The sequence below is a fragment of the Theropithecus gelada genome, chromosome 8 (genome assembly GCF_003255815.1).
Source record: "Theropithecus gelada isolate Dixy chromosome 8, Tgel_1.0, whole genome shotgun sequence".
Lineage (NCBI taxonomy): Eukaryota > Metazoa > Chordata > Mammalia > Primates > Cercopithecidae > Theropithecus > Theropithecus gelada.
The window spans coordinates 54685516-54973873 of NC_037676.1; the positions used below are offsets into that span (position 1 = coordinate 54685516).

The 288358-nt window shown below is 39.9% G+C and overlaps 3 protein-coding genes across 5 annotated transcripts; 1 reads left to right on the top strand and 2 right to left on the bottom strand.

The window, feature by feature from the left end:
- Nucleotides 1–8854: 8854 nt before the first annotated feature.
- Nucleotides 8855–37210, bottom strand: ALKAL1 (ALK and LTK ligand 1). Of its 2 annotated transcripts, XM_025395006.1 has the most exons (5): nt 36770–37210; nt 17388–17441; nt 14827–14907; nt 13431–13507; nt 8855–9406 (listed from the first exon to the last, which is right to left on the bottom strand). In XM_025395006.1, exons 1-4 carry the CDS (start codon nt 36957–36959, stop codon nt 13443–13445), a joined length of 390 nt encoding a protein of 129 aa, XP_025250791.1. In that variant the 5' UTR covers nt 36960–37210; the 3' UTR covers nt 8855–9406; nt 13431–13442. The 2 variants fall into 2 exon arrangements, with proteins under 2 accessions (XP_025250791.1, XP_025250792.1); XM_025395007.1 differs by lacking the exon at nt 13431–13507 and having other exon boundaries at nt 9227–9406.
- A 56137-nt stretch (nt 37211–93347) lies between these two features.
- RB1CC1 (RB1 inducible coiled-coil 1) lies at nt 93348–196922 on the bottom strand. Of its 2 annotated transcripts, none has more exons than XM_025393831.1 (24): nt 196541–196922; nt 169869–169983; nt 168467–168588; nt 166898–167024; nt 166558–166728; nt 157895–158097; nt 155384–155813; nt 149536–149706; nt 136734–136918; nt 136319–136505; nt 136150–136231; nt 135837–135898; nt 134096–134199; nt 133210–133336; nt 131220–133120; nt 122040–122205; nt 118986–119094; nt 118633–118873; nt 114851–114905; nt 113860–113907; nt 109750–109808; nt 98736–98872; nt 95594–95664; nt 93348–94732 (listed from the first exon to the last, which is right to left on the bottom strand). In XM_025393831.1, exons 3-24 carry the CDS (start codon nt 168535–168537, stop codon nt 94655–94657), a joined length of 4785 nt encoding a protein of 1594 aa, XP_025249616.1. In that variant the 5' UTR covers nt 168538–168588; nt 169869–169983; nt 196541–196922; the 3' UTR covers nt 93348–94654. The 2 variants fall into 2 exon arrangements, with proteins under 2 accessions (XP_025249616.1, XP_025249617.1); XM_025393832.1 differs by having other exon boundaries at nt 93483–94732; nt 98745–98872.
- LOC112629949 (translation initiation factor IF-2-like) lies at nt 196045–198266 on the top strand. The gene has a single exon (XM_025393833.1). The coding sequence runs from the start codon at nt 196141–196143 to the stop codon at nt 196645–196647; it is 507 nt and encodes a 168-aa protein (XP_025249618.1). The 5' UTR covers nt 196045–196140; the 3' UTR covers nt 196648–198266.
- Nucleotides 198267–288358: the final 90092 nt, after the last annotated feature.

The window sequence follows — 288358 nt, forward strand, 5'->3', positions numbered from 1 at the left end:
ATTTCACTGTGGTTTTGATTTGCCTTTCTCTAATGATTAGTGATGCTGAGCATTTTTTCGTATGCTTGTTGGCCGCATGTATGTCTTCTTTAGAATAGCCCTCCTAACTGGGGTGAGATGATACCTCATTGTGGTTTTGATTTGTATTTCCCTGATGATTAGTGATGTTTAGCATTTTTTCATACATTTGTTAGCCATATTTGTATGTCTACTTTTGAGGAATTTCTGTTCAGAAATTTTGCCCATCTTTTAATCAAATCGTTGTGTTTTTTTTTTTTTTTCTGTTGACATGTTTGGAGTCCTTGTATATCCTGAATATTAATCCCCTGTCAAATGAATAGCAAATACTTTCTCCCATTCTATAGGTTATCTTTTCACTTTTCACAAATGCTTTTTAGTTTGATATAATCCCGTTTGTTGGATACTAAAAAAGTCTGCTTAAAAAAAGAAAAAAAAAAAAGAAAGATATAATCCCATTTTTTTTTCTATGTGATATACTTTTGAGATATTATTCATAAAATCTTTACCCAGACCAATGTCCTGAAGCATTTTTCCTGTTTTCATCTAGTAGTTTTATAGCTTTAGGTCTTACACTTAGTTCTTTAATCCATTTTGAGTTGATTCTGGTATGAGAGGCGGGGGTCATTTCATTCTTCTGGGTGTGCATTTCCAGTTTTCCCAGCACTGTCCTTTCCCCAGTGAGTGTTCTTGGTACCTTTGTCACAATTCAGTTGACTATAGACATATGGATTAATTTCTGGGTTCTCTATTCTGTTACATTGGTCTACTTGTCTGTTTTTATGCCAGTACTATGATGCCAATACCGTGATGTTTTGGTTACTATAGTTTTGTAGTATATTTTTGAAGTCTAGTAGTTCATTTTGCTCAGGATTGCTTTGGCTATTCAGGGTCATTTGTGGTTTCATACAAACATTAAGATTTTTTCTTACTTCTGTGGAGAATGCCATTGGTATTTTAATAGGGATTGCATTGAATCTGTAAGTTGCTTTCGGTAGTTACTCATTTTAACAATATCAATTCTTTTTTATGTTTTATTTTATGTTATTTATATTTTATTTTATTTTATTTTAGATCCAAGGGGTACATGTGCTTGCTTCTTACATGGGTAAGTTGCATACTGAAGGAGATTGGGATTCTAGTGTACCCATTACCTAAATAGTGAACATTGTACTCGACCAGTAATTTTTTTAACCCCTCCACAATCCTCCTCTTTTTTGGAGTCCCCAGTGTCTACTATTTCCATCTTTATGACCATTTGTGCCCATTGTTTAGCTCTCACAAGTGAGAATGTGTGGTTTTTTTTTTTTTTGTTTCTGAGTTATTTCACTTAGCATAATGGCCTCTATCTCCATCCATGTTGCTGCAAAGGACATGATTTCATTCTTTTTTGGGGGTGCATAGTATTTCATTTTATACATATATATCTTATGTATTATGTATATAAAATATATAATATATATATTTATATATATATATGTATCTTTAATCCAACCATTGATAAACACATAGGTTGGTTCTATGACTTTGCTATGGTAAATAGTGCAGTGATACACACACCTGTACAGGCATATTTTTAATATAATGATTTATTTTCCTTTGGGTAGATACTCAGTAGTGGGATTGCTGGGTTAAGTTGTAGTTCTATTTTTAGTTATTTGAGAAATCTCCATACTACTGTCCATAGAGGTTGAACTAATTTATGTTCCTACCAGCAATATATAAAATTTTACTTTCTCCACACCCATGCCAACATGTGTTCTTTTTTGACTTTTTAATAATATCCACTCTGTATTAAGCCATTCTTGCATTGCTATAAAGAAATACCAGAGATTGGGTAATTTATAAAGAAAAGAGGTTTAATTGGCTTCCAGTTCTGCAGGCTTTACAAGAAGCATGATGTTGGCATCTACTGGGGAAGTCTCAGGAAGCTTTCATGATAGCAGAAGGCAAAAAGGAAGCAGACATATCATATGACAAGAACAGGAGCAAGAGAGAGGGACACACATTTTTAAACAACCAGGTCCCATGAGAACTCACTCACTATTACAAGGGCAGCACCAAGAGGATCATGCTAAACCATCCATGAGAAATCCACCCCTGTGATTCGGTCATTTTCCACCAGGCCCCATCTCCAATTCTGCGGATTACAGTTCAATAAGAGATTTGGGCAGGAACAAATATACAAACTATGTCACATTCTGACATACGATAATATCTCTTTGTGGTATTAATTTGCATATCTTTTTTAAAATTTCAGCTTCTGTTTTAGATCTAGGGGGTAAATATGCAGGTTTGTTACATGCACATATTGCACCCAGGTAGTTGGTCTAGTACCCAATAGGTGTTTTTGTAACCCACACCCACCTTTTTTCTTCCCCCATCTAATAATCTACAGTGTCTATTGTTCCCATGTTTGTGTACACGTGTGTCCAGTGTTTAGCTCCTGCTTACAAATGAGAACATGTGGCATTTTGTTTTCTGTTCCTGTGTCAGTTTGCTTAGGATTGTGGTCTCCAGCTTCATCCATGGTGCTGCAAAGGACATTATTCAATTCTTTTATGTGGCAGCATAGTAGTTCAATGTTGTGTATGTACCACATTTTCTTTATCCAACCCACCATTGAGGGGTACCCAGATTGATTCCATGTCTTTGCTATTGTAAATAGCATGGAAACATATCGACTCTCTGGCTTTGTGTCATAATCTTATTCAGAGTGACCTTGACCACTTTTTGCTTCCACAAGATATCACACTGGTCTGTCCATTGCATTGATGACATTATGCTGATTGGATCCAATGAGCAAGAAGTACCAAACACACTGAACTTATTGGTGAGAAATTTGCGTGCCACAGGATAGGAAATAAATCCAACTAAAATTCAGGGTACTTCTACCTCAGTAAAATGTTTAGGGGTCCAGTGGTGTGGGGCCTGTCAAGATATTTCTTCTAAAGTGAGAATAAGTTGCTGCATTTGACCCCTTCTACAATCAAGAAAGAGGCACAACACCTAGTGGGCCTATTTGGATTTTGGAGGCAACACATTCCTCATTTGGGTGTGTTACTCCAGCCCATTTATCAAGTGACCCGAAAAGCTGCCAGTTTTGAGTGGGGTCCAGAACAGGAGAAGGCTCTGCAACAGCTCTAGGCTGTTGGCGGGCTCTACAATTTTGGAGCAAGGTCCTGCCATCTTTTGCAGATAACTACTCTGCTTTTGAGAGACAGATCTTGGCAAGTTACTGGACCTTGGTGGAAACCGAATGTTTGACTCTGGGTCATCAAGTCACCATGCAACCTGAACTGCCTATGATGAATTGGGTGCTTTCTGACTGGTTCAGGCATAGCAGCATTCCATCACCAAATGTAAGTGGTATATATGTGATTGGGCTCAAGTATGTCCTGAAGGCATAAGTAAGTTACATGAGGAAGTGGCTCAAATGCCCGTGGTCTCCACTTCTGCCACCTGCCTTCTCTCCATTATCCTGCACCGATGGCCTCATGGAAAGTTCCCTATGATCAGTTGACAAAGGAAGAGAAGACTGGGGCCTGATTCACAGATGGTTCTGCACAGTATGCAGGCACCACTCAAAAGTAGACAGCTGCAGCACTACAGCCCTTTTCTAGGACATCCCTGAAGGACAGTGGTGAAAGCAATTCTTCCCAGTGGGCAGAACTTCCAGCAGTGCACCTGGTTGTGCACTTTACATGGAAGAAATAACCAGATGTGCGATTATATGCTGATTCATATGCTGTAGTCAATGGTTTGTCTGGATGGTCAGGGACTTAGAAGAAGCGTGATTGGAAAATTGGTGACAAACAAATTTAGAGAAGAGGTGTGTGGATGAACCTCTCTGAATGGTCAAAACTGTGAAGATATTTGTATCCCATGTGAGTGCTCACCAACAGGTGACCTTAGTGGAGGGGGAGTTTAATAATCAAGTGGATAGGATGACCCGTTCTGTGGACACCACTCAACCTCTTTCCCTAGCCACTCCATCATTGCCCAATGGGCCCATGAACAAAGTGGCCATGGTGGCAGGGATGGAGGTTACACATGGGCTCAGCAACATGGACTTCCACTCACTAAGGCTGACCTGGCTTCGGTCACTGCTGACTGCCCAATTTGCCAGCAGCAGAGACCAACACTGCTGACTACCCAATTTGCCAGCAGCAGAGACCAACACTGAGCCCTCGATATGGCACCATTTCTTGGGGTGATCAGCCAGCTACCTGGTGACAGGTTGATTATACTGGACCTCTTCCATCGTGGAAAGGGCAGAGGTTTGTCCTCACTGTAATAGACACTTACTCTACATATAGGTTTGCCTATCCTGCAAGCAATGCTTCTGCCAAGACTACCATCCATGGACTCACAGCATGCCTTATCCACCATCATGGTATTCCACATAGCATTGCTTCTGACCAAGGCACTCACTTTACTGCTAAAGAAGTGTGGCAGTGGGCTCATGCTCATGGAATTCACTGGTCTTACCATGTTCCCAATCATCCTAATGCAGCTGGATTGATAGAACGGTGGAATGGCCTTTTGAAGTCACAATTACAATGCCAACTAAGCAACGATACTTTGCAGGGCTGGGGCATAGTTCTTCAGAAAGCTGTGTATGCTCTAAATCAATGTCCAATATATGGTACTGTTTCTCCCATAGCCAAGATTCACAAGTCCAGGAATCAAGGGGTAGAAGTGGAAGTGGCACCATTCGCCATCACCCCTAGCGATCCACTAGCAAAAATTTGCTTCCTGTTACCACAACATTACGTTCTGCTGGCCTAGAGGTCTTAGTTCCTGAGGGAGGAATGCTGCCACCAGGAGACACAACAACTATTCCATTAAACTGGAAGTTAAGATTGCCACCTGCACACTTTGTCTCCTCCTACCTTTAAGTCAACAGGCTAAGAAGGGAGTTACAGTGTTGGTTGAGGTGATTGACCCGGACCGTCGAGATGAAATGTGTCTACTACTCCGTAATGGAAGTAAGGAAGAGTATGCATAGAATACAGGAGATTCACCATGGCATCTCTCAGTATTACCATGCCCTGTGATTAAGGTCAGTGGGAAACTGCAACAGCTCAGCCCAGGCAGAAGTACAAATGGTCCAGACACTTCAGGAATGAAAGTTTGGGTCACTCCCCCAGGAAAAAAAAAACCGCAACCTGCTGAGGTGCTTGCTAAAGGCAAAGGGAATACAGAATGGGTAGTAAAAGAAGATAGTCATCAATAGCAGCTACAACCACGTGACCAGCTCCAGAAATGAGGACTATAACTGTCATGAGTGTTTCCTCCTTCTTTTGTTAAAAACATATTTGTGCATGCATATACTTGTACTAAGAAAATATCTTCATTTTATTTCCTTTTCCTTTATCATGTGACACAAGATTTACTGACTTCATATCAGCATTTAAGTATTGTTAACTTTATGTAACAGTATTTGGGTTGGGGATTGGTGAGTTTCCCATTGTATGAAGGATAGTTGTGTTATGCTAGGCATAATTATGACCTCATTATTTTCTTAATTTGAAGATTATGTATGATCTCAGGAGATATGTATGCGTTTGAGTTGACAAGAGGTGGATTTGTGATGATTAATACTGAGTGTCAACTTGATTGGACTGAGGGATACAAAGTATTAATCCTGGGTGTGTCTGTGAGGGTGTTGCCAAAAGAGATTAACATTTGAGTCAGTGGGCTGGGGAAGGCAGACCACCTTTAATCTGGTGGGCACCATCTAATCAGCTGCCAGCAAATATAAAGCAGACAGAAAAATGTGAAAAAGAGAGAGATGGGCCTAGCCTCTCAGCCTACATCTTTCTCCCATGCTGGATTTTTCCTGCCTTCTAACATCAGACTCCAGGTTTTTCAGTTCTGGGACTTGGACTGGCTTTCCTTGTTCCTCAGTTCACAGACAGCCTATTATGAGACCTTGTGATCACGTAAGTTAATACTTAATAAACTCATATATATATATATACACACACACACACACACACATATATGTGTATACATATATACAATTCATATATATATACACACACACACATATATACACACACACACATCCTATTAGTTCTGTCCCTCTAAGAGAACACTAATACATCTGACTTGATGGAGATAGGTAAATAGAGCAGTATATTTATCTCAAACCATCTCTTCTCTGTCTCTCTCTCTCTCTCTCTCCCCTCTCTCTCTCTCCCGCACTCCCTTTCTACACTTCTTCCCCTTCATCAACCTCCCCACCTAGGATTGGCACACACTGAAGAGGCAAAGATTCACCTTTGTCAAGGATCAAGAGGTAGCTCAGGGTTCTGTGAAACACAAGGAGATGTCGTTTACCTTGCTGGGGGTTACACAGCAGGAGCTCGGGAGAAAGTTCCCCAGGAGCAAGGTGTTAGGGTGCTGCCAGGCCAAAGCCAAGGCACAAATATAAAACTCACCACTAAATCTCCATAGGGACCAGATAGAAGAGGGATCACAGTTCTTCAAAGAGGATGAAAGGAAGTCAAACTGAAAAACTCCCAAGTTAAAAATGTCCATCAGATGTCAAATAATAGCAGCTTCCGAGCCAAATAGGCTCAAATAGGGCTCCAAATTTTTTTTTTTTTTTCTGGCATATACATTGGAATTTTTCTAGTAAATGCCAACATTTAGAAACTGAGATGTTTCACATAAAAATCCAGATTGCAGTCTTCCTAGAAAAAGCAAAAGGAAGCCTGCTTTCTCACTTAGCAGCATGGCCAGTGAGATGCAGTGGGGCTACAAACCTGCCCTACCCCAGACTGCATCGGGTCTCTGTGGTACAATCAAATCACTGTGTTAATCACCTGGCCCACAGGCATCGAGTTTCAATGCCAGTGTAAAGTTCTTTGAATCCATGAGTTAGATAAATTGAAGCAGTTACAGGACTAGAAATGAAGTGGGTAAACACAACGTTTTCATAGAAAACATAAGTTTTGATGAGTCACTAGGCAACTGCTCAATAGTGTTTTCATAAGTCATTGTCTGCTTTTTATTACCGGTTACAGTGTGTTTGTTAATTTCATTCATTGGAGTATGAGATGATTGTTTATTCCTTCACTACACAAAGTACCTACTATGAACCAGGCATTGTTGTAGGTTCTAGAAATACTTCAGAAGACAGTCTCTTCTCTTGTAGAGAGAATTCATCGTCATTTATTGTGATGAGGTAGATAAGAAACCATCAAGTGTGATTGCGTAGTCTGATAATGATTTGAAGCAAATTAAGCCAGAAAATGTGGGGAAAGGCTAATTTAGATAGGGTTAGATTTTCCAGTAAGCCATTTTTTACCATGTGGAAAATGATAGGACATATACACCTCCTCTCCACCACCCCAAGGTTAAAGCCCACTTCCTCTCTTCTAGAATGTCTCAAGGGGTAGCTTTACTAACTACATTTTGCCTTTCAAACCAAAAGATCTCCACGAAGTAGAAAGTTAGGTAATTATACAGACAGCTCCAGGCTTAACAGGGTGGTTTGCTAAATCTCTTAAGTGCTTAGTTGAGAACAGCCCACTTAGTTGATGTAGCTCTAAATATTCTGAAAACATTGTTAACCTCCTGGTTTGCTGCTTAGACAATGAAATAATTTCTCTGATGTGTGGATATTAGTTTACCAAGTAACCATGAATATTTTACCCTACTCACATTTCAATCACTCATTTGTCCATGTGAGAAAATTTTCTCATTAATACAATGAGAAAATGAGGATCACGTAGTAAAATAAACATGATTTTAACTGGAGTAATATTTAATATATCTTTGTGTGTTTTTGAGAAATATATAGCATGCAACACATTTCTGAGGTATACTATTCATCTATGAGAATGTTTAAAATCTAATTTCACAGAATTGCATCTGAAATCATTTATCTTATTAAAACCACACTAATCACTTAGCCCCTTTAGGCTATTTTCTGTATTTTAGCCAAATATGTCTCACCAGTAAGTTCTTTTATATCATCATTCAACAGCTTCTTCATTTTATAAAAACAGTCCTCAGCTCCCCAGATACTTACAATCAAAACCTACTTCATTTTCCCAGATATAGTATTATAATTAAGTAAAATTAACTAAAAAGTAGTCTTTTTTTCATTATTATATAGCATTACTGCAGAATTTTCTCCCCCACCTCAGATTTTTTAAACATAATTATTTGTAAATCTTTGCTCATAGACCAAAATAAGTAAAACCAAAAATTGAGAATGGAGCTTCATAATATTCCTGAAGCCAAGGGGCATTTTTTTAGCTTGGTTTTCTGAGGAACAAAGGACAATGTATGTATACATACACAAATAAGACATGATACAGTGTCTGGAAGTTATGCAAGAGACAAAAGGCACTGCATAATTGAAATGATGGCTTCCATGAGGCACAGAGATACATATGTCTTCATGACACCGACACAAGCAGTTGGCAAGTGATACAAAGTCAATGACTGCACTGTTGAGGTATTGTGAAGCAACTCATGATTTGTCTACTCATTAAAGGCATGGAGGTTCTCCATTGTTTTGTTGTAGGTTCACGATTTTTTTTTCATTGTTGTTTTTAAATAGAACTTCTTGAATGCATCAGAGTATTCTGCTACATTCTAAACAGAGCATCCAGGCCACCCATACATTCCTCTCACTCCTTGATATACAGCTCGCCAGTCCAAGAACAACTGGACTTCTTTGTATTTAAGAGAGCAATACCAGATGTTCTAACTTTAAAAGGCAGAAATTGTCTCAGGATTCTAATTATCAATTCAAACAATACATATTTATACACATATATATATATGGTAATCACACTTCAAAAGCATAACCTCTATTACAAACATCTTTAATTCAAAGGAAACAACACATTTTTTCATATTTCAGCTTTAATAAAATTCACATTTCAAATTAATGCAAGTGAAGACAAGTTCTAAATAAATGTATTTAAATATTAAATAAGAATTATAAAATTTAACTTGGTACATGATGATTTGACAAATATATTACTAACAGTCATATACAAAAAAATCATTATTTCTCACTGGTACTCTCAGATATAATTTACACAATTATATGTTTAATTAGATTGTAAAGAAAATAATATATCTAGTAAAAATAAAATACAATCACACAATTTTTAATATCTCATTTTCAATATGTGATTCAAACTCTGTTTTACAAAATTATAAATTACTGTATACACAAAAAGATAAAGCAAGAAAGACCCATTCTGTGACAGGTCACAGCTACCAGTTATTTCTGGGAAGTCTCTTATTTTACTCATCTTCATATCCATAAAATTATAAATTTCATCTTTTTTTTACATTTTGCATGATTTGAGGCACTTTTTCTTCACATTAGATGTACATTCTTAGGAAATGCCTGTGGGGGGAAAAGAAGAACCATATCATTTATGACCTGGTTTTTAGAATACTTATAAACATGTACAGTTTCAACAGTTTATTTTATTTTGCTTAAAGAATCTGTGGACTCCTAATTTACAGTCTAATCCTGAGAATGCAGACTAATTTGTGTGCAGAGGGGCAGGAAGGTTGATCAGTACTTTTAGAGACTTTAAATATTGACTTTTCCCTTAAAGATTTATGATATCTAGACATACCAAAACAGAAAAGAATTTGACACCTTGTGAACAACTCATGAAATATCCCTAACATTTATTAATCTGTAATATTGATAGCAAACCTTATTAAATAAATAATTCGAAACAGATAACTCATAGAGAAAAACCACTAAGTCTCTAAAATCTATAATTTTCAAAAGTCATGTTTATCAGCTCTGTCTTCTATGATCTAGCCCAGGAGAATGTAAATTTGTGTACATTATCTTAAATTATAATACAGCACTTGTTTGGGAAAACTTTTCCAGTATTGTGTTGTTTGGGGACTTTAGGTAAATTTACTCATTTACATGGAATATATTAAAAATGAAGAAAGAGATAAATATAACTTGGTTTAGGTCATTTCGATAACCAAGTGAATTATCTTGATTTATGTTTTGTGTTTTTCAAAGGAGTTGAAACCAGGCATGGTGGCTCCTGTCTGTAATTCCAACACTTTGGGCAGCCAAGATCGAGGATCACTTGAGCCCAAGAGCTCGAGACCAGCCTAGGCAACACAGTGGGACTCTGTTGCCACCAAAAAAAAAAAAAAAAAAAATTAGATGAGCATGGTAGCATGAACCTGTAGTCCCAGCTACTTGAGAGGCTAAGGTGGGAGGATCACTGGAGCCTGAGAGGTTGAGGCTACACCGAACTATGATCAAGCCACTGCACTCCAACCTGGGCAACAGAGTAAGACCTTGTCTCACAAAAAAAAAAAAAAAAAAAAAAAGGAAAGAAAAGAAAGAAAGAAAAAAGCTTTGAAACAGGTAGGTTGAGAGTAATTGAATTAAGTATCCTGCCACTACAATAATCTAGTTTATTTTCTTAATCTAAAAAAAAAAAAATTTAAATTTAGCAACTGTAGATATGCAGAACTAACAGTTCTAATTATTATCATTAATGTGTAATAATCAATTTTAAAGTAAGACTAAGTATAGCAACAATAATAGGTCAGGATTGTCTCAGTAATTGTCACAACAAAACTGTGAGATAGTTTAAGTAAATCCCCATGCAGTTATTTATGATATTGATACTGAGTTACACTGGCCAGTTCAAGATATTCATGATTAATTTTAGACTACAAGTCCTCTATGACTTTTTTTTTTTTGACGGAGTCTTGCTCTGTCGCCAAGCCTGGAATGCAGTGCCATGATCTCAGCTCACTGCAATCTCCACCTCCTGGGTTCAAGCAATTCTCCTGCCTCAGCCTCCCGAGTAGCTGAGACTACAGGCACGCACCACCACACGGCTAATTTTTGTATTTTTAGTAGAGACAGGGTTTCACAATGTTGGTCAAGCTGGTCTCGAACTGCTGACTTCAAGTGATCCACCCGCGTCAGCGTCCCAAAGTGCTGGGATTACAGGTGTGAGCGACGGTGCCCAGCCATCCTCTTATGACTTTCACTCCCACCTTCACAACTGAGGAACCAGTTGCCTTAAAAGGACTTGTCCATGGTACTGAAATGCTGACCCAAAAAAAGTTGACTTGGTACTGCACTGCAAAAGAACTACTGATTAGAGAAATATTTGCAAAGAAATAAGTATCTTTCAATATTTTGTATAGAGTCTACTTTTTAAAATAAATGTTACAGTTTACATTCAATTTATTTAGGATCGTACAAATACTTTATTGCCCAAGGGCTCCTAGGATAAATTAGCCAGAATGAAAATTCTGGTTTACCATTTCACTCTTGTAAAGTAATAGGCTACAGCAATAAATAATTACATGTTCATTATCTTTTTTATTCTTTGCTTTTTCTCTTATTATTACAATATCTTCTCTCTGTTTCCTACTTAGAGTACCAAAACTGTACCAAAGTTTTAAGACCTGGTTTCACTTTTATTATATATTTTGGACAGTTAAAAAATAGAACTGTATAAGCACTTTTGTTCATCTAATGTCTATCTGCATAATGTTTCTGCACAATCATGAAACAACACTAAATGCTGAAAGAGTTTTGGAAATCTCTCAGGGCTGGTAAGGTTGTCAAAAAACATCACTGCTGAGGATATTTTAAACTAATTCATTAAAACAGTCTTTTCATTTGGACCAAGTTTTAACATTTAGTGAAAAATCCATAGATTAAGTTCACAGGTATTGCTAAAATAGGCTTCCTGGCTTCTGACATTATTCAAACATTTTCTTAAGAAGATTAGGCTATTAACAGAGTGAAGAGACAACATGTAGAATGGGAGAAAAGATTTGCAAACTATCCAGCTGACAAGGGACTAATATCCAGAATACACAAACAATTAAACAGCAAAAACCAGATAATCTGATTTAAAAGAGGGCAAAGTATCTGAACAGACATTTCTCAAAAGAAGACATACAAAAGTCTAACAAATATATGAAAAAAATGCTATCACTAATCATCAGGGAAATGCAAATCATAACCATGATAAGATATTATCTCACGCCAGTTAGAATGGCTATTGTCAAAAAGACAAAAACAAATGCTAGTGAGGAGCAGAGAAAAAGGAAACTTTATACACTGTTGGTGAGAATGTAAATTAGTACAGCCATTATGAACAACGGTGTGGAAGTTTCTCAAAAACGAAACTAAAAATGGAACTACCATATAACCCCAAAAATCCCACTACTGGGTATTTATCCAAAGGAAAGAAATCAGTATATCAAAGGGATTCCTGCACCTCTATATTAACTGCAGTACTAGTCACAATAGCCAAGACAGGCAATCAATCTAAATGTCCATCAATGGATGAATGGATAAAGAAAATGTTGTGTATATACACAAAGGAATACTATTCAGCTATAAAAAGAATGAAAAGCTACCATTCAAGGCGGCATGGATGAAGCTGGAGGACATTATGGTAAGTGAAATAAGTCAGGCACAGAAAGATAAATATTCTCACTCATATAAGGGAGCTAAAAATAATTAAGCTCATAGAAGTAGAGAGTAGAAAGTTGGGTATTAGAAGATAAAAAGGGCCAGGAATGGTGGCTCATGCTTGTAATCCCAGCAGTTTGGGAGGTTGAGGCCGGCAGATCACTTGAGGTCAGGAGTTTGAGACCAGCTTGGCCAACATGATAAAACCCCGTCTCCACTAAAAATACAAAAAGTAGCCAGGCATGGTGGCACGTGCCTGTAGTCTCAGCTACTTGGGAGGCTGAGGCAGGAGAATCGCTTGGACCTGGGAGGCGGAAATTGTAGAGATTGTACTACTGCACTCCAGCCTGGAGACAGAGCGAGACTCTGTCTCAGAAAAAAAAAAAAGAAAAAAAAAGGCTAAAGAGGAGTGGGAGGCACAGCTGGGGAGCAGTTGGTTCGTGAATACAAACTACAGCTAGACATGAGGGTTCTGGGGTTCTGCAGCACTGTAGGGTGAATCTGGTTAACCGTAATTTATTGTATATTTTTTCAAAGCTGCAAAAGAAGGTTTTGAATGCTCACAGTATAAAAAATAATAAATGTTTGAGGCATATCAAACATTTATTAGTATTAAATTTTAGATTAAAATTTAAAATTTAATTTAGATTATTTTTCATAGACCACGACTCTACCTCCCACAGAGCCTGGGTGGGGAGAAGAGCTCTCAGGCACATTCTTTTAAGGGCATGGAAGTATGTAAAGTGTTGTTATATTATTTAAATTATATATTTAAATTAAATTTTAAATTAGTATCACATTTTGATTAAGTATCAAAATGTCACACTGTACCCCATAAATACGTACAATCATGTGTCAACTAAAAAGAAAAGGAAAAAAATGTTAAAAAATAAAGTTAGACTATTAAGCAGGATAAGAAAAATAAATATATACTCACAGGGTAGGTTTGCTAGGTCTGGGAGCACAGTGGACTCACTGCTAATCTTGTTAACAATCTAGCACATCTTTTGTAATCTAGGAAAAACATTTAAAGATAAATTATGTATAGAGTTACTAGAAATGTTGGGGAAATCCTGTTATTGTTGTCACTAATTCATATAACAATAACTACAATTTAATAAATACCTACTATGTCAAGTGGTGAAAATGGATTTTCTCATCAATTCTTTTAATAACACAATCTGGAAGGTGCTATTCCTATATTCACTTTAGAGGTGAGACAAGAGCCTCAGAATGTTAATTAATCACCCCATAACTAGTCAAAAGCTTTATGCCGAACCATGTGCTTTCTCCACCATGCTTGGCTACCATTAGTCATTCTGCCTGTAATCCAATGTGATTGACTTTCTCTAGCCATTTAACACAAGTTGTTTTATTTTATTTTATTTTGGAATTTTTACTTATTTATTTATTTATTTATTTATTTATTTTTATTTTGAAGCCAGATTGTAAGATTGGCTAACTTTTGTATTTTTGGTAGAGACAGGGTTTCACCATGTTGCCAAGGCTGGTCTCCAACACCTGAGCTTAAGCGATCTGCCTGCCTTGACCTCCCAAAGTGCTGGGATTACAGTCGTGAGCCATCCCACCCGGCCTAAACACAAGTTGTTTTTGAAAAACATTACAACAAATACAACTTAACATGCTGAGTAAAAGTCAATACTCCTCAAGATGAGCAATCTAGTTAAAAAGAAACAAAATGCTTAGAATTCATGTTCTTTAAAAGGAAAGTTGAAGCTTAGAAAGGAATTTAGAAACAGCAAACGGAGTTACCACACATAGTCATAAGTTTGGTACTTTAAATGATAGTGCTTAAATATTATGTTTAGAATTATTATTAACTTCAGTAACTTAAGTATCCAAAAGAATTCATTATAGCAACCTTTACATGCTATCATTACTCAGAAAAATCCAGCATCATTATATAAATGATGTGATATAAAAAATATTTACTTTAAAATAACTTAGGAAAAAATTTTTACTTAGAGTTCACAGTCATCTCATTTTTTTTTTTCATTTATTTGAGACAGCACCCTATTTATGCCAAAGAATTTGAATCATGATAAAATGTTTAAATCCTAACAAACACTTTGGTCTTTAAGGAAATCTGGCTATTATCAGATTTGAATAGATTCCCAATTAGAATGTGGTTTCATTCCTTACAGCAACAGTACACACAAACCTTAGGTACTGTCAGTGTTATAAATCAGTGTTATAAATAGAATGTCAATGGTTAGTCTACTTCTTCCCATCCACAGACATTTGAAGTTTAATATTACACACATTTATTGTTGGATAATTTTTTTTAAAAAAAACCCACCCAAGTTACTTACAAGCTGGTGTTGAGCACTCCCTGGTATTGTAATAGAGTCGGTGGAAATGTTTGCTGCATTCTGGTGAAAATGTGACTGGCCCTAGAGCACAGGAAAAGAATGCTTATTATAAACATAGGCATGTTTTCCAAACAAATTTCCTAGCACTTTATGAGTGGACATAATATAACAGCACTTTACATACTTCCATGCCCTTAAAAGAACATGCCTGAGAACTCTTCCCCCACCCAGGCTCTGTGGGAGGTAGAGTTGTGGTCTATGAAAAATAATCTAAATTCATTCCACATTCTCAACATCTCACATAATGGAATCTTCACATGTAGTAGAACTATGTAGAAAAATTAAAAGGAAAAAGTTCTGGACAGAAAATAAAAAGGCTGTAGAGAGCAAATTGAGTGCATGAGAAGTACAAAAAATAAATATCTTTGGTTTCTACTTTCTGTTTTTATCTAAAGCAATTAATGTTTACATGCCAAGACATTTATTCCATTTTCTAATTATAGTAATTTGTGTCTTATTAGTGTCTAGGATAATTGTAAAATGGAACGGGCAGGGCCTTGAGAAGTCCTTTGTCTCTCCCTTTAAATCCAAGGTAGGGCCCATCAAGACTTTCATCCCGGATGGGGAGTAGTGGCTCACGTCTGTAATCCCAGCACTTTGGAAGGCCAAGGCAGGAGGATCACTTGAGCTCAGGAGTTCAAGAACAGCCTAAGCACCATAGCGAGACCCTGTCTCTGCAAAAAATAAAAATAAAAAATTAGCCAGGCATGGCAGCACACACCTGTAGTCCCAGTTCAGTTACTCTAGAGGCTGAGGCAGGAGGATCCTTGAGCCCAGGAGTTGGAGGCTACAGTGAGCTATGACTGCACCACTGCACTCCAGCCTGAGCAACAGAGTGAGACCCTATCTCTTAAAAAAAAAATACACACAGAACAACAACAACAACAAAATGTCCATCCCTCCGTCCCTCTGGTGTCTGCTTCTCGTGGGGTCCACAGTCACGTCGCTAACAGCTGCCTCAAAAGGCTCAACATCCCCACACATCCCTGTGCCCTGCAGGTGCATCTCCACTTGATCCTCAGGACCATCCTTTCCGTTAATAAACAGGTAGGGCCCTTGGACTTGACTAAGTGGGCAAACCACATATTTCCCACATCACAGGCCTGAGGTGTAAAAGAAAAAAAAGTAGCTGGGATGCCTGGGAACAGAGAGGTAATGCCAATAGTAAATATGGGGGTGTACTGTTCACAATAATTCAGTGATTTGCTAGAAATTGGGGCATAGGACGATATGCAAATGATTCACAAAGTTGATATGAAGAACAAAACAGTGTCATGGGACAGTATTTATCTGTGCTCATGATGTGGCAGGTGGGCCTGGTGCAGTGGCTCACAACTATAATCCCAATGCTTTGGGAGGCCAAGGCAGGAGGATCACTTGAGCTAGGAGTTCAAGACCAACCTGGGCAACATAGTGAGACCCCATCTCTAAAGAAAATAAAAAATTAGCTGGGTGTGATGGCACAGTAGTCCCAGCTACTTCAGAGGCTGAGGTGGGAGCATCCCTTGAGCCTATTTGTTCAAGGCTGCAGTGAGCCATGATCTCACCACTGAACTCCAACCTGAGTGATGGAACCAGACCCTGTCTCAAAAATAAAAAATTTTTGGCCTGGCCCGGTGGCTCACACTTGGAGGCCGAAGCGGGTGGATCGCTAAGGCCAGGAGTTTGCGACCAGCCTGACCAACATGGTGAAACCCCATCTCTACTAAAAATACAAAAAAGTAGCCAGGCGTGGTGGTGCATGCCTGTAATCCCAGCTATTTGGGAGGCTCAGGCAGGAGAATTGCTTGAACCAGGGAGGCAGAGGTTGCAGTGAGCCGAGATCACGCCACTCCACACCAGCCTGGGCAACAAGAGCGAAACTCTGTCTCAGAAAATAATAATAATAATTAATAAACAAATATATTTTTAAAAGATGTAGTATATGAAAGTCTGTCCCTCCCTATTCAAAACATTTCTATTGCCCCCTCTCTCCCTACCTCCCACCAGACTGGGGAACATAGTCTGAATTCCCCAGCATGCCATTTAACATTATCCACAACGTGACTCCAAGCTACCTTTCCAGCCATATACTTGACCAGGGCCACATACCTAAGCCCACCCACAGTCCATGCATACCTGTCCTTGCCTAAACCACACCCTGTGCCTTCATGGCTTATTCAATGCAGACCTTCTGAAGAGAAGATCTCTCTCACCACGGGAAAGCCTTATTCATCCCTTAAAGCCCACCTTAAATACTGTGTCTACTACAAGCCTTTCTTGGTAGTTCTTGGTCACATTATTCACTTCCTGTGTGTCCTTAAAAAGTGGTTCATACTTCTATTACTTATTAAGGGCTGGTTTACATTACAGTTAACACAAGTTAGTAGCATCCGTCCATCTCCCCAGCTGGACCATGAGTCACTTACAGATTTATTTTCATATCCCTAGTGCCTGACATAGTAACCTGCACACATTCTTTTTATTTAGTTAATGGAATCACTGATATATTTTGTACTTACCTGTGAAATGCTTTATGAATTTGTCTTTTAAGTTAGAATCTCTTGGGAATATTTCTGAAAAGAAAAAAAACCTTCAGAATTTCTTGAATGCATTTCTCCCATTTAAAAATATCCTTAATACTTTGGGAGGCCGAGACGGGTGGATCACGAGGTCAGGAGATTGAGACCATCCTGGCTAACACGGTGAAACCCTGTCTCTACTAAAATATACAAAAAACTAGCCCGGCGAGGTGGCGGGCGCCGGCAGTCCCAGTTACCCCGAAGGCTGAGGCAGGAGAATGGCGTGAACCTGGGAGGTGGAGCTTGCAGTGAGCCGAGATCCAGCCACTGCACTCCAGCCTGGGCGACAGAGCAAGACTCCGTCTCAAAAAAAAAAAAAAAAATCCTTAATATGCTAAATACTTAATAAGGCACTAAACACATGAATTTGTGACAGTTTATTTAGCTGACTCCAAACTGATATCTCCAGCCCCTGACCATTTCCTGGGCTCCAAAACTCCAGTACACCTACCTCACCGCTTGCTCTACGGCATGAAGGGTACCTTACAGCCCTCTCAAAAGTGCACAGTCACAATGGAAGGTCTCCTTTTCCTCTGCCCAGACCTGTTTGTCCCCATGTTCCTCAGTCCACTGAAGACTGACTGAAGTGGCATTACTCTTGATCAGGCCCCAGCTCAAGAAGTTATGCTTGACTAACTTTTTCCCTCACCACTACACCCAACCCATGAGTTAGTTTTATGTATTCCACCTCCAACAAATTATTCCAGACCCACTCACTTCTTTCTCCTTCCCTCAACATGAGTCTGGCCCAAGCCATCGTCCTATTGTGACCATGCCTTGGCAGTGGCCTCCTAACCCCTCCTCTCCTGCCCATAATCATCTTTCTCCCCAGTAGCCAGAACAAACAAACTGAAATGTACTATAGGTCATGATCTCTCCCACTTGGAAGGCTTTGTGCTTAATATATAATAAAATTTAAAAATAAAAGTGTATCTCAGGCTTTACCCTGTACTCACTAAAACTACACCATCCAAAAAATGCAATTTATACAAACAATTGGGAGGACATGCAACACTTTCAAAGGAAGAGAAAACTTAAACTTTAGTAAAATAGTGGAGCCTCAAGGTTTGTTGGTAGGTATACATTTAAACTTACAACATTGTAAGAATATAATAGGGAAGTGAACGTTTGTCATCCCCCTCTAGGAGAGTCTGAGCCACCACGGTGATGAGTGTGACTTCGCCAGGACAAGGCAGTGGTGACTGAGGCTTGGAAAATGCAGACGCAGTAATTCTAACTGTTCCTTACATGCCATGAGCTCCTGAGGGACTTCGGAACCCTTTCCTGTGCAGGGAGCTCCCCAGTTTGGGGCAGCCTTCTGCGAGTTCAGGGCCTGGCTCAGGGCGTGATTGTGTGGGTGCAGCAGGAATGCAGAGAGATCGGAGCTCCCCTCCCATTTGACAATGAACACCTGCACTTTACAAACAATTAAAACTAATCCAGGAAAACAAAGCAGCAGTAAAATGAAAGTACTTCATCACATAAACCTTTCCTCTTCTCTTCGATAATGCTCCAGCTCAAACATAGGTCTTTTCCCCTGTACTTCTCAGAAAGCAAAAATAGCAAATTGGCTTCTGTGGTGTCAATATTTGGGCCAGGTAGTTACAGTGGTGCATTCTGAGAAATGAATGAGAGCTGAGTACAGCAGAAGCACCTCCTGTGGCTAAGGCGTGCTCAAAGACTTCATAAATAATTCTATTTCTGAAAGCATTTTAGAGTATAATTTTAATCTCTAGACCCTGTGACAAGGACGACACTCAGGTGTGTAGAAAATTGCATATTTTAAGTAAATTACCCTCCTCATCTCCGCCCCATAACACATTTTATAACTTCTATCAAAGCAGATGTCACATTCTGGTTAGCATGACAGGGCACCGTGTGTGTCTGTCTTCCCCGCAATTATGGCTTCCTGAGGAAAGGGATGCGGTCTTGTCCCCCTGTACAACCCGGCTTTGCTGGCAGAGGCACCTGGCACACGTTCAAGGAATAGGAAGCCGAGAGGGCTGCTACTGCTCAAATGGAAACATCAGTGCCTCCTTGCACTCAGTACAGCCCACCAAGAAAACCACAATTTCAATACACTTGAATTTTAACTTCAAAGCACAAACATCATATAGGAATACAAGAATGTACAACAGATTGATTTAACTGAAACAGAAAAGTGGTGTTTAAGTCCATACCTGAAGTAACAAGCCAGAGATAAGAAGGTAAGAAGAGATGGGAATGGGGAGGACTGCAGCCTGTTTAAGTATTGGGGGAAATGTCTAGAGCTGCTGAAGAAGAGGTGGGTGAGACAAGACTGCAGGCACAGGTGGGCTTTAGAGTCAAGTTGTACACAAACTTTGTGCTTAATTCTGTAGGTGATGAGAAGTCAAAGGGCTTTAGGCAAAGGAAAGGCAAGGTTAAGCTACATTTTCAAAAGATCATTGAGGGAGGGAGGGAATGGGGAGAATTGGTCAAAGGATTCAAAGCTGCAGATGGGTAGGATGAGCAAGTCTAGAGGAGAACTGCAGGGAGTAATGATGTGTTGTATGTGGAACAATGGTTGAGAGAGCAGAGTTCAGGAGTTCTCACCATCAAAAAAAAAAGGGTAACTGTGAGATGATGGATATGATTTGCTTGACCACAGTAACCACTGCACTCTGTATACATATATCAATACATTATGCTGTGCACTTTAAAGACATACAATAAAAATAAATAAAATTATATACACCATTTAAACATTTTTTAATAAGCAAACTTTGTTTTTTTGAGACAGAGTCTTGCTCTGTTGCCCAGGCTGGAGTGCAATGGTGCAATCATGACTCACTGCAGCCTCCAACACCTGGGCTCAAGCAGTCCTCCCACCTCAGCCTCCCAAAGTGTTGGAATTAGAGACATGAGCCACTGAGCCCAGCATCAACTATTTTTAATAATAAAAAACAATGATGCCTAAGTATTGTGAAAGGAAAATAAATCTCAGGACCCCAAAATCACTAAGCCAAGGGAAAAGTCAAGCTGGGAACTATGTCAGGCAAACCTGCCTCCCATTAATTCCTAAATAAGATAGCTACAAAGATAAAAAGCCACATACCTCCCTCATGATCTGTCCACAAAAAAATTCTTTATGGATGGAGGATAGAGAGAACTCGAAGTCATCCCTCTGAGGCTCACCTGAGACAAATACATATGATTGCTTCCTGTGCCCTATTGTTTATGTAAAACTGCAGATTCACCGAGCCACACTAAATTGTGTATTCAGTGGAAGGCTGATCAAGGACTCAAAACAATGCAAACTTTTGTCCCTTATCTACTTCTGACCTGGAACCCCCCCACCCACCTCCCTCCCTGCACATACCCCTTTCCTCTCAAACCCGTTTCACCTCCCCCATCCCCCTTAAACTTGTCTTGCCTTTCTGAACCCAACCAATGTACATCTTATGCATACTGACTGATGTCTCATGTCTCCCTAAAATGTATAAAAGCAAGCTGTACCCCAATCACCTTGAGCACATGTCAGCAGGACCTCCTGAGGTTGTGTCATGGGTGCATCCTTAACCTTGACAAAATAAACTTTCTAAATTGATTGAGACCTATCTCAGATACTTTTTTTTTTTTTTTTTTTTGAGACAGAGTCTCGCTCTGTTGCCCAGGCTGGAGTGCAGTGGCGCGATCTCAGCTCACTGCAAGTCTCAGATACTTTTTGGCTTACAGTACAGAGGGCAAAGAACAGATGCAGAGAGACAAGTTAAAAGGTTTACAGTCATGTGCTGTTTAATGATTGGAATACGTTTGGAGAAATGCATCATTAGGTGATTCCTTCATTGTGGGAGCATCATAGAGTGCACTTACATAAACCTGGGTGGGAGAGCCTCCTGCACACTCAGGCTATTGCTCCTAGGCTACAAAACCTGTTGCGCTGAATACTGTAGGCAGCTGTAACACCATAGTGAGTATCTGTGAATCTAAACATATCTACACATAGAATAGGAACAGTAAAAATACAGGATTATAATCTAAGGACCACCATGGTATATGCAGTCTGTAAATGACAGAAACGTCCTTTTGTGGCACGTGACTGTAACTGTATTGACTAGCACTGGCCTATGCAGGGGCTAGCAAACAACAGCTCCTGAGGCAGATCCAGCCTGCACCTGTGTTTGTGAACAAAACTCTGCTGCAACATGCCCACATCCATTTGTTTAGGGGTCGCCAGTGGCTGCTTTTTCACTACAAGGGCAGAACTGAGTAGTTGTTGCAGAGATAGTATGGCTCACTGTACAGAGCAGAAAAGTTCCTCTTCAAAGCTCCTCTTGGTTTAAAAATAAAATAATAGACACTAGGAATAATATCTTCTTACTCCAAAGCGTCTTATCACCTACTAGTTCTTATACTTTAGCCCAGTTAGTTGCTTTGGCTTGCATGTCTGGACAGGCCCAGGCAAGTCTCAGCTCATAGCTTATGCCCCTTCCTTGTTTGGAAATGTTATTGCTTCCTTAAACCTTCTGTAAGCAACTTCCTTTTCTTCTTTATTCTCCCTTGAACTTACCTATTTAGGGAAGTTTTTAGGTTATTAGCACATCAGGTATCAGTTTAAGACTGTGAGGTCCAGCTCCAGCCAATGGATGCAGGACACAGCAGTAAGGACGACCCAAATGCGTAAGGGATAAATATGTCTGCTTTTCCTTTGGGCAGGTGTGCTGTCACCATTGTTCCATCTGCGAGGGTCACCCTTTCTGTAGATAGTAAAGATTGCCTTGCTGAGAGATCCTTTGTCTCCACGCTTTTCTTTGCAGCACCAATTATCTGTTTCTAACACTCACAAAGCCCAAAATATTGACTGTGTGGCCCTTTCTAAAGAAAGTTTGCCAATCCCTGCTCTGCAGCACACTCCTATTTGTATAAAAACAAATTAAAATGGTGGGAGGTGCCAGGGAGCAGAATTCTGGGGGTGGAGAGAAGAGATACTTTTCCATGCACACCCTTTTTATTACTTTTAACTTTTTTAAATATAAATCTGTATTAATTCTTCAATAAAAACTAATTGAAAATGAATTTGCATTTAGTGACTAGATGCACCCAATAGTTTTGATCCACAAAATATTAAATAAACAACTGAATATAAGAAAATTACCCTAGGCCAAGCATAGTGGTTCATGCCCACAATTCCAACACTTTGGGAGGTTGAGGCAGGTGGATCTCCTGAGGTCAGGAGTTCGAGACCAGCCTGACCAACACAGCGAAACCCCATCTCCATTAAAAATACAAAAAAACTAGCCAGGCATGGTAGCGTGTGCCAGTAATCCGAGCTACTCAGAAGGCTGAAGCAGGAGAATCACTTGAACCTAGGAGGTAGAGGCTGCAGTGAGCCAAGATCACACCATTGCACTCCAGCCTAGGTAACAGAGCAAGACTCCATCTCAAAATAAATAAATAAATAAATAAATAAATAAATAAATAAATAAATAAAATTTTAAAAACTGAATAAAAAGAAAACTCCCCCTAAACAATGAAACTAGTTGATTTCTCTCTGATGGAAAATGTTCTAAGAGAGCAGCATCTATGATGATATAAATGGGAGCCACACATGTAATTCTAAATGTTTAGTAGCCACATTTAAAAAGTAAAAAGAAATGTGTGAATTAATTTAATCATTTGGCCAGTCACAGCAGCTCACACCTGTCATCCCAGGATTTTGGGAGGATGAAGCTGGAGGGTTGCTTGGGCCCAGGAGTTTGAGACCAGCCCGGGCAACATAGTGAGACCTTATTTCTAAAGTTAAAATTAGAATTAAAATTTAAAAAATAATAATTTATTTTAATCAAGTATAGCCAAAGTGCTACCATTTCAACTTGTTATCAACAATATTAATTACTAATGAGATATTTTACTTTTTTTGCACTAAGTTTTCAAAATCCAGGGTGGATTTTGCACATTCCATACATCTCAGTTTGGACTAGCCACATGACAAGCGCTCAGTAGCCTCATAGCTCGTGGATGTGGTGTTGGACAGCACAAGTCTGAAATGTAACTTCAGGCTGGATGTGGTGGCTTATGCCTGTAATCTCGGCACTTTGGGAAGCCGAGGTGGACAGATCGCCTGAGGTCAGGAGTTCGAGACCAGCCTGGTCAACATAGTGAAACCCCGTCTCCACTAAAAATACAAAAAAAATTAGCCAGGCACGGTGGCACACGCCTGTAATCCCAGCTACTCAGGAGGCTGAGGCAGGGGAATCGCTTGAACCTGGGAGGCGGAGGTCGCAGTGAGCGGAGATTGCGCACTCCAGCCTGGGCGACAAGAGTAAGACTCCATCTCGAAAGAAAAAAAAAAGAAGAAAAAATAAAATAAAATGTAAGCTTCAAATGACAACGAGATGGGAGGAAGAAGTGCTAGTGTTCTACAGCACTGTAGGATGACTACAGTAAACCATAATACACTATACAATTTCAAGTAGCTAGAAGGAGGATATTGAACGTTCCCAACACAAAGAAATGACAATTGTTTGAGATGGATATGCTAATGACCCTGATCAGATCACTGTGCATTATAGATATTGAAACATCACTATGTAAAATAAAATGTATGCTTCATTTATGTGATACATAACCACGATTATATAAAAGATTACATTATTTGGGAGGGTTAAAATCAAACAGGTCTCTAGGTAATGCATGATCATTATCTTGGAAAAATTTGAATAAATGACTATCTCATTCATCCAATTTGTAAAAGTTTCTAGTTTTTATTTACTAAAACAGTTGCCATCTGCTGCTCTCCTCAATTGTAAGTTTACAAAATCTTTTAAAGAAATAAATTTGCATACATATGTACATATATATGTTGGCATACTTATCTCTTATTCTTATATTCTTGTTTAAAAATGAGCCATGATCATGTGAAATAATAAAAAAAATGCAGTACGACCAGAAAACAAAATAATTGAAAATGTTTATTGTTTGCTTCTACCTGCATATAATTTGACTATCTTCTATAAAGATAATTTGTTCTGATATGACTTACTGTTGACAAGCCTTGTTAATTGATTCTCAGTCCTTTGTGAGGTACTATGGGACATTACGTTTCAATCTAGCATTACATTAGGTACTTAAATCAAAATGTTTGCTGTACAGTTCTTTCAGTTATTTATTTTAAAGACAAGACACTACTAATCTCATTACTAATCAATCTAATCATTGTATAACTAGTTCCCATTTCAAAAATAAGAACGATTACCTTTATTACAGCAGTACTGAGAGAATTATAGGTAAGAACTAATTTTGGAGAAAAATTCAAATTTAATTTCAATATGACAAATTCAAATTTTTAAAATATATAGCAGAAAAAGCTATGCTATATTAAATATATAATAGTAGAAAAAGCTACTTCAACCTCTGCCTTCACCGTCACATGAAGTTCTCCTGTGTCTCTGTATCTTCCCATGGCTGTCATCTTATTAACAATACCAGTTGTACTGAAAAAGGGCCAACTCTAGTATAACCTTTTAAATATATTAAAGCTGACTTTTAAATATGTTTAAGAAATATTTTTTTAAAATACTAAGTTGGCCAGGCATGGTGGCTCACGTCTGTAATCTCAGCACTTTGGGAGGCTGAAGCAGGTGGATCACTTGAGGTCAGGAGTTTGAGACCAGCCTGGCCAACGTGGTGAAATCCCTTCTCTATTAAAAGTACAAAAATTAGTCGAGCATGGTGGCATATGCAATCCCAGCTACTTGAGAGGCCGAGGCAGGATAATCGCTTGAACCAGGGAGGCGGAGGTTGCAGTGAGCCCAGGTCGCACCACTGCACTCCAGCCTGGGTGACAGAGTGAGACTCCATCTCAAAAATAAATAAATACATAAAAATACTAAATTAAAAGCATTTAAATATAAACTGCCATAAAATGTGTGCCTTCTTTCATTATGTAGTTACATAACATCTGTACCAGTATATACTTGTAAATGTATAAATATTTGTAAATACATGTTTCTATATCATGCTTCTTCTATTACAGTTTAAAATATTTAAATAGAGGGATGTATGTGTGTAACTCTCTTTTTGACACACACATTAGCCAGGTGGTTTAATGAGACCTACATGCCATTTAGGCTGCAAATTACGCGGAGGATATAAAAGTAAACTCAAATTGGTTGCTTATTATCTTCTAAGTTTTTGCTACGTTCTACAGACTAGCAGTGTCAGCATCCTCTGGGAGCATGTTAGAAATGCAAACCAAGCCCAGATTTACAGAGTCAGACTTTTATTTTACTGGAACACAGTATGTTGGATAGACTCCCATTGGTATAATTTTGTGTGGCGCTTTTGAGCTGCAGAGACAGAGTTGAGTAGTTGCAAGCACTTTCTCAAACTTTACATATGGAATAAGTACAGATGAATTCTGCCTTCAGAAAAGACCATATACTGTGTATTTGTTTCCTAGGGCCACCATAACAAAGTTCTACAAATGGGATGGCTTATATCAACAGAGACTTACTGTCTCACAGTTCTGGAGGCAAGAAGTCTGAAATCAAGATGTGGGCAGGGCCATGCTTTCTCTGAAGTTTTGAGGGAAGGATCCTTCCTTGCCTGTTCCAGCTCTGGTGGCTGCCGGCGATCCTTGGCATTCTTTGGCTTGTCAATGCTCCACTACAATCTCTGCCTTCATTGTCACATGGAGTTCTCCTGTGTCTCTCTATCTTCCCATGGCCATCATCTTACTAAGACATCAGTTATACTGAAAAGGGGCCAATTCTACTCCAGTATGACCTCATCATAACTAATTACATCTGCAATGACCCTATTTCCCAATAAGGCCATACTCTGAGGCACTGGGGAACTAGATCCTCAACATATTCTGGGGAAGGGGAACACAATTAAACTCCTAATGTATGAAATCTGAATTCACTAAACAAATAAATTGGAATTAATTATTTGCATTATAAAAGTGAATTATTTTCACAATAATTTGCTCAAAAATTTTTAAAATGATTTAACCAAGACATCAAAAAACATGACTTATTTACAAAATTTCAATGGGGAATAACTTTTACATAAATAAATATATTCTGTAATGTGAGGTTTTATTACAACCTCCTGTGAAAGAAATCAACTAGTCCATTTAGCCAATGCAAGTTGTAAAGACCCACCTACAAAGAATATCCTGACTGAAAAACTTCTGAAAATAGAAAATACATATTTTTATTTATTTTTTTTAGAGACAGAGTCTTGCCCTGTCACCACAGCTGGAGTGCAGTGGTACAATCATAGCTCACTGCAGCTTCAAACTGCTGGGCTTAAGCAATCCTCCTGCCTCAGCCTCCCAAGTAGCTGGGACTACAGGCATGCCACCATGCCTGGTTAATTCATTTTTTAAAAAAAACTTTTTGTAGAGAAGGGGTCTTACTTTGTTGCCCAAGCTGGTCCTGAACTCCCGGCCTCAAGAGATCCTCCTGCCTCAGCCTCCCAACGAGTTGAGATTTCAGGTGTGAGCCACTTTGCCCCACCAGAAATATTTTTAAAACATCACTCACTCCAGGTTATTTATATTACTTAAAGTTTTTGTAGTAGTGTTAATTTAGATTTTTTTTCTTATTTTCTAAGTAGCTTTTGAAAAAAATAAATTATTATTTATTTATAATTATTCTTTCTGTGACAGATAGCTTTAAAAGGCAGTATTTACATCCTAAAACTAAAACCCAATGTTTTGGAAGATGTCAACCACCTTCAAGAGTGAGATAAAATTTTAAAAATAAGCTTTTATTATTGAGCAGTTTTAGATACACAGAAAAATTATGTAATACAAAGCATTCCCATATGCCCTGCCCTGGTGTCTCCTATTATTAACATTACATTAGTATGGCACATTTCTTGCAATTAGTGAGCCAATACTGATACATTCTTACTCACTAAAGTGCACACTCCTTTCAGATTTCCTCACTTTTCCTTGATGTCCTTTTTTTGTCCCAGGATTCCACATTACACTTAGTCATTATGTCTCCTTAAGCGTCTCTTGGCTGTGAGTCTCTCAAAATTTCCCTGTTTTGATAACTTTGAGCATTTGGAGGAGTCTTGGTCAGGTATGTTATAGAATGTCCCTCATTTGAGATTTGCCTGATGTTTTCCTTGTAATTAAACTGAGATTATGGGTTTTAGGGAGGAAGACCACCAAGGGAAAATGCCATTTTCGTGACATCCTGTGAAGAGTGCCCACTTTTAGTGTAATTTACTTTTGCTGATGTTGACCTTGACCTCCTCCTGGCTGAGTCCCTGTGTGTCAGGATTCTTACTGCAAAGCTACTCCTTCTCCGCTCCCCTCCCCCTGCCCCACACTGTACTTCTCAGAAGGAGGTCACTATGCTCAGCCCACACTTGAGGACAGGGGAGTTATGCGTCCCTTCTTTGAGGACATAGGATCTACATGCATTATTTAGAATTCTTCTGCATGAGAGGTTTGTCTCTTCTCCTCCAGTTATTTATTTACTCAATCATTTATTTACACAAGCAATGACTGACGAATAATTTATATTTTGTGTTATAATCTAATACTACTTGCTTTATTTTGTATCTCAGATGGCTCTGGCTCTGGCCATTACGAAATGTTTTAGTTGGCTCCTGTGTTCCTTTGACTCTGTCATTGGTAAGTTTCTGTTGTTATTTTTATTGTTTTGTATTTTTTATCACTTTTAAAAACTTTCTGGCATTACCAGATACTCTAGGCTCATTTCTTATTATTTTCCGTCCTAGTCTTGGTTTTAGGGATTTCCCCAAGGAACCCTGGTTCTTTTGCTGGAGAATGGCATTAGAAACCAAGATCAGGGCATTTGGTGTGCTCCTGCTGACTACAGTGTGGCTGCTTCTAGTCCCTCGAAGCTGACAGAGCAAGGAAAAATGTGTATGGTGTAAGTGAGCACCTTGATTTTTATACATCTGGTGTTTACATTATTTCTAAAATTGGACTACGGTGCTTAATAGGATATGTTTTGGGGGCTGGGCACAATGTCATCCCAACACTTTGGGAGGCCAAGGTGGAAAAATCACTTGAAGCCAGAAGTTCGAGACCAGCCTGTACAACATAGTGAGACTCTATCTCTACAAAAACTTTTAAAATGAGCTGAGCATGGTGGTGCATGACTGTGGTCCAAGCTACTTGGGAGGCTGAGGCAGAAGGATCCCTTGAGCCCAGGAGTTAGAAGCTGCAGTGAGCTCTGATCGTGCCACTGCCCACAGAGTGACACTCCATTTCTAAAAAAAAAAAAAAAAAAAATTGGAAGATGCAGCATCTGTAACATTTCACTGATTATAAGAACTGCCTAAAATTTATTTTAAATGATCTGACTTCAAACACATAGTCATATCGAATCAGACTCTATACTCAACCGTGTCCTATGTCCTCTCTTAGGACTGGACAGTCATGCTTTGCTTTCTCAGCAAAAGTAAAGTTCTGTGTCCAGTCAGACCTCCAAAGACGCCTTGGGGTTTTTTTGTAAATTCAGGTAGACAAGCTAAATAATCTCTAAAGTCCTTTTGAAGTCCTCTTATATTATGCAATATTATGATACAATTCTACCATTAGATTGCATATTCACAAAAGGACAGAATATTAAATGAGCCCAGAAAACTTGAAAAAATAAAAAGTTGGCCGGGCGCGGTGGCTCAAGCCTGTAATCCCAGCACTTTGGGAGGCCGAGACGGGCGGATCACGAGGTCAGGAGATCGAGACCATCCTGACTAACACGGTGAAACCCCGTCTCTACTAAAAAATACAAAAAACTAGCCGGGCGAGGTGGCGGGCGCCTGTAGTCCCAGCTACTCGGGAGGCTGAGGCAGGAGAATGGCGTGAACCCGGGAGGCGGAGCTTGCAGTGAGCTGAGATCCGGCCACTGCACTCCAGCCTGGGCGACAGAGCGAGACTCCGTCTCAAAAAAAAAAAAAAAAAAAAAAAGAAAAAATAAAAAGTCATGTTATAAAGTAGATTATTTTCTTATTGTAAACCACAGAACAATTCATGTTTAATTTAAATTTTAGCAATTTCATCTGAAGACTGATCTCATGAAAATGATTTATTTATTCAGTTTCTAGTTTAATCTAGTTAATCCCTCTTCCAGATTTAAAATGATTTCCATAGACACTTTAAAAGATAAACAAGATTCTTATAAAAATGCTAAAACAGAGCCGGGTGCGGTGGCTCATGCCTGTAATCTCAGCACTTTGGGAGGCCGAGGTGGGCAGATCACCTGAGGTCAGGAGTTCAAAACCAGCCTGACCAACATGGAGAAACCCCATCTCCACTAAAAATACAAAAATTAGCTGGGCATGGTGGCACATGCCTGTAATCCCAGCTACTCGGGACGCTGAGGCAGGGGAATCACTTGAACCTGGGAGGTGGAGGTTGTGGTGAGCCGAGATCGCACCATTGCACTCCAGCCTGGGCAACAAGAGTGAAGCTCTGTCACAAAAAAAAAAAAAAAAATGCTAAAACATTTCAAAAACAAATAGATGTACCACATTTCACAAAGTGATAAGATTTTTATGTGTAATCAGTTATTAGGCACGACAACCAAATGACAGTAGATTAGTACTTGCAGAAAACACAGGATGTAGCCCTAATAATGTTCTTGGATTAGGCAGTGAGAAGACTTATCAACAAACTAAGCGACTGGGAAACTCCAGAGGGCTGTTAATCCAGCAATAAATTAACCACCCTAGAAACACAATCTCTAACAATAAAAAACTTGCCTTTACTTTGACCAGAAATAAAGGACAGAGAGCAGGTTTGAAGGCAGAACACAGGTTTAGGTAGAAAAGGGTCAAGTTTGAGATTCTGTAGCTGAGATATTCAGCAGATAATGAATATACTAATTTAAAGGACAAGGTAAAGAAAAAGGAAGAAGATACCTTTTGGAATCTTCCATGGATTTTGTGAAAAATCCATTGATAAGCATGGAACCTTGGGGTACATAAACACTTAAAGGCTGAAGAAGAGATGTTTGGAGAGAGAAAGAAGGAATGGTCAGAGAAGAAGAGAACAAATCAAGAATAACTGTGGAATCAGGAATCATTTAAAGAGGAAGAGACGGGTCAACTGCAGGAAAGCATCCAGCAGGCCAAGTAAGATAAAGGCCCACAAATGCCCACTGGAGTCAACTGGAGTCCAGGTGGGATCATGGGCAGGAAGAGGCGATGGAGGGCTGGAACACAGATGAAGCTGGCAGAGGATATCGGATTTTGCCCTGTGAGCTGTATTAACCATGAATTTTTATTTTCTGTATTTCCAATGCTTTGACATCTTGGGGCCTTGCTGACCCTGGAGAGAATGCCCCTCCTAGGGTAGCTTTCCTAGAGAGAGTAAACTCACAGAGACAGGACACAGGTTTAGGTAGGAAAGGGTCAAGATCGAGATTCTGTAGCTGAGATAGTCAGCAGATAATTCATATATAAATTTAAAGGACAAGGTAAAGAAACAGTGCAAGCTCACCTTTCATTTACAAAGCAGTCAATGCAAAACCCACACCTTCACCACTTCGTCTACTGGGCTCTCTAACTCTGGGCCAACATTCCTCCACCCTAATCACTCCAGGGCCAGGTACCCAACGACTAGTGGCAGCCCTTAGTGCCAGAGCCCACTGAAATCATTCAAACCAGCCAATCCTAAGCCCGCTTACCCTGCCATACCTTGGCTTTCCTGGGGAAATCACGGTACAACCTCTTGCTCACTTTTTCCCCGTTCCTCCTTCCTCATGACCCGCCCTGGTGCTTTCCCTGTGGCCTTGTGTGGTTTGCTGTGCTCCTGTCTTTAGGGACACGTGAAGACAAACTTCTTCCTTCATGATAGTCATTTCCAGGCGTCTGTGTCTCACTATCTCTGATTAAAACAATTCCCAGGTATATTTTAAAACAAGCATGGTGGTCGATGCTGCATGGAATGGTGATCTAGTCATATATACTTTATATACGCTGGAAATGATGCAAAAATTGGCTACAAGAAAGCTTTTATCTCTCCTTCTAATCTTCCATAACAATTTTAAAGTAACTTTTTCTAAATATAGCGTGTTGTTTCCTAGATGAGGCAATGAAATTCTTTATACAGCAAGAGTTTTGCAGTGTATTTCAAAATACTTTATTGTGAATGTTTTTGAAATGTGTAATTACTACCTGATTATCATATGTTAAAGATTTTACCAAAGTAATGTAAAATATTGGATTACATAGTAAAATAGAATAAGCACTCATAAGAAATATTTTTCCTAAGAATGGAATATATGTGGGTTTAGAAGACTGGATAGATAAAGCTCTCAACAGGAATGATACAGTAATACAAATGAACCAAAATTTAATTCATCAACAAACGAGATAAGCAAGTTTATTGCTCATTGTCCACATAACCTAACCTATGTGTTACATTTCCTTTTTTTCTTGTGAAGTATCTTTTATTTTTGTTATATCTATAAAGAATTCTTTAAGGTGTGGCTATTTTAACATTTCATCAATTAATACAGTAGTAATGAGAAATTCTTTAATGTAGTAATTAATTTTTATTCTTTTGACTTAAAGTTCAGAGTATGACCCCTGCCCTACTTTGTTTTTAAATCTATTAGAGACTTTGTTTTCAAATCTGTTAGAAATCACAAAAGATAGTTATAAGAAAAAGTTACACAAACAGATAGTATTCCAAACCCAACGTGTAACTTGTTGTTTTTCCTTTCTTAGCATCAGGCATATCTGCTGGCGATAGAAAATCTCCTATAAACAAATATAACCAAGCTCTGAAGCAATCATGATGATATCTATCTTTTCAGGTTCACCATGGCTGATGCCCAGGTGGTGCTTGGAGAGAGTAAGAAGCTGCCTGCCTGCAGCTCCTAGGCCAGGAGCCTGGTCAGGTGCTCCACATATCTCCCCTGTTGTTACATCTTCACGAGAAGCCTCATAATGGGGTCTTCCCTGTGGCGCAGACAAGGCACCTGGAACTCAGAGATCCACTCCTTCCCAATTCCACAGCAAGCCTGGAACCAGTGCTTTCTGTCTCATGGAAATGATCAATAGCCAATCTGATACTGTCGATAAACTTTTTACAAATCTATCAGCCAGAAATAATCACCTTTTGGGGTTTCAATTTTTTGGTGTTTTTGTTTTCCGGTTTTCTCACATGTAACCATTGCATAATAAAGATAAGACTTTTTTTAACAGTTGGCTTATATAATTTGCCTTATGTTTACAGAGAAAACAGAGCCTACCAAGTGTGAGTAGACACATACATAAGATGAATAGTAATTACGGATTCTGTAGAAGTTAAGCAAAGTTGAAGACTCATATATTCAGATTGTAAAATATTAACAGAAGTATAAAATGTTGGCCGTGGTGGTAGCTCACGCCTGTAATTCTAGCACTCTGGAAGGCCAAGGACTGCAGATCATTTGAGGTCAGGAGTTTGAGACCAGCCTGTGCAATGTAGCAAAACCCATCTCTACTAAAAACACACAAAAAATTACTGGGTGTGGTGGCATGTGCCTGTAGTCCCAGCTACTTGTGAGGCTAAGGTGGGAGGTTGAGGCTGTAGTGAGCTGAGATCGAACCATTTCACTCCAGCCTGGGCAACCAGAGTGAGACCGTCTCAAAAAAAAAAAAAAAAAAAAAGAAGAAGAAGAAGAAGTATAAAATGTTCATAATGGGGCCTGATGCAGTGGCTCACTCCTATAATCCCAGCACTTTGGGAGGCCGAGGCAGGTGGATCACTTGAGGTCAGGAGTTCAAGACAAGCCTGGCCAACATGGCAAAACTCTGTCTCTACTGTGTATATATATATAATGTATATATCTGCCTTTCTTTCCAAGGAAGCCAGGACTTTCTTGGAACATCAAGAGAAGCCACAGCAGATTTATGACCGGGAAGAGACCAGCCCCATGCTACTTATGAAGCACGTTCATTTGCTATTGTTCAGCATAACCTCATCAAAACTCCTTCACATGCTCTCCTTAAGCTCCACGTCAGCGAGGTTTTATATTAAAACAGCAACAGCAACCACAACAACACAAATCTGACCCCAGAAAGCCTGTAGAAATAAGGTAAACATGAAATACCTTGAAAAGGCAGAGGTAGCAAAGGAAACGTCATAGACATCAATACTTGCTAACAGTCCCCTTACACTGCTACCTCTCACACCTCAAGCCAATTTTCTTTCTGTCAAAAACTCTGAACCTCCTCTCTACTCCCACCACGGCCCTGTTCTCAGCCTTCTGACTCTGTTTTTCTTTCAGTGGATGAGTGTTCTGATGTTTCTTTCCTTTGGCAGAGTTTGAGGTTTGGTCCCTTGTTTGTGCCATTCTGCTGGTGTCGCAGTGACCAAAGACAAAGGGAGGAGGGAAACAGGAATGAGAGAGCAGGAGTGAAGGTTACTGGGAATTCTTATCCCAATAGGACACACTGTCAGGGGCACTAATAGAATTGGAGATGATGTACAAGGTCACCATAAAGCTCTCAAGAGGGTCTGAACTAGAGTGGTGGGAAGGACACTAAAAACGAAGACTCAGATTCGAGAGACATCGGAGGCAGGAATTACGAACTGAATTGTGCTCCTCAAGCACAATTGTCAACAATGTTGCCCATCACAGGGACCACAGCTGTGTGTTAAATGGCTAAATGACAGGACGGATACATGCATGAACAAGTGGCCTGTGAGAAGGAAGGAGGACCAAGGACGGTGAATCAGGAGTGTTCCTGGGAACCTAACACATCTCCTCCAGTCCCCCACTCTCCACAATCCTCATGGCATGCTGTCTGGCCCCTCCTGCCTCAAGGTTTCCTAGTTACTACTCCCTCTCCCTGGAAATGATCCCCCCACCTCCAGCTCACATCTGCATTTAGGGAAGTTGCCAGGCCTACAGAAAAAGGCAGACAGTGCAACTGCAGGAGCAGCAAAGATTTCTGAACCTAGAACAGGTACATTGGGTCTGGGCGATGGTGCTTATTACGTCACTACAGAAATATGGAGCCATCATTCCAGGCACATCTGACAGGGATGAGAGTCCTTGACCTCCCAGACCTGCGAGACATTTTCCTCCTGAATGAACGATAACCCCTGCCACCTGCTGAGTGTGCCCCTTGAGAACATCCAGATAGGCCCTTGCCCTCTATATTCTCATGTCCTTGTTTGTCCCTGATCCATGTGCAAGTACTCCATTCACAGACTCAGATACGGATGTTATGAGCCACCCTTTTCTCCCCTTGTGAATGTAGTATAGCAATCAAAAATTTAGACAACTACAGTCACAGAAAGCAATGTCTTTGAGGGTGCCCACAGGGCACTTTCTGTCTGACTATATTGTTGTTTAAAACTTCAGATGGTTGCCACTTTTAACTTTTAATAAAATATTTTTGGCCAGGCACAGTGGTTCACGCCTGTAATCCCAGCACTTTGGGAGACCGAGGTGGGCAGATCACCTGAGGTCAGGAGTTTGAGACCAGCCTAGCTCAACATCGTGAAATCCCTTCTCTACTAAAACTTAAAAAAAATAAAAATAAAAATTAGCCGGGCGTGGTGGTGCACCTATAATACTTGGGAGGCTGAGGCAGGAGAATGGCTTGAACCCGGGAGGCAGAGGTTGCAGTGAGCCCAGATCACGGCACTGCACTCCAGCCTGGGTGACAAGAGCGAAACTCCATCTCAAAATAAATAAATAAATAAATAAATAAATAAATAAATAAATAAATAAATAAAATATTGTTTTATCCCTTGTAACTCACTTCAGTAAGTCTTCACTGTCTGAATCAAAGAGAAAAGATCTGTTGAATGAAACAGGTCTGAATGAATGTGTGCCCTCGACCTTTCTGTACTTTGAGAGCCTTTCTCCCAGATCTTTCACATTCCAAAGTCACATTTTTTTCTCTGAGATAAATATTTCAGGCTAACAATAATTTTAAGTCAAAATGCATGATCCGTGTGCACCATTGCTGCATGGCCGCGGGGCGGACACTGACCCTGCGCCTTCCCCCTCCTGAGGGCTCCCCAGTGGCGGGCTGGACTGAGAGGCTCTGCCCGGGTTGTCCACACACCAGCTGGGCAGCCCACCTCAGCTTCCCACCTTCTCCATCCCCTCCCCGGGGCAGGACACCCTGCTCATTCAGTGCAGGTGTGCACCAGCCCCTCCCTCCACACCCAAGTGTGCAGGAGAGCACAGACACTGCTGTCTGCTCCTCTGGGTGGCCTCCGCCCTCTGCATGGTGACAGACAGGAACTCGAAGAAAGTTTGTGGAGTGAATAAGTATATATTTGTATCATAACTACTGTGAAAAAAAATGATACTAAGAAGCCGTTGTTTGCTTTCTTAGCCATGAAGCCTGAGGAGAAGGGATCAGGAGCTGTGCTCCCATGGCCAGCCACTGGCTGCGGGGCATCCCCAGGCCACCCTAGGCCCTCTCCTCTTCCCGAGCCTGATGGAGGCCACCAAATGTCCCTGCAGAGGGGCCCTTCTGTCCCAGTCTCGCCGGCAGCTTCACCTTGCTTTACTGTTGCTGGGTGTGAACAGAAACGTGTCAGGAGCTTCTCGCTTCTGTCCCCATCTTCCTTCCCTGCGTGTCCTGCCCTCCTCCCTTCAGCGCTGCCCCAAATGCCCGGCCGCCCCCTCGGACCTCCTTTTCCAAGGCCTTTTCCGTTTTCCCTGCATTCACAAGACCTCTTCTCTGCCTGTGGGTGTCTCATGACCCTCTAGAGCGTGACTTTTTCCTCTCTCATTCCTTCCACTCCCCTTGGGCACCTAAGTAGCAGGAACCCGACTTGTCCAAAGTTGATTTGGGAGCAGCCGGCTGCGTCTTGGGCCCTTCTAAAATGATCTAGGAAAGGTTTCAGTAACATAAGCTGCCGCCTGCTGAAATGGGCGCATCCTCAGCCACTCGCTGCGGCCAGCGTGAAGGGGAAGGGAACTGGGCATTCCTGGCACCGTCAGGTGTCTACGGACAGCAATCTTAGTTAATTCTCAAAACCCCGGAAAACCCAGAAATGAGGCGCTGACAGGGACCTAACCTGTCCACCACGCCTAGGCCGGTGGGACTGAAACCCATGTCTTTGGGCTGCTTTACCAGTTTATTTCTAAAAAGGCCTCCCACACCTGGGAGGGGACATAGAAGGCTGGTCCCATTGCCAGCCGGATTTCTTTACTTAACTCTCAACCGTGGTAAATCTAATACGCTTACGACTTCTTTCTGAGAGCTGGAAATCTACAGAGATGCTCTGTTCTCTGCTGTAATAATCTCAAGCTTCCCAAAGCGAGTGCCTCACCCAGCTCCTAGGGGAATCCACGGAGCCCCAGGTGCAGGGCAAAGGATGGGGCGGGACGGGGACATCCTACCTGCGCTCCGGGAGCCGCTGGGAGTCCGGCCGGCCACGGCCGCGGGGAGGAAAAGTAACGGCTTGGGCTCCTCATTCGTGACGTGCGCTCCCCTGCGCCCCCGCGGCCTCCCGTGGGCTCCGGGCGGGGACAAAGCCAGCGCCAGCAGGAGGAGTGCGGGCAGCGGGGCACCGAGCTTGAAGGGCCACATGTTCGCAAGCGGGCAGAAGAGAGTGGGAGGCTCTTGGAGGATCCTGACGCAGTTCCGGAGGGTGCGCAGCCCAAGAGATGGCCCCCTGGACCAGAGCGCGGCTACGCGGCCGGCCGCAGTCCTCACCGCGCGCCTGCCCTTGTTTGCGTCCCGGGGGTCGGCTGGAGCTGCACTGGGACTCGGCCCCCAGAGTGCCGAAGCCTAAGCGCTGCGAGGCGCGGGGCGGGAACGGGAGGCGGTGCCTGGGGCCACCGGGTCGTCCCCCAGGATGAGGGCGTGTCCCAGCGCGGGGGACCCTCGGAAGTCCGCGCAGCCTGCCCTGACGGACACCAATCTCGGACTCAGGGGGTCTCAGGGCTCCCTACGCAACGCCTGCCTTGGACCCGGACCCTAGGCTTGCTCTCTGGTCGGCATCCCTGGGAGGACCCAGTAAGGTACCCGCCGCGTCGCCCCGGCGGTTCTCCCTGGGCTCTGTCTCCCGCCACCCCCACCCCGCAAGCCTCGGCGTCCGTCACGGATTCCCCTAGTTGGCGGGGGTCAGTAGAACCCGCGGTGCCTAGGTCGGGACGGAAAAAAGCAGCGCCGAGATGCGGCCTGGATGAGCGGAGATCGCCGCAACTTGGACGCAAAGGTGCCGGGTGCGCTCACCTGCCGAGCCCCTGCTCGCTCAGGAACCATGGCCACTCCGTCACGCCAGCCGCCCCTGCCCCAGCTCTGGAGGCCGGACCTACCCTCCTGGGCGCAGCACCGCGTTCTCTTCCGCGTGGGGGAGAAGAGGGCGGAGAAGGTCTGGGGCTGGGCACCTGGGACACACGCCCAGCTTCCCTGGCCATCCTGCGTGGAGTGGCCGGTTTCAGTGCTTCCCCAAGTGAAATCGCCAGGGTTGACCAGTGCGCCCAAAAAAGCAGCCGGCTGGATTTTTCTTCAAATTAGGGAACTCTTCTAAAGAGTTTTAGTGTTAACAACTTAAAAAATGAAATTAAGGCCAGTGGTCCTGATTAAAATAAAGTAAGCATCTCTGATCAAACCGCGCTCTGTAAACTGCTGTTGTTTTAGTTATTTCAGCCGCCTGCTTTACTGCTTTATATTAAGCATATTGAAAAATGTTGAAATTGCTCTCTAATCAACTGACTACTAATTATCTCCTCATATGCAAAGTGCAAACAGGTGAACGGAAGAGGACAGGAATAACTAAGGAAACTGAGGCTCCATTACTCCTTAGACATTGCCCAATGTTACATTACTCTACAAAAAAAAAAAAAAAAAAATCTTGTCGGTCACAGATCCTGAAAAATGACCTCAACTCCTTCAAATCGTTTATCTAGGTTTGGCATGTCCGACATGCCCTAGAAATTGGGGAAACAAAGCAAGCTTTGCAGGAGCGCTGTGAAATCGTGCCTTTGGATGATGCTCTTTTGAGGAAGCTGTTACACGGGTGAAGACTGCTTCTTCCAATCGTTTCACTGTCAAGCTTGCATAGGAATATAGTATTTCCTAAGCAAACACAGCGGTGTAACAGAATGGCTTCCACCACCGGAGACCCAGAAGAGTCTTCCTAGAAAAACAGGTTAAGAGTCTGAAGGCCCTACTTAGGTGGAATAAACGCTTTCTCACAGTTCTACTCAAGCGAAATAAGAAAACATTAGAAGTTCACAGACATTGACAGGCAGTTCAAAAATAATTTTATTGGAAAATAAAAAAATAGGGACTAGTCTGGAAAACGATGGGGAAATGCAGTATGAAATAATGCTGGAGAAGAAGTGATACTGAAACCATGACAAATGGATTTTTTAATCAACCATCTATCAGGAGCAAATGACAGCAAAACCTGGAAGCTGAATTATTTCCCTCTTCCTATGCGTTGAAAGCTAGAGGAAATAAACAAAGCAATGAGGTTTTCGAGACTGACAGCTTGGGGTCTACTTTCAGCGTCATTCAGCCATAGGACCCTGAGCAAACCATTTAGTCTTCTCTCTAGCAAGGTTAAGAGGTTGAACTTCAGTGGTTCTCAAACTGTATACCATGTGAAAGAGAGGCTGTAAAAAAAAAATGCAGGTTCCCACACCCCTCTGGACGCAGTCCCCCAGAAGAATCCCATAAATTTGCATTTTAAAGGACTCTGGGTAGTTCTGAAGCAAGTGGTCCTTTGAAACCCACCGTTATTCGTTCAACAAAAATGATGTGAATGCACACTGTGGAGCAGGCAGTGAAAACACAGCGGAGCCACCACAATGGGTAAAATACACGAAATCCTCATCTTTGTGGAGCATCTAGCTTCAGGGATCTAGTTTGCCAACACAATGCTTTTATTGTAAATAAACAGGTTGCCTATAGCTAAGTCACTCTTTGCTTTTGTTCTTTGTTCATTGCGTATCTTTGACTACTTTTCTAACTGCCCCAACTAAATGCTGCTTGCCCTGCCTCTTGCTAATTTGTTTAGAGGCAACTTGAAGTGTTCATGTCGACATGCCCTCAGTAACACTTGCTAATTTATTATTTAGTGTATAAGGAGGGGTTATCTGTGTAGGAGTGGGTACTTAGTAACTAACGTTTAAAGTAATCCAGAGTTTTTTAAACTGTAACTGTTACAAGCTATTTTAAGCCTTGAAACTCAAGGCACTTATTTTCTTTACAACTTAGCTAATAAATTAAACAAGTGAAGTTTCCTTATTTAACACCAACAAACCCTATTAAACATTTCAAAATACAATCACATATTTAATATAGTTGATTTTCTTAAACATTTTTAAAAACAGAAAAGTCACAAGTATTGAAAAAGTCCATTGCTACATCTCCCCCAAAATATTGGTAATATTGGTAATATAAACTTGAGGTTCTCTAGACAGAACTAACAGGATATATATATATATATATATATAAATACTTAATAAACTCCTACACACACACACACACACACACATATATATATATATATATATAGGAGTTTATTAAGTATTAACTTACACAATCACAAGATCCCACAACAGGCTGTCTACAAGTTTGAGCAACAAGGAGACCCAGTCCAAGTCTCAGAACTGCAGAACTTTGGAATCCGATGTCTGAGGGCAGGAAGCATCCAGTATGGGAGAAAGATGTAGGCTAGGAGGCTAGGCCAGTCTCACGTGTTCACATTTTTCTGCCTGCTTTATATTCGCTGGCAGCTGATTAGATGGCTCCCACTAGATTAAGGGTGGGTCTGCCTTCCCCAGCCCACTGACTCAACTGTTAATCTCTTTTGGCAACACCCTCACAGACACACCCAAGGTCAATATTTTGTATACTTCAATCCAATCAAGTTGACACTCAGTATTAACCATAACAAGAATAAGATTATGACACAAACCCAGAGAGTCGATATACCCCTGAGGTAGGACAGTAAAGGTATATTGCTGGCCTTGCCAGATGAAGGAAAATTGCTTCTGGTGGGCCTTATGCATGGGAATGGAGAAAATGGCATTTGCTAAGTCAATGTCTGCATACTGGATACCAGGAGATGTGGTAATTTGCTCAAGCAATGAAACTACATCTGGTACTGCAGCTGCAATTGGAGTCACCACTTGGTTAAGCTTATGATAATCCACTGTCATTCTCCAAGATCCATCTGTCTTCTGCACAGGCCAAACAGGAGAGTTTAATGGGAATGTTGGGGGAATCCAAATCACCTCCCCTGCATCTTTCAAGTCCTTGATGGTGGCACTAATCTCCTCAATTCCTCCAGGTATGCAATATTGTTTTTGATTTACTATTTTTCTAGGTAGAAGCAGCTCTAATGGCTTCCATTTGGCCTTTCCCACCATGAAAGCCCTCAGCCTACCAGTCAGGGAGCCAATATGGGGGTTCTGCCAGGTGCTAAGTATGTCTATGCCAATTTTGCATTCTGGCACTGGGGAAATGACCACAGGATGAGTCTGGGGACCCACTGGAACCTAGTGTAAGTCGGACCTGAGCTAGAGCTCCTTTAATTACCTGACCTCCATAAGCCCCTACTTTAACTGGAGGACCATAATGACATTTTGGGTCCCCTGGAATCAACATCAGCTCAGAGCCAGGGTCTAGTAGCCCCCAAAATGTCTGATCATTTCCCTTTCCCAATGCACAGTTACCCTGGTGAAAGGCTGGAGGTCTCCTTGGGGAAGGATGGGGAAAAGATTCACTGCATAAATTGTCAGTGATGTAGTAGGGTCCTTCCTCAAGGGGACCCAGACTCAACGGGTTTTGGGTTTGTAAACTAGCTCAAGTCTGGAAATTGATTGAGGGGCCATGATTCTCTGTTTTTGTAATTCAAATTAGTCTTTTGTCCATTCGAACTAGAATTTTTCTCCTTATATAAATTAAGAAGGAATGCAGTGGGCTTCCCATCAATTTCACTTCTAGGAACACTGTGATTAATTAGCCAATGGCAGAGCTCCACACGAGTCAGACTATTCTGATTGCTGCTTTGCCTCTGCTGTCCATTATGTTAGCTACGCCCACCTTGCATTTGATGGTTGAGTGCTGCCACTTGGCCCCTGCCTCCTTGGGATCCAATTATGCCCATTGTATTTAAATTTTGTAGTTGAATAACTATGGTTCCCACCATTAGATCTGACATACAGAAAAGAGCAATTACAGGGCTCTTCAAAGATGCAAGTGCAGCCCTCACAAATCTATATCACAATGCATTGGTAAAGGCTGTATCTTCTGGACCCTCCCAGCTGGAATGAGTAGGTGTAAAGTGACTAAGCCACTCCATCATCCCAATCTCCCTAAGCCTTTGGATTCCCTCCTCTACATTAAACCAAGGGAGGTCAGGCATTTCCAGCTTGCTCTCAGTGAGCTATCTTTTAATCCATATTTCAGCTAACTGAGCAAATAAGCTATTAGAACCTTTTTTTAACTCCCCAAGCTGCAACATTAAAAGCAGAGTCCCTACTTAGTGGGTCCAAATCAATAAATTAAGCCTGATCCAACTCTATGTTCCTTCCACCATTATCCCATACCCTTAATGTCCATTTCCATGCCTGTTCTCCAGATTTCTGTTTATATACATTAGGGAACTTAAGCAGTTCTTTTCGAATGTAGTGCACCTCCTCATAGGTCACACTCTCCACCTTATCACTAGGGGCCTGAGAGGACTTTAGTCTAGTTATAGGTCAGGAAACAAACAGGGGTGGTGGGGGTGGCTCCTAAGGAGAATCAACATTATTTTGCCTGGCAACTGCTTCAAGGGAGACCATCACTGTTGCCTCGGGCAGTGCAGGGTTTGTCTCCTCAAACAAAGGTGGAAAGGTTAATGGCAGCATGGGTCAGGGAGGGGATTTTGCCACTACTGGGGATGGAGAAGCTGTTCTTTCTGGCAAAAAAGGTTCATCAGAGTTTACAAACCCTGGATCAGGGTCCTCCCACATGTCCCATTCCAAGTTGCAGGGTCCTATTCTTTTGCCATCAATGCCCTCACTTTAACAGTAGACACCTGGTGAGGCTGTGCACACACCTTTCGTTACAGGTCAGCCACTCACATGATACGAACTTGTGTCTGTCTTTCCACAATTTCAGCGCTTTCTCTACAGGAGATAAGGCTCTCACTTAAGGCAATCTTAGCAGATTTCAGACTCAGTATCTGCTTCTGAAGTCAGGAGACGGAATCCCTAAATTCCTCATTTTCTTTCATCACTTTGTCCACTGAACCTAGGAGCAAGCAACCATCTTCATTATGTTCATTGGGTCTTCACATATAGTCAAAGATATTATGTATAGAGTCACTAAACTCCTTGCCTCTCATGAACAGTGAATCAGGAATGCTAAATGTATTTATTTTGCATAATTCTCTAAACAGTTCATGCCAAGGACTATCAGTGTTCTCCACACTATTAGAAGTAGAGTCCTTAGCATTTTGGGGTCTAACAATATTAAGCAGCCAGTTCCAAAAACCCCAAAACCAATGAAAGAACTCCATCTTTAATATTATGCTCCTCTAGAACCACTCCCGGTACCAAAATTTGTATTAGTCAGAGTTCTCTAGAGGGCCAGAACTAATAGGAGAGATAGAGACAGATAGATAGATAGATAGATAGATAGATAGATAGATAGATAGATATAGATAGATAGATATATTAGTTTATTAAGTATTAACTTACACAACCACAAGATCCCACAATAGGCTGTCTGTAAGCTTGAGGAGAAAGGAGAACCAGTTCAAGTATTAAAACTGAAAAACTCTGGAGTCCAAAGTTTGAGGGCAGGAAGCATCCAGTACAGGAGTGTTGGGAGCAAGCCCCCCAAAATCTGACCATAAACTGGCCCCAAAACTGGCCATAAACAAAATCTCTGCAGCGCTGTAACATGCTCATAATGGCCCTAAGGCACACGCTGGAAGGTTGTGGGTTTACCAGAATGAGGGCAAGGAACACCTGGGCGGAAAACCACTTAAAGGCATTCTTAAGCCACAAACAATAGCGTGAACAATCTGTGGACATGCTCCTGCTGCAGTTAACTAGCCCAATCTATTCCTTTATTTTGGCCCATCCCTTAGTTTCCCATAAGGGATACTTTTAGTTAACCGAATAGCTATAGAAACAATGCTAATGACTTGTTTGCTATTAATAAATACGTGGGTAAATCTCTGTTCTGGGCTCTCAGCTCTGAAGGCTGTGAGACCCATGATTTCCCACTTCACACCTCTATATTTCTGTGTGTGTGTCTTTAATTCCTGTAGCGCTGCAGGGTTAGGGTCTCCCCAACCGAGCTGGTCTCGGCACAGGAGAAAGATGTAGGCTGGAAGGCTAGGCTAGTCTCGCCTTTTTACATTTTTCTGCCTGCTTTATATTCGCTGGCAACTGATTAGATGGTGCCCACTAGATTAGGGGTGGGTCTGCCTTCCCCAGCCCACTGACTCAAATGTTAATCTCTTTTGGCAACACCCTCACAGACACACCCAGGATCAATACATTGTATCCTTCAATCCAATCAAGTTGACACTCAGTATTAACCATCACAAAATTTAATTTTTAAAAATCATCATCTCTATCTGTATGCGTGTTTTGTACGTTCTTGGATACAAGGCTATTTTTCTGATCAAAATAAATAGAAGTCGTGCGTCAGGTTGGAAGTCCTGTTTTAGATTAGGTCAGGTGATTGATTCGAGGTTATCTGATAGAAAATAAGGAGCTTGACTCGATTATGAATTAAGAGGAACAGGTCAGGACAGTAACATAAAAACCTGGAACTCCCAAGATGATTAAACCATACTGTAGAGTTTATGGAATCAGGCCCCTTTTTACAGCAATAAAATATTTCTCCCCCATGTCTCTCTAGAACTTGGTGTGTTACATTTTACTCTGACTTTTTTTCTTTTTACTACAACCTCTGACACAACTTTTAAAACAATTTCCTTCAGTTTTTTCTGCCTATATTCATGGAATTGCATGCCACGCATGCACACGCACACACAAACACACCCCATTTGTAAGACTGTTACTTAATCTTTTGCTACCTGATTTGACCTAAACTTCATCTAATACATGCATAGTGTGAATGCAGCAATATATGACATTTTCTCTAAATATGATTGTTAAATCACATAAGCACCTCCTCCATTGTACCACATAATTTTCCACTTTTGAGTAAAATTAAGAATCTGTAATAATAATCACAATATCATTTATCCTTCTTTTGATGCTCAAACAACACTATCTGGTCAACAGGAGCTCTGTGGCCTGTCTCCTTTCTTTTTGGCACTCCACAGCAACTGTGAGAGCAACAAAGGTGTCCAGGCACACCTTGATTTCCCTTATTGCTTTTCATCAGGGAGAGACATTTATCTGGCCACTCTGGAGGAGATTTTACTGGAGATGGGGCTGAGTTTGGTCCGCATGAGAGCACATGGCAGGGGCAACAAAGATCTGTGTATTAAGGGTCCTGAATTCATGCAGTACTTTCCAGCTTATCTACGACTTTACTAAGCCCTTTCTTAAAATTATTTTTTCAAATATGTTTTTAATTTTCCCTTTTAGAGGTACTACTAGTTCTTCAGAGTTTTCATTATGTGTGTGACTTATACAATATATATGTAACTTATACAATGACATAGTAAAACTAACAGAAGAAAACAAAGGGGAAAAATGAATAGGGTCATTTGTAATGTAAATGAATATATAATAGGCATATTTATAAACTCACTTATTTCCTATAACAAACTGGTTTTATGACAACCTGCAATCTCTAAAAAACATAAAGCTTTTTGTTTGATATGCTGAATAGTAATTATTCTGTATTTCTTATCATCTTAGGAAAAATATTTTATAGTGAAGCATCTAAATACAGAAAATATGTTTGGGTTAAAGGAAATTAGGAAATTGCTTTCTCTTTGTTCAAGACTCCTTGTCCATATTTCCCTTTTAATCAAGGACAGGCAAGAAGAGAATTATGCGGTATATTTATGCTGCACAGTTGTCCTCAGGGGAACTGCGATGATTCCACACTGACAGTCTCTGCCAAATGAGGCACTGGTCGGGACTTGATGGAAGAGCTGCCTTGGATACACACCAGCACAGATGATGACACTGTGAAGAGTGGCCACTCTAAATGCACGGGGGAATTTTAAAGATTATCCCGGAATTATAAAAAGCTTAATTTATAAATGTCTGTTTATTTCCTCTCTTACATGTTTAGTCTGAGCTACTTTACATCACTTTTACAACTCAGAGTCAGCTAAGTGGCACACTTAAAGCGGGAGGAAAAAGATAATATTTATAATTCTACGGCAAGTACATCATAGTGTATTCTGTTCATATTTTTGAGCTGAGATACTCAGAAGATAAAAAAAAATTGTTATATTCTTAGGTAACTGAATCATTACAAACTTTTAAAAATTTTTCCTATGCTGAGTACACATAAACCATGTGACTGGGAATAATTTTTTTTAAAGTAAAAAGTTAGAAGTTAATTTAAAAGTATTTCACAAACTTTGACATGTAAAATGCTATGCGGAGTAAAATTGAGTTATAAGGCACCATCCTGATCTCAAAGCGGAAACAAGATAACATATGTTGAAATGCCAGCAACAAAATCTTAAGACACACTAAATAAGAGAGTCAAGGGACACATTTCCAATAATTCATGTATTGAGGTGAAAGAGGGATTGGATAAGTATGATTAAGATACACAAAATAATATTTATGTTTTTAATATATACGATCATCTTAAAATGAACTATTGACAATATTTTTGAATACTTTAACAACTGTCAGGCTGTGCTTACATTAATAAAAATCAGTCACAGGACGTGGTAGCAGCAATTTAGTAATGCTTTATTGTTCAGCTGCTGTTGAGTGAGAGTGGAATGGAGGAAGCAGTTGAATGTGGAAGTTGGAAAATGGGCTCTGCGTCTATCTACATGGATTCAAATCCCAGCTCCATCACTTAATAGCTGTGTGGCCTTAAGGGATATTGGACTCTCTTCAAGCCTCCGTTTGCTCACCATAAGACAAGAATAATAATCTACCACTTTTAGTGACTGCCATGTATAGGTTAGACTTAATTTTAGGTTCCTTTAAAGTCAGCACCACGGCAGAAATTTCAGGACAGCCAGAGACCAGCTGCCAGTTGGTTCTCTACACGGTTTGAGCCCACTCAGATAACTGCTCATGGTTTTCAGTTCTCTGCTAGTGATGTGAATACCATTTTCATTTCTTTGGAGAGATCTGTATTTTTCTGTGGTCACCAGACCACAGAAAGGCTTTCGCCTGCAAACAGGTACTTGCTTTGAAGAGGGGAGATGTTTCTGTCTACTTCACAACATCTCATACATCTCAGAAAATAGAGCTGGCTTAAAGCTTGGGATAATGAACTCTCCGGCCAGTTTGTTAGAAACGCCACCAGAGTCTGAAGTCACAAGCTCTCTGAGATATATTGGACTTGTGTACTTCCCTTTAGACCATATCTAAAGCTTGCCTCCTGTGGGTGTTCTTTATGGACGGTCCACACCTCACCACTTCTTCAACCAGTGGCAAGTAAAAGGGGTCCCATCAAATTCCTCCTTCTGGGACCCCACATTGCGCTTAAACAGATTAGCCGGTGATTGCTTTCCTTATGTTGTCTCCCAACCTATATCTTGAACATTTCCAGCCTGAAGACAGGGCATACACTTTTTGTTCTCCCTCAATAATTTGAACAGAGCTCAGTAAATATTTTGGGGACAAGCTGATTTGAGAGAGTGAGAGAAATCAACATCATTCTTGCCAACATGCTGTAAAATATTTCTCTTCCTGTGCAGGGAAACAATTAGAATGGGAAGTTTATTCACCAATAGGTGGCAGTGTAGGCAGATTATTATAGCAGAAAAACAGTAAATTGCTAAAAATGCCTGATTTCATGTTCCATTCCTGCAATACATTTTCTAACACTTCCAGTGTCCTTGCTTTTCCTCTCAGCTCTGTCTGCCACTGCCCTGCATGACTGTTGCCTGAACAATTGTTTTGGCTTCTTAACAAAGCTCTCCAGTCTTGACCCTCTTCCAGTAGCCCCTGATATTTCTGCCAAATCACATTCATAAGTGCTGATCCGATTGTGTCAATGCCCTGTGTAAGCTCATAGGTGCTCTCTATGTTGTGCAGTGCCAAGTCCAAACAACCAAACTGGTTTTCCAAACTGTTGACATTTGGAACCTTTGTAATTTTCACTCTTACTTTATTATCCAGCTACACTGGTCTTCTCAATTGTTTTTTTTTTTTTGTTTTTTTTTTTGTTGTTGTTGTTGTTTTGTTTTTTTTCTAGCAAGGACATCCCATTGCTCTGAGCCTAGTATATCCTTAGAATATTTATTACTCAGATATGCATAAATCCTATATATACATCACATAAATATCCATCCTTATATTCCTACTCATTCCCTACAGCCTGCCCAGTTGGAATTGATTACTCTGTTCCTTATTCCCGAAGTACTTTGTTCCTTGAAGGCTTTCTATCCCACTGGAACTGTTTTCAAGATCAGGTGAGCGACGTGGGCGCTATTTCTAAGTACTGTGAACTTCCAGAGAGAGGGAGTGGTATGTGTGTGTTCATGGATGAGAGAAAGAGTATGCACTCAAACATTAGTTTAAAAGTTTAGGCTGGCTCGGTGGCTCATGCCCGTAATCCCAGCACTTTGGGAGGCTGAGGCGGGTGGATCACGAGGTCAAGAGATCAAGACCATCCTGGCCAACATGGTGAAACCCGTCTCTACTAAAAATACAAAAATTAGCTGGGCATGGTGGTGCGCGCCTGTAGTCCCAGTTACTCAGGAGGCTGAGGCAGGAGAATCACTGGAACCCAGGAGGCGGAGGTTGCAGTGAGGCAAGATCACGCCACTGCACTCTAGCCTGGTGACAGAGTGAGACTTGGTCTCAAAAAAAAAAAAAAGGGTTTAACAGATTGTCATTGTATCTTCATTACAAAATGCTTGCCAATACCATCATAAAGAAACAAAGATGGCCGGGCGCGGTGGCTCAAGCCTGTAATCCCAGCACTTTGGGAGGCCGAGATGGGCGGATCACGAGGTCAGGAGATCGAGACCATCCTGGCTAACACGGTGAAACCCCGTCTCTACTAAGAAATACAAAAAATAGCCGGGCGAGGTGGCAGCGCCTGTAGTCCCAGCTACTCGGGAGGCTGAGGCCGGAGAATGGCGTGAACCCGGGAGGCGGAGCTTGCAGTGAGCTGAGATCCGGCCACTGCACTCCAGCCTGGGCGACAGCGCGAGACTCCGTCTCAAAAAAAAAAAAAAAAAAAAAAAAAAGAAACAAAGATAATTTATTAGAGGCACGGTAGTCTTTGCCGAAAATGATGCTGAAGAAATTGGACACCCATAGGAAAAAAGAAAAAAAAAAAAACCATAGACACAGTACACGAATACTAACTTAAAATGAATCATAGGTCTAAATGAAATGTAAGACTATAACTTCTAGAAGAAAATCTAGGGGAAAATACAGATGATCTTGGATTTGGTAATGAGTTTTTAGATTTGGTAATGAGTTTTTATATATATCACCAAAGGTACAATTCATGACAAAAAAAATTGATAGGTTGGACTTTATCAAAATTTAAAACATTTACTCTATGAAAGATACTGTTAAGAGAATGAAAAGATAAACCACACACTGGGAGAAAATATTTGTAAAAAATATAGCAGATAAAGAACTTGAATCCAAAATATAAAAAGAACTCGTAAAACTCAGAAAACGAACAACTCAGTTTAAAAATAGACAAAATGGCCAGGCACGGTGGCTCATGCCTGTAATCCCAGTGCTCTGGGAGTGGAGTTTACAGATAAACAAGGGAAGAAGCTAGAATCATCCACGTGATAATAGATTCAAACTAGAAACCTCAATATACATTCATGTTTAGTTTAATATGGGTACACACTGTTACACATAGAAATATGTATGGATATATGTATACACACTGGTTAGTACACACACACTGCCTTATCCTGTCAGCGCAGAGGGTCTAGAGGCAGTAACACCCAGTAATGAGGAGCACACCTGCAGCCCAGGTCCTGGTTTCTAACAGTATTTACTTATAAAAGGGTCCTGGGCTCCTTGGACAACTGGCCAATTCTAACACTGGGGCAGGTACTACTCAAGAGGAGCCTGAAGTATCTTGTAGTGACAAAAGGAAGTGCAAAAAAAAAAAAAAAAAAAAAAAAAAACCCACACATACATGCAACGAAGGGGAGAGAGGTGTCTGTCAAAGGAATTCAAGAGCCAACTAAAAGAGCCATCTAGTTATGAAGCCCAGCATGCATTAACTCTTTTTCCTAATGCTCTACCCCCTGACACCCTGCTCTCCCCAAACAGGCCCTGGCGTGTATTATTCCCCTTCCTGTGTTCTCATTGTTCAGCTCCCACTTATAAATGAGAATATGCAGTGTTTGGTTTTCTGTCCCTGCATTAGTTTGCTGAGAATAATGGCTTCCAGCTTCATCCATGTCCCTGCAAAGGGTATGATCTTGCTCCTTTTTATGACTGCATAGTATTCTATGGTGTATGTATCACATTTTCTTTATCCAGTCTATCATTGATGGGCATTTGGGTGGATTCCATGTCTTTGCTATTGTGAGTAGTGCTTCAGTGAACATACAGGTACATGTATCATTATAATAGAATGACTTATATTCCATGTATATACTGAGTATATACCCAGTAATGGAATTGCTGGGTCAGATGGTATCTCCAGTTCTAAAACTTTGAGGAATCTCCACACTGTCTTCCACAGTGGTGAACTAATTTACTAATTAGAACTAATTCTCACCAACAGTGTAAAAGTGTTCCTATTTCTCTGCTACCTCATCACTAAAAATTAGCTGGACATAGTGGTGGGCACCTGTAGTCCTAAATCCTCAGAAGACTGAGGTGGACTCAGAAGATTGAGGTGCTTAAGCTTGGGAGGTCAAGGCTGCAGTGAGCCGTGATCACACCACTACACTTCAGCCTGGGCAACAGAGTGAGACCCTGTCTAAAAAAAACATTCTAAAATAGGAAGTCCATTTAAACAAAAGTCCACATCATGTGTAATTCTAATAAATTATATAGGAAAATTACTTTCCATACAACAAAAGAGTAAAAATTTAAAGCACTATCCTTGATTTTGTAACCTTTTCCGGAAAACTACTGAACATACCATCATCACAATATATATTAATGTTGTCTGTCATAGCATTTTGGCATACTTTCCGTGGTTCTCAAATGTAGGTCATACTGTCTCCTCAGAGGGCCACTGCAAATCTGGAAGAGTGAGTTGAATTGATAATGTTGCATGGGAATTAGTACTGGCATTTAGAGGATGTAAACAGGGATGTTAAAAATCCTACAAATCGGCCGGGCGCAGTGGCTCAAGCCTGTAATCCCAGCACTTTGGGAGGCCGAGACGGGCGGATCACGAGGTCAGGAGATCGAGACCATCCTGGCTAACACGGTGAAACCTCCTCTCTACTAAAAATACAAGAAAATTAGCCGGGCGAGGTGGTGGGCGCCTGTAGTCCCAGCTACTTGGGAGGCTGAGGCAGGAGAATGGCGTGAACCCGGGGGGGCGGAGCTTGCAGTGAGCCGAGATCGCGCCACTGCACTCCAGCCTGGGGCACAGAGCAAGACTCCGTCTCAAAAAAAAAAAAAAAAATCCTACAAATCAGTAAAGGCATGGTGGTGCACGCCTGCAGTCCCAGCTATTCCGGAGGCTGAGGCAGGAGAGTTGCTTGAGCCCAGAAGTTCAAGCCTTTAGTGATGAATTGTGCTTGTGAAGCCACTGCACTCCAGCCTGGGCAACATAGCAAGACCCTGTCTCTAAAAAAATGTAAGTTAAAATTTCAAAAATCCTGCAATCAAAAGGCAGACCCACACAATGAATAAGTTTTCTGCCCCAAATACCAACAAGGTTGTTCACTGAGAAACACTTAAAATGGAAGTATTATTTCCATTTCCCAACTACATAAACTGTCATATCACGGGACTAAATTTTACTATTATTTGACCATCTTGGTTTGGTACCACTTTTTACATACTGAAATTACTTTCTTATATTATCGTCATCTTCTTCAATCAAGTCCTGGGATTGAGCTAGAGCAGTCATCTTGATGTTACAAATAAATAACTTGAGAAGCACAGAGGTTTTGTGGCACCCTCATGTGACTCAGAAGCCAACCCTACCATAACTTTCTGTGGGAATGCAAGTGAATCTACGTTTCTCAGTTTGGAGAAATATCTAAAATAAGGAGCTGGGTCGCTCACACTGACTCCTCCTTCTAATCAACTCACAGGTGGAAGAGATGTTTGGAGTTAGTAATTTTCCTAAATTCCATCATTCTTCCTCTCACTCACTAAAAAGAAAATGTACAGTTTTGTTGTCACAAGACAGATCTTCCTTGATTTAAAGTTAACCATATTTTAAAGGAAGATGTAGTTAAGTCTTTCTTTTTTTTTCTTATAATTAATTCTTACATCCTACAGTCTGTTCTTTCTCGATAAGCTGTAGTGTTCTGTAAAAATGACATGATAGTTGAGGTATGCACCTTCCATTCTTTTAAATTTACATGGTAAGTTTTACTTATAAAAATTTAAGAAATCACTTTCTACATGAGTAGCATCAACAATAAAAAACAGAGTTATCTTCACAATGAATAAACTATACTCTTGTGACTATTTCAGGAAAGAGGTTACTGGTTAATTTAATTTTGTGATTAACTTAGTGTTCACAATATACTAATTTTTTTTCAAAATTTGTTTTAGAACTACAGTTTAAGTCACAGAAACATACCCAGAAGAATAACAGGGATAGAACATATTGGGCAAGGCACGCCCCATTGGTGAGGAGAAATATGCAAAAGCCCAAATTAGATACAAAACTCACTTAATAGGCCAAGCAGAGTGACTCACAGCACTTTGGGAAGCCGAGGCTGGCAGATCACCTGAGATCAGGAGTTCAAGACTAGCCTGGACAGCATGGCGAAATCCCGTCTCTACTAAAAGTACAAAAATTAGCCAGGCGTGGTGACGCATGCCTGTAATCCCTGCTACTCAGGAGTCTAAAGGAGGAGAATCGCTTGAACCTGGGAGGCGGAGGTTGCAGTGAGCCAAGATTGCACCACTGCATTCCAGCCTGGGCAACAAAGCTAGACTCTGTAAAAATAAAATAAAATAAAATAAAATAAAGTAAAATAAAATAAAATAAACATAAATAAAAACAACCCTCACTTTAAAAATGTATACACTAGAGGAATAAAGCTAAATGTTTTTAAGGACTATTTCCATGAAGTTTACTCTTCATTCTTGGAATATTTCTCTCCAGATTACCAGTCAATGATTTAAAACAAGAGTGGAATCCACCTAAGAGAGAAATGTTATCAAGTGGTTTCAGCTGTGTCAGAAGCACCACTGCTTTGTGAAAGGTAAATTACAGCATGATTGAATAATTACAGTTTTCTTTATCAGTCTATGGTCAGTTTGAATGATCTGGATCAACATCCTGGGAATTTACCTAATTTCATTAACCTCACACTTCACAATAATTCAGCATATGTGGCTAAACCAATCCATTACATGTTGGTTCTTTTAACTTTCAATCCAGAATATAAACTTTTTCCGATGTTCTCAAATGTTATCAGAGTTAAAGACAGGAGTTCCTACTCTCCTCAATCTTTAGTGTTCCTAAGAACCACACAGGAATTGAGTGAAAACACAGTTTTCTCAGGTCCCATCTCTAGAAATTTTGATTTTTAGACCTGAGTGTGGGAACCAGGGAACCGCAATTTTTTTTTTTTTTTTTTTTTTTTTTTTGAGACGGAGTCTCGCTCTGTCGCCCAGGCTGGAGTGCAGTGGCCGGATCTCAGCTCACTGCAAGTTCCGCCTCCCGGGTTCACGCCATTCTCCTGCCTCAGTCTCCCGAGTAGCTGGGACTACAGGCGCCCGCCACCTCGCCCGGCTAGTTTTTTGTAATTTTTAGTAGAGACGGGGTTTCACCGTGTTCGCCAGGATGGTCTCGATCTCCTGACCTCGTGATCCGCCCGTCTCGGCCTCCCAAAGTGCTGGGATTACAGGCTTGAGCCACCGCGCCCGGCCGGAACTACATTTTTAATGAACAACCCCTCCCCTACTCACCATCCTGGAAAAAAAAAAAAATTCTGTGCAGAGAGTCTGTGAATCACACTTTTAAAGTGTTTTTAATTTTGTAATGCTTTATATTGAAATCATTTTAGACTCACACAAAAGTTGGAAAAGTAGTACAAAGAGTTCCTATATACCACTTACCCAGCTACGCTAAATGCTAACACCTTATGTAACCATAGTAAAATCATCAAACCCAGGAAATTAAAATTAATACAATATTATCAACTACTCCCTAGGCTGGATGCACACGCAGCCACGTTCTCTGCTGACGTCCCTTTCCCGGTCCGGGAGATGACCCAGAATCCCACTCTGCTTTATGAGTCGACCCTCCTTAGTCTCCTTCAATTTGGGAAGTTCCTCAGACTCCTGTCTTTCATGACCTTGACACTTTTCAAGAACACTGACTAGTTATTTTGTAGAATGTCCCTCAGTTTGAGTTTTCTTCTTTTTCTTTTTTTAGACAGGATCTAATGCTGTTGCCCAGGCTAGAGTGCAGCAGTGCGATCATAGCTCACTGTAGCCTCAAACTCCGGGACTCAAGCAATCCTCCTACCTCAGCTACCCAAGTAGCTGAAACCACAGGCGTACACCACTATGCCCACTTATTTTTATCTTTTTTATTTTTTGTGGGGACAGGGTCTTGCTATGTTGCCCAGGCTGTTCTTGAACACCTTGGCTCAAGAGATCCTCCCTCTTCCCCCTCCCAAAGTGCTGGGATTACAGGCATGAGCCACTGCACTCGTCCAGTTTGGGTTTTCCAAAGTCTCTTTGTGATTAAATTTTGCTCGTGTATTTTGGCAAGAACACCACAGAAGCAACAGTGTGCCCACTCAGGGCATCTTATCAGGAGGCAGGTGATGTCACTATGTCTCCTTATTGCTATTATATTTGATCACTTGGTCAAACTGGCATTTGCCAGATGGCTCCACAGTAAATTCACTGGTTTTCCCTTTGTAATTAGTAAGTATCCTATGGGAAGATACTCCTTGGCCAAATGCCTATTTCTCTTTCTTATTTCTTCTCTCATACTTTTTTTCTTTTTTTTTTTTTTTTTTTTTTGAGACAGTGTCTTGCTCTGTCGCCAGGCTGGAGTTCAATGGCACAATCACAGCTCACCGCAACTTCAACCTCCCAGGTTCAAGTGATCCTCCCACCTTAGCCTTCCAAGTACCTGGGACTACAGACACACCACCATTTCCACACCTAGCTAACTTTTAAATTTTTTGTAGAGATGGCATCTTACTATGTTGCCCAGTCTGGTCTCAAACTCCTGGGCTCAAGCGATCCTCCCACCTTTACCTCCCAAAGGACTAGGATTACAGGCTTGAACCACCATGCCCAGCCTCTTCTCTCATATTTTAACTTACTAATTTTAGCAACCATTGATAATGGATGATTGCAGCAATTGCTATGTGTTTACTAAATGGTCACTTTCCATTGTTATTAATGATTCCTTCATTTCTTCTCCCCTGTTTATTTATTTACCTACTCTTACATATATTTATTCAATTAATTTTTTATATTTGAGACACTAGGCTCGACTAAATATTCAACCAACATTTTGGGAGCTTCTATGATCAATTAGGCTATGCTCTAAGTCCTGGACAGGTAAGTGAGTAATAACAGTTATTGCTTTTTAGAACATTTTAGTGTGTTAGACTCAAGTGAGTTTGATTAGCATAACATATTTTCACCAAGCCTGCTTTAAGAGACTGAGTTAACTCAACTTCTGGTATTGATCAAGGGCTCTCAAATTTTAGTAAAAATAAGAATCACTTAGGGCCGGGTGTGCTGGTTCACACCCGTAATCCCAGAGTTTTGGGAGACCTAGGTGGGAGGATCACCTGTGGCCAGGAGTTTGAGACCAGCCTGAGCAACACAGCGAGACCATATCTCTACAAAAAAATTTAAAAATTAGCTGGGTCTGGTGGCACATTCCTGAAGTCCCAGATGCGCAGGAGACTGAGGAGGGAGTATCACTTGAGCCCAGGGGTTCGAGGCTAAAACGAGCTATGATTTCAATTAGGAAACTTATGAAACATGCAGACCGATACAGGGACTGACTCAGTAGAGCCAGAAAGAGACCAGATCATCTGTGTTTGTTGCTATGGGACCTCAATGATTAAGACACAGGGGGTCAAGAACCATACTTGAAAAACTGCTCTAGATTGAGAGCTCTGACAAGAGACTAAAACTCTTTGCAAGGCCCCTGGAGGAGCAAATTAGTCTCCTCTGCTTTGGCATATTTTTAATTAAAAGATGCATTTTCATTTCTTCAGAGAAAATTCTCTTCTAAAGCATATAAACAATTCTTTTTGTTTGTTTGTTTGTTTGTTTTTTTGAGACGGAGCCTCGCTCTGTCGCCCAGGCTGGAGTGCAGTGGCCGGATCTCAGCTCACTGCAAGCTCCGCCTCCCGGGTTCACGCCGTTCTCCTGCCTCAGCCTCCCGGGTAGCTGGAACTACAAGCGCCCGCCACCTCACCCGGCTAGTTTTTTGCATTTTTTAGTAGAGACGGGGTTTCACCGTGTTAGCCAGGATGGGTCTCGATCTCCTGACCTCGTGATCCACCCGTCTTGGCCTCCCAAAGTGCTGGGATTACAGGCTTGAGCCACCGCGCCCGGCCAACAATTCTTTTATTTAGGCCTATTAGTCTTTCCGAAGATTCATCAGTTTCTCTGACCAGTGAAGAGAAACATTTGTGGAGGATGAAAATGCACTGGCTTTCTGCTCATTCAGGGTTATGTGACCATAGCACTTGTTAGCAGTCCTGGAAAAGGGTGGTTTTGCTTAATCTTGTTCCTCTGAGGGCTCTGGATGACCTGAGCATTGTGTATACGTTTCCTGAAAAGCACCATGGAAAAGCAAATGAAACACATTATTGTAGTTTCAAAATTTTGTAAAATGTTAGTGTGTTTAAGTGTTCTGTATGCTGTACAACTTTTACTTCATTCCTAAGGAGGGCCTGAAGCACAGTAGAATTGGGAAAAAGAGTCTACTTAAAGTTTTGGTCATCAAAGGCCAGGACTTGGAAGCCACTTCTGCTTCCCACTGTATGAACGTGGGGAAACCATTGAAGAGCTCTGAGTCTTAGCTCCTCAAAACAATGGGGTAATCCCAGAACCTTGTTGTGCCAACCTCACAAGGAATGAATGAGCTTCCAATGAGATCATAATGCAGGGAAGTATTTTTTGTTTCGATTACAGTAACTCACAAAAATACTCTTTGTTATTAAGGACCACAAATAAATTTAGATGATTGCTGTTCTTAGAAATAAAGGGCATTAACCCTCGATTCTTAGGGTTCCCTGAAGAAAGTACTGCATTCTATTCAGAGTGTAAAAATGTTTACATGATTAGATTATGATTAGAATAATGAGGGGAACAGCTTTTCCCACCTCAACAGACTATCAATTTATGTGCTGTTTCTTGTTTTATTGGATCTAATCAGCAGCAAAAAGAATGTTCATTTATAATAAATTTTGAGAAACATAATTTGAGCTGTATAGATAGAAATATTATTTATTGCTTTAAATAAACCATTCCAATGATGGTTTGTTTCTTATGAATGGACTCTGTGCCACCAGTTAAATTAATGAATTTTTTCTGAGTGAGATCAATAGTGGAGCTGAGAAACCCGTCAGAAGGAGAGTCTCCAGTCCTCCTGTGCAGCTGAGCATGTTAAGCCTACTATAAAGTTTGTTTAAATTTCTCTCTTAAACAGTCTTAAATATAAAACAAACTCAAACCCTTTAAGGGAAAAAAGTTCCCTTATGTACCTGCTAATTTCCTTGTAAATCTTCCAAGCATGATTAATATGATTACTTAAACCCAACTGTCCAAAGGGGATTTTTGACAGTTTTATGAGGGAATTAGTTATTTTCTATTTTACAGCCGGTCCTTTTCCTCTCAGCTGTAAAGCTGGGTGTCTGGGAGCCCGGGCCTGCCACGCTCAGTCCGGCCTGGTTCACGGCAAAGTCCCCAGGCCGCATTCTGGACGTCTCAACTGCAAAGATGCTCCCCTCTCTCACCTGCGAGTTCTCTTTAAAAACATATATAATGATTAAAAGAATGCCCTTCTCTTTAGTCAAATTACTGCTAAGTAGACTTCCCCTTTCCATTGCACTGAACAGGTGTTTGCGAGCCACCCACGGCCTCCGAGAGCTGCGTTCCTGGGCTCTACTTAGAAGTTACTTTCACCAACAACTTGTCCTGTTCTCAGCTCTGGCCTGTCCCCCTTCCCCCAGATTTATGGAGCGGTCATTTTAATTTTTCATTCAGTTCAACTCTATGCCCATCTATCAACTATCCACCTTTAAAAAGGCCAGGGACCTGTTTCCCTTTTTCCCACAGGATATAAAGACTAGAGCAGTGGTTCTCAAAGCGGTTCTCCCAGGCTCCCCTGGAACTTTAGAAAGGAGAGCTGTCCACCTGCTGAGTCAGAAGCCTGGGGTGGGACCAAGAGTCTGTGCTTCCACAAGCCCCACAGGGATGCTTAATGCTCACTTGCTTGAGAACCACTTGATTAGAGGATCAGCCGGGGTCCTAGTAGAAAAGCATAGGTAATGAGGACCCCAGCAAATTTGTACAAGCTTGCTAGTCAGTATCAAGCAAGATCATGTAGATTGAATTCAGAAAGAAATATTTTAAGTTTTATTTAATATACTGAAAGAGGATATTTTTGACTGGCTTGGAGAGGAAACAACGTCGTTTGTTTGTTTGTTTGTTTGTTTAGAGACAGGGTCTCAGTCTGTTGCCCAAGTTGGAGTGCAGTGGAGTTCAAGCTCACTGCAGCCTTGAACTCCTGAGCAGCAGCAATCCTGCTGCCTCAGCCTCCTGAGTAGCTGAACCTACAGGTGTGTGCTGTTGTGCTGCCATTTTATTGTTTGTGTTTGTTTAATCCCTCTGATTCTTGTTTCTCTCTTTCCCCTTCCCTGCCTTCTTTTGAGCAAGTAGAATAATTTTGGCATTCCCTTTTACTTATTATCTAAATCATTATTAATTTGGTGACTTTTTGATTAATCTGACTTCACAGTATTTTTTTCAGAGGTTGTTTTCAGGATTATAATACACATTACCTAATCTAATTATAATACACATTACCTGTACTTCTAGTTAGTATGTTACCATTTTAAGTACAAAATTGAAGCCTTACCACAATTAAAGTCCCTTTATTCTTCCTCCTTTGTATTATAGTTATTGTATGTATTATAGCTATCTGAAACACTGAATTGACATTGCTATAACTCTCAAATTTCAACAGCCATACATCTTTGAAGGACTTAGAAGAAAAACGTAGTCTAACTTATTTATCCAGATATTTATCATTTCTGTTGCGTTTCCTTTAGTTCTGAAGTTCCATGTTTTTCTCTGGTATATTTTTCTCTAAGCTTAAATAATTTTCTCTAGCATTTTTTAGAGTGGGTCTGATGGTGATAATTTTTTTTAAGTTTCCCTTCTCTAAAGAATTTTTTTTAAGTTTTCCTTCTCTTAAGAATTTTTTTTAAGTTTTCCTTCTCCTGTATTTTGCCTTATTCTTGAAGAATATTTTCTCTGGATATAGAATTCAGAGCTGATAGTACTTTACTTCCTGCATTTGAAAAGTATACTACTTCCTTCTGGCCTTCATGGTTTCTTATAAGAAATTCACTGTTAACTAAATTGTTATATCATCAGTTCATTGTTCTCTGGCTATGACAAGACTTTATCTTTAGTTTTTAGTTGTTTATGTGTCTGTGTATTCTTGTCTTTGAGGTTATTTTGTCTGGAGTTTGCTGAAATTCTTGAATCTGTATGTCTTTTACCAAATTTGGGAAGTTTTCAGCCATTCACTTTTCAAATATTTTTCTGCATCATTTTCTTCTTTCTATTCTGAGATATCAATAATATGAATATTAGACCCTTTGATATTGTGATGTTGTTCTACAGGCCCTGAGTCCCTGTTCATTTTTTTCAGTATTTTTTCGTGTTCTTCAGACTAGATAATTTCTATGGCTCTATTTTCAAGTTCACAGATTTTTAAATTAGTCATCTCTATTCTTCTATTGAAACCATCCAGGTAAGTTCTGACTTATTATATTTTTTAGTCGTAAAATTTCTATTTTAAATACATTTCTTCTATTTTTCTGCTGAGAACCTTTATTGTTCCATTCATTTCCAAAGTGTGCAACCTTTATTTCATGGAACATGGTTACGAAAACTGCATTAATATCTTTGATAATTTCAACATCTGATTTATTTCAGGGTTGACATCTGTTGTCTTTTACCTTGGTAATTGGTCACATTTTCATGGTTATTTGAATGTCAAGTAATTTTAGATTATATAAAAATGTGGACATTTTGAATATTATATGTGAGACTGAGTTTCAGGAGAATATTTATTTATATAAATATTTTTTGATTAGTCAGGCAATAAACTCAATTAAGACTGCAAGTTCTGACTTGCTTTCTGTGGGCAGTGTGTTTCCAGTGTCTTTGAATCATATAACATCAAAACCAGAAAATTGACATTGGTACAAGAGTGTGTGTTATTCTATGGTATTTTATCACACACGTAGTCTTCTGTTTGTTTCTGCCCTACATATGCACCCCTCAAGCGTTAGTCTGGGAGATGTGTGGTGTTTATATCACAGTTTAGTTCTCATAGCTTTTGCTGTGCTTCTTTGGGTCTGATTTGCATATGAACAGTTTGGTTGTGAGCTCAGAAATTGCATGGTTCATACACAAAATTAAGGATGTCCTTCTCTATCTCTCTTCTCTCTGGGGTTCTCTCCCCATCCACTCCAGTCCCTTTTCCCAATTGCTTTGGCGGGGAAAGTGGGTTTGATTTAGAGCATTAGCTTCCATGCTGCTGCACATTGTCATGCAATAGTCATGCAACTTCATGCAATAGTCATGCAGTAGTCATGCAATAGTCATGCAACTGAATAGTCATGCAACTTCACTTTCAGGGTGAAGCAGCAGGAGAAAAGAGATAAATGAAGAGGATTTCCTTCATACTCTCCCCACTCAACTCACAGTGGCGTGTTTTGTTTTGTTTTGTTTTGTTTTGTTTTTCCTAGTCTTCAAGCCAGAATGAGGGTTTTCCCTGAGTAGTTATTGTTGTCTCCTCTCACTATAGTTATGTGAATCAGATCCCCTCAAGTAAAATAAAAAAAAAAAATCCAGAAAACTCAACAGTATTCCTGTCATACTGTAAGTTTTGACTTCCCTCATCAATCTGCCTCCTATGGTGTACTCTTCAGTCTTCAGAAAGCTGAATTTTCTATAAATGTCAATTAGACCCTGTTGATTGGTGGGGTTGTTAAATTCTTCTACATCATTGTTGATTTTCTATTCAGTTATCCTATCAGATGTGAAGGATGGGTGTTAAAGTCTCCAATTCTAATTTGGATATGTCAATTTCTCCTTTCAATTCTATCAGTATTTGCTTCATATATTTTATGACTTTGTTGTTTAGTGACATACTATAGCAATGTCTTCTTAGTGGATTGACCCTTTTATCATTGTGTATGTACCTCTTTCTCCATGGTAATTTTCTCTGCTCTGAAGTTAACTTGATTTGATATTAATATAGCCACTCCTACTTTCTTTTGATTAAAATTTGCATTATATATATTTTCTATCTTTTTACTTTCAATCTAAATACATATACACATTTGAAGTTTTTTAAAAAAAAAAACAGCATATAGTTGAATTGGAGTTTTTTTCTACTGTGCAAATCTCTGTCTTTAATTTTTTTAATCATTTACATGTAATATAATTATTGCTATGTGAAGGCTTTAAGTTTACCATTTCATTTTAAATTTTATGTTTATTCTTTCTGTTTTTGCTTCTATGTTTTCTTTTTTTATCTTGTTGTTTGTAACTTGCACCTTTTTGAAGAATTCCATTTGTTTTTATTGATAATGCTTTTGAGGGTATCTTTCTTTAGCTTTTTTTAAAGTGGTTGTTAAAGGCATTATATTATACAAACATACCACAGTCCGCTAGTGTTAACATTTTACCAGTTGATGAGAAGTGTACAAAACGTGCCTTCCTTAAATTTCTTTACCCTCTCCTGTTTATAATTGTCCTAAATATTTGCTCTACATACTTTGAAAAACACATCAGATAGTGTTAGTATTTTTACTTAATAATCATCAATTTTTTAATGCAAGAGAAAAATAGTCTATTGTGTTCACACATATTTTTAATAATTCTTTTTTTCTTTCCTTCTTTTTGATGTTCTCATATTTCTCCATTTATCACAACCTTTTTTGTTTTATGAATTCCTTTTGCTGGTTTTTAGGATAGATCTTCTGAAGTCAAATTCTTATTGTTTTCCATCATCTGTGTTTGTCTTGATTTCCCCTTAATATCTAAAGAATATTTTTACTGTATATAAAATTATGATCGACAATCATTTCCTCTTAGCACTTGAAAAACATGTGCAACTTCTTTCTAGCTCCCATGGTTTCTGATATTATTTGAATAGCACTGTATTCCAGTCTGGGCAACATGGTGAAACTTGTCTCTGGAGAAAACACACACACACACACACACACACACACACGCACACAATGAAATGGCAGGCCAACCTAGTCATGTCAATAATTATATTAAGAGTAAAATTTCTGACGAGGCACCGTGGCTCACACCTGTAATCCCAGCACTTTGGGAGGCCAAGGCAGGCAGATCACCTGAAGTCAGGAGTTTGAGACCAGCCTGGCCAACATGGTGAAACCCGTTCTCTACTAAAAATGCAAAATGAGCTGGGCGTAGTGGCACATTCCTGTAATCCCAGCTACTTGCAAGGCTGAGGCAGGAGAATCGCTTGAACCTGGGAGGTGGAGGTTGCAGTGAGCTCAGATTGTGCCATTGCACTCCAGCCTGGGCTTTAAGAGCAAAACTCCATCTCAAAAAAAAAAGAGTAAGAGTAAAATTTTTATTTAGCTCTTCATGCCTTCTGTTTCCTTGCTGAGACTTTCCATTATCTCATTTGTTTCAAACATGACTGTAATTACTTGTTGTCACATTTTATGATAAATATTTAAAATCTTTGACCAAAAATTTCAACAGCTGCATCATCTTGGTGTCTGTTGGTTGTTTTTCCTGTTAAGGTTGAAATTTTTCTTGTTCTTTTAATGAAGGATGAATTTCAAATAGGCATTTGGAGTATTCTGTTATGATACTCTAGATATTTTTTAAATCTTCTGTTTAAGTGCCAGGTGTTGTAGCTCACGCCTGTAATTTTAGCACTTTGGGAAGCTGAGGTGAGAGGATTGCTTGAGGCCAGGAGTTTGAGGCCAACCTGCATAACATAGTGAGATCCCATCTCTACAGAAACTTTAAAAATTAGCCAGGCATGGTGACACATGCCTGTAGTCCCAGCTACTCAAGCAGCGGAGGTGGGAGGATCACTTGATCCCAAGAGTTCAAGGCTGCATGGAGCTATGATTGTGCCACTGCACTCCAGCCTGGGCAACAGAGTGAGACCCTGTCTCTAAAAAATAATTAAAAATTAAAAATCTTCTTTTTAAGCAGTCCTGCTCTGACACTACACTTGTGAGGCAAGGTGGGCACTACCTTGTTACTGTCAGCTGGGGTGGAAATCCAGATCTTCCCCTAAGCCTCTATTAGCATCTTAAGTGGGTATACATCTCACACTTCCTGAGTAGGAGTGAAAGCAGGATACTCACTCAGTCTTCTCTGACACCTCAGCATAGGAGAAGGATTGCCTTCTGACATTTAGTCAAGAATGAAAATATATTCTAATTTTGCTAATCGGGATGCAGCTTCTTCCATCATGTTTGCCTTGAGTGCGGTGGTTGTTATGTAAAATTCTCTCACTTGTTAGGCTTCCCCTTTCCTGATTCTCTCACTACATAGAACAAGCTTTACAAGGCAGAGTTTTGTTGTTGTTGTTTGTTTGTTTTGTTTTTCTGTACCCGCTTGGCATTTCTTTGTTACCACCTTCTCCTGAATCCAGTCTGAGCTATATGAGGCAAAAAGAAAACTCAGGGAACTCACCCTGTGTCCTGGAGCTCCTAGCTGGGTCTGCCTTCTCCCAATCTTTCAGAGACTTCTTAAGTTTGTCGTATATATAACGTTCAGGGATGTTAGCTGTACTTCATGGTAGAAAAGAAGTGTGTCTACTCCATCTTGTTCCAGACCCAGAAGTCTGTGTGATGCAAGTTTAATCATCCTGTCTCAATTATTTTTTAATAGGGTCACTCATCAAGAGGACTTATAATGGCGTCACCATAAGTCCCTCTTCTGGATTAAAGATTTTATAATTCATTAGCAAACAAGGCAAAATAAGACAAAACTCTTTTGCTTCAAATTTCTGAAAGTCCCTCCAAATTTGATTCTACCTATCACCAACTGTGCAAAGTCATCATTGTTTCATCATCTTCTGATGCAATTTATAGGGCTCGTTCAGAACCCAGCTGTCCTATGACTTCATATTTATCCAGGGTTTTCTTACATCTAATAAAGAGTGCTCAAACAATCAGTTAAATTACCTGCTTACAAAACACTCACATAACTAATTTCTGAGTTGTATGTTAAGGTTTTTCAGAATACGTGGTATGTATTTTCTCAATTTTCTTCAATCTAGGAATTAAATCTCACAGAACTTAAATTATTTATCCAAATTAATGGTGAAACCATGAAGCTTAGGATAGTTATTGCCCATATTTGAAGGTTTTTCTCTATGAATCAGAATTTTTCTGTGTGCCTTCAAGAAAACTAGTGAGTTGGAGTTAAAGGGAGAACATTTCAAGAATCAGAGATTATGCAAAGATTAAATGAATTGCCCGTGTTGGTAGTAACTTTTTCTATCTCTGGAGAAATTCAGACATCAGTTAGATTTTATACAACTCTATTGATGATTTATACTAGGTTTGAATTTTAGAATATAGGGGTTAAGGTGAATGTTTGAATTCATGCTTTGTATCTAAACCACAACTGAAAAGATCACATGCCACTCAAAAAAATCATTTATTAAATTTGATTCCCCTGGTAAGTTGTCTACTCACTCTCTAAAAAAATTAAAACATTTTAAAAGTTGTCTACTAACTAAGAGAATAGATTTTAACTCATCAACTGCCAAAAGAATCCATCAAATATTTATTGTATGTATAAAATCTGAATAATTGAAAACATTACATGAGCATGTTAGATTTTTCATCCACTATTCCTCAGTTCAAAGAGAGATTTGAGTAGGTGTAAGATAAAGAGGCTTGCTGTACTTCATATATGAGTATCAGCCAATTTCAAGAAGACAAGGTTAATTTCATATGCTCTTTGGTGCCCTAATTATTAAAGCAATTGTCACTTTTATAACCAGCATTCCTAGATGTCAAATTGAAGACAGAAAATAGAGTATCATAAACTTGATTACCAATAATTGAAACACCACACTTACTTTAGGAAGATAATTACTGTTGTTTTCAGTGGGACCATACTCTGAGAATTGTGAGATTTTGCCTAGTCTCACCTTCTGCCACTAGGAAACATATCCAGGCATATTTGAGAGGAGCAGATGGGCAGTAATAATACATGTTTCCTAAGTGTACTACTCGAAATCTAAATGTCCTTTCCCTTATTTATTTTCTTATTGTGCTATTAGAGGAGTTCAGATAACTTAGATATTGATATCTATAGAGATTTCCTTCATTGAAGTGTCTCTCATTCACAGAATATTGTTTCAGATGCTAAAAATCTCAACTATTTTTTCTGACAGTCAGGAATTGGTATTAAGGCCTTTGTTATACCTTTCTGCTAACATACTTTGGGATGTGTAGTTAAGACCTTGTTGTAAATTGATCCTCCGGGCTTTGATAAGAAATTAGAATGAAAATGGAAATGTCTGAGTAGGACTAAATGTTGTCTTAGTAGATGAAAATATCTTTGAATTGTGACTTATTCCTGTAAACACGATGTTCTGTTTTTATTCCTGGTAAAATAATTTTAAATATCATCTCTAAATTAAAGAAAATCATAATAGAACCAATTAGAATATGTCCATGAACATTTTCTTGAGAATCATCAACTTATGACTTATGTTTTAGAATATTTTTAGTATCATAAATCACATAATTTTAATAAAGTGTATAAATTTAATAAATTTTATTTATTGTACAGATCATTATTTTTAGTACAAACCATTGTCAATATTAAGTTTGATATACAAAACTGAGAGTACCTAAGGTTATTTTCTACTGGTTAGAGTCACAATTTCTTTCTTTCTTTCTTTTTTTTTTTTTTTTTTTTTGAGACGGAGTCTGGCTCTGTTGCCCAGGCTGGAGTGCAGTGGCCGGATCTCAGCTCACTGCAAGCCCCGCCTCCTGGGTTCACGCCATTCTCCTGCCTCAGCCTCCCAAGTAGCTGGGAGTACAGGCGCCCGCCACCTCACCCAGCTAATTTTTTTTGTATTTTAGTAGAGACGGGGTTTCACCGTGTTAGCCAGGATGGTCTCGATCTCCTGAACTCGTGATCCGCCCGTCTCGGCCTCCCAAAGTGCTGGGATTACAGGCTTGAGCCACCGCGCCCGGCTTCTTTTTTTTTTTTTTTTTGAGATGGAATCCCTTTCTGTCACCCATGCTGGAGGGTAGTGGCGCGATCTTGGCTCACTGCAACCTCCACCTCCCAGGTTCAAGCGATTCTCCTGCCTCAGCCTCCCAAGTAGCTGGGATTACAGGTGCCCATCACCATGTCCAGCTAATTTTTGTATTTTTAGTAGAGACAGAGTTTCTCCATGTTGGACAGGCTGGTCTCGAACTCCTGACCTCAAGTGATCCTCATGCCTACAGGAATGAGCTACAGTGCCTGGCCCTGAGTCACAATTTCTAATAGGTTGTCCCCTTAAAATAATCAGTACTCACCAGGAGAAAAGTATTAATAAATGTCTCCGAGGATTGTCACTGGCATGATACATGAATGCAGAGTAATTTTACTGAAATAATTTGTAGTGGAACCCTTCTATTGTTAGCATTGTTATATGACTTTGGAGGCAATCTGCTAATTATAAAAAAAGATAAAGACACACTAAATGTGTCGCCTGTGCTTACATAACAGAGAAATATGCAGGGCTATTCCATGACAATAGTTCACTATCTTTGCCAACACTATCCTAAGCACTTTACAGATGCTAACAACTTTAATCCTCCCAGCTGTCCTTCAAGTTGTTAATACTAACACTATCACCATTTTCACTGTATAGATGAAGAAATGAATCATGCAGCAGACCACTGGTCCAAGGTCAAAGCTGTTAAGTGGCAGAGACAGAATTTGAACTGGATAGTCTGCTCTAGATATCATGTTCTTAACTCTCACGTAGTAACTTGTTAGTTTCCTCACTCTACATTCATTTATTCACTGAACACAGTCATTGAAACCAAATCCAATTTCACCAGTTTTGCACATCAGGTGGGGTTTTTTTTGTTTTTTTGTTTTTCTGACCTGTTTTAGGATGGTACTTGAGATATTTTTATTAATTTGGCTTTCCTGGTCTACAGAAAGAATGTTTGCATCTCTGCAAAATTAGCAATTAGTTCCTTGGCTTGGCTGCAAGCATTTTCACATAACTGCTAAGATAATAAACAACTCCTACTTTTCAACAGCAGAGTTATCTGTTAGAATGCAATAGCCACAAAAGGGCCAGAATTTCAAATGAACAGTGATCATCTAAGAAGCTGTACTCCCCTACAATAGCACAATTCCACATGCATGTTCTCAGTGGTCATTCTGCCTAGTCCTCTGCCATTAGGGAACGCTCAAGCCCCTTCTACTCTAAGTCATTACGCTTGCCAGGCTGTGGGCAATCCAATCACATTGGACAATACGGTGTTTAGTGAGTAGCTTTCATCAGATTTAGTCCCACTGTGAGATGTTTACAAGGTCACATTTATTAATGGAATAATTTATTAATTTAAGGCAACTTAAAAATTTTTGTCTTAAGTGTATGTTAATTTTATCGTGGTTCATATGCAATGTAGGACATACATAAAACAAACATTCCTTCACTGTTTTCAACATTAGCATTTCCACATGCAGCCCTCTTCAGTAATGCAGGAGGAACATGCACCAGCTTCACTGACATCTGATCTGAGGACTAACTTGGACTTTCCAGGACACTTTTCTGGGTCGCTACCAATGGCTTTTGCAAGCTGGAATCAGTAGTAATGGACAATAGACCACCTTTGTTTTCCAGGCCTCTCTGGGAGGTGACAGTGAGTTTAGAAGGTAAAATCTATGAGAAAGCTGAGCCTGAGAGGAGGCCCTAAGACGGAATTTCTAAAGATAGAGAGCAAATGAGGCAACCAGGGACAGTCTCACCAGAGATGCTGCTCAATGTTTGGCTGACAGGAGCATAAACCGCTTAAGTCAGGTAGAAAGGGCTATAGGCATGGATACTTTAAGTTTTGATGAACTTGGTGCTCGCTAAAAGGCAGTTCCCAAAAATTCTTTGATACCTGTAATCTACCAATGTATACAGCACAGATTAGTCCACGTTTGATGAGACTGCCAAAATATTATTGAATTTACTATGATACCTGATTATATTTTTTCTGTCCAAATTAAGGTTCGGTGCTCTGAGATTTCCCGCCAGCAGTAGCATATGACGTAATTGTAGTGCTTGTCTCTCAGGTAGCTCAAAAATACCATTAAGTACAGAGCTGAGAAGCACACATTAGGGGGCACAAAAAAATAATATTTGGCCAGGCACAGTGGCTCACGCCTGTAATTCCAGCACTTTGGGAGGCCGAGGCGGGTGGATTACCTGAGGTCAGGAGTTTGAGACCAGCCTGACCAACATGGTGAAACCCTGTCTCTACTAAAACTACAAAAATTAGCTGGGTGTGGTGGTGCACACCTGTAATCTCAGCTACTCAGGAGGCTGAGGCAAGAGAATTGCTTGAGGCGGGGAGGTGGAGGTTGCAGTGAGTCGGAATTGCACCATTGCACTCCAGCCTGGGCAATAAGAGCTAAACTCCATCTCAAAAAAATAAATAAAATAAAATAAAATAAAAGGTTGATTAAGGGCAAGCTTAAATTGAGATGGAGCAGAGACCCCTCTTAGTGGCCTGGCAGGCCCTCCAAGCATGAACATGAAAGAAAATCCTGTTTCTTTCAAGGAAAATTCCAGGCACCTAGTTGGCCTTGAGAAGAAAACGAGCAGCCTGATAAGCAAGAAGGTAACAGTAGCTTAAAACAACAGACAGGAAGGTTAGAGGCATGAGATGTTTGGTTCCCTATGGAAACTAAAGATAACATCTTAACGTATGTCCCTGAGTTGTTTTTCATAAATCAAATGGAAAATCCTGTCTGCTGGCAGTAGACCTCAGATGCAGGAAAATTGAGGACTGAATTCTGATCACTGTTCTTTGTTCTAAATTTCTTTGTAAGGGACCTGGAGGAAGTAATAACCACAGGCCAGAGCTCAACATTCCTCTCTACTGACCCTAGGATTTTAGACAAAGCTTAACAAACTGCAAATTGGAAAATATTTGAATCCACCTATGACGTGTGGGCCCTCTCCTTGAGATGTCCCACCTTTTTACACCAAAAGAATGTATAGCCTCCATGTATTGATTTATGACAGCCTGTAACATCTGCCTCCTACTTTGAAAACTCTTACATGTGCCTAGGCACACTGGCTCATGCCTGTAATCCTAGCACTTTGGGAGGCTGAGGCAGGTGGATCACTTGAGGCCAGGAGTTCGAGACCAGCCTGACCAACGTGGAGAAACATCATCTCTACTAAAAATACAAAAATTAGCCAGGCGTGGTGGTGCATACCTGTAATCCCAGCTACTCAGGTGGCTGAGACACAAGAATTGCTTGAACACAGAAGGTGGAGGTTGCAGTGAGCCAAAATGGTACCACCGCACTCCAGCCTAGGCACTGTCTCAAAAGAAAAACAAAGCCTCTTACGTGTAGGCCATCTGGGAGTTTGAAGCTTAAGCATTTGCTGCCTGATCCTCCTCGTGTGGTACACTTTAATAAATGTCTCACTTTCTCTTGCTGTAAATCCTGATGTCAGTGTTTGGCTTTGCTACACCAGGCAGATGGACCCAAGTTCAGTTCAGTAACAGAATCTGTCTGTAGTACATATAGATTGTTCAAAAGTTTTAAAATCACAAATGGAAAGAAGACTAAACATTTTGAAATAATGCCTTAGATGCTATGTGAAAGTTGAATTTTGTGGTAGCTCACACCTCTAATCCTGATAGAGGCAGGAGCAGCCAAATGCCGCCCAGGTCATTGTGCACAGCGGGTTTGCCTAAATATGCCCATGGTGAAAAATTCCATCACTTAACATGTGCATAAGTAAGAGAAATAAATCGATGTGGAGTGGCTCAGACTAAGGGCCCACCTGTGCACTGAAAGAATGGATTGGAGCCACCAGGAATTCACACCTTATACTGGTGAGGAGCCTGGCCTCTTCAGATTGTGTGTGGTGGCCTGGTACTCCATTTTTGAGGTAGAAAAGCTGTGTGCAGGATCCCTCTTTTTGTTGAGAGCTTTCCTTTTGCTTAATAAATTCTGCCCTCCTCACCTTTCAATTTGTGTGCCTAATTTTTGCTGGTCATGGGACAAGAACCCAGATTTTAGCTCATCTAAGGAGCAAAAAATCCTGAATCATTTTGGCAGCCCATACAAGGACATGAGGAAGGGTGAGTAAAATGTGGACATCCTCAGATTTTTTTCTGAGGGAAGGGGAATCTGCCCCCCCCTCCCAGTCACTCTCAGGGGTCAGGAATATCAGCCTTGGTCCAACTCAGTCTTTTCTATAGCATTTTCCTTCTTTTTCAGGATGGTAATAGCATGTATTTTTTCTTTTACAAATTGTAGGTCCCCCACTCCCATGGCTGCCCCCCTTTCCTCCTGGCTGGGGCACGTGGCCATGTCTACTACATGTGTGTGCTGTGTCCAATGGCCATGCAGGGCAGGAAGGAGCCAAAACCACTGACCAGGTCCCAAGGTGGCCTCAGGGGCCTGAGCCCAGTGTGGCCGGCTAGCCAGTGTCCCCTGCCACACATCCACAGAGTCTTCACCTTTCCTGGTTGAGGGTCCAGCTTGGTTCAACAGCAATTAAAAGTTTATCTCCCTGTTGGAGAAACTCATTTGCATAAGAATAAGAGGTTTCTTCCCCAGGCATCTTTTTCTTTTCTCCACCCTGTCAGCAGTTAACACAGCTCTGTACTTAAGCTATTTTTTCTTTTCTTTTCTCCACCCTGTCAGCAGTTAACACAGCTCGGTACTTAAGCTGTTGTTGTTGCTGTTGTGGTTTTCTCTACGAGATCAGGAGTTAGTGGGTTGGTGCGAAAGTAGTTGCAGTTTTTGCCATTACTTCGAATAGCTGGGACCATGATTGTGTTTGCAACAACCTAATCACACAGCCCTGCAAGGAGAGGGGGCTTCTCTATGCCAGAGGCTCTTTTTTTTTTCTTTCCTTTTGGAAGGCATCTTATTAGACCAGGATCCCAATTCACAGGAAACCCTTTTTCTCTCCCTTGTTGGAGGAGGACTCAATTCCACAGCTACATCTTAGCATTCGGCTTATGTTAAGGAGTCTATGCAACCTCCGAGACACATTTTTATCCCAAACTCAATTCCAAGCTTTGGAACTCGAAGGCTACTGACAGCAGTGGGGACAGGGCATATGTGGGTAAGAGCAAATAATCCAACTCCCTAGCCTCCCTTGTTAACATGGGTGAAAGTCGTGTTGGCACCCATGGGGCGGCACCCTGTCAAGGTCGCTGTGACTCACGGATATAAGCACATAAGCTTACATCCTAACTCTATCAGGATATAAACACAGAAGAAAAAAAGAGGGATTCCTCATCTACCTCTCCCTCACATACCCCAGGTATTTTCTGGGGAGAGAAAGGAACTTGGGACTCCTTGCTCCCCTCTTTCTGGATGAGTTGCCAATTTATTTTCAGTCTGTACCCCTTTCAATGTCTCATGAACCCCTGGGACTCCTTCAAAAAAAAAAAAACACCAAAATGCCTTCTTTTTTCCTTTTTCTTCCTCTCTTCTCTCTCACAGAGGGGTAATTGTGTCCCCATATTACAGAACACTCCATTCGGATGCATCCTCCACACTGAGAAAAGTTAATTTCCCAAACTTTAAACTGGTTGACTTAGAATTGAGCTTGGAGAAAGGGAACCCATAAGTCTGACATGCTGGCAAAAGGGTAGAAGTTTTTTTGCCAGTCAGACTTTTGACTTCCCTCTCCCTGTGCCAACCAATAAAAGAAATGAGAAGGATCGGTGTTTATATTCTCTGTAAACTTTTGATCAATGGAAAAGTATTTATTAGGTTGGTCTTAATCTGTGACCAATCTGGTGTGCTTTGCATGTCTTGAGACTTGTTGGTTTCACTTGTGAGGTTACTTGTGCTAAAAATCAAAAGCCAGAAATATTTGCCCCTTGGCATGGCTAAAGTCAGGTAATAAAAGATTTAAAAGGACTTTCTTAAAGAGTACTCAGCTTAATTAGAAGTGGATATCCAATCTATAAGTATATTTAAAAGGCCTTTATGTTTTTCTCTTCATGGATCTTGTTTTCCTGAAAAAGGTTTTTTTCCTCAGTTGACTGAATTAGTTTTCTCCATTTTGTCTTGCCACTCTTGGTGCATGCATGTGAGGCCCTAAGATAACTTCTGAGAGCATGGGACTTCTTAGAAAAACAGAAGGCGCCACTGACCCTGTTTGGGGGAGAAACCTCTGTTTTTCTCATAGAAAGTCAGGAATTAAAGGTGGATAGATCTCTCTCAAAATCTGTTTCTGTCTTTCAGCCATACCTGTTTATTGGGCCCTGGAAGCTGCATGCTTTCCTTGACTTACTCTCAAAGGGCTCTACCCAGAGGCCAATAATCCAATTAGGAGATTGGCAAATGAAAACTCTTATAGCTACTGGACCTTCTTCTGTCTGTCTGTGTTATATATGTGTTATATATGTGATGTCTATTTTTAAAAAAGCTCTAATTAATAGGCTTAAATAAGGATAAGCACTTGGATCAAATATATTTTGAAGCAAAGATAAAACTTGTAATGCTTTTTAGTTCATGTGACTTTAATCTTTGAGAAATAAAAAGTCTTGAAGATTATTGGTAAAATGCAAATGTCATTAAAATATAAATAGGTGGTCTAAATCATGCAGGTCAGATATTAGGTTTGCTAAATGTTTTCAGGTTATAAACTGCTTCTCTGGCTTTTGGTTCAACTTGCCTGTTTCACAATTGGTTAGGCCTGGGCACATGTGGAATTAACCACACCCTTAACTATGCTGGAAGGAGTCAAACTTTATTGTTGCCTAGTACATAATTAAAACAACTTACAGGATTTTACATTAAAGTTAAAAATTGCTAAGAGTCACCATTATAACATGTAATTCAGACCACTGAAAATGGATTTACATGCAAGGTGTGTAAGAACAGTAAAATGTGTTTGTAGTACAAGATTGTAAGAAGGCATGGAAATGTAAATTTTTGGCTAGGGCTAAAGGATTGTTTTGAATTAGATAAGATAAAGCTAAAACTTTAAACAAGTTATGTAAGGTTTGTAAAAATTAATCTTGCAAAATACATTCTGTATGTGAACATACTAAATTCAAAATAGTATTATGGCTTTTCTGTAAATTGAGCATTGAAATAAAAGCACAGTAAGGTTTTTTTTTTTTTTTTTTTTTTTTTCTTAAGGCACTAATACACTCTTTAGCAAAATTTGTAAAGAATTTTAAAAGGTTTCTAAGAATCTTAACTTATAGTCAAACTGGTCAAGATTGGATGCAATGGTCTATAAGGTTTCATTTTAAAAATTGGGTTGACATTAATAGTAAACTAATGTAAGTGTAAAATTTGGCTTTCTCTCCTTCATACAAGATTTTCATGTAATAGTAAAAGATAATGAAAGATTTCCATTTGGCTTGCCTGTAGTCTGCCAAGGAAAAGAAAGAGAAAACAGGAGACAAATTGTTTGGAAAGCTAAGTCTTCCCTCTTAACGAGTAAAGGTTTTTGCCTTGTTTTAAAATGTTTGAGTCATCATTTTGGCAAAATAAATAACTTATGGTAATGTGGAATTCTACTTCATAACATCAAGTGTTTTAAACCTCAAACATATTTAACAGGATTTCCAAAATGAAATTTCAGCTTCAAGGTTCTCTTTCCTGACACCTAGACTTTGGATGCTACAGAAGGCCCCCGGAGTATCCAGAAGAGAGGTAAACAGGATTACCTCATACGTTTAGGTAGATGGGATTGCCAAAATGATGTTTAATCTTCTTCTGGTTATATTTTAGTGAATAATATTAATATATGCTCCTAAACTGTATGGGATCTCTAAAGATTCAAATGTCTGAGTATATGCTATCAGTCACAATTAAGGTTGTTACATTAAGTGATTATAAACTACAGAGATAACCAAATTTCTTTGTCAGTCGTGTTTTTGACCGTAACTACCCTGGACATTTTGTTATTCACAGACAATTGTTGTCTTGTTTTGATCTTCTTCAAAAGATGGTTTATAATCAGCTCTAGAACTTTGACAGGTGTTCTTAAATGCAGGTTTCTGATAACATTGGAGATTGCGACATTAGAATAAAGAAAAAACATACAGGAACTATGAAAAGCTGAAATTTTTATGAATATCAAGGAGAACAACTGAATGGACTGAACTAATAGAAAATGAAGTAATTCTTTTTAAATTTTTGTTTAAAACATTGTTGATCCTTGTTTTGTTTTTCAGAGTCAAGGAAACTTATTTTGAGCTATTTATGGCCCTTAATAATTGAGTAAGGTATACTCCTGTGAAAAATGTTTGGAGCATATTTGTTTCTCTCTGCCTGGTTTCTCCAGAATTTGAAAACCAGTTGTGAATATTGTTCACTTATGGCAATATGGTTATTTGCACTGATGCTAATAACCATATAAGAACCCATTTTCTTTTGCCACAGGATGCAATTGGAGAAACTGGTTGTTTTACTAAGGCTTTGACTAGAAGGGTATGCTTATCTTTAAGGAGTCAAGCTCGACTTGCAGAGCCAATAAAAGCCCCTTGGGAAAACTGGCATCATACCTTCTCTACACAGTCCTAGTACAGGGTTTGTAACCTGTGGTGAATAAAGAACGTCACTTCCTAACAGGCCCAGGAACCCCATATTCTTGGGATCTCAAGAAGAGAGGAATTCACCCAACTTATAGGTCCTTGAGGATACAAACCCATCGCTGGGCTTGGCTTTAAAAGGTGCTATCTGAGATTCCTTGTGGAACAGAGTTCCATCAAAGCCAATTTAAAAAGCCTATGTAAAAATAATTATTCTTGCTGCACGTTATGCAAATAATAAGGCCAAATATAAGACTAATGTTTATTTTGCAAACAACTCAGTCCTTTCATAATTATTTTTTTAACAAAAATGAGGACTGGAGATAAATTATGCTTCAAAACTTATCATACATTGTCATTAAACTCTAGACACATTAGGTGTTTTTAAGCTATTTTGCCTACATTTTAGACTAACCCTGCTTATTCCTGTGAACCAACCAGCAATGTCTGACTGCAGCTCAGAAGAAGTAAAAAGGGATAGGTAATGTAAAAATCTGTATCAATATTCTAGTTCTGGGCAATTATCCTGCAAATCCTGCCAGGTGATGAGAGTAAATAGAGTACCCATCATCCAGAAGTTTCGCTGTTGGGAAAATAAGACCAAAGGAGCTACCAAAGCCAAGCTCCATGCACACAAATCTTAGCAGGCAGATTGTCACCAGTTAACTGGGCACGCTGGCAGCCTTGAGAGTTTTGAGCTGTCCTTAACACCCGTTTTGTTTCATTTTAATACATGTCTTCTAATAACCCTGTTTGTCTCATCTTGTCTTCAGGCCATCAAACTCCAAACAGTCATGCAACCAGAGCCTCAATTGATGACCCCCTTTTACCAGGGACCCTTTAGATAGGCCTCTGAGGAAGACCTGATTGCCCATTTCCCAAAACAGCGCCCCCTGTCTGCAGGAAGCAGTTAAGATCAGTCATCATCTTTATCCTTATTCTAAGGGCAGTTAAATGTACTTCTTTAGATGGGGAATAATAGAGGCAGGAGACAGCCAAATGCTGCCTAGGTCATTGTGCACAGGGGGCTTGCCTAAACATGCCCACGGTGAAAAATTCCACCCTTTAACAGATGCACAGTAAGGGAAATAAATTGATGTGGAGTGGCTCAGACTAAGGGCTCACCTGTGCACTGGAAGAATGGGGTGGAGCCACCAGGAATTCACGCTTTATGCTGGGGAGGAGCCTGGCCTCTTCAGCTTCTGTGTGGTGGCCTGCTATTCAATTTGTAAGGTGGAAAAGCTGCATGCAGGACCCCTCTTTTTGTTGAGATGTTTCCTTTTGCTTAATAAATTCCACCCTCCTCACCTTTCAATGTGTCTTTGTGCCTAATTCTTCCTGGTCATGGGATAAGAACTCAGATTTTAGCTGAACTAAGTTGCCAGAAATCCTGCATCAATCCCAGCATTTTGGGAGGCCGAGCCTGGTGGATCACTTGAGGTCAGGAGTTCGAGACTGGCCTGTCCAACATGACAAAACCTTGTCTCTACTAAAAATACAAAAATTAACCAGGTGTGGTGGTGGGTGCCTGTAATCCCAGCTACTTGGGAGGTTGAGGCATGATAATCACTTGAATCCTGGAGGGAGAGGTTGCAGTGAGCCAAGATCATACCACTGCACTCCAGTCTGGGCAACCAAGCAAGACCCTGTCTCAAAAAAAAAAAAAAAAAAAAAAAAAAAGGTTGAAATTTTCCCAGAAGACAAATTAAAAGCCACTCAGAAGTAGGTGAGATTAAACTGTTAAGGTAACTTTTAGAGTAGTCTGTGATTTTGACCACTGAGCGACACAATTTTGGGTTTCTGCTTTCTCTTTTGTTACATTCTCTTCAAAAGTTAAAGAAAACAGATTCCAACTCAAAATTTTGTGACATCTTTTGAGATAATTTGACCTATTTATCTATTGATTGTAGTGATTTTCTTGTTCGTTTGTATTTATTTTTAATTGTATAAAATAGTAAGCCTTTCTCATATTTGTAGAAATAATATTTCTTTGTGCAATGTTGGGCATTTCATTTTCATTATTATATGTACTAAAGAGAATTGTTCATTTGTGTGTGGAAATATCCACCTGTTTTTAATTTACAGTATTTAATCCTAGGATTCTTGTTTGTTAATGTTGTCTGCAATTCGTAGCTTCAGTTCATCTGGATATTATTTTTGGGGTATTGATGAGATGAGGAGCTAAGTTGATTTTTTTTTTTTTTTTAGAAGCAATGCAGTTGTCTCCCTTGACTAATTTTATAAAGTGTGCTGATTTGGCTAAGTTGGTCTCATTCCTCTGATACTTTATGAAAAGGATTCAGTGGACTCAGTTTCCTCCCTCTTTTAATGGTCTTGCAGTCTAAAATGATTGTTTCAGCCCCTAAGCAGAGACAGCTGAGGACCTGTTGTCACGGGAAGAAGTGAATGCCCTGATGGTGGGTGCACTGAATAGTGCTTCAGGGGTTCTACCAGGCAGATGGACAGGAGCTGGCTTTAAAAACTCGAAATAAATCATCTGGTTATCATCCTTTCATCATCAACAAAGATAAAACTGCCTTTCTCTTTTTCATGCAAATACCTCCTAGGCTATAAGCTACATCATTTAATTTTTTAAAACGGTGGATCATTTGTTTTGAGCACTGAGTCTTTTCTTGGGGTGCTGTTAATGATTGCAGCAATGTACATATTTTTTAAATGTCACCCTTGTAAAGTGTCATATTTTCCCCATTTCCTTTCTTTGAATTCCCCCCCACCCTTTTTTTTTTTTTTACCATATTAATCCTGTGAGTAGACAAAGACAAAGGATTCTGTTATCTGAAACTGCATCAGGATAGATTTAGGCTAGACACAAAGAACGTTTCCAAAATAAAATACACCTGTTTTGGGTACCTTTGCCAGCTGCTGTTCCTGCCTTCCTGGACTCATAGCCTAATTCGACAGGCATAAAAACAGGATGCTGAATTCAAGACAAACACATGCAAAGTCAGACAATAAGTAAAAAAAAAAAAAAAAAAAAAAAAAAAAAAAAATTCTAAGGCAGCTTCAGGTTTAGCAAATACCTTAAAGTAGTGGTCCAATTTGATGCTTAACATGTTTGATATTGGGAAACTAAAAGGAAGGTAGTGGCCACTTTGGAATGAGAAGAGTCAGAATCAACTGGGGTAGAGGATTGGGACCCCAGCCTCTCAACTCTATATCCCTTTCCTTTCATAGTAGATACTTAAAAGTAAATCTGTTATGAATAAAATAGATTTTACATCTGAGTTAAAGGGAGAATAATACTGCCTGTTGTAGAAAATGGGAAGTGAGGAGTAGGAGTTTGAGATGAGGTCATTTCCATTTGTCTGTAATAGTTGAATTCCTGAATAATGAATAAAGTTCATGGTCCTGACCCTGGGCTAGTTCATTAACCTCTCTACACTTCAAAGTCCTTATAAATAAAACAGAGAGAGGGAGAGAGAGAGATTTTATTTCCAGGTTGAGAAAGATGGTGAATCTAGGTCCTGACTATAAGAATTAAAGAAAGAGGAAACAAACACAAAAGATGGTTTGCCAGTCAAGACAGGTTTATTTTAGAGAAAACAAACCTGAGGGGGGTGTCTGGCAGAGTTAGGTCAGAGGTACACTCTCTTACAAAGAGTTTTTAAGGATTCAGGGTGGGAGAGTTTATCAGATGTTTGAACTGTTTCTGTGTCTCTTTGTGGTGCTTATCTGGGAGGGAGAGTTGTGTCTGTTCCCATTCATCTTTCTGCAGCTGCAGGCATACCCCCTGAGTCTGCTTTTAGCTTCCCTATTTCAGTGCACCTGAAGTGAAAGGAATGTGCTTATTAAGGCCCACTGTTTTACCGGGGCCCATTGTATGAGGGTGAAGTTTGGCAGTTACCCAAAAGACTTTCCCCTCACCTCCCTCTGTGCCCAGGTTGTCTTACCTGTGTTTTACTGTCTGCTCTTTCGGGCTGCTTGTAGTTAGAAGAGAAGTGATTTCCTTAAAATACATGAGGTTAGAAAGGGAGCTGGAACTTAAAGTGACAGTGTTTGTCCAAGATGATGGTGCTCTTGCTCTGTCACTGACTCAACTCAATTTTTGAAATTCTAGGAAAGAAATAGGTGGTTAAGATAATTTGGAGCTAAAACTCTGAACAATGCTAATCTGAACAGTGTCAACAGAAACAAAAGGGACTTAGGAGCTTGCTAAGACTTCATTTAGGGGAAAGCATGGAATGGATAGAAATAAATGAAGCCATAGACACTTATGGGAAAATAAAGCATATACATACATATACATATATATTATATATATGCATATATATGTATGTACTGAGACCCACATATATGTGAGAATATATACATCAACCATTACAATTCTTTTTAAAAAAGGAATGAGGTGGAACACACATATGAAGTCTGCGAATATGCACATTTAACCCTACTTACTCAGATGAAAATGTAGATTATATTTGGCATCTAAGAAATCCCTCTCATGCCCCTTCCTAAAAAATGGACTTCTGTCATCATAGTTCATTTGTCTATACTTGAACTTCATATAAATGAAGTAATTCAATATGTAATCATTTGTATCTGTTACCTTTAACTCATTATGTCTGTGAAATTACTTCGTGTCATATGTACCAACAATTCATTCACTTAAAGACAGGGTTGCTATGTTGCCCAGATTGGCCTCATACTCTTGCTCCTAAGGGGTCTTTCCACCTGAGTCTCCCGAATAGCTGGGACTACAGGCATGCACTACCACACCCAGCAATAATTCATTCTTTTAAACTGCTACATAATACTCTGCTGTGTGAGTATACCACAATAGATTTATGCATTCTTTTATTGCAAAGCATTTGGGTTGTTTCCAGGTTTTATCTACAAACATTATTTTACATGGCTTTTGGTGAACATACGCAGTCATTACTCTGGGGTATATATTTAACAGTGAGATTGCCATGTCGGAGTGCAGGACTACATTTAGTTGTGAAATATACTGTCACATTTTTCAAATTACTTCCCACCTGTAGTGTATGAGAATTCCAACTGCCTCCCATCTTTGCCAACAGTTGTAGTTGTTATTGTTAGTCTTTTGAATTTTAAGCATTCTAGTGGGTGTGAAGTGGTACCACATTGTGGTTTTTATTTGCATTTTCCTGATGACTGATGATGTTGAGCACTTATTAAAAATAGTCATTAAAACTGATCATTTGGTTATCCTCTTTTATGAAGAATCCATTCAACACCCAGTTTTGCCCATTTCTAAAATTTGCCTAATTGTCTTTTTCTTAGTATACATCTTGAGTCTAGGACTTGCCTTTTCACTCTCTTAATGGTGTCTTCTGATGAACAGAAGTTCTTAGTTTTCATCTAGTCCAATGTATCAATATTTTCTTTCATATTTTTAAAATTATCCTGTTTAAGAATTTTTTTTTCTTCACAGGGAAAAGAAGATATTTGTCTATGTTTTCTTCCAAAAGTTTTATTGTTGTATCTTTCCCATTTAGTTCTGTGATCCATTCCAAATAAACTTTTATGTGTCTTAAATAAACTTTGTGGATAGCATGCAGTCAAGGAGAAGGTTCATTTATTTTTCACCTAGCACCTTTTATCAAGAACACTTTCCTTTTCCTACTGAATTCAGTGGTGCCTTGGTAATAAATCAGGAGACCATATATACTATATGTGGGTCTATTTCTGTACTCCGTTTTCCACTTTTACTTTGTGAGCACAAATGAGGACTGGATTTGAAATACTGGATAGTAATTTCCCAAAATGCTATTTTTAGATTGTGACATGAATTGTTTTGTCTTGATAGAGTTCTTTTGATTCTTTTCCCTGACTTACTTTCCATCTCTTTATAAGGAAAAAGATAGCAGTGAGCTCCAGAACATGCACTGACAGTGGCAACCCTAGAATTTTTTTTCCATAAATTCTGTTGTCTTTTTCTCATACAGTTTAATAACACAAAATTTAATATGTTGCTTAATCCAATACGCAGAAAGGGAAGCGAAATCATACAAGTACTAAGGAGACTTTATTTTGCATTTTCACAATTCATATTCATTTTCTATATTCATGACAGTATATACGAACATCTAGAAATATCCTACGAATGTTTTGAGATCTGAGAGAAATATCAGATAGTGCTATAATCTAGAACTTTAACTTTTCCTATTTTTTAATGTGTAAAGAAAAATATTACATCACGTTAATGTTAACATTCAGTTATAGTTATGCAATCTCTGTTTGCAATTACACTACTTAAAATTATCTTTTAATTAGGAGAGTACATTTTTGGCTCCTGCTTGTGAATGAAAACATGAGCTACAAGAAGAAATATTTATATACACTTTGGCTGTGATATTTTTATGAACTGATTCCATATATTCTTTATAAACTGACAACTAAAAAGAACTCTCCTGGCCAGGCCTGGTGGCTCACGCCTGTAATCCCAGCATTTTGGGAGGCTAAGGTGGGTAGATCACGAGGTCAGGAGATCGAGACCATCCTGGCTAACATAGTGAAACCTTGTCCTGGCAGACTGAGGCAGGAGAATTACTTGAACCCAGGAGGGGGAGGTTGCAGTGAGCCAAGATTGTGCCACTGCACTCCAGCCTGGGTGACAGAGCGAGACTCTGTTTCTAGAAAAAAGAAAAAAAAAAAAAAGAACTCTCGCGATTTAATTATTAATCAGTTTCCCTGATGCGTCTGATGTAACTAATATACCTAATTCAGTTCTCTACAAGTACTTGGTCACTGAACTCTTAATGTCTTCTGAAAAGTTCTAATGTCCATCTCAGAATACACCTGGCTCCTATAAGGACAAATACATTAAGCAGTAAGTGCAGCTTTAATTGTAAAATTATGGATTTCTTTTTTCCCTAGATTCACTCTTGCTTCCTTGAAATGTTAGATGAGCCCTTCTAAGGTTCCACCTAACAAACACTGATAGACAGCAGCTGAGTAAATGACAGCTATTCAATAGTTTAGACAAAGAAGGTTCTGTTAAGATAAACTTAGAGTAACTGGGCATTGTTCATTAGAAGCCAATTTGGGCTACTTATCACTGTGGAATGTCTACGGTTTGTTGCATTCACGACATATGCAAAGTAAAGACCAAAAAGGAACCTCAGTTTTGCCTGAGATCTTTCTGTGAAGATCTTAGTTTTTAAGATAAGCCAAATACAGCTAAAGGAGATAGATGTGGAAGAAGTGACAAAGCTAATCACTTTCTCAGTTCAATTATTTTTGAAGCATGTAAACTACCTTAAGAAATGTTGCTGAGCGTGGTGGCTCACGCCTGTAATCCCAGCACTTTGGGAGGCCTAGGCAGGCAGATCACCTGAGGTTGGGAGTTGGACACCAGCCTGACCAACATGGAGAAACTCCATCTCTACTAAAAATACAAAATTAGCGGGTGTGATGGTGCACGCCTGTAATTCCAGCTATTGGGGAGGCTGAGGCAGGAGAATCGCTTGAACCCTGGAAGCAGAGGTTGCAGTGAGCTCAGATCGCACCATTGCACTCTAGCCTGGGCAACAAGAGCAAAACTCTATCTCAAAAAAAAAAAAAAAAAAAAGAAATGGTTATGAGGTTTATGAGGCATTTCTGTAACAATCCAAAAAGGGCTCATTTAAATTTTAATAAGTAATCCTCACAGTTTAAAGAACTTGTCTCATTTGGAAAGAAAAAAATAAACGTGTGCTTTAAGGTTAGTTCTCTAAAATATTTAATTCCTATGGGGAAGAAAAACCTCTATATTTCATATATATCATGCTTTCCTTAACAACTAGTTTTAGAAAAAAGCAAAATTGAACTGTGAAAATAAAAAAGATCACTCCCAGTGAATGATTTAAATTATTTTAAAAATTAATTTATATTTGAGATGGGAGTCACTCTGTCATCCAGGTTGGAGTGCAGTGGCGCAATCTTAGCTCACTGCAGCCTCTGCCTTCTGGGTACAAGCAATTTTCCTGCCTCAGCCTCCCGAGTAACTGGGATTACGGGTGTCCATGACCATGCCTGGATAATTTTTCTATTTTTAGTAGAGACGGGGTTTCACCATGTTGGCCAGGCTGGTCTTGAACTCCTGACTTCAAGTGATCTGCCTGCCTCCACCTCCCAAAGTGCTGGGATTACAGATGTGAGCCACTGTGCTTGGCATGAATGATTTAAATTAAAATAAAGATTAAAGTATTTGAAAATATATTTGTTAAAATTATTTTCAAACACAAAATGTGTATACTAAATAATCTTTAGATGTTGCTAAACCATCATTAATTTAATTTCACTTTTTTGAGATAGAGTCTTGCTCTGTCACCCAGGCTGGAGTGCCAGGCTGGAGTGCACGATCTCAGTTCACTGCAGCCTCCACCTTCGTGGTTCGAGCAATTCTCCTGCCTTGGCCTCCCAAGTAGCTGGGATTACAGGCATGCACCACCGTATCCGGCTAATTTTTGTATTTTTAGTAGAGATGGGGTTTCATCACATTGGTCAGGCCGGTCTTGAACTCCTGACCTCGGGTGATCTGCCTGCCTCGGCCTGCCAAAGTGCTGGGATTATGGGCATAAGCCACCACGCCCAGCCTAAACCACCATTAATTTTAGGATGAAAAGTTAAATATTTTATTTGTAAAAGCTTTTTTTTGTTGTTTTTGTTTTGTTTTGAGACACAGTCTCTTTCTGTAGCCAAGGATGGAGTGCAGTGGTGTGATCACTCATGACTCACTGCAGTCTTGACCTCCTTGGCTTGAGCAATTTTCCCACCTCAAGTGATCCTCCCACCTCAGCCTACTGAGTAGCTTGGGACCACAGGCGCATGCCACTATGCCTGGCTAATTTTTTGCTTTTTGTAGACACGGTGTTTATTTTGCCCAGGCTGGTCTCACACTCCTGGGCTCAAGCAATCCTCCCTCAGCCTCCCAAAGTGCTGGGACTACAAGCATGAGCCACCACATTTGGCCCACTTTTCATTTTTAAAAGATAAATACAATCTTTATCCCAAAGGAAAACAGGGAAGAGAGTAGAAATGCATTTTAGTGCCTTCTTAAATACATAGGTGTCTTCTCCCACATCTGAGCAACTTTTTATGGGATTTGGTGATGGGGTGAGGTAGGGTGGAGAGCTTACACGCCTTTTTTTGTAAAGAAAGATAATAACAGCAGTATTGACATTGAAGCCTAGAAAGACACCCTGCAACTTCTAATCAGTGTTTTGAAAGTATGTGGAAGCTTTCTGAAATCTTTCTAGGAATATGTAAATATTTCTACAGCCCTTTCAATATGCAAAAATACTTTTACTTCTTCTCATTGTGTACACCACAGTAAGTTGTGAGGATTATTTCTTATAGATAGGGAAATTAAAGCTAAAAAAAAAAAGTTGCATAGGCTAACCAGTAATTTACTTTATAATCAGGGTTTCAACCCAGGTCTATAAACCAAAAGTGTTCTGCACCTTGTCAGAATGTGACATTGTATCATATCTACAATTCTAGGCAGCAGGAGCTGCATAAAACACTGGAATTTTCTGGAGGAAAGTGGTTCTGGAGATGTCTAAGCTTAAAATATTTACCAAATAATGAGGTCTATGTTTGACTCAAGCATTTTTGAGGTTCAACTATAGACACTGATGATGTGGACCTACTGATAAGCTTGGGCGAGGTGCAGTACTGACATTCTAATGAGCAGAAGGTAAACTGCAAGCTGTAGACACAGGCAGTTTCACCTTGCCTTCAGTGCACTCAGAGTGACTTTTCTAAGCATTAGGCTTCAGCATTGTTATGGTCTATTGGTTAAGCGTAATGGATTCACTTTGTTTGATTAGGTTCAGATTTTTCTTTAGAGCGGAGGTTGTATTTCTTTCAAGTACAAGGACTAGATCCAGGTAAAATGACAAAGGTCGGCCTTGCAAATAAATTCTAGCTCTTGGGTATTAACTCTGAAAATGTGGACTCCTTTCTGTAGTAGTGCATTTCATATTACAAGAGGCCCACTGCAGAAAATAGTCAGCACACTATTTATGTGATGAACCATATCCTTTCAAGGTATGTTCGACTGTCTCTTCTTACATTAATGTACTTGCTCCAGGAAGGAGTCAAGGCAACCACCAGTAACATCCAACTTACTATTAATCTTGAATATATGATCTCTTGAAAAGGTTTGAAAAGAGCTTGTGAGAAAGGCAGACACAGTGGCTCACGCCTGTAATCCCAGCACTTTGGGAGGCAGAGGTGGGAGAATTGCTTTAGTCCGGGAGTTCAAGTCCAACCTGGGTAACATAGCAAGACCCTGTCTGTAGTATAAAAAGTAAATTAGTTGGGCGTAGTGGCAAACACCTGTAGTTACAGCTACTCGGGTGGCTAAGGTGGGAGAATTGCTTGGGCCTGGGAGGTTGAAGCTGCAGTGATTGTGCCCAGTACACTCCAGCCTGGGCGACACAGTGAGACCCCATGCCAAAAAAGAAAAAAATATTTTAAAAAGGCTTGCGAGAAAATATCATACAAAATAACTTCAATGAATTGATATTCTAGTCACTTTCCATTTTGCAATTGTAGGCATTTTGCTTTGGCCCTTCTAATCAAAATAATTTCTGTTAATGTGAGTACAAAGATCATTTTGATGTCAGGCGTTATTTAATGAAGATTTTTCTGAACCTCATTCTAATCATAAACTTCTAGTGATGTGCCCTGAATTAAAATAATTAGAAATAATATTGTAGTGAGGCACTGAACAGGTATTTCAGTATGTCAAAAGTTGGAATTTTCCACATTTATGTTAACAATTTGGGCTATTTCCAGTTCCAGGATGGTTTAATAGACAAATGCTAAAGAGAACACACAAACAGAATCAGGCACCCCGTACGGCCTGAATAACATTAGACAAGTTTTTTTAAAATATCAATAATTATCTAAAGAAACAGTCTAAGAGTCTGTGGATGTGTGGCTAGGATTTTAAAACAATGGGCAGTCCAACCAAGATAATGTGGACTCGGCTGTAGTCTCAGAGATATAACTACACTATAATTACAGTCTCAAAAAAGCTAACACCTGAAAAATTGAAAAAGACAGCATGAACCCAACAGGGATGAGAAAGTGACCTAGAGAAGGGTGCTGGGGGAAGGAAGACATGTGTGAGCTACACTGAGAAGGCACGTCCACCCACATTAGGCTACCACAGCTGGGCCATTAGGGCACCCGACTACTAACTCTTGCTACCATTTTCAGCTTTCCAGTCAACGTTTTGGTAATTCTGCTTTCCAACAAAAAGAAATAATCCATTTATTAGCATATTTTTCTTGGCAACTACATCTTTTTGATTTATAACAGTATCAAACCCCGCATGACATGCCCTGCATGTATACAACATGGAAAAACTAGTAGTAAATTATAAAATTTTTCAATTTCAAAAAAGTTTGATGAAAACACACATAAAAGGAAAGAGATTTCTATCTTTCAAGCAAAGAGATGACAATACATGCACACACGTGTGCTCTAAATGTGGAGAAACATCTTGACATTCCAGTTATATTCACAAGCCTCTACTCACCTCCCGATCCTCTGAACTAGGGATTGTTGCTAGTTCATGATGTGAGATTTCAACTACCTCAAATGAGAATACTCTGTAACAGTAAATGGCTGTTTAATAAAATTAACATTTGATTGTTTGAAAAGCCTCTCTGATGTCTTAGGAGTGCACAATTGTTCATGGTCATCGCTAGTTAATGTGGAGGTCATCTGGGAAATAACAGGTTTCAGAGTTAGGCAGTGACCTCTGTCATACTCCTGCTTCACATGGGAGTATCAGGACCAGAGAGGTGAGAGAATTATCTTATGGAGTAGCATTTTTAGATGCTCTTACTTATGAAGTTATTTAATAAAATACTATTATTTGTAAGGCACTTCAAAATATTTTAAATATGCACAATTGCCTTTAGTGCTAATTGTTAAAAGGAAGAGCCCTCTGGTAAGATTTCCAGTGTGAGACGGCCATCGTCAGTGTTTAAAGAGTAAGTCGCTCACTCATGCTTCCCTGTATTCTTTGATGGCTATACACTAAACTGGGGGAATATTAATAAAAAAAATGCATTACTTTTAGAAAAGATCTAAGCATATGGTGGCATGAAAACAGAAAGGAAAAGGCACAGATTTTTACTGTACTACGGAGAGCCTACTTTAAAGGTGACATGTTGACAACTCCAGGAGTCGTTACTTCTCAATCAGGTAGAATGTAGAGATAAACTTTTAAGAAATGACTAGGCCAGAAATTGCTGAAAGAATGCAGTTATAGTGTATGCTTGTGAAGATAAGCTTCATACTTTTGGAGAAGTTTAAGAACTCATTCTTTAAGAAACTAGGCAATTCATGTTAGAAGCCTGGGCTGGTTAAGGACCCCACTGATAGAATTCCAAAGAGATTTCAAATGACACCTATATTAACTCCTCACTAATACTACAACTATTAGAGGAATTAATTGATGGTATTTCCAGAGCAGTCTAAGAAAAGGATATTACACCACTGATTTGGAACTAGATTGTCAAAAGCATCTTTGCTATTAGGTCCCACAAAACTGGAGAGTTCATTCCAAAGCAAAACATAACAGTTGTAAAAATAGCTCTTGAGAGCCTAGTGTTGCAAATTCTTAAAATTGTCAACATTTAAAACTTTAGTGATGGTTTCGTACAGTTAGAGGGATTCCTGTCTCTAGAAGGCCAAAGGGTGACATCGTTAAAATGGTTCACTGGCACAGTATTTCAATGGGACATAGACACTGGGTAAAGAGGTAGTCCTATGTGCATTCTTACAGGACATCTATGTTATATTACTGCTTTGATTAGAAGAGTACATGGAGGACTAATCTTGCATTTTGTTATCTTGAGGCTTGCTACTTGTTTCTACTAACATTAGAATTGGTATTGCTATTAAGCTTCATTTTAAGGTGGTAATGAAACAAACAGGTGGAGCTCTAACTGGCTTCCAAGTCTGAGACACTTAAGAAATATGTAAACCCAAATAGCTAACAGCTGACTGTTCAGTCTCATTACCACTATGTTAAGAATTGTTTGAAATAACTTCCATCTTACCCATAAAGATGATAAACTACACAAAGCAGTTTTTAAAAATGGCCAAAGACAGCTTATGTCCTAAGAGTATGACTAACATAAGAGCTATCAATTAGTCTACATATTAATGTTTTCACAGCTTTCCAGTTTTTACTAAGTAAAACTGATAAATCTATGAAAATTAGATTTTAAAGTAAACATTACCAAATTTGGTTGCCTTTAGGCATCATTAAATCATATGCTAAAAACAAACAAACAAACTCCAAGTATACATATAAATTTTTATCTACATCTTAAAGGGCAATAGCTATTTTAGACCTAACTTAAAAAGAAATGTGATTTTAAAAAGATCACAATTTCCTTGCAGCTACTCTTATACTTTGACTCTGGGTTGGCTCTGTGACTTACTTTGACCAAGTGACATGACTTCCAAGCTTCTTTTGCTGCCACTGTTTAAGAAACCCCAGGCATTTTGATAGAGGCTCAGAAGGAACCAAGGCATCCGTTCCAGATATGATTGCAGTCACATGTGCAAATGGTTATTTTAAGCCAGCAAGTGTAGGAATGAACAGTCACACAACATACACCTGATACAGAAATTAGCACCAACAGTGAAACTGCTGCCCTAACAAAAACTTAGAACACATGACACTGCCTCACAAAGGCTGTAATAGTGAACAAAATTGTACTAGCAGAGGCTGGAAAAGTAAAGAAACTGCTACTGAAAGCTGGAAAGACAGGAACTTGTGTCTTGTGGTGGCAAAACAACTGGCGAAACTATGAAGTTGTGATTCTGGCTAAGGTGGTTTCCAGGAAATGTTCAAAGCATCAATTGGCTTATTTTGGCTCTGTATAGTAAGGCATGGGAAGACAGAGATGAAACAGAGAATCTGTTCTGCTGGGTTGGATCCAGTCTCTGCAGCAAGTTGAAAATTCTCAAAAGACAGTGTTTCAGGGTAAGGATAGAATCAAGCCTGTGGCTGTTATGCCCTTTGCTATGACTTCAGATTTAAGTCATAAACCTAACAGACCTTCTTATGTAGACAAAAGGTGCTCCTGGGAATCTTGTTTTCCCATAGTACACTAGCCTTCCAGAGAGGTCTGCGTGAATTACGACTTAACTTTTAGAGAACTCCAGTCAGTTTTATAGGAAACCCAAAGTTTTTAAGGAAACTATACTTTGCTGAACACATATAAAGATATTTAAAAATGAAAAGGGCCTCAAGGCCCCCAACTTTGAACAAACAGGAAATAAATAATCTATTGTATAAGTCAACCTCAGAGCATCTGAGGCAAATGCTGCAGTATTAATTTTGAGCAAATGTATTCTTTAGTCCCTTTTTGTTCTCTTGGGCCCATGCATTAAAGTAACGACATTCAGTGATTAAACTATTTCAACCACTAGAAGAAATTAAGGTACACACTGAAATATTTCCCAATTGGAAAATCACTGTTAGAAGTCAGAAGTGATCAATTTGACTCCTAGATGAGATTATAATTCTGCAACAGTGGCCAAGTCACTAAAGTCTCTGAGCCTGTTAGGCCAGTAGTAATGTCACAGAAAATAGATTAGGACCCTCAGAGAATTGGTCCCTCCACTTAAAGTACCTGATGCAAAAGTCCTGTACAAAATACTAGCAAATTGAGTTCAGCAGCATATCAAAAGGATAATATAATGACCAAGTGAGATCTATTCGCAGAATGCAAGGATGAGTCAACATACAAAAATCAATTGACATATTACACTAACAGAATAAAGAAAAAGTCCCATATAATCATCTCAATTTAGGCAGGAAAAGCATTTGACAAAATTCAACACTTTTTTCATGATAGAAAACGATGACAACAACACTCAACAAACTCAGAAGAAAACATCTTCAACTAAAAGATCATATGTGAAAAACCCAAGCTATCATCATACTGTTATGGTGAAAGACTAAAAGTTTTTTCTGTAAAATCAGGAACAAGATAAGGATGTATATTTTCACCATATCTGCTTGACACAGTATTGAAATTCTAGCCAGAGAAATAAGGCAAGAAAAAGAAATAAAAGGCATCCAAACTGGAAAGGAAGATGTACAACCATCCGAATTTGTAGACAATCTGAAAATCCCAAAGAATACATGACACATATATACATAAATGGTAGAGCTAATAAATTCAGCAAAGTTTCAGAGTACAAGATCAACACACAAAAATCAGTTATGTTTCTTTACCCAAGCAATGAATAATATAAGGAAATTAAGAAAACATTTCATTCACAGCAGCACCAAAAAGAACAAAATACCTAGGAATAAATAAACAGAGGCAAAAGTCCTGTACACTGAAAACTACAAATTTTGGTGCAAAAAAAATTAGACACAAGTGGAAATATTTTGTGTTCATGGATGGTAGACTTAATATTGTTAAGATGGCAACATTCCCCCAATGTGAGCCACAGACTGAATGCAATCCCTATCAAAACACCAATGACTTTTTTTCCAAAATGGAAAAATACCAACCCTAAAATTCATATTGAAGGTGATGGAACCCCTAAGAGCCAAAACAATCTTGGGGAAAAAAAAGTTGAACTCATACTTTCAGATTTCAAAATTTATTACAAAGCTACAGTAATAAAAACACTATCATTCTTTATAAGAATAGTCTCTACAAGTGGTGCTGAGATTACTGGATAGCCAGCCACATGCAAGAGAATGAAGTTGGATCTCTACCTCATACCACACACAAAAATTAACTCAAAATGGAACAACCTAAATATAAAAGAGAATACTATAAAACTCTTAGAAGAAAATATATAAGTAAATCTTTATAACCTTGGATTTGGCAATGGATTCTTAAGTTGTGTCACTAATAAAATACTTCTAAATCATGAGTTTAGTATCCAGAAAATATAAAGAACTCTTACAAATCAATAGTAAAACAAGACAAACTAAAAAACAGGCCAAGAGCTTGAATAGATATTTCTCCAATGAAGACACACAAATGACCCACAAGCAAGTAACACTCACTAAAATGGCCATAATTTTTTTTTTTTTTAAAAAAAAAAAAAACAAGAAGTGATAGCAAGCATATGAAAAACTTGGAGCCCTCATACATTGCTGGTAAGAGTGTAAAATGTTTCAGCCACTGTTGGAAACAATGTGGCTGTTCTTCAGAAAGTTAAACATAGTATTACCATATTTTCTAACAATTCTCTTAGGATATACCCAAAAGAATTGAAAACAGATAGCCATGTACATATGTGTTTTCATAGCAGCACTAGTAACTAAAGCCAAAAACCTAAATGTTTATGAAGAGGTGAATGAATAAAGAGATTATGGGATATACACACACACACACACACATATATATATATAATGGAATATTATTTAGCCATAAAAAATTAAGTATTGATACTGTTCATTTTCAAATTACTAACTTTATGTGAATTTCATCTCAATATAAAAAAATGAAACAAAAAGGACTAAGTTAGATGATTTCTAAGATTTCATAAAGGTTTAAAATTATAAGTCTATAATTCTTCCTTATTTTCTGGATACAGAAGTTCAGCAGTTTAATGCCCTACTCTTGAATATGAGGAGACAAGCCAGGATCATAAGACATTTGAGGAACACTTCCAACATGAAATAAAGACTAAATGAGAAAAAAAGAGCATGGAAGACAACAGAGAGAATAGAAGAAAATTAGAAAACACTAATTTGTATTTTCAGAGTTAAAAAAACAAAACAAAACAAAACAGATGCATAGGATTCATGAAAAGGTGATCAGCAATCTTGTAAGTTAAAGCCATAGTTGTCAACGCAAAATTCAATGACATGGCTTAAAAGACACATTGCGCAAACTCCCAGACAACACTAGAATATTAATTAAATAGAATGTAGGAGATAATATAAAAAGACATTTTCTAAAAAAAAAAAAAACAAAAACAAAAACAAAAAAACTCCCTTAGTGCTACAGGACATACATCTCTAGGCTGAAAGGGTTCTCTGATTGCCTAGTACTAAGAATGGTTGGGGGTTGGCAACTGCAAGACATTATCATCAAACACAATCTATAAAAGAACACAGATGGAATGGTATTAGATTTCACAATACCCCAAACGACAGAAGACAATGTCTGCAAAGAAATGACACTGTTAAACTATCAATCATGAGCCTACTTACAGAGGTTCAGAAAATTTATTTCACGAATTCTTTCCTAGGAAGTCACTTAATCAAAACCTCTAGTACGAAAGAGAAGAGAGTCCATGAAATGCAGCTTCCTAACAAAAATGTTAAGGAAAGTCCTAGAATATGAAATAGCTTAAAGAGCAAACAGATGTTTGAAGCAGAACAGTTCCACAATGGAGGTCTGAGAAAAGTGGCTTGATAGACTAAATATGAAGCAGCATCTGCATCTGAAAATACTGAAGCTATGATAACTACAAGGTAACAGCACAATAAGAAAGAAAATAAAAAATCTTCAAATAAAAATCTGTGGGCAGTACAAGAAAAAGTAATCGTCTTAAGTCGTCATAATGCGAATCTTAATGCACAAACTAGAACGTAATAAAGTATACAGGAAAGACAGAAGTGGGCAAGTTATGAAAGAACTAAATCTTATATGAGAAAGTCAATTAAAAATGTACATGGATTTATCAAAATATCAGCATAGCCATATAATTTGGTACTCCATATACAAATGTCTTTACAAGTAAAAGTAATTGCCTCTAGGTGGCAAAATTTGGGAAACAGGACAGGGATCTTGGGGTGTATTATTTTTTGGAAAGAATGTGCATGTGTTTGTATCTTGACAATTTTAAAAAATCAATAAAAATGACCGTTCATATGATTTTTGCTCATTCTTAGTATATCCACTCACCTTTGCCAAAATAAATCAATCTATGTAATTCGTGTGCTTAAAGTTTATGTGTAAAATGTGATTTAAATCTTCACTTATGTAATAAAAGGAGCTACATTTCCATGCAAGTCTGAATAGTACCTTACAGGTTTGATTGTATTACATAAAGAAATCTTTATAATAGCTAACACATGTTGAGTGCTTAGCATATGCCTGAAATTGTTCAAAGCCCTTTACACTTACAATTCTTAATCTGCAAAATATCCCTCTGAGGCAGGTCCTATTATTACCCCATTTTAGACATGAGAAAACTGAGGTTCAGAGTTTATGGAACTCACCTAAAGTTAATGTTAGATCTAGAACTGGAAGTGAGGTACCCTAATGCCAAAGATGAGGGTACACCACCTTTACCCAAAGCTAATAACTCAGTTGATGAGTTTAGATTTCCAAGTTTCATTTCTCTTCAACTTTTTAACTAAGAAAATTATTTCATTTTTTTGTGCTTTATAAAGATACATGTGAACAATAACAAGACAGACACAAAACAGCATATAAGGAAACTATAGGCAACAATCTCAATCTTCAACAGCAATATTAATAATGATTTGATTTGATATCATGTGTCACAAAAATTCCACAGTACAATGACCACATATGAAATTTGAAGAGTACCAATTAAGTCAAAATGGCCTAGCTGGCAGATTCATTTAGACCTAACCAGATCTGCTTCACAAAATCGCCCTCTATATAAAGTTATTGCTTTAACAGTCTTTGCATAAAGATGTCATGGAAAGATTAAATAGAAACATGTGAAATCATTTGTTCATTTATTCATTAACTTGTCAAATTCAGTTTTCTATACACTATGATGTTTATTCCATTTTGTACTATTAGATACACATATTTAAAAAAATATTTAACTTATTTTTATGAAGAAATTAAATATTTTCTGAAAAAGAATTATTTTATTATTGTTCTCTAGCAACAGACCTCAAACAATTCTCATCCAACTCAACTAACTCATTTAAATAACTTTGCTCAATGGCAACTTCTCTAAAGATCTAGTTTACACAATTCTATTCTACATAACACTGTTTACCCTGTTACATAGTATATAGTTAAAGAACATTTTTGTAATAAACATGTTTCTCTTTGATATGATACATAACAATATTTTCACACTTCCCAGCAATCACTCAAATATATTAAAAATGTATCCTTCTTTAAAAGGCACACACATTTACAGGTTCAAATCTTTATTGTTTTAAAATTGTACAGTTCTTTTACAATACAATATTTTGTTATTTAAATGACCTCTAAATGGTTAATGTGCAATGAATATCTTTTGTTCTGAAACTCAACCATGAATTACGATTTCATCAATATGATTATTCTAGAGTCATAAAGATGTTGGGAAGGTTTGAGTCTGCATTTGAAATGGTTAGTAGCACAGACTCTTCCCTTTAGAACCCAGATGACCAATCCATTGAAAGTGCTTTTGAAGATTGCTGATTATTTATGGCTGATCTTAAAATCAGTCAATCAAATTACAGTTCCTTTTTTTTTGAAACATCAAAGGGCATTTAAGAAAACTGAAACAATTTGCTTTAGTAATCTACTGAGGCAAACTCAAAATGATTATCTGCATGCAATAACACTCCTCTTTAGTTTTGAAGAATTTATACATTTTATAAAGAATGTGTTAAAGAGTGCAAGTATTCTGATACTGATTTCACAAAAGGACAAATGCTGGTAATAATAACATTTAACATCTAAGTTCAAGCTAGTGTATATTTAACAGGCAATTAATATGGCTCATCATAAGCCACAATGCACAAGGTATGCCCTTTGAGAAAATGAACTAGTTTGGTCCGCATTTCTAGAGTTGTCTGGGTAAAAACAAAAAACAAAAACCATTTTAATTCAGCCAAGGATTTTGATGAATTAATTATTCCTAAAATGAAGCCAGTTAAAAAGTAAATGATGTACACCAATGAAGCATATTGTCACGCTGACTTTTGCATAAAAAGATGGCCTGCTGTTTTTGGAGTGATGAATGAGCACTGCAGGACAAATCAGGAAAAAAAGTCATAGAATGTATTAATTTTGTCCATAAGTTATACTTTCTTATTCCATGATACGGCTTTCACTCTGTAAAACTTTGTCCCCAAAGGAACTTTAAATCTGTTTTGTGCCTAAGAGGGAAAGAAAAAAATGGAATCACTAAAATGATTAAACCACATCTCTCTCTCTCTCACACACACACACACACACCCCAAAAACAAAAAGAAACAAAAAAATAAACAAACGATATCACACAAATACCCTCCTATCACATTACTCATTGCTGAGTATTGAAGGGTTGGAGGGATGTGATGGTCTTTATCAAACTATGTAAGATCTACCCCTCACCAACAAAGAATATATTGAGTGAATAGCAAAGACAAAGTTGGTAGCCACTGCTAAAGACTATAATACAAAGTGAGCCATACATCATTATTTTAAGTATCAAAGAAACCTCAATACTATATGGTTCAAGTTCGATTCATGTTTTGTACATCGAGGCCCCAAATTATAGTGAGTCAAGAAGAATGCTCAGAAGGTTTCACTGATTATAGAGCACTGATATTGTTACACAATCAGTCCAATTTTTAAGTCACCAAATACTTTAGACTACCTTTCTTTAATGGGGGTAGAGTATGAAAATAATAAAACATCAACTGTATTTACAAATAAAATTCCCTTTTTGTCACTAGTTATGCAGGGATTTTTTTTTCCTGCAAATTAGTTACACTAGTAACCTAACAGTCATAGAACACAGACTTTGTAGTAGTTTTCCATTATATATTGATAGGCTGTAGTTAATCTATCTCTACTATCTAAGGACAACATGAATACTTATAAATTGCCAGTTCAAACTCATTCTCATCAAAGTCAAGCTCTAACTCAAATAAGCATAAAAGCCAAGAACAGCAGTGGTAATGATTTCTATATAAAGCAGTATTAAAATATTCTTTATAGTTCCTAGGCTTAGTATCACATGACGTGGTTTTTACCTTTTTGGCTTGACAGTATTCTTTTTCCATTACTTTTCCAAGTACCCAGGGTCTTCTAGATGCACCTGAAGCTAAGGAAATTAAACAGTTAATTTCTTTTTGAAAGTATGATAATAATTATTCATGGAAACATAACTGCCAGAATTAAAACAGACTAAAAAAGCTCTCACAAGTGGAAGAATATGTAAGACTTCAAAAACTGCTGAAATCACTGAAATGCTTAACAATTTACAAAACTAAATTCATGTTACTTTTCAACCAGTAATGTGTGCATAGCTCTTGTTACTCTAAACGTACACGATATGTCAAGTCACAGAAATAACAGTTCAGGAAACACTAATAATCTAAGTACAAATCATGAACAAATATCTAGGAATTCTAGGCTAACTCAATAGTGCCATCTATCGAAAGAACTAAAAGATAACCTTTCCCATTTCTTTAAGCAAACAAAATGTATAGGTTCAAAGCAAAACACTCTGAGGGGCAGTATTTTTAATACAAGTTCTCAAAGGCAGCAACTGAACAGTTCTCACATCTGTACGCCATAGTGCTGGGCAAAAGAGTGTGTATACAGCTGGTACTCAATAAATAACTAATAAGGGTTAAGAACCAAAAAAGTCTAGAAGGGCAGTACTTGTGTGAATGAAGGAAAGTTGAAAAATGTGAGAGAAGACAGGATAATCCTAGTCCTTATAAAGCCAAAATGTGACAAGTCAAGTGATATCCATTCTCTTTTAAAATTCATCAGAAAAGAAGCTGCCATACTAAAGTTGACTTCAAAAGTATTCAGGCAATAAACTACAGATGCCTCTCAAGGTTATGTCCAGATTAAACCCATCCCATATTGAAAATATCTAAGTTGAAAATGTATTTAAAACTTCTAATCTACCATACACCATAGCTTAGCCTAGTCTCAGAACATTTACATTAGCCTACGGTTGGGCAAAATCATCTAACAAAAAGCATATTTTAAAGTGCTGAATGTCTCGTGTAATTTATTGAATACTAAAAGTGAAAAACAGAATGGTTGTATGGATACTGAAAGCAGGGTTTCTATGAATGTGTATCACTTTCGCACCATGGTAAATTAAAAAAATCTTAAGTAGAACTACCGTAAGTTGGGAACTGTCTATATTTTGTTTAGGCTAAACCCTTTGAAAGGAGGCATATGAATTTTTATTCCATAAAAATAATTTGGGAAGATATACATGAAAGATATCCCAAATAAATAATCAGAAATGAACCTGAAGAATACGATCAATGACAGAAACATAAAGCTCTTGGACAATAGAGTGTGGTGACTTCTCTGAAGAGTAAACTAACACTTCACAGCCAATTACTAAGATCCAAAAAGAATCATCTAAACTAAATGCTTGTATGACGCTGAGCTCCACTCTCAAAAGGCATAAAAACACTCTGGTAATCCACACTCTTCCAAGGCAACAACACAGTAGGGTAGCAGGACCCCAACTGGCATTCCTCAAAGGAAAAAAGGAAGGCGGGGTTATTCATGGTTAAGTAAGACTGTTAAATAAATTCTTTTCTGCAGTACTTGTGAAAGCCTTTAAAATGGCAGTGTGCATTTTAAAAAATGTTTTTTAATATTTCCTAGATTTAAACACTGAACTCTAAGAAAATGAACATGGAAATATTGAAAGGTAATAGGCTAAGATGTAACTTATCATCATGCAGTTCTGGGGGAAAAAAGTGTGCACACATTTGTGTATATTTATATATTAGATACATACACATAAAGAGATACTGTAAGTGGGGTAAAATGTTAACAGGTAAATCTGGGTCAAGAAATATGGGTTTTCTTTGTACTATAGTAATCTTTGCAACACTGTGTAAGTTTAAAAATCATATTCAAATAAAAAGTTTAAACAACTGAAAAAACAAAAACATAAAAAACAAAAGAAATATCAGGTTCATTCTTTTCAAGGTAAAAAGTACTAAGTAAAAATAGTAAGTTATAAGCTATCTTCTCATTTTTCATGGTTACATGATTACTGTTTCATGGATACTCTAAACAGTCAACCACAAATAGCCATGATGGAGCTATCACAGGAAAGCGGCCTAGTTCAAGACTAGGAATTTGTCAGCCTGGTCAACAAAGCGAGACCCTGTCTCTACAAAACAAAACAAAACAAAAAATGGGCATAGTGGTGGTGCACATCTATAGTCCCTAGTCCCAGCTACTCAGGAGGCTGAGGCAGGAAGACTTCTTGGGCCCAAGAGTTCAAGGCTACAGTGACCAATGATCATGTCACTGCACTCCAGCCTGGGTGACAGAGCAAAAACTCATCTTAAAGAAAAAAAAGGCCAGGTACGGTGGCTCAAGCCTGTAATCTCAGCACTTTGGGAGCCCAAGGCAGGTGGATCACGAGGTCAGGAGTTTGAGACCAGCCTAGCCAACATGGGGAAAACCCGTCTCTACTAAAAATACAAAAATTAGCTAGGCGTGGTGGCGCATGCCTGTAATTCCAGCTACTCGGGAAGCTGAGGAAGAAGAATTGCTTGAACCTGGGAGGCGGAGGTTGCAGTGAGCTGAGATTGTGCCACCGCACTCCAGCCTAGAAAACAGAGCAAGACTCCATCTCGAGAAAAAAATTATCTATCTATCTATCTATCTATCTATCTATCTATCTATCTGACTTTGTTTGCGAGGCAGTCCAATTAGATTAGGAACATCAATCTAAATGGACTTACTTATAGAACAGTATAATGATAAACAAGGTAGGAACACAGGATGATACAGGATAGACATTTTATAGTTTAAGAAAACTTTTGTTTTGCCAAAAAATAATGCTTTTATACAAACAAATAAGCCTACATTAATCTTGAATAGTCTGTACATGAGAATTTTGACAATATAATTATGCAACTGCTAGGGTATGAGATGTCCGAATCACTGCACATTCTGATCAACTGGTCCCTTGTATAAGCTACACTCCTTAACTCTGAATTGTAAATGGAATCCATGAAAATAATCTAGATAATGTAGATTTTATTAAAAAGCAGATTAAACAGGGTTCCCTCTTAGTGACTTAATTCTTATATAATTAAACAGGGAAAAAAAAATCTTTACTTATATAATTTCCTCCATTCCAGGTTTATATTTTAGTCATGGAATGACACTTACCACCCTCACCTGGTTTGAGATCCAGGGCAGGTAGAGACTCTGAATGTAGAAAATATAAAGTAGGACTAACAGTAAATAACACATAATTGTCATGGCGTTCATCTAGGATGATGAGTACCAAATCTCCCACCTGAAAACTGAATAAAGAAATGCAATTTTATTGACTTAGAGTTACTTCAATCTCCCTATTCTGAAAACTTAATTATATATGCTTCAATGCTCAACTACATATTAAGATATTAACGCAAATATTAAATTTCACTTTTATATGATATTCTTTTTGTATTCTGCACAGGTCCTAATGAGACTGCTAGTCATGCACAGATATTCAAAGGATGATGTCAGGGGCTGTCAAAGACCAAACATTTCTTCAATCAAGTTTCCATTATCTAACGTTAAGAAACTGGATGAAAAGCAGAAAAAGCACCCATTATAGTTTATCCAGTCACAGGAAGATTTTTTCTACTAATCTTTCATTTCACACCAAAAATTCAGAGAGACATCTCATATACAGTCACAGTGTCAAAGAAAAATTAGATCTTGTCTTCAAGCGCCGTGCTCTTCAATTTACAAGAAAAAGCAATTCAGCTAGGTCCGTAAGTGCTTAATTAGGTCTAAACAAGTCAACAGATATACTATTTTGGGGTATAAGCCCGAAAGAAGAAGACAGGGAAAGAGAGAAGTGGGTACAACCAATTACATGCTTAAGTGGTTTTTGTCTCTTTACAGCCTTTTTTAGAATTGTTGTTCAAAACATCAAAAGACCTTGAAAATCAATCTCATATTTTTCAGTTGTCAAGATCATTTAAGTTGGTAGATCCTATACCTAATAAATCATCAAAATCAGCTGGAGAAACTTTTAATGTCTTTTATTTATTAAGTTACCCTACAAATACTTATTGACTACCTAACAACCATGTGGCAGGTACTGTTTTGGCTAAACACCAAAAGCTAATAACTTAAAATGGGGAGTTGGGAGATGAGGCCTCTATGAGGCAGTATCTTTGGAGTTCCTCCCACTCTCTAGTCTCTGAAAGACCATTAATGAACTGCCCATTGACATGACATACAGCCGGTAAAGACAGATGCCACCAAGCCCTTTCAAATCACTGAGAGAAGATGAAATTTTAATAAGACATGAAAAGTCAGAATCACAGATATCTGACAACCAAAAATGTGGTCAACAAATTTAGAAATTTAGAAATAAAATACAAGAAGTTAAATAAAGGGTCTTAACTTTCACAACCTTCCTGTCAGGAATAACTCACTATTCATGAGTTGCTAACAATGCTTTTATTATTCCAGAGCTCCACCTTAAATAACCAAAGCTAAAGAAAAATTGTAACTATGGGGTAAAACAGTTCAGGAAAATTATTAAACGATTCAACTGATAAATTCTGTAAACCAAAAATCAAATTTGAAGCCCCCCAAACCAACCATCTGAATGAACTTCCTCCTCTAGGCCAGTACCCATAATATATAATTTAACCTGAAAGACTGGTTCAGGCCATGACAAGAGGCAGGGGTTGGACTTGCCTCATCATGTCCTCTTCCCTTTTAGAATTCAGGAAAAGTCAACAAGAATTTAACATTAACACAGAGGTTAAGCGTGATAAGAAACATTTACAAACTATTATCTGTCAAGCCTGCTACCTGGAGGCTTCATCTGCATGATAAAACTTTGGTCTCCACAACTTCTTATCTTAATCTAGACATTCCTTTCTACTGACAACTCTTTCAACTAACTGCCAATCAGAAAACTTTTAAATCCACCTGTATCTTGGAAGCTACCCTCCCACCTTTCACTTGTCCCACTTTGTGGACCAAACCAATTTGTATCTTCAATGTCTCATGTTTCCCTAAAATATATGAAATCAAGCTTCCCCCTCACTACCATCCCTACCACCTTGGGCACATGTTCTCAGGGGCTCCTGAGGGCTGTGTCACAGGCCATGGTCATGAAAGGAGCTGGGCACATTCCTCAGCCCCGGGCTCAAAACTCCCTGAGCCTAGCACAGACACATCCCATCCTCCCATCCCACCACCATATATCTCTCAAACTCCCTGAGCCCAGTATAAACACCACCTGGAAAGTCTCCGATAAGGAGACAGCCGTTCAAGGTTACTGAAAGCGCAGGAGCCAAAAGAATTTCTTTGTTCCCCTGCAACTTTCGGGCTATAAAAAGCAAACGCTCGCATTGTTCAGGGCCCTCTTGTATACTGTGTAAAGGAGGGACCAAGTTCGAACTTGTAGTAAAGATCCTTGCCGCTTGGCTTTGACTCTGGACTCTGGTGGTCTTCTTTGGGGAACAAACAGTCTGGGCATAACATCTGGGGGCTCGTCCGGGATTCCCCAAGCCCACCAGACCCCTGGTCAACGGATCTGCTGAGATCGATCTACTGATAGGTGAGCTGGCTCGTCTCCGTTTGTCTGTCTGTGTCTGTGTGTCTGTTCTGAATCTGAATCTGTGACTCGTGAGGTCTGAAACTGAGGCTGGCACAGTCCTGGCGGACGCGCTATAGGACAGCCAGTGGAGACCGGTGGGAGACGTCCCCTGGCTCTCTTCTGATTTAAATTGCGATCTGAGTTGCCGGAGCGCGTTCGCGATCCGGGCAACAGCTGAATCTGACCCCGGTTCCCGGGTGCGCGCTTGCGGTCTGAATCTGACCCCGGTTCCCGGGTGCGCGCTTGCGGTCTGAATCTGACCCCGGTTCCCGGGTGCGTGCTTGTGGTCTGAGTCTGACCCCGGTTCCCGGGTGCGCGCTTGCGGTCTCAGTCTGACCCCGGTTCCCGGGTGCGCGCTTGCGGTCTCAGTCTGACCCCGGTTCCCGGGTGCGCGCTTGCGGTCTGAATCTGACCCCGGTTCCTGGGCTCCCGGCTTCCAGCGCCTCGCTCCCGGCCCGGTCCCCAGGCTCCCCGGCTTCCGGCGCACTCCCGGCCCCGGTCCCTGGGCTCCCCGGCTTCCGGTGCGCTCCCGGCCCCGGTCCCCGGGCTCCCCGGCTTCCGGCGCCACACTTCCGGCCCCGGTCCCCGGGCTCCCCGGCTTCCGGCGCCACACTTCCAGCCCCGGTCCCCGGGCTCCTGGCTTCCGGCGCCACACTTCCGGCCCCGGTCCCCGGGCTCCCCGGCTTCCGGCGCCCCGCTCCCGGCCCCGGTCCCCCGGCTTCCGGCGCCGCGCTCCCGGCTAGCTATCAGTAATAAGTCAGATCAGATTTCCTCTATAGGGATTCTAACCCACATTCCTTTACAGGAAAGGACTACAAATCGTTACAGGATGGGCAATACCCAGAGTACTCCTCTATCTCTCCTTACAAATAATTTCAAAGAAGTTAGAGCAAGGGGCCATGATCTTGGTATGGAAATCAGGAAAGGAAAGCTAATTACTCTGTGTCGCTCCGAGTGGCCTGCCTTTGATGTGGGGTGGCCACCCGAGGGGACCTTCCGACTTGCTGTCATCACTAGGGTGAAATCCAAAATTTTCCTACCTGGGCATGCGGGCCACTTAGATCAAATCCCATACATCCTCATATGGCAGGACCTTGTTGAAAACCCGCCTCCTTGGCTGTCCCCTTTCCAATTAGCCTCTGAACCCTCTAAGGCACTGGTTGCTCGATCACTAAAAACCAAGCAACCAACTGCCCCCTCCCATCCTGTTCTACCTGATAGCGGGGACCCACTGTTCACAGAACCCCCTCCGTACCCCTCCGGGCCCCGGGCCCCGGCCCCTCGGGCTGAGTCGCGGGAGAGAGCAGGCGGAGAGGAGGCGGCCGCCACTCATGGGCCTGCTGAAAGGGAAAGTAACTTTGAGGGGCCGGCGGGGCGGACGCGAGGGCGCACTTCGCGGACTAGCCCCCCCCAGCCGCCTGACTCCACGGTGGCTTTACCCCTCTGGGAAATAGGACCCCCAGATGACACAGGAATCCCCAGGCTCCAGTACTGGCCATTCTCCACCAGTGATCTGTATAACTGGAAGACTCAGAGTGCTCGGTTTTCAGACAACCCCAAAGATTTACTGTCTTTACTGGATAGTGTCATGTTCACCCACCAGCCCACTTGGGACGATTGTCAGCAGCTCCTCCGAATCTTGTTTACCACGGAAGAGCGAGAGAGAATACAGGTAGAAGCTAGAAAGCTGGTCCCGGGGGACGACGGTCAACTGACTGCCAACCCCGACCTCATAAACGCGACCTTTCCTCTGACCAGGCCGGCATGGGACTACAACACGGCAGAAGGTAGGGGACGGCTACGCCTTTATCGCCAGACTCTAATGGCAGGTCTCCGGGCAGCTGCTCACAAGCCCACTAGTTTGGCTAAAGTATATTCTATTCTGCAAGAAAAGACAGAGAGCCCAGCCACCTACTTAGAAAGATTAATGGAAGCTTTTAGACAGTACACCCCCATAGATCCAGAGGCTCCAGGAAGTCAGGCAGCTATTGTAATGTCATTCGTAAATCAGGCAGCCCCAGATATTAAAAGAAAACTCCAGAAATTAGAAGACTTGGAAGGAAAGCGGATTCAGGACCTCCTTCAGATAGCCCAGCGGGTTTACAATAACAGAGATACTCCAGAAGAAAGGCAATTTAAGGCCACTGAAAAAATGACCAAGGTCCTGGCAGCAGTAGTAGAGAAAGAGCATCTACAGCCAGAGTACACCCAACCCAGGCGGCCCCCCAGGCATGATAATCTGAAAAAAGACCAATGTGCCTACTGCAAGGAGGCTGGCCACTGGGTAAGAGACTGCCCCAAAAAGAAACAACGAGGACAGGGACACCCTAGGTCTACACCCGTACTAGTCACTCAAGATGAAGACTAGGGAAGACGGGGTTCGGATCCCCTCCCCGAACCTAGGGTAACTTTGCAAGTGGAGGGGTCCCCGGTCCAGTTCTTGGTCGATACGGGAGCACAGCACTCAGTCTTAGTTAAAACTAATGGAAAATTATCCTCCAAGTCCTCGTGGGTACAAGGGGCCACAGGAGTTAAGAAATACCCATGGACAACACAAAGAACAGTAAACCTCGGAGCCAAGAATGTAACCCATTCTTTCCTGGTTATCCCTGAGAGCCCCTGTCCCCTATTAGGGAGAGACCTGCTAACTAAAATGGGAGCACAGATCCATTTCCTCCCTGAGGGGCCCATCGTGACCAACTCCCACAATCAACCCGTGTCCATCCTAACTATAACCCTAGAAGATGAGTACCGGCTCCACCAGGAGCAAACGGCCCCTGACCAGGACATAGCAACCTGGCTCCAGCAATATCCAGAAGCTTGGGCGGAAACGGGGGGCTTAGGACTAGCAAAACACCGTCCTGCTTTATTTGTTGAACTTAAACCTGGGGCAGACCCCGTGCGGGTACGCCAATACCCGATGCCCCTAGAGGCCAAGAAAGGAATTGCCCCGCATATCCGCCGGCTCCTTGACCAAGGGATCCTCCGCTCATGTCACTTACCCTGGAATACTCCATTGTTGCCGGTATGAAAACCTAATAGTGGAGAATACAGACCTGTACAAGACTTAAGAGAAATCAATAAGAGGGTTGTGGACATACATCCAACTGTGCCTAACCCATATACCCTCCTAAGTACCCTAAACCCTAAACATCAATGGTACACTGTTTTAGATTTAAAAGATGCTTTCTTCAGTTTGCCTTTAGCCCCTCAGAGCCAAAAGCTCTTCGCCTTCGAGTGGAATGACCCTGATAGAGGCATAAGTGGCCAACTGACATGGACCAGACTGCCGCAAGGATTCAAAAACTCTCCTACCCTGTTCGATGAGGCCCTCCATGAAGACCTGGGTGAGTACCGACGCAAACACCCTGAAATAACCTTACTACAGTATGTTGATGACCTCCTGATTGCTGCTGAGACCCAAGAAGCTTGCATCCAAGGGACCAAGGGTCTCTTACAAGCTCTGGGAAATCTAGGCTACCGAGCCTCAGCAAAGAAAGCTCAAATCTGTAAGTCAGAGGTAACATACCTAGGGTACCTGCTTAAAGAAGGGCAGCGCTGGTTAACAGACGCCCGAAAACAAACTGTTCTGCAGATCCCCAGGCCGCAATCCACCTGACAAGTGAGGGAATTCCTGGGGTCAGCGGGGTTTTGCAGACTATGGATACTTGGGTTCGCAGAACTGGCTAAACCCTTATATCAGGCAACACGGGGGCAGCAGCCATTTAAGTGGACAGACGAAGCCGAGTCGGCTTTCCAACAGATTAAAACCGCCCTACTCTCCGCGCCTGCACTGGGACTACCTGATGTTACCAAGCCCTTCCACTTATACGTAGATGAAAATAAAGGTATCGCCAAGGCAGTAATAACTCAAAACTTAGGCCCCTGGCGGAGGCCAGTTGCCTACCTGTCAAAGAAGTTAGACCCAGTGGCTGCCGGGTGGCCCCCTTGTCTCCGAATGATTGCAGCCACGGCTCTGATGGTGCAGGATGCTGATAAGCTTGTCATGGGGCAAGAATTGCGGGTCGTTACCCCACATGCCATCGAAGGTGTACTCAAACAGCCACCTAATCGATGGATGAGTAACGCCCGACTCACCCACTACCAAGGACTACTACTAAATCCTCTCAGGATAACTTTCCTGCCCCCAACGACCTTAAACCCTGCCTCGCTGCTGCCCAACCCGGACCTGGACGCCCCACTCCACGACTGCACCGAGATACTAGCTCAGGTGCACGGAGTTCGAGAAGACCTGCAGGATCGCCCACTTCCTGATGCCAACCTCGTCTGGTTCACTGATGGGAGCAGCTTCATGCATCAGGGCCAGAGGTACGCTGGAGCGGCAGTGACTTCAGAGACTGAGGTAATCTGGGCGGAACCCCTGCCCCCGGGGACATTGGCCCAGAAGGCCGAATTGATAGCGCTCACCCAAGCTCTTACCTTAGGGGCGGGGAAAAAGCTGACGGTATATACAGACAGCCGATATGCTTTTGCAACGGCGCATATACATGGGGCCATTTACAGGGAGCGGGGGTTACTGACGGCTGAAGGAAAATAAATAAAAAACAAGCAAGAAATCCTAGCCCTGCTAACAGCCCTATGGCGGCCAGAGAAGTTAGCCATTGTGCATTGCCCAGGGCATCAGAAACTAACTACTCCAACTGCTCAAGGCAACTTTCTGGCGGACCAAACTGCAAGAAAGGTGGCGAAGGCTCCCAGCCAACTCCTTGCACTCCAGCTCCCTGACCCGGGCCCCCGGGACTTGCCATATTTCCCTGATTATTCAGAACAAGATCTCCAGTGGATTGACAAGCTTCCCCTGAAACAGATCCAGAATGGGTGGTGGACTGATACTAATGACCAAACTATCCTACCAGAAAAATTAGGACAACAAGTGTTAGAACACATCCACCGAACCACCCACCTGGGCGCTCGGCGGATGATAGACCTGATCAGACGCTCTAAGCTCAAATTCAGACATACAGCCGAGATGGCCAGCAACATCGTGACAAGTTGCAAAGTCTGCCAGCTTAACAACGCCTACCCCCAATCCCAGGCTGCAACGGGAACAAGGCTCAGGGGAACCAGGCCCGGTATCTACTGGGAAGTAGATTTTACTGAGATAAAGCCAGGAAAATACGGGTATCGGTACTTACTTGTCTTTGTAGATACTTTTTCAGGGTGGACTGAAGCATTCCCCACCAAGAAAGAGACTGCTCAGGTTGTAGCAAAGAAAATCCTGGAAGATATCCTCCCCAGGTATGGCTTCCCCGTCCAGATAGGGTCAGATAATGGGCCGGCCTTCGTCGCTAAGGTAAGTCAGGATTTGGCTTCCATCCTTGGGGCAAATTGGAAACTACATTGCGCTTACAGGCCCCAGAGTTCAGGACAGGTAAAGAGAATGAATCGGACCTTAAAAGAGACCTTAACTAAATTGACTATGGAGACTGGCGCTAATTGGGTGGTCCTTCTCCCCTACGCTCTGTTCCGGGCCCGTAACACCCCTTACAGACTGGGCCTTACTCCTTATGAAATTATGTATGGCAGACCCCCACCCCTGGTTCCCAGCCTAAAAGATGATCTGCTCAAGTCCGAAACAGAAAATGTCTCTGAACTCTTGTTTTCCCTACAAGCCTTGCAGAAAATTCATCAAGAAATCTGGCCCAAGCTGAAGGAACTATATGAGACCGGTCCCCCGCCGACACCCCATGCGTACCAGCCGGGAGACTGGGTCCTGGTCAAGCGACACCGACAAGAGACCCTAGAACCCAGGTGGAAAGGACCACTCCAGGTACTCCTAATAACACCCACCGCCCTGAAGGTAGAAGGCATCGCATCGTGGATCCACTACACCCATGTCAAGCCAGTGGACCCAACCTCCGATCTTCTGGGACCAATCACGGCGGCGGCTGAAGCACCGGACACGTGGACTGTGGACAGAGCTAGGAACAACCCCTTAAAACTCACCCTGCGCCGGCAGCATAGCTCACTGCAAACATGCAGTTAGGTAGTCTAACCCTAACGTTAGTCGCCCTAGTGGCCGCTGGAGAAATCACAAAACCAGCTCATAATCCCTTTGTCTGGAGATTCTGGCTTTATGAAAACCGAACCCACCCTGGGCAACCTCATAGGCCCGGAAAATTATTGGCCAGTGCTGACTGCCCTTCCTCAGGGTGCAACAGCCCAATTCTAATAAATTTTACTGGTTTTCAAATAGCCAAACCTATGACACCAATAATATGCTTTGAGTTTGATCAGACTAAATACAATTGTAAACACTATTGGTGGCACCAAAATGCTGGCTGTCCTTATAACTATTGTAACATCCATAGACCCCGTTATTGGGGAGAGAGAAAACAGTTAGACCCTAAATGGCCCTTCCATCGTAGACGGGATGGAGACTTTTCATATACATGGATAGTTAGAGACCCCTGGAACTCCCGCTGGACCACGCCTCAACATGGGGCTGTATACTACTCCCCCTCCTCCACATGGCCTAGCAGTCACCTCTATCTGTGGCGAGGCCTAGTGCAAGTACTGCCCCTGGTCCACGGGAATATCCAACGACAGGAAAACAGACTAACACAAGACTTACGTCCTTTCTCCTGGTTAAAGTTATTACAAGAAGGACTAGAACTTGCTAACCTTACAGGACTTCATAGCCTGTCTGGCTGCTTTCTGTGTGCCACTCTAGGGTGTCCACCGCTAACTGCTGTCCCTCTGCCATGGGGATCCTCTACCTTTGCCCAAGCTAACAACCTCCGAAACCTCTCGTATGCTCCTATCCTGAACGTGCCCCTATACCTAAACCCCAGTCAGGAAAAGTTTCCCTACTGTTTCTCAGGAACCAATTCCAGCCTCTGCAGCATCACTGCAACGCCCCCTAATATCACCTTAAGGGCTCCATCAGGCATATTCTTCTGGTGTAATGGAACCTTATCTAAGAACCTACCTAGTCCTTCTGTTAATAACCTACTGTGTCTCCCTGTCACATTAGTTCCCCGGTTGACTCTACTAACTGCTGGCGAGTTCCTAGGATATACCGGTAACTGGACTAGTGCTGTTATTCACCCAGACCCTAGACCAAGACCTGCACGAGCCATATTTCTCCCCCTCATTGCAGGAATCTCCCTCACCGCATCCTTCATTGCGGCCGGACTGGCGGGGGGAGCCCTAGGTCACACCCTCATAGAAAGTAACAAGTTGTACCAACAATTTGCCGTTGCTATGGAGGAGTCGGCTGAGTCCCTTGCCTCCCTTCAGTGGCAGCTCACGTCCCTAGCTCAGGTAACCTTGCAGAACCGGAGAGCCCTAGACCTACTCACTGCAGAAAAAGGTGGTACGTGTATATTTCTAAAAGAAGACTGTTGTTTCTACATAAATGAATCAGGACTTGTAGAGGACCGGGTCCAACAGTTACGCAAGTTAAGCACTGAAGTAAAAACACGGCAGTTTGCTTCAGCTGCAGACCAATGGTGGAATTCCTCTATGTTTTCTCTGTTAGCCCCCTTCCTTGGACCCCTGCTAAGTCTACTATTTCTGCTTACCGTAGGACCTTGTGTTGTTAATAGAATTTTACAATTTGTTAAAGAAAGATTTGACACCGTACAACTCATGGTCCTCAGAGCCAAATACCAACCTGTAAACGCTGAAACAGAATCAGACTTATAAGACCCAAGATTGGCTCTAAAGATACCTGAAAAGAAGGGGGGAATGAAAGGAGCTGGGCACATTCCTCAGCCCCGGGCTCAAAACTCCCTGAGCCTAGCACAGACACATCCCATCCTCCCATCCCACCACCATATATCTCTCAAACTCCCTGAGCCCAGTATAAACACCACCTGGAAAGTCTCCGATAAGGAGATAGCCGTTCAAGGTTACTGAAAGCGCAGGAGCCAAAAGAATTTCTTTGTTCCCCTGCAACTTTCGGGCTATAAAAAGCAAATGCTCGCATTGTTCAGGGCCCTCTTGTATACTGTGTAAAGGAGGGACCAAGTTCGAACTTGTAGTAAAGATCCTTGCCGCTTGGCTTTGACTCTGGACTCTGGTGGTCTTCTTTGGGGAACAAACAGTCTGGGCATAACAGTCACTCATATTTGACTCAGAATAAATCTCTTCAAATATTTTAGAGTCTGACTCTTTTCATTGACAATTTCAGTTTATTATGAATTTGTAGAATATTAATAAAAGGAAATCTAAAAGCTAAAAATAGGGAAACATTGCAACTTAAAAATAAATCAAAACTCTCCAATATAGATTAACAAGACTAAGGAGATAAATGAGCTGTAAAAGAGGTAGCACATGCTGAAAAGTTAACTGCAGGAAAAGGCTTCAAGGATATGTATGTGAATCATAATGCTATAATAGGAAAGTTTTGGCAATCTAAACGTTTCCAGAATAACAATTTAGAAAAATCCTGCTTTCCAATAAAAAACTTTTACTACTACTGAGTGCAAAACAGTCAGCTCAATGAACCTGGATCTGAATTACTCTCACTGAAATACATTTTCATTAACAATTCGGTGAATGTTTTTCACAGAAAAATACCCACAAAACTAAAGTACTTACTCTCTAATAGCTATCTTTTCAGAATGCCTTGAAGATACTGAAGACATGCTCTGAGACATCTAAAAAAAGAAAAAAAAAACAAGTTTATGAACTTACACAATTTGAGTACCACATGTATTCTTATCGCAAAAATTTCACCCACTGTTACATACATTCAAGTCTGTGTCCAGCTTTAAAGAGCCCAAACTAATAACAGTTCTTATGTTCATTAATAATTCCTTTACTTCAACAATTAGCAAATTTGGTTAGATTAAAAACTGATTTTAGAATCACATTTTATTTACATTACATATTTAATCTTAAAAATAAAACAGAGAAAAGGACAAGTTTTTCAAGAAGGCTTTGAAAATTCTAATGCATTAGTTTCAAAATCTTTCCTTTTGGAAAAATAAAAATGTTGGAAACAAGTGCTCAGCACAGCCAAAAGAAACAAACACTTGAAAAATTTATCAGCAAAGCAACTTTACTTCTGCAGAAGGGTGCTGCTCGCAGCCGTCAAGGTTGCAAGAGAACACCAAACAAAGGAAGGAAGGGGTTTTTATCTCTAATGCAGTTTGTTTCTGTGTCCTATTGCCTAGGGTTGGACCACACAAACTAAGCTGATCCCAGTTGGCTTAGACCTAAACTTTTTACAAACAGGATTTGTTGAGAAAAGGAGAAGGCAGCGGGGAGAAGTGGATGGGGTTGATTTACAATCTTACAACTTATGAACAGGAAGTTGAGTCTTTGAAGAGGAACTTAGTTGTCCCAACATACAAAAACAAACAAACAAAAAAACCCAAAACGATTTAAAATCTCAAGCCTGGGCAAAATGGTGAAACCCTGTCTCTACCAAAAATACAAAAAATTAGCTGGGCGTAATGGCAAGTGCCCATGGTCGCAGCTATTCGGAAGTCTGAGGTGGGAAGATCACCCGAGCCTGGGAGGCAGAGGTTAGAGTTATAATGCAGCAAGCAAAGACCACCTGGTGACCATCAAACAGGCCATCTGGAGGCAAAACGCTATCTGAGGAATTTAGAAGTAATTAAACTTTCCTAGCATGTGGATACAGGTCTTTTTCAAAAATGTTGTAAGTAACTAGAATTTCTACACATCTCCGGAATGTATGCATGCCAAAACTCACTGAGCAACCCTTGCTGACACTGAGACACAAAAATGTCTACAAATGTAATCATTTATCATGACCCACATGGCCAATATTGGTCCAAACTACCCTTAAGATCCCACCTTAAGGTCCATATATGCTTGTAGGGAAAATTCACCACAGTGCTCAGTCCTCTCTTGCTGAGGCGCCCCACTACACTCTTCAGCAGCATTAGCTCTAATAAAACTTTCCTTTTTCAAACCTATACTGTTGTCAGTAAATTCTTCTTACCAACCCAGAGTCAACCACTTTGCAATGCCAGCGCTCTGACACCTTGCCTAGCAAACACTACTACTCTGGTTAAACTGGGGTAGGAGCATAAAGTTCTGAAGGCTGAGAACAAACCTCTTTTCTCATCTTCAATGCAACTTCTGAGATGTCTCAGTTTAAAAAAACTTGTGAACAATCACGAAACAAAGATGTGATAGCCACCCATTTCCTCTACTGATGATGAGCACAATGAAATGGTAACTGATAAGCTACCTGATAACCTATAGCCATACAGTTTATCAGGTATATGGTAGCTGATAAGCTATAGCCATAGCTCAGTTGGGACTGTTCTGCTCTTCAAAGAAGCTTCAATCCATTTATCCACACCATCTCATAAGACCTGGAACATGGAAACCAAGGTCTTTGAAGCTTGAAAGGGTGGTAAAAACATCTATTTTTCCCAAGCAAAGCGAGCACAATGCATGGTTGCACAAACCAAGGACAGATAAGGATTTTTTTGTTTATTAAGTCAAATTTTGATGCTCTGAATTTCCTCCATTTCCCTCTGAACACTATCTGGTACAATGCAGGGCTCTCAATAGGTGTTTTAAAAAAGAGAAATAAAACAATAAATAATTAACTAGGAAGGCCTAAAATTGCATAGCAACTTACTAAAATTATCCAGACAAATGGTCTATATCCTGCCAGTGAAGACTGACCATCATTTTTAAGACTATAATTCAACTTTAATTTTTTAAAAGCTTAAGTTTTTTATGTATTATAAATGAAGACAATGGAAGAAAAAATTTGTGAATATAGCTGTAAGTCTATGTGAAAGTGTGATTTACATTTGGACATCTTTCTGAATGTGACTGTAACGCTCTCTGGGTCTGAAAGACAATTTATTCTGTGAAAAGAAAACAAATCTTGGGAACCAAAAATCACTAAGGAAAAGGGGAGGCCAAGCTGGGAACTACATCAGGCAAACCTGCCTCCCATTTTATTCCTAAAATAACATAGCTACAAAGACCTCACAATTTGCCCACAAGAAAATTTCTTGTGGACAAAGAACAGACAGAACTTGAAGTCATCCCTCTGTTCTTCTGCTCACGTGAAACAAATGCATATCTGATTGTTTCCTCGGCCCTACTGTTTCACTAAGTCAGACTAAAGCATAAGTGACAATTCCTCTACTCTCCTCTGACATGTAAATTGTGTATTCAGTGAAAGGCTAATCACAGTTTCAAAATAATGCAACCATTTGTCTCTTATCTACCTATGACCTGTAAGCCCTCTCCCCAGCTTTGAGTTGTCCCACCTTTCCAGACAGAACATCTTACAAATACTGGTTGATATCTCATGTCTCCCTAAAATGTATAAAACCAAGCTGTGATGTGTCCTGACCAACCTGGGCACAACAAGGTATTTTTATTTTTTAAACAAACTAAATTCTAAAACGTATTTCAAAACTTTTCAAAAGTACTGAACAGAAGCCTTAAACTGTTCCTACTACCTTGTAAACTGTAATTATCAGAATTTGAAAAAATAAAGTTATTGCTTTATTAAAACACATAATTTGCTATAAAATGGACTGTTCAAATAACTGGTTACATTCACAGGTTAAAGCCAAGGCAATTTGGCTGGGTGCAGCAAAATTCCAGGCAATTCCAATTTGCCTGGAATCCCAGCACTTGGGGAGGCTGTGGCAGGCAGATCACTTAAGCTCAGTAGTTCGAGCCCAGCCTGGACAAGATGGTGAAACCTCATCTCTACAAAAACAAAAAAACAAAACCTAAAACCAAACCAAAACAAAAATTAGCCAGGTGCGGTGGCACTCGCCTATACTCCCAGCTACTTGCTGAGCTAAGGCAGGAGGATTGCTTGAGCCAAAGAGGTTGAGGCTGTAGTGAGTCAAGACTGCACCACCACACTTCAGCCTGGGCAACAGAAAGAGACCTTGTCTCGATTTTTTTTTTTTTATTAAAAACAAAACAAAACAAAACCAGGGCAATTTACAGTACCATATGGGATCTCTTGCCTTTCAGGCACTTTCACCTAAAAATAAGACTCATGAAAAGGGCTGGGCGCAGAGGCTCACAGCTGTAAATAGCAGCACTTTGGGAGTCCAAGGCGGGCAGATCACTTGAGGTCAGGGGTTTGAGACCAGCCTGTCCAAAATGGAGAAATCCTGTCTCTACTAATTATGCAAAAATTAGCCGGGTGAGATGGTGCACACTTGTAATCCCAGCTATTTGAGAGACTAATGCACAAAAATCGCTTGAACCCGGTAGGTGGAGGTTGCAGTGAGTCGAGATTGCACCCACTCCAGCCTAAGCTACAGAGCAAGACTCTGTCTTAAAAAAAAAAAAAAAAAAATTCATGAAAAGATATAATGTATTAAAATTATGCACACTTGTGAGTAAATATATTAATCTTCAAAAGGCTTATGAAGCATAGCTCAAAACTGATTTTGATGATTCTTTCAAAAATAATCTTAGGTGCTTCAACTGATCAGATCTAAAGTCGTAAATTCGCCAAGACATTATTTAATTTCACACTAAGAAAAAAGTCCGAATCTAGAGTCAGGAGATAACTCTGGCCTGACTTCAGCATTCTGAAAATCGATAGGATTCAATGACCAACGTGGACAAACAAACCTACTATAGATAAGTCAATCAAAGCATACATCCTCTGATGGAATATAATGCAAATCATTTAAAATGTTAAGACCAATTTACCAAGAAGAAAAATCTTACCAGTCTTTGATTTAACCGTTTATTTTCTTCTTCTTTCAATTGCAATGTCTGCAGGTAGAAAAAAAAAGAGAGACCTGTGGTTTATCCTTGTACCTACTCAAATAAATCTAAACAGTGATTGTCAAAAAGTTTTCATCCGACAAAAATGTTTGGTTCGGGCATGAAAAGTTCATGGGGATATTATTTTCGATGAATCCTTTCCAACTGTTTTCATTATCTACTGGCTTAAATGAGAACCAGAGCAATTTTAGATACATTTACCAAGGACTGTCAAACATTAATACGCATTAGAAACACCTGTGAAATACATAAATATGTAGTAAAATCTGAGATCTATCCCCAGAGACTTTGTTAACTAAGTCATGCCTAAGAGAATATATCTGGCATCTGTAACATAACATCTCAGGTTAAGCTGACGTAGGAAATCACATAACCCTTTAATAATAGAAAACATGCTATATTCAAATGAAGTTGTACAATTCTGAATTTGGATTTTTATCAATTACACTTGTAAAGAAAAAAAGGCATTGTTGAAAATCTATACATCTAAAGAATGAAAAGTAATCTATGAACAATGATCTGCCAAATGTGTACCAATTTGATCTTATAGTACCCTTAATAAAGGAAACCATTTATTATCAGTTTTTCCTTGTCCATTGCAATTCTTTATTTAAAACATAACTCCCTTCATTACTTATTTTTGTTTTTGCCCATTTCTAAAAAGTATGTAATACTTTGTTTTTGAAACAGATGTTTAAAATGGCTATTTATGTTATTTTGCTGAATTCTGAACTATTAGATAAAACTATTACTTTACACACGGATTCAATAAAAACTACCAACTTTTTCCTCTCATACAGACTTAATTCATTGGGAAATTACAACAAATGGGAGGGTTGAAATACCACCAACTGCTTAGCTAGTAGTTTCTTTAACTGTATCCGAAAGTGAACATATTAAACACGGTACTTCAAGAAGATAATTTACTTACTCGTTCTAACAGCATTATCCGCTGTTTTTCTTCAGACAACATATGAATATTTTCTCTAAAAGTGAGAGAATAATTGAGTTTCGGTTTGAAATTCTAAACTTTACATTCTTCAAGATTTTAGAAATTAAAATATTAATACAGATCACTTTAATAATTTAAGGGTTTTCATAAATTTTCAAAAGCAGCTTATTTCAGTTAGCATGTAATTTCAATGTTGTATATTCTCTGTAGCAGACCTAGATCTACAAACCTTTTGAAATAATAAGTAAAACTTTGTGTATGCATTTATCTAGAGATGTCTTTAAATTTCTTATTTTTCCCAGGTATTAAGAACCACTCTTCTTCCTACTTGTGATTGAATCCATGTTACTGATAAAGTCGTAGTTCTTGAGTGGCTAAAGACTTCAGTAGATTTACTAAGCGGATGCTATGTACTCACTAGTTACTATCCCAGGTGTGAATTTGCCCATTACACTAAAACATCCAAAAACAAACTAGAAAATTTTTTAAAATGCTGTAACATTAGAAAAAACAATTATTTAGGTTTTAAAATTCATCTACAGGTATAATCCCCCAACTATATTTTAAGCAACTTGATGCAAGACAGGTATTCTGTCTTCTTCAACATGCTAATTCTTTAGGAAGAGGTTTTGCCTAATATAAAGATCATAAAGATTGAGTTCTGTGAAGAGTTTTATAATTTTAGCTTTTACACTTAAGTCTATGATCTATTTAAGTCAACTTGTACATATGGTGAGGAAAGGGTCCAACTTCATCCTTTTGCATCAGGATATCAAGCTATGCTATCCCTGCACCATTTGCTGAAAAAGCAATTTCCTTCATGGAACTGCCTCAGCACCCTTAACCATAATGCAAGGGTTCAACTGACCATGAATACAAGGGCTTATTTTGGACTCTCAATTCTATTCCACTGATATATGTCAGGCTAGCACTACAGTGTCTTATTACCCTCGCTTACAAATTTTAAAATTAGTCAAATAGTGTGCGACTTTGTTATTTTTCAAGATTGCTTTGGCTATTTTGGGACTCTTGCAATTCCGTATAAATTTTAGGATCAGTTTGCCCTTTTCTGCAACAAACACAGTTCAGATTACGGTAACAATTGTGATGAATTTGCAGATCAATTTGGGACGGGCTATCATCTCAAGGAGATTAAGTCTTCCAGTCAGTAAACACAGGATGCCCTTCTGTCTTAACTTTTTTCCACAATGTTTTGTAATTTGTACAAGTCTTGAACTTCTTTTGTTAAATCTATTCCTAAGTATTTTTACCTTTTGGATGCCATCAGAAAAGAAACTGTCTTTTAAATCTCATTTTTGGATGATTCGTTGCTAGTAGAAAGAATGACAATTTTTTTTTTAAGAGACAGGGTCTTGTTTTGTCGTCCCTGTTCACGAACTCCTAGGCTCAAGCGATCCTGCTGCCTCAGCCTCCTGAGTAGCTGGGACTACAGGTATGCACCACCACAGCCAGCGCCAGTTTGTTTTTGCACACTGAACCTGTATCCTCCAACATTACTGAACTAGTTTATTAATTACAGTATTTTTTTAGAGGAGTCCTTAGGATTTTCTAAATAAAAGATAAGGCTATGTATGCAAATAGAGTGTTTTATTTCTTGCTTACCAATCTAGATGCTTTTTTTTTTTTTTTTTTTTTTTTTGAGACAGAGTCTTGTTCTGTTGCCCAGGATGGAGCGCAGGGGCACAATCTGCAACCTCTGCCCCCCAGGTTCAATCAATTCTCCCGTTTCAGCCTCCCAAGGAGCTGGGATTACAGGTGCCCACCACCATGCCCAGCCAATTTTTCTATTTTTAGTAGAGACCAGGTTTCACCATGTTGGCCAGGCTGATCTTGAACTCCTGACCTCAGGTGATCTGCCTATCTCAGCCTCCCAAAGTGCTGGGATTATAGGCATGAGCCACTGCATCTGGCCAATGCCTTTAATTTCTTTTTCTTGTGTAAGTGCCCTTGATAGAACTTCAAAGTACAATGTTGAGCAGCAGTGGCAAGAGCAGGCCATCTTCATCTTGATTTTAGGGGAAAAGCATCTTACATTATTGAGTATGATGTTAATTGTGGGTTCTCACAGATGCCTTTTAATAGGTTGAGGAAGTCAATTCCTAGTTTGTTGAGTGTTTTTATGATGAAAGGCTGTTGGGTTTTGTCAAAAGCTTTTTCTTCATCTATTGAGATACTCATGTTTTTTTCTGTCCATTCATTCTACTGATACAGTGTATGACATAAATTGACTTTTAGATGTTAAACCAACCTTGCATTTCTGAAACAAAGCCAATTGGAATTTGTTTTGTATTCTGCCAGATTGGATCTATTAGTATTTTGCTGATAATATTTGTGTCAATAGTTACAGAAGATGTGTTTTCTTCTTTTTGATATATTTGTCTGATTTGGTATTAGTATATAATACTGGCCTCACAGGCTTATATGAAGATGCAAATGACTGCTTTCCTCTGAGTGGGCAGGGGTGAGGTACAAAGGACCCCGCACCTACTGGTTTCTTACTGTGTACCAGACCTTCTCAAAGGTGCTCATTAAATTTAATGCCTGTCCGGGCGCAGTGGCTCAGGCCTGTAATCCCAGCACTCTGGGAGGCTGAGGCAGGTGGATGACCTGAGGTCAGGAGTTCGAGACCAGCCTGTCCAACATAGTGAAACCCCATCTCTACTAAAAATACAAAAATTAGCCAGGCATGGTGGCGGATGCCTGTAATCCCGGCTATCTACTCGGGACGCTGAGGCAGGAGAATCGCTTGAACCTGGGAGGTGGAGGTTGCAGTGAGCCGAGACTGTGCCATTGCACTCCACCTGGGGGACAAGAGTGAGACTTTGTCTCAAAAAAAAAAAAAAAAAAAAAAAAAAAATTTAATGCCCAAAGCAACTATCTTGATGGAAAAATAAGGGAAGATGACTTGCTTAAGTTCCCAAGCAGGTGCCAGACTCAGAATTTTAATCTGGATCTGTTTGAACGAAGGGACCATGGTGATTCTATGATATCTTTTGGTAATCACTTGTTCGAATTACTTTATCTCACATGGGGGTGTAGTGTTCACTGACCCACTGGGCATAATTCTTTGTGTGGCATAATGATCTGGACTTTCTGCCCTTGGAATCTCAGTTCCCATATCTGAAATCCCAGAGGTGCAACTAGAAATGCAAACTCTACTTGCAAGATCCTTTGGAGAGGAGCCCTTTCTCCTCCCAGTTCTGTGTCCCACAGATATAATTGTAAGCACAATTTTAGTGGTCTTTCACTATATTCAACAGAGAACTGTTAAGAAAGTTCTAAATTCCAGTAAGCTCTGCCAGGATTTCAATGTAATTCAGTAAACATTTGCTATATATGAATAAACAATAATAATAAAAAAACCGTTCCCTGCCTTTCCTCACCAAAATGAATATATTCATTACTACAATAACCCCTTTATAGGTAATGGACCACAAAATGTCAACATTCCTTGTAAGTAAGAATGGCTCAACACTACTGCCATGATCCTTACCTTGGCAGTATAGGATAATTCTGGTGCACATACTATGTACAGTATGAGAGTTCCCCAAAATAATTCATTCGGTAATGTTTTCTTACATTTACAGTTTAAAGAATTAAAATAGCACAACTTTCAGATATACGGGCTGTGGACAACCAGTAATGCTAAAAATATTTCCTCTCTTCAGAGCTTTATAACTTATGGAATTGCACTACTGCTTTAAAAGCCTTAAATAACAGTTGAAAATAGCCATACTTACTGTACAGACATCATGCTTGTCTCCATTGCTGAATCCACTCTTCCTTCATCTGCTGTTTCCACAGCGGATCTATCTGATTCACCTGGGAGTTCAGGTGCACAAGCTCCATAAAGTTCTGGGGCTGTAGCTACATATGGTGAAGGAACAAAACTGCTACTACGCAACTTACTGACTTCTTCTTCAAGCTTTTTCTTTTCCTCAAGCAAACGAGCTCGATCTTCAGAAAGTGACTCTATCAAATCTGAAAGACCCCCAAATTGAAAAAAAGTATTACGTAATGAAAAAAACCATTTTGCATGAATGTATCTTTTTCACTTTGAAAAATTTAAAAAATAGTACAAAACAGTACAAACCTTTATCCCGTTCTTGTTGCTGCATTGTACTTTTCAACTTATCACTAAGATCGTTTATTATGTTTTCTTTTCTCATTTTCTCTCTTGTTAAAACAGTGTTAAAATTGGTCTGGAACAAGATAATAATAATTATTTAAATTTATCTACATGTACTTAGCAGCTAGGACTTAGAAAATAAACTTGCAAATATTCTTTTCTGTGGCACATTTGTACATGGAGATGATAGGGTGTGATTTGTGAAATGTTTTTAAAATGAAAATGCAACATACTGTGGGCAAAGGTTCTACTTTCTTGGTTCCAATTTAAGTCTCTTGAAAGCAAATCCTATTTTCTTATTATTGTCCATGTATTTACTGTCAGAGATTTTGAAATTTTGAAGAATTAGAAGAATCAATAATTTAGAGTGCTGTTAGACACTTTTTTCCTGGAGTAATCATCCTGCCTCTGAAACCTTCCTTTTGTCTTGAGCATTTGATCACCACCCTAACAATTTTGGATATGACTCTATCTTCCTTATTTCTCTTATTTGGATATCTGCCATGGTCACTGGAATGCTGATTTATATTGGCTAGACTTGTTACTCCCCCACTTTTATAAACTCTACTATGAAGCTCACATACCCAACTGCCTGCATGGATCTCATGAGACAATCTGGCAATTTTAACTGCACAGTTCTTTAATAAAGATGACTGAATTTGTTTAAAAATTTTGCTTAGGCCGGACTTGGTGGCTCATGCCTGTAATCTCAGCACTTTGGGAGACCGAGGTGGGAGGACTGCTTGAGCCCAGGAGTTTGAGACCAGCCTGAGCAACAAAGCAAGATTGAGACTCTACAAAAAAATTTAAAAATTATCCGGGCGTAGTGGCACATGCTAGTAGTCCCAGCTATTGGGGAGACCAAGGTGGGAGGACTGTTTGAGCCCAGGAGTTCCAGGTTACAGTGAGCCATGATTGCACGACTGAATTCCAGCCTGAATGACAGAGTGAGACCCTGTCTCTTAAGAGGCAAAAAAAAAAAAAAAAAAAAAAAAAAATTTACTTACAAGATTTCTGAGCTTCTTGAAATGTAAAAGCAATGGATGAATGATGAAATGATCTAAATTGACTCTTCTCATCTGCCCAGTATTTCTAATTCCAAAATTTTAAGAGCTCTATGGTCCTTGGATCAATGAATAATGCTAACAATGCTGGCAATAGGGAGATTTAGGAAAAGTAACACAGTATTTTTAATAAAACTTTAATAAATTCATTAAATATTGAATTAAATACAATTTCTAGCCACAAAGCATACAGGAAGATCTCTCAAAAAGAAACACTTACGATATGGCTTTGTATTAAGCCATCTCTATGTATTTTATTTATATATAGAAAATAAACACTTATATAATATAAACCATGATGTTTATTTTCAAGATCTTTGCCATTTCTGTAATTTGAATTTTTAGGAAGATTATCACAACTTGTAATTGGCATATGAAAAAAGGGGGCTAGTTAAGAACCAATTAGTTCCAACTCAGAAATCACCTATACACAGTTAGGTACAAATCACCTTAAATAAATATAACTTAACATACACATCATGGAAAACTGGAAGGTACCTTAGAAGTCATTTCTCCCGCTCTTATTTTACAAATATTAAAAGAGGCATTAAAACATGAAGAACTAAGTTAGATAGCTGTCAATACTATACTTTTGGTTTCAGTTAATTCACTCTTAATTTTAGAAATTGTACACGTGTTTATAAAAGAACACACAGAGAGACAACGCAACACAGAGAGATGAATATGCAGAATAAATCACAGAGAAGAATCTATAAATCTAGATTCTTAAAGAGAGAGGTTACTAATGACCTTTTTATTGCTAATTCTTACTTAAAACTTGGCTATTCCTCCTCCCTGAACACTTAACTTTCCTTGGCTTCCCTTAAGCCACACACTTTTTTTTTTGGTTGCGCTTTCTCATTCCCTTTTCCCAGGCTCTTCTTTCTTTCCCTAGGCCTTAAAAATCTAAAATTGTTATGAGGTTTTAACTATATTTTCTTTCCATTCTCTGATTTACATTTTTTCAAATTCTACAAAGACACTAATTAATCATAACATTTTAGGAAAAGGAAAAATACCACATAATATTAGGAAATACCACACATTTTAGGAAAAGGAAAAATACCACATAATATTACATGTATACAACAACCATAATATGCAGTTTCAGAAATGTATCCCTCAAAATGTATCCCGCAAACTGCAATATTTTCTCTGGCCTGAATCCTACCAGTAGCTACCAAATTGCTCTTCCAGCTGATTGCTTTGCAGTTCTCCAATCTTTCTCCACGTTCCAGTGGGTGATTTTCATTAAGTATCAATCTAATTATGCCATTGTATTTAGTTGCTGTCCAGTACTTTAGGTAAAGCACAAGCTCTCTAACAAGGCATCTGGTTTTTGATCTAGCCCCAACATACTTCACAAGCACTACCTCTTACTATAGACCAACAATAAGTACATTAACAAAATTCAACAATATTCCATCTTAATCTACTACCAGCCTATCAGAAGGATAAGAATTACAGAAAGTGTAGGATATTTATGTTGATCTGAATGTAATTTGGGATAACAAAGTTTAGAGAATTTGAAGCTTAGAGAAAAAATAAAAATCATTTTTCAAATTAAAAAAATCATTTCATAGAAAACTAATCTTAGTTCTAAAGAGGTTAAATGATCTATCCAAGATCACATAGGTAGTGAAGAAACCAGGAACAAAATTCACATTCCCTCGCTTCTAATCGAAGACTATCTCATTTTGAAGCACCTGGTGTTGTCATGTGACATATTAACATGTAAAATATTATTTTCCAGATGAGTAAAAAAACTAAAAAAAATAAAACATTCTTAAAAATACATGCTTTTGTCATGAGGAAATTTATTAACAGGATCAATGTAAGGAAAATCACATCTAAGATATAAGAAACCCTCAGCTACATAAAGAAATTATATTTGTTAGTTTACGTCTACCTTCTTTAGTTATCAAATAAATGAAATGGGAAAAGAGATACAGACCTGTTGTTCTGCAATCAAAGATGTTCGAACATTTTGCATTTCTTCATTCTTTCTTTTTTCTTGCTCTTCAAGTTGTTCTAGAAACTTAGCTTTTTCTTCCTGAAGCTTTTCTTGAAGTTCAGCAACTAAGCTTGAAGAATCTTCTCTGGTAGAGTCAATGGCAGGACTTATAAATTAAATATAGCATTAAATTAAAAAAAAAAAACTACAGACACACAAATATACCAAATATCATATTTATGAAATTTATCTTCCTCAAGCCTAATAATGTAGCATGAAAGATATCTGTGTGAACACTCTCTTTGAATCTAAAAAGTAAAGGGAAATACGTAAAAGTTTAATACAGATTAGATGCTGACACTAACAAGGTTTACTGATTTTTATCAGTATATCAGATACATTCAAGATAATTTGCTTGTATCAACATACATAAAAATCAAGAGGCTGCTCTGCCCATGGAGTAGCCATTCTTTTATTCTTTGGTCAAGCTCTGTGGCTCACACCTGCAATTCTAGCACTTTGGGAGGCCCAGGTGGGAGGATCCACTTGAGCCCAAGAGTTTGAGATCAGCCTGGGCAGCAAAGTGAAACCCCACCTCTAAAAAAAAAAAAAAGAAAAAAAAAAAAATCAAGAGCCGAGCACAGTGGTGCATGCTGAGGTAGGAGAACTGCTTGAGCACAGACGTTCAAATCCTGCCTGGGCAACATAAGGAAAAAGTATTTTTTGGTAAGGGACTATACACACAGGAGATAGGTAAACTCAACTTCAAATGTCAGTTTTGCTATTCCTATACATGAAATTTACACAATGACTTAGGAAAAAAGAAACACCTAAAGATTGCGTATGTTGAAATGCTTTCATTTCCATAGAACAGGCTTTGATTCATTTTGGTATCAAGTAGGCAACACAAAGCTAAAACTGAAAAGTGTTTACACAAACAAATCTACATATTCCTGAACTCATACTCATTTCCTGAAGACTTGCTAACCTCTCAAGTGTTGCTGACAAAGTGCTAGAGATGAGAATAGGACAATGTAAGAAGAAATGAACAAACACTGGTTAGTGATTATTTTAACTTATAATTAATAACTCAATAACTTCTAATTATAACTTCTAAGTATTAATCTTATCTACTTTCAACTTAATAATCCTTAGCATTAAAAAAAGGTTTCTTCAAGAAGATGAAAAATGCTTAGTATTAAAATATGCTGCTAAGCCTCAAGAAGTTGCTGTTATTAAAAAACTACTTAACAGGTCAATTTTTAGGCTTAAATGTCCCTCTACTTGTTTTTAAATGATATGTTAATGTTTTTGAAATCAGGGTGTGTTCTGCAATTAATATGGGCATGTATTTAAAATGTTCACTCTACACGGATCTTACGTAATTTCCTAATCTAATTATATGATAGAAATACACTATTTATACCAACAATCATACAAAAAAATTATTGGAATCTTTTTATTCATGCTTCCAAATTTACTGATAAAAATCTAGTAACTTAAACTTGCTGCTCAGATAACCTTTCCCCCAAAGAGATAGCTTTAAACAGCCAAACGCAGAATATGCAGTTTGAAACATAGTATCTCTATCAAAGTCTGAGACTCCTTATTTAGTTCCCAGAAAGGCTGGAATAGGAATCCCCTATTTCATAATATAATTAATTAAAGGACAGGATATATATTCCATAATATAATTAAGACGAAGCATTTACTTTTAAAGGTTCTCCTTTGGGGCTGAAGAGGGGGATGTGCAAGTTTAAACTATTCCACGGCTGGAAAACTGACATACTACATAAAGTCTTACTAAGGAACAAAAAGGGACTCAGACTACTAACAATGAAGTGCTTGGGATAAAAACAGGTATAGGCAGGGTTTACAAATAATCCTGTTTGGCCAGTGTCTTCCTTGAAGAAATCTCCACAGTTCTAAGGTAAGCTGAAACTTTCAGGAGTAAAAAACAAGGCCGGGTTTTAAGGAGGAAATCAAGAGAGCACTGAAGTTGGAGAAGTGAAGGACAGATAGTGAATAGTAAAGGATATGAATTTCATTGCGAGTACCATATAAAGTCATTGAAAGTTTTGGTCTAGAGAATGATACGGTGTGAATCTAGGTTTTGAAAAGACTATTGTGAGAAAGGGTATTAGTAAGAAATGGGGCACAGTAAAGAAGCCTGAAGGAGAGCTTTCAACATGATAAAAGATCCTAGAATTGTATTCGAAAAAGTGTGGTTCAAATTGTGCAAGTGAGGGAGGGGAGGTCATGCACAGCCAGTACTTATAATTTCTAGGTGTCCTGCATCTTTGGATTGCCTGGGGTACTCCATTTCAGGGTCAGTGCTGTGCTGGGATAATACAGGGACAAGAGGACACAGTTCCAGGTACACAAACAGATATAGACACCACTGACACTCTGTAAACACTGCATCATCCCCAAAACCAGAATGAGAACACTAGGTGATTAGCATAGGGTATCTCATTTACTGACTCAAAGTAAAAGCAAAAAATGGACAGGTTATGACATGAAAAATATAACCATTATCCCGTACTGAAGACAGGTTTCTTATGGCTGTATTAATCCGGCCAAAAGTACATACTATGCTGTATTGTTTGAAGCTCCCATTAGAAAATGTTCCAAGTGACTATCTGCCACACAATTTCTATTGTACATCACCCTAGGATCTGAAATGGCCCTGCTATCAGGGGAATTAACCCTAGCAATGAAAGGCTAACAGCTAAAATAGGTTTTGTGTTTTAACTAGCATCACTGCCTTTCTTTGGGGAGCAAGTTGTGTAGAGGGGAGGGAGGTCATGAAGAAAAGGTTACAGTGTATCATAGTTTAGTTAGAAAAATATAGTAGTCCCCCTTTACCCACAGGGAATATGTTCCAAGACCCCCAGTGGATGCCTGAAACCGCAGATAGTAGCAAACCCCATATTTTTTTTCTAATATATGCACTGTGGTCCTAACATTTGCAGTTTGAGGTGTGATGGTAAAAAGAGAATGAATTGTCTCCTTCTGCACAGTTTCACAGATAGATTGGGTCTTACTGTAGATCTTTGCAGTCTCAGCATTTTTTTTTCTTACTAAATCAAGAACTTTCATCTTTTCACTTAAACGAAGCACTTCAAGGCTTCTTTTTGGCATACCCAAATTGTCAGCATCATTACTCTTGTGCTTTGGAGCCATTAAATAAAGCTTACTTGAACACAAGGACTGTGATACTGATAACCCAGATGGCTAACAAATGACTAATGTGTGGAGACTGCACAGTATGGATATACTGGACAAATCGTGCTTCTCAAAACGGTATCCAATTTAAAACTCAGGAATTGTTTATTTCATTTAATACTTTCGAACCATGGGGTAAGCGAAACCATGAAGAACGAAATCACATAAAATGAAACTAGAGAAGAGGGAATGACTGTATTTAATCTAACAACACTACAACAGAAACCTAAGGAATTCATCAATAAAGGTTGTCCACCTAAAATAAACTTGTATAATCCTGTCTTTGCATATCTGAATACTTTAAAGAGGCCTGGACATTGAAACTCAAGGAAGCAGATACATTTGTTATCAGCTGGGAACTTTAGTATCACGGAAACTTGAAAAAAAGCATCTCTAAAGGTTGACAGTTTTTCCCACCATTAAAATGTCAGTTCTAGCAAAGGACTGTATTATATCCAAATATTTCTATCAACTAGAAAATTTACATTGAACATAAACTAGATTGTCTTGATGCTTGAACTCTTAACACTGACTAAATTAAAATGCGGCCTAGTAAACAGTTAGTTCACTGTTTTTTTTAAAAAAAAAAAATCTTCTATCGCTTGAACCCCGGAGGCAGAGGTGGCAGTGAGCCGAGATCGCGACACTGCACTCCAACCTGGGCGACAAGAGCAAGACTCCGTCTCAAAAAAATAATAAACAAAATAAAAATCTCTTCTTTTGAAATTAGAATTACAAAATTAAAATGCTCCCACCCATACTCACTCAGATCCATATCACTACTTCCTAGGAGCAGGGACATTAATCATGTAGTAGGTAGATTTCCCGACCCACAAAAACCACATACACACATGTTCTGCTCTCATTTCCTTGTACAAAGGTACAGGAGAAAGCTTTCTCCTACATTTTCAAAACTAATATAAACTATTAATAACTCCAAATTAAATAGAAGATATTCTGATTTTGCATTTCCTGAATCACAAGTAGACCGGACAGTATTTACATTTTGGCCATTTGTATTTCTTCTTTGATCTCGTCATATCTCTGTCAATTTTTCTAACAGATTGTGCGCCTTTTTCTTATTGATTTACTGTGGGAGCTCTTGACATTACAGACATAGCTAATTTGTGTATTCATATCTTACAAATGTTTCTCCTTCGCAGCTGGCCTCTCAATGTTGCTTCTGGCATATGTAGAACCTAGTGGTGAAAGGGAAATGTGCCGGACTGTGTCCTCACATAAGCATCATTCTTCTTCAAAGGTTTCCTCTGCATGACAGAGAAGCCAGGGATATTATCCAGAATTCCTTCCTCAGTAGGTTCTATGTTTGAGTTTGCCAGTGGAAGATACCCACACCTGACCTGGGATGCTGAAGTGAGAGACTCTGGAGGTGGTTGTAGCCAAACATGTGGGCAATGTGAGATTCATAAGAGATTTCCAAGTAAACCACCTGTTTGGGGGTCTTGGTAGACAACTGATGAAAGTCTTCGAAGAACTGTAGCAGTTTCCTAAACCACCAACTTTGGTGGTTCAGATGATTTTCTATTATAGATCTCCTGGCCTTCACCAGATTACTATCCAGTCTCCCAGTTCTCCCAACATTCGTGTAAACTCTAAATCTGATACTAATCCCTTTAATCCTGAAATATTTAAAAGTGGTTGTTTTATAAGCTCAATCCCGATACAAAAAACGACTCTAGAGGAAAAAAAAAAAAAATCCCATAAAACATGGAAATCTGAGATTAATTCTCTGATCTGAAAGCAGTAATGACCTCATTGCCAGTGCAAAATAGAACACTGGAAGACCAGGGCAGTACATGGCAGAACAGCAGACACTTGTAGTTGTTTGAAAACCAGTGACGACTAAGGAGAGGAAGGCTTTGGGACATGTCCCAGCTGTGCCTCCAAATCCCATCAAACCTCCCTTCCTGGAAGCAACAGCCTTTTCTACCTTGTCTGAGGAAATCAGTGTCCCTTCACTTGAGGTAATCCTCTTCTCAATGAGATGATCCTTTTCAACAACATCTCCCACCATTACTTCCAGACCCGTTGCTACACTCAAACTGCCAGATCTCTGGAGATTTAAAAGTCTAACAAAGGAGGAATTGCAAAGCAATTACAGAATCTTTAATATATTTTGGCAGAAAAACGGAAAATAAATATGGGAACGTATCTAATGAGAGTTACAAGAGGAGGGACAGACTTTGCTAAGTTGACTGCCTGGAAAGTAGACTTAAGAATAACCAACATTAAATGAAAATTAGATGGCAAAATGAGATACTCTAGACCAAGGGCAGGTAAATCCAATCCGCTGTTTTTTATAATTAAAGTCTTGTTGGAACATAGCCAAACTGTTCATTTATATTGTCTCACTGCTGTCTTGCTAAAATGGTACACCTGGGTAGTTTGGATAGAGACCATTTGGCCCACAAAACCTAAAATATTTACTATCCGGGCCTCTATAGAAAGTTTGCCAATCATTTCTTCAGGCTCATGATTCCCAAAGAGTGATCCACAGAAGCCTGGGGTTAACCAAACACATTCAGAGAACCAGTGAAGTCAGAACTGTTTTCACAGTAACACTAAAGTGTTGTCGTTTTTCACCTTGTTAATATTGGCACCAATGATAAAACCGCTGGCACCTGAACACACATTAAAGACATTAGCACCAAACTTTATGTGTAGTCATTTTATCTTTCACCACAAGGCACTCAAAGTGGGGAGGAAAAAGGGGAGGTTGTTTTTTCTTAGACTATTCTTGATATAGTAAAAATTACTAGTTCTAAAATATGTCAACAGTTGGAAGAGCTGCATTAACTCAGTGAACTAGTGTTTTCCAAATGACCAACTCATGATGCCATAAAATCATGCATGAGTAAAAGATTCAAGTACAAGAGATGTACCAATAAATGTTAAGATGAGAAAATCCACTGATAGCTTCATATTCCACAATAAAAACTAACGTTCAGAAATTACCAGTTGCTGATTTTGATTTAGTAACAAAGAATATCAACAATCATCTGAAAAGGCTATTTAAATATTCCTTTCTTTTTCCAATTACATTCAGCATAAGGTTGGATTTTTTTCCCATATACTTCAATCAAAACTTAAGAGATTTGCAAATATATAGAACAATGGTACTCTTCAAACTAATTTTCATTTCAGACAAGTTTTTATTAAAAAGTCTTTATGTATGGCCAGGCACGGTGGCTCATGCCTGTAATCCCGGCACTTTGGGAGGCCAAGGTGGGCGGATCACAAGGTCAGGAGATGCAGACCATCCTGGCTAACATGGTGAAACCCCGTCTCTACTAAAAATACAAAAAAATTAGCTGGGCGTGGTGTCACCCACCTATAGTCCCAGCTACTCGGGAGGGAGGCTGAGGCAGGAGAATCACTTGAACCCAGGAGGTTGCAGTGAGCTGAGACTGCGCCACTGCACTCCAGCCTGGGCAACAGAGCGAGACTCTGTCTCAAAAAAAAAAAAAAAAAAAAAAAGTCTTACATATGCCAACATGTAATAAAGTTATTTGAAAATGGCTAAGTTTCAATTTCTTGGCATTAATCTTTAGTACAGAAATACTGACATAATCCCTATAAACAAAATCAGTTTGGAGTCAATTTTTTGAGAGCATAAAAAGATACTGTGACAGAAGTTAGAGAGCCACTGTTCTTGTTTTTCACATATTTAAAAGATGGTAAACACACACATACAGATTATATTAATAAGTCTGTGTGTAACCTGCAAATGCTAAAATTTTTACTATCTGGACTTTAAAAAACAAGTTTGCTGTCCAGGGATGGTGGCTCACACCTGTAATCCCAGCACTTCGGGAGGCGAGGCAGGTGGATAATCTGAGGTCAGGAGTTTGAGACCAGCCTTGAGACGAACATGAAGAAACCCTGTCTCTATTAAAAATACAAAATTAGCCAGGCATAGTGGTACATGCCTATAATCTCAGCTACTCAAGAGGCTGAGGCAGAAGAACTGCTTGAATTTGGGAGGCGGAGGTTGCAGTGAGCAGAGATCATGCCACTGCACTCCAGCAGAGCAACAAGAGCGCAACTCTGTCTCAAAAACAAAACAAAACAAAAACATAAACAAAAACAAGTTGCTGACTCCTGATCTACAAGAAGGCATCCAAAGGCAGGTATACTGGAAGGGATTTATTACTTACACCCTCAGAGGGCCCAGAGAATACATTCTTTACCAAGGCTTTGCAAAATACATGCTTAAAAGGCTCTGTAGTGGTGCTCTGTAGAAAACAGAGAGCAGAGAGAGATGAGAACACTGAAATTCAATGAATTTAATGGGAATGACAGGCTTCTGGAGTGGCAGAGGTCAATTAGTGGCATTTCACCACCAGAAACATAATGCGGCTCTATCACAGGCAACAGAGCCAGAGCAGTAATTAGAAGGTTTTGACCCAGAGAAATCTGCGGTCGTGGTTGTCCGTAGGCCCTAATACAATGAACCGGTTAAAGACCTATTAAAACTGTAAAAACAAAACAAAACAAAAAACTCTAAATCTAGTATTCAGAGGCTTAGCTTATCAAGAGAATTCTAACCTTCACCTAATTCCAAGATCTGAGTTAGTTATCAACTACAATGCTGAAGAGATCTACAGCAATTTTCCAGACTCCTGGGGGAATACTGAACACCGGCTCTGAGAGGACTGTAGTGACTGTGGTCTACCAGGAGGAGGAGATTATTGGTGCTCATGTGACAGACTTTGGGCCCAATGGTTCCCTCATCGAGATAGGAACAAGTTGAATAACCCTTAATGGAAATGCTTGGGAGCAGAAGTGCTCTGAATTTCAGATACTGGAATACTTGTGTTATCTTTACCAGTTGAGTATACCAAATGTGAAAATCCAAAATCCAAAAGGCTCCAATGAGCATTTCCTTTAAGCATCATGTCAGGGCTCAAAAAGTTTCAGATCTTGGAGCATTTTGGATTTGGAATACTCATCCTTACAGATTGGCAGAATCCCCGTGTTGCTTCCCTTACTCGTGGAACAAGGACTATTATGGTAGAAAAGGCCAAGTAAAATTCCTAAAACTCTCACTTCACATGACACAGGGGAGGGAGGTTTCTATCATGTTCTCATTCAACGTAAGTATGTGTCCTGTCCAGAAGACATGGAGACAAACAATGGATTTTAATGAAATTTTTCAGGTGGAGACTGTTTAAAAGTGATAAGGCAAGACACAGGTTGAAATATATATGTATTCACTTGGAGAATTAATGATAGAATGAATTGACATATTAATTATGTTCTAGAAACTGTTTATTGGGTCACAAAACCCCCTTCAAAGATTAAAAATAAAAATACTAAAAACCATCTTCTGTGATCAAAAGGCAGTAACATCAGACAGTAACAATAATAAAAATATAAAACCACCACCAATCCACAACCAAAGTAAAAACCTGCAATTTAAAAACATCTTTCAAACACAGAGGAAATAACTGAAATTGTATTAAGAAAATAACAATAAGGAACACTCTATATGTTCCTATCTATGATTTAGCCTTTAGTAAACAATATGCAGAAGACAATTTTACAGTCTTTTATATACTAAACTTAAAGAGAACACATATAGGTAATTTTCTACTGAAGAGTTTAGAAAAAAACTGCGAATAAAGAGAGAAACTAAGAAGGAAAAACAAAGAGCTCTTTAAAACATTTCAAACTTTCAACAAAACATTTCTCTGAAAATCCAAACTGCTGATTCATTTTTTAAAAGCCACTCATGGATTTAGTCTGTTAGTTCTGTTTGCAAGAAACACTGACAAAGGGTAAAAGTTTTTACTTCATGAAAATACCCTAGTTGCTACATTTACCCAAGGTAAATGAGTAAATCAAGATACTATGATTACACACACTTACAAAAACACACGAATCACTGATATTTTAATTTTATAATTACAGACTAAACTGAATTCTTACCTTTTTGCTATTTGGTTCTCAAGATGTTTTACTTTTTCTAATAACTGTTTCTCAACAACTTCTCTCTCCAATATAAATTCTTTTAGGGCAGTCTGAATAGCTTCATCTTTTTCACAATTAAGCTTCTGAATTAACTGTTCTCTGTCTTGTTCCTGGCTGATGACCAATTTTTGTTTGTCTTTCTCAAGGTTCTGGATAATAGCTTCATATTTCTCTTCTTGTTGGGTGATTTTTTCATCTTTCTGTTTTTCAAGAGCACTCAATTCTGAGTTCAATTTACTCTGCAGTTCAATTATTTGTTCTTTCAGGGTGTTTTCTATTTCAAATGCTTGGTGATGCAAAGATGTTACTTTGTTTAATTCAGCTTTAAGTATACTAGATTCTTCTTCATGTCTACTAATCAACTCAGAAATACACTGATCTTTTTCAATTGTCATTAAAGTTCTTAGCTCTGCTAAGCCCACCTGATAATTTTCATTATTATCCTGAATCTTTTGGTTGAGTTTACTAATTTCTGTTCTCAAATTTTCTGTCTCCTGTTCAAGAAGAGATTTCAAGGTCTCCTTCTGCTGGGCTCTGCTTTCTTCCAGCAAAATTTTTATTTCATCAGTTTCTGCTTCCTTCAATGCAAGTTCAACCTCTAACTTGCATCTCATGTCTGACAAATCAGAAACCTTGAGTTTTAATTCCTGTAACTGTTGTTCTTTTTCCTGGATAACTGCAGCATGAGATTCTTGTATTTGATTAATTATTTGTTGGTTTTCCTTTTTTAATTCCTCCAAAGAAATTCTGTGGTCTGTCATAACCTTCTCAAACTCTTGTATGTGCCTAACCTGAAGTGTGTCCTCTAATTCCTTTAGATGACTTTGCTCCAAAGACTGAAGTTCTGCCCTCAATAACTGTAACTTCTCATCATTTTCAACATGGAGCTTTTTTAAGTCTTCTAACACTATTTCTCGTGACTGCTTCAGTTCTTTAATTTCACAATTTTGAGAGTGCATTATATTTTCCATTTCTAACAACTTCTGATCCTTTTCATTCTGCAGGCAGATTACAGCTTCTTTTTCATGTTTAACCAAAGCAAATTCATTATCTTTATTTTGTAAAACCTCCTCAAGGCATACTAACTCTCTCTTCAATTTTTTAATTTTGTTTTCATTCTCTTCAGTTTCCTTTATTAGTGTGTCAAGTTTACCTTCATATTCATTTTTTAAAGATTGTAGTTCTTTTTGATGTTTTTCTTTTAGTGTTATTTCCAGAGAACATTTTACTTTTTCAATAATGTTTCTTATTTCTACTGCTGTACATTTTAATGAATTTGAGAAGTCACACTGTTCTTTTTGTACAAATGTTCTAAAGTGGCAAAGGTCTTCCTTAATGGTTTGTATACTGAAGTGAGAGTCTTGGGCAACAACTCTACATCTTTCTAACTGGACATTCAGAGAAGCATGATCTCCAAAATTCTCCTTACCACATACATTTGTATCCTGCATACGTCTACTGTCTATTGCATTGATAACTGATGAATAAAGTGATTCCACCATCATTTCTGGGCTTTGTGGATCACTTATAGGATTAGGAGATGACAGATTTTCTTCTATTACAAACTCATTCACAGCAGACATAAAATCTGATTCAGGACTTTCTGCTAATGAATCCAAGTCTAAAGAAACTTGGTGAATAGTCTGTTCTATGTTTGGATGGGGAATAGTTTCAAAATCAAATGTATGTGCATCAATGCTATCTGGAGATAATTCTTCTAAGGGACAAACTGCAGGACATAAGGGATCCTGAACAGTCAGCGGTGGAGGAGTTCTCGGTGAGGTAGTAGTTGTAATTCCTGCTGTACTTTCCATCCTTGGTGAAGAAGCAGACTGTGGGGATGTCTGACTCACAGATGCCTGGAAAACAGAAAGAAAGGCTTAAAGAGCTGTACCAACACAAACATTTTTCACTAATGAAGAAAACTGTTTGAAAGAACTGAATTTGCCTTTTGTTCACTCAGTAGATCTGTAATGGTCTGTGACATTTCATCCAAACTTTGTGCTGCTTTTACCAAATTATGTAGAGCAAGTACATGCTGGTGTAGAGGTTCAAAGTCACAAAGTAAGGGAACCCTGAAACAGAATACAATGAAATTAGACTTCTGATTTCTTAATGAAATAGCAGATAACAGCTACCAAATATTTTGATATGTCAAAAATAACAAGAGCCTCATCATTCCTTTTAAAATTAATATCAGAAGTACTTTAAGAACTTTGTGTCATAATCAGTAAAGTAAAAACTTAGGGCCAAGCGTGGTGGATCACACCTATAATTCCAGCACTTTGGGAGGCCTAGGCAGGCAGATCACGAGGTCAGGAGTTCGAGACAAGCCTGGCCAACATGGTGAAACCGTATCTCTACTAAAAATACAAAAATTAGCAGGGCGTGGTGATGGGCTCCTGTAATCCCAGCTACTCAGGAGGCTGAGGCAGGAGAATTGCTGGAACATGGGAGGTGAAGGTTGCAGTGAGCCGATATCGCGCCACTGCACTCCAGCCTGGGTGAGCCTGTCTGAGACAGACAGAGCAAGACTCCGTCTCAAGAAAAAAAATATATATATATAAAAAGTCAGAAATTTCCCAACAGCATGCAAAAAGTAACTACTGGAAAAAAATAATTACATGTAAGGCATACCTTCCTTTACTTTACCTTCATTTTCGATCATTTTTTATTCCTCAGAAATTTCTCAAAGCAGTCACAGGAAAGCCAGTCTATCATAAATATTTCTTATCTTGGCACCTCTTAAGATTACTGGTACTACCTGGCACAACTCCAGAATAATAAAAACATTTTAAGGTTATAAATTAGTTTAAAATACTGATGACATTTACCTGAGGAATGGCTGAACTTCCGAAGGACAAAATGATTGCAGAAACTGTAAATCTTTTAATGAAATATCTGGAAGTTCACAGTCAAACTTTCGAGGCTTCTGAGTCTGCACCAAAAAATAAATTAATTAAAAAAATTTTTTAAACAAAAAACAGAGGGCAAATTTATATGATTTCTTACTATAATTAAATTTACTATACCAAACAAACTAAAATGCTTTAAATGATTAAGAAACAAAAAAAGAAATATCATTCAATAAAGATATGGCATATTATTTTTCTGACCCTTTAGTAAACTGGGACGTGAACTGCTAGTGATCAAGGGATGCGCTTGTTCCTCCCCTTCTCTGCGTTTAGCATCATTTTATGGGAATTACAGTATTCCTATCCTGTATGTATGTGCGTGTGTGTGTGTGTGTGTATATATATATGGTAAATATATATGTACTTACATATATATTTACCATGTTAAAGTCACTAATATATTAAAATATACACATGTATTTTTTTTCCCATGTAACACTTTCTTATTTGCTGTTCCCTTGACCTTCCCATTACATACTCCAGAAGACAAAGTGTTGGTCAATTTTAGCTTCTATAAAAAATATTAACTGGTAAATCCTACCAATTCATTATTTATAAAATTGCCAAGAGTTGCATCAAAAAAAAACTTCAATAGTTTTAAATCATTACTCAAGCAGATGTGGAGATGCCAAGATGTTCTTCATAAAAAGAGTTCTCAGATAAATAAGTAGGGGAATCGCTATGTCACCAATTCTTAGATATTAAAAAATACATACATTTAAAACACTAAGAAATCCTGCAGTACAGAAACATGTTTAACAGCTAAGCACAGCTGGGCGTGGTGGTTCACGCCTGTAACCTGAACAATTTGGGAGGCCAACGTGGGCAAAAACACTTGGGGCCAGGAGTTTGAGATCAGCTGGCCAACATGGTGAAACCCTATCTCTACTAAAATACAAAAACTTAGCCGGATGCGGTGGCGGGCACCTGTAGTCCCAGCTACTTGGGAGGCCGAGGCACAAGAATAGTTTGAACCCAGGAGGTAGAGGTTGCAGTGAGACGAGATCGTGCCACTGCACTCCAGCCTGGACAACAGAGCAAGACTCTGTCCCCAAAACAACAACAACACAGCTAAGCAGTACATCTGATGGGGGTAAAAGTCCCCATATTGCTTTGATCATGGAAACGTTTCTTCCCATGTAATAAAATTAATGACCCCAGATAATAATGGTTAAGAAATATACCAAACTAATATTTAATTTCAGTGAAGTCTAACTGAAGCTTTATTATTCTGATTTGTCAAAATATAAAAGGGGGGTGGTGTGAAAATATAGAAGGGCAAGGAGGAGGCAGAGGCTGTAAAGGAGGAGGGAGGGAGAAGAGCAGTGGAAGAAAGAGGAGGGAAGGATGGAAAGAAAAAAAGGAAGAGACAACAAAACAAAAAAAACTAAGTGAATCTATTTCTACCAATCCTAACAGTGCAGTATAAGCTATCTTCCTGTGTTATGAAGATTCTTTATAAAAAATTACAAATGCAAATATCAATCTTTACGCTTACTTTTATCAAGCTTTATGCTGACTTTTAAAGTCAAAAAAACTTTTATTTTGATTTTTTTAAAACCACAACAATTTCTGCAAGTTTCTGATACATGCCTCTACTTCTGGAAAAAAGGTTTTAAAACATACGGAATTTAGTCATGGTTAGAAAATAAATACATACACAAAAGGAAGGGGGCCAGGAGTCCAGTCCCCTAAACAGACGATTTCTTAAAAAAGACTTCCCTGTATAAAGAAATTAACAATATGGTTATTTTTAGAGCTTTATTTAAGGCAAAAAATTATCTCTGGTTTTTGAAAAAGTAAACTAAAAGTTGACAGTACTTCAAGTTTAAAATTTAACAATGGATTCAATTCTATACATTTTAAAAGGAATGGTAATTAACAGCATATACATCAAGTATGCTACAGAAATCCAAGCTTACAAAAACTTTTTTCCTTTACAAAAGTAATTGAAATTATTAATGAACACTTACTAAATAATTTCCCAAAGGATTCCCTTTTTGATTTTTCTGCTTCATATAATCTCTTTCCATCTTTGACTAAAGCACCAGCCCACTAGAAGAGGAACGCTTACGTTAAACATAAACATACACCAATTCGTTAAACTTCATATACAGTTAAAATAGAATTCAACTTCCATACCTCCCTGTAGTGTTTTATGAACATTTTTCTTCTTACAACCTCAACAACAGCTAAGCAGTACATCTGAGGAACTGTACTAAGAGCTTCAACAATTTTGACTCTTTCTAACAGCTCTATCACGAGGCGGAGCAAAGCTTGTAACTTTTCTCCATCTTGATCAGCATGAAGCATTACAAAGCAACACCACCTAGAGAATAAAATCCATTATTTTCAAAATTCACAAAACTTTACTTAGTTACTTAGTAAATTTACTAACTTAGTTAAGCCAAATAAATCAAGATATATAAGCTCTACAAAATTCATCAATAAGGTATTTCAATAAAATGGCAAGGGAAACTACCCCATCATTTGGGAGAAATAAATATAAACATCAACTCTAAACATCTTAAAACAGATATATAAATGAATCACTTACTTCAGTCTGACATGTAGGTTATTTGCTAGTTCTTGTTTGGCAGTGGTACACTTCTGCTTAATATCTAACAGTTTTCTATGATTTTGCAACATAATCATCAACTGATTGGCGTGACTCAGGCATAAATCAGGTAATACAGATGCATCCTTTAAGTTTTCAGCTCTCTTCTGATTAGCTAAAAATCCCTTTGAGAAAAAAAGTGTTTCAAAGGACATTAATTTTGTTTCATGAAAGGTATGGACATTCAGTTAAGTGGAAAATCTTTATGTTAAACACAGCCTGTTCTGTGCCTTCTAACAATATTTTTAAATCCTCTATTTTTCTTGAATGTAGAAGATGCATAAATGGCACAAGACCTAGAATTTTTAAGAATCCTATGCTCATCTTTAATTTTTCAAACTAGAAGAAAACAAAGGCTGGAAAGATAAAGCCACTTAGCCAAGGACATATTTAGTAGTCGATGAGAACTAGAAGCTGTGTGTCTAGACTCCTATAGCATTATCGGTCAGTCACAGCACAAACAAAACAAGGTCACTGAAAAACAATGAGGGATTTAATAGTACATTAGATACTTTCCCAAAATACAAAAATAATAAAATGCCCTTATAATATTTATCGAAAAGTCACTGCCCTCTCCAGTTATCTCTGGACTATGTTTTGTTCCACTGATCTGTGCTCCCATCACTAGGACAATGACTGAATTGTGTGATTTTGCACACAGTTAATACTTTATTATTTGGTAGAAAAACCTTTTTTTTGGTTTTTCTTAGCTGTCCTTACTCATTTGTTTTTGTAGGTAAACGGTGTATCTGTCAAGTAGGGATTGTTTAAGTTACTAATTAATTTCGATAGATTTGTCATAATCTTCCTTCATCTCTACCAAGTATATTTACTTTTCTTTATATGTGGTCCAAAGATAACCTAATAAGGTTATTACTTCATACTTTATTGCTACCACAAAGTTTTTTCCTATGCTATATACTAAGTGGCTTATATGTAATAATGCTTTAGGTTTTGTACATCCATCTGATTGCTCTATTGATACTGTAAATAAATCATTATCCTTCTAGGAACTTAACTTTATGACCAGCTAAAGGATAAGTGTGTCTTCCAATTTTCTGGTAGTTCTCTGTTTCATGTTTTCCTAAATATTACAATATTTAGATTTAAATGATGTATATTAAAGCCAAACTGGTTCAATATCCGAAAACAAGACAATTTTTATAGTAACTGCAAGCTTTTTCCTTTCAAGATACTCTTTGGTTAACTGCAACTATAATTTTTCTTTAACGTAATCTATTAAAAAACAATTTGCTACTTTTATCTCCTTTCGCAAAGTCTGGTTTTCAATTACTTTTTATTGAATCCATGAAAAATACAGAAACAATCCCAAATCTAAATTCTAGACCATTAGTAAAGGATTTCCTGACACCAAAGCATGTAAGTACTGTATTGCTAAAAGAAGGAAAAAATACTGTTTTTCAATAAACTGAATTCCATATTTGCTCAACCATCCTCAATATAATCCAGACCAAATAGAAAAAAACCTCACAAATCATGTAGTACTAATTACTAATATTTCTACACACAAATAAGGTTTGACAGCTACATGATAGCACTACAGTACTCACAATCCTGTTACAGATGCATTCTGCCAACTTTGGTTTGGGAAGAAAACTCCCTGATATTTTCTAATTTTGCTGATACCCCTCAAGGATACGAATGGCTAGAGAACGAATATTCAGGGCTCCAGTGTTACACAGCTTCATAGGTTTGGTGAGTGAGGTTTTGTTTTGTTTTGTTTTTTGTTTTTTTGCCAAAACCATGTAGAAGGGTCTACAACAAATCCTCATAAATGTTGTGGTTTTAAGAAATTACCCCTTCAAAGGCATTTGAAATGGTCTGTATCTTATGAAATGTTCAGGCAATAAATAATAAATCCCTTTCCACAATTTCTTTTCCCTTTTAATTGGGAGTGGTTTTAAGTTTTAATTGCTATGTAGCTAGAATGTATTATACTACATTGTAAATGTATTTAGCAAGATGTTAAATCAACTCCTAAAACTGGCTAATCTGAATTTATCTAATTTTCACCAACCACATTCTGAAGGAAGTACTGACAAACTATCTGCAACAGGGAAATACCATTGGCAGCAACAAAAGTAACTGATGAAATATCTGTAAATAAAAATTTTACACTAGCCAGAGGCTAGATAGAATTGTAACATTTCTCAAATTCAAAAAACATAAATCCAAATTCTCATTTTATTAAGTATTGATGTGTTCTTACTATGTATGTATCAGGAATGTGTGGTAAGGCCTTGTAGATAGAGCAATAGAAGACAGACTAGTGTCCTGCCTCCTTGGAGCTTATATTCTGGAAAGAGACTGTATTAAAAAGCATGTAATTAATAATTACAATTGCGGTACAGGATAAGTATAGCATACTAAGAGAAAATAAACCTGATGATGTGACCAAGACTTCAGGACTGGAAACGTCTGGCTGAGGAAGTGATGCTTCTGCTAAAACCTTGACTCTGTACATCCCTTGGCAGGCCAAATCATGACAATATAGTTGTGAAAAGTTGTCTCACTTACCATATACCTCCTAGCTTCAAGTGGGTATCCCTTTTCTCTCATGAGCTCACTGAAAATAATCTTACTAACTGAATCCTCTCACAGGCAGATTCACTCAGGCACACTCAACTGAAATCTGTCTACCTCGGGGTCTACATTTCTGCCTTACAATTTTGCTCCCAATATACAATCAGACAACATAGATGACTTCTAAATATACTTACTATGAATACTTAGGAGTATCAAAAAATATCCATTGGAGAACTTAAATAATCAAATATTTAATTGCCTCAAAATGTTTAAAAGGACTATACCACTCAGGTATCAAAGAAAGAAAAGATATTTTATAAAAGTAAGAATATTATCTATAGTATTCATTTGGTGTTCTTTATAGTCCATGAGCTACCATAGTTTAAAACAATAGCAAAATACTACAAATAAATTAGGGGGAACGAAGATGTAGAAACAGGATGCTCTATGAGCATAAGACAACAAAAACTAACTTTGTAATTTTCATCGGAACAGAAATTCTCACTCAACTTTATTTCAGTTTGGATTCAGGGAGGTTACATGGTCAGATTTAGAAAGCAAACAAGAAAACCTCAAATATGCAAATAATGCATTCTTCCATTTTGAGAAAATAGTATTATCACCCCAACTATACTCCTAGAAAAATACCTTTCCTTGTATGACAAAACTCCATTTGCTGAAACCAAGTAGACTTGAGGGCAATATCAGCAATAAATATCTTTTTATATTATTAACAAATACAAAACCATCCAACGTACCTGCCTAATCGACTGTTCAAGTGATACAAAGGAGGAGGACTAACAACAATATTTTAAAATATTGAGAGATTAAGGGGAGCAAAGAAAAAGCAGAGAGAGAAAACTGGAGTGTCTAAGGTAAGAGAATTGAAAGCCGGCCGGGCGCGGTGGCTCAAGCCTGTAATCCCAGCACTTTGGGAGGCCGAGACGGGCGGATCACGAGGTCAGGAGATCGAGACCATCCTGGCTAACACGGTGAAACCCCGTCTCTACTAAAAAATACAAAAAAACTAGCCGGGCGAGGTGGCGGGCGCCTGTAGTCCCAGCTACTCGGGAGGCTGAGGCAGGAGAATGGCGTGAACCCAGGAGGCGGAGCTTGCAGTGAGCCAAGATCACGCCACTGCACTCCAGCCTGGGCGGCAGAGCGAGACTCTGTCTCAAAAAAAAAAAAAAAAAAAAGAGAGAATTGAAAGCCCTGGTTTACTCCATCTGAGAAACAGTTATAAAGAAATCCATAGGATTTTTTTTTTTTAAGCAACAATAATTTTAAAATATAAAAAAATGAACAAAAACAAGTAATCCGCATCTGATCAGCTTGCTGCACTTTGGAAAAGGCTTAACTTAAGCCAGTGTGGTGCTGAGATTTTCTTTCTTTTTTTTTTTTTTTTATATTATACTTTAAGTTCTAGGGTACATGTGGATAACGTGCAGGTTTGTTACATATGTATACTTGTGCCATGTTGGTGTGCTGCACCCATCAACTCGTTAGCACCCATCAACTCGTCATTTACATCAGGTATAACTCCCAATACAATCCTTCCCCCCTCTCCCCTCCCCATGATAGGCCCCGGTGTGTGATGTTCCCCTTCCCGAGTCCAAGTGATCTCATTGTTCAGTTCCCACCTATGAGCGAGAACATGCGGTGTTTGGTTTTCTGTTATTGCGATAGTTTGCTGAGAATGACGGTTTCCAGCTGCATCCATGTCCCTACAAAGGACACAAACTCATCCTTTCTTATGGCTGCATAGTATCCATGGTGTATATGTACCACATTTTCTTAATCCAGTCTGTCACTGATGGACATTTGGGTTGATTCCAAGTCTTTGCTATTGTGAATAGTGCCACAATAAACATACATGTGCATGTGTCTTTATAGCAGCATGATTTATAATCCTTTGGGTATACACCCAGTAATGGGATGGCTGGGTCATATGGTACTTCTAGTTCTAGATCCTTGAGGAATCGTCATACTGTTTTCCATAATGGTTGAACTAGTTTACACTCCCACCAACAGTGTAAAACTGTTCCTATTTCTCCACATCCTCTCCAGCACCTGTTGTTTCCTGACTTTTTAATGACTGCCATTATAACTGGTGTGAGATAGTATCTCACTGTGGTTTTGATTTGCATTTCTCTGATGGCCAGTGATGATGAGCATTTTTTCATGTGTCTGTTGGCTGTATGAATGTCTTCTTTTGAGAACTGTCTGTTCATATCCTTTGCCCACTTTTCGATGGGGTTGTTTTTTTCTTGTAAATTTGACTGAGTTCATTGTAGGTTCTGGATATTAGCCCTTTGTCAGATGAGTAGATTGCAAAAATTTTCTCCCATTCTGTAGGTTGCCTGTTCACTCTGATGGTAGTTTCTTTTGCTGTGCAGTAGCTCTTTAGCTTAACGAGATCCCATTTGTCAATTTTGGCTTTTGTTGCCGTTGCTTTTGGTGTTTTAGACATGAAGTCCTTGCCCATGCCTATGTCCTGAATGGTATTGCCTAGGTTTTCTTCTAGGGTTTTTATGGTATTAGATCTAACATTTAAGTCTCTAATCCATCTTGAATTAATTTTTGTATAAGGAGTAAGGAAAGGATCCAGTTTCAGCTTTCTACTTATGGCTAGCCAACTTTCTCAGCACCATTTATTAAATAGGGAATCCTTTCCCCATTTCTTGTTTTTGTCAGGTTTGTCAAAGATCAGATGGCTGTAGATGTGTGGTATTATTTCTGAGGACTCTGTTCTATTCCATTGGTCTATATCTCTGTTTTGGTACCAGTACCATGCTGTTTTGGTTACTGTAGCCTTGTAGTATAGTTTGAAGTCAGGTAGCATGCTGCCTCCAGTTTTGTTCTTTTGACTTAGGATTGTCTTGGCAATGTGGGCTCTTTTTTGGTTCCATATGAGCTTTAAAGCAGTTTTTTCCAATTCTGTGAAGAAACTCATTGGTAGCTTGATGGGGATGGCATTGAATCTATAAATTACCTTGAGTAGTATGGCCATTTTCACGATATTGATTCTTCTTATCCATAAGCATGGTATGTTCTTCCATTTGTTTGTGTCCTCTTTGATTTCACTGAGCAGTGGCTTGTAGTTCTCCTTGAAGAGGTCCTTTACATCCCTAGTAAGTTGGATTCCTAGGTATTTCATTCTCTTTGAAGCAATTGTGAATGGAAGTTCATTTATGATTTGGCTCTCTGTTTGTCTGTTACTGTTGTATAAGAATGCTTGTGATTTTTGCACATTAATTTTGTATCCTGAGACTTTGCTGAAGTTGATTATCAGCTTAAGGAGATTTTGGGCTGAGACAATGGGGTTTTCTAAATATACAATCATGTCATCTGCAAACAGGGACAATTTGACTTCTTCTTTTCCTAACTGAATACCCTTTATTTCTTTCTCTTGCCTGATTGCCCTAGCCAGAACTTCCAACACTATGTTGAATAGGAGTGGTGAGAGAGAGCATCCCTGTCTTGTGCCAGTTTTCAAAGGGAATTTTTCCAGTTTTTGCCCATTCAGTATGATATTGGCTGTGGGTTTGTCATAAATAGCTCTTATGATTTTGAGATATGTTCCATCAATACCGAATTTATTGAGCGTTTTTAGCATGAAGGGCTGTTGAATTTTGTCAAAAGCCTTTTCTGCATCTATTGAGATAATCATGCGGTTTTTGTCTTTGGTTCTGTTTATATGCTGGATTATGTTTATTGACTTGCGTATATTGAACCAGCCTTGCATCCCAGGGATGAAGCCCATTTGATCATGGTGGATAAGCTTTTTGATGTGCTGCTGGATCCGGTTTGCCAGTATTTTATGGAGGATTTTTGCATCGATGTTCGTCAGGGATATTGGTCTAAAATTCTCTTTTTTTGTTGTGTCTCTGCCAGGTTTTGGTATCAGGATGATGATGTTGGCCTCATAAAATGAGTTAGGGAGGATTCCCTCTTTTTCTATTGATTGGAATAGTTTCAGAAGGAATGGTACCAGCTCCTCCTTGTACCTCTGGTAGAATTCAGCTGTGAATCCATCTGGTCCTGGACTTTTTTTGGTTGTTAGGCTATTAATTATTGCCTCAATTTCAGAGCCTGCTATTGGTCTATTCAGGAATTCAGCTTCTTCCTGGTTTAGTCTTGGGAGAGTGTAAGTGTCCAGGAAATTATCCATTTCTTCTAGATTTTCTAGTTTATTCGCGTAGAGGTATTTATAGTATTCTCTGATGGTAGTTTGTATTTCTGTGGGGTCGGTGGTGATAACCCATTTATCATTTTTTATTGCGTCTATTTGATTCTTCTCTCTTTTCTTCTTTATTAGTCTTGCTAGCGGTCTATCAATTTTGTTGATCTTTTCAAAAAACCAACTCCTGGATTCATTGATTTTTTGGAGGGTTTTTTGTGTCTCTATCTCTTTCAGTTCTGCTCTGATCTTAGTTATTTCTTGCCTTCTGCTAGCTTTTGAATGTGTTTGCTCTTGCTTCTCTAGTTCTTTTAATTGTGATGTTAGAGTGTCAATTTTAGATCTTTCCAGCATTCTCTTGTGTGCATTTAGTGCTATAAATTTCCCTCTACACACTGCTTTAAATGTGTCCCAGAGATTCTGGTATGTTGTATCTTTGTTCTCATTGGTTTCAAAGAACATCTTTATTTCTGCCTTCATTTCGTGATGTACCCAGTAGTCATTCAGGAGCAGGTTGTTCAGTTACCATGTAGTTGAGCGGTTTTGATTGAGTTTCTTAGTCCTGAGTTCTAGTTTGATTGCACTGTGGTCTGAGAGACAGTTTGTTATAATTTCTGTTCTTGTACATTTGCTGAGGAGTGCTTTACTTCCAATTATGTGGTCAATTTTGGAATAAGTGTGATGTGGTGCTGAGTAGAATGTATATTCTGTTGATTTGGGGTGGAGAGTTCTGTAGATGTCTATTGGGTCTGCTTGCTGCAGAGATGAGTTCAATTCCTGGATATCCTTGTTAACTTTCTGTCTCGTTGATCTGTCTAATGTTGACAGTGGGGTGTTGAAGTCTCCCATTATTATTGTATGGGAGTCTAAGTCTTTTTTTAAGTCTTTAAGGACTTGCTTTATGAATCCAGGTGCTCCTGTATTGGGTGCATATATATTTAGAATAGTTAGCTCTTCCTGTTGAATTGATCCCTTTACCATTATGTAATGGCCTTCTTTGTCTCTTCTGATCTTTGATGGTTTAAAGTCTGTTTTATCAGAGACTAGTATTGCAACCCCTGCTTTTTTTTTTGTTCTCCATTTGCTTGGTAGACCTTCCTCCATCCCTTTATTTTGAGTCTATGTATGTCTCTGCATGTGAGATGGGTCTCCTGAATACAGCAAACTGATGGGCTTGACTCTTCATCCAATTTGCCAGTCTGTGTCTTTTAATTGGATCATTTAGTCCATTTACATTTAAGGTTAATATTTTTATGTGTGAACTTGTTCCTGTCACTGTGATATTTGCTGGTTATTTTGCTCGTTAGTTGATGCAGTTTCTTCCTAACCTCGATGGTCTTTACATTTTGGCATGTTTTTGTAATGGCTGGTACCGGTTGTTCCTTTCCATGTTTAGTGCTTCCTTCAGGGTCTCTTGTAAGGCAGGCCTGGTGGTGACAAAATTTCTAAGCATTTGCTTATCTGTAAAGGATTTTATTTCTCCTTCACTGATGAAACTTATTTTGGCTGGATATGAAATTCTGGGTTGAAAATTCTTTTCTTTAAGAATGTTGAATATTGGTCCCCACTCTTTTCTGGCTTGTAGAGTTTCTGCCCAGAGATCTGCTGTTAGTCTGATGGGCTTCCCTTTGTGTGTGACCCGACCTTTCTCTCTGGCTGCCCTTAAGATTTTTTCCCTGTAATCCCAGCACTTTGGGAGGCCGAGACGGGCGGATCACGAGGTCAGGAGATCGAGACCATCCTGGCTAACACGGTGAAACCCCGTCTCTACTAAAAAATAAAAAAAAATTAGCCGGGCGAGGTGGCGGGCGCCTGTAGTCCCAGCTACTCGGGAGGCTGAGGCAGGAGAATGGCGGGAACCTGGGAGGCGGAGCTTGCAGTGAGCTGAGATCCGGCCACTGCACTCCAGCCCGGGCGACAGAGAGAGACTCCGTCTCAAAAAAAAAAAAAAAAAAAAAAAAAGATTTTTTCCTTCCTTTCAACTTTGGTGATACTGGCAATTATGTGTCTTGGAGTTGCTCTTCTCGAGGAGTATCTTTGTGGCGTTCTCTGTATTTCCTGGATTTGAATGTTGGCCTGCCCTATCAGGTTGGGGAAGTTCTCCTGGATGATATCCTGAAGAGTGTTTTCCAANACTCCAGACCCTGTTTGCCTGGGTATCAGCAGCAGAGGCTGCAGAAGATAGAATATTGCTGAATAGCGAGTGTACCTCTGTCTGATTCTTGCTATGGAAGCTTCCTCTCAGGGGTGTACTCCACCGTGTGAGGTGTGGGGTCTCGGTCTGCCCCTAGTGGGGGATGTCTCCCAGTTAGGCTACTCAGGCGTCAGGGACCCACTTGAGCAGATAGTCTGTCCGTTCTCAGATGTCAACCTCCGTGTTGGGAGATCCACTGCTCTTTTCAAAGCTGTCAGACAGAGTCGTTTGCGTGTGCAGAGGTTTCAGCTGGTTTTTGTTGTTGTTGTTTAGCTGTGCCCTGTCCACAGAGGTGGAGTCTACAGAGACAGGCAGGACTCCTTGAGCTGCTGTGAGCTCCACCCAGTTGGAGCTTCCCAGCCACCCTGTTCATCTACTTAAGCCTCAGCAATGGCGAGCGCCTCTCCCCCAGCCTCGCTGTTGCCTTGCTGCGAGATCGCAGACTGCTGTGCTAGCAATGAGGGAGGCTCCGTGGGCGTGGGACCCTCCTGGCCAAGTGTGGGATATAGTCTCCTGGTGTGCCCATTTGCTAAGATCCTTGGTAGAGCGCAGTATTGGGGTAGGAGTTACCCGATTTTCCAGGTGTTGTGTGTCTCAGTTCCCCTGGGTAGGAAAAGGGATTCCCTTCCCCCTTGCGCTTCCCAGGTGAGGCGCTGCCTCGCCCTGCTTCAGCTATTGCTGGTCCGGCTGCAGCAGCTGACCAGCACTGATTGTCAGGCACTCCCTAGTGAGATAAACCCAGTACCTCAGTTGAAAATGCAGAAATCACCTGTCTTCTGTGTCGCTCGCACTGGGAGTTGGAGACTGGAGCTGTTCCTATTTGGCCATCTTGCTCCGCCCCCCCCATAGGATTTTATAGAATGATGAGTTCATAATATGAATATAGGAATGAATTTGACTGCACCAAAATTTAAAGCTTCTGATTTTCAATCCATATAAATTATCAACAGACAAGTATCTGTATAATCTATAATAAAGAATTATCTAAACAATATATGAAAAATTCTAACAAAAACATGAAGAAGAAAATGTGGAGAATGACAATTCAGAGTAAATACATGGCAAACACTGATAACAGAGAAATTACTCTTCTCCTTACATACTGGAAGTGTTGACTGATTTTGCTTCTATAGCAGGCATTAGAACATTATTAATTAATATTTAAAATGAACAAACACCTTAATCCAACAATCCCACTACTGGAGATTGTGCCTACAGAAATACTAGAACATGCACGTAAAAATGGGTATATTGAGATATTCAATGAATATTTCTAATATGGAAAAACTGAAACAAACTAAATAATCACCAAAAGAAGTATGGTTAAATAAATTTTGTTTGATTCACTCTATGGAAGTTAAAAAACAACAACACTGCAGAAGAAGCAAAAGATCAGGAATGCAGAGTTCTGTCTCCAGTAATGGTAGTGTATAATGTCGATCAAGCTCCCTGTGGCTTTAGGGATGGGAGATCTAGGAAGGCAGTGAAGAAGCCAGGCACAGTGAAAGGGCTAGAATCCAGGAGAACGAAACCGAGAGGAGAAGTTAGGTGACTAGGAATGCTTTGCTCTGAGGAATTCTGTTGATTCTTGAAGAGGAGTCCAACATTAAAAATAAGCAGTCAGCAGTCCTGACTTCCCTGAAGGGCTAGAAAATTGAAAATTGAAGACCAGAGCCAGCCAAGGGAAGGTACAATGGAAGAGAATTTGTTTGCGTTCAGATCCCTAAAACCTATATCCTATGATTAAGGGTAAACTAAAAGTAGAACGGCCATCCCAAGAACTAGAATACCAGCTTCCAATCATCCAAATCTCTGAAACTGAACTAAAGTAATTTACGATGGTAACTGCTCAAAGTACATACCAAAAGCAAATATAAATTCTCTGCAGAAGAAAATGTTATCCTAGGCCTCATAATATTTCTTTGATTTTTCTTATTAAAAAAAAAAATCAGGTACATGAAAATGCAAGAATGTTAAGAGTGAGAATTATAAGAAACACCACCAAATATATGGCTGGGCGCTGTGGCTCACACTGTAATTCCAGCACTTTGGGAGGCCGAGGCAGGTGGATCACCTGAGTTCAAGACCAGCCTGACCAACATGGAAAAACCCTGTCTCTACTAAAAATACAAAATTAACAAGGCATGCTGGTGCATGCCTGTAATCCCAGCTGTTTGGGAGGCTGAGGCAAGAGAATCGCTTGCACCCAGGAGGCAGAGGTTGCAGCAAGATGAGACAGCGCCACTGCACTCCAGGCTGGGCAACAAGAGCGAAACTTCCTCTCAAAAAAAAAAGAAACACCACCAAAGATAAACAGACACACAAGAACAGGCAACACAGTGAACAGATAAAGACTTAAATTGCTATATGCTTATTAATGTGATCAAAGAGATGATGAATGGCTAAGACTAAATATTTGGGGGTAGAGAATATGAAACTATATAAACAAAAGAACCAAACTGAAATTGTAGAGCTCAAAAATGAACAAAAATAAGAAATGAGCAAATAGTTAGCTAAGTTAAACACTAAGGAAGAGAAGAAGTTAAAATGTAGGTTAAAGGTAAATATCTAGAACGAAGCACAGATGGATAAAAAGACAGAAAATACAAGAAACAAGTGTAAATGAAACGGATATGGTGAAAGGTATAACACGTCTAACTGCAATCACTGAAAGAGAAGGAAAAGCAAGCGAGGGAAAAGCAAGAGCTGAAGAGAAACTGACTCAGATTTTTCCCAAATGGTGTAAGTCATTAAGCCACAGATTCAAGATGCACTAGAAGCCCAAAGTAGGATAAATACAAAGAATGCCACATCTTGGCACCTCATACTAAAATTGCTAAAAACCAAACAAAAGGCAAAGAAAAGACCACAAATAAAATGCTAACAACCTAGAATTTTACATGAACCAGGTAAAAATATCCTCCAGAAATCAAGGTGATTTAAAGAGATTTTCAAACGACAGAACTGAACATATCACTAAAAGGAAATACTAAAGGACATTCTAATTTACATCAGCCTTAACTATGATGCCAAGGAAGTATGTTTTACCTTACGAAAAAAGGAAAAAAGTTAATATGGGGATGTAACTATTTATATGTTCCAATGAAAGAACACAATTAGAGGAAAAATACTGGCAAGGAAAATTAAACTAGAAAAACAGGTGTCAGAATCTGATTATGACATTCAACTATTCAGCTATAGGTGGTTTTGCCACAATGCTTGTCATGGTGGGTGAAGGACAGGCAATCATGAATTTAAGAGAGGCACTGGTTTGCTAAGAAACGTCCACGTTTATCACTCTTAGCCATTCCACCACTTTCCTTTGGTTTAAAATCCGCTTTTTCTTTTTTTTTTTTTTTCTTTTTTTTTTAAAATCCGCTTTTTCAACAGTTCTAGGATTGTGGCATTAAATTAGATCTAAAACCTAGGTATTACTATTAGAAGTATTAGTAAATTCTTCAAGCTTTTGTATTTTCCTTCTATTCTTAAAAAATTTCATTTCTTATCCTTTGTCCTATGGCGGGGGAGGGTAGTAGGAAGCATTCAAATTTTTAGCACAGTAACTGATAGGATCATACACTTTCAACATATCAAAAAATGTTCATTTCTGCCCCCAGCCTCAAGTAGCAGTTTCATGGTTTATCTACAGGAAACTCAACCATTAAGAACATGCCCTTCTGCTTTATTACAAGCAAACAATACATTACAAATATTCAAGGATAAAGTGAAAATATGGTACACAGCAAATTGATATTGCACATAAAACATGTGTACAGAAAAACTACAAATTCCTTTTCCTGAGAAAAATCTAAAATAGGTACCTGAGCAAGCTCTTTCTGTTCATTCACCAGTCGGCCACAGCTAGCAATCATCTGGTCCAGGGCGTAGAGCCGATCTTCAAGCCCTTTAATGGCTTTCATATTCTGATTATCAAGTTTGGCAATAGTTTGACGGCATTCTGCTATAAATGGTCGAATAATCCTTGGATCAAGCTAAACGACAAGGAAACACATATGAATACAATTTTCAGCAAATAGTTTAAAATGTATTTCATGCTATTCTGACATACAGCTTAAGAGAGAAAATAAGTGATAAAAGACATAAAAAAGCAAAAGCATGGGTACTCTTAAGTTATACTTTCATAAGAAGGTCAAGTACAGGATAAATATCATCCTAGACAACACTAAATTTACACTAGAATACATAATTAGGAATACAGTTTCAGGAATCACACATTTCAATCAGTGTTACAATTTAATCACTTCTCAGTATCTCTCAGAAAAAGGTATTTTCAATGTCAGCATAATATCATTAATTCTCTTATCAATGCAACTTCTCTTTAAAACATATAAACTTCTTTGGCAAACTTATCTCCCTCCTGGAGACAGAAGATAAAACTTCTTTATTCTCAATCTCTAGCTCCTCAACGAATCTGCTTGCTCAATTATGCTTTCTCACTCTTCCATCTCTCCTGTTCCCTGGCTTTAATTCTACACATTTGCTGAAATTCATGAAACCTATAAAATTTTCCAGTAATGCTCCTGGTCCCTTAAAAAAATATTTTACCTGGCTGCCTTTCCGTCTGCGTTTTCCGTAAAAACCGCTCAGCCAAAAACTACCAATGACCTTGCTTCACTTGAGGCTCTTCAACAGTTAGCATGGCAGATAACCTTTTCCCAACCTTACAGGCTCTGGGAAGTTACTTCTACTGGTTCCTTCATAGCATCCTTTTCTGGCTCCTTTTGCTCTGTCTAATCTTTCTAAAATAGATGATTCAGAAGCCCATTTTTACTGTTCTCAATATGATTTCAGCGTTAAGTATAACTTTTCTGGAGATAACTCCCAAGTCTACTTCAATCACTCATCAGTCTCACAAATTCTCAAGCTGTGTTTCTGTTTACTAATAACTACATGCGGGTATCAACCATGAAACCTTCTATTATTGACTTACTATGCTTGTTCCTAATAAACCCCCCAAATGACTTTCTTCTGCCCACAGAAAATATCCAATAAATGTAGAATACAACAAAAGCTTCATTGATCTGATATCAGAGAAAATCAAGCCTCTCATCTTTTCAAGCTGAAATGTCTATCATTTCAAGATAAACTGTGTTTTTCTATCTCTGATCTTTGTTCACAATTCTTATACTGTTTAAGTCAATCTCTCCTTCTATTTAAAGATCCTAGACAAATACTACCTCCTTCATGCCGCCTTCTCTAATCTCTACAGTTGAAAAAAATTGATTAATGCATAGTCTTGTACGCAGAGAACATACAAAAGCAATTAAAATTAAACTACTTTATTGTTATTATCAAAAATCCAGTGCAGTTAAATAAAAGGCTGCATGTCTAACACCACCAAAAAAATTAACAAAACCATTATTTCAGAATAGGCACCACTAGTTTTGCACAATGTTGTCTCAACTGAAACTTGTACATTTGTGAACATTTTCTCACTTTTCTCAATTTTGTGGTAACTGAGTCCAATGTGTATATATTTCTACACCCGAGTACTAGGCAAATCAAAGCCTGGTTACAAATTATTAGAACGATAAAGATGAAAATTGGTTCAACTGTTCAACCTGGGCAAAATTACAATTATACATAAACTTAACATAGCAACAACTTAAAACAAACCAAAAACAAGGGCTCCGGAATACGACGTATCTGAACTAACTTAATTCATTGAAAGTATAACTGCACTGACAAACATAGGAGAGTATTTGATGATTCACTAAAAAGTTTGCATAACTTCCTAAAAAACATTTTTTTTTGAGCCAAGTTCTGGCTCTGTTGCCCAAGATGGAGTGCAGTGGCATGATCACAGTTCATACTATAAGCTCCAGCGATCCTACGGCCTCAGCATCCCTAACTGCTGGGACTACAGGCATGTGCCGCCACAATCAGCTAATTTTAGAACAATTTTTTGTAGACATGGGTCTCACCCTGTTACCTAGGCTGGTCTCAAACTCCTGGGCTCAGGCAATACTCCCACCTTGGCCTCCCAAAATGCTAGGATTATAGGCATGAGTCACCGTCCCCAGCTGACTTCCTAAAATTTCACTGCACTTAATATTTTATTCCATTTGTCCACAGGTAATAAAAATCTTTGAAGAAATGTTTTAGATTACATATATTTAAACCACAGAATCTCATTAGTAATTATTTAGCCGATTTTGAATAATTAACAGGCAGTGATACACTAATTTTTATTCTTGGGCTCTTTGGCATCTACAAAGGCTAATATTATTTTTAACTGAGAAAAAAACTATAAAACAAAGTTTCTTACACTCTCTCTTAAGCCTCCCACCTTTAAACCCACTCCCCTGCATAGATTCCTTAAAATCACAAGTTGTCTGAAAGAAATGCTAAAGCTCAATAAATTATGCTGGCATTAACCTAGACAGTTTAGAAATGTGCTAAATGCAGACGCTTCCAATTATTAATCGCCGGAAATACAAATCAGTGTGCCTTCTGTAGTATAATCTGAAACAGAACACTCAAGCATAATCTTAAAACCAGGTCAGTGGCTCACACCTGTAATCCCAGCACTTTGGGAGGCTGAGCCAGGCGAATCACCTGAGGTCAGGAGTTCAAAGCCAGCCTGGCCAATATAGCCAAACTCTATCTCTACTAAAAAATACAAAAATTTGCTGGTGGTGGCAGGCGCCTGTAATCCCAGCTACCCGGTAGGTGAAGGCTGCAGTGAGCCGAGATCGTGCCACTGCACTCCAGCCTGGGTGACAGAGCGAGACTCCATCTCAAAAAACAAAAACAAAAAAAAGAATCTTTTTAGCAAGAATACACTAAAATCTAAAAATGTGAGTCTACAAAAATGCAGCAACAATTCTAAATTTTTTCTGATAGATAAAATGGGGGAAAAACAATAATTCACAAAACTAGCATCTCTTAATCCACAAAAATATAAAACTAGGAATCCCATGTTAAGTGACTTATGGATGACAGAGGTAGTAAATGAATGTCAATGCCCAGATTTGAGCCCCTGTGATTACAAATCCTAATTTCCAAAACACCTATGTCTTGACTAATTTCCCGAGAAAGACATTTTAATTTGGCAGTTGAAAATACATGATACAAATACTGCTACAATTGGAATTAATCTGCAAAAACGATAGATTTAAACTGAATTTCCTTTTACGGATAAAAAATCTTGGCATATGTTTTTATTACTTCATTGGCAAACAGCGCTATTGCAATCAGATATCAAGTAGGTTAGTTGTTTTGGACAACTGTTTAATAAAACAGGCGTAAAAAACCATCTCCAATCAGAGAGAAATCTCATACTCAGTTCATCTTCAGAAATGCCACTAGTGTTATCAAGAAAAAGTATAGTACTCCTGAGAAAAATATCGATCTAATAAAAACATCAAGGCAAAATGCCATTCATTATGCAATACATCACATTTATAGATCATGCATTTTGTAAAATATAAATAAAAATATATACATAAATTTTTCCAAAATGGATTTTAATTGCTTTAGAATATATATTGTTTTATTTCAAACATTTATTTTAAACTCTGGCGTACACGTGCAGCATGTGCTGGTTTGTTACATAAATGTGTAAATGTGTGCCATGGTGGTTTGCTGCACAGATCATCCCAGCACCTAGGTAATAGGCCCAGCATCCAATAGCTACTCTTCTTGATAGAGCAAGTAATAAAAAAATCTAATGGGCATATGTAACTAGTGAGTATAGGCACCACTTTAAAGTCATGTTAGGCACCATTATAGGCACCACTTTAAAGTCATGTTAGCTAATTTTGAAACAAACAAGAATAACCAAATAAAATTTGTATTTTGCTTTTGTAATATAATGGTCATGTAAAATATTACAAAGACTTCAGATGTTGTTGCTATGCCTATTCAAAGTAGCATTAACCTCTAAAAAGAAAAAAGGGATTGCTTAGTAATAACACTATAGCTATTTTCTGAAGGTATAAATATTTCTGACATTTATTTATTCATTCATTCATTAGAGATGGAGTCTCACTATGTTGCCCAAGCTGGTCTTGAATTTCTTGCCTCATGTGATCCTCTCACCTCAGCCTCCCAAGTCACTGGGATTACTGGTACAGGCCACTGTGCCTGGTTGACTTTTCATTAAGTCAGAGGATCACTGTTCCTTTCCTTTAGTCATACAAAGTGAAAAAAATCTATGACTCTGTGAGATTTCACACTAAACATGGAAATACAAAGCCGATTTCAGGTTCTCTTCATATATATAACTCTGTTCTGACATCTGGCACAGTTTAATTATAGAAAATATGACAGGCCAGGTGCAGTGGCTCATGCCTGTAATCTCAGCACTTTGGGAGGCTAAGGCAAGAGAACTGCTTGAGCCCAGGAGTTTTGAGACCAGGCTGAACAACATAGGAAGAAGACCCCGTCTGTGCAAACAATGAAAAAATTAGCTGGATGTGGTGGTGTGTGCCTGTGGTCCCAGATACTCAGGAGGCTGAGGTGGGAGGGTTGCCTCAGCCTGGGAGGTAGAGGCAGCAGTGAGCTATAATCATGCCACTGTACTCCAGCCTGGGCGACAGGGTGAGACCCTATCTCAAAAAACAAAACAAAACAAAACAAAATATCTCAATTATTCTGATCACAATCATGTAAGTGATTATCTACAATCATAAATGGTATTTTCAGGCTACTACAAAGTCAATAGTTTAAGCAGGAACACTAACTTTCATTCATTTTTGGCAGTGATCAATCTTTGCATAACATATTACATACTTCTCTGACAAACATGTCTTAATGGAAAGAAATGCTTAGCCTATAGAATGTCATCAAGAAACTGGACACTGAAAGAATTACAAAACCTAGATTTTTAGTTTTCCATTTTACTGTATCCTATACCTTTAACAGCAATGTATGTATTCTTTTTTAGGCATCCCAGACAATGTGCTATCCTGCTCTAAATAGTGAATCAAAGATGAACTCTTTTTCGACTGCGTGCTCCTTGAAAAGTTTAACTATTTTTAACAATTATCTTTTGACAACAGTAGTCTTCACAACATTATTTAATATTTCTGTAACAATGAAACATGCCCCATCAACTTCCTTCCTGGTGTCAAAGATTTTGCATCAGTTTACGGATCAGATATGAAGGGATATTTATTTCTCAGGTTTAAAAGGTTTTCAGGTGTGCTGGAGAAGACCTTAATCCAAAATACAAGCTCACTATAATTATAAAATACAACTAAAAACACAGTATCTACGTTTCAAATTTTAAAGATCTCAGGCAGATGCAGTACTTAAAATTTCTTCTTTAAAAGTCAGAAAGAAGTTGCCTCTAAGGAAATGGTGACTGGAAAGAGGCACAAGGGGACTTTCTGGGCAATCAAATTTTCAGTATTTTAATTTGTGTGGTGGTTATTCCTTGCATGAACCACTCAAGACCTGTACAGTTTACTGTATGTAAATTATTCTTATTGCACTAGAAATTTTCCTATTAATCTCAAATAATCTTCACAAATTTATAATCAATTCATAAATAAAATTATGAATTAATTTGATTCAACCTATGTTAAAAGTTTCACTCCAAGGCTCACTAATTTCTACTAAAAGGTAATACCCATTCTCTCAGTACATAAAATATTTAGGATAGTAAAATGACAACAGAAATATCAAATTAACATTACTTACCCTGCTCATAGAATCAAAGCACTTCCTGACCAAAGATTCCACATCATTAGGTCTATCTTGAACATTTATCCAGTCTAACAAAGAAACATTAAAAAAGGGCAGATCACCATCTTTAGTGTCTATCGTAGCTTCATCTTGCTGATGAACAGTACTTTGACAAGATTCCCTAATCTCTTTGCCACTTTCAGCATCTGTGGTATCTGGGGACACGTGTTCCACTGACTTGGGAAATGAGGTTAACAAAGATTGGTTAGTTGTTCTAGGCATATCAGGAGAGAGCACCAGTTCAGTGGATCTTTTCATCTCAGCTTTTTCCGGGGCTTCATGTTCAGGTAAAGAATCCAGTCTTCCCAAACATTCTCTGTAACTATGTCTGGTTAGGCACTCCAATAGTGGAATCTTGGCCATTACTGAAACTGCAGTTCCTAAACTTAAAATACAAAAGATCTGTCAGTAAAACTATGAGACTGCTCTAGTTAGGAATTAGCATGTTTGAATGAAATCACATATTATTACACACACAAATCTCACCACCTCTCCATAACATTATACATACATAAACTAGTCTATGAGTTAGCTATTCACTAAAAGAAGTCTAGTTTAGCAGAGAGAGGCTATCATTAATACATTAAAATATCACTCTAGGGCCGGGCGTAGTGGCTCACACCTGTAATGCCAGCACTTTGGGAGGTGGAGGCCAGCAAATCATTTGAGGTCAGGAGTTCGAGACCAGCCCGGCCAACATGGCAAAGCCCCATTTCTACTAAACATACACAAATTAGCCGGGTGTGGTGGCAGGCACCTGTAATCCCAGCTACTCGGGAGGCTGAGGCACAAAAATCGCTTGAACTTGGGAGGCGGAGGTTGCAGTGAGCTGAGATGGCGCCACTGCACTCCAGCCTGGGTGACAGAGCAAGGCTCCATCTCGAAACAAAAACAAAAACAAACAAACAAAAAACACTCTAAAGTAAAGCTAGCTATATTAAAGTAGTGAACACTAGGCTTTTATAAAACCTTAAAGATAACAAATTTAAATTTACAAAAAGATTCACCATAGCAGTATCTTAGAATATAACCTTATGGCCTTAAGAAAATCAAATATATCTGATATATTGAAAGCACAGGATAAAAATAACAATCCTAATAAAGATACTCTTGTACTCATAACACCCTAAAAATAGGTTTATGTTGTCAAAAGCATGGGGAATATATGAAATCTTAGTGATTTAACTTCTATAAAATCATATGCAATATGATGTAGGTCCCTACCTTAAATTGATACAGCTAATAGAACCCATAGAAAAAGTTACTTGAAAAGGTTCTCATTTAAACTTTAAAAAGATCTTTCCAGTCTTAATGAATCCTTCTCTTTCCTCCCAAGATTTTTCCCTTTTTAAGGCCAAAATCTATCTAATATTCATACCACAAAAAAGAGAAATGTGAATTTAAAAGGTTACCCAAATTTAAAAAAACAAAAGAAACAAAAAGACAAAGATCAAAACTAGAACATGCTACTTGCCTCTAATTCAAGGTCAAGATAATTAAAAGAAAAAAAAAATCTACAGATCCGAAACAAAAAACCTGAACATAAAATGCTGAAAGCATGTGCACACACACACAATACGGGTTAGTTTCATACTGAATTACTGTTATATTTTCACGTTAACTATAGCCCTTTTAAAAAAAGAATCAATGTGTATTAAATGTACTTTTATGCAAAGAACTAAAACTTGCCATCTTAATGAGCATTGAAAACACATGGGCTGGCTGGGTACAGTGGCTCACGCCTGCACTCCCAGCACTTTGGAAGGCTGAGATGGGCAGATCATGAGGTCAGGAGATTGAGACCATCCTGCCTAACACGCTGAAACCCTGTCTCTACTAAAAATACAAAAAAAAAAAAATTAGCTGGGCATGGTGGCGGGCGCCTGTAGTCCCAGCTACTCGGGAGGCTGAGGCAGGAGAATGGAGTGAACCTGGGAGGCGGAGGTTGCAGTGAGCCGAGATCACGCCACTGCACTCCAACCTGGGTGACAGAGCAAGACTCAGTCTCCAAAAAAAACAGGACTTTTTTTTTTTTCCACCTCATCAAACCTGCATCAGGATGGTAATATTTACAAAGAACTTAAAATTTTCCTCCATTGTCCAGGGTTTGGAAATGTGCCTATTTCTGTTAGATGTTATTTTTCACATCTTGCCTTTTGTTTACTGGACAAGATATAAGCAAAGATTCTTGGTTTTATAAATGACTTCAAAAGTATTTGGGGCCTTATTACAAGTAAAACAATTCAAGAGAAAGAAATGTGGGAGACTCATAAGATACATGGTAAACAGAATTATCATTTTTAAATTAAAAACTATAACCTACAAAGCACTATCAGAAAACGCTCAAATAATAAACCTCAGTTATAATAAATATATGGCCTATAAGAAACAAATTTGCAGTGATTAAACCTACTGATAAATTTCAAAGGCATTTTAAACAAATATCCATTTTAATGGCAAACATACTGAGTAAGTTTTAACTTGATGTCTTCTATGGACTGCAGATAATTTGAATAAATACTTTCAAACTTGAAAAGTAGCTTTTGGTATGAATTTGAACAGTCCTCCAGGTTGGCCATAATTGCAGCCCAGCCTTGGTGCTGAAGATGTTCATCATGTACAAGACCTTCACAAAAAGAACAAAGTTTCTTGGCAACTTCATACATTTCCTGTATTGAAAAAGAATACAAAAGAAAGTAAAAGAAGGCAATGGTTTGTTTGCAGAAGTTTTCATACGTTTACAAACATGTATGTGTGAATGCGTTCTAGAGCACATTTAACAAAGTGTTTCAAAAGACTGTTTTAGTTTATCTCTGTTTACCTCTGTGAAAGAGAGCCTAAACGTAAGTGAAGTGTTCAACGTTATAGAGGTGTTATAACCTATAACATAAGTGAGGTGTTTCCGAGCAGGTATCCTAAGACATAGTCAAAAGAAGAATCCATAAGATGCTACCTCTGAAAAACAAACGAATAGTGCTTTCAATTATTTGACTAATGATCAACATCTGCCATGTCAAATGTCACTGTCCTCTGGTATTATCTCAAGACATACATGTTAAAAACAATTTTTCGTGAAGGCAAAGCTAAAATACATCATCTACTTCTAGATTAGTATAACTATAACACATTTAGTAACCCTAAATGAGATTCTAGAAAATATTTATGCAGTTAAAATACCTTCAGAAAACAGACATTTGACATTCAATTCCAAAGAATGAGGAATAAAAATAATTATTAAGGATAAATTACAAGGCAGCAACGTAGATTGCTTTATATATGGAGATATATAAAGAAGTCCACTGTCACAAAATATTTTAGTTGGCTAGGAAATAAGACAGATCATTCTACCTTTGTTAACTGATATGAGACAGATATAAAAGTCACAAAAGAGAAGTCAAAACTTTCTGAAGGCATTTAACTTAAGTATCAAAGTGTGAAAAGAATATGAACAAAGATAGGGAAAGAAGTACTTCAGAAGAGTGGAACATGATGAAGTGGCAAAGACAGGAAATATAAAGTGTTATTGGTTAAGAACAAATGGTCTGGAGGAAAAAGCGAGAAAGAGGGCCAGAGGGCCAGATGATCAAAGACCCAGAAAATACTAAGGTAAGGAAGGAATTGGACTTTACTCAGAAAAGACCTCCTGAAGAACTCTTTAACATGAAGAATCAAATAGATGCTTTAAGAAGACTGATAATACAGAAAATGTTATATGGTGGAATGGGAAGGCACCTAAAAGAATGGATGTAAAATGATTATCTTTAAGTTGTCCAGGCAAACTATAAAAAAGCTACTGTAAATACTGCAATGGTTGGTAATCTAGTTACCAAGGTAAATAAGAAGATGGTCCTTATGGGGTAGGAACGTCAGTAAGATGATTATGTGCCATGTCACTAAAAATTAATCAATCACGCAGCCACTAAAATAGAGTGGGAAAAAACTCTGGAATTATGAAGTGACAGAAATGATAAAATGTTTTCAGATTTTTTTAAACAGATGAAAGAGATGTGACACCCTTGAAATGATGAGTAAAAGAGTTGTTGGGTACATTAAAGCAACAGGTTCTTGCAGTGCATGCAGAAAATGTAGGAGGAAGATTCTTAAATACACAAAAGATGGAGGATATAAAATATTCAAATGTTTAAATTTTTTGAATTGTTAAAATTTATAAATGTAAAATAAGTTGAACTGTAGCACTGTTTACCAGGAAAATAAACTTGGGATATTTCAAAAATGGGAGTACCTTGCAACAATGAAAAAGGAATAATGTGTATAGTATGGGCCAGGCGTGGTGGCTCTTGCCTGTAATTCTAGCACTTTGGGAAGCTGAGGCAGGCAGATCACCTGTGGTCAGGAGTTCGAGGCCAGCCTCGCCAACATGGTGAAAACTATCTCTACTAAAAATACAAAAATTAGCCGGGCATGGTGGCACGCACCTGTAATCCCAGCTACTGGGGAGGCTGAAGCAGGAGAATCACTTGAACCCAGGAGGCAGAGGTTACAGTGAGTCGAGATCGTACCACTGAATTCCAGCCTGGGTGACAAAAGCGAAACTCCATCTCAAAAACAACAAAAAAAGTATAGTATGCTTCCATTTGTTTGGGGAGGCTAAGGTTGGTTAGAAATGTGAAACAATAGAGGTATGAGATAGAAATGCATTTTGTGTGTATCAAAGTCTAGGAAAATGCAAAACAAATGTTCCATCATCATTAAGATGGACTACGGGATGGAAGGAAAAAGGAAGTATTTTCTCTATGTATTTTGCTGATAAGCACGCCAAAATTATGACCATTCTGTTTTAGAAGATAATATTGTTAATGAACAAATTTAGGTGAAAAGAAGTATCTTTACAGGTAAAATATGAAAGTTTGCTATGTGGAAGTACAATGATATGAACGTAAAGAGCACTGGCCTTGGAGAAAAGAGGTTCTTTTTCTTCTACCTGGCTATCTGGCCTTGAAGAAATGACTTAACTTCACCTGTTCTTAATTCCATATGCATATAAGAAAGGGCTAACAGTTTCAGTTGTAAGACAAGGAAGTAAAGATGTCTCTGCCTGCTTCTCCTTCATGAAACCAACCAAATACAAAAGGGAAACAAGACACCATCTTGATGAAACCAGGAAACAATTACCACCTCTACACATACAATATATGCAGCAAACCTGTGAAGAACATGAAAACTGGATCAACTTGGGTCAAATAAAAAGGGCACCCACTGTGAAAGAATAACAAATCTCAGGAACCCAAAATCACTAAGCCAAGGGAAAAGTCAAGCTGGGAACTATGTCAGGCAAACCTGCCTCCAATTTTATTCCTAAATAAGATAGCTACAAAGATAAGAAAGCTACATACTTCCCTCACAATTTTGCCACAAGGAAATTTCTTGTGGGCTTCAAGATCTTTAACTTAAAATAGTTCTGCTAAAGTTCACCTTGGCAATGTAAACTGACAGCGTATCTTCACATGTGCGGGACAGAAAGTCATACCTCTGCTCGCCTAAAACAAAGGCCTATCTGCTTCCTCTGTATTATTGTTTATGTAAAAATGCAGATTCACTGAACCAGACTAAATTATGTATTCAGTGAAAGACTGATCAAGGACTCCAAAAAAATGCAACCTTTTGTCTCTTATCTACCTATGACCTGGAAGCCCCCGCTTCGAGTTATCCTGCCTTTCTGGACCTAACCCATGTACTTCTTACACATATTCATGTCTCCTGTCTCCCTAAAATGTATAAAAGCAAGCTTTACCCCGACCACCTTGGGCACATGTCGTAAGGACCTCCTGAAGCTATGTCTTGGGTGTGTCCTTAACCTTGATAAAGTAAATTTTCTAAATTGATTGTGACCTGTCTCAAGATAATTTTGGTACACACCACTATTGTAGACATTTAGCAAAACTTGGGAGAACTGAATCCTCCTTGTGAGAAGCCTGGGTGGACAGCAAGAACCTCTTGGGGCCCTATCTGAAATTAGAGAGTAGCAGAAGAAGTAATACCTATTTACATGACATACTTGCAAAAAGCCAAAGGAAAAACTGTGAGAAAAAGTCCCTAGAACTGCTAAATTTTGTCTAAGGAGAAGGACAGAATAAGTCATCTCTGTCCCTTTCTTATACATACACATTCTGCTTCTAACCAGGGATCCCCTGTGACCCAGGGCAGCTTCCTGCTCACCAGGTTTCCTACACTGTCTTGTAGAGGAATAATTCTACTCCCTCAAACACAAGCAAAAATTTTAACATATGAAATCTTTACTAAATTACCCTAAGAAAAAAAAAGTTAAAAGTAAAAAAAACTAAATGCAGAAAAATTCTCCCCAGGACCAAATGGAAATTATAACCAAATTCTTTCCTAAGAACTTAGTCTAATTTTGTTTTATAAAAAAGAACTCAACACAGAGAGTTAGCTCAGGAAATACATTAAAAAGAAACATATCACTGATTGAAGGCTACACTGGAAGAAGACACTGCTGAAAACAGAGAAGTCTAAATCAGGCTTTAACAACCAAGACAAGTGAAATGAAAGGAACTACCATGAAAACAACAGCTAATATATGGGGGAAAAAAAAGGACAGTGAGCACTGAGTCCATTTCAAGATGAAATCTGAAAGAACTATGGACATTTTGGTACGGAAGAGGTTGCAGAAGTAGAAGACAGACTTAAACTGTCAAAGTATTCTGATTTCTTTACACTACAGTAGTCAAAAGAATGTATTAGGATATTCACAGTAGGTTGAGTCACATTAGTTGAACACTAGAAACAATCTCAATATCCACTACTAGCAGAACAGATAGAAAAAAAAACCTGTGGCATATTTGTATAATAGAATACAATGCAGCGATGAATACAAACCATCAATACATGCAACAGCATTAATCATTCTCAGGAACATCATGCGCATAAAAGAGGCTAGATACAAAAGAACAGAAACTACATTATTCCATTTATTTACATTCAAAAAGAGACCAAGTAATCTTGGTTTAGAAGTCAACATACTGGTTAGCATTAGTGAACAGGGAGGATGAAAACTGATGGGGAGAAAGTCTTAAGTAGGGCTTCTGGGTTGAAAGTATTTGTTTCTGTGCGTTTTTTTGTTTTGTTTTGTTTTGTTTTGTTTTTGAGATGAAGTCTCACTCTGTCACCCAGCCTGGAGTGCAGTGGCGCGATCTTGGCTCACTGCAACCTCTGCCTCCTGGGTCAAGCGATTCTCTTACCACAGCCTCCTGAGTAGCTGCGATTCAGGTGCATGCCACCACGCCTGGCTAATTTTTTTTTTTCCTGGGTTTTTTTTTTTTTTTTTTTTTTTTAGTAGAGATAAGGTTTCACCATATTGGTCAGGCTGGTCTCAAACTTCTGACCTCATGATCTGCCCGCCTTGGCCTCCCAAACTGCTAGGATTACAGGCATAAGCCACCACACCTGGCTGAAACTATTTTTATCAATGTGTTCATAATGGATGTACAATTACAGTTTGTGCATTTTTCAATATGCATATATCTCAAAAAACAAAAATCCATTCTTAAATTCACCAACAGGGTAAATGAGTCGAAGGTCACACCACAAGTAAATGAGGTAATCGAATATAAACTCAGAAAATCTGACTTTAGAGACCACATCCTGGACCATGAAGAAATACCACCTCTAATTCCTTACATAACGAATTGATTAGAACTATGTTGTTGTTTTGGTTATAGCAGCTTTAGAATTTGTTTTATAAGTCTCAAAAGAGGGCAGGCATGGTGGCTCAATGTGTTTTATAAATCTGAAAAGAGGCCAAGTATGCTGGCTCATGCCTATAATCCCAGCACTTAGGGAGGCCGAGATGGGAGGATCATTTGGGCCCAGGAGTTTGAGACCAACCTCAGCAACACAGTGAGATCCTGTTTCTATATAATAAGTCAATAAAATACCTAATGTAAATGATGAGATAAGGTTGTGGAACCACAGCCTAGATTTCAGAAGATGTATGGAAACGCCTAGATGCCCAGGCCAGTTTGCTGCACAGTGCAGCAAACCAACATGGCACATGTATAGCTATGTATCAAACTTGCATGCTGTACACATATACCCTAGAACTTAAAGTATAATAAAAATAAAAAATAAAAAAGTAAATAAATCTGGAAAGGTACATTTTTGCCCCCATCTTCCATTCTTCTTATGACTTTCTAGGCGATTTCTGGACACTGACCCTTCCACATGAATCTGAAGACCATTTTAGATCCAAAACAAAACCCAAAGCTTCTCCTATGCTCCAAAAGAAATATCATGGCAATTGTAACTACAGTTCATAAGTTCATAATTATATTAAAAATGAGATACGTCTTGTCATTTGTTTCATGGCCATTTGTTCATTTAAGAACAATTTGTTCATTTGTTGTGTTCATTTCTTTGTTTTATGTAACTTGTTTTACATTCTTGAATATTTTATATAGCCAAATTGTTAAGTATATTTTGAAGTTCTACAAAACTATATATATATATTATTTTGAAGTTTTTGCTGCTGTTCAGATTACAGTATTTTTTTCTATTTCTATCCTAATGCAGTGGCCAGTACAGAGAAACTCTATTCATTTGAATATATTTATCACATATCCAGTCACCTTACCAAAACTCTGGAGAGGTTTTCATTAAAATCCCTTAATTTTCCAAATATGCAACCATATTATCACCTAAAAGAAATGTTTTTCATTTATCATTTTCACCATTTATTTCACTGATTTCATTTTCTTATTTCCTCAACGCTTCGAAGTACTGAACCACTGTTTCTGTTTTACGCAAACATGGCCCTAGCATTTCACTAATTTAAAAGCTGCTTAGGCTGGGTATGGTGGCTCATACCTGTAATCTCAGGTGAACTTGAGAGAGATGATTTAGCGTACCTGGTGGAAAAAATTTCTAAGCAGCAAAGCATTTAAGAGGTGACTTGGGTACCTTTAAAGCCATTCAGTTTTATAAGGGAAGCAGAGCATAAAAGTTTGGAAAATTTGTAGCCTAACAACGTGATAGAAGAGAAAAATTCGTTTTCTGGGAATAAATTTAAGTCGGCTGCAGAAATTTGCACAAGTGGCAAGGAGCCTAATGTTAATCCCTAAGACCATAGTGAAAATGTCTCCAGGTTGTGTCAGAGACCTTCACGGCAGCCCCTCCCATCACATGTCCAGAGGCCTAGGAGGAAGGAGTGGTTTCATGGGCCAGCCCCAGGGTCCCCGTGCTGTGTACAGCCTAGACACTTGGTGCCCTGCCCCCAGCCACGGCTGAAAGAGGCCAACATACAGCTCGGGCTATGGCTTCAGAGGGTGGAAGTCCCACGCTTTGGCAACGTCCACATGCTATATTGAGCCTGCAGGGGCACAGAAGTCAAGAATTGAGGTTGGGGAATACTGCCTAGATTTCAGAAGATGTATGGAAACACCTAGATGCCCAGAAAAGTTTGCTGCAGGGGCAGGGCCCTCATGGAGAACCGGTTAGGGCAGTGTAGAAGGAAAATGCAGGGTTGGAGCCCCCAGAGTCCCTACTACAGCACTGCCTAGTGGAGCTCTGAGAAGAGCGTCACCGTCATCCAGACCCCAGAATGGAAGATCCACCAACGGCTTGCACTGTGCACCTGGAAAAACCACAGACACAACGCCACCCCGTGAAAGCAGACGGGAGGGAGGGTGCACCCTGCAAAGCCACAGGGAAGGAGCTGCCCCAAGTCCATGGGAACCCACCTCTTGTATTAGTGTGACTGGGATGTGAGACCTGGAGTCAAAGGAGATCTTTTTGGAGCTTTAAAACTTGGCTACCATGCTGGTTTTCGAACTTGCACGGGACCTGTAACCCCTTTGTTTTGGCCAATTTCGCCTTTCGCCTCCTGCCGTAATTCCAAGCCTCTCCAGTCATGAGGTACTGTTAAGTCCAATTAAACCTCTTTTTCGTCTCAGGCTCAGGTATGTCTTTATCAGCAGCATGAAAACAGACTGATATAGAATGCTTGGCATTTGAATCTCGGATCACTAATTCAGGATCTCAACAGCAATCATCATCTTTCTCATTTCATTTATGTATTTAAAAAATATTTTACATATGATCCATTAAAAGAGAAATAATGCTAGCTTATATTTAATATAATTCCTGATATATGTATTTCTGCCATTTTGTTTTCTTTGTACTTTGTTTTCATTCTTTCGCTGAATAGTTTTAATTGCTCTCTCTCTCTCTAATCACTTGAAAATTATATAGCCTAGTTATCCTTTAACTTATTATCATATTTAATACTTTATCAAAATGTAGTATGTATACTTTTCAACCAAATCAAAAAACAATTCTAAAAGATCCTATTATGTAAATTCAGTTTACAGAAGTGTATTTTCTAAAATTTTGTCCTCCCAAAGCACTTTTGGACTCGTAAATGTTTATTAAATATGTTTCACACAGATGAGGTTATTTCCTTTTAATGTTGTATCCTATGTGAAAAATGGGGGTATTTGTACAAATGTATATACTGTTTAAAACAAATCTCTAAGAGTTTTACTAATTAAAGCAAATGTTCGGTAACGTTATTTATTTTTACAGAACGTAAATACTACTATTTCACTGGTTCTGACACATTTTTTTCATGATTAAAAGAAAAATGTAGCTTACTACTGACAGCTTAATGTCAATGACATTACTAGAAGGTAAATAGCAAATTAAAAAGGAAAATCAAATGACCGGGAAACAATCCGTGGGAACTGCAAGAAGCAGTGTTAAGAGCTATATATTAGAAAGAAACCTGATTCTCCTCCAGGAACTAACCATAAATATGGAAAAAATAAATACATTTTTAGAGCTATGTAAGTTCTCTGTCTGTATCTACTCTAACGTAGGTCTTTTATTAATTAATGTTCAAAAGTAACTATTTACATCTAGGAAAGAAGGTGACCAAATGATGTTAAGACAGCTGTTCCACTCTAAAATACTGTCATTATCAAAGTAGAATAACTAGCAATGTATGACCCAGAAATTTTAAAACTAGATTAACCACAAAATATTTTCAGTTTGTCAAACTTCCTGCATGCTTCCTATGCAATTTAGACTACTGTGCTATTTAGATCCGAATGCTTTTAGAAGCAATCAGTTAGTTAAAATAATTGTTTATATCTTACCACTGCAAGCTGTGTCCTTGAAGCAACAGTATGAAAAACTGCAGGCATCATAAGAGATTCTTCAACTTTTATTTCCATGTCATTTTCTGTCGAAAAGGTAGTTTTAGGAATAGCAGGTGGACGATCACATAAGATCATTTCTTTGTTAAAAAGAAAAATTGGATTTGTATCCTATATTTTTTAAAAAAGGAGAAATAACCAAAATAAAATGTTATAAATACTGAACGTGCACATTGCCTTCAATATATGAAGCAAATAAACCTTACTTTTGAACACTGAGTTCCCAATGTGCTGTGAAGGTGGTGTGCATTCTTGTGTGAAAGGACTCTTGAATACCTACCGTCCCAGCACTGTAGGTACACACTCTTCGATCTGCAGCCATGCATTCTCCTCCATTAACCACCAGCACCTGGTGTTGAATAGCAATCTTGTATTTGCTTTGAATGGCATGCTTAAGGTCTGCCACACTTCAAAAAAATGAAATAAAATAAATCAGTTGTTTATATTTGCCCAATGATTTTATTTTCCAAGTAGTACTATGTAAAAACACCTTAGAGGTTAATGAATTTCACTCTAAAACTTTCCCCAAAAACAGTAATAAAGAATACAAGCTTCCTATTTAATGAACTGGATTCCCGTTATAACAACTGACTGATCTTAGGTAAATAACTTGCCCATGCGTCATATCTAGAAGTGAGTCTATGAAATGGAGGCAGTAGACACATTTATTTTGGAGTTATCTATATAACACAGCAAAGGAATATGCTCAAACTGATTATCAGGTCTATTAAAATCCTCAGGCTACATAATTTTTGTTAAAATCTCCACACGTTTTAGAAACTACATAAAGTCTAGCACCTGTGAAGATTCCTTCCTAGCCCTGTATTCCAAAACATCATTCATGTAAGGGTAAAACCAAGTTTAATGAAAACTAATTCTGAAAAAAAAAATCCATAATTCAATTTTTACAACAAAGATTATTATTTCACACTTTATAGTAATTCCAGTGTCAGATTTATACTGCATTGCCATCAAGTCGTTACTATTATGGTCACTATAAAAATATAAACAGCGTTGGAAATGATACTTAACTACTTCGATTTTCTTCTGTCCTGTCAAGCTAGAGAATTATTAGATACCTGAGTCCCACTAAATTTGGCTGAAAATATTAAATTTATTTTTTCTCTCATTAACAAACAAAATAAACCTATTGACATTTATTCATAAACTGATCAAAAACCATGGAAGTGATTATACATTGTTTTATGAAGCTTCCAATAATTCCCTTAACAATGGCCTGTGAAACGCAGAACAGCAATTGACTATAGGTACTTATAACAATGGAAATCAGTTTGTTTTGTGGGTAGATCTATTTACTGTGAATATTATATTCATGGCAACAGGACAAAGCACAATTTAAAGAATGTAATTAGTATTTTAGAGAAGGACAACAATTATATATAAAATATGTTGCAATAAAAGATTTAAGACTTGCCATTATGTGGCTTTTTTTTTTTTTTTTTTTTTTTTGAGAGAGTCTCGCTCACTTGCCAGGCTGGAGTGCAGTGGCGTGATCTCGACTCACTGCAACCTCTGTCCCCTGGGGGTTCAAGTGATTCTCCTGCCTCAGCCTCCTGATTAGCTGGGACTATAGGTGCGCGCCACCACACCCAGCTAATTTTTGTATTTTTAGTAGAAACGGGGTTTCACCATGTTGGCCAGGATGGTCTCGATCTCTTGACCTCGTGATCCACCTGCCTTGGCCTCCCAAAGTGCTGGGATTACAGGTGTGAAGTACCAAGCCCAGCCGCCACTATGCTACTTTTTAAACAGTAGAGTAATATTTCTTTAACTTTCTGCATGCAGACAGAATGCAACACTGAAAAAAAATAAAAGAAACACAACTCACGTTTGCACTGTAAGTTCAGTGTCAAATGTTAGAGTAGTTCCAGTGTTAACCAGAAATACATATAACTTCATGATGATTTATCTGAATTCTGTGAGCTTACACCTCACCCTCTGATACGGTTACTAGAAGAAACAAGAAAAGTGATCAATTTTACAAATGCAACTACAATCACAAATACTATCATCACTGTTACACACTACAGTATTACTATATAAGTAACAAAAATATCAAAACGGGCTTTGAGGTCTAGGATGGCTAACTGGACAGTTTAGTAAACTCAATGCTTAAAACACATAAAAATAAACAGTAATGAGATCAGTGAAAAGAAAAGCATAACTGTTCTGCCATAGGAAAAAAGTTTGATTTTTCAAGAAGTAAAAGGCCAGTAGCTAGAGTAAAGGTTGCTATGTGCATATTTCACGCAGTGTTTCACATTAAGAATAAAACAGTTAGTCAAACATCTTATCCCTGACAGTTTTCCCCCCACTTCTTCCTTAACATAATAAAAAATACATTAATATTAAGGTTAAACTTACTGATCGCAAATTAAGAGTAGCCCTTAATTGCAAATTGGGAAATGAATCCCAATTCCTTCCATCAGCTGCCTGTTGATCTGCATTTTACCTCTACACTGAGCTGGAAATCCTCCATAAGAAACTCCTTAATAGTTCCATCACTTTGTATAACAGTAGCAAGGGTACAGGTCTAGAAATCAGAATATTTAAAACAACTCTGCCATTAACATGCCCAAGGAAAAACCTCATCTAGAAAATAAAGCTTCTTCATCTATAAAATGAGGCTGACACAGACAACCAGGCACAATGGCTCATGCCTGTAATCCCAGAACTTTGGGAGGCCAAGGCAGGAGGATCCCTTGAGGCCAGGAGTTCAAGACTAGCCTGGGCAACATGGCAACATCCTGTCTGCACAAAATGTTTAAAAAATCAGCCACACTTCATGGCGCATGCCTGTGGTCCTAGCTACTTGGGAGGCTGAGGCAGGAGGATGGCCTGAGCCAAGGAGTTCAAGACTGCAGTGAGCTACGACTGTGCCACTGCACTCCAGCCTGGGCAACAGAGAAAGGCCCTATCTCAAAAGAAAAAGAGAAATGAAAAAAATCTTAAAATAATGACATATAAAGGGGACAGATTTCATGGTCTACCATTTTATTTTCAACAAATGGAGGAAAAGATCCACAAGATTAATGAAACTGGTGAACGATAACTATAAATAAATTCCCAGAAAGTAGTAGGTACCTTTACTTATGCTCTTTCCACATAAGCCTTTAGAGAATTATTAGAGAAGGAAAAAGCAAATAAGGTTTTCAAATTAAGATTTCCAGAATCATTATTTTAAAGACAATAGATTAAACTCTGCTAAACAGGTAGAAACTGTGACTTACCGTCAGGCACTGTGAAAAGGACTACCACTTTTCTTAAAAAGTAGATTAAAACTGGTTTATGTTTGCTTTGCTTGAGATTGGCAACTGAATGGCATTACTGGTTAAATTCAGAGAACTGGAAAAGAAAAATTTCTGGTTATAAAGAGAAACAATTCAGTATGAAACAACATATGGTTATTGTTCCTTTCTTCCTTTTAAAACTACCATCTGTAAGAATAATCTCTACTCAGGCCCTTCTACCTGCACATTCACTATAATACCAACTACATGACTTCAACCCACATCACTCCATGGCATCAAACAAGTTACCAATCAATTCCTCAAAACTGCCATTTCTACAACAATTTCTCATTCCTTAAAATATTATGGTAAAGAAGTATCTAGGCAGTGGAATCAGAAAGCTTGGGTTTGGTTTGGGGTCCATTACTTGCAATTACATGATCTTGGACAACTGTTTCGGCTTCCTCTTTTGTAAACAGGAATAAAAATGGCACCTGCGGCAGACAGCCTCTAAGACAGTAGCAATTATCTGTACCACATCCACCTAGTGTATTCATACTCCAGTGAAATCCCCACCCTCAGGTGTAGGCAGGGTCTACCAAAAAAATACTGCAAAAGTGATGGGATATCATGTAAGTGATTGTTACTTAAGATTGTAACTCCCATCTTGCCAGCTGACTCTCTTGCCGCGTTGATGACATAAGCTGCCATATGGAAAGGCCCACTTGGTAAGGAATTGAAGATGGCTAGCTAGCAAGAAGCTAAGGGTCTCAGTCTGGTAACGCTCAAGGAACTGAATCTTGCCAATCACCACAAACCCATAAACAGATCCTTTCCTAGTTGAGCCTCAGACAAGACCTCAGCCCTGGCCAACACTTTGAAGTCTTGCAGAGACCCAAAAGGGTCCAGTGAAGCCATGACCAGAATCTATAATAGATTTATGTTGCTTCAAACAACCAAATTTGTGGTAATTTCTCAGTCAGCAATAGATGATTAATATAACACAACCATACCACACGGCTACTAGGAGGATGCTGTGGGAAGTCAGGGACCCCAAACGGAGGGACCAGCTGGAGCTGCAGCAGAGCAACATAAATTGGGAAGATTTCGTGGACATTTATCAGTTCCCATATAACACTTTTATAATTTTTTATGCCTGTCTTTAATCTCTTAATCCTGTTATCTTTGTAAGCTGAGGATGTACGTCATCTCAGGACCACTCTGATAATTGTGTTAACTGTGAAAACTGGTCTTAACACACGTGTGTTTGAACAATATGAAATCAGTGCACCTTGAAAAAGAACAGAGTAGCAGCGATTTTTAGGGAATAAGGGAAGACAACCATAAGGTCTGACTGCCTGTGGGGTCGGGCAAAAAGAGCCATATTTTTCTTCTTGCAGAGAGCCTATAAACGGATGTGCAAGTAGGAGAGATATTGCTAAATTCTTTTCCTAGCAAGGAATATTAATATTAATACCCGGGGAAAGGAATGCATTTCTGGGGGGAGGTCTACAAACAGCCGCTCTGTGAATGTCTGTCTTATGTGGTTGAGATAAGGACTGAGACACACCCTGGTCTCCTGCAGTACTCTCAGGCTTACTAGGGTGGGGAAAAACTCCGCCCTGGTAAATCTGTGGTCGGACTGGTTCTCTGCTCTCAAACCCTGTTTTCTGTTAAGATGTTTATCAAGACAATACATGCACCACTGAACACAGACCCTTATCAGTAGTTCTGCTTTTGCCTTTTGTCCTGTTCCCTCAGAAGTATGCGAACTTTGTTAGACCCTTATTAGTAGTTCTGCTTTTTGCCCTACGAAGCATGTGATCTTGTACCTACTCCCTATTCTTACACCCCCTCCCCTTTTGAAACCCTTAATAAAAACTTGCTGGTTTTGAGGCTCATGCGGGCGGGCATCAAGGTCCTACTGATATGTGATGTCACCCCTAGCAGCCCAGCTGTAAAATTCCTCTCTTTATTTCTCAGCTGGCCGACACTAATGGAAAACAGAAAGAACCTACACTGAAATATTGGGGGCAGGTTCCCCCAAAAGGACGTCAAAGAAAAAATGTGGTATTTGGCAGATAAGTCAACTCTCCAAAATTTGGGAGGGATCTCAGTCGCCTTACCTTTGTAGTAGAGTTCACTTACTCCCATAGCTGCTGCTACCACCACTGTTGATTGCTGACTCCCAAATCTTTCCTAAACTATCTATCCAATCCCTCTCAAACTCAACAAATTCAAATCAATCTCCTATATGCATTCTTCAATACTACTGTTTCTAAAACCAAGCTTTTTACTTCTCTGCCCCTTAATCCTCCTTGATTTAATTTTTCATCTCTGTTGATGAAGTCTACATTCACCCCGTCTCTCACATATTATCCTAGATTGGTCTTCCTTTTGTCCTGTAAATTCTAACATTTAAATACTTAATCACATGATATCCCTATTCCTATCCCTACTGCCTTAAATCAGACACTGTTTTCAACCTGTACTAATTTCCTCAATCACTAGTCCGTCAACCTCCATGCGCCTTCCAAGAAATCTTCCTACATGTTAGGTTGATCCAAGTTTTTCTGCTGCTTTAAAACTCAAGACAATTATGACTTTTATGGCAGCAGCTACCACTTTGTATTCATTATATCCCAGGAAACTATTTTAAATGCTTTATTAAACGACAATAACACCCAAGAGAAGTATAATATGCTCTTCTTTCCACCACAACTTTTCACCCTCATCCTCTACCCCTCTCCCAGTTTATCAGTCCCAAATATCACACTGCTTAAACTCCCTAAACAAATCCAGCTGTTAAAGTCTCTGAGTCTTCATGGGGCAGTTCGCCCTGCTTAGGATTCTATTTGCCCTGCCTGCTATGATCACCCCTTCCACCTGCCCTACCCTCACACACATCTTCTTTCAGACTCAGAAGAATTGCTTGAACTGGGAGGCGGAGGTTGTAGTGAGCTGGGCTCACACCACTACACTCCAGCCTAGGCGACAGAGCCAGACTCTTAAAAAAAAAAAAAAAAAAAAAAAACAGCAGTATCTACAGCCAGGGAAAGTAGGCATAATTATCATAAATGTGATACTTTCTAAGAAATATGTGGAGAGTGACAGGGAACTATGAAAGGCACTTAACAGATTGACAGAAGACTGGCCAGAAGGTGCAGACCTAGAAAAGTCATGCAGATCTGAGAGATGTTAACAAAAGGAAGCTAGAGATAAGCAGGGAATCAGATGACTGTATTAAATAAAGATCTGCTGAATGAATGAGTAAATGAATACCAAATCCAAAAGCATAGGCTTTATCTTACAGCTTAAAAAGAGGCATTTTGTTTTCTCAGAGATTAGGTAGCTAAGGTATGCTGACTAAAGTGGAAGGAATATTCATTCATTCATTTATCCAAATCCAAAACACATGTATTGATATTATGTGCCAGGACTGGGTATTCTGTGGGGAAAAAAACAGACATAATCTTTGTCCTCATGGAGTTCACAGTCTTGAAGGAGAAAGCAGCATTCAACAAAAACAAAACAAACATGATATAAGTTGCAATAAACACACAAAAGAAGAGTGGGTAGGAAGAAGGACTTACTTTAGATTTACAGGATCAAAGGAGGCCTCTATGCAGGTTACATATAAATGGTATTTTTGGGATAAGAAAAGGCCTGAACTGAGAAGACGTAAAGCAGTACAACGAGACACACCATTTTTGTGAGGCTAAACACAAAATCTTAAGTAATAATCACTGTATTGTTTTTTCTTTTCTCATTTTCCTTTGAATATTATATTTGTTTTGATATAATTCCACAGTTAGAGAAAAATTACAATAGTACAAAGAATTTCCCTGTCCCCCTTACTCCGATCACCAACTGTGAATACTTGTGTTCTATTTGCTTTACCACTTGTGTCAGTGCACACTCCATACATGCTCTCTCTCCACATACATATACAGAGATATATTTTTTCCTGAACTACACGTGAGTAATTTGCAGACAGAATTTCCCTTTATCCATAAATACTTCAGAATGTCTTACCTAACAGCAATAATTTTCTCCTACAAAACCAAAGTACATTTATCAAATCATAAAATTTAACATTGATGCACTAATATTATCTAATCTACAGTCCATATTCAAACTACTGCCCCAATAATATCCTTTGTAGTTTCCCCCCCTCCTCAGATCTAGGATTTATTTCAGGATTATCATATTGCTTTTAGCTGTATCTATTTAATCTCCTCCAATCTGGGACAGTTCAACTTTTCCTTTGCATGTTCTACAGTCAATACATTGCTTTCAATATCAGAAGCTTTAGAAATCATTAAAGAGTAAAGAAGACTTCAGTTCCATTCTCGTCTTCCATGATACTTAAAGCAAACTGAGGGGAACTCCAATAAGCTATAGCAGCTGTCTGCCTTTAAACAAACACTAATCTCTTCATTTTACATGCACACACCTCACCCTAAGAAACCACAATCATAAACAATGCTGACCAAAAAAACCTGAAAGAAATAAACCTACTTCAGAATGAGTTTGTCTACATACTTGATGAACAATTTAAACTATTTTAAGGATAGTTTTGATTACAGTGGCTCTGGAACTTAGGTTAAAATTAATTTAAACTACTTCAAGGATAGTTTTGATAACTGTCACTCCAGAACCCATAATTTGACTCCAGTATACAAATTTCTTTTTTTTTTTTTTTTTTTTTTTTTTTGAGACAGTCTTGCTCTGTCCCCTAGGCTGGAGTGTAGTGGCGCGATCTCGGCTCACCGCAAGCTCCGCCTCCCGGGTTCACGCCATTCTCCTGCCTCAGCCTCCTGAGTAGCTGGGACTACAGGCGCCCGCCACCGTGCCAGGCTAATTTTTTGTATTTTTAGTAGAGACGGGGTTTCACCGTGGTCTCGATCTCCTGACCTTGTGATCCGCCAGCCTCGGCCTCCCAAAGTGCTGGGATTACAGGCGTGAGCCACCGGGCCCCGCCCAGTATACAAATTTCTAACAGTTCCTAAGTGATGTTAATGGCAGTATCATTTTCCCATGTTTTCATCCATTGTTTACAGTCCTAAGACTGGCATCTTTAATCAGAAGCCTCTTCTAAATTTTCACTCTCTACATCCTCACTAACTGTCAGCTACCAAAAGTCTACCCATGAATAGCACAGGGAAAAATCTAACTACTAACATAAGGCATCATTTCCCCATGGGTCTACCAGTACTGGTAACCTATGAGGAAATGTAATGCTCATGGCTTTCATGGCCACAAATGCTCTTCTTTTCTTCGCATGTCCTAAGTATATGGCACATAAAATAAATCATAATCATTGCTAATACTTACTGAGTTATTCATTGTATACCACTCACTCATTATGCTAAGAAGTTTTACATGCATGACTTCATCATTACATGTAATACATATCATTAGTGTTTTCATTTGCAGATGAGAAATTATGATTCAGATTAAACTTGTCTAAAGGAATAAACTTAGTAAGCCAAAACAAAAGTAAACATAGGGGTGTGAACACAGGTCAATAAATACATTCATTCAATAAAAATATCACCTGAGAATTTAGTAGGTACCAGGCATTTTCTTAACTCTGGGAATAAAATACAAAATAATAAAACTGTCTGCTCTCATGAATGCTAATATCATAGTGGGCAACATGAAAATTTTATATTTATATAAAACTCCATGATATCTACTTCCAGGGGGGAAAAAAGCTACAAAAAAGCATTTTTTTAAAGTAAAAACAAACAAGAAATTCCAAAATACATACTTCCACTTTGCTTTTATTCTTTAGAGATAATGATACTATTGGCATACCAATAGCTTCCATTGATTGAAACACGACGTAAGAACTGTATGAAGTACATGATATTCTCACAAATATAGTGAGAAAGGTTAAGAATTATCTGCATCATTCAAAATGACAAAACTATGGCTCAAAGAAGTTGTTTCCTAAAGTCACATAGAAAGAAAGTCATCAAAACTTAAAATCCATAGCTGGATCACAGAGAAAAAAGAACATGAACATACTACATTAAAATTCCTTACATAAGATTACATGTAGTAAGCATATTCTATGACTTGGGACTTTACTATTCCTTTAGAAATACCAGCACTTTTTCCCCCTTGCAGATTTTCTCCTTTATGTGACCATTTAAAAAATTTCCTTTACTAAATACAATACAAAAAAAACCCTCTTTCAATATGAGGTAAGAAGAGTAGAATAACAGGGCACTTTAAATGTGACAAGGTAAGGTTTTCAACAGAAAGCAAAGTCATCATCCAAGAAACAGCATGGACTCAGATACTGAGAACAAGATTTCCTTGTGTCCATAAATGAAAAGGTGATCTTCACCTACAACCATTTGACCTTCCACAAACCTGACAGAAACAAGCAATGGGGAAAGGATTTCCTATTTAATAAATGGTGCTGGGAGTTTTGGCTAGCCATATGCAGAAAACTGAAACGGAATCCCTTCCTTACGTCACATACCAAAATCAACTCAAGATGGATTAAAGACTTAAATGTAAAACCCAAAACTATTAAACCTTAGAAGAAACTAGGCAATACCATTCCGGACATAGGCACGGCAAAGATTTCATGACAAAAAAGCCAAAAGCAATGGCAACAAAAGCAGAAATTGACAAATGGGATGTAATTAAACTAAAGAGCTTCTGCACAGCAAAACAAACTATCATCAGAGTGAACAGACAACCTACAGGATAGAAGAAAATTTTTGCAATCTATCGATCTGACAAAGGCCTAATACTCAGCATCTCCAAGGAACTTAAACAAATTCACAAGAAAAAGAAAACATACATGCAGTCAACAAACATGAAAAACAAGCTCAACATCAAAGATCATTAGAGAAATGTAAAGCAAAACCATAATGATATATCATCTTACACCAGTCAGAATGGATATTATTAAAAAGTAAAAAAAAGAAAACAAAAAACAAACAAAAAAACAAAAACAAGATGCTGGCAAGGTTGTAGAGAAAAAAGAATGCTTTTACTCTGTTGGTGGGAGTGTAAATTACTTCAACCATTGTGGAAGACAGTGTGGTGATTCCTCAAAGACCTTGAGGCAGAAATACCATTTAACCCAGCAATCCCATTACCGATGAGAATATATAGACACATGGGGGTAGGGTGGGGAAAAAACACTCACTGGGGCCTGTCAGAGGGTGGAGGGTGGGAGGAGGGACAGCATCAGGAAGAATAGCTAATGGATGCTGGGCTTAATACTTAGGTGATGGGATGATCTGTGCAGCAAACCACCATGGCACATGTTTACCTATGTGACAAACCTGTATATCCTGCGCATGTACCCTTTAACTTAAAATTTAAGAAAAGAAAAGGTGATCTTGGCATGTAGCAGAGAGAAATTTTTCCATACCTGGTCATCCTGGCAGTGTGGAATTCTCTAGAAATATGCATACTGAATACTTCCTAGCAAAAGAAACATAAAGAGAACCTACCTATCATAGCCAAGAACAGAGCTGAGTGTTTAACACGGACAGCTGCCCCTTTGCGCCCTTACACACTTCACTCCCAGGGCACACACTGAGGCCACCTACAAATAGGGAACTCCACTGCTACTGCTGGCAACTTCAGGGCAGTGAGGAGTATAATCTTGGTTCTCGAGTGGAAGACCCAACAGGTCACATGGTCTCCCACAGGGCTTTCAGGAGGAAGAGGAGGGTGACTCAGGATCTGTTCTCAAAGCAGAAAGTAAAATGGTGTTGGCCTCTACTCCCAGGCTCATCCCCCTCGGGTAGTCCCTTGTGGATCCAGAGATAGTCTCAAACTGATGCCAACTGGGCACAAAACATGCCCACCATCCTGGATGGCTCATCCCAGACAAATGGGACCAAGCAGGAGTCTTTTTCTTATTACATTAAACATCTACACATCATAGCCTCAATTTTGCCTCTTGGACAGTAAAGCCTAAAATACTTAACTATCTGATCCTTTAGAGAGAAAGTGTGTGCCTCTTCCTCTAAAGCTTAAGCAACTACAGCCACTTCAGTGAGAGCTGCACATACCTTAGTTAATACCAGGCATCTACTTGTGAAGGACAACCTCCTGGCAAGCGGCACTTTCATCATATGGAAGTGACAGCAACAATACAAAGAAGTCCTGCCAGGAGACAGACCCAATTTCCCAGTTTTCTTTCTAACAGATGATAGACCCAGGACTCATCACAGAATGACTGGTATTCTAGCTTAGGGGGAGAGAAAGGGTAGAAAACCAAAAAGAGGAAGTTGTTTTCCATACCTGCCACCCATCATTTAATTCAAATATCCAAAGATGTGACTGCTGGCGAGAATGACAATAACAAGTGACTAAGGATTACTATTAGCTTTTTAGTAGGAGTGCCTATAAATAAGAAAATCACAAAGACTCACAACAGATAAATAGGCAAAGGGCATGAGTAGGTTATCAAATGTGGAAAATATTGAGGCCTCTTCAGTAATCAAAGAAATACAAATCTAAAGAGAAGACAGTATTTTTCACCCACCAAGCAAGCAAGATTTTTCAACCTAAGATTCCAAGGTTTTCAACGCAAGAGAAAAGAAATAAAATGTATAAAGAAGTAAAAAGTACTTTAAAAATACCAGTATAAACAAGAAAAGTACCCACAGCACAACAGGCGGTGAAGAATTAACATTGACCAAAGAAAGGTCTGGCCTTTGCCCTTCACTACTGGGAGGTGATCTCTGGGCCCCTGTAATGTCCTGCCAGATAGAACTGTCTTTGTTTGACTCAGGACTTCAGTCATGTCAGTGTAGCAATGTGACTCATGGATCAGTTCAGTTCTGACCTCCAGAGGAACTACTGACTAAAGACATTGGTCTGACCTCCAGGAAGGGCTAGAGACTAAAGGTCAGTCATGTAGACAGTACAGGATCAAGCCCTAATAAACTCTGGACACCAAAGACTCAGGTGAGCTTCCCTAGTGAGCAATACTCTGTGTATATTGTCAAACGTTGTGGCCAAGAGAAGGTAATACTGTCCATGACTCCACCAGCAATGATGGCCAGAAGCTTTGAGTTTGGACCCCTTCCAGATTCTGCTCTCTGCCTATTTTCTTTTGCCTGATTTTAATTTTTGTATCCCTCTAATAAAAGTGTAATTGTGAGTATAGTGCTTTCCTGAGTTCCCTGACCTGTTCTAGTGAATTCTCCAAAGAGAGGGTGGATATGGGGAACCTGTGAGTTTGTAGTCAGCTGGTTTGAAGTGAGGGTGGGTTCTGAGTACCACCAAACTTGCAGCTAGTATCTGAAATGAGGGCAGTTTTGTGGAACTATTCCTTCTAACTGTAGAGTTGGCTAAACTCATTGCACACTCATACTATGGTTTTTGTTTTGTTTTGTTTTGTTTTTGAGACGGAGTCTTGCTCTTGTCGCCCAGGCTGGAGTGCAATGGCACAATCTCGGCTCACTGCAACTTTTGCCTCCTGGGTTCAAGCCTCCTGCCTCAGCCTCCCAAGTAGCTGGGATTACAGGCACACACCACCACGCCCGGCTAATTTTTGTATTTTTGGAGAGACGGGGTTTCACCATGTTGGCCAGGATGGTCTTGAACTCCTGACCTCATGATCCACCTGCCTCAGCCTCCCAAAGTGCTGGGATTACAGGTGTGAGCCACCACAACCAGCCTACTATGGTTTCTAAAAAGAACCTTCGGAGAAGTGGCTAATGCTAAATGTCTGAAGTAGAAAATGTACCAATCACATAAGCCTGGAACATCTTTGATAGCAAGACAACTATCAAAGACTAAAGAGATTAGGTCAAAAGAGCAAGGAAAACAACTTTAAATGGCTTCTACTGGCTATGATGGGACAGTCTGAGCATCAAAAGAATGAGTACAAATAACTGAATAGCAAAAACCTGCAAAAATCCATGTTGCATAATGATACTCAAAAAAACAAAAACAAAAAACCTCAGTGAGTTAAGACAGAACCCATTATAAAAACTGAAAAAGTAAAGAAATTAAGCACTGTCTTTCCTATATGAAATGTATTTTGGATAGCTGGGCACGGTGGCTCACGTCTGTAATCCCAGCACTTTCAGAGGCCGAAGCAGGCTGATCACTTGAGCTCAGGAGTTCAAGACCAGCCTGGGTAACATGGCAAAACCCTGTCTCTACAAAACATACAAAAATTAGCCAGGCATGGTGGTGCACACCTGTACTCCCAGCTACTTGTGGGGCTGAGGTGGGAGGATCGTTTCAGCCTAGGGGATGGAGGATGCAGTGAGCCAAGATCACACAACTGCACTCCAGCTTGGGCAAGAGAGAGACCATCTCAAAACAAAACAAAACGAAACGAAAAAGATACGTATTTCAGTCCACTCATGTGGAAAAACTCCAGCTAACAGTGATTCAACTGGACACAGCCCAAGTAAAAAGTTTTCATGCCACCTCAGCCCACCTCTGAAAAATTAAACCTGAATTTAATCAAGCATCTATATGTACCCATGGTTTTCAGTTTCTAGGAAATACGGACTACAAAGAAAAAGACAAACATCATGATCAATCAGCTAAATTCACAATAAGCATTCCACAAAACAATGACTTTGTTTCTTCAACAAATGGTTTCTAAAAAGAAAAAAAAAAGAGAGAAGACATATAAACTAAAAAAGATGGAAGAGACAAAATAAACAAATGCCATGTGCGAACTTGTTTGGATCCTGACTCAAAACAACGTATAAAGACATTTTTGGGACAAATGTGCAAATCTAAATATGGACAGGGTATCAGATTAAAGAATTACAATTACTTTCGTTTGGATGATAATGGCACTGTAGTAACAAAAAAATGAACTCCGAAAAATTAGTGTGTAAAATGATGCCTGAGTGTTGCTTCAAACTAGTCCAGCAAAAATAAGTGAAGGAAGGAAGGTTGGAAGGAAAGAACAGAACTAGTTCAGCAGTAGAAAGGTGAGACTGGTAAACTGTTGGTACTTATTAAAGCAAGTGAGATGGCTATATTACGTTCACTGTAACATTCTCTCTACTTTTGTATACGTTTGCAAATTTCCATAATAAAACACTAGAAAAAGTATTATTTTAATCACATTCAACATTCATAATACAGGTCGGAATGTACTTTAAATAATTATGATGTTTCTGGAAAGCAACTGGTGTTTGTGGAGGTAGGTAAGCAAAGGTTTTATGAAATCGCATTTCCTTAAGCCAATAACTGTACCATGAAAATCAATTTTAGGGAAAAAATTTGAAATATAATTAAAGCATACACAAGACACTTTCCTGTTTATTAGTAATAAATATTTGTCTACCCATTCTTTTATTATTCATATTTTAAGACAGGATTTAAAATGTTATGGATAAAAACTAAAAATTTTATTTTATTTATTTATACATTTTTTAAGACGTGACCTCGTCCTGTTACCCAGGGTACAGTATAGTGGCAGGATCACAGCTCACAGCAACCTCAACCTCCCCGGCTCAAGTGATCCTCCCACCTAAGCCTCCCAAGTAACTGGGACTATAGGCATGCACCACCATGCCCAGCTAATTTTTTTATTTTTATTTTTTTTTGTAGAGATGGGGTTTCTCCATGTTGCCCAGGGTTGTCTTGAAATTTTAAAATACTAGAGAATAACTTTTTTTTTTTTTTGAGATGGACTCTCGCTCTGTCGCCCAGGCTGAAGTGCAGTCATGCCATCTCGGCTCACTGGAAGCTCCGCCTCCCGGGTTCACGCCGTTCTCCCGCCTCAGCCTCCCGAGTAGCTGGGACTACAGGTGCCTGCCACCATGCCCGGCTAAAATTATGTATTTTTTAGTAGAGACGGGGTTTCACTGTGTTAACCAAGATGGTAACGATCTCCTGAATTCGTGATCCGACCCGCCTCGGCCTCCCAAAGTGCTGGGATTACAGGCGTGAGTCACTGTGCCCGGCCAGAGAATAACTTCTAACAAGGCTTACAGTATATGCAAAGTGATTTTTTTTTTTTTTTTTTTTTTTGAGACAGTCTCACTCTGTTGCCCAGGCTGGAGTGCAGTGGTGTGATCTCAGTTCACTGCAACCTTCCTTTCCTGGTTTCAAGGGATTCTCCTGCCTCAGCCTCAGGAGTAGTTGGGAGTACAGGCACCTGCCACCACGCCCAGCTAATTGTTTTGTATTTTGAGTAAGGCATGGTTTCCCCATCTTGGCTAGGCTGGTCTGGAACTCCTCACCTCAGATGATCTGTCTGCCTCAGCCTCCCAAAGTGCTGAGATTACAGGCATGAACGACCGCACCCGATCTTAAATATGATTTTTTAGATGGTCAAAAAGAATGCAGAGGAAAGGAAAAAATCTAACTCTAATCTAACCCTAACCCAAAATAAGTAATAACAAGTGTCTGTAGGTACTAAATTACTTGAGTAAATACTAAATACTCCAGTAAAACATTTAGCTGCTGTCAGAATACACCACCCTCATTGGTTATAATTTGACCTAAACAGAAGGAAAAACAACTGACTGCAGAGGACCTGGTTAAAATTCTTATTCTGCCACTTACAATTTGGGTGGTTTTAGAAAAGAAATTTATCCTAACATTCAATTTTCTTATCTCCAAAGCAGAGATAACATCTTTCTCACAGGGCTATCGCAGGGGATATCTGTTCTTCAAAATTTACAGGTCTAAAGTAACAAGAGAATGAGAAGCAGATGGAAGTATAGCTGAAACAAGACTGGCCATGAGGTGATAACAATTAAATCAATATGATGGGTACATCATAGCTCATTCTTCTATTGCCTATCTTTCTGTGTTTTTGATTTCCACAAGAATTATAAAAATGCAGCCGGGCGTGGTGGCTCATGCCTGTAATCTCAGCACTTTGGAAGGGAAGGGCAGGTGGATCACTTGAGGTCAGGAGTTCAAGACCAGGCTGGCCAACATGGTGAAACCCTGTTTCTAGTGGGGGGAAAAAGAAAATTAGCTGGACATGGTGGCGCATGCCTGTAATCCCAGCTACCTGGGAGGCTGAGGCAGGAGAATCGCTTGAACCCGGGAGGCAGAGGTTGCAGTGAGCCGAGACTGCGCCACTGTACTCTAGCCCAGGTGACAAGAGCGAAACTCTGTCTCAAAAATAAAATAAAATAAAATAAAATAAAAAACTATAAAAATACAAAAACAGAAAGCTTATAGAACGATCCCAGTGTTTCCGCACCCACACAACAGGATAAAAATGTCTGAACGATGCCAGGAGCTGTTTCACCAAAGCAAGTCCATTTTATAAAAGGCTACTGTAAAGAACCATGTCTACTCTAATACCTACCTACTGGCACAGTGCCTATGTGCATGCTAGAAATTACCTATATAACCGCCTGACATAATTCATGCTACACAAAAAACGTCAATATTTTTCCCTCTACCTATTCCTCACACTCATCTTTTCCCATATTGATGGGAAGAGGTAACTGAAACACTCTGAAGGCAGTCTTTCACTGCGGTTAAGACAGAGCTGAGAAATTTTCTTTCCCATTATGTCTCAAAGAAAATCAGCAACATGCTGGGCGCACTGGCAGCAACCTTGGGAGGCCAAGGCAGATGGATTGCTGAGCTCAAGAGTTCCAGACCAACATGGGCAACATGGTGAGACTCCGTATCTACAAATACACAAAAAATTATTCAGATGTGGTGACGCACACCTGTAGCCCCAGTTACGGGGGGTGGGGGTGGGGGGGCACTGAGGCAGAAGGATGGCTTGAACCTGGGAGGTTGAGGCTGCAGTGAGCACAGACTGTGCTACAGCACTCCAGCCTAGGCAACAACAGAGCAAGACTCTATCTTTAGAAAAAGCAAAAAGAAAAGAAACAAAATCAGCAATGTCTTCTTAATTAAGTCTGGACTAAGCACATCTTATTGGTCACTGGCATATCTTATTTGCGGCCAATCCATTAACATGAGCAGAGCATACAAACAATGTCTAATACACAGTGACCACCCTGTATCCATGGCAAGGCATAAACACTAAATATGCTTTACTAAATAAAGGGAAACAATTGCCAATAATGAAAATTACAGTTTCCTATAAGTGAACACGTATACACAAAAACAAACAAATGAAACTTCCATTTTGCACCAATGCTTAACCAATATAAAGGATATTCAAGATTTTCTTATTCTCAGACTACACTCTCAATCTTAATGTTTAACAACAATCACCACAGGCATGAAAAGTGAAATCTTTACTTAATTTAATTTCCCTGGACCTGTCACTGCATTAAGAGGGAGGCTGACCTAGGTGACACGCAAAGTGCCTAATTACTAAAGATTCTACAAGGTAAGTTATATAAACTGGACTCTCAAGCCAGTGGTTTAGGGAAACACACACAACTGGTCTCTTTCTCAAAGGGCTGTACAACCTTATGCGTATAACAATGTGCGAAGGACCACATCTTTTTTTTTTTTTTTTTTTTTTTTTAGACAGAGTTTTGCTCTTCTTGCCCAGGATGGAGTGCAATGGCGTGATCTCAGCTCACTGCAACCTCCACCTCCTAGGTTCAAGGGATTCTCTTGCTTCAGCCTCCCAAGTAGCTGTGATTACAGGCACCCGCCACCATGCCCAGCTAATTTTTGTATTTTTAGTAGAGATGGAATGTCATCATGTTGGCCAGGCTAGTCTCAAACTCCTGACCTCAGGTAATTCACCTGCCTCAGCTTCCCCAGGTGTTGAGATTACAGGCACGTGAGCCACCTTGTGCAGCCAAAAAAGCTATTTCTATCTTGAACTGTTACTTCAACCCTGGATTATTAATCTTTATGTGGTCATGTAATAATTACACAACAAGTTGTTTGTGACTTGAACCATTCAAGTTTTTTGTTGCTGCTGTTGTTGTTGTTTTATATTTCACAGATTGTATGCAGTAAGTGAATGGAAATACAGATTTTTGTGTAAGCAAAATAAAAGTTGGTCAGATTTTAATTGAAATGTATGGTTTATAAAATTAAATACTCTGTATGGGTACCAGGATGAGTAAAATATACTTATTCATGCTAATGTTTTAAATTCTCTTATTAAAAGAAATATCATATGACCTGTATAAAGACCAATTTGTGTAATCTAAGTCAAAGTTATAAAATTCTATTGAATGAATCTTCTCCAGAAGATTCATGAGCTGCATGGCTTTATTATCAGGAAAAGAAATGTAGATAAAAAAACAGGCCAGGCACAGTGGTTCATACCTGTAATTCCAGCACTTTGGGAGGTTGAGGCAGGTTCACTTGAGGTCAGGAGTTCGAGACCCACCTGGCCAACATGGTGAAACCCCATCTCTACTGAAAATACAAAAATTAGCTGAGTGTGGTCGCTCTCGCCTGTAATCTCAGCTATCAGGAGGCTGAGAAAGAAGGATCACTTGAACCCAGAAGGTGGAGGTTGCAGTGAGCCGAGATCATGCCACTACACTCCAGCTGAGTGAGACTCCATCTCAAGAAAAAAAAAAAAAAAGAAAAGTAAAGAAAAATAAAAAATGTAGATAAAACAATAAAACAACTTTCTTCATCAATACACGTCTGTCTAAATTTTCATTCTCTAATATGTAAATGGGGATATATATCATACCTACCTCATATGGCTGTTGCAGAAAAAAAAAAGAAACCACAGTAAATAATCCAAAAATGTTCTCTAGGGACAGGAAGTAACTCTGTGACATAACACAAAGCACTCAAAAGCATCTGTTGAATAAACAGGGTTTCATAAGCAAATGTACTCTTGGGGTTCTACTAGCAGTACTCTAAACAAGTGACAAGGCAGAATCCAAATAGTAACTTAGTAACAGAGAGAGACGCAGGTAGTTAATTTTCAGCAGTTTCTGTATCAGCCAATGTGTTCCCAGTATCTCATATTAAAAGAAAAAAAAAAGTAATCAACTTGGTTTAATATGTTTTAACATCATACATAAATAAGTACTCCTTGGTTCCACATAAACAGGTACTAAGTATGTGTATCCTCTCTTCCACTTTATTCCCATTAAGCTATCTAATTCAGAGCTTCCTACTGCATATCGGGCTCTAACAATTACCTATCTGAGCACCTACTAGCTGCGGATTCCATCTCAGATGGCACCACCAACTACATAATCTTAGATTCTTTTAATGTTTTTATTTCTCCCCAAACCAAAAATGCTTCATAACTTCTACTCAAGTATAAGTTCCTTAGACTGACACTCCACTATTTCCTTTAATTGGGCCCCTACATGAAGCTCCACACCATTTAGGTTCATCTCCTGAAATGAGGTGAATGGATAAATGGATTTTCATGCCTCTACTCATGTCATTCCACAGCTTCCATTTTGTAACCAAGAACTCACAAATATTCTGTCGTAAAGTCTTCCTTAATGTACTGGCTGTCAGTGGTCTTGTTCCGGAAGTAATGACAGCCCATACTTCAAATTCGAATTATTCAAACAAGTGTTGGTATTCAGAACATAAATAAATGCCCTGCTACACTTTTTTGCCACTTGCCAAATAACTTACATCGCCCAAGCTGTACTGCAAATGGCTAAAAAAAAATTTGGTCATGACATATTATACCTCAATGCCTAACATACTACCTAGGGATAGTAAAGAATCAATAAATGTTTGAGGTCAAAACCATGGATAAGGACTACAGCAACCAAAACTGTAAAATCAGAAAGTTGCTCAAAGAGAATCCAAAGGAACACTGTCTCTATCTATTCACTAGACTGTATACTTTACGTTACATACTTCTATATGCTATCAAAATGATCCCATGAAGCTGAATTCTCTCCTTTGTACGTCACAATTGTTAAAAACATTCAGCAAAAAGGGACATTAGTAACCAAATACATATTTGGTCACCCTGAAATAAAAAATACTTGGGCAGAAATAAGAGGTCTGGTTTTTAGCGGTAGCTTCACATCTGTACTCCTGTGGTTTTGAGGAGTTAACCAATTTCTCTGAATCTCAGTTTCCTCATCCTAAAACATAAAAGGGTACACTAGATTATTCTTCTGATCTTCTATAAATACTCAAATCATATATTAAACATGAGTCTAACACACTGAACAAATACTAATTTTAAGAAATTTATTGTGTGCTAGTGCCGAAGAATAATCAATAGCACATTACCTGCCTTCCAAAAAGTTCAATAATACTAACATGAAGAGAGGTATGCAAAAGTTAGACTGAGAAAGAATGGACAAGAATTCACACAAAGGTGACATTAAAACATAAAAAAATTTAAAAAACATAAAAGGATATGTAAAATCAAGTTCCAACTAGGAACTGACAGTTTACCCTCACTGATCACATTACTAAAAACTTAAGAGGATAAACTTAATAAACCAATGATTTCTTTTAAGAAAACAAACATTAAAAGAAGCTAATTCTTTTATTAACTTACAACTTTGGGAATGCTTATTATGTACACGTCCCCCTAATTTATGTAAAATCCATTAAATCCTGTAAGTAGGTGAATCTCTATGATCTAGAACTAAAGTTATTGCATGTAATTGTTAAGTAAGGTAGAAGCATAGAAATCAACTGCTATTCAAGGAATTATAAAGTCACTTTATAAGCCTTATATAAATATAAGCCTAGTACATAAGTGTTACTTTTCACCAAATAGTCATGATTTCCTAAAATTTGACCTGATGCTCATTTTATATAAAGTCCTTTCTTAACTTTTATAAAATGAAACCATACTTAATACTATACAAGTTAACATAAGCCAATTCTAAATTAAAAGTAACAGGTTAGTAACTCAACAACTGAAACAACATTTTCTTAAATTATTTGACCCTATGCTTAAACAGTCTTTAGTTTCTGCACACTAAGAATTACTATAAACTGCCTACCATATATACTGAGACTTCGTATGAGAGAACAATTGTCAAAGCATGTCAAACATACTCATAACTCACACGGTAGTTAACAAGTTAGTAGGAATCATGGTACATTAATAAACATAATGCATGAAACTGAACAGATCCAAATTGATCTTTGTATATGCATACATACACAGGTATATCTACACAATAACAGCGAGAGTTCAAATTGGGGAGAAAGGATCAACTTTTCATGCAATGGTATTATGACAAATGGCTATCCATAACATGAAGAAAAATAAACTATCTGGAGGTACATATTCACTAACGAGAACTAAAACATCAACAAGGTACCACTTTTTACCCTTCAGGTTACTACCGATGACTAAAATAAGTGCTAAGTGTTGACAAGATTAACAGTGGGTCCACTGGAACATTTCTGACAAAAACATAAACTGGTACAACTTTTAAGGAAATTTAATCTGGCACTACGTATCAAAATTCAGAATGTACAAACCAGCAATTCTACTTCTGGGAATGTACTGGAAGCAAAGAATGAGACAAGTGTACAAAGGTATATATATATGCAATGATTTTCATTATACCATTACTTTTAAAAATGATAAATTTAAAAACTATCAATGGAGGTTGGTTAAATACATTATGCCTATAGTCCTAGCTACTCAGGTGGTTGAGGCAGGTGGATATGGTTTGCTTGAGCCTAGGAGCTAGGTGACCCAGCAAGATCCTCTCTCTAAAAATACAATAAATTATGACACAATCCTATAAGGTGTCAAATTTTAGACATTTAAAAATGTTTGCTTCGATCTATACATATTGATCAGTAAGAAAAATTTATAGTGTATATTATGTGATTCTGTTTGTGAATTTTATTTTTACAACTAATGCAGAGAACATATGTATATACAAGCACTTAAAAAGTCTGGATCAATTTAATAGTAATCTTTTTAACACTGGCTATCTCTGGATGCCGACTTTTACTTTCTGCCACTTTCTTTAAAAATCACATTTATGATTAGATGGGAAAAAACTTATATCCATTAAAAAAAAAAAAAAAGACGACACCCTACACATTACAAAGAAATAAAGAACCTGAATTTGTTGCCCCAGAAGAGTTAGTCCTACCAAGAGAGCAAGACAAAGATTCCCACCTGCTTTCCTCATTTCAGTCCCAATCTGAGGTCCTAGGGGAGTTCTGCCCTACTCCCATTCTTGTTTTTTTTTTTTTTTTTTTTTTTTTGAGATGGAGTCTCGCTCTGTCACCCAGGCTGGAGTGCAGTGGCCGGATCTCAGCTCACTGCAAGCTCCGCCTCCCAGGTTCACGCCATTCTCCTGCCTCAGCCTCCCGAGTAGCTGGGACTACAGGCGCCCGCTACCTCGCCTGGCTAGTTTTTTGTATTTTTTAGTAGAGACGGGGTTTCACGGTGTTAGCCAGGATGGTCCCGATCTCCTGACCTCGTAATCCGCCCATCTCGGCCTCCCAAAGTGCTGGGATTACAGGTTTGAGCCACGGCGCCCGGCCCCCACTCCCATTCTAAATCTAGCCTTCCCTAAATGGTCATTCATGTTTAGTTTTCCAACTGTCTTCTTTTTTTTTCTTTTTTTTTGAGACTTTCACTCAGTCACCCAGGGACTGGGTGCAGAGGCGCGATCTCAGCTCATTGCAGCCTCCGTCTCCCAGGTTCAAGAGATTCTCTCTCCTCAGCCTCCAAAGTAGCTGGGATTATAGGCACCCCACCACACCCAGCTAATTTTTTTTTTATTTTTAGTAGAGACAGGGTTTCACCATGCTGGCCAGGCTGGTCTCAAACTCCTGACCTCAAGTGATCTGTCAACCTCGGCCTCTGGAAGTTCTGGGAATACAGGCATGAGTCACCACGCCCCAAATGTTAGCTTTATGTAGACAGAAGAGGGAGAATAGAACTGTGAAAAGAACATGAGATTTGGAATCAAAAGAATTGTATTCAAGTCCTGGCCCGATGTGACCTGGATTGACCTCACCTAACAAGTTTTTTCATTTGATTACAAAAAGGAAAAAGTACCTGTCTCACATGGTTGTGGTCACAATCTAACGAATAATCTACACATATATGGAAGTTATGCAAACCATAAAGTGAAATATAAACATCAGTTACTGTTGTTAACTGATTCAGATCTCTGTTCTGAGTTCAGAACTAGCAGTAACCAATGCTACATATTTCCAACTGGAAATCCTACTGTTACCTCAAACTCAACATGTCTAAATTTAAATTCGGTGCTTTTCCTTTACATCTATTCCTAATTTATTCATTGTCAATAAACTATCATTCTACTACTGCCCCAGACTTCATTTATTTTTCTTTTCTTTCTTTTTTTTTTTTTTTAACAAACTTTCCAAAGTGACAGTAGACCAGGCTTCAGTTATTTCTGTCCAAGTCCTACCCATTTTTTCCTTTCTAATCCAACCCCTCATTTTCCAATGACATAACCCATACTTAGGAGCCTGCAACCTCTTCTCTCTGCCTTTAAATCTCTATCCTGCTTAAATCCTTCCTAAATACTCCCTAACAGTTACAGCCAAGGTAGTCAGGCTGCTTCCCTCAAATATCTTCCCTAGCACCTTACTGTTGCCTATAGCAGGGCACAAATCTGTGGTTCCTTTACAGCTACACTCTCCTTGTCACCTCTGGTTCAGTACTCAGTTTCACTTAACTGCACTATCTGCCCACCCCTCTTAGCATGTGAATTTGCCAACTTGACATAGGCTAGATTAACATAAAAAATGGCAGACTTAGGAACAAAATTTACTTGTATTTGAATACCATCTATCTCACTGAAGCTCAGGTAACCTCTACACATCAGTTAACAATCTACAAATTGCAACAATACCTTTCAGAGAGATGAGAAGGATAGCAATAATGTACTTCAGACTCCTTTACAGTGCTAGTAATATACTAACAGCTTTAAAAATGGTGGCAATTATGACTTTAATTAAACTCCAGCACTCAAGAACTTCATAATTAACCCCAGTTTATTTTTGTAGCAGTATCATCAACTATTCCCTTACATGACAAACCTATACCCTCACTTTACATACTCCTGCCAGGTAAAATACCCCCATCTTTGCTTATCTGAATTTTACTCATCTTTAAAAGTCCAAGTATTGCTGGGCGCCGTGGCTCAGGCCTGTAATCCCAGCACTTTGGGAGGCCGAAGGGGTGTGGATCAAGATGTCAGGAGACCGAGACCATCCTGGTTAACACAGTGAAACACCGTCTCTACTAAAAATACAAAAAAATTTGCCGGGCGTGGTGGCAGGCGCCTGTAGTCCCAGTCACTCGGGAGGCTGAGGCGAGAGAATGACGTGAACCCAGAGATCGCCCCACTGCACTCCAGCCTGGGCGACAGAGTGAGACTCCGTCTCAAAACAAAAACAAAAACAAAAAACAAAAAACAAATAAAAGTCCAAGTATTGTCCTATTACCACTTCTGGGAAGTCTTCCCTTATCACAGGTGGCCTACAGTATTCTTTCTCTCTTCTCTGAATTTACAGAACTCTTAAGTAGTTAATATAAGATAGCAGGAATTCTCTTATCTGGGGGGGAAAAACCTATCTCTCATTATGAGGACATCTGTTCCTCCTAAATCCTCCTGGGATACAGTCAGCTATAAATGAAGGGGAGAAGAGAGGTGTATTTAAAAAAACATTGATCCAACAGGGTGCGGTGGCTCATGCCACCCAGCACTTTGGGAGGCCGAGGTGGGCGGATCACCTGAGGTCAGGAGTTTGAGACCAGCCTGACCAACATGGAGAAACCCCATCTCTCCTAAAAACACAAAATTATCTGAGTGTGGCAGCGCATGCCTGTAATCCCAGCTACTCAGGAGGCTGAGGCAGGGGAATCGCTTGAACCCGGGAGTCGGAGGTTGTGGTTAGCTGAGATTGCATCACTGCACTCCAGCCGGGGCAACAAGAGTGAAACTCCATCTTAAAAAATAAAAATAAAAATATACTGACCCCAGTGCATTTGTTTCCAGATGTACAGGGAAAACAACTGAATCCATATATACCCATATTTGAGGAAAAGAACCAGAAAGTATTTCACATACTCATTAAAATCTATCCAACTTATCAACTGGAGATTAATTTACAATTTTCTCTTGAGAGATTACCACCACGATGATAGTCAATTATCCCAGCCTTATTGTCAACTATTCTAATATAGTCAAAACTTAGAATTAGGCTGGACACGGTGGCTCATGCCTGTAATCCCAGCACTTTGGGAGGCCGAGGTGGGTGGCTCACTTCAGGCCAGGAGTTCAAGCTTGGGCAACATGGTGAAACCCCGCCTCTACGAGAATACAAAAATTAGTCAGCAGTGGTAGTGTGTGCCTGTAATCCCACCTACTGGGAGGCTGAGCTGGGAGGATGACCTGAGCCCAGGAAGCGGTTGTAGTGAGCCTAGATCACACCATTGCACTCCTGCCTGGGGGACAAAGTAAGACTCTGCCTAAAAAAACGAAAACAAAAAAAAAACAGTATTTGCTTCCTTATATGAGAAGGTGACGGGGGACACCCCAATGACAATCTCTGACCTTCAAAACTGGACACATTCATTATTCATCCACTATTTTGGGGGCATCTAACATAAGCCAGACACTGCTAGGTGCCTGAAATACAAATATCTTCAAGATGCTTTCCAGCTGAATAGAACACATGAGACTTAGATAACCCTAAAGTGGACTAAAACCTTCAGAGAGAAAAGATGATTGGAAATAATTTTGCCTGATCTCTAGTTCTGTAAACTGCAATTATTAGCAATTCTCCCTCATTGAGGGGTCACGGGCTACTGCATCAATGGAGATAATGTCCTCCACAAATGGAGTGTCTAGGTTGCCCAGGGACTGAAAACTGGGCATCAGTCTCCCCAAATCAGATGTATTCTAATCTGATCCTACCCCTTCTCTGCCAAGAAAAAGAAAAAGAATGAAAGATGAGTAGGTCAGGCATTTTCCTAACATTTCCCTGAAAGAAAACCTTTTTCATAAAAGTTCAGACTTCCTAAATATATGCCTTGTCTATAAACTAGACAAGCAACTTCACCAAAAGAATGAAGCGAACATTTATAAAGGTAGTGCCCAAAGACATCAAACGAGGTAAAAATAGCAGAACAGGAATACGTTTGAAACAAAAATGAAAAATACTTTGGAGTACACCCTTAAGTTTTTTTCCCTAGGTGTAAAGGAAGTATATGTGTATACTCAGGCAATATCGTTTTATAAAAATGAGGTAACACCCTACATACTACTATGGACTTTGCTTGAACTGCATAAAATAACAGAACTCTTTCTGTATCACTACATATGAATGCATTACACATTTTGGTGTCCCTATCATTTATAAAAACTACATAAAATGCATGATTTTAGTGAAAATTTTCTAGTTGTGTGTTTTATTTCATAATGGAATCTAAGAGTAAAACCAAAATTATCTATATATCAAATATAGAATTATATAACACAGGGAAGATGGAGAAAAAAAGAAAATGTAGAATTAGCTGCATTCTATTAAACCAAGATTATCTATAAACATATAACAATATTAAACCAGCCTGCCCAAATCTGGCATTTGCAGTAAAACAATTACTAAAAGCCATTACATTACTATAATAATAATATGGCAGTGAATTAATATTTCAACAGGTATGCTGAACAGTTACTGAACAAGTATAATGTGTGGAATGTGAAGGAAAACATGAGTGAACAGTCTCAAATCAGTGACAAAAAAAGGAAATGGATCACAATTATTTTCATCTCCTAGCACAATTACAAGCCAATAAAATATGAGAATTCAAAAGGCAAAATCACGGGTGGAAAAAAATCATGGATGAAAAAAAAAATGGGCGAGGATTGTTATTCCACAATCCTCAAAGCACTCACTAAACAGCTATGAAAGCAGAAACAAATTAACCCAGGAAAGAGGGTACTTGGAGCCACTCAAGTACTGCATTTACAAAAAGTAATCCAACAGAACCGGAACTTTACAAAGGGATGGAAAGAAATGCCATCCTCTCAGGGCCCGAAACAATGGGGGTACAGTTTACAGTCAAATTAAGCTGATTTGGTCCATAATAAATTAAAGAATCAGAGACAAGTAATCTTTACATCCTTTTACCCATGTGAGTTAAGCAAAAACTCATCAACCTAGCACTATTCAATCTGCTTGGCTAGTCTTTTATCTATTCTACATTCTCAAAGTAATCTGCATTTGTCATTTACATCCATTAAAATTTCCAGTGGTTGCCCATTTCCTATAAATAAATATATATAGACATATACGTATTTCTTGTTCACTGTTGCATTGCTGAAGCTAAAAGAGTACGCTGCAGGGGTTCAATTAGCATTTCAGGAATAAATGAGATGAATTTGGCTTCAACTGCTTTCCAGCCATGCTGGGTTTATTTGAATTCACCTGTAGGCCTTTGCACATGCTGAATTACAGTACATTAGTTTCCTTACCATGACTTCCAAACCTGGATATGCAGAGTCCCCCAATCTTCCAATTCTATCCCCTCTCTCATACTAGCCCAGCCTCAGTAACTTCATTTTTCTTTGTATATGCCATGTATATCAGAGCCGTTCCACTTACTGTTTCTTCCACCAAAATTCCTTTCAAGAGAGTCACACACTTACACCCCTTACTTCTCTTGGGCCTTTATTCAAAAGTCAATCAGTGGCCGGGCTTTGGGAGTCCAAGGCAGGCAGATAACCTGAGGTCAGGAGTTCAAGACCAGCCTGGCCAACATGGTAAAACCCCGTCTCTACTCAAGAATAGTTACTTAAACATTTTTATATTCCTCATGCAACTAGTTCAAAAACCCCACAGTGGTAAAAAGATAATAAAAGAATCGTGAAAGTGTGCTGAAAGGGATTGCGAGATTTTCACCTAAGTGACTTAGGCCAGTATTACTACAAAAGAAAAGTGTAACCGGAGTTAGAAAATATCATTACCTGAATGAGAACATTTTATCAGCCATTCTTTTAAAAAGATATTCATAAGACATACACATCTGCAAAGTAAAGCATGTAGGTACTAAAATATTTGCTGAATGCATGATTAAAATTTTTAAGTTAATCTTAAATAGAGTCTAAAAACTTTTCTCAGGCTAACAACCAAAATTTAGGTTCAAAATTTCGAAAACAAAAGTCTTGTGTCCTCTGCCTTTATGAACTTGACTTGCTAAGAGTAAATCTGCCATGCATCCTGATCTTGTGTTTGGCAGCAAGAGCTAAAAGAAAACTCAGGGACAAAAGTACCGCTTCATTGTCTTCCCTGTCGTCCAATAACAAACATATAAAGGATTAGGTACATAAATAATCATATCTTGATTACCATAAAAAGTTCAAAATAGACCAAATAAAATTACTTTAAAAACATGAACTACAACAATATCCACTTTCCATCAACAGAGGTTTCTACACATAAGCATTATGTGCCTAAAGCATCCCTGGCATAAAACTTTATCCAGGTTTTGAACACAATCACAAACATTAAAAGACATGACAGGAATGTTATTGACAAAATATCTTCATTAGGACTATATTCTCTTACAACAAATATAAAAAGCGAACATATTTTCACATTCCTAGCAATGGTCTGCTTATAGATCCAATAATCCAAAAAATAAAATCAGCCACCTCCCTCAGTAGTCCTTTGGCTTCTCAGAGTTTTATCTGATCAGAAGTGGAAGGGCCCTCTTTTTTATCGTCTACCAAAATGTAATAACATTCTTGATTAAACACACAATTAAATCTATTTAAACGTCTTCCTAAATTGCTAACTGTCCAAACCTACGTTTAAATCATAAAAGCTTCATCAAAACATAAAAACCTAAGAAACTACACAGTAAAATGGTTAGCAAATAGGTACACTTTAAACGTCTGCAGCAGACTTGAGAACATTCCCATCTGGCTGAATGTCTCGTAGTAACGTGACTCTTTATCAACAGTGAGCACATGAGTCTTCTTTAGCACCCAGGTCTACACTACTTCAAGGTATGACCACACTTCAAAGAGTCATGATGGAAAAGACTAGATTACGAAACCATAAACAGTAAACACAGCACATCCACCAGGCGGTGGAAGAAACTATAGAGATATTCCATTCAGAAGCTGCCATTTCTACTGTTGGTTACTGTATTTTTGTTTCTACCAAGGAAGCTGTAAAATCCGCGTGCACGCCCATCCCAAATCTATCCGTGGGGCGGGCGCAGGCTGAGTCATTCCTAGGAGTAACTTTATACCGATCCTCGCACTCTGGGGTCGGGACAAAGACATCATCTCTCCGTTCCTCCCACTCGGTGAGCTTCGTTCGGCCTCGGCCAAACTCCACTCTCCCGTTTCTCGAGTCCAACACAGAATTAAGGGCTGATCCCTGGCAGCGATGAGCACAAGTCAGGATGTGTCTCGGGAGGTTCGGACGTCCCTCGCCCTTGGCCACTCCGGCAACTAGGCCGGGTGCTGACAGGCAGCGCAGAGAGAGGGATCCCAAGGCTCCGTCCGAGAAAGCCGCTGGCAGCCCAGCAACGAGAGCCCGACCCACACCCCCCGCAGCCTGGTGGAGCATCGATTCGAACCGCTTTTGTCTCCAAAGGGGCTCTTGCGCCCGGAAGGCGGCCACTGGGCAACACCTGCCGGGGCGGGAGGCGCCGGGGCCCTCGGGTGCACACACCTGCGCGTGGGCCGGGCTCGGGCCGGCCGGAACCCTGGACCCCGCGACCCCAGCCCACCGTGCCAGGGCCCGCCGCGCGACCGCTGTGCCAGATGGGGGAAGGGGACGCGGGCGGCGGCGACACTTACCCGGCAGCGCCTCCTCCTTCGCCGGCGGCAGCAGCAGAGCCAGCGACCCCCGGCACCATCTTCCGCCGCCGGGCGGCGGCTACCAACCGCCCATTCGGCACCGCTAAGCCGACACAACCGCCGGCGTCCCGGGCGCCCGCCCGCCGCGGCCCCGAACTCTAGGCAGGAGGGAGGGGTCCGGGCGGAGAAGGACGCGGGCAGGCCCCTCGGCTCTGGGTCTGGGGCCGGGGGACAGAGGGCCACGGCCTGTCAGAGCCGAGGGGCCCAGGCGACTGGGGGACCCTGAGGCAACGCCGAGGGCTCGGCAGGGCCGCGGACACCGCCGCGGCTTGGTTTGTTATTGTCGACTCCGTCTCTTCCTCCGCGGAGCATGCCGGGAAACGGCCTGCCGGGGGAGGGGCGCGCCTGGAGGCGCAGATAGGCGTCTACGCAGGTCCGGAAGTCGGCAGCCTGCCGGGAAGGGGGCGGCCCCGCCTCCGGCTCTCGGGCGGCGGGGCTTGTTGGCTGTCCTGGGCTGACCCTGGGAGACGCCGCTGGGGCTGCCTGTTATGGTGCTAGCTGCCGTCCCGGCGCGTACTTTCCCAAGGTGAGTTTGACCTTCTTTGCGACAGCGAGTAGGCCCTGACTAAGGCCGACCCACCAAACTTTGGATCGTCCCCAGGCGAAAGAGAGCTTGTCTCCCTCAGCCTGTCGCGGAGGAGCGGAGCCAGTCGAGGGCCTGGTGTCGCGTCGCCTCTCCAGGTGCGACCTGCGGACTAGGCCAACGTCTGTAACGGGATAACGTACCAGCGCCTGGCCCAGGCGTTCCTGCCGCCACCTCCCCGCGTATCCGGACCGCCGGGACTGCACGCATCTGGCAAGCGTCCCAGTGTTAACTCTGCAAGGGTTAGGCGGCACATTTTTTTCTCAGACCAGGTAAGGCAAGAAAACATCCAAGAGAGAAGAGAGCGAAGGCTAGGCCGATCGGAATGAAAATGTAAACGCCACAACCACGTTTTCAGCTTTACAAATACTGAATCTTGTAGTGGGTCTAGTGGGTTAGCTGTTAGTATGAGCACCCTAATGGGTGGGAGACAGTTTCAGGGGACTCTTGCATTTGTAAAGATGATCAGTCACAGGCAATGACTTGAAGCCACAAGGCTTGAATATTAAAATCTGATGAGCAGATGTTACAGGTAGAATAATTACGTAATAGTTTTCAAATTCCTGCTATATCCAGGAATATCTGGAATGAGTAAAAACTTGGATGTGCCTTCTCTAAAGTTATCAGGGCTTCTGAGTTGTGTCTGTAAAAATAAGAGGCACAAGAAGGCACCAAACTGAACAAAACGTTAGGTGGAAACTGTAAAACGTTGGTTAGCATGAACAATTTCAGTTTTCAATCACCCTGACCAGTGTCTGGAAGTTAGGATTGAGATGGGCTTGTTTTATTTATTTACTTTTAAATTTGTGCTGCTACATATCCCAAACAAATCTGGTCCTTATCATCATTGGCAAGCCATTTTACTTACTCGGTTAAGCTGGAATTTTATTAACACCACCCCAGCAAGATAGAGCAGAAAAGCGAAAATTAAGCAGTAAATGGTTATTATGCCTTAGGGGAAGGTGTGAACTGGCAAGACAAGAGCCGAATTTAGTAGTACAGCATAGTAATCAGCATACATAAAAGTGGTGAGGAGGAGTTTGGCCAGAAATTGGCTAAGAAAAACAGCAGTATGACCAAGAATGAAAACAAAAAGAAAAGAAAAACAACAGTATGAGGCCTGTAAAGAACATATTGTTTCTTGCACTTCCTCTTATTAGTGGCATTCATTATTACAAATATAACCCAATTTAGAATGTAAAAATCTTGCTGGAGCTCGGTGCAGTGGCTCACACCTGTAATCCTAGAACTTTGGGAGGCCGAGGCAGGAGGATTGCTTGAGCCCAGGAGTTCGAGACCAGCCTGGGAAACGTTGTGAAACCCCCTTCTGTATTAAAAAAATACAAAAATTAGCTGGGCGTGGTGGTGCGCACCTGTAGTCCTAGTTACTCAGAAAGCTGAGGTGGGAGGATCAGTTGAGCCCAGGAGGTCGAGGCTGCAGTGAACCATCATGGCACCACCGCACTCCTAGCCTGGGCAACAGAGTGTTGCCCTGTCTCAAAAAAAATAAAAATAAAAAAAATTGCTGAAATACGCCAGTGATAATCTGGTAAATAATAAATGTTGTCTGACTTTTTTCTTTGGAAAATGAATTAATTCAGTCCTAACCTTCCCTCTTAATCCCAATAAATTACCAGAAATGACTGGTTCATACCTAATACACCTCCAGTGTAAATGTTAAGAGTTTGTATGCATCAGTAATTCTTTCCTAGGGATAAGTGAAAATGTACTAACATTAATTCTATTATATATGTGCAAATATCTAGAGGAAATACTGTTTATAAGTTACTAATAATGTATCCATGGTAATAAGTCGTGACAAGTTACTTTCCTTGCCTATTAGACACTCTCTATTCTCCCTTCCTTAATTTAAAGAGAAAAAAAAAGAACAAACAAAATTCTGTAGCATCACTTCTCAACCAAGCTTTCTGATAGGAAGTCCAATCTCATTTTTGGCCTACTGTGCATTTCTTACTTAACTTGCAAACATATCATTAACAAGGACCTCCAAATTACAGTAAATTACAGTACTGAGATTTTATTTGAACTTTCTAAAGCATTTGCCATTTTAAATTATTGAACTTTATACTCCTTCCCTTTTGTGCTGTCTCCTTCCTGGCACCCCTAAATATCTGTCCATTCTTTGGATCTCTTCCAAATTTTCAAGTAATTATAATGGTGTGCGAATGATGCAAAGATAATGTGCTGTGGGAGAACAGAAGAGAGAAACCTAATTCTGGCTTCATCACATTATTTTTTTTTAAATTTAATAACTATTTTAGATGCTTCAGTAGATTTACAGTGAGGGCAAAAGAAAATGGTTTTCTTTAGGAGTATGGAGGGATTATACAGGATGTACAATAAATACCCTAAGTACTTCAAATTTGTTCAGATCTTTAAAATCTTATTTTTCCTTCAGTTCTCAACCTCAATAATATCACCTACTCTGGGAGTCATTCCCCACCATGCTTGTCTGTTTGTTTGTTTATTTTGAGACAGAGTCTCACTCTGTTGTCCAAGCTGGAGTGCAGTGACACGATTTCTACTCACTGCACCCTCCACCTCCCAGGTTCAAACTATTCTCTTGTCTCAGCCTCCCTAGTAGCTGGGATTACAGGCATTCGCCACCACTCCTGGCTACTTTTTGTACTTTTAGTAGATGGGGTTTCACCATGTTGACCAGGCTGGTCTCAAACTCCTGATCTCAAGGGATCCATCTGCCTCAGCCTTCCCCAAAGTGCTGGGATTACAGGAGTGAGCCACAGCACCTGGCCACATGCTTGTAATTTCTTTAGATTCTCACATTGTATCTTTCAGTATCATCTAACCTGCTGACTATAAGGTCCTTTTTAAAAGATGTACTATACCTGGTATACAATGGTATGCACTGAACAAACATTTGACAGTACCCCACAACTTGTTCAGGCCCTCAATTTATACCTTAATTGACCTCCTATCAGTGTCCATTATTTACTCCATCCAGGACCAGTCTAATCACTTCTCTTCCCTGCCTAACAACTTTCACTGGTCTTGTTTTGTATACTAGATACAATTTAAACTTTTTTTTTTTTCTGACGGAGTCTGGCTCTGTCACGGAGGCTGGAGTACAGTGGTGCGATCTCGGCTCGCTGCAAGCTCCATCCCCCAGGTTGATGCCACTCTCCTGCCTCAGCCTCCCAAGTAGCTGGGACTACAGGCACCTGCCACCACACCTGGCTAATTTTTTGTATTTTTAGGAGAGATGGGGTTTCACCGTGTTAGGCAGGATAGTCTCAATCTCCTGACCTTGTGATACACCCGTCTCGGCCTGCCAAAGTGCTGGGATTACAGGTGTGAGCCACCATGCCCGACCCTGGGCATGGGTAAACAACTTAACCTAGCATGAAAGTCTCTCCATGATGAGGTACCAACCCATCTCTCCAGCTTATCTGCCAGCACTTTTCTCCCCTGTATACGTGCTCTATATGAGTTTCCTCATCCAGGAATGTTCTTCCCCACTTGTTCACCTTTCAAAGTCATCCCTTGAAATACAGTTTGGGACTGGGTGCAGTGGCTCACGCCTGTAATCCCAGCACTTTGGGAGGCCAAGGCGGGCAGATCACCTGAGGTCGGGAGTTCGAGACCAGCCTGACCAACATGGAGAAACCCTGTCTCTACTAAAAATACAAAATTAGCCAGGCATGGTGGTGCATGCCTGTAATCCCAGCTACTTGGGAGGCTGAGGCAGGAGAATCGCTTGAACCCAGGAGGCGGAGGTTGCGGTGAGCTGAGATCGCGCCATTGCACTCCAGCCTGGGCAAAAAGAGCGAAACTCCGTCTCAAAAAAAAAAAAAATACAGCTTGGATGTTAGCAGTTTCTAACTTCTAGAGTCTCCACCCTTCTATTAGCTTTGCTCTGTATCTCACAACTGTAAATTTTTTTCTCCCCTCTTAGTCTGTGAAACTCTTAAGATTAAGAACTATGCATTATTAATTTTTAAATTGCTGGAACTTTATGGAGAGCTTGGCAGTCAGGAATTATTTATATTGATGGTTGACTAGAAAGTTACTGCAGAAAATTCCTGCCGTCAGATATCTCATAGGCTTGTAAAGGGGACCATTCAAAACAATTGCAGTAGCAAAGGAAGGGTGCAGTGGCTCACACCTGTAATCCCAGCTGAGGTGGGCGGATTGCTTGAGCTCAGGAGTTTGAGAACAACCTGGACAACATGATGGAACCCTGTCTCTACTAAAAATACAAAACTTAGGCAGGCATGGTGGCACCCACCGGTAGTCCCAGCTACTCAGGAGGCTGAGATGGGAGGATCGATTGAACCTGGATACAGAGGTTGCCGTGAGCCAAGATCATGCCACTGCACTCCAACCTGGTAGACAGAATGAAACTCTATCTCCAAAAAAAAAATAAATAATAATAATAATAATAATAATAATTGCAGGCTGGGTGCGTGGCTCACGCCTCACGCCTGTAATCCCAACACTTTGGGAGGCTGAGGCGGGTAGATCACCTGAGGTCAGGAGTTCGAGACCAGCCTGAACAACATGGAGAAACCCCATCTCTACTAAAAATACAAAATTAGCTAGTGGCGCATGCCTGTAATTCCAGCTACTCGGTAGGCTGAGACAGGAGAATCACTTGAACCCGGGAGGCGGAGGCTGCAGTGAGCCGAGATCGCACCATTGCATTCCAGCCTGGGCAACAAGAGCGAAACTCCATCTCAAATAAATAAATAAATATAATTGCAGTAACAAATTTATATGATATTAATTATTTACCAAAGTACATTCAGTTTATTGGGAAGATCATTGTACACATCTTAATTTTGTCAACTCTGCCGGAGGCATTCAGCACATGTATTAAATATTTCTCAAACAACTTAGTGTCATTACCCTAATTTTCTTTTAGGTGATATTCAAACAACCAGCAACCACAATTCAGATAATTTGGCTTTATTTAAAGTATGAGTCACAATTATTGTTCATTTTTAAAAAGGTTAAAAAGATGTACTATTTTGGAGTTTGTTTTTAAAACCGTAACTAATTTGGTGTATATGATTTTGTACTATTTAGAGGCTGCTGGCACTATGATAATTAAGTTCATGTTTTCAGTACTGTTTACAGACCTGAAAGCTGCCCTCCTCATCTGGTCTGTGGGTACTCACACATATTACTGGTAATAATGGTGATGGCTAACTTAGGAATGAACATCTTCAAAACTAGTGATGACTCGATGAGCTCATAAGCAACACTGTTTCCAGTGCTGCAGCAACATAGTCAAGAAAACACTTCTAGAATGCTGAATTTCCTGAAAGATTTAAACCAGTAGATTAAGACAAAACATTTGTAGTCATTTTTCAGATTGAAAGAGATGATACTGTTTTGTGTCATATTTTATTAGGTTCTTGTCTTTCATTATTTTGAAGAGCTGCCTAGCACAATGTCCAAAAATAGAGCTGGCACTGTTTATAAAATGCCTTAAGTCAGAAATTAATCCGTCATGTAGACACAGATACAGAACTGATTCAAATGTCAAGTAGTGGTTAGACTTCAGGTGGTGACTTTCTAACTTTTACTGTGATCCACATTAAGAAATACAGGTTCACATTGTGACCTGGTATACACATACAGGAAAAAGTACTTGCTGCTTGTGATATACTCTGATACCTTCTACTCTTTTTTATTCCTCTTGCTAGTCTTATACACTAAATTGATTTTACTACCATCTAATGGTTTCAGAGACATTAGATTCAATGATTTAGGCCCCAAACCTTGAAATTCTTTGTTCCTGACTTTTCTGTATGCCTTCCTATTTCTGCCAGTGCCTCAATAGTGTTTATAAAAATAAATGTTTTGTTTGTTTGTTTGTTTTTGTTTTTTTGAGATGGAGTTTCAGTCTTGTTGCCCAGGCTGGGGTGCAATGGCGCGATCTCAGCTCACTGCAACCTCCGCCTCCTGGGTCCAAGTGATTTTCGTGCACCATCCTGTAGCTGGGATTACAGGCATACGCCACCATGCCCAGCTAATTTTGTATTTTTAGTAGAGATGGGGTTTCTCCATGTTGGTTAGGCTGGTCTCGAACTCCCGATCTCAGGTGATCTGCCTGCCTTGGCCTCCCAAAGTGCTGGGATTACAGGCGTAAGCCACCGTGCCTGGCCAATAAATGTAGTTTTTAAAAAGCATGACCTAACTGAAGTTCATGAAACACTTATCTTAGATGCCAGACATGGGTTTTCCATTTATCAACCTGTTTAGTTGTCTTAACAGCCCTGTGCAGTTTCTGTAAATTTTCTCTGATTTTACAGATGGGGAAATAAGGCATGGAGCGGTTAAGTTACTAATTCAAAGTACTTTCTTCTAGTTAGTGTTCTTAAATTAGTAAATGTCAGGGCCAGGATTTGAACCCAGGTAATCCAATTGCACAGGGTAATCCTATATCCTATGTATAGCCTATGCTACCCCTTAATTTGGTGCTGGTCCTGCAGAGGTTTTTAAAAAAAAAAAAAAAAGTTTGCTGGGCGAGGTGGCTCCCAGTTTACACCTGTAATCCCAGCACTTGGGGAGGCCAAAGCAGGTGGATAGCCCTGAGTTCAGGAGTTCTAGACCTGCCTGGACAATGTGGCAAAACCCCATCTCTATCGAGAATACAAAAAAAAAAAAATTGCCAGGCGTGTGGTGGCATATGCCTGTAGTTCCAGCTGAGGTGGGAAGATTGCTTGAGCCTGGGAGGCAAGGTTGCAGTGAGCTGAGATTGCACTACTACATTCCAGCCTGGGCAATAGGGTGAGACCCTGCCTCAAAAACAAGAAAAAATGTCTAGCAATAGGCTACAGAGTTCCTCAGTCTCGTATCTCCCAGTTAATTCTTTGTTATAAGGGGCTGTCCTGTACATTTTAGGATGTTGAACCTCCTTGGCTTCTGCCCACTAGATGCCAGTAACACCCCAGTTACGACAATCAAAAATGCCTCTGGACATTTTGTGAGGTTCCGGGAGGGACAAAATCAACCCCTTTCTCAGAATTCAGGGCTAAAGTGTGGTACATCTATATAATGAAATACTATGCAGCCATTAATATTTTATTTTAGAAGAATATTTAAAGACAGGCCTGGCATGGTGGCTCACACCTGTAATCTCAGCACTTTGGTAGGCTGAGGTATGAGAATCACTTGAGGCCAGGAGTTTGAGACCAGCCTGGACAACACAGTGAAACCCTGTCTTTATAAAAATAAAATAAAAGTAAAAATATAGGCCGGGCTTGGTGACTTGCGCCTATAATCCCACACTTTGGGAGGCCGAGGCGGGTGAATCCTGAGGTTAGGAGATCGAGACCATCCTGGCTAACACAGTGAAACCCTGTCTCTACTAAAAGTACAAAAAATAAATTAGCCAGGCGTGGTGGCAGGTGCCTGTAGTCCCCGCTACTTGGGAGGCTGAGGCAGGAGAATGGCGTAAACCCAGGAGGCAGAGCTTGCAGTAAGCCGAGATTGCACCACTGCACTCCAGCCTGAGTGACAGAGTGACACTCTGTTTCCAAAAAAAAAAAAAAAGTAAAAATATAGCTAGGTGTGGTGGCGCACTCCTCTAGTCCGAGCTACTTGAGAGGTTAAGGTGGGAGGATTGCTTGAGCCAAGGAGTTTGAGGCTACAGTGAGCCATGACCACACCACTGCACTCCATCCTAGGCAACAAAGTGAGACCCTAGTCTTAAAAATTTGTAAAAATATGTATTTATTTATTTATCTGTTTTGAGATAGGGTCTCACTATCTCACCCAGGCTGTAATGCAGTGGCACACCCATGGCTCAACCTCCCAGGCTCAAGCAATCCTTCCACCTCACTGTCCCTAATAGCTGTAACTACAGATGCCCACCCCCACACCTGGCTAATTTTTGTGATTTTTGTAGAGACAGAGTTTCACCATGTTGCCCAGGCTGGTCTCAAACTCCTGGGTTCAGGCTGTCCTTTCACCTCAGCCTCCCAAAGTGTTGGGATTACAGGCATGAGCCACTCTGCCCAACCAAAAAATATTTAAAGACAAAGGAAAACAAATTAGCAAGCTACTATATTTTACTATTTTTCATATTTTAACATCTGTGAAATCTGGGTCCATTTAACAGTGGATAGATAGTGGTCCTCCAGGCTTGTCAACCAGTGCCATCCATTTCCTGTGCTTACTGTAAGACGTCAAAAACACCAGATTGGAAAAAAATCCTAACTATAAATGGTGAGAGAAGTGATGAATAAGATGTGTTGTACAACATTCCCAAAGACAGCTTAGGCACCTAGCACCACAGCTTTAGTTCTTTTGTGGATTCTGTAAGGAAATGCTTGTTGCCAGTGCTTTCAGTGCTGCAAAGGATAAATTCTGTGGAAAAACCCAGACAACCTCTGAGTCAGAAGTAATATTTCAAAAGTGAGGAAATTTTAGAAATACCTTTACCAATGTAATTTGCTTGTATTTTCGTTTTTATATATGGGCAATATGATAAAAATGTGTCTAATGAAGTCTAACAAAGCTTTTTAAGTAAGTAGAAAATCAAATTCTAAGTGATTTTTCCTGTCTATACGTACATTTTTCTACACTTTCCAGACTACATATTTTTGAAAAACGTACCGTTAGTCTTTTGTAACTTAAAATGAGTTCTCTGTTTATCATATAAAATGAATGCTTTTTTTCCGATGCTCTGAAGTCCATTTATTTTAATAACACCATTTGGTTTTTTGCCTTCTTCCTCAAATGATCCCTTTGTTTTAATCAACCCTACCTGCTCTCCATTCATGCAAAATACTTTTCCCAATAGTCATTCCTTTTCAGTATGATTTATTAAAAGGACCACTGAACTGAATGTCTGGAAACGTGGGTTCCAATTCTGCCTAAGCTTTCTGTGTTGTTTCCCTAGTAGTTCACTCTCCTACTCTCCATCAGATCGTCTGCACTATTCTTAAATCCCTAATTCCCACCGCTTCCCAGTTCTCTCCTTGGTAAATAATCTCACCTCCTACAACATTGAGGAAATAGAAGCCATGAGGAAAAAACTTCCTCTTCTGCCCTGAAATCTGCAAACCTATTTGCATCCACAAATTCTCTCCAACAGTCACTATTCTGTCCCTTCTATTTAAGGTAGTCGTGGGTTTTTGATTCCATCCCATTTTAACATCTCATTCTGTCATTCTGTGGAACCACTTACTAAGTACAAAATTTAGTTCATATGTGAAATACTTTACAAAACTTAAATATCTTTAAAATTCAAATTTATCCAGTTTCATTGTTTATTCATTTAAAATTAAAAATCAGGCCGGGCGCGGTGGCTCAAGCCTGTAATCCCAGCACTTTGGGAGGCCGAGATGGGCGGATCACAAGGTCAGGAGATCGAGACCATCCTGGTTAACACGGTGAAACCCCGTCTCTACTAAAAAAATACAAAAAACTAGCCGGGCGAGGTGGCAGGCGCCTGTAGTCCCAGCTACTCGGGAGGCTGAGCCAGGAGAATGGTGTAAACCCGGGAGGTGGAGCTTGCAGTGAGCTGAGATCTGGCCACTGCACTCCAGCCTGGGCGACAGAGCTAGACTCTGTCTCAAATAAAAAATAAAAAAAAAAAAAAAAAAAAAAAAAAAAAATTAAAAATCAAGAAGTAAAACACTATCATCAGTATGATTTAGTAGAAACAAATTATATCTTGTAGATGTTTATCTTATTGAAATTCGCTTATTAGTTGCTGGACAATTGTTTGCATAAAATGGCTTATTAACAAGGGATCAAAGTTAAAACTCCTAGGCAGATCTCAAAACTATCAAGTAGTATAGATTTTTTCTTTTCGGTTTTGAAATACTGGTGTGGCTTTTTTTTTTTTTTTTAACTTTTAAATTTTTGACTGTCTTGATTAAAGTTTCGATTAAAAAAATTTTGCTGTCAATTTCTTTTCTAGGTATTATTATTATTGTTGTTCCATTGTTACTGAAACTAATTTATAGAGCAAGGGGGTGTTAAAAAATTATCTACTCTGAGTGTCAAATACACTTCACCACTGGCAGGGCTCAGGGCTCTTCATTTTTTCATAAGTTCTAGGGGGAATTCTAATACAAGGAATGGCTTTGAGAAACAAGACTAAATTTCTAAAAATCCTCACAATCCTGCTCAATCTTTTTCTGTCAATAGATGTCACCCCTCCCTTGAAATAAGTGCTTCAGAAAAATCCTAATCTACACGCAAAGCTTTCCATGTGTTTGTATGATTATTATAGATTAATTTGAACTCATATCATTCTCACATGTGCCTTAATTTTTAAAATATGTGTATATAGTTTATAGACATACATCGTAAGTTGGCTGCATTTAGGAGTTGGAAAATCTGGGACCTCATTTGGATTTGGAAAATCAATTAACGTCTATAAATTCAAGGTCCTCATTTTGAAGTTGTGTTGGCAGTATCTACTTTAGCTACCTCACATTGCTCTATAGGTTAGAATGAAAAATTGCATGTAAAATATACTGTAGCTCTGACATTTGTATGGTCCCTACAGAAATTATACAATAGCCATCAATACTTTTTGAAAAATCTAACTCCAGTAGTTTTTGAAATGTATAAAGTGCTTGTATGTATTTTAGTACAAACATCTAGTTACATTTCAAACATTTTGTAAAAAGAATTGCCATAAAATATCTTTAAAGTTTACATCTTTCTTACCATTTACATTCGTGTTATAGGCTTTTTCTCTCCTTTCCTTTCATTTTTTTCTACTCCCAGAGTTCTGGAAGCTGACCAAAGAGATACTTGTGTGAAATGCTTGTATTTTCCCTACCATATTTAAGGCTCTCAAGAGAAATTTTATACTCCTGTTTTAAGAAGTTTTTTTAAAAAAAAATTCAATATCACCAAGAAATGAACTGAAAATGACAGGTTTTCTGGAAGGAGGTTCAGCTAGCCTTCATTAAGAAGTTATGAGGCCAGGTGCAGTGGCTCACGCCTGTAATCCCGGCACTTTGGGAGGCCAAGACGGGTAGATCATGAAGTCAGGAGATCAAGACCATCCTGGCCAACATGGTGAAAGTCTGTCTCGACTAAAAATACAAAAATTAGTTGGGCGTGGTGGTACGTGCCTGTAATCTAAGCTACTTGGGAGACTCGAGGCAGGAGAATTGTTTGAACCAGGGAGTTGGAGGTTGTAGTGAGCCGTGATCACACCACTGTGCTCCAGCCTGGGTGACAGAACAAGACTCCGTCTCAAAAAAAAAAAAAAAAAAAAAAAAAGCCGGGCGCGGTGGCTCAAGCCTGTAATCCTAGCACTTTGGGAGGCCGAGACGGGCGGATCACGAGGTCAGGAGATCGAGACCATCCTGGCTAACACGGTGAAACCCCGTCTCTACTAAAAAATACAAAAAACTAGCCGGGCGAGGTGGCTGGCGCCTGTAGTCCCAGCTACTGAGGAGGCTGAGGCAGGAGAATGGCGTAAACCCGGGAGGCGGAGCTTGCAGTGAGCTGAGATCCGGCCACTGCACCCAGCCTGGGCGACAGAGCAAGACTCCGTCTCAAAAAAAAAAAAAAAAAAAAAGTTATGGTATGTCCTAAACACAGTGGGTACTACAGATTTAAAATAAGTAAAAATGTTAAAGTCCATATTAAGTGACTTCAAAAAATTATCTTTTTCCTATTTCATATAACTGCTTCAGAAGTATTATTTTTACTTGAAAATATTTTGTTGTATTTCTATGCAATAGCAATAAACGATTAAAATGCAATTGAGAGGCCAGGCACAGTGGTTCATGCCTATAATCCCAGCACTTTGGGAGGCCAAGGCAAGCAAATCACTTGAGGTCAGGAGATCAAGACCGTCCTGGCAAACATGTTGAAACCCTGTCTCTACTAAAAGAAATACAAAAAATCAGCCAGGTGTGGTGGCAGGCGCCCATAGTCCCAGCTACTCGGGAGGCTGAGGCAGGAGAATAGCATGAACCCAGGAGGCAGAGCTTGCAGTGAGTCAAGATTGTGCCACTGCACTCCAGCCTGGGCAACAGAGGGGGACTTCCTCTCAAAAAAAAAAAATCTGTGAAACATTCTCTTCCCAATTTCAAAACTTGCTACAAACTCACAGTAATGAAGATAGTGTAGTACTGGCATAAGATTAGACAGATGGAATAGAATTAAAGTCCAGAAATGAACTAAGTTTAAAGTCAATTGATTTTTCTCCTGAATCAAGGACTAGCAAAAAATAATAATAATAAAATACACCAGGCTCTGTAGCACAGGCCTGTAATCCTAGCACTCTGGGAGGCTGAGGCAGGAGGATCGCTTGAGGCCAAGAGTTCAAGACCAGCCTGGGCTACATAGTGATACTGTCTCTACTAAAAAAAAAAAAAAAATTAAAAATTAGCCAGACATGGTAGTGTGAGCCTGCAGCCCAGCCACTTGGGAGTCTGTGGTGGGAGGATTGCTTGAGCTCAGGAGGTGGAGACTACAGTGAGCCATGATCATGCCACTGCACACCAGCCTGGTCGACAGAACAAGACACTGAAAAAACAAAAAAAAAAAGATATTTCAAAGGAGAAAGAATAGCCTTCTCAATAAATAGTGTTGGGAAAACTGAATATCCACATGCAAAAGAATAAAGTGGCACTCATACCATAGACAAAATGATCTCAAACTGGATCAAAGACTTTAATAGCTCAAACGATAAAACTCTTAGAAGAAAACAGGAGTACACCTTTTTGGCTTTGGATTAGGCAATGGTGTCTTAGATATTAAGCTAAAAGCACAGGTAACAAACACACACACAATTAGATAAATTGGACCTTATCAAAATTGAAAACTTCTGTGCTTCATCAAGAACGTGAAAAGTGGCCAGGCACGGTAGCTCATGCCTGTAATCCCAGCATTTGGGGAGGCCAAGGCAGGTGTATCACTTTGAGCTCAGGATTTTGAGACCAGCCTGAGCATCATGGCGAAACCCCATCTCTACAAAAATTAGCCTGCATGGTGACTCACGCCTGTACTCCCAGCTACTCAGAAGGGTGAGGCTGGAGAATCACTTGAAGCCAGGAGGCGGCGGCTGCAGTGAGCCAACATCAAGCCAGTGAACTCCAGCCTGGGCGACAGAATAAGACCCTGTCTCAAAAAAAAAAAGTTAAAAGACAAAACACAAAACATAGAATGTGAGAAAATATTTGCTAATCACATAACAAGGAACGATACATAAACAATTCTTCCAACTGAACGATAAAAATACAACCCAACTTTAAAAATGGGCTAAAGATTTGAGTAGACATTTCTACAAAGATATGCAAATAGCCAATAAGCACATGAAAAGATATTCAACCTCATTACTCGCGAGGGAAATGCAATCAGATCACAACAAGATACCACTTCATATCCACTAGAGTAGTTAAAATTAAAAAGACAATAGCAGGTGATGATAAGGATATGGAGAAATTGGAACCCTTGTTAGTGGTATTACAAAATGGTGTAGCCACTTCAGAAAACAGTTTGGCAGTTCCTCAAAAGGTTAAAGAGTAACTACATGGCCTAGTAATTCCACTTCTAGAGAAATAAAAACATCACAAAAAAAACTTACACAAATGGACCGGGCGCGGTGGCTCAAGCCTGTAATCCTAGCACTTTGGGAGGCCGAGACGGGCGGATCACGAGGTCAGGAGATCGAGACCATCCTGGCTAACACGGTGAAACCCCGTCTCTACTAAAAAATACAAAAAACTAGCCGGGCGAGGTGGCTGGCGCCTGTAGTCCCAGCTACTCGGGAGGCTGAGGCAGGAGAATAGCGTAAACCCGGGAGGCGGAGCTTGCAGTGAGCTGAGATCCGGCCACTGTACTCCAGTCTGGGCGACAGAGCGAGACTCCGTCTCAAAAAAAAAAAAAAAAAAACTTACACAAATGTTCATACAGCATTACTCATAACAGCTAAAAAGTGGAAGCAATCCAAGTGTTTTCTAATGTTGAATGGATAACCAAAATGTGGTATATCCAACAATAGAATATTATATGTGATAGAAGAGTTTCTGTTCCTCAAATAATAAGCATAGAATTACTACGTGATCCGGCACTTCCACTCCTAGGTGTATATTCAAGATAATTAAAAACCTATGTCCACACAAATGTTCAGAGAAGCATACTTCAGTAGCCAAAATGGAAGCAACCCAAGTATCAACTGATAAATGCACAGACCAAATGTCGTTTATCCATACAATGGAATATAACCTGGCAATAACAGGGAGCCAAGTACTGTTACTTGAAAACATGCTAAGTGAAAGAAGTCACAAAAGGCCACATATTGTATATTTACCCTTACATGAAATGTCCAGAATAGGCATATTCATAGACAGAAAGTAGTTAGCATTTGCCAGGGGTTGGAGGAAGAAAGGAAAGAATGGGATATGACTGCCACTGGACATAAGATTTCTTTTGAGAATGATGAAAATGTTCTGAAATTAGTGGTGATTGTTTCATAACTTGATTAATATACTAAAATCCACTGAATTGTACACTTTAAAGTGATGACTTTTTGGTTTGTAAATTACATTTCAATAAAGCTGTTATTTTAGAATGTTTAATTATGTTTTTAAAAATGAGATAAGCATGAAATCAACCAAGAGAATAGCCACATAAGAACTTGTGGCTAGCTCTGGTTCATTTATGCCTCACTGAGTTGGTACTCCAGAAGAAGAAATCTTAACTGGAGCAATGAATGATAGCCAAGATGGAGTGGGTGTCCGAGTGGTTACCCCCAGGCATAGACGATAAAGGGGTACACTGTCTATATGATTACCATTTAGCAACAATGAAAACAACTAGAATCAGTCTGCTTTTATTATGACCTTTCTGCCATCAAATCCTAAACAATGTCGTTGAAAAAATACACTCTCGCCTCAAAAACCTGGTTGGTCCAAGCCAGGGTTTCTCATTTTGTTGTCATTCTGGGCCAAATAATTGTTGTGGGAGGCTGTGCTGTGCATCTTTGGATGTTTGGCTGCATCCCTGGCCTCTACCCACTTGATTTCAGTTGCACTCCCCACAATGGTAACAGCCAAAAGTGTCTGCAGACATTGCCAAAAATGTCCCGAAAGGCAAAACGGCCAAGGTTGAGAACGATTGATTTAAGTTCTAAATAAATGCTGTGATTGTCTATTGAATTTTAGTAACATGTGTAAGCCTCAAATTAGCACATTTTTATTGCTTATCTTTTAATTATACTCTGGGGAAGTTAATTCAAAGAACTCTCGACTATACAATTGGTCCCCAACATAAAAGGGCTAGGCTTTATATGTGTGCTGGTGTTGAAAGTACATTCTTAACAGTTCTAAATTGTTTCAGCTTGTTTTGTGCACAGCTCATATCTCCAACCTTTGGCACTATATAAATCCTAGCTTTAAATAGCAGATTCATAATACATGATGATAGCACCGTGATTATAAAGGTGTCAAAACAAATTGAATAACTTCAATTCTGTTATTATATAATATATACACACCATTTTCTGAGCCGTATAGGCAGAGTTCTCTTTCTCACCATTTTCACATGTCTCCCCTAACCTTTAATTTTTTTCAAACACATTCATGTAATGGAAAAGTATTAATTTCCTTTTTTGTACTGTATTATTTTATTTACATTTTTATTTGAAAAAGTTTAATGATAGTTACATAAGTAAAAATCAATAAAATATTTTTCAGTGTCTTCTTTCTGGTCTGCATTTCATTTCATGACTATTAAAAATAATTTTCTCCTTTAGAGGAGGAAGCCACTTAAAGTGATCTGTACTAGGTGTCAAATGTGCTAGGCACACCACTGATTTAGGGAAAGAGATAAAGTACACCACAATGAAAGTGGAAAAGAAGATAAAGTGCATTAAGATAAAAAAGAAGAGAAATAGATGAGGGGCCAAGGAATTGAAGGTGAGAAAGCGGAAAATTGAGAGACCACGAGGCAAAATTGGCGACTTCTGAAATGAATAGATTATTGAATTGCATTTGTTCTGTTTTTATTTCCTTATCATTTGTTTGGGCAGTGGGCTAAGGTCTGTACATTATCATCTGTTCTTCCCACACATTTGGAAGATTAGTTGCCAATTAATTACTATTTTTAATTCTTCAACTGCTCTGTGGCTTCAGCTGTGCCTTGCCCTGACCCACATCATTGCAGAGGCCCAAAAATTATTCTCTAGGTGCTGCGAAGGAGGAAGGAGTGCCCAGAATCGGGAGCTAACAAAATTGAATGGATATGTGTGAGATATTAGGCTAGGTGCTTATTCCGTGTCTCACAACAAACTGCCATTTTACTTGAGGAAACTGAAGCTCAGCTTAATGGGTTTTTTTCCCCTTCAAATTCTATTTAAAATTCTCATTGGATGAATAACATTTATTAGATTTTTTTTTTTTTTTTTTTTTTTTTTTTACTGTCTCAGTCCTAGGCTGCTTTTTACTCTCTCAAAAACTAAACAATATAATGGCATACTACTTATATAATATGGTAAGTCACTTTTTAAAGTTATGCACTCTGGTAGTTCTTAATTGTGGAACGATCAATACATACGTGTTTTTTTAAAGGAAACTTTTAGACATAAGTACTTGAATCACTGATAGATGCCTACTTTTTGTGCTATGCATTCTATAGCATGTAATTAACCCTTGTTGAATGCATAATGTATTAAGTTTGTAGCTTACCTAGATAATGAAGTTGGAAAAATTGGAAAAATTGTCGAGAAATGGCTCTGTCAGTGAAGTCTCTACAAAATTTTAATTTGAAAGGTAAATAATAAAAGGAGAGGCTGGGAGTAGTGGCTCATGCCTGCAATCCCAGCACTTTGGGAGGGCAAGGTGGGAGGACTGCCTGAGGCCAGGAGTTCAAGACCAGCCAGGGCAACAGAGCAAGACCCCGTCTCTGCAAAAAATGTTTAAAAACCAAATTAGCTGACCGTAGTGCTGCATGCCTGTCATCCTAGCTACTTGGGAGGTTGAGACAGAAGGATCCCTTAACCCCAGGACTTCAAGGCAGCAATGGGCCATGATTGTGTCACTGCACTCCGGCCTGAGCAACAGAGCAAGACCCTGTCTCTAAAATATAATAAAAGGAGACAGAATCACTTACATAAAGTCCTAATCTGAAACATTAGAAATAAGACTGACATCTTTTAAAGTATTTATACAGTGTTCTTTTATATCTATAGTTACGAAAGTTTTGGATTGAATTCTGTTTCTATGGTAGAAACCTAAATACTAGAGGAGGTATGTGTGCCATTTTGACTTGGAATTTCTAAGCATAGCTTCAGTAAGATTAACCACATTAACCCAGCCACAAAATACATTATTACCCAAATATTAACGTCCTGTGCCAAAACTTGCCACTGGTGGATAGGCGCTGTTATACAATTCTTACATGGAAACTGCCTTCGTTATATGACAACCAACTGGAGAAGTCAAATACAGTATATGAACTTGAACTTGAGCTTTAAATCATTGGTATGTCATTTTAATAACAAAGCAACCTAGCCAGATTTATTCTTAACTCAGTGTAAATATAGACAGGGTGTAGTGGCCTTTAGCCAGCTGGGAGTATCTCTGCAATTCAAAAGATGATTAATGAGATGCTGTTTCTATTTATAAGTAGAAAAATTAGCCTTAATGTACAGGTTTTTGACTAACCGATGATTGAGACTATTTATTCAAGTCATGAAAACTGAAAAAGTTAAAAAAAATAAAAATTAAAAAAAATTTAAAAAAATAAAAATAAAAATGAAAAAAAAAAAAGAAAACTGAAAAAGTAACTAGAGTTTAAAAGCAATAAAAGATCATTCTTCCCAGTCTATCCCATTTACCTGTGAGGTCTTGAAATGATGGACTAGGGTTGGATTTCCGCCTAGGGTTTGATTTCTATGGGTATTTAGCAACTTTGTCTTACCTTAGACATGGCAATTAGTAGTAAGGAACATTACAGTCCCTCAAAGGTCATACCTAAATATTCAACATGTCTTGCAATCAGTTTCTTACTAATTGACTCATTAGTTCATTCACTCAACAAATATCTATCATTGACCAGGCACTCTGATATCATGTTTTTTCTATTCTCCCCCATTTTGCTCATAACTAATTATATTTGTATGCACACAGTATATCTCTTTCTCCTCATGGTTCACCAACCCTTTCGTTTTTATTATTATTATTTTAATTTCCCCCCCCAACCCTTTCTGCTTATCCCAAACATGGCATAACTCTAGAACAGAGAGCATGTCTTGTTCATCTCTGTATACCAGAGCCTGACATACAGCTTTTAAAAATGAATTGCATTGGCCGGGCGCGGTGGCTCAAGCCTGTAATCCCAGCACTTTGGGAGGCCGAGGCGGGTGGATCACGAGGTCAGGAGATCGAGACCATCCTGGCTAACATGGTGAAACCTCGTCTCTACTAAAAATACAAAAAACTAGCCGGGCGTGGTGGCGGGCGCCTGTAGTCCCAGCTACTCGGAGGCTGAGGCAGGAGAATGGCGTGAACCTGGGAGGCGGAGCTTGCAGTGAGCCGAGATAGCGCCACTGCACTCCAGCCTGGGTGACACAGCGCGAGACTCCGTCTCAAAAAAAAAAAAAAAAATTAAAAAATGAATTGCATTTAATGCTCAGTAAAATAAACAGGCAGGAGGACACCCCCAAACAGTGTCAAAGATAAACCTAGTTGTCCATTAGTAGGTGTGTGGATAAGTAAATAGTGTATTTATGCAATTTAATAGTTCTCAGTAGAAAATATTTGCCAACTATTCATCCAACAAAGGACTAATACCCAGAATCTATAAGGAACTTAAATCAACAAAATAATAACCCCATTTAAAAAGTGGGCAAAAGACATGAATAGACATTTCTCAAAAGAAGACATACTGGCTGAGTGTGGTGGCTCACGCCTGTAATCCCAGCACTTTGAGAGGCCAAAGCAGATGGGTCACGTGAGGCCAGGAGTTCAAGACCAGCCTGGCCAACATGGTGAAACCCCATCTCTACTAAAAAATACAAAAATTAGCCGGGTGTGGTGGTGCTCACCTGTATTTCCAGCTACTCAGGAGGCTGAGACACAAAAATCGCTTGCACCTGGGAGGCAGAGGTTGCAGTGAGCCGAGATCATGCCAGTGCACTCCAGCCTGGGCAACATAGTGAGACTCTGTCTCAAAGAAAAAAAAAAAAGACATGGAATCAACCTAAGGGGCCAAAAACAATTGATTTGATAAAGAAAATGTGGTACATATACTCCATGGAATACTACACAGCCATAAAAAAAAAAAATTATGTCCTTTGCAGCCACATGGATGGGGCTGGAGGCCATTATCCTAAGCAAATTAACATAGAAAACCAAAAACTGCACGCTCTCACTTATAAGTGGGAGCTAAACAATGAGTACACACGGACATAAAAATGGAAATAGACACTGGAGACTCCAAAAGTAAGGATGGGGGAAGAGGGGCAAGAGTTAGAAAACTATCTATTGGGTACTATATTCATTATTGGGTGATGGGATCGATAGAAGCACAAATCTCGGCATCACGCAATATACCCATGCAACAAACCTGCACATGTAACCCCTGAATCTAGAATTTAAAAATAAAAATGTACCCAGTAATTTAAAATGCATGAAATAGAACCACATGTATCAATATGGATATCTCAAAAACAGAATTTAAGTGAAAAATTGAAACATTTGATAATATGGAATATTACAAAGGGGTGAGAAAATGGACACTTATTTATATCTCAGACTATAAATTTACTATAACTTCAAGGGAGGGCAATTTGGCAAGTGATTACAATTAATACTACAATGAGTAAAGTGTCCATTCCAATTTATTCTCCAGCTATGTCTATATGTATGAAAAATAATGAACAAGAATAGTTATTGCAATATTGTTTACAGTAGTAAAAGATGTCTATTAACAGGCCAGGTCAGATAAATTATGTTCTGCATATCCAATGCATTTTCGACAAAACAACAAGGAATATCTTTATACACTCTATGTAATTATCTCTAAATACTTCTAGAAGAATACACATGGGAAGCATTGGTTGCTTTCAGGAAGTGACACTGGCTATCTTGGGCACATGCATAGAAAATAAACTTTTCACTGCTTACCCTCAAATAATTTGAGTTTTGAACCATATGAATTATCTCTTCACAAAAAGAAAAGGCAATTTGAAAGCCGGCATGGTGGTTTGGACCTATAATCCCGGTGCTTTGGGAGCTTAAGGTGGGAGAATGGCTGAGGCCTGGATTTCAAGACCAGCCTGTGCAACATGGTGAGACACCCTCCCTACCCCAGTCCAGGTTCTGAAGAATAAAAGATGTTGGGAGTTTCTTAAAAAGATCCAGCTGGTGGGAAGGCAGAGCACCTTGCCTCCTCTGAGAGGCAGCTTCCCTTCCACATGGAGGGAAAGAGGAACAAGATTACAGAGTTGGAGGTGGAGCTAGACAGTGAGTGAGGAACCCCCGCTTCTTCTCATGACCTCCCACCTGGACCACACAGTGTCGCACTGCCTGCTCTAGGTGGCCACTCAGGCCCTGCAGACTAAGACCCCAGCCTCCACAAGGCTGGACTGTGAGGAGACAAAAGAGCCCCAGCCAGCTGTGCCTCCTGCCAGTGCCTCTCGCCAGCAAGGTGATCTCGAGCGAGTGCCTTACCCTCTCATTGCCTCAGTTTCTTCATCTCTAACATGAAAATCGTAATGCCTACTTTGTAAGAGTATTGTGAAGTAATACTTGTAAAGAGCCAGAAACAACACCTGGCATATAGTAAGTGCTCAATTACTACTGTCTGTTGTTAGTTCTAGAAGTGCTCCTCCTTTCCCGCTGTATGCCTTTACTCAGGCTGCCACTTCTGAAAACTTCTCCTCTCATCTTCCTGTGAAAAGACTACCGATTTTTAACCTTTTTTCCTGGTCCACTCAACTGGACGTTGTTTATTTGTCCTCTGAACCATCACAGAGCTATGAACCTTTCCTATGGTCCTTCTAAGCTGCCTTTCTGAAGTTATCTGGGTACCTGTCTTGTTTCCCAGTTTTAGACTATCAGTGCCTGAGGAATCTTTATTCTTGGAGATGTCTTTCACAGCTAATTATCCATAGTAGTAAGGAAACAGTTTTTAAAAACAATCATTTTTACTAGATGACAAACTTAATATCCTTAAAATTATTATGAGACAATAAATGATCTCGTTAAAAATAAGTATTTAAAAGAATTCAATTATTTTCTTACCTGTCCCAAATTATTCCTAAGAGGTAGTCACTAATACACTCACACACACAATTTGTGTGTGTGTGTGTGTGTGTATATATATATATGTATTCTTCCAAGTGTTTTTACAAGTACATAAATGTGTATGTGTGATGTCAGTAGACTTAGATTTTATCATATTTCTTTCTTTTTTTTTGAGATGGAGTTTCCCTCTTTCGCCTAGGCTGGAGCACAGTGATGTGATCTCAGTTCACTGCAACTTCTGCCTCCTGGGTTCAAGCAATTCTGCTGCGGCCTCCCAAGTAGCTGGGATTACAGGTGCCTCCCACCATGCCCAGTTAATATTTTTTTGTATTTGTAGTAGAGATGGGGCTTTGCCATGTTGGCCAGGCTGGTCTCAAACTCCTGACCTCAGGTGATCCACCTACCTCAGCCTCCCAAAGTGCTGGGATTATAGGCATGAGCCACTGTGCCTGGCCTTATTATATTTCTTTTAATGCTTTTGTAGCTTTCTATCATATGAAATATGAGTCTATCCAGATGGATATAACACAATTTATTTAACTGGCCCATTTTTGATATGTGGGAATTTTTCAGGTCTGCTTCTACAGTTTTCAGTTTTACAACTGTCATGATAAAATCTGCTTTTTCTTTCCTTTTTATCACTACACATTAAGTCATGAGTAAACTCTCTTGCACAATCATACGGTTATTCCGTATAGTCAAAGGTTTTAGGCAGTGAAGATCATTCCTGTGATTCCTACCTCTGAGATACCGATGTCTTGGAACACAATCTAGAGCCCACGGATGCTTTCCAGTTTCTTTCTACTGAGAACTATTTTGGGCTGGGAAGCATTTTTGTAATCGTAATTTAACAGCCATGGAGTTCCTTTTATGTTTTCCATTATTGCTGGGCCACAAGCTTTACCTATGACTGCTGCTGGGTTTGTTCGAGGGCCCCATGCCACTTTCATGATGGCAATACTTTGCAGTTACACAGTTTTACAGTTTCTGCAAGCATGGTCTTATATAGGCCTAGTCAGTGGTGTGAAGCCTGAACAGAAAGAAGAAATTCAGCCGGGTGCAGTGGCTCACACCTATAATCCCAGCACTTTTGGGAGGCAGAGGCAGGTGGATCACCGAAGGTCAGGAGTTTGAGACCAGCCTGGCCAACATGGTGAAACTCTGTCTCCACTAAAAATATAAGAAATTAGCCAGGCACAGTGGCATGCGCCTGAAATCCCAGCTACTTGGGAGACTGAGACAGGAGAATCGCTTGAACCCGGGAGGCGGGGGTTGCAGTAAGCCAAGCTCTCACCACTGCACTCTGACAGAGTGAGACTCCATCTCAAAAAAAAGAAAAAAAAAAGAAATTCCAGCTGGGAGTGCTACCCACATCCACCTAATTCTGAACACACTACGCAGGAAATACAAATGTTAAATCATACATTCGGCATAGTTTTAATTGGTCAGCTTTACATAGTTTAACCTTATGAAACTGCTGTTGTCTGAAGGGCAGTTCACCTGTGAACCTACTACATGTCAGGCATTCTACCAGGCCCAGCAGATTTGGCGGTGATCAACTCTCAAACTGCAAACATCCATCCAACATCTATGTTTTCTCTCCTCTTCCTTCCTTCCTTTTTTCATCTTATGGACATGAACCAGAACAAATCTCTTCTTTTCCATCTCCTTTCTTCCCCCCTCCTTCCTTTCTTCCTATTTTTTCTTTCTCTTTCCTCTTGTTCCTTTTCATCCCTCCACACTGCATGAAGGATTTGAGGTGAAAACTGTGCTCTCATTACGACAGCATATCCAGAGTTAAATGTTCTGGTGTGCAGTTTGAATTATTTAGATTTGTCTCACATATTCACACAGACTATACAGATTTCTTAAATTTGCCATTCATGAGGGAGCACATAATTCTGCGTAACTACGGATTTCAAGACACTTAAAAACTAGATTTTATGGTCAGGCGCAGTGGCTCACGCCTGTAATCCTAGCACTTTGGGAGGTGAGGCGGGTGGATCACTTGAGGTCAGGAGTTGAAAACCAGCCTGGCCAACATGGTGAAACCTCATCTCTACTAAAAATACAAAAAAATTAGCCCGGCGTGGTGGTGGGGTAGTGGACACCTGTAATCCCAGCTACTTGGGAAGCTGAGACAGGAGAATCGCTTGAACCCAGGAGGCAGAGGTTACAGTGAGCTGACATCGTCCCATTGCACTCCAGTCTGAGCAACAGAACAAGACTCCATCTCAAAAAAAAAAAAAAAAAAAATTTATATATCTCTTTTGGATATTGCCATCTACTACATTAGGCAACAAATAAGTTTAAATTCCTATTGTTGCTTTTATTTTTAAAATACGTCACTTTTATAATTGAGATTTGAGAAAAATGAATTTCATTCGTTCACTGTTTCTTTAGTACATATTTTAATGACATGTACAGGTATTACCTAATAAAATGTTGGTCTTTTGTATGTTGAATGCACAGATTCTAATTTCCTTTACAGAAATTTGCTTTACCCCACAGCCACTGGGAATGGGCTGCTTTACATAGACTTGGCCAGCTCCTGTCAGGAGCTATTTCAACAGATAGGAATAACAGACCGCATGTGTTTCAATGTAACACCAGGGGTCACTGTAAGCTAGAAACCTTCAACCACGTTTAGAAATGTTGAATTAATGTTAGTCACAAAATTTTTGAATACTGGCTTATTAGTGAGATTATTTTTTAAAACCTCTGGTTTTATAATAACCTATATCGTATTTAATCATCTTCAAACTGTCCCATTTTAATTCAACTAAAATGTAAAAATTCCTCATTTACGATTTTTAGAAGCAGCACTGCCACAATCAGATAAACAATGACAAAGTATAATACTTTCAGGAACGCTGAGAATTCCTGTTTCCAGCTGAAATTAGATACGACATGAGAGTTCAATAGATAAAGCCACACTTGAAATCAGGAAAGATGAATTCTTAGATATGCTGCATGTAGTGTAATCTTTCTGCCTAAATTTTCAGGTTAGGATGAGACTAGATTATTTCTAAGATCCTATTCAACTCTTCATTTTGTTTTGATCCTACTCAGCTCTTAGTTTAATCATTCAATTAAACAAACTTGAATCATCTACTGCTTTTAAGTATTCTAATATTATACAGAAGGCCATGGAGCCTTTTCCTTAAGTTCCTCAAGGGTCACTTTGTTTTAGGGATGGGCCTTGGGGGAAGGCTGAACCAGATCGAGGGCTATTAGAGATTTAAATCCACTAAAGAGACACACCTGGGCTTCATGACCCCAGGGGATGAACCTAGTTCTTATCTTGAAAGAAGCTAAATATCCAGCAGCCTGGCCTAGCGATTTCCCAAGAGGAGGTTACCCTCCAGTCTCCAACATGCCCTCAGATACACCCAAGCCAATCAACTGAAACCAATGAAACATTTCTATCAGGGGCTTTCAAGGACTTCCTTAGGTTTCTTTCGGCTTTCTCCTCAAACTCCTCCAACCTGAAATATTTGCTTAAGCCAGTCCCACATCCCAGGGCCCTCACCTTCCATAAATCAAATCACTTTCATTCCACTTTATTGCTGAAGTGACACCGCTCACTCCAGCCTTTGCTTCTCCCTCAACACCCGATTCCCAAAGCATTCCTGTGTCCTGCGAAAACTCACAGAACTTTCTTCATCACTAACCTGTTATCTGTGGCACTCACCTTCCCTCTGTCACATTCATTTTCTTGAACGTAACCATAATCGAGCTATTATATGCAAGTATATCTGCATCACCAGTAAATTTTCAAACTCTCATGAAAAGCAACCAAATCACATACCCCATCCAGACCCTCAGAGCCTAGCAGAGAACAACTTTCTTTCCTTCTTCCTTTTTTTTTTTTTTTTAGACTGAGTTTCGCTCTTGTTGCCCAGGCTGGAGTAGCTGCAACCTCTGCCTCCCCAGTTCAAGCAATTCTCCTGCCTCAGTCTCCCGAGTAGCTGGGATTACAGGCATGCGCCACCACGCCCAGCTGATTTTGTATTTTTTAGTAGAGGTGGGGTTTCTCCATGTTGGTCAGGGCAGCCTCCCAAAGCTCTGGGATTACAAGCATGAACCACCACAACTCAACTTGCAATGGATCAATAACTCAGTCTGAGTTGCTGTCTAAGCCATATGTTTGTTACTGCCTTTGCATATTCCACCCTTCTTTCAGGTGAGAGCTCATCAGAATATGAAACGGACTTGTTACGATTTCCATTGGTTTGGGGCCACTGGGGAACCAAAGAGGTCTACTCATAAGAATTAAAATGTAGAATGTATTAGAGATGACAATAGTATTAATTAAAGAAAGACAAACTATTTAAATAGAAAAGATAGCTGGGCTCGGTGGCTCACGCCTGTAATCCCAGCACTATGGGAGGCCGAGGCGGGCAGATCACCTGAGGTCAGGAGTTTGAGACCAGCCTGGCCAACATGGTGAAACCTCATCTCTACTGAAAATACAAAAATTAGCCAGGCCTGGTTGCGCATGTCTAATCCCAGTTACTTGGGAGGCTGAGTCATGAGAATCGCTTGAATCTGTGAGGCAGAGGTTTCAGTGAGCCGAGATCATGCCACTGAAATCCAGCCTGAGGGACAGAGCGAGACTCCATCTCAAATAAAGCCAAGTGTGGTGGCACATGCCTGTTATCCCAGTCACTTGGGAGGGTGAGGAAGGAAGATCTATTGAGCACAGGAGTTCAAGTCCAGCTTAGACAATGTAGTGAGATGCTGTCTCTAAAAAATAAAAGTTATTTAAAACTTTCATTTTATGATATATTTGCCCTCTGTGATATTTATGAATGCAAGCACAAACACACACTATATTTTTAGTGTTAAATATATAGTTATGCTGAAATAAAATTAATTGCTTTTGGACGGCGGACACTTTCCTGATGTAGCCTCTAGGCAAATTAGTTTGGGAACCACATTTATATTCAAGTCAATATAGAAAGTTTAATAGCTGTGCTCACAAATAAAGCAAGGGTTGAAAAATGGTCAAGCATCTCTTTCTGAATCTATTTTAGTCTTCATGCCTTCAAAGTCTTATATTGTGGCTTTGATGGGAAGAATACTGTTTGTACCTTGCACTTACTTTTCAATTTATGAAGAGTAATAGTAAAAAGTATCAAAAAATTCAATGCGAATCTAGATTGATACACAATTAAAGATAATTAGTAGAGTTCTGAGCACACTAAAGGATTTCTTATAATTGAATTTAAACATTTGTTAAATCTTAGCTAAATAATTGGGATACTATGCAAAGAAAAATGAAAACAAACACTGATACAAGACTTATTATGGGCTAGTCTCTACAATAACTTATCAAAATTCCTAATCATAACTCTATGAGAACCCTCATTTTCCAAAGAAAACAGGAAGAGAGTTGGGGGGTCATTGGCCAGAGATTAATTACCCAGTTAGGAAGTGACAAAGGTGGGGCCAGTCACGGTGGTTTACGCCTGTAATCCCAGCACTTTGGGAGGCTGAATTGAGTGGATTACCTGAGGTCGGGAGTTTGCGACCAGCCTGACCAACATGGAGAAACCCCGTCTCTACTAAAAATTCAAAATTAGCTGGGCATGGTGGCGCATGCCTGTAATCCCAGCTACTCAGGAGGATGAGGCAGGAGAATCGCTTGAACCCAGGAGGCAGAGGCTGCAGTGAGCCGAGATGGCGCCATTGCACTCCAGCCCGGGCAATAAGAGCAAAACTCTGTCTCAAGCAAACAAAAAGAAAGTGACAGTGACAAAGGTGGGATGTCAGTCCACCTCAGTTCTCCACTCTTGTCTGCACTTAAGATTTTAACCATTCTGATAGGTGTGCACTGATATTCCATTTTAGTTTATTTAGAATTTTCCTAACGGCTAATGAAGTTGAACATCTCTTCAGGTGCTTGTTTGTCATCTGTATCTGCTCTCATGTCCTTTGCTCCTTTTCTAATTGGATTTTTAAATTTACTATTGTTTTGAGAGTCCTTTATATATTCTAGATAGGAGTCCTTTGTTGCGTATGTGGTTCACAAATACTTTCTAGGATTCTTTCTTGTCACAATATCTTGTTGGCCGGGCGCGGTGGCTCAAGCCTGTAATCCTAGCACTTTGGGAGGCCGAGACGGGCGGATCACGAGGTCAGGAGATCGAGACCATCCTGGCTAACCCGGTGAAACCCTGTCTCTAGTAAAAAAAATACAAAAAAATAGCCGGGCGAGGTGACGGGCGCCTGTAGTCCCAGCTACTCGGGAGGCTGAGGCAGGAGAATGGCGTAAACTCGGGAGGCGGAGCTTGCAGTGAGCCGAGATCCGGCCACTGCATTCCAGGCTGGGCGACAGAGCGAGACTCCGTCTCAAAAAAAAAAAAAAAACAATATCTTGTCATTCGTGTTTCTAATCCACCAGCCTGGAGATAGATTAGGGGAAGCAAAAAGCCCAGATTGCATCTCATTATTTGTGAGCAGGTTTGCAGTGCAGACTCCACTTCATTAACCATCTAACTGTAAACTTGATTTCATCTTTTGTGTACCCAATATTTAGTTATCATTCTTGGTAATGGTTACAAGTTTGTTTTTAAGTTTTCCTACAATAAAACATAACACCAGACATATTTAAGAAATCTGGTGTTTTAATGTATATAATAAATGCCAATTAAGGTGTTGTATTCATTATTTCCTTTAACTTATCCAACCAATGGAAGGTATTACCATTATCTGTATTTCACAGATGAAGAAACCTGGGCCTGAAAATGTTAAGTAACTAGCCCAGGTTGCATGGCAACAAAAATAAGATTTATATCAGGTATCATTCGAGAGACGCTTAGCTGCTACTCAATATTGTCTCTTTTATATTTTTATATTTTTTATATTTTTATATTTTATATTTTTATATTGTTGCAAAATTATTTGGCTTTTTAAGAAATCATGAAGTTGCTATGTTTCATTTACCAGGAGAAGGCCTGAGAGAACTACTGTTAAAAACACTGTGGATGGGGCCGGGCACAGCAACTCACACCTGTCATCCCAGCACACTGGGAAGCCAAGACAGGATTGCTAGAGTCCAGGAGTTTGAGATCAGCCAGCACAAAATAGACACACTCCACTCTATAGAAAACTAAATTAGTCAGGCATGGTGGTGCACTCCTATAGTCCCAGCTACTTGAGAGGCTGAGATGGGAGGATCACTTTGAGCCCAGGAGGTCAGGGCTGCAGCAAGCTATGATCACGCCACTGCACTCCAGCCTGGGAAACAGAGCAAGACCCTGTCTCTAAAACAAATAAACAACCAGAAACCCCACTCTGGATGTGCTTCCAATTCCAGCCATTGATGGAATAAGAGGGATTGAATTTGCCCTCAGGTCTATTTTAACAAAGAAGCTCAAAAGTAAGCCTAAAAAGGATCAAACAGAATTCAAATAATTTAATGAAATATTTATTAGAATACCAAAAAGTCCAACACCTAATTACATAAAATTGACAATAGTGGCATCTATTCATAAGTTAACAGGCACAGAAAGCAATAAAACCTGTCCCAATGCCAAGCAGGAAAAAACAAAAACAAAAAACCAGACACAGATCTAGAAATTACACAGCTAATAGAATCAGCAAAGACAGTAAAGCAGTTATTAAAAATATACTTCCTATGCTCAAGAAGGTTGGAGAAACGCATGAGTGTGATGAGAAAGGGGGTATGTAAAAAGATCCAAATTAAACTTCTGGAGATTAAAAATATAGAGACCGGGCACTGTGACTCAAGCTTGTAATACCAGTACTTTGGGAGACTGAAGCGGGCGAATCACCTGAGGTCAGGAGTTTGAGACCAGCCTGGCCAATATGGTGAAACCCCGTCTCTACTAAAAATACAAAAAAATTAGCTGGGCATGGTGGTGGACACCTATAATCCCAGCTACTCGTGAGGCTGAGGCAGGAGAATCACTTGAACCCAGGAGGCGGGGGTTGCAGTGAGCCAAGATGGCACCACTGCACTCCAGCCTGGGCAATAGAGTGAGACTGTCTCAAAAAAAAAAGAAAAAAAGAGATGAAAAGAAAAATCTGAGATGAAAAATACACCAGATGGGATAAACAGCAAATAAGACACTGCAGAAAAAAAAGACTTGTAAAAGTGAAGACAAAGCAACTGAAACTAACTAACACGAACAGAAGAAAAATATCTGAAAAATGAAAAGAGCAACATAATGTGGCCTAAAATGCATCACACATACAGTCTCAGGAAGGAGGGGATGGGAGTTCAGACAAAAAATTTTTTGAAAAAATAATGGCTGAATGTTTATCAAGTATGAGGAAAACTATAAACCAAATAGATCAAAAACAAACAAACAAACAAAAACTCAAGAAACCCAACATCAAAGAAACATGGAAAATCACAACCAAGCATATCTCACTAAGAAGCAAATGGTGGTCAGGCACGGTGGCTCACACCTGTAATCCCAGCACTTTGGCAGGTGGAAGTGAGAGGACTGCTTGAGCCCGGGAGTTTGAGACCAGCCTGGGCAACACAAGGAGATCTCATCTCTACAAAAAATAAAAATTTAGCTAGGAGTGGTGGTGTGCACCCATGGTCCCTATTACTTGGGATGCTGAGGTGGGAGGATCTCTTGAGTCTGGGAGTTTGAGGCTGCAGTGAGCATAGATGGTGCCACTGCACTCTAGCATGGGAGACAGAGGGAGACCCTGTCTCAAAGAAACAAACCAACAAGAAGTAGATGGAAAATTACCATATATATAAAGATGTTCATGATTATTAACTAACAGAGAAATGCAAATTAAAATCATAGAGAAACCATTCCCTACCTACTAAATGCTAAAATTAAAAAGACTTCCAACACCAAATGCTGGCAAAGATACAAAGCAACTGTAACTCTCATATTCCTGGTGGGAACGAAAAATGATACATCTACTTTGGAAAAACAGTCTGACAGTCTTGTATAAAGTTAAGTACTTACCATATGACTCAGCTGTCCCACTCCTGTATTTCGTCAAGAAAAATAAATTACTATGTTCACACAAAGACTAGCACAGACAGATCTTCAAAGCAGCTTTGCTCACAATAACCAACAACTGGAAACAATCCAATGTCTATCAGCGGATGGGTGAATAAATACATAGCAGTGTAGCCATTCAAAGGATTTGGTTTTATCAAAGACGAGACTACAGACTCCAGCAACAGGGCAGAAGAATCACAAAAGCATTATGCTAAGTGAAAGACAAAAGCACTTCCCTTACCCTACTCAAGGTTACATACTTACATGATTCCACTTATATGAAATTTGAAGAAAGGGCCAGGAATGGTGGCTTTTAATCCCAGCTACTCAGGTGGCTGAGGCACAAGGATTACTTGAGCCCAGAAGTTTAAGGCCAAAATAGAGAAAGCCAACATAGGAAGCTGAGATCTATGATAAAGACTGCCAATGGCAAGGGGCACTAGTGAGATGTTTAAGCTGAAACTGTGAAAACAATTGGAACGCTTGCAAGGGTGGAGCAGGGTTTGTTAACCTCCTCAGGTGATTCTGTAAGCGTGGGACAAGAGTTGTTAAGAGAACTGCAAGTAGATCACGACAATTAAACAAATGTTTAGAAAGAAGAAAATGCAAATACAGAAAGTTGAAGTGCCATGACAGCAGTAAATACTTGGACCGCTGGCTCATGGCACATTTCTTTCAAATGTGCTTTTCTAGAAGTATTCACAACCATTTGAACTAAAACATTTGGATTAACTTCAAAAATAATAGTGTTCAAGTAAATATATCGCCTCTTTTAAGACACTAGTGAATCAATGATATAAGGATTAATTTAGCATCTCATTTCTTAGATAAAACCAGACAGGATTTCTTTTGGGACCAGTAAGTAATTGCTATCGCTTCTTGGCCTTTTGTCTAAGATCAAGTGTGTAAATAATTGCTAAGAACAATTCTGGTCGGGCACGGTGGCTCATGCCTGTAATCCCAGCACTTTGGGAGGCTGAGGCGGGTGGATCATGAGGTCAGGAGTTCGAGACCAGCCTGGCCAAGATGGTGAAACCCCGTCTCTACTAAAAAAAAATAGAAAAATTTGCAGGGCGTGGTGGCACACGCCTGTAGTCCCAGCCACTCGGGAGGCTGAGGCAGGAGAATCGCTTGAACCCGGGAGGCAAAGGTTGTGGTGAGCCGAGATCATGCCACTGCACTCCTGCCTGGATGACAAGAGTGAAACTCCATCTTAAAAAAAAAAAGAAAAAAAAGAACAATTCTGTTTTTTTGTTTTTTGGTTTTTTGTTTTTTTTTTTTTTTTTTTTTTTTTGAGACAGCCTCGCTCTGTGGCCCAGGGTGGAGTGCAATGGCGCCATCTCGGATCACTGCAACATCCGGCTCCTGGATTCCAGCGATTCTCCTACCTCAGCCTCCCGAATAACTGGGATTACAGACGCCCACCATCACGCCCGGCTAGTTTTTGTATTTTTAGTAGAGACGGAGTTTTGCCATGTTGGCCAGGCTGGTCAACTCCTGACCTCACGTGATCCGCGCACCTCAGCCTCCCAAAGTGCTGGGATTACAGGTGGGAGCACCGCGCCCGGCCCACTAAGAACAATTCTAAAGGTAACTGCTTTTGACAAATTGGAAATCTAACTCACAGCAGCTTGTTTTTCTGGAATAACTCCCTTCTATAGAACTCTTCTAAGTGTTGATTTTGCAAAGATGTTTCCAAATCAGATTTACCTAATTATGTTTATGTCTACCCATGCAGACATACTGAAAGACTAAGAAATCACACAGCACAGGACAACGGAAGCAACTTGAAGAAATTTCAGATATTCTTAAAAGTATGAATTACAATCACAGAAAATGTATTTCATTTGTCAAAATTCTTGATTTCTCAAGTTCAAAAATGCCTTGGCACATTTTCACGGCTCCTCGCTAGAAGGAGAATTTAACTTGGCTCTACTCCCAGGTTTGTAAAAAGACCATTCACAGTTAATTCTATTTTGAAAACGTTTTTAGTTTGAGTATGCTTTAATCGAAGGCTTAGTCAATGAGCTTTCACTTTAAAGAATAGTTTTATATGAAATCTTTTTGTGTGTGACTTTGCCTCTCTAGTATTGAGAATTATCGAATTCACAATTAAATAAAACAATCTACAAGAAAACATGTTTCTCAAACATTTCTGTTTTTAAAAAATCATTGAATATCAAAGCAAACTAATGCTCAAAAAATGACCAAACAATTGCTTGATGATATTGTGTCATACAAACAAAACAAAATAAAATGACCAAACCATTTTCACTTTTCTATGCTATCAAAAAATCAATTCAGTACTTTTTGTTTAGTGTTTGAAATACACAAGGACTGCTCAGAATATCACAATTACCTTGTAAAAGTCTAGTTCTTATCCTTTCTTGGTGGAGATTGAGGCAGACGAAAGCAAATGCTGTAGAAATGTTAGTTCTAAATTCAGAAAAACACCTCAGAACTCTCTTCCTTAAATCCTTTTTAGGATATGTATGCATTTGCCCCACCTCTGGCCATCTAATTTAAATTTAAAAGAAGGTCTGGTGAGGTGGCTCAAACCCCTAATCTCAGCACTTCTGAGGCAGAGGCGGGCGGATTACTTGAGGTCAGAAATTCGAAATCAGCCTGAGAAGCATAGCAAAGCTCCCTCTCTACCAAAAACAGAAAATAGCCAGGCGTGGTGACGCGCGCCTGTGGTCCCAGCTACACCGGAGGCGGAGATGGGACGATCGCTTATGCCCGCGAGGTCGAGGCTGCTCTGAGCCAACCTGGACGACAGAGCAAGACCCAGTCTCAAAGAAAGAAAGAAAGAAATGTAAAAGAAGACAAAAGAGCTTTTTGGTCTTCAGGTAGGAGTTAACTCCGTTTCGCAGGAGATAGGATATAGATTTATTTTCGCAGGAGAAACCGAAAGAGTTTCATCAAATTATAGATCAAAATTGATTCACTGACTCAGCAAATAGTTATTGGGGCCCTCCCGGGTTCTAGGCAGTACTGAACACTAGAAATATGAAAAATAAATCAATAAATTCGACCAAGTCTTATCCTCAAAAGAATTTACAGTTGTGCAGAGATAAGTGACAGGAAACAGTACAATTCATTGTGAGTGCTGTGACGCTCAGCAGCATTGGGAATGGTGCAGTCTCAGGAGGGACAGCCACCTACTCTTTGAGGCAAAACAAAGGGTAAGGAGGTGGCGGGGGTGGGAAGGGGTTTGGAAAGGGAGGGGTTGGCAGGAGTCTTCCTCTAAGCAAACTGAAAAGCCAGAGAAACTGGCCTAGATAGAAGAAAAGCCTTTTTCAGGCCAGGTGAGGTGACTCACACCTATAATCCCAGTACTTTAGGAGGCTGAGGCGGGTGGATCACCTGATGTTGTTATGCCCAGACTGTTTGTTCCCCAAAGAAGACCACCAGAGTCCAGAGTCAAAGCCAAGCGGCAAGGATCTTTACTGCAAGTTCGAACTCGGTCCCTCCTTTACACAGCATACAAGAGGGCCCCGAACAATGCGAGCGTTTGCTTTTTATAGCCCGAAAGTTGCAGGGGAACAAAGAAATTCTTTTGGCTCTCGCGCTTTCAGTAACCTTGAATGGCTGTCTCCTTATCGGAGACTTTCCAGGTGGTGTTTGTACTGGGCTCAGGGAGTTGGAGAGATATATGGCAGTATGTGATGGGATGGGAGGATGAGATGTGTTTGTACTAGGCTCAGGGAGTTTTGAGCCCGGGGCTGAGGAATGTGCCCAGCTCCTTTCAATGTCAGGAGTTTGAGGCCAGCCTGGCCAACATGGTGAAATCCTGTCTCCACTAAAAATACAAGAATTAGCTGGACGTGGTGGCACACGGCTGTAATCCCATCTACTCAGGATGCTAAGGCAGGAGAATTGCTTGAACCCAGGAGACAGAGGCTGCACTGAGCCAAGATCACGCCACTGTACTCCAGCCTGGGTGACAGAGCAAAACTCTCTTAAAAATATATATATATATATATAAATATATATGTGTGTATATATGTGTGTGTGTGTGTGTATATATATAAGTAGAAGAAAAGCAGCCAGGCACAGTGGCTCATGCCTGTAATCTTAGCACTTTGGGAGGCTGAGGTCAGCAAATCACTGAGGTGGGCAGATCACTGAGATCAGGAGTTCGAGACCAGCCTCACCAACATGGTGAAACCCCATCTCTGCTAACAATACAAAAAAGAAAAGAAAATCCAGGCATGGTAGCAGCCACCTGTAATCCCAGCTACTTGGGAGGCTGAAGCAGGAGAATCACTTGAATGGGGGAGGCAGAGGTTGCAGTGGCTGAGGCAGGAGAATCTCTTGAACGCAGGAGGCAGAGGTTACAGTGAGACGACTGGCACCTGGGTGACAAGAGTGAAACTCCATCTCAAAAAAAAAAAAAAAAAAAGAAGAAAAACCTTTTTCCCTCTGCCTTGCCCCCTCCCCCAAGTGCCAGTGTTTGTAAAAATTAAAAGCTGTAAAGGAAAAGAGAACCAGGCATCACTAAGAGTTAGGTTTTCACCCTAGAGGGTTGTAGGTCTGACATAAGGGAGAAGTACATTGAGGCAAGATTGTGAAGTTACTTATGACAAGCCAAATGGCTGGGGAGCCATTTAAGGTTTTGTTTTGTTTTTTTAATCAGAGCCTCCCCGCCCATGTCTAAAGGTTTTCAAACTGACTGATAACATAACCAGGTTAGCACTCTAGGAATTTTACACCCCACCCCACCCTGCTCATACTCAGAGCTTAGATTTGGGCAGATGTTAGGACACTGATTACTGTATAGATAATAATTACAACCATATGACCAGATGAAAAAAACAATAAGAGAAATTATAGATAGTGAAGAGAAGCAGTACAAGATCTGAACCCCTGAGTGACAGGAAAAAAACCACGATGCTTTTCCTGTTCTCAGATACAAGTCACTTGACCCACTTAACCCTTCACTTCCTTTTATTTTTCTTTTTTCTTTTTTTTTTTTTTTTTTGAGATGGAGTCTCACTCTGTCGCCCAGGCTGGAGTGCCGTGGTGTGATCTTCACTCCCTGCAACATCCGCCCCCACAGATTCAAGCAATTCACCTGCCTCAGCCTCCCTAGTAGCTGGGATTACAGGTATGCACAACCACGCCTGGCTAATGTTTGTATTTTTAGTAGAGATAGGGTTTTGCCATGTTGGCCAGTCTGGTCTTAAACTCCTGACCTCGAGTGATCCGCCCACCTCAGCCTCCCAAAGTGCTGAGATTACAGACATGAGCCACTGCAGCCAGCTGACCTTTCACTTCTGATACCAGGTATGTGGGGGATCCCCCCACACCAAACAGTCCTCAGCAGGCACCAATTAATTAATTGAATTTATCCAGTTCAATTCGGACATGATCTACCTAGAGATAGTGTCAGATCACACAAATTGAGAGCTCAGTTCCGTAATACTGACCCCTACTTTAGATGGCAATTCCAAGTTCCAGATTGTAACCTGTACTTCTGACAGACCAGCTATAAACTGGGGTTCCCATGATCCACTCTTCAGGTTTGATTAATTTGCTGCAGTGGCTAGAGTGGGAATATTTACCCATTTGTTATAAAGGATATTACACAGAATACAGATGAATAGCCTGATGGAAGCGATGCACAGGGCAAGGTATGGGAGAAGACGCGTGGAGCTTCCATGTCCTCTCCAGGTGTGCTGCCTTCCAGGAAACTCCACGTGTTTAGCTATCTGGAAGCTCATCCGATCCTGTCCTTTTGGGTTTTCATGGAGACATGACTGACTGCATCACTGGCTACTGGTGATGAACTCAATCTTCAGCTCTCTCCCCTTGCTGGAGGTTGGAGGTGAGGTGGGGTTGAAGTTGCAACTCTCTAATCACATGGTTGGTTTCCCCTATCCTGAGGCCATTCAGGAGCCCACCAAAAATCACTTCATTAAAGCAATAGATGCTCCTGTCATCCAGGAAATACCAAAAGATTTAGGAGCTCTGTGTCAGATGCTCATATCACTCAGGAAATTACAAAGTCTTAGAAGTTCTGTGTAAGGAACTGGGGTCAAAGACCAAATATTAGAACAAAAGGTTATCCTAGTGCCCCTAACTGCAAGAGTTTTAGCAGCTCTGTGCCAGGATAGGTCAGGTGCAAGTGGTTCATGCCTGTAATCCCAGCACTTTGGGAAGCAGAGGCTGGAGGATCACTTTCAAGGCCAGCAGTTTGACACCAGCCTGGGCAACATGCAAGACCCCATCTCTCCAAAAATAAAAATAAATAGAGGTTCTGTGCCAGGAATCAGAGGTCAGAGACCAATAATATATTTCATATTATATCACACTTTCACAACCGCAAATCTCAGAGACTTAAAACAATAGAAATTGATTTCTCACTCATGCTGTACATGTATTGCCTATTTGGCAAGACGTCAGGCTCTGTGCATTGTAGTTCATCAGGGATCCAGCCTGACTGAACAGCTACCGTCTTCAATACTGCTGTTTATCGTACCAGGGCAAAAGAGAGTTCTGGAGTGACACACATCATTTAGCTCTTAACTCATTGGCCAGAGCAAATTACTTGAAGAAGCCAGAAAGCACGGACCTCCATATACACAGAGGGTGGAAAGACCTGGAAATATCTGGCAAACATGTGTTTGACGACCATAAAGGGTTTTATAAATGATGCCCATTTATCATTTCCTTTCTTTCAATTGAAGACAGGCAAGGTCATTTGCTGAGAGTAATAGAGGAGGTAGAGGAGGCTGAAGAGGAAGATATTGTTCATTCTTTTTCTAAGTGTTTAAGTGAATATTACCAGAGAAAAGTAATTGTTGAATGCCCATTTATGATTTATAGTCATACATGTAGTATGACATCCTTCAGTACAACTATGGGTTGATTGACATTGATTTTTAGCTGCTCAAGTAAAGATTCTGAGTAGGCAGATATGTGAAAGTTTTACTATGCAATTATGATGAAGGGCGAGTGGACACGGATGTTAAAATTGCTTGCAAAGGTGAGATTATAAGTGATGATGGACCATGGTTGAAACAGGTCATTGAGTGACTCAGTTATTCTTAAGTAGTACATTTTTCCTCTGTAAAATAAAGAATGAGTCTATAAAGTTAATACCATCAATCAAATTTGTCAGTCATGAAGGACATTTATTTGGTTGTCTACCCAGAATGTCTCCTGTCTCTTAGAATAGTCAGCTTCTTCTTTGGATAAATTAAAATCCCACTCCAAACTTAAGCCATGTAGTCACAATGGGAGTGCCCTCTACTACACATTACCATTTATGATTGGGTAGACCTCTTACCTGAACCTGAGTCCTTTTCATTTCCTCATTTTCTGGCCACAAGGGCAAGATGTCCTCAACCAGACCTATCAAAGTCCTTCCCTGGGGTCTTTTTAATTGGATGTCAGATGATAGGGTCTTTTTCTTCACTGATACTGAGCCCATGAGGAGGTGAAGTCAGAGCTATGCACGGGGCAACTCACTGCCTTGAGGGAGAATTTTCGAGAGAACTGACTTGGCAGCAGATGTGAGATGAGGGGCAAACAAATTCTCACCCCCACAAGTCTCCACATCCTCCTCAGCCCCATGGCCACATCTCCCCTGCCCTTCTCAGGTTCTGATTATGCAAACCTGTAAATTTCCTACTCTGAGTTGTATTTCTCTCACTTATAAGCAAAAAATCTAACTAATATGATTGGGAAGTCAATTTGTATTTTTTTTTTAAACTTCAGGTTTTACAAAATATAGTATATTGTAATTCTAAGTAGGTGAAAATCATCCATCAAGAACCTCTGCTCTGTGTCGGCTCTGCTAGGAACAGGGTAAAAAGGAAGCTTGGCAGAATAAAATTTTTCCTATTTTTTATTTCCTTATTGTCCTGCTGGAAATATACATCCACAATCAAAACATAGAAATAGGAACATGTTTATAATGATAGAGATGGCACAAAAAAGCAAATGATGAATTCCTTCCCAAAATTATCCTGTAAGAGTTAAGCTATAACATTCACATAATAGGAATCATAACAGAACCACCGAAAGTGTCAACTTAAACAACAGAGAGAGGCTTTCTAAAAGGAAATGATATTTATTCAGAAATAGAGCATTGCAATATAAACTATGTACATATTCCAGGAGTAAAGAGGGATTTTAAGGGCAGAGCATGGTGGCTCATGTCTGTAATCTCAGCACTTTGGGAGGCTGAGGCAGGTGGATTGCTTAAGCTCAGGAGTTCGAGACCAGGATGAGCAACATGGTAAAATCCTGTCTCTACCAAAAATACAAAAAACATTAGCTGGGCATGGTGGCATGTGCCTATAGTCTCAGCTACTTGGGAGGCTGAGGTGGGAGGATCAGTTGAGCCTAGGAGGTAGAGGTTGCAGTGAGCCAAGATCGTGCTGCTCCACTCCAACCTGGGTGACAGAGAGACCCCGTCTCAGAGAAGAAAAAAAAAAAAAAGGTTTTTAAAGGAAAAATGAGGAAGACTATGTAATTGTTTTGAGATAATTATCCTTGGCTTCAAGGGTCAATAATGAACATGACACCAATCTGAGGCTGGATAAGCAGAAGCTGGGCAGATGTCCTCATAGCAAGTGTTTCTTGTGTAAGGTTGTGATGGCCTTTGTGCAAGGTTGTAGCTTTGCAGAGTCCTTTGTGGTAGTTTTTGTTAACAGTAATTTGTGCAGGAGAACCCTTTTTTAATGGCATTCCTGGATCAATTTGTTTATATATATATATATATATATATATATATATATAAAACATAAGTGGCTTCATTGTGATACTGAGAACTTTAATGTTTCCCCCTTTTGATTAAGAACTTTCTTTAAAAGCATCACTGATCAATCATCCTGTAATTAGGTTCTGATTGTCCCTTGATACCTGGGATTAATCTGTTCTGAGTTTCTGGTCTCATCCCACATGGGAGGAAATGATTGGTGGCCAGGAGTCAGCATCAAAATACTTCAGCCACATTTGAGCAACAAGGGAGGTTTGAAGGGAGTTGCTCTTGGACCAGCAAGTCTACCTAGAGTCCATTATTAAGTTCAATTTTGTTTGTTCTATAATCCTTAGCTATCACCTCAAAACCTATGGGCCAGCATTATTCTGATAGGAGTTGTATTGCTGTAAAAACTTAACAAGTTACAGATACAAAGCTTAAGAGGGGAAAATAAAAAACAAAACTAATAGTAATATGACAATCCAAGTTTTCATAATGGTTTTAAGCCATGAACCTAGGCTTAAAAGCAATCAATTGAATAAATCGAATGACCATTATCCTCTCAAGTGAAAAGGTAGGCATTTGAGTGAAAAAGGAAGGGATACGAGTCTCATTATGATACAGAATGTTATTCCTATATCGGGAGAAGTTGTCTACAGCATGAAAACATCAACTTCTCCTCCTGGTTTGCAGTTTGAATGGCTCTGGTTATGGCATTGGGTAGCTGGTGAACTTTTTGTGTGATCCATACATCAGGTATGAGACTTGGTCCTTAAAATTAATCTAATATCAGCTTATAGGGCTTTAGGAACAGAGCAGTTCCCATTTTTAGTAATTCCAGAATATAATTTAGGCTGGATTTATAGTTTTATAACCTTTATGTCAAACCCTGACACCTTAAAACATCAGCAGAGAAAATATAAAACTCTCTGACTGATAAACTAAGGCAAAAATTTATGCTGAGAATTTTAAGGACATTTCTATTTTTATTTTACTATCTTAAAACAGTTTTTTTTTTTTTTAATCAAAGATGCACTTAAGTCACATGAACTAAAAGCCATTTGGATTAATCACTATATATTTTATATGGGCACTCACCTATCTAAGCCATTGGCCTAGATAAGTGTAATAAAATACATAGTAATTAATGAAATATAGTATTTAGTAATAAAATATATAGTATTTAGCCCAAATTCTTAAGGGATTTCAGTCTGACTTTGCCAGATTTTACCATGTAAACACAACTTACAACATAAGACATGTACATATGCATAAATAAACCTAGACAGATATAACATACAAACAAAGATTTTTTTAGGTTTCATTTTAGAATTTTGAGACAGTAAAACATATGAACTCACTGGTTTACAAAAGACTGCTGTATCCAAATTATATTTCTGACAAAATAGGACATGTTCACATAGCTAAAACTTTATTTGCCTCAATAGGTAATCTAATGAAGGCTGTGAACCAAAATTTCTGGTAAAGAAGTTTGGTTTTAAAAACATTTTGGTCAGGTGTGGTGTGGTAATCCCTATAATCCCAGCACTTTGGGAGGCCAAGACAGGAGGATTGCTTGAGGCCAGCAATTCAAGACCAGTCTAGGCAACATAGTGAGACTCCCATCTCTACAATTTTTTTTTTTTAAATTAACTGGGCATGATGCAACATGCCTATAGTCCCAGCTGAGGCAGAAGGATCCCTTGAGCTCAGGAGTTCAACGGTGCAGTGAGCTAAGAAGGTGCCCCTGCACTGTAGCCAGGGTGACAGAGTGGGACCTTGTTGCTAAAATATACAAAATAGCTGGGCACAGTGGCTTACACCTGTAATCCCAGCACTTTGGGAGGCCGAGGTGGGAGTTCGAGACCAGTCTGGCCAGCATGGTGAAACCCCATCTCTACTAAAAATACAACAATTAGCCGGGCATGGTGGCAGGGGCCTGTAATCCCAGCTACTCAGGAAGTTGAGGCAGGAAAATCCCCTGAACTCGGGAGACGGAGGCTGCGGTGAGTGGAGATCATGCCACTGCACTCCAGCCTGGGCAACAGGGAGACTCCATCTCAAAAACATAAAAACAAAAATAAAATAAAATACATAAAATAAAGTAAAACAAATATTTCCTTCAGCACCACCCCCTTTTTAGTTTTTTAGTTTCAAATAAGTTTTGCTAGGACTGGCTTAATTGTATAAGAAAAACAAAATCTCCAATAGCCTTGAACTTTTAGTAACAAATCTATCTTTTGTTTGCTGGTTTCATTGACTAGTCAATGCAGGCAGCGAAGTATTAACAATTTTTACAGCCTTTTTAGAAAAATTAAATCTTTGATGGAATGCCATAAATAATGAGTTTTATCTCAACATCAGCAGAAAAAATCAGCAGATTCAAAGTAGACAGAGAAAAAAAGAGTGAGAACTTAGCGCTATATGGTAACTCTATCATCGCAGGTTTTTTAGAGTTCCAATCAGGACCATTGAATCTCTGAATTTTTCTTGATGTAATTTGCCCATTGATTTTAAAATGTGCACAAGAACACAAGAATGGGCCATAATATGTAACCAGCTGGAGTCCAGAAAATTTGGCATGCTTTAATGTTTGAGAATCCCATTCTATTTCTTATTAATCTCTCAAGAGCTAAGACAATCCTATAAATTCTGTCAGAGAATGCAGGGAGCTTGATTCAGTGTTTTAGACAGTGGCAACCACCCTAGTGGTAGTTTAGCCACCCTGCTCACACTATTTATGTTTACTTTTGCTCTTGGAAGATTTTCGGATACAAGCAAGGGAGAAGAGCCAAATTACTTACAGACACATACAACCAAACCAAAATCAAAGTGCTCACAAAAATTTTAACCCAATTTGTGCAGATCAAATAAAATATTAAATGAGTCATGCAGAAATAATAAAAAGTAAAACAAACAAATCACTCGAAAGCAAATTCACCAGAAAAGATATGCCTCAGTGACAGAACATAAATTTTGTAGAAACCAGAGTACTCAAACCCGGACACTTGTCTTCATACCAAAAAAGACTTGGCAGAATAGGCAAAAAGTATTTTATTATACCAGAAGGGATGTAAGGTCCTTTATTGAAGATGGCCTTATAACCAAAATAAATCCCAAATAAAGTAAAAAAAAAAAACTCACAAAGGGGGAAAATTTGTCTGACAGAAGACTTGCCAGAGCAGAAAAAGTAAGCTGTGGAAGCAGAGAGCTCAAATGGCTCAAGTGAGTACTGCACACTGGTTCTAAGAGTTGTTGATTCCTTCCAAAAGTGATCTTGTCCCAGGTCTGCTTCTGGACACCATTTAGGACCACCTAAATAAACAGAGAAGGATCTCTAAAAGAAATACTATTGGCCGGGCACAATAGCTCATGCCTGTAATCCCAGCACTTTGGGAGGCCAAGGCGGGGCTGATCATCTGAGGTCAGGAGATTGAGACCAGCCTGACCAACATGGAGAAATCCTGTCTCTACTAAAAATACAAAATTAGCTGGGCATGGTGGTGCATGCCTGTAATCCCAGCTACTCAGGAGGCTGAGTCAGGAGAATCTCTTGAACCTGGGAGGCAGAGGTTGCGGTGAGCCAAAATCACACCATTGAACTCCAGCCTGGGCAACAAGAGCGAAACTCCATCTCAAAAAAAAAAAAATACTATTTATTCTTGAATAGAGCATTGCAGTGGGAATATGCACATAGTTTAGCATGGTTTACTGTGACACATGTATTACTATCGTAATGCCTTATTCCTAAATAAATATCTTTTTTTGAAAAAGAGAACTCTGTTTGACGTGTAGGTTGACAAAAGCAATTGCAAAGAGACAGAATGACTGTGGCCTGAAAAACTTTTCTAATGCTGTTTAAAACTGTTTTAAAGATACTTAAAAACATATACAGGCTGGGTGCGGTGTCTCATGCCTATAATCCCAGCACTTTGGGAGGCTGAGGCGGGCAGATCACTTGAGCCCAGGAGTTCAAGACCAGCCTGGCCAACATGATGAAACCTCATCTCTACTAAAAATATAAAAATTAGCCAGGCATGGTGGCACCACATGTAATCTCAGCTACTCAGGAGGGTGAGGCTGGAGATTTGCTTCACCCTGGGAGGTGGAGGTTGCAGTGAGCCAACATTGCTCCCCTGCACTCCAGCCTGGACGATACAGTAAGACTCTGTCTCAAAAAACAAACAAACACCAAAAAACATATACAAAAGTAAAGAGAAAACTACAACGTATAGCCATATATCCCTGACCCTGACTCTAGTTTCACTCACAATTATCAAGATTTTGCACACATTTGCCTCTAGCCTTCTTTTTTTTTTTTTTTTTTTTTGCTGAAGTATTTTAAAGTGTATTCTAGTGTTATAGCATGATACCCCTGCATACTTCAACATGCATCACTACCATAATGGACATTTTCTTACTTATTTAGTGATTAATGTCAGCTCAAACTCTTACCAACCCTGAAATGTAAGCATTATTCTTCCTATTTTTACAGATTAGAAAAGAGCCTGAGACAGGGGTATCCCATGAGATGACCAACACATGGTCATCTTTCTCATGACCTTTTCTCATGGAGATTACTTTCTAGTCAGGTGATATAAAACAGACAAATGAATACATAATTAAAAAGGTCATTATGGTGTGTGAAAAATGGCTTTTCTTTCCACCCCATCCTACCACTCCGTTTAATTCATATGAAACAAGGAGAGGCTGCCTCACTTACTTCTCCTTCTTTGTTTAGGGGTTTTCTATCACTTTCCTGTTGAATTTCAGTGTTCTCTCTTAGAGGATCTATTTGAGGTGTGATTATCTACTTGTTATTTTGGTTCTTCTTTGTGGAGGAGGGTGGTGTGAAGGACAGGGTGGGGGCCAGGGATAACTTTGCCCCTTGGGAATAACCTTGCCCCTTCCCCCCACCTTTACGCCCACATGCACCACCAAAGGGCCTGAGTACAGGCCCATGGGACCCAGCTCTACCTCTCCCAGTGTCCAAGCATGCCGTCCAAGGGGCCTGGGGATCACTGTAGATAATCCATCACTGTTGACACTTAAGCACCTAAGCACCCCTCCCAGGGGCCTGAGGAGTGGTCCACCAACTTGCCACTACCACTCTCAGCTGGCACTTACCCACATGCGCTACCTGTGGGTCTAGGAACTGGCCTGCCTAGCCTGTCACAGCCACTGCCAACACCAATACAAACCACTAGGAAGCCAGAGGGTTGTTCCACCACTGCTGCCGTCATCTCTCATGCTACGCCTGCTGCCCAGGTCTGAGGACCCACCCACCCACATGGCCTGCCACTACTGTTACCAGCACTCAAACAAGCTTTCTGAAGCTCAAGAAATTGGCCTGCCTGGACCATGTAACACTGGTGCTAGCATATGCCACCCTGGGGTCCAAAGATAGGTATGCTGTGCCCACCACTGCTAACACTGGGGCCAGATTACTGGCCCACCTGTTGTACCCATCCACAGCAAAATGTCACCAGACCCACTACTAGCAACTGCACCCTAAATCACTGAGTTAACTATAGAAACTAAGCTGTTTGTAGCCAAAGAAACTATATGGAAACTATACTACTGCATGTGACCAGAATCAAAGTCAAAGTGTCCTACCCAACCAACATCTTCAGGAAAAACAGGAGGTGAAAGACCTCTGGAAAGGAAATTACAAACCACTGAAGAAAGAAATTGAAGAGGACACAAACAAAAGGAAAGACATCCCGTGCTCATGGACTGGAAGAATTTATATTTTTAAAATGATCATATTATCCAAAGCAATCTACAAACTCAAGACAATTCTTATCAAAATACTAATGTCATTTTTCAGAGAAATAGAAAAAATAATCCTAAAATTCATATGGCACTGAAAAAGAGCCTAAGTAGCCAAAGCAATTCTGAACAAAAATAATAAAGCTGAAGGCATCACCCTATCTGACTTCAAAATATATTACGAAGATGTATTAATCAAAACAGCATGGTATTGATCTAAAAACAAATGTCTATGTCTCCACATAGACATATGGAACAAAATAAAGAACACAGAAATAAATCTAAACAATAACAGTGAACTGATTTTTAACAAAGGTGTCAAGCACATCTATTGAGGAAAGTACACGCTTTTCAATAAATGGAGCTGGGAAAACTGGATATCCATAAGCAAAAGAATGTAACTGGACCCCGGTCTCTTGCCATATACAAAAATAAACTCAAGATGGATAAAATATTTACATGGAATACCCCAAACTATAAAACTACTGGAAGAAGGCCGGGCGTGGTGACTCATGCCTGTAATCACAGCACTTTGGGAGGTTGAGGTGGACAGATCACAAGATCAGGAGTTCGAGACCAGCCTGGCCAACATGGTGAAACTCCGTCTCTACTAAAAAAAAAATACAAAAAAATTATCCGGGTGTGGTGGCACATGCCTGTAATCCCAGCTACTCGGGAGGCTGAGGCAGGAGAATTGCTTGAATCCGGGAGGCGGAGGTTGCAGTGAGCCGAGATTGCACCACTGCCCTCTAGCCTAGATGACAGAGCGAGACTCTGTCCGCCCCCCCACCCCCCCCCCCAAAAAAAAACTACTAGAAGAAAACAGGGGAAACACTTCAGGGCATTGGTCTAGGCAAAGATTTTATAACTAACACCTCAAAAGCATAGGCAACAACAACAAAAAATAGACGAATGGGATTATAAACTATTAACTCTAAACTATTAAACTAAAAAGCTCTGCACAGCAAACAATTAACAGAGTGAAGAGATAACCTGTTGAGTGAGATAAAATATTTGCAAACTATTCATCCAACAAAGCAGTAATATCCAGAATATACAAGGAACTCAAGCAACTCAACAGTATAAAAACGAATAATCCCAGTGAAAAGTGGGCAAAGGACATGCATAGACATTTCTCAAAAGAAGACACACAAATGACCAACCAGCATATGAAAAAAATGCTCAACATCACTAATCATCAGAGAAATGCAATGAAAACCACAAGATCATCTTACCCCAGTTGGAATGGCTATTATTAAAAAGACAAAAAGAAAAAAGCAGATGCTGACAAAGATGCAGAGAAAATAACCTCTTATATACTGTTGGTGGGAATGTAAATCAGTACAGCCACTAAGCAAAACAGTATGAGGATTTCTCAAAAACTTTTTAGAACTACCATACAATCCTACAATCTCACTACTGAGTATTTATCCAAAAGAAAAGAAATCAGTATGTTAAAGGGATACTTGTACTCACATGTCTATTGCAGCACTGTTCACAATAGCCAAGATATGGAATCAATTGAAGTATTCGTCAACTGGCATATGGATAAAGAAAATGTGGTATATATACACATGATGGAGTACTATTTGGCCATTAAAAAAAAAAATGAAATCTTGTCATTTGCAGAAACATGGATAGAACTAGAGGTCATTAAGTAAAGTGAAATAAGCCAGGCACAGGAAGACAAATGTGGCATATTCTCACTCATACTTGGGGCTAAAAAAAGTTGAACTCATGGAGGTAGAGAACAGAATGATAGTTACCATAGACTGGGATGAATGGATATGCACTTGCAGGTGCAGGGATATGAGGAGAGGTTGGTTAATGGGTGCAAAAAATACAGTTACATAGAAGAAATAAATAAGTTATAGTGTTCAATAGAAGATTAGGGTTACTGTAGTTAACAACAATGTGTTGTATATTTTACAATAGCTAGAAGAGAGGTTTAAAATGCTCCCAGCACATAAAAATGATAAATGGTCGAGGTGAAAGATATCCTAAACACTCTGACTTGATCATTACATATTCTATGCATGTAACAAAATATCACATGGACCCTATAAATATGCATAAATATTATGTATCAATAAAAAATAATTTAAACATTTAAACAACAATACAAAAAAAAATCTTATTTTTATTTTTGGAAGTTTAAAACTATAAAGTATTTTCTTTCCATATTCCTGGAAGTAGTCCTAAGCTCTTGGCAATTCGAACCAATCTCAAAAAAATCTATTGTGTGTTAAACATGACTGAATGTTAAGTGACAGTTGAAGAGACCAGATGTCAGATTTGTGTTTAGCACAAGCCTCAAAGGAGGTATTTAGCTCACTTTGTATCTTAATAGTACAGGGCTTTGGCTGTTTCCAAGCAGTGTATAGTTTTTAGATAAATGGTGTTAAATGTAGGCAGTTGTTTACAATGCTATGTCTACATCATGTCAAATCTCCAGATAGCTGTAAGCAAACAGCAAGCTAAGGGAAATTTTCTGCTTTTTCCTGGACATTTGACATCATGTAGTCTAAATCTGGCAGTCTCCTAAATACGTGTCTTCTTTCAGAATTCTATATTCTGTGTTTTTCTCGTATTACAACAGCAGCTGATAAGACATGTCAGTCACTCTCCTTGTTCTTGGAGCTATAGTGGCTCCTGTAAGTGATGTTGATTTTGATGTATGATAAGATTTCTAGACACTTCAAGGGGCTAGTGTGATAGCTAACACGATTCAAATTATAGTTTCATCCTATCATGGGAACTATATATTTTTAAATAGAAAAAGTGTAAAGATATTATTCATCATAGTTTGTAAATAAAATCTATATAATAGATAGATGTATTGTTTCCCATAAGAGTTATGGTCACTTTAGTAAGTGGAGTGATTCTAGTTCTATAAAGCTGTAGTGAATTATTGTAATTTTCTACTGCCTTAGCATGCATTTTGAATATAAATTGGACTTCCTCATACCAAAAGCAAGGCTTAGTTGCCCTTAACATAATAATAGTTTCTAGCTCTGCATGTCCTCCCATTTCCTCAAGGTTGTTGATGTAGATATCTGCCCTATACAACCACCTGTAATGTGACAGGTCCCCCACGTTGATTACTTAAGGGTGGATGTCCACTGCTTACTTGCTGAAGGTCCAGCAGTGAGGCAAGGCCAGGGTGTCCACTTGAGGGTCAGGTGTCCCTGAGAACCCAAACATCTGCGGGCATAGGTAGGAACATTCCAAGAAAAACAGTCTCATCACACTTAGGCCGTAGCCAAAGAGCCGGATCATTAGCTTGAAAGTAGCTTGGAGATGGGTGGTGATGTGGATCTCTAGAGATGTCCTGCTGCCACTCAGGAGTGCACCGTGTGTAAGTCCTAATAAATTCATCTACTCGCCAAGCTGGACTTACTCAAATCATTCTGTAGTCTCTTGGCTCCTTCTCAGTTTGGGAGGGGACATTACAGTCTCAGGTTTTTCTCATAATAATTGGTGTCACTAACCTAGGATCTAAGAGACCAAATGTTGAGTCAGGAAGGAGCATCTGTTGGGGGAATCACAGAGTAGTCAGAGACATAAATGTGGAGTGGAGTTACCCCACTGCTCAACCTTTGTGGGCCACTGTGTGGGGACGGGGATGCTCAGAAAACACCACTAGGGACTGAGTACCTATTACAAAAAAACTAAGATGTTAAAATGTGATATGGATAGCAAATATGCCGTGTGGTAAGGTTGGCTACTGAGAAATTGTTAGGGCAGGAAAGGAAAGAAGGGTAGAATTTCCTGTGGCTTATATATTTAAAAAGATGAAAAAGTTCAAAGGTACAACAGATTTTCTAGGACTCCAGCTGAATGCAGGCCCATCCTTGTGCACAGTTTTTTTTTTTTGAGACGGAGTCTCGCTCTGTCGCCCAGGCTGGAGTGCGGTGGCCGGATCTCAGCTCACTGCAAGCTCCGCCTCCCGGGTTTACGCCACTCTCCTGCCTCAGCCTCCCGAGTAGCTGGGACTACAGGCGCCCGCCACCTCGCCCGGCTAGTTTTTTGTATTTTTTAGTAGAGACGGGGTTTCACCGTGTTAGCCAGGATGGTCTCGATCTCCCGACCTGGTGATCCGCCTGTCTCCACCTCCCAAAGTGCTGGGATTACAGGCGTGAGCCACCGCGCCCAGCTGCGCACAGTTTTTAACTGATGGGCAAATTTCAGCAAGAAAAAAATTCAAAGCTCAAATGATTAACCTGCAACTATACAGTTAAGTAGAGTCTTCTAAATCTCTCTATTTTTCTCTTTTCTTTTTTGCCTGCTTTGAATCTACTGTTATTAAGCTATTGCTGTTGAGATAAAACTCATTGTTCATGGTTTTGCTAATTCAAGGCTACTTGGACATTTTATTTTTCTTATTAAATTCAGCCAGTTCCATCTAAAACGTAAACATTGGACACTCCTATGAAACTGAAGAAAAAAAGGTAAAAGAGCTTTTAAAAAATCAGACTGCTATGGAAACTGCTTTACTCCAAATTATTTTGCTTTCCTTGGATTATTTACGGGGGGAAACAAAGTTTAGCCTTGTAACAGGTTCTGATTTATTCAAAAATAGCTTGGATCCTGCTATCTTTTTTCTTTTTCTTTTTATTTATTTATTTATTTATTTTTATTTATTTATTTATTTTTTTTTGAGATGGAATCTCGCTCTGTGGCCCAGGCTGGAGTGCAGTGGCTGGATCTCGGCTCACTGCAAGCTCCTCTCCCCGGGTTCAAGCAATTCTCCTGTCTCAGCCTGCCGAGTAGCTGGGATTACAGGCGCCTGCCACTACACCGAGCTAATTTTTTGTATTTTTAGTAGAGACGGGGTTCCACCGTCTTGGCCAGGCTGGTCTTGAACTCCTGGCCTCATGATCCACTGGCCTTGCCCTCCCAAAGTGCTGGAATTACAGATGTGAGCCACCGTGCCCGGTCGGATCCAGCTATGTTTTAAACTGATCACTTTATGCTGCTGTATCATGACTAGAGTTCTGAAATTATTAGATATTCTGCGTGTGTATACCTATTTTAAATGTGTTTATGTGTATGTACCTGTATTATGTTATGCATTGTGTCTATCATGCTACTAAATTGTCTTATAAGTAAGTGATTAGTCATACATTAAGTTCAAATGCTTTTCAAGTTCACATGAATTTAGTAACCTTTAATAAATAAGCTGGCTTTAAAATTACTGGTAAATAAAAACTAAAAATTGTCTTCAGAATTGCCAGCATACATTTTTGTCTGAGCTTACTGATTAGATAACTCTTTTTTTTTTTTTTTTTTTTTTTAGACAGAGTCTCGCTCTGTCGCCCAGGCTGGAGTGCAGTGACCGGATCTCAGCTCACTGCAAGCTCCGCCTCCCGGGTTTACGCCATTCTCCTGCCTCAGCCTCCCGAGTAGCTGGGACTACAGGCGCCCACCACCTCGCCCGGCTAGTTTTTTGTATTTTTTAGTAGAGACGGGGTTTCACCGGGTTAGCCAGGATGGTCTCGATCTCCTGACCTCGTGATCCGCCCATCTCGGCCTCCCAAAGTGCTGGGATTACAGGCTTGAGCCACTGCGCCCGGCCTAGATAACTCTTATATTTGCTCTGTTGGATTTGTTTTTTTTTTTTTTTTTTTTTTTTTTTTTGGAGACAGGTTCTCACTCTGTCACCCAGCCTGCAGTGCAGTGGCACAATATAGCTCACCTCAGTCTTGACCTCCTGGGCTCAAGTAATCCTCCCACCTCCGACTCCCAAGTATCTGGGACTACAGGTGCACGTCACCATGCCTGGCTAATTTTTTAAAATTTTTATTAAAGATGAGATCTTGCTATGTTGCCCAGGCTGGTCTCAAACTCCTGATCTCAAGCAATCCTGCCTCAGCCTCCCACAGTACTGGGATTACAGGCATGAGTTGCCATGTTTGGCTGCTGCTGCTAGATATTTTAAGGTGTCTGGGTTTGATAAGAAGGTTTTAAGACTATAAATCTAGCCAAAAACATAACGATTTTTATTTATGTAGGGTTTTTTTTTAAAATATTAATTTAATATGAACACCTAAATTTTCTAAGTTATTGGCAAAAAAGTCCATGTGTCCAACTTTAATGTTCTTTCTTTGGTAAACACCTGATATTCACAGGCTATAAAAATGGTTAACAGGAAAATTACGGCCGGGCGCGGTGGCTCAAGCCTGTAATCCCAGCACTTTGGGAGGCCGAGACGGGCGGATCACGAGGTCAGGAGATCGAGACTAGCCTGGCTAACATGGTGAAACCCCGTCTCTATTAAAAACATACAAAAAACTAGCCGGGCGAGGTGGCGGGCGCCTGTAGTCCCAGCTACTGGGGAGGCTGAGGCAGGAGAATGGTGTAGACCTGGGAGGCGGAGCTTGCAGTGAGCTGAGATCCGGCCACTGCACTCCAGCCTGGGCGACAGAGCGAGACTCCGTCTCAAAAAAAAAAAAAAAAACAGGAAAATTACTTACAATCATGATTAGCTTCTATAATGTCTCAGTTCTCATGGGAATCTAGATGGACTGCTAAAAATAAAAGAATTAGGTAAATGTAAATAAGAGAAATGCTTGTAGGCAAGCTTTTTGTGTAATTTAAAATCGAAATTATTTTAGGTACTCGTTGAATGTTTGGGTCATTTCCAATTAAAAAAGGATTATAATATGGGGCATTGGTTACACTTCTGAGCTTGTTCATGAAATCTATCATGGGGAAAAGCATTAGAGGACCTCACCGAGCTGAATAAAAAGAAGGACTGAGTCTAGAAAATAATCAAAAAATAAAAACGGGATGAGCCAAGTGGGTGCCTGTATACTTGTCCTGGCCCAGGCAGGCAATGAACATGAAACAATACTGCCAGGGAAACACTGACATCAACCAAACAATCCAGAAATTACATAAGATACAACCAGTCAGGCTGGCCCAGAGCTCCTACAGCAGCCCTGTGTGGCCTGTGAAAAAGCCAGGTGGCACCTGGAGAACAAAAGTAGACTACTGTGAGCTAAAAAAGTGGTGCCCCCTATACATGCAACTATGCCCATGTTGCTCAGCTGCTAGAGCAGGTGGTCCTTAGGCTGGGAAATGTCCGTGCTGTGATTTAATTGCCTTTTTCAGCATTCCTTTAGCAAAAGATTCACAGGACCAGTCTGCCTTCACTTGGGGGGCCAACGATGGTCTTTGCAGGTGTTACCATAAGGGTGCCTGCACAGGCCCACCGTCTGTCATGGTATGATTGCATAGGACTTGTCTAGACTCTCTTTGTCTGCCTCGATCTCCCTTTTTACTATATCGATGTTATCATCCTAACCTCAGAATCTCTTGCTGATCTGGAAGCTGCCCTACAGACTGTCTTTGGCCAGCCTAGAAGATGGGGGATGGAAAGTCAACTCCAAAAAGTTTTAGGGATCTGGCAAAGCCATCAAAGTCCTGAGAGTTACTTGGTTGGGTAAGTTGTAAAACATACCCAGAGCTATCATTGATAAGGTAGCACAGCAGCCTATTTCCCAGACGGTAAAATAATTTCAGATTTTTCTCGGTTTGCCGGGACACTGAACAATATTCATTTCTCATTTGGCACAAACCCTCCACCCATTATACACCCTATTATAAAAAGCTGAAAAGTGGGACTGGACACACATAGAGCAAGAGGCTTTTGACAAAGTAAAACTATTAGGAAAGCAAATCCAAGCACTAGGTGCCCCACTGCCACAGCACCTTGTATTAGAAGTCACTGGGGATGCCACGGGGATGAATTGGGGTTTGTGGCAAAAGCAACCAATGGAAGTGGTAGGTGTAGGGCTTGGAGCTCAATTATGGGAAGAAGCAGAATCTTGCTATACAGTTTTAGAGCAACGGCTATTGGCCATACATAGACCATTGCAACAAGCGGAGACCATCACCAGAAAGCAGACCGTCACAGTAAAAACTGCCTACCTCATTCAAGAGTGCGTAAAAGGCCTTCCAGCTAAGCCTACCTCCAGGGTAACACAGTCACACCTATCTATAATAAAGGGGTGCCCTGTCAGGCCTTTAAGTCGTTTAAGTCAGGCACTGCAGGAGGTGCTTGGACTCATCCACTTTAAAAAAGTAGAGGGGACTGGCATAGCAATGGAACCACCTACCAGGCCAACCACTGTGTCTGAAGGGACCTGCTGAAACCCTCTAGGGCCCAGTACACTGATGGGTCTAACAAAGGCACCAACACCAGTAGTCTACAGTTGTGATGCAAATGGAGACTGACACCATATGGATAAAATGGGCATCAAAACAAAACATAGACCAGAGGTCCACTTACCATATAATTCAACAGTGCAGGCCTCACTACAAAAAAAGAATGGCTTGTTAAAAACCCAATTACATGCACTGTCCCAATTCCATGCATTGTTTGTAACCCAATTACATACTTAAATCCCTGGACTAAGAATCTCCCTGAAGTCACACGAAGGTTAGATGAGTCACCCACTACCATACATGGCATCATTTCCTGTGACTGGTTGGCATGACCTGTGAAACAGGCCCCATAAACTCTCAGGGTTAGCTCTGAGTCACTGAGTCATGCTCCTGAAGCAGGTGGTCAGACCATGCTCCTGAGAGCACCAATGGATCTGCTAAGCATAGATGGCTATGTAGACCTGAAGTTGAGCTGGACAGTGCCTCCAAACTGGATCAGCTTTATGGCATTGGAGGGTGCCATGAAGACTGCTGGAGGGGAGGTGGTCACAGCTGTGCTCCTTGATGGGTGTCTGAGAGCCTTATGATACTAACACGCAGCAGCACCAATACTTGCTGGAGCGACCACAGGGCAGGCAGTATGGGCAAGGCTGGAAACTTACTAATTGGCTAGTATGCCTGCTCCTAAAAGGGAAGTCATGTGTGGTACTGTAAGCTAGGCCTGAAGCCCATGGTGGCCTCTCTAATAAGGCCCATGAAAAAAATATAGTGGTAATAATGTTACAAGAAATGGATACACCCATAAGGGTCCTTATCAAACACCTGTGTTCACATCCATAGGCTGTTCCTACTAACCGTGACAGCTGGTAGTGCCTTCCCGGACTGGGCTGACTATAGCAGCAGCCAGCAACCAGTCTGATTGTTGCATATATGGATACCTCCCTGCTGTCAAATAATAATCATATGCCTTGAAATACTCTGCCTTTCTCCCAGTGGAACTAGAGTGACTGATTCAACAGAACCAGTAATGCACCTTGGGCTCACTAGGGATTGCGTCCATCTGGAGGCCCAATTGCCAAAGTGATGGAGACCCAGCAACATATGCGTTTATGAGCACTACCTGTTGAGCCTGTATCCTTGATAAAGAGAATAATGTCACAAATGCTTTTTTTTTTTTTTTTGACTGTCACCCAGGCTAGAGTGCAATGGCAGGATCTTGGCTCACTGCAACTTCCACCTCCTGGGTTCAAGCAAGTGTCCTGCCTCAGCCTCTGGGCGCATGTGCCACTGCGCCCAGCTAATTTTTTGTGTTTTTAGTAGAGACGGCGTTTCACCATGTCACCCAGGCTGGTCTCAAACTCCTGAGCTCTGGCAATCCACCTGCCTCAGCTTCCCAAAGTGCTGGGATTACAGGCATGAGCCACCGTGCCCGGCCCACAAATGATTTTAAATAATTTGTCAACTGAGATCCATGATAAAACCCAATTTGATTTATTTACCTCATTCTCAAATTGGTTATACACCTTACCTACTCATTGGAGTTATGTTTTGCTGATAGGCATGATAACTGTAGTTAGCTTCTGCTTTTGATACTGTTGTGCGTACTGTGGATGTGACTTGTACACACAAGCCAATGCTATACAGTATAGGCCCATACAATTCTTTCCCTCATACCCCACTCAGAGACTCTGGTTCCAGATTGGCAGAAAAAACGTAAGAGTTGAGGGACGGGATGGATTGTAGTGTGATGTGTCCCCCATCAGGTTACTTAAGGGTGTATGTCTGCTGCCTGAACCTGAAGGCTGGGCAGTGAGTCAAGGTCATGGTGTGCAGCTGAGGAGCAGGTGTCTGAGAACCCAAACATCCCAGGGCACAGCTGGGAACATACCAAGGAAAACAGTCTCATCACACACATGGAAGGCAAAGAGCCAGAAAATTAGCTGAGAAGCAGCTTAGAACTGGGTGGTGGTGCAGATCTCTAGAGCTGTCCTGCCACTGCCCAGGAGCGTCCTGTGTATCGGTCCTAATAAACTCATCTACTTATCAAGCTGGACTTGTGAGAGTCATTCTCTGGTATCTTGACTCCTTCCCAGTTTAGGGAAGGGACATTACAATCCCAGGTTTTTCTTATAACATTGCTCCTGGTGACCACCTCACTATGAGACAGCTGGATCCAGCCTACCTGACTAGCCCCACTGACCCCCTGGACTATGCAGTTATGCCATAGTGACCACGTTACAGCCACAGCATGACTCCTTGGAACTGCATCTGCTTACTTTAAACTCACCAAGTAGAACTCCCTGTGGGAAATGTGCCTGGGTAATGCCCTGGACCCCAGCAAAGGCTTCAACCCACAGGACCCTCACACGCACCCTCTCTCTGTCTCTCTTGCTCTTGTTCTCCACCTGCAGTCTGAGTGTGCAAGTCCCAGACAGCTTTCCTCTTCCTGTTGGCCCTGTGAGGCATGCTGCCTTCCTCTCTGAGAGAAGTAATAAAAACTACTTCTGTTACCTGTGTGTTCTTGCAAAAGATAATAAAATAATAAGAGTGGGAAAACCCCTACCTCTGTTATTTCAAGTGTTTTCTTGTGCTGTCTCCTCTGTCTCCCCTGACCGGCACACTTGACCCAACTCTCCTCCCGGTCAGGGCTCTCCTAGAAGGAGTAACTGGACACAGGTCACCTAAGAGCCAACAGGGCGTCTACTGGAATAAACATGTTTCCTGTGAAGGGGACCCTGGTCACAAGTCGGACACATAGGCAGGAGGCATCCTTTGGGATGAGGCAGCATCCTCAGAAAGGCACATTGTCCACAACCAGCCCCGCTTCCCCTGGTCCCGCTGGGGCAGGGCGAGGGTTGCCACTCTCTTGGGAGAAATCTCAAGACAAAACAGGGGGAAAATACAAGGGCCTCAGATAAAATTAGTTTAGCCAGTTTTAAAGATATTGACATTTTCTTTTTTTTTTTTTTTCTTTTTTAAAGATGGGGTCTCAGTCGGGCATGGTGGCTCATGCCTGTAATCCCAGCACTTTGGGAGGTCGAGGCGGGTGGATCACCTGAGATCAGGAGTTCAAGACCAGCCTGGCCAATATGGTGAAACCCCGTCTCTACTATAAATACAAAAATTAGCCAGGCATTGTGGCACGTGCCTGTAATCCCAGCTGCTCAGGAGGCTGAGGCAGGAGAATTGCTTGAACTCAGGAGGTGGAGGTTGCAGTGAGCCAAGATCCCATTGCACTCCAGCCTAGGTGACAAAAGTGAAACTCTGTCTCAAAAAAAAAAAAAAAAAAAGACGGAGGTTTTGCCGTGTTGCCCAGGCTGGTCTAGAACTTCTCAGCTCAAATGATCCACCCACCTTGGCTTCCCAAAATGCTAGGATTAGAAGCTCGAACCCCCCTGCCTGGCCGATATTGGCATTTTCCTATTGTGATGTGAGAAGAGAAAAATCTGTGTTGCCACCATTTATTATTACTTTTTTTTTTTTGCAAAAAAATATTTAAAGTTGCTAGAAAGGTAATAAAAAATAATAAAAATTGTCTATATGGTATAAATCCCCTTGGGCATTAAATTCTTGTTGATATTACTTGTATGCTGAGTACCCTAAACGTGTGAAGTAAAAACATAAAAAAGTGTTTTCTCCAATACCTGTCTCTCAAATAAGATATATTAGATCACATTTCCCACTAGGGAGTGGCATCCTGAATGCCACTCTGGCCGTACTCCATACCTTAGCCTCCAGGGTCAGATATCAGAACCCTCATTCTAGTATGTAAAGTTCACACCCTGTTTTTTGGTTTTCATTTTTTATTTTTAAACTTCAAAGCAATTTTTCTTTCCTCCTCCGGGGCAGACCAGAACAGTGGGTGATTTGCCTCCTTCCATTCTCCTAGGAAAGTGAAAAGTGGAGAACAGAATGTTTAAATTGTTGCCTGCTGGGGACACATTGCACTCCTCAATTTGGGTGGTAGCAACCGCGGTTGGAATTCGTTATCTGTGGGTCCAGTAAGGTTGTATGATGTTCTGATGTCCCACGGTGAGGAATTATTCTCTGTAATTCTCTTGGGCTTTGCAGTCCTTGAACAGCTTTGTTCTTCTCTTCTGGGGTCATCATGCCGAGTTCTCTGATGTATAAGGTGGTCCAGGCAAGTCTGTAGCTGCAGTGTCTACTTTTTGAGGCCAAAACCTTAAGCCATCAGACACTGGGGGATCTATTCCATATCTCCTAGGAGGCTGACTGGCATTTCTTCACCACATTGTCTCTCTTTACTATTCTTTTCCACTGCTACAGTACCCAGGAAAACTCCTCCAAGTCCGTGGTAAGCAGACATCCACCCAGAGTGAAAATGCTGGTCTCCTCTTCTAGCGTAGGCCTCCAGTCCTCACAAGGGACTCCCTGAGGTCCTCCTCCCTGGTCAAAGGGAGGGAAGCTCCCTTTGAGGGAAGAGTAAGAACAGTTTCTTCAGCCACCTCTGGTCCCTGGGTCTGGTCTCTCTTTCTGTGGATGAGGGTAGCAGGAGGGGATTCTGGGAGGGGGTGCTTGGTGGTGGGAACCATTCTCTTATCATCTCCGTGAGAAAAGTGAGACAGGGCTGGCATAGGCAGCGATCTGAACTTAGAATGTGAGACCTTAGCAGCAATTCCAGAGCAATGGCAACACGCATTCTTATTAAACAAGTTAGCTTTATAGTGATGGCTTATTTCATATCTGGGTTGCTAGAGCCTCCAGGTAACACAATAGAAGTAATGTGCTTAGACAGCCCAGAGCATCAGTCCACATTTTCAGTTAGAAAGCAATGAATGTATGTGAACCAGGTTGCTACATCAACTCCTGTCTAGGACAAGGTGGTGCATAAATGAGTCCTTGTGTATCAATATTTTATTTTCATTCTGTACTCTTACATTGATGAAAAAGTGAAAAGTTTTTATGATGAATAGTAGCCGGATTCTTCCCTGTCAGTGCTAAGTGATCAAATAGAAACCAAGGTTCAAATAAACACAAATACTCCTACAGATAAGTATGATCATTTTCCTGACCTTTTAATGTTATTTATGCCATATGCACATTCAAAAATTATCATTTCCTCTCTTATTTGCAGAACTGAAATTTTGTCTTTCAAAGGACTGGTGCATCATTTTGCTGCTGGAAGCTTGGAAAAGCTCTGACAGACTCAAGTCTCTGCTGTGCTTCTGTGGTGGAGCCTTGGACAGCCGTGGGGTTAAGGTTGTTGGATTCAGAGTTGCTATTCCTCCACTGCATCGGGACAGATGACAAAGTTTTAGTTGTCAAAAATAATTTGTCCAATAAGAAAGTGCTTTCCTCTATCTTAACCTCTTAATTCATTGTCTGTCTCTGCCAGATATGTGTATGAGTTAACCCAGACAGAAAATAAAACTTTGTGTATAAGTGATTCATTTTAAAAATCCATTCTTAACATATGTAAAACCAAATTGTTTGAAAGTAACTTTTGCTTATTGGAAAGCCTAGTATCTTAAAATCTCAGGCTTCTTAAAAAAAAAAAAAAAAAAAAAAAAAACCTTTCATTTTAAAGTAGATTTACAGAAAATCTCCAGAAAAGAAAAGTGAAGACAGAACAGAAAGCCCTCATGTACTGCACATCCTGTTTCCCCTGTTATTAACATCTTACAGGAGTGTGGTGCATCTGTTACAATTAATTAACCAATATTGAGACATTCCTCCTAGCTGAAGTGCATGTGTGCATCATTCAGATTTCTGTAGTTTTTGGCTAATGATGCTTTTCTCTTCCAGGATCCCATCCAGGATCCCATATTCCATGTAGTCACTGCCTCCTTAGGCTCCTCCTGGCTGCGACAGTTTTTCAGATTTCCCTTGTTTCTGATGATCTTGGCAGTTTTGAGGAACACTGGTCAGGTATTTTGTAGAATGTCCCTTGTTTGGGATTTGGCAAATGTCTTCTTTTGGTTAGGCTGGGGTTACGTGTTTTCCGGAGGAAGATCACAGAGGGGAAGTGCCACTTTTATCAAATCATATCAAGGGTGCATATCAACATGACTTGTTAGTGTCAATGCTGACCTTGATCCACTGGCTGATGTAGTATGGGTCAGGCTTTTCCACAGTAAAGTTGCTATCTTTATTCCCCTTTTCATTGTTGTATTCTTTGGAAGTAATGATGTACAGTCAACACTTAAAGGGTGGGGAGTCAGCTGGGCAAGGTAGCTCATGCCTGTAATCTTAGCATTTTGAGAGGTCAAAGCAGATGGATCGCTTCAGCCCGTGGAGGTTGAGGTTGCAGTGAGCCAGGATTGCGCCATTGTACTCCAGCCTGGGTAACAGAGTGAGACCCTGTCTCAACAAAAATTAAAAAATAAAAATAAAGAGTGGAAAGTTCTAGTTCACCTTACTGAGGGGAGAGTATCTACATAAGTTGTACAGACTTCTTCTGCACAGGAGGTTTTCTATTCTCCTCGACTTTTAAATTCATTCAGTATTTATTTATATGATTCATGCATATTTATTTTTTATTTTGGGTTACCATCCAATACCACCTTGTTTGGGTTTTTTAAATTGTTCCAGCTTTGGTCATTGAGGAGCACAGTTGGCTCTTGTGTCATTTTGACAAACTCCCACTGTGTGTGTGTGTGTGTGTGTGTGTGTGTGTGTGTGTGTGTGTGTGTTTGAAGCACTTTCTGGCATTACAAGATAATCCTGCCCTTTTTCTTTTGGATAATCCTGTTTTACCTTTTTTTAAAAAAGTTCTGTCCTATGGATATAATTTGGATGTTTGTCCCCTCCAGATCTCATGTTGAAATTGTGATTGCCAATGTTGAAGATGGGGCATGGTGGGAGGTGATTGCATCATGGGGGTGGATCCCTCTTGAGTGGCTTAGTGCCACCCTCTTGGTGATGAGTGAGATCACATTAGATCTGGTGGTTTAAAAGAGCCTGGCACCTCCCTGCATCACTCTTACCATGTGACACGCTGGCTCCCCATCAACTTCTGCCATGACTGTAAGCTTCTGGGGCCTCACTAGAAGCAGCTGTCAGCACCATGCTTCCTATAAGGCCTGAAGAACAGTGAGCCAATTCAACCTCTTTTCTTTGTATACTATGCAGCCTCAGGTATGTCTTTACAGCAATGCAAGAACGACCTAATACACCTATCTTGAGTATTTCCTGCCTCAGCCCTAGAATCAGCCATTTCTTCAAGAAGCTCTGGTTCCTTCTATTGGTAAACAGTGTGAGTCCAAAAGTATCTGAGACACGTCTCAATCAATGTAGAACGTTTATTTTGCCAAACTTAAGGATGCACCAGTGAAACAGCCTCAGGAGGTCCTGATGACATATGCCCCAAGTGGTCAGGGTACAGCTTGCTTTTGTACATTTTAGGGAGACACGAATTTGAAGAAGTCAAAGAGGGGTCTTGCTATGTTGCCCAGGCTGGTCCTGAACTCCTGGTCTCAACCCATTGTCCCACCTCAGCTCCTGAGTAGCTGGGATCACAGGAGGAACTGCCTGTCAAGCCCTGCTGAATACTGAGTCTTTCCATCCCTTGCTCTCTGTGTTCCATACAAATGTTCTACTTAACTCTTTAGCAGACCTGATGGGTGCTAACTTGTTACCTCTCTAGGCTTAACTCATCTCATGAGTCTCACCCATTTCAGCATTTGTCTTTTCCATAGTAGAACTGAATATTTTCCAAAATACAGCATTATACATTAAATATCACACACATAGTACATAGGCAAAGAAACTGTAGTTAGAAGTCACGAGTGCAACAAAGTTTCCCGTTTTAGGGAATGCGAGCTCAAGTGATATTAAATAGATTGGTTGGGAACTGGAAAATATTGAAAATGTCAGATGTACTTCCAAATGAGGGTATGGTATTTGATCCAAAGGCTATATATTGGTTAATTTACTCTGAAGAACTGAAAGTTTATTCAGAATACTCTATTATTCTTTCAAAAAAAAGTGCAAAAGACTTCACAAGGCTGGAAGAGAAGCAGCTGAGACATGGCCTGTTGCTAAAGGGTCTGCAATATTTTACCCTCCTTTTTGTTTAAGAGAAGCAATCTCACAAGGGTGCAACTATCTTCATTATCCTAAAGATATTCCTGTCAAGTGTTACAACCCTGTTTAGCATCTTCTTGACACTTGTGAGGTAAAAGATTCCAAATCTCTGTATGGTCAAAATTATATGGAGCCTTGTGAAGACTGGTGAGTTCTGCCCTTGCTTGGTAGAAGTGGGGCAGTCAGAGCTGCTTTTTGGGAGGATGTCATCTTAGCACCAGGCCTGAAAGAGTCAGTAGAATTTCAACAAACTGAGAAGACAGAGAATGGTGTGCTAAAACAGCCAGCAGCCCAAGCATAGCATGGAAAGTGCACAGTGTGTTTGGAGAAAATGATTCGTCTGCTGCATGAAACGGAATGGAAGCAATGAAGTCCAGTGCTCTGTGCAGTTAGAAGCCCAGCCTGCAAGATGGGCTCAGACAGAAGCAGAGGGTCGTAGGTCGCTTTCCAGGAGTTACCATCAGACTTTATAACAGCACTCAGCAGGTGCTGTTATACAGCTGTGTGGAGCACATGAATATTATCCTCTAAGGTGTGTTGCTAGCACCTTTGGGGAAGAAAAACTCTATAGCTCGATATGGGTAGTGAAAGTTATAAACCCAGAACAAAAGCGGTTCAGATTTGCTGATTGGCAGGGAAGTTCTGGGAGCTTCATATATTCTACACTTTTGTATTTCTTCACAACAATCCCATATGGTTTTTTTTTTTGTTGTTGTTGTTGTCTTTTTTTTTTGAGACAGAGTCTCATTCTGTCTCCCAGTCTGGAGTGCGGTGGCAAGATCTTGGCTCACTGCAAACTCCGCCTCCTGGGTTCAAGCAGTTCTCTACCTCAGCCTCCCTAGTAGCTGGTATTACAGGCAGCCACTATCATGCCCAGATAATTTTTGTACTTTTAGTAGAGATGGGATTTCACCATCTTAGCCAGGCTGGTCTTGAACTCCTGACCTCGTGATCCACCCACCTCAGCCTCCCAAAGTGTTGGGATTACAGGCAGGAGTCACCCAGCCTCCCATATCTTATATCACATTTTTCTTTCCATTTTACAGGTGATGAAACTGAGACTCAGAGAGGAAAGCTCATTGGCCCAAAGTAACATAGCAAATAGGTGGTGGAGGCTGGATTCTATGTGCACACCCTTAACTGAATGCTTTCAACCTCATTTTTTTTTTTCTGTTTTCAAAGTGAGCTACAAACATTCACATTTTGAAAACTGATGGTGCCACATAAATGAATGTTGAATAAGTCAATGACTGAATACATAGATGGCTGAATGCAAGAGGCTCCCACTGAAAAGGAACATCCTTTTGGCTCTGAAAGTCTGGAAACACGCAGAAGAATAAAAGGAGAGAGAGGCTCTGTATTTTCACATTTCTGGAAGGCTGCAGAAAAAGGAGTGAATACAAATTTGTAAAAATCTGTATCAAATCTAGCCAAATGCTGTAATCTCAGCTACTTGGAGGCTGAGGTGAGAGGATCGTTTGATCCCAGGGGTTTGAGGCTGCAAAGAGCTACTATCACACCACTGCACTCCAGCCTGGGTGACAAAATGAGACCTCATCTCTTAAAAAAAAAAAAAAAAGTATAAAACCCAATGAAAGATTACCACAGCCAGGTGTAGTGGCTCACACCTGTAATCCCAGCACTTTGGGAGGCCAAGCGGGTGGATCACCTGAGGTCAGGAGTTCGAGACCAGCCTGACCAACATAAAGAAATCCCATTTCTACTAAAAATACAAAATTAGCTGGGCATGGTAGCACATGCCTGTAATCCCACCTACTCGGGAGGCTGAGGCAGGAGAATTGCTTGAACCCAGGAGGTGGAGGTTGTGGTGAGCCGAGATGGCATTATTGCACTCTACTGGGCAACAAGAGTGAAATTCTGTCTCAAAAAAAAAAGAAAGAAAAGAAAAAAAAAGAAACATTATCAATATGAACTTGCCAATGTTAATTTTAATTTTAGTTTGTTTTTAGACAGAGTCTCACTCTGTTGCCCAGGCTGGAGTGCAGTGGTGTGATCAAAGCTCACAGCTGCCTCAAAGTCCTGGGCTCAAGCAATCCTCCCACCTCGTCCTTTCAGGTACCTGAAACTGTAGGCACGAGCCACCAGGCCTGGCTAATTTTTAATTTTTTGTAGAGACAGGGGCTCACTATGTTGCCCAGGCTTGTCTAGAACTCCTGGACTTTAGTGATCCTCCCACATTCGGCCTCCCAAACACTAAATTATAGGTGTGAGCCATTGTGACTGGCCATTTTGTTTTTCTTTTTCTTTTTTTTGTTTTAGTTACAAAAGGGATGTAAATGTGTGTGATCAGAGCCCAGAGCAACTTTCAAAGGCCTTTGACCATTACTTTTGATTTTTGTTATCCAGTGTGGAACTTTCTCTAGAAATCTGTTTCTAGTGACGTACGCAGTTTAAAGTTGTGAATTTATTTTTCGTCCTGCAGAGTCTTGTGCCTTTGGGTACGTGATGATGAGGAAGAGCTAGCTGCAAGCCCCATTCCTCAGCAGTACTATTCAGTTCCTATTCATGACAGAATGACACTGAAAGTCCAGTGGCTGCATTTGTTTGTTTTTAAAAATTTCCCAGCTCCTAGAACTGACAGTTGCTATATTAATTGCACAAAAGTTTGCACAATGACTAAGAAGATGACTGAATGGAAATTAATCCCACACTGTCAATTCAGTAGTCATGTGAACTCACATCTCAGAAACAGTGGGAAGATAATAGAAAGAATGTCTTTATAGTCATTGCCTTTCTCAGAGCCCTTTTCAATATTTGGTGAATTCTTTTCATATTAATTACTATATTTTTTCTTGTTTCAGTAAACCTACACACATACTAAATTTAACACGAAATTGCATTAATCATGTGTTCTAAAATTTTCTGCATCTTAGGATGGTTGGCTATCTTAAACATCTTTCTGGCCTCCAGAGAGACTGCCCCTCCCAGGGCTGGCCAGTTCTGGAGATAACAAATAACTCAGCCGGGAGCATGTGTTTTACATGCAAACTACCCAATCCCAAGTCTACTCCCAGCCTCTCTCCTTTATCTAACTCTTACACACCACGCCAATATCCCCACTGCCCTAAATCCTCCCAAGGCTACCTACCAGACAACTAGAGATGACCCCTGTAGATGAGAGCTGTTGGGAGAGGGAAAGAGACAGAGAGAGAGAGCGTGTAGTACTATGAAGCTGAACATACCCATATTTTAAAATTTGTGAGAATTTAGCTGTATTTTCAAAGAAAGGAAATGTGCAAAACAATGTAAATAAATTTAACCTGTAAAATTAGTATTTTTGAATAACCCAGTAAAGAAAAGGAAAGATTATTAAAACATATTTGCACAAACCTTTAATGCTTTCCCAAGCCACTGTTGAAAAGTTAAAAGAGGCCGGGCGTGGTGGCTCATGCCTGTAATCCCAGGTGGGTGGATCACTTGAGGTCAGGAGTTTCAGACCAGCAGGGCCAACATGGTGAAACCCCATTTCTACTAAAAATACAAAAATTAGCCGGGCGTGGTGGCGCACACCTGTAATCCTAGCTACTCTGGAGGCTGAGGCAGGAGAATTGCTTGAACTCAGGAGGCAGAGGTTGCAGTGAGCCAAGATCGTGCTATTGCACTCCAGCCTGGGTGACACAGCGAGACTCCATTTCAAAAAAAAAAAAAAAGTCAAAAGAAACTAAATGTTATTAGTAAAGGTCAAACCTGGAATAGAAAGTATAGATAAAGAAAAGTTGGTGTGTGTGTATATGTGTGTGTGTGTTATTTTATAAAGGCTTACCTTCAAAGAACCTCAAACGAATAACTATATAACTCTCTCTGTATGCAACTATAACGTTCACTTGCAAAAGTGTACCAGTTTGAACAGTAAATCACCCATTCACCTATCTAAACATCACATGATAAGTAATGTTTAGATAGGTGAATGCATAATTTTAGTACAGGGAATTTTTAGAATCTTTTTAGCACATAATTAGATGAGCATGTATGGAAAGTATGTTGTTATAAAGAGTTTACCCTGAAGGACCCATAGTAAGTCCTCTAAACCAGTGCTTAATCTAATTAGTTCTTGTAGCTAATGACAAATCACATAGTTTTATAAATTACCAGTGGTCACTAAAAATTATTACTATCACCAAGCCTGTTTTCTTGATTTTACTTATAGGTTGATTTTAGTGCATTTGAGCTACAATCATATTTTATTATCTAGAAAATGCCTTGAAGACATCTGTGGACCCACAGACTTCCAGGGCTACTTTCTGCATACAAAGGAGGCATGAACAGGCCTTTCTACTCAGAAGTGGACTAAGGTGAATCCATCCAACCAACATCTGTCGTAGTTCTTTGTGTCCCAAACACCTCATGTATGTTGAAATTAGCTGATTTCATGATTCAGAATAGATCCGGTCTTCAACCTCAAAGTTGTCCAGTGCATCCCCAGTTCAACCTCAGAAGAACCTTTCAGAAGCCCACCAGCTCATGAAACATTCCTTCTGGGGGTCTCTGGTGGGCACAGAATAAGCCCCCCTTCCCCTCAGGGTCTGCCTGTCTGCCCCTTAACCTGTTCTCCTGCTCCTCCATTCCGGGTTCCCTCCACCTAAGGCAAACTGCCCGGGGCACCTGCCCAGCATGGAAAGTTTGGTCTTCAGGGCCTTGACTTTTTACCAGCATCTCTGAAGCCCCAAAGTCATATAAGAATTTATTTGACTGAAAATTATTTAAGAACTTTATGTGTTAATTTTCCTTATAAAGTGAAAGTTGATCACTTTCTTTTCCCATATTTCCTTTGCCCAGACACAACTTACTGTTACTCTGTTTTCAATATCGAAGCAGGAAATGGAATTCACTGTGAGCCTGCCCCAGTGCTATTCAGACTCATTCTATTCAGGGAGCAACTTCACTCCATAATTTGTGTAGATACAGTTACTTACCCACCCCCTCCCTAGTGCATAACTCCCCAAACACACCCACAGACTTCTTCCCCTAGGGAACTACTCAGTGGTGTGTCTCCCTTTACCAGTCAAGTGCACACAATCAGTGCATGCTGTGCTGGTCAATGTGGTGATCTTTTTCCCTCTTTTAACCTGGGGAAGAGAGTTTATGGCAGAAATCACAGCTTTAATCCACACATCTTTGTGTACCAACTTCAATGTTCTATAAGACAGAGAAGAGAATGGGTCCAGCGATTCTTCCTGAGCAGTTGTCACGGAAATGTCTTGCTCTCCTTTGGGAAGATGACTTTCACTCTTAATGATGCATCAGTACTCACCATTATTACATGGACTGGTGAACAAGAACTTGTTATCTGCCAGCACTGTGCTGTGCTTCACTCAAGCTGGTTAATTCCTGCACTCTCCTGTGTTACTGAATGATTTTTCTTTTCTTCTGAATGGCAGTTTTTAAACGTAGGACTACTGTTTCTTCATCATTTGAGTTTGGGAATTAGGTCTCAAATGAGGCAGCTTATGAAATCTGCTTTGGAGGTCAGGGGTCTTCTCTAGAGTGGAAAACATCTACTTGACCCTTTTTGGGCCCCAAACTCCTCTCCAGGGTGTAGTGAATGCATGGCACTGGGCATCCCTTCTGTAAATGGAGGAGCTTAGATCTCTGGAGGAAACTTCTGGGCTAGTATGTGGCTACCACGAAAATGGCTACAAGTGGGAATAAAAGGGCTTTGATCACCTAGTCTTGAGTTCCAGGCAGTTTTTCTGGGCCATGCCACTGATCAAGCATGGTGACATCGAAGGAAGGTATTCTCCTTTTTTTCTTTTTTGAAAGTGTCTCGCTTTGTCGCCCAGGCTGGAGTGCGGTGGTGCAATCATGGATCTTTGCAGCCTCCGCCTCCTGGGCTCAAGAGATCCTTCCACCTCAGCCTCCAGCATAGCTGGAACTGCAGTGCACACCACCATACCTGGCTAATTTTTGTATTTTTTATAGAGATGGGGTTTCACCATGTTGTCCAGGCTGGTCTTGAACTCCTGGCCTCAAGTGATCCACCCGCTTTGGCCTCCCAAAGTTCTAGGATTACAAGGGTGAGCCACTGCTCCCAGTCTGGTATCTTCTTTTGTACTTTTCAGAAGAACTCAAAATGGATGAGTTGGCATAAAACTGCATCTGCTGCTCTAGTGCCAGTGAATAGGCCATGAAGCTTGTGGCTCGGATGGAACTTTAGCTTTGTGACCTGCCGGGTATTCAGAAAGCAGCCACAGATAGCTTAGGGGTTCAAGACAGCAATGGTGTGTGAACCACCATGGGTCAAGAGGAGCAGTTGATTTGATCTGATCTCCGCTCGCCCCCCAGGGCTTTAGTGCAGACATAGCTGGCAGCCAGATGGTGGCGCTGTGGGCGCAGGCCCTTTCACTAGGGTACAGACAGCTGCGGTTGAAGAGTCTACCTACAGGGGAGCGTGGAGTTCTGCTCCCCCCGTGGGCAACAGGCAAGCCACACGGAGGGCCAACTCTTCAACAAATGTTGGTAACATTTGTGGTACTGAGGGTTGAGAGCTAGGGGAATTCTTAAAAACTATTAGGGGATTCTCTCTTGCTAGTGAAACAGATGGGAAGCCGAGGAGCTACTGCACTTTGGACATTGACTTTAGTTTTAATCACAGACTGTTAAGGCTGGGACATATTTTTCTTTAACTTTTAGACTCAGGGGGTGCATGTGCAGGTTTGTTGTATAGGAAAACTTGTGTCACAGGGTTTTGTTGTACACATTATTTCATCACCCAGGTACTAAGCCTAGTGCCCAATAGTTATTTTTTCTGCTCCTCCTTCCGCTTCCCACCCTCCCCCCTCAAGAAGGACACAGTGTCTGTTGTTTCCCTCTTTGTGTCCATGTATTCTCATTATTTAGCTCAGACTTATAAAGAGAACATGGGATATTTAGTTTTCTGTTCCCGTGTTAGTTTGCTGAAGATAATGGCCTCCAGCTCCATCCGAGCAATAATCACAATGTAGGACATCTTTAAGGAACAAAGGTAAAAGTTTCTGGAGGTTGAATGACCAATTCCACTAAACTGTCACAGTTTGAAAATTGCCAGAATGCTCTCTCCTTCAGTATATGGTTTATGCCTCAAGTTTAAAGGAATGATTTCTATTGTCTATGAATACAGCTGGAAAAAAAACAAAAAACAAAAAACAAAACCCAGTCAAAATATCTCTCTCTTTTGGAATGGCAGTGTTCACAAGCCCCTCTTGCCCAGCTACACAAAGTAGCTAGACGTCATGCACTTGGTCCCACAATGTTGAGACATGTAGTGATTTATGATCATAATAAATTAGTGTTTCCCAAAACTTACTCTGTGGAACCTTGAGTCAAATAACTTTGGGAACTTTGCCAACTGTATCTTCTTAATTATTGCGAAAGTTGTCAGAATCCAAATGGAGTCATGAATATTAAGAAAACGCTGACAAATGGAGCCAGCAAAAACCGTAAAGAAGGGATTCTGGGCCGGGCGCGGTGGCTCAAGCCTGTAATCCCAGCACTTTGGGAGGCCGAGACGGGCGGATCACGAGGTCAGGAGATCGAGACCATCCTGGCTAACAGGGTGAAACCCCGTCTCTACTAAAAATACAAGAAAATTAGCCGGGCGAGGTGGTGGGCGCCTGTAGTCCCAGCTACTCGGGAGGCTGAGGCAGGAGAATGGCGTGAACCCGGGGGGGCGGAGCTTGCAGTGAGCCGAGATCGCGCCACTGCACTCCAGCCTGGGGCACAGAGCAAGACTCCGTCTCAAAAAAAAAAAAAAAAAAAAAAAAAAAAGAAGGGATTCTGACACTTGTGTGCCTGATGATGAAAAAGACTATACAAAAACCACAACCTGGCACACAACCCATTGCAACTGTGCAAAAAATATATACAAGAATATCTGCCCAGCAACTGCCTGTCCAAACTTGTACTGGTGTCACCCTTGTCATTGATCTTTGTAACCAAAGGTAAGTATTTCAAAAACGATTATGCAGTCCTCATTTTTTTCTTTAGAAATCTTTGCCTTTTACCTCCCTGACACATATATTAATAGTTTGCTAGGGTATGTGTGTTCCCATTGCAATGTTCTATTCCGTAATAAATATCTTCTTTTAGAGAGCCTCTCTCTGTTATTTAGGTTGGAAATATTCATAACACTTGTGCGCCTATTTCATAGCTCCGAGAAGTTAGATGATAATGTGCCTTTACATCTTGTTTAGTCAATAATTTGCCCAAATTATTTGATCTTGAAATGTTACTTTAGCAAGATACCTATTAACAGTTTGTATAAATCTGTCTGATATAGTGTGGGAGTTATTTTTTTTTTTTAATTCGTCACATCTCTTAATGCTGATATGAGAAACTTTAAGCAGTACTTTTGGTGCCAAGATACTGAGCATAATGCTCTAAGACATTGAGAACACACAAGAAGCAACAACGTTTGGGAACTGGTAATATGAATTGTTAGAAGATCAATAGACTGTGGAATTCTAGGCTGCTCTCTGGAATGTAGACTAACCCACTGACCATGTGGTAGATTAGGAGGCAGATGAAACCAAGGATGTCCTCCTGGGCCTATGAAAATAAGGAACAAGCAGGGATTAGGAAAGATGAAAATGAGGTTCAGAAGGGGTGAGAAAGCAGGAAAGGCCAAGAGATAATAGACTGTAAACAAAGAAGAAAATGTCAGAGTTAAAGATGGTGGAGGTGGAGAAGGTCTAAGCAGTAGATGGCTGTCTTCTATTTCTGGGTGGATGAAGTGGAGTGGACATGAAGATTCTTGGCGGCTGTGACAATGTGCAAGGAGGGTCTTGAAGAATTAGCAGCAAGGAGAGTAGCAAGCACAGGCTGAGGAGGTTCCTGGGACTCAAATGATAGGGCTTTTAAGGAATAATAGTCAGGACACAATTTATGCCACATCCCTCAGCCCTCACCACTGCAGTGCACCCCAGAAGCCCAGAAAGAGCCTGTCCAGGTGCAGGGCAGGCTGGAACTGCTGGGGAGCTAACTCCCCCAAAACTGTCCCCAGCAGCAGCCTGGCTTCCGTGCATCTCAGGTAGGGCAGCTGTGAGATGTGTGCTTTTTGCTTTTTTTAGAAAGAGTTTTCTTGAAGGAGGAAACCCCAGGTGCCCACATAGAATGTATGTGCTCCCCTTTAAGTCCTGCTTTCCATTCCAGCACCACTTCTTCCCTTCCCCAGCAGGTGTTTCCAGCCCCTTCCACAGAAGCTACTTGTGTTGTTAGTGGGCCAGTTCGGGTTCTTGACTTCGTGGCACAAAATAATTGGAGAGTGTGGTCAGCGCAGTGGCTCATGCCTTTAATTCTAGCACTTTGTGGGGCCGAGGCAGGAAGATTGCTTGACCCTAGGAGTTCAAGACCAGCCTGAGTGAGATCCCATCTCTATAAAAATAAATAAAATAAAAAAGAAATAAATAAAAAAAATTGAGAGTGAGTTCAAAGTGAAAGTAGGTAAAGAAGTTTATTGCAAAGTGAAAGTAACTCTGATAGGTGGGTGCTTGAGAAGGAGACAGCGCCATCTGGCACTGAAGTACTACCCATTATGGGAGATGTGCATGATTATTCAAAGGGGTGGGAAGGGGTGTTGCTGTTGAGCATGTTGTAGATGGTTTCCCAAGCCTGCACGTGCAGTGGCCATACAGGCTAGTACATATATCGCATGTCTCATTAGCATATTAATTCTCCACCCAAGGGTGTATTTTTAACTATTATAATGAACACAGGTCAGCTCAAGGACACTAATGTTGGGTTTCTGCGTTCATGTGAATTTGTGAGTTTTCCCATCTGCCCTTTTACCTCCTGACTGCAGGATGTTCTAACCGTGAGCCCAGGATGTGGTTTGTGCACTGTCAGGCAGTTTGTTCTCTCCATCAATTTGGTAAGTTTGTTCTTGCTTGAGGGAGGCTATGAGCATCCTATCTAACCTACCTCACTTGCATTTGAATTCTTGTCTCAATCTGCATGTGGGGAACCCAAACTAATTCACAAACATCATGTCATTTGGCCATGAAGATTACTCTAAAGGATGGTAGAATAATATTATTTCCCCTTTTATTTTATTTTGTTATTATTATTTTTGAGATGGAGTCTCACTCTGTTGCCCAGGCTGGAGTGCAGTGATGCCATCTTGGCTCACTGCAACCTCCACCTCCCAGGTTCAAGTGATTCTCATGCCTCAGCCTCCCAAGTAGCTGGGACTATAGGTGTGCGCCACCACACCGAGCTAATTTTTGTATTTTTAGTAGAGATGAGGTCTTACGATGTTAGCCAGACTTGTCTCGAACCCCTGACCTCAAGTGATCTGCCTGCCTCAGCCTCCCGAAGTGCCGGGATTACAGGCATGAACCACAGCGCTAGGCCTGTTTCCCTTTTTAAAAAGGAAACAGGTTGTACATTTTTCAAAGCCACCCACGTAGTAAGAAGCTGAGCCGAGAGATGAACTAGCCTTCCGACTTCAAGCTCTATGTTCTCATCCCTACAACCTGAATCCCTATATTCAAGATGTGTTACTGTTCACAAGGTTGGTAGATTATCATGAGGATGGAGAGAGGAAAGTATATATTGATGTGTGAATATTGATGTGAGAGTGTGATAGGGAAACAATGCCCGAGATGAAACATAGGCATTATCAGTACAAGGGAAGAAGGTACAGTGCAATGGATTAACCTAAATCAAAGGTGATCCAGGACTATTGAAAACCATATGTTAACCAAGGTGATAAGTCAAAAGGGTAAAAGACCAAAGACAGAGATAAGTTTATTCATTGTAGAAAGTGGATTTGGGGCTGGGCACTCTGGCTCACGCCTGTAATCCCAGCACTTTGGGAGGCCAAGGCGGGCAGATCACCTGAGGTCAGGAGTTTTCGAACAGCCTGACCAACACGGAGAAACGCTGTCTCTACTAAAAATACAAAAGTAGCCAGGTTGGTGGCGCATGCCTGTAATCCCAGCTACACCGAAGGCTGAGGCAGGAGAATCGCTTGAACCCAGGAGGTGAAGGTTGCAGTGAGCCGAGATGGCGCCATTGCACTCCTACCTGGGCAACAAGAGCAAAACTCCGTCTCAGAAAAAAAAAAAAAAAAAGTGGATTTGGTAGGAACCAAAGGATGTCCGAAAATATCTTTTTTTATTGGTACATAATAACCATACACATATATGGGGTACATGTGATATTTTGATACACGCATGCAATGTGTAATGACCAAATCAGGACATTTAGAATATCCATCATCTCAAACATTTATCTTTTCTTTGTGTTGGGAACATTTCAAATCTTGTCATTTCAAAACGAAATAGTTATATTTCGTATAACTATTTTGAAATATACAGTATCTTGTTGTTAACTCTAGTCACCCTGCTCTGCTGTGGAAACTTATTCCTTCTCTCTAACTGTATGTTTGCACACATTAACCGACCCTATACTGCCCACTCTCTCCTTCCCAGCCTCTGGTAACCATCATTCTACTCTCTACCTGCATAAGATCAACCAAAAATATCTTTGAAAGACCAGAGGGGGAGCAAAGTCTAGGAATCTTTTGAGATGTACTCATGGTCTTTAATAAGACATTTCAATATTATAGGATTACACAAAGTAGAATTACAGGCCGGGCGTGATGGCTCACGCCTGTATTCCCAGCACTTTGGGAGGCCAAGTCAGGCAGATCACCTGAGGTCAGGAGTTCAAGACCAGCCTGGCCAAGATGGTGAAACCCTGTCTCTACTAAAAATACGAAAACTAGCTGAATGTAGTGGTGGGCACCTGTAATCCCAGCTACTTGGAAGGCTGAGGCAGAAGAATCGTTTAAACTCAGGAGGCAAAGGTTGCGGTGAGCCGAGATTGTGCCACTTCATTCCAGCCTGAGGGAAAGAGCGAAACTCCATCTCAAAAACAAAAAACAAACAACAACAACAACAAATGAAAGAAAATAGCGCTACAAAACTGAAGAGATTACAATACTGGTCTCACCATTATTTTTACTACTCTACTCCCTCCTTTCCTAGCTGACACTAGCTCCCCATCCATGTCTATTCATCTAAAAATCCTGGTGTCCCCTGGCTGTTGGCCTCCAGGCTGCTGCATTTGGTCCCTTCTGTGACAACTTTACTGACAGCCACCAGCTTTCTAACTACACAGAAGTCCTACTGCACTTCATAAGATGATGGAGTGAATGTATTCCTGTAGAACATTATTTGCACAGGTAACCATGGAAATAATACTTATTTTGTCTAAGTCACTTGAGGGCAAACTGTTTCCTTATCTGCACTCTCTTTTTCTTTCTAAAATGAGTTCAAGGAAATTTAGATCAGTGGGGACTAATGGGAAAGACCTTTGTGAAATCAGAAAGCTTGGATTTCTCTCTTCATTTTACCTCTGACTAATTGTGACACTGTAAGCAAGTTTCTTTAGAAGACCCTGTTGAGAAAGGCAAGAGCAGGGAGCCATCTGGTGTGTGAGGTCCCTGCTGGTTGAAAAAGTTATGGGGCTAAAAACAATCTCAACACGATGACTCTGTTGAAATTAGGCACCCAGGCAAATAAGCTGGCCATTGACCAACCCAGGAGACTGCCATTTTCCCCCTGCCTGTACAAAGATCAGACAGGATAAACAGTCCTGGAAAAACCACAGCCCTGCTGAGGGGGTGAGTGTGGGGGGATGACAAGTATATGGTTTCAAAATGACCATAAAGTTGGAAGCATGATCTGTAATTCTCTTGATGCCTCTTGATGAGTTCGAATAGAGTGCACGTGAGTGAAAAAATAAACTATGCAAATGTAGAGAGGGGTGACTGGTTGGAAAAATGATTGGCAATGCCAAATATGGCCAAGGATTTGAAAGATGTAGACAATTCCAGGTGAATTCTTATAATGTTATTCATACAGTGCTGTATTAATTCTAAATGTATGAGAAGTATGATAATTACTCATTTTCTTCATATTTTTATTATAAAAAGCTTCAAGCAGAGAAGTTGAATTTTACAGTATATACCTATATATGCACAACCTAGATTTTATAATTAATATTTTACTATAGTTACTTTATTGCATGGCTATTAATCTGTCCATCCCTTTCTCATCTATCAACCTATCTTGTTATTTTATTCATTTCAAAGTAAGTTGCAGACATAAGTACACTTCCCCTTATAATCAATAGTATTTCAGTTCTTTTTATTTTATTTTTTGAGATAGAATCTTACTCTGTTGCCCAGGCTGGAGTTCAGTGGCATGATCTCAGCTCACTGTAGCCTCCACCTCCTGGGTTCAAGATCCTCCTGCCTCAGCCTCCCGACCAGCTGGGATTACAGGTGCACGCCACTGTGCCTGGCTAATTTTTGTATTTTTTGTCTCAAAAATAATAATAAGGAGTCAGGGACAATTTTAACAAGGATGATTAAGTGGAAATGTAATTTATTACCAGACGTTTAGAGTCTTCTTCCCTTCCCTTGTGTACACTCATTTGTGCTGTCTCATTGCCTAGCTTATTGTCTAGAATATAGTATGTGCACTATTAAATATCTGTTAATTGAATGTCAGTATAATCTTTGGGGTCTTAACCTGTTTGGGCAGAAAGACAAGGAAATTAGCTGGATGACCATTCCAGATTCTTGTCTAGCTTGGCATTCTGATTTTATCATTTAACTCAATTTCACAGTCATTTGATCTTTTAAAAAGTTTAGAATGTTTTCATGAACATGCCTGCCTGGAGGGCCCTCTTGCCCCGTGCAGTTCACAAAACATCTGCGCCAAAGTGTTTTGTGCATATGAAATTGACTGCTACTGCTTCGGGGCTGGAACAGGGTTGAATGCGATAGCCATCATTTTAACAAACTGCTACATAAAACGGAACTACAGGGGAGTATTGATTGGATCCTCTATCTGCCTCCCCTAGCACTGCTCAAAGTTGAATGTTTCCATTGACTTTCTAATTGTTCCTTTCCCCCCTCATCTTAGCACTTAAGAATAATACTTTAATACTAAGGAAAATTCAGTATAGTCTGGACCTGTCGTGCATCCTGTTCAAGGGAAGGAGGGTAAGTAAATGGGTGGCAAGAGGAAGAAGGACAATCTAATTGAATACTTATTAGATGCCAGGTATTTTCTTTTTTTTTTTTTTTTGTAACAGAGTCTGACTGACGCCCAGACTAGAGTTCAGTGGTGTAATCTCGGCTCACTGCAACCTCCACCTCCTGGGTTCAAGCGATTCTCCTGCCTCAGCCTCCTGAGTAACTGGAATTACAGGCGTCTACCACCAACCATGCCTGGCTAATTTTTGTACTTTTAGTAGAGACGAAGTTTCACCATGTTGGTCAGGCTGGTCTCGAACTCCTGATCTCAAGTCATTTGCCCACCTTGGCCTCCCAAAGTGCTGGGACTACAGGCGTAAACCACAGCACTCGGCCTGGGATTTTCATATATTCTGTATATTATATACTAAATATTTATTTATCGCTCATTATGTGCCAGAGATTTTCGTATACTGTATATATAGTATTTGTCTCATTTGATCTGCAGAGGAACATTGTCATTCTAAAACCCATTTTCCACTCAAAGTAGAAGCTGAGGTTCAAATAAATGAATTTGAATTTAAATCTGAGCTTGGTTGACTTCGAAAACCCAAGTGGTCTCCATGCCCTCACCCTACCTAAAAGAGTTCTATTAACAAAAGGACCTTGTTTTGTTACCGGGGGTCCTGGATACCCCAAAAAGAGTTCTTTCCTGTTCAGTGTCGTGAAGCTAATACCCGAAGCCAAAAGTGCCAAGCAGTGCGGGCTTTATTCTAAGGCCAAGGAATTGGAGAAGTGGGACCATAGATTGCAAATCAATTTCTCAGTTTCTGAGAACCAGGAAATTACAAATTCAGGGTGTCTTCATTGAAGGGGTTGGGCATTAAGAGCAAGGGAAGGAACGTTCATGGTTTTTTTGGGAAGCAATGAAGATTTTCCTGGAACAGGGAGCTGCCTTTTTTTGTCCTTTCTTGGTCTTTTCCGGTCGTTGTCATAGTGATTGTCAGCTGTCATGGTGCTGGTGGCAGTCATTTAGCATAGAAATTGGATTATAATGAAGCTAGAGGTTCTTCAGAGGTCAAGTAAGCGGCCATACTGGGTTTCACCAGCTTCAGCCAGTTTAGTTCTAAGAAGGAACTAATGATCACAGGCATCCTGCTTCCTAAAAATAAGTGGAGTTAAAGCTGAGTAGGAATTTAGTTACGTCATGTAGGCATTACATTGGCAACAAAAGCAGAGAGGGGGCCCAGCTAAGCCACCTAGGCACTACAATGGGTGACAATTTTATAGTATTATAGAAAAGATTCTCTGTCTGGTTTCTTCCACATTTACAGAACTCCAGATTTACTTTCAGGAATCAAAGCACCAGGAAAGATTCAACTTCCTTCAGAGATTTTGGAAACGGAGTTAAGGGATCATTTCTCCTGCCTCTCACTCCTACATCTTCTTTCTTAGCTGGCTCCTAACTCTGTTGGGTATAGGTGATCTGGGTTAGTGACAAAGGATGAAAAATGAAAAAAGGATGCTAAGCAATACCAATTTTCAGGGTAGCAAGAATGCCACTTTGGTAGGCAGGTTCTATGTCTCCTGTGCAATGATTTCCACTGGCTGGGATCACCCAGCCAGGAGGGTAAATTGGCAGTGTATTTCTGCCTCTTGCCCAGAAGGTGCCCATTGTCTTCATGCTGGTCCTTGGCACCCTGGAACATCCCCCATCCCTGCACTGCAGTGTCCCAATTCGGCTTACTCAGTGTGGCTGGCACCCATCATCCCAAATTATTCCTCTCTGCTCAGCTACAGAATTATCATTTCTATTTCCAACTGGCAACAGCTTGTCACCCATCGGAGATGTATTTCCTTCTAAACAAAGCTCTTATCCTGCCAGTCCTTTGCATAAAAATGTTCAGTGTTTTCCTATTGTAGTTAGAATGAACCCAAACTCCTTGCCATGGCCTATGAAACCTGTGATCTGGCCCAGCTCTCCCATTTCATGTCCCGTTACTCTACTCCTTGCTCTTGGGACCCAGACACCATTCTTGCTTTTCTAAGACATTCCAAATGCATTTTCATTCTCATTTGCTGTAACCTACTTCTTTCCCATCATGCAGGGTGCTGCTCATTTGGAATCTCAGAGGGATTCCTCTGCTAACCCTTCAACCTTGAATAGCTTCCTCCCCACCCACAGAGGCCTCACCTTTATCATCACCTTTTCTATTTTTTCAAAGAAAGTTTCACAGTTAGAAATCATGCTTCAGATGGATTTGTTCATTTTGTTTTCTAACTCTCTCCACTGAAATATCCACTCCATTTGCCAGGGGCCATATCTACCTGTTTTTCACTATACTCCTTATGCATAAAACATTGTGTACTCAATAAATGTTGTTCAAATGAAGGCAATGTATGAGCACTAAGGGTTGGCTGACCGTCAAAGCAGAATTCTAGTTACCATGGCAAATGGGTAAATGAAATATTTTGCATAGAAATGGGAGGCAGGAGATAGGGATTAGGTCCTACACTCTCCCTAAGATTTTCCCACATTACTGGCACACGTAAGTCAAAAACAAATACAGGCAGTCCTTATTGTGCTTGGTTCCAGTAGGTGTGAATATCAGTTACCATAGTTTAGCTTAATAAGCCAGCCTTCTAACAACACAGCTAAAATTTCAATTGTTACCATGATACATTAATTGTGAGTAATTTCATACTGACACCACTGTCAGGAATCAGTTCACAAATCGTTAAATGAATACCATGCTTATCCTGGTCAGTGACCGAACACATCACTCATTTCAAAGTCTGTTGATGCAGGATCACTGTGTGTCTATTATTAGTTCATACACAGACAGTAAAAGTGTGTAGCTGTGTTGCTTCCTTGCCTCTCAGTGATAAACTCATGACATTTTGCAAAACAGTTACTTGAAAGAGGGATTTGACTAACCAGGATAAAAGTGTAGCAAAGAAAAAAAGTGAAAATGCTGGAAGTGAAATTTGAATGAAACATAAATGGAATTATAGATGAAATAATCAATGTGTAATCAAATTTAGGAAAATTTGAGTAAAATATTTGCACTCCAAGAAGGTTGCTGTACAATCCATAATTGACCATAACTATAATCTAGGATTCACCTTGCAAGCTTCCTCTCTGACTGTCCCCACAGTGGGAGAATCAATACAATCTGGACCCCATTACTTTCCTTTACCTCCCTCAGCTGCCTTAAGACTGCCTGCTCGAGTTCTCATCTCTGATTTTCCTTCCAATCTTTATGTTAAAATTTGTCCACCAAGAAGGTGAATACCTACTGGCGATTGCCTTCTTGGATGGTGTCGGGGCTATATTTATTTGGGAGTTCAACAATTCAGATTTCTTAAATGCTATTTTTTTTATATGAGTTTTGTGTTGGAACAAGAACATACCTCTGACAGTATTATAAGACCAGAGCAGGCTTATCCAGCTATGCTCAGTTGATAACAGAATGTCTAGTTATTTTGCGGGTACAGAGCTAAAAAGTTGCAAGTTATACAGCCTGAGTATATGCAGAAAAGAAAACACCTGAAATAAAAATCTTCAAATAACACTAGAAATGAAAGTCTCATCCCCTCATGGAACTAAAAGATCTGACATGACCCAAACCGAGCACCAGGACACTTTCAGAGGTGAGGAGTTCATTGTCTAGAAATGTCTGGTAAGACCCTTCCCCATACCTTACCATAAATAGTCTTGTTTGAAGCCCTTCCCAAAAAAACATGCCCTGCCAGTGCTTCTGCATACCAATGTTTCTGGCATACCAATCTGTCTTCCCTAACACACAAACTTGCCCCAAATCCCAGGCTGAGGACACAGATTTGAGCTGGACTACTATCTCCTTGTTGGTGGACCAGCGATGAAGTTTTTCTTTTTTCAAAAACCGGGCACCACAGAATTGGCTCCTGTGCACATCTGGTGGTGAGCTCTTTTGCTTGGTAGCAATATCATCATGCATGCCCAAGCTCCAGGCTCCAGGGCAGCAGGACCTCTGCTCAGGGATTCTCATGGGAAGGGGCTATTTAAGTGGCCTGTGTAAAGGGCATGTATTTAAAAGTGTAAGTCCACACTCACAGGGCAGGAAGGAACAAGAGGCACTCCCATTGTGTGTGTGATGGACACAATATCTGGGCACCAGGAAGCCCTGTCTGTGGGGCTATGGGAAACCAACCACTGAAGGTTCCCCTTCCAAAATGTTGGGAGGCCACAGTTACCCTAATTATACCTGGAGTCATGCTCAGGTTGTAACTCTATGATCGTTAGTCTCTGCCCCAAATGTGAGGCCAGCCATGTCAGTCTTGCCTTTTCTTTTCTTTATCTTTCTTTCTTTTCTTTCTTATCTTTCTTTCTTTCTTTCTCTTTCTTTCTCTCTCTCCCTTCCTTTCCCTTCCCTTCCCTTCCTTTCCCTCGCCTTCCCTTCCCTTCCCTGCTCTTTCTCTCCTAGGCTGGAGTGCAGTGGTGTGATCACAGCTCACCACAGCCTCGATCTCCTGGGCTCAAGCAATTCTCCAGTCTCAGCCTCTTGAATAGCTAGGACTACAGGTATGTGCCACCATGCCCAGCTAATTTTTTATTATTTGTAGACATGGGGTCTTGCTATGTTGCCCAGGTGGTCTCAAACTCCTGGGCTCAAGTAATCTTCCTGCTTTGGCCTCCCAAAGTGCTGGGATTATAGGTGTGAGCCACTGTGCCTGACCCAGCCATGCCATTTCTTTCTATATTCCTCTCAATACTTTTTGCTCCTAAATTTCCTTGCAATTAAATCGTAAATCTCTATGCTATAGAATGCTTGCCTCATGGTAAACAAATGCCTCTGTATCTACCAACTCTTTGTAGAATATTTCCTCCTCACCTCTCTGCCATAAGCGAAACCCCCCGTGGAACTATGTTTCCTATACCTTTCTCAGGAACATCGTTTATTGTGGTTCAGTGGGACTGCTGACATTCTTCCAGAGTGGACTCTAGCCCAAGCTTTCACAAACTTTCCTCTCTTTATTCAACTGAGAAGTAGAGAGATGTAGAGATGTAGAGGTTGAAGACAGGTGGGCTCTGACATGTGTGGGCAAAGCCCTTTTCTTCTCTGTAACCCTAACCTGAGTGCAGGTTTATCAGGATGTGCAGGGTGCTCACCTGCTTCCAACTAGGATATGAGTGATTTGCATCCCAGCTCATCATGTTCCAGGCACTGTGCCTAATGCTTTGTATTATTTAATTTAACCTTACAACAGTTTTATGCAGTACTGTTATAGGACTGACAGGTTCATATGCCTGCTGCACATGAGCAGATCAATACATCGAGACAGCAGGCTTTGCAGCAGAGAACAAGTTTAATGATCGCAGAGTACTGAGAGAGGAGATGAGAAGAGACCCCGAAATCCATCTCCTGGAGGAGTTCTGGGCTGGGATTTTTAAGGAAATCCTGGAGGGAGAGAGACTGAAGAATTGGAGTTGACTGGCTGGGGGATGGGGATGAAATAATCAGGATGTGGAAACTGCATTCTTGGGTGAGTCATCTCCTTGGGTGCTTCTGACCATCTGAGTCAGGAGTTGCATTGGTATGCAGTACCTGAAGGAAAACCTCAAAGGGAAAATTTAACATTTCATAATGTTCAAGTTGTTATCTATAGATCAGTTAAAGGGAGCTATAATCTTGTGACAGGGTCTGTGTGATTCTGGGGCAGTGGGCACCAAACAGCTATGAGGAAAGGTTCAGAGAGCAGCTGACCTCATGATGAATGCTGATATGCTGCAAGGTTGGTTTATTTTCATTTTTCCTTTCTTTGCTGATTAATTTTATAAAGTTCATAGAGATGGCTTCAGTACAAACTACTGATAGGCCCCTTTAAAGATGAAGAAACCAAGGCTTAGAAAAGTTAAATAATTTACCAGAGACTCATGCTCTTCCTTTGAAGTAACAAATACAAATATTTATGTGTTCACAAAAAAATTGTGGAAGACTATTTTTATAAAGATAATGTCCCCTTTTAAACATGCTACTTTTAAATCTGAGTCATCTTATTCCCTAAAAACCAACAGGAAAAGTGGAAAGCATTGCCATATATATATAAAACATATAATATATAATATTGTATATAATATAATTTATATACATAATATATATTTATATATATTTTTTAGATATATTTATATATATATATAAATTTCTTTTTTTTGAGATGGAGTCTCACTCTGTCACCAGGCTGTAGTGCAGTGGTGTGACCTTGGCTCACTGCAGCCCCCGCCTCCTGGGTTCAAGCAATTCTGCCTCAGCCTCCCAAGTAGCTGGGATTATAGGCACGCACCACCATGCCTGGCTAATTTTTGTATTTCTAGTAAAGATGGGGTTTCACCATGTTGGCCAGGATGGTCTCAAACTCCTGACCTCAGGATCCGTCGGACTAGGCCTCCCAAAGTGTTGGGATTACAGGTGTGAGCCACCACATCTGGCTGCATTGCCCACTGTTTTCCAGAGGTTTTGTAGATATGGCATGAGGCCCTCTGGCAATAGTTAAATGACATCTTTTGACAATTCTGTGGCCACAATAGGCTGAACACTAAAACTAATGCTAGATAGATTATGACAGATAACGTTTTTGTCAGAAGCCCTTTCCTCTCTTTTCTGCCATCACAGTACAGTTGGATGTTGTTTGATTGTTGTAGTGGCATTAGTCATCTGATTTTTTTCTTTTTTTTGAGACAGGGTCTCACTCTGTTGCCCAGGCTGGAGTGCAGTGGTTCAGTGAGAGCTCCCTGCAGGCTTGACCTCGCAGACGCAAGTGATCCTCCCACCTCAGCTTCCTGAGTAGCTGGAACTGCAAGCATGAACCACCATGCCTGGCTAATTTTGTATTTTTTGCAGAGATAAGGTCTTGCTATGTTGCCAGGATGTTCTTGAACTCCTGGGCTCAAGTGATATGCCCATCTCAACCTCCCATAGTGCTGGGATTATAGGTGCGGGCCACTGCACCTGGCCTGAGACGTTACATTTTTAAACTCAACTTTTTAGTTTCAATTTTTTGTTGTTATTGTTATTTGTTTGTTTTTGAGACAGGGTCTCGCTATGTCACCCAGGTTGGAGTGCAGTAGCAGAATCAGAGCTCAGTGCAGCCTCGAACTTCTGGGCTCAGGCAAGTCCCCCACCTCAGTCTCCTGAGTAGCTGGGACTCCAGTTGCACATCACCACACCTGGCTAATTTTTAATTTTTTTTTAAATAGAGATAGTGTCTCTTTATGTTGCCCAGACTGGTCTTGAAATCTTGGAGCCAAGTGAGCATCCTGCTGTGGCCTCCCAAAGTGTTGGGATCACAGACGTGAGCCACCGTGCCTGCACAAATATTTTCATATTTACAGAAAAGTTGCAAAGATAGTACAGAGATTTTCCATAGACCCGTCAACAGCTTTCCCTAGAGTTAACATCTTATACCACACATTCTTTATTCATCAGTATCTACTGAGCGCTTAGACTCACCCCTTACTACACATGAGGCATAATCCTCAAAATCACACTGCAAACTCTGCCATGTTATATCTGTTCCTTGGCTCTCATTGGTCGAGTTACTTCAGTACCTGGTCTGTCTTTTAAATTAAGTAGACTCTAGGGTAAGTTCTTCTGGCCTTGGAATCAGAAGACTTGAATTTAAGTCTTGACTCTGCCATTTACCAGTAGCTTGACCCACATTTTTTCTATAACACTCACCCTGTCAATCTGGGAGAGCTGGTTTGAGAATCTGTCATGTGTTGATTCTGAAGGAGGATGGCCGTGTCAACCTCATTTCTCCCTGCCTCCCCAGTGTCTTGTCAAGAGCCAGAACTTAGTAAGCATTCAACAGGCAGTGAGTGCACTGGCTGAGTGATTAAACAAGGTAATGTTTAGACAAGGTTAAAAAGATAATACATTAATATTGGCATGCAAATGTTAGGAGTTTTAACTGCTCCTATAAAAACTCATACGATCTGCGTGTGTTGCTGGTGTTAGTCATGCACTAACTGTCCTCTGATTGCTGCCCATGAACAACTTCCTGTTTTGTTCATGATGGAGTGTGAACCCCTTGTAAGTGAGTGCCTGGGAAGTGGTAGATGTGAACTGCCTTTTCATCCTGTTAAGCTATGTTTAAAAAATGCTAGGTACATTAAAAAAATGCTAGGTACATTAAAAAAAATGCTAGGTACATTAAAAAAATGATAGGCAAAGTGCTAGCTTATTACTTTTGCTAATAAATGTTTTCTGATGGTTCATGAGAATTCAAAAGCCAATGCTGCTCTTATTTCCAATTTTTACTTACTAGAGTGATGATATCCATTTTTGTTACATATTGTTTTCTTGATTTCATTTCATGCAGAAAATAAGTGTGTATAAATCATGCATCTGCATTTTGTTATTTATTTCTGGAAGGCGAAAGTATCTTTATCTAACTCTTGGCTTTCACCTGTAATGAGTTTTGTGTTTCATTTTGATTTGATTTTCTTTCAGTTCTGCTACATCAATAGACAAAGCTTGAAATATTATATTTAGGATCCCTTTGCTGGAAGAGAAAACTAAATATTTCATTTAGTGCTACAGCCCCAGGAGGCTGTATACCATGTCACTATTTCTATGCTTTGACAGTTGAGTGCAGTTGTCTCTTGTTGTTAGTAAATTTCATGAATTTGCTGGTTCTGGGAAAGAAGAGAAAGGTGTAAATATTTGAGTATTCCCTGCATGTAGCAATCCCACAGTGTCAAATCTGTCTAATACCTCTATGAGACAGTCCATTTGCATAGAGAATAAGTGTCCTAGGAAGTAAAGCTCTCAGGAGTGTCGAATTGGAATATACGAATGATATTCTGAGCTTAAAAAGCATATATAAGACTGGAGTTCATTGATACATAAACTTGAAGATTGCTCTGAATGACAATCATGTTGTTATGCTGGTAGAGAATTACGAAGTTTTACAACTGGAGGTCCTATTTTTTTAACCTCATTTTATACATGAAGAAATGGAGGCCAGAAGGGCCAAGAGTCTGTGAAATTCAGGCAGCCAGCAAGAGACTGAGATCATGCAGAGATACAAGCCCTGGGATCTGCCACCCAGCTTTCTCTTGCGAAGGGATGCTTTTCAGCCATTGTTGATTATTCAGTTTGGGGGTTAGTCAGGGCTACTGCTTTTCTGCCTTAGTCCTGCTTCTGCCTCTATTTTAGGAAATCTACTAATTGTACCTGGTAGGGCTCTACCTGAGAGGAGGTGAATCCTCAGCTAGCCAATTTTGTGTTTTAGAGGAGATTTGGTAAAGATTCAGTGGGAAGGGCTTTTTTTTTTTTTTTTTTTTTTGGCCAGGTGCGGTGGCTCACGCCTGTAATCCATGCACTTTGGGAGGCCGAAGCAGGTGGATCCCCTGAGGTTAGGAGTTCGAGACCAGCCTGGCCAACATGATGAAACCCCATCTCTACTAAACATATAAAAAATTAGCCAGGTGTGGTGGTGGGCACCTGTCATCCCAGCTACTTGTGAGGCTGAGGCATGACAATTGCTTGAACCCAGGAGGCAGAGGTTGCAGTGAGCTGAGATTGTGCCACTGCACTCCAGCCTGAGCGACAGAGTGAGACTCTGTCTCAAAACACAAACAAACAAACAAACACATCAAATATAAAAAACATTTTACAGGATTCTGTTGTTTTAGTCTATGACTCCATGATTTCCTCTTAAGGTCATTAAAAATATTTTAATTCAGTGGGGCACAGTGGCTCACATCTTTGGGAGGCTGAGGTAGGAGAATCACTTGAGCTCAAGAGTTTGAAACCAGCCTGGGCCACATAGTGAGACTTCATTTGTACTTTACAAACAAACAAAAAATTAAAATTAAAAAAATATATATTTTTAATGCATTTGCATGTCTTCTTTATTATATCAACATATGGTTTTTTTGTGTGTGAGATGAAGTCTTGCTCTGTCACCAGGCTGGAGTGGAGTGGTGTGATCTCGGCTCACCACAACCTCCAACTCCTGGGTTCAAATAATTTTCCTGCCTCAGCCTCCAGAGTAGCTGGGATTACAGGCACATGCCACCACGCCCAGCTAATTTTTGTATTTTTAGTAGAAACGGGGTTTTACCATGTTGGCCAGGATGGTCTTGATCTTCTGGCCTCATGATCTGCCCACTTCGGCCTCCCAAAGTGCTGGGATTATAGCCGTGAGCCACCATGCCCGGCCGACATACGTACATATTAATATGGAAATCTTATTCCAGAAATACTCTCTATTAATGTGCTTCATCCTATGAAATAAACAAAAAATAATTTAAAAAATAGTACTTTGCAATCTGGTTTGGTAGTCTCCCTCACCCCCCACCCCAGTGGCTGTCCCCATCCCACGCAGCTGGCCACCGCTCCTCCTTGAGAGCCTTTCTTCACCTGGCTTTCCAGGACGTGGTGCCCTCCCTCTTCTCACCTCTCCTGCTGTTCTTCATCGCCCCAACCTTCGACCTTGTCTCTATTTACACCCAGTAGAATAAGACACCAAATATGTGGTGGTCACTCCCAGATCTTGATTTTCAGCTCAGACCTCTCCTTTAACCTCTAAATCACTTATCCATGTTTCTATGTAAAATCTCCAAAATAGATCCAAACCCCACTCTTGTTTCTCCAAATTCTCCCCCATCTAGCTATTGGCAACATGATCTGCCAGTTGGCTGAGTTCCAAATTCCACAGTATCCTTGATTCTTTTCTTTTACTCTCACACACCAAATTTAATAATCAGGATGTTATCTTACCTCTACCTTCAAGATATCTACCCGTAATCTGACGACTTCTCACCACTGCACTCCTATGTTCTAAGGAGTGAAGTCCTGTGTTCTAAGCCACCATCATGTCTTAGGTTATTTCAACCTCTCTGCCTATTGGCTCTGTTGCCCCACCCCTGCCCCCACAGTCTACACAGTAACCTCAGCCACTTTTGACAACTGACTTCTAGTCATGCCACTTCTCTTCTCAAACCCAGCAACATGCCACTTCCTGTTCCTAGTTTCCCTCTCCTGGCCACCTTGGTGCTCCCTGACCTCTGGCCACATTTTCCCTGGGTGCCACGGCACAGCTCTTGCTCTGCAGCCAGAATTGCCTTTCCCTAGTGTGTCCTCATGACACTGTCACTCAGGGCTTCCCCAGTGTTCGTTCAGAGGGCACCTTGCCATCTAAACCCTTCTCAGACCATTCTGGCTGAAGTTGCAGCTCATATGGCCCATGGCACTGGCTCTTCCTTAGCTCGTTCCCCCTGCAAGCATTTAGCTTTATCTCATAGCACACTGTTTATTTTATCCATTTTATGTTATCCATCTTCACGTTTATTACCTGTTCTTCTGCTAGAAGGTAAGCCCCACTGGGGCAGGGATTCTTGCCTTTTTTGTGCTCTGTTTCAGGCTCCATCTCTAGAGCAGTTCCTGCCACCCAGCAGACACGGGAATGTTTGTTAATGGTCGTGTGAATGGACATTGGACCTTATAAACTTGATGAGAATCCTGCTTATGTAACCCAAGGAGGATAATTGCACCCTTGGGACCAAGTTTGTTAATTTGTAAAATAGAAACAATAAGAGTCCTCATAGTCTCATATGTTGTTTTGAGGAACAGATTATATAGTTGTATATAAAATGTGTAGTTTTGAGTTCTTCACACACTATAGTTGTATTATTTTTTTATTTTTTTATTTTTTTGGGACGGAGTTTCACTGTTGTTGCCCAGGCTGGAGTGTAATGGCATGATCTCGGCTCACTAAAACCTCCACCTCCCGAGTTCAAGCCATTCTCCTGCCTCAGCCTCCCAAGTAGCTGGGATTACAGGTGCCTACCACCATGCCCAGCTAATTTTTTTGTATTTTTAATAGAGACAGGGTTTCACCATGTTGACTGGGCTGGTCTCAAACTCCTGACTTCAAGTGATCTGCCCGCCTTGGCCTCCCAAAGTGTTGGGACTACAGGCGTGAGCCACCACGCCTGGCTATAGTTGTATTTTAAAAATTTATTTATTTATTTATTTATTTTGGAGTTAGGGTCTTGCTCTGTCCCCCAGGCTGGAGTGCTGTGGTGTGATGAGAGCTCACAGCAGCTTTCACTTCCTGTGCTCAAGCAATGCTCCTCTTGAATCTTCTTTCAAGAGCATTTTTTGTATTTATGCAGAAAAATATTAATACATTTTTTATTCCCTGGCTGTTAAGAGAATTGACTACAATTAAATGACCAAGATCTTATAATTATATTATCTTAGTATTTATAATTGATCTTAGTATTATAATATATTAGAATAATATAATATTAAGATCTCAGTGGTTATAATTGTAGTTGAAATACTTCAAGTTATTTTTCCTGAAAGTTGTATTCAAAAACATTTTAATACATTTATAAGTTTTGTTTTTCTAGAAATTGTTAGCACACTTTTTGGCGTCATTATTCATAGTTAAGAAGTGTACTATTTGGTCTCTAGAAATGCTGGTATCTAGAAATGCCATGGTTGCTTTGGGCTAAATACATTGTCTATATCCTTTTATAGCTATTATAAAGGTAACTTTTAGAGAATTAATTGCTTTTTGATGTTTAACATTAAGTGGAAAAAGTAAACATCATTAATTCTAGGTGTTTTTCCCTGGACTGCTAAGATTTCATCATGGCTTTGGACTTTAAAAATAAATTACTAATAATGTGCGAAATGGTATACATGTCATTTAATATTTTAATTGGCAGTTAGGAATATGTTGACATTTAATGCCACTACTCCTATTCATCTTAGTTCAAATTTTTAAAGAATGACTGTGAATAATAATACAGGTGTTTTGGGGCATAGTGCTGTAATAGTGCATAGTTCCAAAATACATTGCTCAACTTTTCAAACAATTTGCCTTGTTCATATTTTTGTATGCTTTTAGCTTATACTGCAAACACCATGTCTCAAGCTGAAGGCAGATTTCCTCTGAACCACTCCTTTTCCTGATCTCCACCAACAGCATCATCATAGCTGCTTTCCAGGGTGATCTCTTGGGGGTGATCATCCTCAAGAAGATTGATATTTATCATCCAAATATCTGTTACATTTATTCCTGTTACCTTAGATTAATACAAGTTGTCATTTCCCATAAAAACTAGCTTGAAGATGAGTCTCTAGGCTGGGCACGGTGGCTCACGCCTGTAATCCCAGCACTCTGGGAGGCTGGGTGGGCGGATCACCCGAGGTCAGGAGTTTGAAACCATCCTGACCAGCATGGTGAAACCTTGTCTCTACTAAAAATACAAAAAAAATTAGCTGAGCATGGTGGCGTTCACCTGTAATCCCAGCTACTCAGGAGGCTGAGGCAGGAGAATTGCTTGAACCTAGGAGGCGGAGGTTGCAGTGAGCCAAAATTGCACCACTGCACTCCAGCCTGGGTGACAGAGTGAGACTCTGACTCAAAAAATAAAAATAAAAAAAAGAAGATGAGCCTCTAGCTCTGACCCCTTGCAGTCTACCTACCATCCAGCCAGTGATTTGTGTGTTTCAGACTAGTCAGGTTCTCCATTGCTGGCCTCCTCCAGGCTGCCTCCTTAGCATAGCGTGTATCATCTGATGTCCAGTCCTGCTGGATGTGGAGCCAAGGGAAAGGGCCTTGTTCAGTGCAGAGAAATCTCCCTGGGCCATCCCTAGGGGGTACCATGTGGTCAGTAAGAAAGCAATTATTCACAAAGGACGAGTGACCTGGAAAAGGTGTGAGTCAGGTGGAGGGTGGGGCTGTTCAAACCAGATAGGATGAATGAAAAAGCAAAGATGGTACTATAAATCAGGAGGCAAGAAGTGGGGGCTCCTAATGACATGCAGGTCCCTTAGCAATTTCCTTTCTTGGAGGAAATGTTCAATTTATAATGAGGGAAAGGGCTGCAGAGAGATCATGTTCCTCTTTCTGTCTAGACAAATGAGGTAAGTGTCTTCCCTGCAGCCTGGGTACCAGCTTTCCAGCGCTACTTATTTTTATTTTTATTTTCATTTTTATTTTAAGACGGAGTTTCACTCTGTCACCCAGGCTGGAGTGCAGTGGTGGGATCTCAGCTCACTGTAACCTTCACCTCCCAGGTTCAAGAGATTCTCCTGCCTCAGCTTCCCAAGTAGCTGGGATTACAGGCACATGTCACCACGGCCAGCTAATTTTTGTAATTTTAGTAGAGATGGGGTTTCACCATGTTGGCCAGGCTAGTCTTGAACTCCTGACCTCATGATCTGCCTACCTTGGCCTCCGAAAGTGGTAGGATTACAGGCCTGAGCCATTATGGCCAGCCTCCAGTGCTACTTATAAATACCAAACCCAACCTGCGCAGACCTCCACCTTTTTATGAGTTGTTTCCTCTACCTGGAAGTCCTTTACTCGGGCTTGCAGAGTTACTGCTGCTCTATCACGTTTTCCTTATAGCTGTTTGGTGCCCATTGCCCCAGAATCATGCAGTCCCTGTCACAAGATTATAGTTCCCATTAACTGCTTTATAGATAAGAACTTAAGCATTGTGCTTTCAGATATTCCTTCAGGTCCAGCATATCCATGAAACTACTGGTACCAGGTGGTCTTGAAAACCCCATGAGGAACTGACTCATCAAAGAATGTGGTTTCCACATCCTGATGATTTCATCCCCCTTACTCTGACCAATCAATGACCCTCAGCCTCCATGATCCCCTGTAAAAACCCCAGCCCAGAACTCCTGGGGAGATGACTTGAGGGTTCCTCATGTTTCCTTGCTCAGCTGCCCTGAAATAATTAAACTCTTTCTCTGCTGCCAACCCTGCTGTCTCAGTGTATTGATCTCTTACTGTGCAGTGCTTCTACAAGCCCAGTGGTCCTGTAACAGCCTCGCATTACTCAGTGACATCCTGGAGGACTTTTCCTCTCTTATTTCCTTTCACAGTGTCTGGTACATGGTAAACTCTCGAAGATATTTCCAGTGCATTAAAAGTCAAATATAACCTTAATTCTTTTCATGTGAAGAGATGATAGAGAAGAGAAGAAAGTAATCACTTCCCAAGACTTTTGTTAAAAACATGTAAATTTATTTTATACTTAAAAAGATTTTGTTTTAGATGATTCACTTTCTTTCCCTTGCTTTTTGGCGTTTTATTTTATGATTTTGAATATTATTGTAATATGAAATGATCAGCCTAAAGAGATCAAGGTTTTATATTGGCAAAAAGACATCAGATTTAGCTTAGCAAATATGTAGTATTTACAGGATTCAAAACTTTAATCACAGAGGTGAGATGGGATGGGGTGGAGGTGAGAGGTACTATAGAGAGGGACACTGGATGAAAACTGACCCTGAATTATTTGGAAAATTTGATGAGTTTCCATGCAATTGTGCTTCGAGCTGACAATGTAAAGTTTCAACTGTTTTAGTATGGGAGGTGGTGACTTGCTCATCCCCCTGCCTCTGCTTTTTGAATTAGTCATTTAGTCATCTAAGCATAAAGCAAATTCTAGGGAACTAACTGTCCAGTCAAGATCACTCATCAGAGTCTTCATTCTGTCAGGTAATGTAAATAGTGTGTGATTGAGAGAGGAGAGCTTTCTTGTGCACTCTGCTGCCCTTTGTGGAGTACAGATATTTCCGATTTCATATGTGCAGGCTGATTTTATACTGAATAACCCAGGTTTTACACAATGTGCATGGAAACAACAGAGGAATCTGAGAGGGTCGTCTGACTTAAAATTAGATTTGTTAGTGAGTTTTCTTTTTTTGAAAACGTACCTTCTGAAAATAAGAAGTGAAATTTTAAGTCTTCCCAAAATGGTGTACCCCATATATAACCTCTAAGAGATTCCTGTATAAATAAACTCAAAACATACGGTCTACATTCTACTCTGCTTAGAAAATTAGGTCCTGAGTACACCATGGTGTTATGCTCCACCTACAAATATTCTCACTACTTCTCTGAGTGATATTCCTTTTCTTTCTCTTTTAATTATGAAGAATATAAATATCTGAACATTTGTAGCAATATGAAAGCATATACAGTAAAATTTACTTTTTGATCTTTTTCCTTTCTTCCGTCTCACTCCAGAACTCTAGAGGTGACCTGTATTTTCAGTGGGTGTGTATCTTCCTAAAATCATGTGTCTTAGTTTGCTGGGGCTGCAATAACAAAATATCCCAGGCTGGCTGGCGTCAACAGCCAAAGTTTCTCACCATCCTCAAAGATCAATGTGAGGGTGTCACAGGTTCCATTTCTCTTGAGGCCTCTCTGTTTGGCTTGCAGGTGTTCTT

Coding starts and splice junctions, on each gene's coding strand:
- LOC112629949 (XM_025393833.1), top strand. CDS start 196,141: ATGTGTCTCGGGAGGTTCGGACGTCCCTCGCCCTTGGCCACTCCGGCA.
- RB1CC1 (XM_025393831.1), bottom strand. CDS start 168,537: ATGAAGTTATATGTATTTCTGGTTAACACTGGAACTACTCTAACATTT. Junction 136,919..149,535: donor AACAGAAAGAGCTTGCTCAG/GTACCTATTTTA, acceptor TTTTTCTCAAAG/GGATTTTTAGCTAATCAGAA. Junction 122,206..131,219: donor GAGAACCAAATAGCAAAAAG/GTAAGAATTCAG, acceptor TTAATTTATAAG/TCCTGCCATTGACTCTACCA.
- ALKAL1 (XM_025395006.1), bottom strand. CDS start 36,959: ATGTGGCCCTTCAAGCTCGGTGCCCCGCTGCCCGCACTCCTCCTGCTG. Junction 17,442..36,769: donor CAGCGGCTCCCGGAGCGCAG/GTAGGATGTCCC, acceptor TTTTCTTTTCAG/AAATATTCCCAAGAGATTCT. Junction 13,508..14,826: donor GGAGTGCTCAACACCAGCTT/GTAAGTAACTTG, acceptor TGTTTTTCCTAG/ATTACAAAAGATGTGCTAGA.